The sequence below is a fragment of the Elgaria multicarinata genome, chromosome 9 (assembly GCF_023053635.1).
Source record: "Elgaria multicarinata webbii isolate HBS135686 ecotype San Diego chromosome 9, rElgMul1.1.pri, whole genome shotgun sequence".
Lineage (NCBI taxonomy): Eukaryota > Metazoa > Chordata > Lepidosauria > Squamata > Anguidae > Elgaria > Elgaria multicarinata.
In genome coordinates, this window is record NC_086179.1 from 54140228 (window position 1) to 54428585 (window position 288358).

Here is a 288358-nt window from a genome sequence, read left to right on the forward strand (position 1 = left end):
TCATGGTTACCAGATAATTCCGGGGTGGAGAGCACACCCCTATCATTCACCACAACTGGAGTTAATGTACCATAAAGATGAAAATATACAGGAATATAGTGTAGGTGCCAGTTCATCTGGCACCTGCACTATATTCTTTCAGATGCCAGGTGAAGACCTTTTTATTGGCTCAATATTTTAACAGACTATAAATTAATTTTAACTTTGCTGTTTTAAATTTGTATTTTAAATTTGTATTTCTGCACTGCTGCTGATTTTATCCTGCTTGTGCTTTTATATTGTATTTTATATCATGTTTTTATACAATTGTTTTATACTTTGAATGGTTTAAATTTTTGTGAACCGCCCAGAGAGCTTTGGCTATTAGGCGGTATAAAAATGCAATAAATAAATAGCAACCCTGGTTAAGTGTTGCAGCAGTGCAAGGGTGCCACCTAGCTGGCAGAAATGATCAGCTGACTCTACAGACCAATCCCTGTTTGCCTAGGTCTATAAAGGACTGGTCTTAGAACTGTGCTCCTAAGGGTCTGAACAATTCATTAAGAATAGCAGCAGTAAGCATGGGGGACAGCTTGGTTTGCTTCGGATTTTCATATGAACTTACCCAATTGTGCACTTCTGAACTAATATCTACCTGAAAGTCATTATCATTTGAAATACACACTTCTCTGAATTTTGCAATGGAGTTCTCCAATCAAAACATCCATACAAAAATGTGTATATTAAGGAGAAGTGCACACAAAAATGTGTGTCTTGATGAAACTAACATTGGAAATGCATTATATTAGTAGAATTGCTGGTAAAGAATTGGAGAAGGATGCAACAACAACAAAAACAACCCCCAACTTGTGGAATTTAAGATTGGAAAAATGAGAAACGGAAAGAAACCATCACGAAAAGATCCATTCATCCCACAGTAGCAGTAGCCTTTCCCCAACTTGAATCTCTGGCCTCTCAAATGTTCATTTACTTACTCTTGTGTCAGTCTTGCCCATTTAGGTCCATGGCCTTGTCTTGGCTCCCAAAGCCAGGAACAGACCCACACTAAGGTGTGACAGAAGCTTACAAGTCAGGTCTGAGGGAATCAGTTTCTCCTTCTCTTGTATCCATTCTGCCTTGTGTCTTGTGTTCATTCTGCCTCCAGAGGTCAAGTCTACTAGGAAGTGCTTGCTAGTTGCTCCACAACTGTTGTGGAGCAAGTAGCAGCAGGAGATTGCATCACTGCCATTTTACCCAACATGGTGTCAAACCAGCTTGCTTGGTCCTGAAATATCTACCTGCAGACTCAAAAGTAGCAGGGTTGCTGGTGTTGCTTTTTTAGTGGTGGTGTGGCATTATGGATGAACACTTCTCATATTGTATTATTTTTAGATTATGTTTTCATGGTGTTTTATTGTTATTTGTATTATTGTGCTGATTATGGTTTATATCCATTTAAGGACTTTTCTGTGATATTAATTATGGATTTCTGCATTTCTGAGTTCCTTCAAAACTGCTTTTTGCAGTGGGAAGCATCATCATCATCATCATCATCATCATCATCCAATTGCTCAGGACCATGTTTTGTAATTACTTAACAACTTATAGAAGGGGATCCATGTCATTAAAAACAAGTCCCGGGATGCCTCTGTTGTTTTCACAGCAAGTCACATGGAGAAAGCAAACAAATATAAGCACTTTTTAAAAGTCCCATTGATTTTAATGTAGAATCTACCATCAAAATCCAGGAGATATACGTGCCCTTAACTTTCACTGGATTGTAGCCATACTTTTTGCCCCCAGTTGGAAGAGTATCAATTAGAATGGGGGGATATCCCCACCAAATCTAACAGCCACAGTATAATCCAGTAGGACCAACTAAAATGTCACAAACTAGTTAGAAGCAAAGAAATTTTGCAAATCATGAACACTATTATTATTATTATTATTATTATTATTATTATTATTATTATTATTATTGCATTTTTATACCGTCCAATAGCCGAAGTTGTTGGGTAGAGTGCCTTGCAGAGTTCTTTCACATGTGAAACACCATGTGTTTTGTTTTGATGGGGCGGGGGTTAAAAAAAGATTGGAACACACCTCAAGCCCATATAGCTCCAGATTACTGCCTGTGATAGTAAGGTTGCCACCAACAGTCCCACAGGGTTGATGTAGGAAATGCAACTTGTGCATTGAAATTCTGGGCGCGTTTGCAACTGGGAGGTTATTCCAAATGGAAATCTCCTACAGCTTATCTCTGACCATTTCATCTCAGTATGTGAGGCTAGAATGTTGGGACGCTTGCTGGCATTTTGCCTGAACTAATGTTGGCGCCAGACAGGCTCATCATATTAGATCTGGCTCGCCTGTGTTACTTGAGCTTATAACAGTTTGTGTGGTGTACTTAGAACATGAACCTAACGGCTTTTGTGGCATTCCAAATTAATTCATTCCTTTTGATTTATTTGATTTCTCCAATATGGCAGCAGGATGAAGCTAAGGTTTATTTTGAGGAACCAAGGACACGGAGGCATTGTAAGAGTGAAAATCAATGGGGTTTAGTTTACTTCTAGTTGTAGAGGGCACCAGTAATGTACAAGCCTTTGGGTTCAAGGCATAAACATTTGAATTATAGCATTGACTAAGGCCATAGCTAGACCTAAGGTTTATCCCTGGATCATCCAGGGGTCAAACCTGTTCATCTAGGTGACACACAGGGGATCCAGTGCTCAGGCAGGGGCGAAGCCTGGATGATCCCAGGATAAACCTTAGGTCTAGCTGTGGCCTAAGACATGATTGTGCATCACGTGTCCTTAAGGAAAGTCATTTATATTCTTCTTTAAGTAATAGCTGACTTATTTATTTGACATTTTTCTACCACCCTTCAATCATATTCCCGGAACAGTTTGGAAAAAACAATAATGTAACAATTGAAATTCAAATACAAAAAACTAAAACAAAAAGCCACATACTATATACTACTTTCATAGCGTTCCTGCTTGGTGTAGATATTTCATGAGCCCCAACAGTTGTCAGTGCACTTCAAAATCATTATAAAGCTGTAGTGTAGATCCTGACAGAGTCTTGTGGCACAATAAAGACTAACAAATTTATTCTGGTATAAGCTTTTGTGGAGGCTGTCTATTTCATCAGATGCATGGTGTGTCAACCAATTTGAAGTTGACAGTGTCCATGATAACTATTCCAGAATAAATAAATAAGTCTTTAAGGTGCCACAAGACTCTGTGTTGTTTTTTTAAGAATTAATTTCCTATCAAATTGGATTAAATTTGCCATTAGGTTTGGGGGGTGAATGGAGAATCCAAAGCTGTTTAGGAGGACTATTAAGTAATCGTGTGTGTGTGTGTGTGTGTGTGTGTGTGTGTGTGTGTGTGTTTATTGTTCATTTAGCCTAGGTTATACAATGGGAATCAATCTCTCTGTTTTTAATCAATTTGTCTTTTGCAGAACTCCAGTTTATTTTTTATAGTTTATTTTAGGCTGTGCCATTTTCTTCCTTTCATTCAACAAAGTCAGAGGTGTCAGTTTAGGCAGTAATCTTTATATTAAAACCTTTACCAATATTGTGACATAATTAGAGAATATGCCCAATTAGAGAAGACAATCTTCCTTTTCCTCAAAAAGGGAGCCCTATAGCTGCTTCACGTTTTGCAAGAATATGAGGGCTTGCTGGGCTATCATACAAGACATAAAATACTGTCATATCCCACCACCTTCCTGGCAGGACAACCCTGGAATTTGAGGATGGTGATCCTGTCACTGGTCCTAGTGGTTGCTAGAATAAGGTGAAGTCAGAGGATGCCAATAGGTCTCCCAAGCCCATCACCAGGATGCCATGGCATTAGAAAAACTGGAGCACTAGAACTGGTCATGTCCCCCTGCTCCAGGCCTACCAGTACCACCCCCAGGAAAAAAGGGAGCAGCATGGCCACACAGTAATTCAGAACTGTAGGTGTAGTGCCCTTCCAGTAGTGAGTCAAGTACCCTTGAGCCTTACTCATGAGGAGGAAGCATGTTCTGGATCAGGGCCCTAATGACAAGCCAGGAAGGGGTGGGGCATCCAAACTCCCATAAAACTGCTCAGTTGACACTTAGGGCTTTGCTAGACCTACCTTAAAATCCGGTGGTGAGGAGGGGCCAGCCTGTTCTAGAAGTAGCATGGGCTGTTGCTCCTTTCCACACATCAGACATGAAGGGGTAAAGGAAAGCCCCACCGTGTCCTCCATTTTGTTTGAGCCTTAAAGGGCCGGGTGCGCAGGAGCACACCAGCGGCAAAGGTTGGGTTTTTTAAATTAAAAACAGGGTTCCCTGCCCCCGATTTCCCCACCCTGGCCACGATTCCCCCCTGCAATCTCTGGTTCCCCCCGTCCCCCATGGCTCCGATACCCCCCATCCCCCACGATCTCTGGTTCCCCCCCATCCCCCATGGCTCTGATTCCCCCCCATCAGCCATGGCTCCAATTCCCCCCTCCCCAATCTCCCCACCCTGCCCTGATGGCCGCAGCGCTCCTGCAAAGCGCTGCGCACCGTCCACCACTTTTCCCAGCTACTCGCAAGTAATTGTGGTAGCTGAGAAAAGCGGTGGACCACTCAGCCTGGGACTGCAGGAAATACCGGGCCACAAGTGGTGCCGGTTACCCCAGGGCCAGGGAGGTTTGATCCCTGCTTGAGCCTGGGATCCCCTGTGCATCATCTGGATGCACAGGGACGAGCCCGGGCCTTGCACCGGGCTAAACCCTGGTCTAGCAACGGCCTTAGCCTTTGCTGAAGCAACACCTTTCTTACAGTGCTCACTGCTGGATAGTTCATCTCTGCTGGATAATACTCTCTTTTGATTTTCCCCTGAAAAATTGGATTAGGAAATATTTTCTATTAGAATTTAAAGCAAAGTACTTATACATTGTTACCCAGATTTTACTACAACACCCCCCCCCCAATGATTTCTAAAAGCTATGTAATAAGAACACTTGCATAGAAAGTCTACAGATGGGGTAAAATGCTTTTTTCAATCCTCCATGTAAGATTCCCAGCATATCTATTTCTTTCATTCCTTATAAAAATTATTGATTTTTAAGGTGTATTTTACTGAAAGACATTTATGCTTAGTTTGCCAACATGTCAGTAGAGTCCCCATTGTGCATTCCTGACATTGTGCATTCTTGACAGTTCAGGTTTTGTTCTATAGTGTCCTGTGTTTCCGATGTTGTAGCAGTCATTTAATGTAGTTCTACTCTATTCAGACAATAATTACACATTTACTGAGTTTACTTTTAGAAGTTTTAAAATATGATGATAGTTTTATGAGCAAACTAACTTATACATAAAATAACTTTAGGAACAGAAAGGGTGTTCTATGTTCCTAAAGCAGCCCCCTCCAACCTGGCACCCGCCAAACGTTTTGGACTACAATGCCCAGGATTCCTGACCATTGGTTATGCTGCCTGAGGCTGACAAGAGCTATAATCCAAAATATCTGGAGGGCACCAGGTTGGGAAAGGTTGTCTTAAAGCAACAAAGTGACTTTAGATCTGAGAAAAAGAAGAGCTTATTTTTCAATTTCCCCAAAACCTCCATTTTTTCCCCCTGGAAAGCCCCCCCCCCCCATTTTTTTCTCATGGCCTCAAAATTTCCAGAAATGTTACATCTCTACTGACAGCACAAAAAAACCAAAACCTGGGGGTGGGGAGCGAAAGAAGCTGTGTTGCAACCATTGCTGCTGGTGAGCTCCACCTCCAAGAGAATTCACCTCCCCATGGAGAAATTTGGTGAAATTATGCCCCAGTTTCTTTGCCCACAAATAAGATGGAGAATTTTGAGAAGCAATCTGTGCACAGCTCTAGTACAGAGCATTGTTGTTTGCTATGTCAAAGAAGCACTATTGACTGAAGAACCTTCAGTACCATCCTGTCTTGATTAAAGAGGAACAATGTGTTTTTCTGACTCTTCCTCCTGCACTGGACCTTCTGGAACAGGCCATGCAAGCACAACCTGAAGAGCCAAATGACTGGGAGCCAAGCCTCCAGTTGATGGATGCATTTGCCAAGAACATATAATGTTGCATCAATGAGTACACCAGCATTGGCTGATGTGTTCAAGAGGATTCTTTTCTAGATAGCAGAGGAAGAGAAGCTGTTGATTTGATGCCAATGTAAAGCATTGCTAAGATTGGGATCCGTGACCTTAACTGGAAGTGATTTCCATTCTTCCTTGTCCTGCAAAAAAAAGAGAGCAATATCAACAGCTCCTAGTGGTTTTGACACATGGGAGATATTTGAGAAGGGATCCCCAGTTGGCTTGAGTTAAACCTGGGGTTCAAACTTCTCATTATTTATTATGAATCACTTCATTACTCTTTATGGCTTTCATTAAGAACAAGAAGGCTGAAGCAAAATTTGGACAGTATTTTTTGTGTGCAAATGGGAGATGAACAAGGCCATGATCTGACCTTTTTTTCTTTTTCCAAATGAAATGTTTCACAGGGGATCCAGCTGGGCTTTGGCATGTTACAAAGCTATCTGCCAACTGTCAGCTTTTTGCAAACTGGAAAACTTGGGAGCTGTCATTTGACATGTATTTGCTTCTTCAATTGCTACTGTCTTCACACTTGCCAGAAAATGTCATGTTTGTGCCAAGAATAAAAATGTGGGCATATGTCTCATTTTCTAAACATGAAGAGCAGCTCCTATATTTTTGTATCCTCTCCCTGATGGGAGGGAGTCATGATTCCCTTTCAAATTGGAGCTATACAGAAGGTAAGATAAGAACAGCCCTGCTCAAGGGCAAATCTAGACCAACATCCTGTTTCCAACAGTGGCCAACCGATGGTTCTGGAAAACCCACAAGGAGAGAGCTTGAAGACTGTAGTACATCCAGGTCTTGGGGGAAGGACCATAGCTCAGTGGTAAAGCACACATTTGTTTTAATTTTTGTGAACCGCCCAGAGAGCTCCGGCTATTGGGCGGTATAGAAATATAATAAATAAATAAATAAATAAATAAATAAATAAATAAATACAGAAGCTCCCAAGTTCAATCCCTGGCATCTCCAGCTAGAGCTGGAAAAACACCTGCCTGACTGGAGATGTACTGTCAGTGATTGATTGATTGATTGATTGATTGATTGATTGATATTTCATTTATTTATTACATTTATATTCTGCTCTTTTTCATCCAAGGAACCAAAGTGGTGTACATAATCCTCCTCCTCTCCATTTTATTTGCACAACAAGAACCCTGTGAGGTAGGTTGGGCTGAGAGTCTGTGACTGGCCCCAAGTCACCCAGTGAGCTTCCATGGCTGAGTGAGGACTAAAGCTAGGGTCTCCTGACTCCCAGTTCAACACTCTAGCCACTACACCACACTGGCTCTCATGATGGTAGTACTGGACTAGATGAACCAATGAGCTGACTCAGAATAAGGCAGCTTCCTATGTTCCTTCCTCTGTCCCTAAGACAACAGCTCTCTCCTACTGTTTGCCCCTTGGCAACTTATTCAGTTGCTGCCTGTGAATTTGATGGTTCCATATGGCCATACTGACTAAGAACCATTGATAGTCCTGTCTTCCATGAATTTGTCTTTAAAGCCATCATGTCTTGGGACAGTGAATTCCCCAAATGAACGATGCCTTTTGAGAAGAAGTACTGCCTTTTGTCTGACCTGAATTTACTGTCAGTCAGTGTCATTGGGTGACTCTAATCTATATTAAAGAGTTGTAATTGGGGGAGGAACAATCCTCTCTAGCCACTTTCTCCACCACAATCATAGTTTTGTAAATTTGCATACAGAATGTCCCAGGTTCAACCTCTGACATCTCCAGATAAAAGGGTTTCTACCTAGCAGGGCAGGGACAAACCACTGCTTGGGACCCTAGGCCTACTGACAGTCAGTTTGGGCTAGATGAACTATTTAATAATATGCAGGGGTTGATTCTGCTTCAAAAGGCCCTTAAGGCAGTGGGGGCTGTTGGCTTCACACCTTGGAGAGCTTCTTTAGAGTTCTGATTGGTTCTGGCGGAAACCTGGAGGGGATTCACAGCCCCATGACATCAGAGTCACCAGCCCCCACTGCTTTAAGGGGACTTTATATTTATGTAGAACTTCCAGTGGAAAATAATGAACTTGCTGAATATTTCCTACAAAGAACTTCAGCTGCTCAACAAAGAAAAGAACCGCCCGTTCTTAGAGCTGTGCACAAATGGCCTGTCAAAATCCTCCTTCCTATTTGTGGGCAGAGAAAGTGAGGGGAGCCTTTCACCAAATTTCCCCAGGGAGAGGAGGAATTCCTCAACATTTTATTGGGCATGGAGCTCATAATTAACAGTGACAGTGGCACAGTTTCTTTTTTCATAAGATTTTTTAAAATATATGTATCACCACTCTGTGTGTGTGTGTGTGTGTGTGTTTGTGTTTGCAGGGGGAGGTGACTGGCACCCCAAAACAGTGGAGAATATTTGGGGGAAATTCTGCCAAGTGTTCTTCTTTTTCTAGGAATGAAAATAAGAAACACCTCAGACTTTTCTCAGAAAAATGTCTTCAAAGAAATCTCAGCACAAATCTACCCCTCTGTTAGTTATCAGTACTATGAGATTCAATGGGAAACACATGTGTATAAGGTGGCATCTTCTGGACATTACTGAAGAGTTTAATAAAAGACTGGAATCTAGTATTACATTTTCACTAAGGCAAAGATACAATTTGAAAGAAGTATCTACTCAGGAAGGGAGACTGATTCACCTTCCATGCATATTTCGATGAGATGTTAAGGACTCCTGGGAAATATAGAAACTTGGCAAAATGTGTAGATAAGAACAATTAGATTAAATACCTGCATGATCTTGAAGCGATTTCAGAATGAAATTCTTAAGGGGTTGAAATTAGCATCACTGATGTTACTGTTCCCTACAATCCAATAATGCCTGCAGCATTCCTACGCCTGCAGAGCTCATACATTTTGAAATTTCAGGATTTAAGCATGCTACATAGTTCTACTATGCAACCATTTCATCAAAGAAGTGTAAAGAATAATATCTGAAATTCCAGAATAGCATTAAAGACAACACACCAGAAAGAAGTCACCCTCTGGCTGCTAAGCTGTCATTCCAAGACATTCTTGCTGCAACCCAGATCTGTACTTTTTAAGAATATATCTTTGAAATTCTGTACTCAACATGTTTAGAGTGAATGGAAGAAACTTCCAGTGATAGGAGCACTTTAGGCCGTTTTCCACTGGCAAATAAATGGGTTGGATCAATACTTAGTTGTGCTTTGAGTAGATCCATTGAAATCAATGGGAGTTAAGTGAGTAAACCCATTGAAAACAGTAATGATTAATTTCAGTCCCATTGATTTCAATTGGTTTACTCTAAGTATGACAGCATCTGAATCTAACCCACTGAGTTTAAGAGCTCCATCAGACAGAGGGAAATTGTGGCAAGGTAACATCTCTCTTTTGTATTTGGTGCTGCCTCCTAGTTCCTTTTCCATGTCTCTCTGAAACTTTTTGCAAACAAGCACAAAGAACTGGCAACACGTTCAGCTAGAATTGCCAACTTATATCAACGGTGACTGGACCTTACTCCTGAAGGTTGTGGTCCAGTCACCACAAGCTTTTAAAACATAAAGGACTGGATAGCCTTTACTTCTGCTACTCATGGTGGGATGTCCCTTGTTCCTAACACCATATTTCAAATAGTTTTATTGTGTCTTGTGGCAACTTTATTACTTTCTTCTCCTGCATCTCCGAGATATATTTTAAGTGATCTCCTTCTTTTTTAAGTGGCTGCCTTAAAAATGTTCTTGTAGACCATACAAGAGGGACAGATCCATTCTTGAAGGGTCACCCTTCTGCCTAATACTTTAAATATAGATTCCATCTGTGCAGCCAATATCAAATCTGAAGATGTTTGGCCATGTATTTCCTCATACTAGCTCCAAGAGGGTTGTTGATTCTAGAAGAATATCAACTAGTCACTGTGATACTTTTGATCATACAGATAGGAATAATACTTCTGCTTTCCCTTCAGCTTTCTTTGAATTCCATTATGGCACAGGCAAGGATGTTTTACTGCCACTTGCTGGACAGAGGCCTCACTGCAACTGCTAAATCTCCATGTAAACTGCTTTCAAGAAACAGGCTCCTATTTGTTTGTTTTCCAGGAGTACTAGGAATTCGGTGTAGAGAGCTGTACCAATATCAGGTAATATAAGACTTTAGATCAGTCATGTCGGACTATAAATCCCATCATTCCCAGCCAGCATGGCCATTGGTTTTAAGGTAATTGCAGATTATCTGTTTTGTATATAGCAATTGTAATAATAATTGTAATTGTGATGATGATGATGATGATGATGACGATGATGATGATATAAACGAGGCAGATCTTCCTATCCCTCCCTATACTGGAGAACAGTTATAACTTCCCAAGTTAGCAAGAGAAAGAAAAGCTTCTGAATTTGCACTGAAGTAACGGGGAAGGCAACATTATGTGCTTGGTCACTTGGTTGCCATGGAAACCAGGCACATCAGGAGTGGAGTTAGTCCCACTGTACAGAAGAGGCACCAGCCCAATGCAACCTAAACCGTTTGTTCTCCAGGCTTGGTATTGAGGGCAAGGTGATTTGAAATATAATGCCTGGCCATAGAGCTTGGCTTCATTTGAAGAAGCTCTCAGGGGCGACATCCTGGTGGTCAGTGGGGTAAAGGCAAAAGGGGTGAAGTCAAAAAACACCAAACGTGCCCGTATATTTTAGCTTAAAGCTCTTACTGCCAGTAACAAAACCTTAGCAGAGCTGTTTCCATCTTTTAGAATGGGAAATAACTGCGCAAAAGCCATGAAGCTGCTTAAGGGAAGGGGTGTGGTTAGAAGGAGGGGGTGTGGCCATCAGGGGAACCCCAGAGTGCAAGAGGGACCCATTTGACCCCAGGCCTCAGGTTTATTTATTTATTTATTTATTTATTTCATTTCTATACCGCCCAATAGCTGAAGCTCTCTGGGTGGTTCACAAAAATTAAAACCATGAAGAGCATAATAAAACAACCAACAATTTAAAAACACAAACACAAATACAATATAAAAAGCATGACCAGGATAAAACCACACAGCAGAAATTGATATAGGTTAAAATATGAAATTAAAACAGCAGAGTTTAAATTTAAGTTAAATTAGGTGTTAAAATACTGAGAAAATAAAAAGGTCTTCAGCTGGCGACGAAAGGAAAACAATGTAGGTGCCAAGCGAACCTCTCTGGGGAGCTCATTCCACAGCCGGGGTGCCACAGCAGAGAAAGCCCTCTTCCTAGTAGCCACCTGCCTCACTTCCTTCGGCTCTGCCTCCCCAGTTTAAACCAATAATAAAATAAAATCATAACAGAACAAAAGCAGAAGCAAAACGTCATTTAAAACAATCCAGAACAATATTAGAATCCCACAAAGGCCCAGCAAAATGGAGCAGTTTTTACAGCCTATCAAAAAATGTGGTAGGGTTGGGGCCAAACTGACCTCCTTTGGGATGGAAGAGCCATTGGTATTTGGCCCACCTCATAATTCTGCGGTTGACTGAAACAGTTGAACATAAGTACTAGTCACAATCGATGTATGTCAGACAACTTTTCATGGTACTTAACTGAGAGGAACAAGGAACTGAGTGGGTGCTGTTGAAGCAGTCAGCTTCCCACAGGCCATTGCTGAGTGTTTCTCAGACAACAGCTTGCAAATTCATCTTTGGATTTTTTTCCCCTTGCATGTCTCTGTATATGACACAATAACACTGCCCCCACCCCAAGGAATAGGTTTTCAATAATGGCATTGAAGAAGATGAACTGAGTTGAAAATAATGGATGACTATAAAACAAATAGGCTGCACTGGTCACTATTGGCTAGTACCTGAACACCCCCAATACACCAATATTAGCTATATTTAGGTATGATCAGATATTTAAAGTTAAAAAGGATGTCATTATCCTTCTCAAATACTAAGAACTTAAAGTGAGGAGGGGCCACCACTCACAGGTATAGCTACTGGAGGTTGGTGGCTCCGAGGTCAGTGGGACAGTGAATCCACTCCAAGTTTTTTGTCAGAACCAGTCAGAATTCTAAAGGAGCAAGCCAAGGTGCTTTGCATCTTGGATAGCCACCAGCATTTGCCAGCACCCCACATATGTTTGCTTGCTGGAGGGATGGGTGGGACAGGGATGCTGAATTTCTAAGCAACTCACCACCACTGGGTTGGTAATTACAATTCCCAGGAAGCAATATGATATGGCACATGCATGCAGCAACATTCACTGGAGATGGGTGAGCCCTTCCAGCTCAATCCCCAAATAAATTGGGCTTTTTTGTATGTTCAAACGGAATATTCAAAAGCCATATTGAAGGGTTCAGTATGAACGTTCAAAAAGCCCAGGTGGGTTCCACTGCTCCCCCTTCTGTGCCAGTACAGTCACCCCTACACCTTTTTTCCCAGTTTCCCCAATCCAAATCTTTCCCAAGACAAGCAAACAAACAAACCTTACTTTGGGGAAAGAAAAGAGGTAGGGTGGCCTCTTTTATAGAGGACTGTCCTCTGTTTTAAAGGCATCCTCTGTTTGAAGGGCTGACCAGTCCAAGTCTGGTATGAAGATTGAGAATCATCAGAAGGTAGCCTTGAAGCTGCCAATCAATAGCACCCAGACAGCAGACTGAGCTGGAACACAAGTCACCCTGTCAGTCTTCCACACTATGGTGAGATGTATTATATTTCTATTTGAATTACAACAATTCTTTGTAATTATTATTATTATTATTATTATTATTATTATTATTATTATTAATTTATATAGCACCATCAATGTACATGGTGCTGTACAGAGTAAAACAGTAAATAGCAAGACCCTGCCGCATAGGCTTACATTCTAATAAAATCATAATAAAACAATAAGGAGGGGAAGAGAATGCAAACAGGCACAGGGCAGGGTAAACAGGCACTGGGTAGGGTAAAACTAACAGTATAAAGTCAGAACAAAATCAAGTTTTAAAAGCTTTAGGAAAAAGAAAAGTTTTTAGCTGAGCTTTAAAAGCTGGGATTGAACTTGTAGATCTCAAATGTTCTGGAAGAGCGTTCCAGGCGTAAGGGGCAGCAGACGAAAATGGACGAAGCCGAGCAAGGGAAGTAGAGGCCCTTGGGCAGGCGAGAAACATGGCATCAGAGGAGCGAAGAGCACAAGCGGGACACGAGCGGGTAAATGTGCATCTATAAATATAAATTAGCATATGGAAATATTGTGCAGAGCAGTGCCCTCTATTGTACTCCTTTTTGGTGATGTATTGCCTTTTGGGGGTGTTGTTCAAAAGTGGCCACCCTAGGGAGAGGAGAACAACAGATTGCTCCCTCCAAGGCCCCTCCTATAGATGTAAGCAATGTGCAGACCATCATTTTCTTACAGGGCCTGCTGAAGCTAAGTGGGCATCCCTGAGGAGTGAGACCTTTTGGGTTGTGGCTCCAACCCTGTGAAGCCCACCTAGCCCCAACCTTTGATATATTTTGATGCCAAGTGAAGATATAGGTTTTTAGAGAGGACTTTGTTATGGACTGAAGGTGACTCGAGTTGTTTTTATGTTTTTCTAATTTTGCCCTGGAGTTGGCTGGTGCACTTTTCATGATAGGATGCTTTATATTGATTTGTAGCTATGATTTTATTGCTGCAATTGGGTTTCATTGATTTGGGTCATAAATTGCTCTGCTTTTGTTATTTGAAGTAGAGCAGCACAGTCTATTTTTCTTACAATAAACATTTTCCTGCTGGGGGTGATGGGACTTGTAGGAAATGATGCTTGATAATCATTTATAGCTAGGGAAAGGACTTGCGAGGACTCTCCTGTCTGGGGGCAAAGATACTGCAGCCTGTTATACCCTCTCTTTTCCTCAAGGTCAGGATTATTTATTGAGGGATTGGCAGAGAAGGAACTGGTGGGACAAGTGGGGTGATAAACTATTTTGAGTGAGGCCCAGCTTGAAGGAGGTTGAACACCACTTGACATGAGGCCAGATACTTCAAGTATTGCCAGTTCCTTCTGCTGAAGGCTTTCTGCCATTTCCACAATTTGTTCTTATTATATACAGAGAATATTAATTAGGGCTTCTTTAATTAATTGTTTATTAAGTACTGAGCTCCTGAATTATGAACAATCCAGAAAATTATGGATGGGGAACAACCTTACCATGAATTTGATGGTGATACCATTCATTGATTTGGAGCCACTGCAAGTGTGAACCAAAGGATGCCTCTATGTGAGCACTGCACTCTGGACAGCACAACAGTCTTGAATTTGGGGGAGGGGGGAATTGCTATAAAGGTGGACTGGGGCATTGGAGCTAAAGGGGTGTTGGAGCTAAAAAAACAGCCCACATGTTGGCCACCACATGACTGTAATGGAGGTGTAAGAGTTAGAGTCCTTCCAGATGAGACATTTATTGAGCCATCACCCTGCTTCATTCACAGAATGTTTTGGTGGGGGTGGGCAGGGAGGTCTAGATTCAGTATAGATTCAAATTTGGTCTTACTTACAATAGACCCACTGAAATCAATGGGACTTAAATTAGTCATGATTTCAATGGGTCTACTCTTAGTATGAATAAGTTTTGTTGTAGATCATCTTGGGTGACTTACAGAGGAGTCTTACAGAGAAATGGAGCTACTACTACTACTATTACTACTACTAATAATAATAATAATAATAATAGAAGAAGAAGAAGAAGAAGAAGAAGAAGAAGAAGAAGAAGAAGAAGAAGGAGGAGGAGGAGGAGGAGGAGGAGGAGGAGATTATTGTTGCTGGGTAACACAGTTGATGGAGAATATGGGTGGAAGGGTGCTGTTGCACTCGTGTCCTGTTTGTGGGTGTTCCCTGAAAAACTGGTGGGCCACTGCGGGAACAGAATGCAGGACTAGATGAACCCTTGGTCTGATCCAGCATGGCACATTTTATATTCCTATGTTAAGGAGGGGAAAGGAGAGGAGATGTTAGGATTCAACCCTTCCACTTGTAAGCCTTCCATGTTCCCCACTGCTTCTTCTGTCTCTCTCCTTGCCTTCTCCACCTGCTGAAAATCCAATAAGGAGAGATAGATGATATAGCTGCGCAACATCCTTTGACTGATAGCACCAGGAGCCATCCATCTGGAAGCGCACTATGTTGGGCTGCTGAAGCAGCTCTCTGGGGGTCGGGATGGAAATGGGAATAGGCCAGCTGAGGCTGCTGAAAGGGAGAGAGGGTCTCTAGGCTCCTCTTCTGCTGACTCCCCCTTCCTTTCAAGACCTGGTGTGTGGGCTGATCCCCCTCTCCTTCAACCCATTTCTAGACACTATCCCTCTCAGTGCCGCTGCCCCCTTCTTTTTATTCCTACGCCTGTTCATTTGTCTGCCTTCAAAACATCTCTCTTCTGTACAGGAAGCCTGAGAACAAGTTCTGTGGGCAGGAGAGGGCAGTCGCTTCACTCTCCCTGTTGCCCATGCGTGGTTTTCTCAAGCATGCTCATTAACCAGGAAGGAGGAAAAGCCCTGATGGGAAGCCAAACCTGAGAGAGAGAGGGAGAGAGAGGGAGAGATCAATGCTCTTTTCCTTTCAGCTGCATGAAGTGAATGCACCATGTGGACAACAGCAACCTGCCTCCCCGTTGTGTACCTATGGCTTTATCTCCAGGCTGCAGGTAAGCAAAAATCGGCCAGGCTCGGATGATGGAGAGTGGCGGAGCCTTTGGTGTGTGTGTGTGTGTGTGTGTGTGTGTGTGCGCGTGTGATGAGGGGGGTAGACTCTAAGCACTCACCCATGTTGAGAAAGAGAATAGCGCTGCCTGATTGCAGGCAGCACCAACTTGATATGATCGATTAAAGCACCTGTTGTGTGGTTATTGCAAGCACCCTTGGGTGCTGGCTGTGTGGGAACACCTTGAGTGTATCAGGTCTATATGTTATTATTGTTATTATTATTATTATGTTTGTTTGCTGGCAACAGGCAAATAAGCGTTGGATCAGCTAAGGACTTCCCACCCCCACCTCCTACACCCCCATCCTTTTCCTGCGTGGATAGATCTGGAGCAAATAACGGTTTGCTTAATCGATGCAGGAGGCATCTATTTCGCAGCTCTGCTTCTCAGCTTTGGAAAGCTCTGCACCTGAGGCTGCCTGGACTCCGTCTCGCTCCCTTAATCAAATCAGCCCGAGCTCTCCCTAGAAGCACTGAGCCGATTCCTCCTTCCGAAAGCTGGAGATTTAGTGTCTTCTGCCAAGACAGTAACATTTTGGAAAGAGGCGGTGGGGTGGGGTGGAGTGGGGGCGGGGGGCGTTTGCTCCATGTGTGCGCGCGTTTGTGTGTATGTGTGTGTGTGTGTGGTCTCCCTCGGTGTGTGTCTGTCCATCTGTGTACACGTTTCCTGGTTTCAGCACCACGGTCAGCGGCAGCCGAAAATACCAGCGCCGCACGCACAGGCAGGGTGCGCAGGACTGAGGGGGAGAAAAACATTTCGCAGCTGTAATACAGCCCCTGCTGTCCTGGTGGGCGCTGTTAAAAAGAATTACGGTAATTCGAAAGCACAGGGCAGGCAGCCGCTCAGTTGTTGACCTGCATCCCAGAGAGGGACGTTTCTTTCTGCGCGCCTTCCCGGGTGGATTTCGGTTGTTTTAAAAGAGGAAGTCGCACAGACGGTAGTAGCACGACGGAGCCGGCATGGTTTGAATGTGTGTTCAGTGAGGGAAATCGCATCTTTCGAAAGGTGAAATCCCGCTGCTGCACTGTCTCTTGTGTGATGTCCCTGTAGCTGGCATAATAAATCCCCTCCCCGCTTACCTAGCAAAACCTTTGCAGCCTTCAGAAAACGCTGGGAATAAAGAGGACTGCAACTCCCCACCCCACACCCAATCCCTGAGATACCTTTTCATTCATTCCTGCCCTTAGTTTCAGTCTAGCTATTCAGTCCTGCACTCAGAGGGAGCTGAGCTATGGCTTAAACGAGACCACGGGCTTCTTCCTCTGATGATCCGAAGTGCTGAGCCTTATCCCCCAAAATGGGCTCTGCACCTTGGACAGCTGCTTTAGAGTTCTGGCTAGTTCTGACTAAAACCCAGAATGGATTCACAGCCCCACCGAAATCAGAGCCATCAGCTTCCACTAGATCAATGAACCCTCATGCCATTCCCAATAAATAATGTGGGGTCTCCTTCTGTAGAACAGAAAGTCCTTGCATTCCTAGGGCTGAAGTCAAAGACACTTCCTTGCCTTGTTTATGCCAACAAAGCTGTTAAATTCTTCCTTCAAGGAAAATGGATGAGGTCTATGTTGTTTAGATGCTGAGCAGTCTTCTTAATTTGTCTGAGTGAACATATCTAGCTAAGTCTTGGGGTGGGGGGGGGAGATCATGTTAAAGCCAAGGGATTTGTCTGTAAAACTGAAGGAAGGAAAATCTTGGAGATATTCTGAGGCTCAGACAGATTGGAAATGGTGTTCCCACCACACCCCCAGCCTGTCACATCTGCTGATCATTTCATTACACTTGTCCTTGTTTCCTCAAACTCAGGTGCTTAACAGTGCCATGCTATGTATGTCTACTCAAAAGGAAGTTCCACTGTGGTTCAGTGGAGCTTACTTCCAGGTAAGTGCGCACAGGAGTGCAGCCTATGTAATCTTTCTGCCTGTGCCACTATACTGTTTCTTGGCATCTAGTTGTCTCTGTCTGGTGTACTGTCCTCACTCTTCAGGCTGCAGTCCTATTCCCACTTACAATAAGCCTTGTCGAACACAATGGGACTTACTTTTGAGGAGGCCTGTATATGATTGCACCATTAAAATCTTGATTGGATTGGGCTGAAGTGTTGGATTATTAAGAATATAGGATAGGCACAGGAAGTTCAGAGATATTTTCTTCAACATTTCCAAAAGCACTAAGCCAAAAGGAGTCTGTATTCCCACATTTGTACCAATGGTTTGCATGTTAATTCCTACACACATTATATTACTACATATTTTGTATACTTGTTTTTACCTCAATTTTAGAATTTCTGTAAATCGCCCAGAGAGCCCTGGCTATGGGAGCGGTATATAAGTGTAATAAATAAATAAATAAATAAATATACAAAAACTTTAGAGATAGTGTATAACTGCATTGCTAGATGAATAACTATGACAATTAACTAAACAAAATTTATACCTCTTCCTTCCACTAAGAAAATGGCACCAAATAACTAAAAATAGCCAATGGTGTAATCCTAGGCATGTTTAAAGAGAAAAAGGTCTTGCTGGGGAATACTTGGAATTATGGAACTTTTTTCTGCCTAAACATGCATAGGTTTGTACCCAAAAGAAGTGGGCTATAGTCCACAAAAGCTTATGCTAGCGTGGTTTAATTTGTTTTTAGCTGTGTATATTTATTGTTTTATATTTTATGATTTTATCTGTATGCCGCTCTGAGATCCTAGTGATATAGAGTGGGATACAAATGTTTTAAATAATAAATAAATAAATAAATAAATAAAATTGTTGGTCTTTAAGGTACCGCAAGACTCTTGGTTGTTTTTGCTGCAACAGACTACCACAACTACCCTCTGGAAATGAATAACTATGTTTACGTCATTTCTAATTAATATGTTAACAGTCCAGTAAAATATCCACCCCTTGGATATCATGGGGAAAAATATTTTTAATGGAGAGATCTAGAACAGAAGTAGGGAACCTGTGGTCCTCCAGATGTTGGACTCCAACTTTGATCTCTTCAACCATTGGCCATGCTGACTGGGATTGATGGGAGTTAGAGTAAAACAACAACTGCAGGGGTGCAGATTCCCCACCCATGCTCCAGTGAAGTTCCCCAGAGGGCACACCCCAAATTCATTGCCTTCCTACAGGTTTGCACATTCCTTCCAGCTTGTCTCCACCATACAAAGCACTCCTGTATATTTTTTCCATCCTTATAACTTTTCCATGTCCTGGCTCCACCAAAATGAAATCAGATTCTGGGCTGCTCTTCTATTGAGTATGCTCCTGTTAATCTGTTATTGGGATCTTGTCATGCTGGGAGACACATGCACTTTTTTATTATCAAAGGGCACTATCCAATGCACGTTTAGACAGAAAAATTTCCCTCAAGTCCCAGCATTCACCAGCCAGCTGCATTGTAGGACATTTCTTCTGTCTAAACATGAATAGGATTGTGCCCTAAACAAATGTTTGCCAGAACAACTTATTTGGCAAGAAGAATGTGATTGATTGATTTAAATTATTTATAGGCCATCCTATAGCAGAAGTTCTCTTGGCAGCATACAAGATTAAAATGAAAACAAGTTACAATAATCACAATTACAAGAAACATGCAATACGATGCATAATAAAATGCAGCAAGCAAAACACAACCATGGGGTCAAATTGGTCGTTTTAGAAATAGAGAAGGTAACAGGATCAGTCCAAGTTGTTCTAAAACAGCCTTCCTCAACCTGGGGCGCTCCAGATGTGTTGGACTGCATCTCCCAGAATGCCCCAGCTGGGGCATTCTGGGAGTTGTAGTCCAACACATCTGGAGCACCCCAGGTTGAGGAAGGCTGTTCTAAATGCTCTGTAGTCAGAAAATTTAGTTCTCAGTAAACATCCATAGCTTTGGACTGTGTATCAAACTGGTCCTCTAGGATTTGGATAGCATTAAAATCAAAATGTTTTGATTTTAATCCACAAATAAAAATGAAATACCGCATGGGAATTAACATTAACTCCTGTTGTTTAAACCACACTACTAAAAAACAAAACAAAAAAAACATATACATCTGCCTTCCTCCACCTTGGGGACCTTCAAATGTTTTGAGCTCCCAACATTCTTGACCATTGGCCAGGCTAGCTAGGCTGCTGGGAGTCAAACACTGCTGAGTTTCACTGTTGTGGGAAAACTGCTGAATGTCCCTGTTTTTGTTCCCTCCAAAGAAACATCCCCAACCAGTTGTGTTGGACTATAACTCTCATCATATTTACTTTAGACAGAGCTTGATGCTATTTTCAGTTATGCACCTACATGTGTTTATTATTTTAGTACATTTTGGGTCACTAAAAATGTAATTACTTTGGATATAAACATGTAGGTCAATCCTTCATGTGTTTACACTTAGTGTGTTTACACTAAAATAATGTGTGTATTTTAGTCCATTGTTAGCCTTCTCCTCTAGGAATCAATGGCTATTAGTACTGATGGCTATGTGCTACCTCCAGTATCAGAGGCAGTAAGCCTATATACACCACCTGCTTGTGGGTCTGTGGTCAACAGCTGGTTCACCACTGAGTGAACAGAGTACTGGACTAGATGGACCCTTGGTCTGATCCAGCATGGCTCTTCTTGTGTTCTTATGAAGTAAACACACTAAGGGCTGGCCTACATGTTTATATACAAAGAAATTACATTTTTAACTACCCAAAAATATACTAAAATAATAAACCCATGTAGGTGCACAACTTTGAGGAAGACCCACTAAGTTCAACCAGAAGAAGATAAGGTTGATATTGCATCTCTATGCATACTCACTGGTTCTGCCCCAACATTTGCATGCTCTTTGGATCCCCCTCCCCCTCCCATATCCATGCATTCAGTGGAACATGGGAAAGGAGAAACTATGCATGTACAGCTGTCCATGTGTAGGCTTTCCACCCAACTAGGAACACTGCGCATTTGGCATTTCCAACCAGGTAGAGAGCCAATATATGTACAACTCTACATCGGCTCTTCTTTCTGACTTTCTGCTGAATGCACAGACAATGGGGGGAGTTTGGGGTCACTGTTAGTGGCAGTCCCCTTCCCCCTCCATTCATACAGTGTGCAGTCCTTGTGTGTGCAGAGGTTTGTAGCTGTGCAATCCACTCCCATGTATATTTACTCAAAAACATCCCACTAATTTCAATGGGACTCATGCACAAATAAGTGTGCTTAGAATTTCAGCCTTCACTTAGTATGTGACCCTAAGCATAGTAAATTTCAACAAATCAGGATGATTTGCACCCAAGTAAATGGGTTTAGGATCACAATCTATTAGTTCTCAGCAAAGAGACTAGTCTGTGTCTGGGCTGTACCACTTCAGAGAAACTGCTGGCAAAGGCTCACACATGATTTAATGCTTCTCCATACAAAACAAATGTCTGCAAATAGAAAACTGGGTGTTAGGGAGAAAGGTTGTGCCCTAGTCCTAGACTTGCTGGTTTTTCATGTGAGGTTGTTGTTGTTGTTGTTGTTGTTAGGAGTAATATTCAATCGTAAGAGCCCCACATTCAGTCTAAAGTGGTACATTCCAGATGCATGTTTGACACTTACTGAGAACAAGGCCTCTGGCTTGTGTGCAAAACATGTGCTTACCTTTGTTGAGCTTCCTAACATTGCTATTGAACCTAACAGACCGATTCCTGGATGTCTCCCATACAATGAAAGAGGACTCCATCTTCTGGCTAACAGCATTGTGAAATTCATCTAATCATGGTCTATCGTGATGCATTATTGATGTGGTTTTGTGTCATGTACCCATCTATAGCCATAAATGTATTGCACTTAGTGGTGCTGTGGAACTTGAATTATATCATGTCTGTGAGCTATGGTTGAAACAACTCAGCTTTTCAATATGGCTTCCATCCAAAGTTCATAGTACAAATGAGACTTTTCAATGTGGTATAATAAGATATGCAGGACATGAATAAAATCTACAATGTTCACAATGTTGGGGGGCAGGAAAAGGTTGGTAGACTTGATTGGATGAACGCTGCAATCCCATTCTTGTTTTGTTGTACAGGAGAGATCCAAGCATCATATATTGTCTGCTTTATTACAATAGTAACTTAATGGAAGCTCATCAAAACAAAGTCCGTGTGTATTGGACAAAAGCCACCCACTGCAATCTTAACCGCATTTACCACATCTCCTAATTGTAGAGAATGCATAGCTCTGGCAATGTCTAAGGCAAAATAAAAATAACATTCCATAAAGGTATCAATTACCATGCCAAAACAGCTACATTAGAGGACTGGTTTACATTAGAAAATTTATTTAAAGAATATGAACACAATCCAGCATGGCTAGGTGCATTTAAGACCATTGAAATTAATGGGCATCTGTGCTGTATTGTAGCCAATCAGTCACTTCCATAACACATACCTAACCATGCCCTAAACTGAATCCTGTTTGAGTTTGTGGGGCACATTTTCAGTATTTACTCAGGATCCCAAGGAGCCAAACAACTCTCATCACCATTTGGATACTGTCATCACTAGGAGATGAGTGTTAATGGTGCAATGGAGGCAGGGCTCACAGGGTCAAAGTGCCATGACACTTTGATTAGCAGGACCTATCCTTATGGTCACCCTAATCCCTGTTGTAATGCAAAGTATTTAGGGGTGCTTTGGTCTTAAATGGGGAATTAAGAATAATTGGCTTTATAGAAGACCTGCTCCTAGTGACAATGAAAACTGGTACAACTGGTTTGTTGATAAGGATCAACACAGCTGCCTGAATTTTGGGACTCTCCTTTTTATTTATTTATTTTTATTTATTTATTACATTTTTATACTGCCCAATAGCCAAAGCTCTCTGGACGGTTCACAGAGCAGACTCTCCTTGGCAACAAGACTATTAGGACTGTCATACGAACATAAGAACATCAGAAAAGCCATGTTGGATCAGACCAAGGGTCTATCTGGTCTGGAATTCTGTTCACACAGTGGCCAACCAGCTGTCCACAGGATATCTACAAGCAGGACATTTGCTTTTTTTTTTTTTTTTCTTTTTTTTTACCAATTATATATAAAACCACACACAATAAAAGAAAAACATCCAACATCTGCTACATACATATTGAATAAATGTTGAATACAAATATCAAAACTATTACATATACCTTATCATATTACAACATCTTCATTCTTAACATAAAAGTGCACCCCCCACCTCGGGATCATTCTTGAGTCCAAAATCTAATCGTTTCTTCTGCTGGTGGTTTCCCACTTCCCTTAATAAACACAAACACTAGGAACTGTTTCCAGATTCCTTCAAACTCATTTATTTTAGTTATGCCTTTTCTCCACTTAATATTACATGTCAATTTATCATTAATGGCTATATCCCATACTTCTTTATACCATTCTTCAATAGAATATTCCCCTTGGATCTTCCAGTTCCTAGCTACCATCAATCGTGCTGCAACCAACAAACTCGATATCAACTCTATAGTTCCTTTTCCACACTTTATATCTTCAAATAGTGACAGCAATGCTATTTTTGGTGTTTGTTCTATTTTCATTCCCACTATTTCTTCAATTTCTGAAAACACCATCTTCCATAATCTTTGTACATATTTGCATTGCCACCACATATGTAAATACGTTCCTTTTTCCCCACAACCTCTCCAACAATTCGCTGAATGTTGATCATTTATCTTATTCAATCTAACCGGGGTTAGGTACCACCTCCATAAAATTTTGAAATAATTCTCCTTTATTCTTACTGATAAACTTCTCAACACTCTTTGTTTCCATAGTCCCTCCCAGCTCTGTCGCCCTATTTGTATCTTCAAATCTGATTCCCAAACCATTTTCTCTGTATTCTCTCTAAACTCCTTCTCTAACAATATTTTATATATTTCACTCATTAATCCTTTTGAGACTATACTACTTCCTTTTCCTTTCTCCTTACTTACTACTATTTCTTCAAACCTCGTCATCTTTCTACACTTTCTATTATCTTTAATCCACTTTTTATTCCATTGTTCTAATTGGCCGTATTCTAGCCATGATAACTTCTTCTCCTTTAACAAATTTTCCATATCCTCTCTTGTTTTAATATCTCTTAACCAATCCTTTAATTTAATTTTGTTTTTTTCTTTTAATATTTTACACAATCTACCCTTTAGATCCTCTGGGAAATTCTTTAACATTATTATCGGTGCTAAGGGAGAGTTGCTCGGAAGCAGCTTCCCTTTAAATTTACTCCAGATTTCCCACTGAGTCCTCAGGAGTGGATTGTCTATACTTCCAACCCACTTTCTTCCTCCATCTTTAAAAAAAACATTCTCCAAATTCATCTCTACCTTACTTATGTTTTTTTCTTCCATCCAATATAAATCTCCTACTCCCATAATTGCTTCTACAACATGTCTTAATCTATTTGCTACGTAGTATAATTTTATGTTTGGGAGACCCATTCCCCCCTTTTTTTGGCTTAGGTACCAATTATTTTTATTCACTCTTGCTCTCTTTTCTCCATTACAATATTTATTGATAATATTTTGCCAACTTTTTATCTCGGTTTCTGATATTTTTATAGGTAACATCCTAAATACAAAATTAATTTTAGCTAATATCTTCATTTTTATCAAAGCTATTCTACCAAACCAAGATAAATTTAATCTTTTATATTTCTCCAATTTCTCTAATACCTCCTTCTTTAACCTTATTAAATTTTCCCTTTCTAAATTCTCTAAATTTTTTGTAATTTTAATTCCCAAATATTTAATCTCGTCCTTAACTTTCACTTCCATTCCCTTAATTACCAAATCCTTTTCTTCCTTCTTAGTATAGTTAAACAGCATCATCTCTGATTTAGACCAATTTATTTTTAACCCTGTAATTTCCTCAAATTCCCTCAGCTGATATTTAATTCTTTCTAATTTTCTTAATGGGTTCTTAATGGTCAATAAAGTATCATCCGCAAACATGTTTAACTTTATTTCCCTTACCTCTCCAATTCCTTCTAGCTCTTCATCCTCCCTTAGTGCCTTCGCCAAAACTTCCATAACCATTACAAACAGGACCGGCGAGAGCGGACATCCTTGTCTTGTTCCTCTGGCTAGTCGTATCTTTTCAGTGAGACCGTCATTCACCACCACTACCGCCGTATTTTTGGAATATAGCTGCTCTATTACATTCTTAAATTTAATTCCAAATCCCAATTTGTCTATAATACTCTTTAGTGCTTGCCAGCTCACACAATCAAAAGCTTTAAAAATATCCAATGCCATAATACCTGCCTTAATATTTGCTTTTTTAATCACATTCATTACATTCAAAACTCTACCCACTAAATTGTGCATATGCCTTCCTACCACAAAACCACATTGATCTGCTCCTATATATTCTGCCAAAAATTTATTTAGCCGTTTGGCCATAATAGATGTAAAAATTTTGGCATCCTGATTTATTAAAGAAATAGGTCTATACGAGTCGGGATTAGTCAAATCTTTATCTGGTTTTGGGATCAGAATTATCACTGAATGTTCCCATGATTCAGGTATCTTCTCTCCTGATAATATCCTATTATAAAGTTCCATTAATTTTGGAACCAAATAATCTTTGAATACCTTATAATATTCTGGACCCAGACCATCTGCTCCCGGTGATTTACCAGTTTTTAATTTATCAATAACCTCTTCAACTTCTCTTTGAGTTATTGCTGACTCCATTAACTCCTTATATTCTAATTTTATTCCCTCCTTTATAAACCTTCCAATATACTCCTCCACCTTTCAAGAAAAGGTGGAAGCAGGACATTTGCAACAACACCCTCCAACCCCTGCTCCTCAGCAACTGGTGTGCATAGGCATACTGCCTCTGGTACTGGAGGTAGCATACAGCCATCTCCTCCAGGAATTTGTCTAACCCCTTTTTAAAGCCATCCAAATTCATGTCCGTCACCATGCCTTGTGGTAGTAGCAAATTCCATAGTTTAACTAGTTTAATCATGGTGTTAAGAAGTCACAATGAATGCCCGGGCTTCAAAATTTACCACTGCTTAAGAAGCCCTGAGTAAATGTCTGAAACATCTTCCCCAACCTGATGCCCTAAATATGTGTTGAGAAAGGACTCCCATAAGCCTCAGACAGCAGGGTACCAAGTGGGGGGAGGATATTCTAAAAGATATCTGGTCACCTTTAAGCTATCAAGAATGACTTTCCAGGTTCAATTAAAAAGTAGAAGAAGCCATGAAAAACTTGGATGCTACATGCTCTTGCTCAGCACCCAGTGTCCCAGAAGCCCAGCCTAAGATGAATGAGAGAATAGGCATTGTCTTGAAATAAGAACTTGTCACTATGGAGGTGGACAGCTCAGTGTGATCCATCTCCAAGTAAATTTAATGGTAATGTAATTTCCTATTGTAGAATTATTTTAGTGGGGGGGGGGAGGAAATATGTTACTATGTAAGACTACTATGCATATGAAAAGGATATTGCAAATGAACAGAGCAGACTGTTCACAGCATTCATTAATTGAAACACTTTCCAGCCATTATCCCTTGAATTTGTTCTGCTGCAGAAGGTTCCCTGCTGAAATTTTATTAGGGCATATATCTCTGCTAGGAGGATGTAGACCATAATCTTTTCTCTTTTTTTTTAATGAAATTTCAGCAGACATATTACAAAGTTATTTTGTTGGTTTCAGAACAATGTAGTCCGGGGGGGGGGGGATGATCTCTTCAGTTCTGCATCTAGCAATTCATTGTTGTTGTTGTTGTTGTTGTTGTTATTCTAAACAGAGAAAAATATCTTCCAACAATATTAGCAGGGAAGAAAGCTGACCTAGTGATAATATGTGAGTTGAGTCAGTTTATACTGACTTTAAAAATGTGGTGAAGTGATTGCATAATTTCCTCATTGCATAACTGTAGATAACATTTTCAAGGCATATTAATAATTTACTCTGTCACCACCACACCACTGTAGGAAATATTTGCAGTGGCACATTGAAATCTGGCTCTGAGCACATGGCAAAGTAAATCAGATGTGCACTTCACCCTGCAAGCTGCATATCAGCACCATTGTAGACCAGTGGACTCAGATTGGGACTGGAATACAAGAGACCTTGTGCCACTTGTGCCAATAGATCTTTAGATGACCTCAAGCAGGTCACTGTCCAGTGTGAACAGGGCCAGAGTCAAGGTTAGGCATGGTTGGGCACCTGCTGAAGGCCCACATGCTACCAGAGGTCCACTGGCAAGAGCTACCTGGACTTGTTCCTCCTCTTCATCATTGCAACCTGCTTGTTCACCTGCCTCTCATCTGGCCCAGGCACCAGTGGTGATAAGAAGGAGAAGCAATAGATGCCATTTCCTACTTGCTCACTTGCTCTCTGCCTGTCAAGCCAACAAGTAGTACCAATGATAACAGGATGAGGAACAATAGCAGCTGGTGACAATGGTGGGTAGAAGGTGGACCCCCTGAGGGAGGGCACCCATTAAGGTTGTCTTGTATAAAGGCCCTCACAAACCTGGAGCTCCCACCGGGTGTAAAGACCAAGAAACATGGTCTTTTGTCTTGCTTGGGAGTTTCCCCAATGTAGTATATTGGCAGGGGCGAGATGGCATCACTGTTAATGGGGGAAAGCAGGATAGAGCCCATTTTTTGTGATGTAGCTAATTGTATATGCATCCATAGTATCCCATATCTGCAAGGCAATGAAAGAATGTGTACATATTCTGTTGATTAAAAATACTCAGTGGGAACAGGAGAGATCTGTGGATTCCAACATGGCTTCTATGTAGATTTGGACTACATGTTTCCATAATTGGGGATGGGCTATAGACGATTGGTAAAGCACCTGCTTTGCATGCAGAAGATTTGTGATTCACTCCCTGGCTTCTCGAGGTAGGAAAAGAAAATATCCTTGACTGAAACCCTGGAGAGCCTGCCACTGCCAGTCAGTGTAAGTGATACTGAGGTAGATGATAAAGTATAGTGATCTGATAAAGTATAGGGCAACTTTCTATATACACTGTCCCATTTTCTTCCACATGAGCTTGATCTTCTCACATGGAGAAACATAATGTGAACAGCAAGCTACTGGTATAACCAGCAGCAATTCCTGTAATTGTGACAGTAAAATGTTCATTTTTTCACTACAGTCAAAGGAATTGTTGCAGGCTATGGCCTTAGCTAGACCTAAAGATTATCCCAGGCAAATGAAGGGGTTGTCCCTGCCTGCTCCCGGGATCCCCTGTGTGTCATTTGGATGCACAGGGATGATCCCAGGACAATCACGGGATGATATAGGCCTGGTCTAGCCACGGACTAAGTCTTCTATCCCCCAGTTCACACACTGTGGCTCCAGTCCCTCTAAGCATACTTTCCTGGATGTTAATCCTACTGAGATTAATAATAAGTAGTGCTTCAGGGTGCAATCCTATGCATATTTAGTGCTTTAGCAAGCAATCTTATGCATGAGAGAGAAAAACTTCTACAACTCCTAGAATTCCCCAGCCAATGTTGGGGGTTGTAGGACTTTTTACTGTCTAAACATGTGTAGGATTACTCTGCAATAGTTCAGATGTGGGGCTGAGGTTAAAAGAGGGTAGCTTTTCTGAAACCACCTCGTAAATTCATAGGAGAAATTCAGCCCAGGATGTCATTATATAGAGCTCAGTCTTGTGCAGCACAATTTTATGCATGTTTACCCAGATGTATGTCTGATTGATTTCAATGGCACTTACTCCCTAGTGCACCCACATAGGATTGCAGTATTAGCCAATTCCATACACCAGTTTCACTTACCTATATTTGCTTCCGATGCACTTGCTTTTGATTGGGCTGCATATTTTGCAAAGACATCCCCAGGGGAGGCTTGTGATTCACCTACAGAGAGAGAGAAAAGATTGGGTAAATGTGTCCCTCTCATCTATGTAATTTGGTAACATGAGAATATTAAGTAATTGAGTAATTTTTGAGAAAAAGACTAACGTATTAGGGGTGTGTGAGAGAGACCCTGCATGACTTGAGATGGGGCCTCCTCTGTGGAGGCACCCCAGCTGTGGAATTCCCTCCCCAGAGAAGTTCAGTTGGCCCCCACATTGCTGAGATTTAGAATACAACTAGAAACGAATTTGTTCACCTGTTTTTTTGAGATGTAACTTTGCCCAGGGTCTCTACTGCTTTAAGATTGTGTGTGAGTTATGTTTTTGGTTTAGTTTTATGTTTTTAATTATGTTTTAATTAACTATTTCAATTATAAAAAACTGATGTTTTTATTGGGTTGTGTAGCAACTGAGAGGATTATATTATTATTATTATTATTATTATTATTATTATTATTATTATTATTATTCATCCAAGGCTAATGCAAAAAGACAGCACAATTTAGTGTATTATTGACTTGGCACCTTCTGGGAAGTTTTACACAACATTAATAAATCAATATTCTGTGTAAGAGCAAGTCAGAATAGTGAATGCATTAGGGACCAATCCATCAACTCTTAATTCACATGAGTATACCCAGAGAAATCCAATTGTCAGCAATATTAGATTTCCACATCACTTAAAAGTTGAGCATGAATTGTATGTCTTTGGTGAGAAGTGGGGAGGTAAGCTAACCCCCTTTTTCTTATGAATGCTCTAAAATACTGCTTTGTTCTTGAGTTAGGCACATATTTATTTTCAATACTTTCTAGTCTGTAATGTGTTTTTATTAAAACTGTATGAATTACTGTCTCATTCTCGCATCATGTAGATGTTAAATGTATTTTTGATACGCAAAATCAAGTCTTCCCTTTTGTATACATCCAATTAAAATAACACACAACAGATCAGGCTGCTGTTACTGGCACATGACCTCCCATTCATTTAAGATGCATTTGTTAAGCAGATATTACAAATGCAAGGGATGATGGCTTCAGATGGTTCTATATTCTGTTGGACATTTAGAGTCATTTTTGTAGATGTGTTCATTACTGTGCTGTTTTTAACTGGGAATGGAGGTCTAATTGAAGCAATGATACACTGCTCTTTTTCTGAGCAGTTTTTAATACGGCTCTTCATAGAATCAGATACTTGTATTAGTTTAGAGGTAGGGCCAGCCCTACCATTAGGCAGAGTGAGGCAGCTGTCTCAAGCTGTTGTATGCTAGGGTGTGTGGGAAAGTTGTTGAAAGACAGAGCTGTTTGTGACCACACAGCCTGCCATGTACTCCCTGCTGCTCTCAGGTGTCGAAGTAGGATTCAATGCCAATCCAGTTGTCCTATACACATGGAATGGGGAGGGGGGAGAGGGATGACATTTTGTCCATTGCCTCAAGCAGCAAGATGTCTTGAATTGGCCGTGGTTACGGGTTTGGGGATTAGAAAACTGCCTATCTCTTATATTGTGCCTTCAACCGTACACCAACAAAATAAGTAGAGGCAATCCAAGTAGGCTTTGGAATCCTCTCTCCAGAGTGGCTCACTGGGCTGCTGACTTTGGCTACAATCCTGTACCCATTTGCCTGGTGGCACATCCTTACCATATCAGATGGTTGTATGAATAGGACCTTATCTTTTAAAAATGAGTTGCTCACTGGAGATAATAAATTTGCTCCTTTTTCATTTTAGACAATGGAACACATTGTCTTCTGTCCTCATTGTTAAATAACAACAGAATAGGTTCTGAAAAATAAAATAAAATAAGACATCCTCAAGGTCAAACTTCAGAAACCTAAGAGTATGAACTAGTTTTCTAGTTAGTGTTAATGTTAACATTCAAAGCCCTACATGGCCTGGGGCCAAGTTGCCTGAAGGATTGTCTCCACCCATGTATACTATAAGATTGTCCTCTGCAATCAGTCTCCTGGAGCCCCACCACCACCACAAAGGAAGTGAGTTGGGTGGTTACTAAGAAGAGGGCCTTTTCTGTGTGGCACCATTGTTACGGCATGAGCTATCCAGAAAGGATCGCCTGACATCTACATTGTGCTCTAGTTTTCAGCACCAAATAAGCCTTATTTACTAAGGAATTTATTCTTTTAGACTTTCAGTTCCTGTTGTTTTAAATCTGTTACTGTACTGTAGTTTTGTTTTGTTTTTTGTTCTATACTGAATTTTTCAAAGTAACAATGTACAGTAACAGTTGCTGAAACTAGTGAGTTGAATGAAAAACAAGATGCTCATTGTGTTGTGTGTGATGAATCAATCACATTACCCCTTCTCTACAAGCAAAATACATCTATCTATGTTCTTACCAATTTGAAGTAGTGGTGTACATGTGTATAGATGTGTTCCTATTCATTGCTTATTTCATTGTCTTCTGTTGGCAAAAGAACATGAGCAGAACTACCAAGAAGTTTCTATATGACGGGGTGGGAGTGGGGAATTAAACTTAAAACCCATTGGGCAGTATCCAACGATGCCATTCCGCTAATGCAAACTACTTTATGCTTGTGCATGGGATCTCTAGCACAACACCAATAGCATTCACTTTCACACTGTTTTTTCTGGGGAATCCCACTTAAGATCTCCCTTATGTTAGCTCAGTGTAACTTGTGTTAACGCAAGGAAGGCAAACTCTTTTGGTCTGGAGGCTGGATTGCCTCCTGGACCAAGCCTGGCATGCCAGATGACATCAAATCCCCACACCCTCCCATGACATCATTGGCACCATATTGTTCATTTCTCCTTTTTTTCTGGGAAGAGGGAGGAATCAAGCTCTGTGCCTCTCTCTGGATGGGATGTGACTCAGCCAGTGCTTGCAGGAGTGAGTGTCTCTTTTCTAATAGTTAGCCAAATGATGTTGGATGCCGCCCATTGGTACTAACATGAAATAATTGTGAGAGGTGAAACTACTAGCCCCTCCACAATATTGGAAAATATAACAAACCATTGAAAAAGATGTTGCTTAGCTCTATTTTGGGTCCCTTTTAGTCCTACCAACTCAGTTCTAAAAGTTCTAAAAATAGAATTTATCAACTTTGCAACCAATGTAGGGGTAATTGGGAGTCTGAAACAAGAATTCTGTTTTTGGAAGAATAATTTCTTTGGGAAGGAAATTAGAAATATTAACTGATGGCCTTTCGTATCTGTTCAGTTCTTGGACAGCTGAAATGGCCAGTGTATGTTTCCAGAGATTAGCATGGCAACAGAAGTAGTGCTGCAGCATCATTATGCTTACATATAATTATCTTGACATGTGTCAACTATAATTTCTCTGATGTGAACACCTGCCCATTTGGTGCCTAGACTGAAAGCATTACTGAAAGTTAATTTGGATTTTATTTTATTTTTAAGTTACAGAACTCTCTCTCTCTGGTCTGTGTCACATACAGCTGTAAGCTTTTTGTTTGTTTCTCTTTCTAAACAGCCACAGAGTTAACTGTTACCTGAACACAGATAGGAGCACGTTGCATAGTTGCCCTACAGATCAGAGTATTGAAGCAGTTTGCAAGATTTGAGTTCTGAGTTTTCAAATCTATTTGAGCCCACAAATATGTGACTGGATCCAGATTGAGGTGCATGATGCAATGGAACTGGTGGAAGCAAATGACCCCACCCCTCCTCCCCATGGTAACCTTCCAATCCTCTGAAAATGCTATGCAAAGCCAGGGACACCCCCCACACACACACTGCTGAATGGGAGAGGCTGTGGTACAGAGGGGAGGGGAGATCCCCCTGCCCTCCAAGATCTTACGGTTCTTGAACTGTGCCCTACCAGCCTTTCCCTTTCCAACATAAAATGTCAGACCACAAATAATTCAATATCTGGAGACTCTAAACTGAGGGTCCCCAACACAGTGTCTGTGGGCAGCATGGTGCCCAGAGGGCTCTCCAGTGGTGCCCATGAAGCTCTCCCCACCTGCCTCCGTCAAAAAAAACACAAATGTTTTAAGAACAACTTTGGGAAATGTTAGGGCAGTCTTTTTCTCTCCTTTTCTAGCCTCAGGCCTTGCTCTTTCTTTCCCCTCTACCACTTTGCCTTGCTATTTCCCCCTTCCTCCTAGCCTCGTTATTTCTCTCTCCCCAATCTCTTTTGACTAGCCAGGCCCCCCATCACAGCTGTTATGTGACTAACTGCACCCTCCATTGGGAGCCATTTTGTGGCGGTCTCTACAGCAGTATCTTGAATTCTCAAATAATGCCCACAGGTCCAAAAAAAAAAAAAAGGAGGGGACCCCTCATCTACAGTCCCCTCCATCTGTATACCAATAGATTAGCCACAGGTCTTCATTTCAGAGATGGCTTGTATACACTTCTGATAATGTTCAGCTCATTCTTTTTCCTAGCTGCATAATTTCGATGAAAAGCAAAAGCTTTCTAATTTACAAAACCCTTACTAGAATTGTCTAATAATTAATTGTGGCATTTTACCATAAAACATGATCTTAAATTGAGGAAATACCTAATTTGACCTATATGGAGCTCCCTTCTGGGTGGGAGCAGATGAGAAGGCACCGGAACTGTGGCAAGGGAGGAGAGGATCAAACCCCCTTCACTGTCCCCCCATAGTTCTAATGAAAATCAGTTTCCACCCATGCCTGGAATTATTATTTTTTAAAGACATAGCAAGTGACACATTTACCATCATACCTAGTTTGGCCCACATCTCAAGCTGAAGTGGTGTACACATCTGAACATCTTAAAAGAAAGGCAACCAAAATCCTCACTATTTATGGTTATTCAAGTGTTTTCCCCCTTATTAATTTATGTATTCTTGTAGCATAGAATAGAAGTGGGAACTCCCACCCCTCTGCATGGCAGGCTCAATGGGGTATCAAATTCATAAATTTATTGGGCCCCCAAAACCAGGAAATGGCCTTCTGCTCAAAATGGGCCATGGTTGTAACTTTTTGCAACCACCCAAAAAGGCTGGCATGAAAGAATTCTTTGTGTGAAGTACCTCTTGCAGGACCCACTGAGCATGGTTGGCCAAGGAAACCCCAAATCCTGGAGCAGGTACTGCCCTCTGACAAATCTAGAAGGTTGCATTGTAGTCTCGTTCTGTATAGAGTAGCCGGGATATTTCTTTTTCATGCCATTTTTCTTCAGGAAGTATTGTGCTTTCCTGAGGGAGCATCGCTCCTGATGCATATGTTCACCAATTGGGGATGCCAGAGAAATTTGAGATGGACTAAAGTGAGTTTATTTATTATTTATTTTATTTATTTATTACATTTTTATACCGCCCAATAGCCGAAGCTCTCTGGGCGGTTCACAACCTTTTGAATCCCAAGCTGTGCAGAATCCATAGACATTTTTATTTTTTATTTTTACTTTCCTGAAATTTATGCAAATAACTTCACTGGAAATTTGCTCCTGAGACATGTGCCATGCTGGAAAATATGCAAGGGGAGAAGTTGAATGGAATGGGGGACAATACACTAAATGTTACATACTAACATAAAGTATGTAAATTGTTGCAAACTTTCTTACAGAACTACTTTTGTATTTTTCTGCATAACCGGGGTGGGGGGTGGGGGGATCGAATCCCTCTGTGAACAGATGCTGGAATGAATGACACCACACAATCCCTGGAACATCCCCAGGGCAAATTTCACAAAATATGGACAACTGGGGCAACAATGCATTTCCGTAGTACCACCAGCAATAGGCTGATGCTTAAATCCAAAGCCCTGCTCCTTTGCCTTGTTTTTCATACACTTCCTAATGACAAATAGGAAACATATTAAGCAAATCTGACATGTTTCCATTCACTCCATACGCTCAACACAAGCCAGACAATTACAGGCATGTTTAGTTTAGTTTAAAATGTAGGTGTATTCAACGATTAGTCAATTTCTTTCATAAACTGTGAGGTTGCTGTTTGGGTTGCAATTCTGGGGCCAAATTCTGATCTCACAGGTATGACCTGATCCAAAACCCACTAATATCAAAGAGAGACTTTCCACTGACTTCATTTGACTTCGATTCAAGTCCTTAAAGCGCACTTTACATCAACAGGACTGCTCGATTTTACAAAGAGCAGACTCTGGCTCAAAAAGTGCTTATGAAACATAGATTGGTTGTTGACTTCTTCTTTAAAAAAAAAAAAACAGTTCAAAGACCATACAAATAAGTTTGCCAATGAGGTTTGTTTCTGAATATTATAAGAGTAATTGAACCCTTACCATTATCTGGAATGAAATAAATAAGGTAAGGTAAGTAAATGGATTTGGTTAGCTGCATTGCTTGATTGCCCCCTGAAATTATTCCTAAAACTGGAATTGACCACACAAGATTAACTTAAGGGCAAAAGTGCAGTCCTTTATCTGTTACAGAAAATAGCGGCATCTGTAATGCCCCAGACACAGAAGACCATTCCTAAAATAATCCTGTCACCATATTTTCAGCACTGTTATAATGTAAAAGGACAATCTTGCACTACTATCAACCCAAAGTTCTTCTGGCATCAGTATACTTGGTAAATATTATCAGTGTACCTGGCCAAGAGTTAAGATGACTCCCACATTCTTTCTCTAGGATTCTTCCTTTAACTCTCTTTGTCTCTCTCACACCGCATCTGTACTATAAGCCTCCAACACACCTACTTTTGACCTCCATTTCTTTAGCATGGCAAGTACTGGTTCCTTTCATGATCATAGCTTTACCAGAGGGACTCTGTTTTCACTTGTTTGCTCTCCGTTATTGCACCCACCCCTTCTCCTTCCCCCTCCACTTCATTTGTCCTTGTCGGGTGATGGACATGGCAGCCTCGCCCCCACCCTCACTCTGGCTTTGTTGCCTAGTATTTTACCAATTCAGTGTTTAATTGGCTGGGTGCCATTTCTGCAGGCAAGGAGAGTAGGGTTAGAGCAGTAAAAGCCTGTTCGAACAATTCAGCCTGTTCGTTCCACAAGGTGTGCTGGACAAGGAGAACCACCCCGCCCTCCTCTTTTGTCAGCAAGCACACGTTCAAAGCACACGCCCCCAACAAAAGAAAAAAAATGCAAGGATGGCAATACACAGGGGTGGAAGGAGGAAATGCATGGATGAAATAAACCAGACTTTCCCTGATCCAAAATAAGACAGAAAGGGGAGATGAAGGAGCAAGATGAGTCCAGGTCAATGATGATGTCATTTGAGTACCACGTTGCAAATCCACAAACCAGGCATGATGAGAGTGTGATAAAATACTGGTGTGATGAAGCTCATAGACTTCAACAGATGTAAGAGTCATTCCCTCTCCTCCAGGAACCCTGGGAACTGTAGTTCAGAGAGGGGCTCTAGAAATCCATAACAGACAATTCCCAACATCTACACGAAACTACAAACCCGAGGATTGTTTGCGGCATGCCAGTTGAATTGCTGTGAAAGTGATATATGTATATATGTAGTCATGTCTCTTTTCAAGGATTGTGGGCTGAAGCCAGAAGTGTGAGATTTTAGCCACATCTTGAAAACAGACCATAGGATCTTTCTATCTTCGTCTACTGGGTGGTGTAGAAGTGTAATAAAATTTTAAAAATACATAATAAGCATCTGTCTATATTGTTGGATCTCATGTTACTCTTTGGTACACCAAAATAATGGGGTGGTTTGACATCAATTTCAGATGGTGAAGATAGTTAAGACTATCTTCCCCAACTTCCAACATGCCGTAAGTTTTCAGGCTATTCCCCTAATACCATTTAGGGTATTAAGAACTCTATTCTTTTTAGAGGTATTTCAAGGACAGTATGTGCTTGTATGGAAAGTAAAATATAGCCACAACAACAACAACAACAACAATAACAACAACAACAACAACAACTGCAACCAGGATATATAGCTTTATTCCTTTTCACATCCCATACTAGCATGCTGTTAGCTATGGTCTTTCACCCTGGATTCTCCTTTTGTGCTAATCTGTGCAATGAACACAGTTCTATATAACCCTGTTATCTGCTTTTGTTGCTGATCTACTGTACCCTGCTGTGCTGACCTAGATGTTTGTCAAGGCCAATTAATCCTAGACCTACCACAGACCCTTGTATAATCTTGAACTTTGTGTGTATTTTAGGCCCATGTTACGTAGGAACACATTTAACTTGGGTAGACATGCCCAGACTGCTGCATGAATTCTGTAGCTACCATTTTCCAAGAGGACTGACCTGTGCATGGGAATTTCAGCTTCTCTGCAAATCTTTTTATTATTATTATTATTATTTTATGTGGGTCTATGGCAGCTCTTGGACTAAGTAAAAAATGCTTCATGGTGTACACGGTGGACTGGTAAATGGAATATATCAGATTCCTTCTAAACACCATTCACTGCCATGCAGCCCAAATGTTTGTTGGGTCAGACTGGACTAATGTAATAGCCTTGTTACTTTTTCCAGGTAGCAAGTATTTTCTAATAAATAGTAGTAACTCTTCACTGATTGTATATATTTATTTAAAAAAGAACATAATAGGCTACAAAGGACAAGGGTGGTCACTTATTAATCACTAAAAAAAAGAGGCAATGCACCACCAAGATGACAAAAGAGGACAATGACTGGCATAAAATTTGCATATGCTAATTTATATGAATAATTTAAATTAAAATACAGTACATCTGTGACCAGATGCCCTATGTGCCTATCTATTCAGCCTGTTGTCTGGATCCTCACTGTTGAGGGACAATAGTTGTTATGGTTCTTTCTCTTTGGATAGGACAGCCCTTTAAACAGAGAATGCCTTCAAATACGGAGTGATTCTCTGGCAGCAGATGATCCTCTATAAAAGAGTAAAAATGGCAAAACCAGGAAGGACATACAATTTATTTATTTATTTATTTATTTATTAGATTTTTATACCGCCCAATAGCCGAAGCTCTCTGGGCGGTTCACAAAGAACCAGTGCTGTTGTTTAATTTTACTTCTGCATCCATATGAACCTTCCTGGGCCTTGACAGATGTGTTCATAACCTGCCACCAAGATCAGTTAGATTTGTGGACACAAGAAACAGGGCCTTTTTTGGTGGTAGCCCCATACTTATGGAACACCCAACAAGGGGATATATGGTTGGCCCCATTTTTGTTTGAATTTTAGATGGGTTCTGAAAACCTTTTAGTTTTCTCCTGCTTTTAGTTAAAGATGCTGGGTTGGATTTTTAATTGTTTATATGGCAGCTGCCTCTGTTTGAAATTGTTTTAGTGTATTTGCTGAGTTGGATTTGAAGGTGTTTAAAGGTGTTTGCTTTTCCTAAATATTTTAGTTTCAATGAGTTTTAAGACTAAAACTTGTCTTTTATGTTTTAATTTTTTGTGTAAGCTCCTCTGTGTTGAGTGTGTGTGTGTGTGTGTGTGTGTGTGTGTGTGATATTTTGGTGTGGAAGGTGGCATAAAAGAAATATGGTTTGTCATTCTGTATGGGTCCTTACAAAGCTATCTCTAGTACCTTCTTTTCCATGCTACATGACCATCCCCTACTTTGGGAAGTTCTTCTTTTCTAATGGGAGAGTGCTTATGAGAAATGCAAATGTCCCATTTTCCCTCCAGATGAATAAGCAGATGCACTATTAAGCAGCCTCCCCCAATCCAGTACTCTCCAGGTGTAATGGACGATAACTCCACCATCCCCAATCAGCATGGAGAAAGCTGGGATCATGTCAGTGACAGACCTGCTTCACCCCAGCAAGGAGAGATCCTCTCCACGGTGTAGCTAAATGGTGGGCAACTTGATGCCTTCCCAGATATTTTGGACTAGCGCTCTCATCAGCCTCAGCCAGAATGGCCGATGCTCAGACTTAGAGGACTTGTGATCCAAACCATCTGGAGGGTGCCAGTTTGTCTACCCCTGGTTTAGATGATTGCAAGCAGTGATTCAGATTATAATCAAAATCAATATCTAGCTTGAATTACTGTGAGAATATTAGGTCACCAGACTGTAATTGCATGCAATAGATCTTCTTTGGATCATTTCAATGAACATTTCAATGCTTTTAGAGTACTGGGGATTTGCTGGCCTCAAATTGCCATGACCTCTGTGTGACATTTCTGCACAAAGGCCCTGCAATCAGGCAGAACTGTGTGATGAGCTGATGCACACACAAATCAAACTTAAATGCTTGGCAACTTGGACATTTGTCCACATCCAAGGAGATGTGCCATATATCTTTCATTGGGCTTCAAGTCTATCCTTTTACTTCTGTGTCTAATGCTGTCATGTGGAAGTCCAACATTGTTCTAAAATTCTCTGTCACCATCTGGTTTTGTTATCTGCCAGAAATCAGATATCTAGAGACAAGATCGTGGGGCTGTTTTTGATCAAGAACAAGCATGCTGTCCTTTTGGCCCTTAATTTGTAAACCGCCCAAAGAGCTTTGGCTGTGGGGCAGTATATAAATGTAAATAATAATAATAATAATAATAATAATAATAATAATAATAGACAGGCAACATACAAATTGTATTGATAATATCAGAGTTGGAAGCAATTTTTTGTCCTTAACTACAGCCATTGGGAACATATTTTGAAGAGAGCAGCACATATGTAGTGTGGTGTTTTGCCTATTTTTAAAAATAACAAATGCATTGCCATATAGTATTAGAGAAGGACTTAGCAGTCCAGCCAAAACCTCAGATGCTAGGTGCTGCCTATATTAAGGCAAACGTAGTCACGCGTTCACTGAAAATATGTTTTTTCTTGTGTATATATGGACCATATTGTGTGTTTTTAAAGCAGTGGGAAATATAATTGGATTTAAAAGAAAATGTTAAGAAATATGACCCTGGCACCTCATGAAACACATTTCAGGTCTATGGACATTTGTAGGACTGAGCAACCCTTAAGTACTGCATTTAAATGTGTTTCTCCACATTGCCCCAATGCAGCTCATATCCTTTGGGTGGGAAGGAATAAGAATTACGAAATGAGGCTTTTTCTTATTTTTTATGAAATAGAATAAAGAAGCAATATGAAAAAATAGACTCATTATCCTCAAGATAGTTCCCTTTAACTTCAAGATTTTCTTCTTCTTCCCATTCCTCTTCGCCCCCTCCTTTCTTTTCTTTCTTTCTTTCTTTCTTTTCTTTTTTTTTTTAAAAAAAACAGGATGCTTTTCAGGAGACAATGACCACTTCTTGGCAATTCATCAGAGAAAGAGCAGGAAGCCAATATTCATTTATCGTCATGTGCAAAGTCTTGAGAAAAGTTTGGATTCCAGTGATCGGAATGATTACGGGCACCATTCCCATGCAAAAATCAGCAAGCTGCACCCAGCCGTCATAGTTAAATCAGCGATCTCTAGACCTGCACACGACCCATCTCTCAATCTCTTAGCTATGACTGACGGGGACCAGGAAGTGGAAAATCTACCCATTCCAGCAGCTAACGTGATCACTGTGGTAAGTTTCCTTGTTCTTCCTCAGGCATTCAAAGTCCTGAAGTCATGGCTCAGGAAAACTGCCCAGGGTGTTGTTCATTTCCAGGGCATTGCTGGCAATTTGCTACAGGAAGAAAAGGGCAGGTTTGATTTAGGCTGCTGCAGTCCTATGCACACTTAGCTGGCAGTAAGTCCTACTGAAGTCAGAGGGAGAATTCAAAGAGTACGTCCCGCCGACTCCTTTACGTCCTGCCAATTCCTTCTGCAAGTGGTAGGTCTTGCCAATTCCATTGCACAAGTGGGACCCACCACTTAGGCAAGGGAGATCTAGCACTTCCCAGGGAATACTAATTTCTGGAAGGAGGCAGGTCAGCAGAATTCCCTTATGTGAGCTCCGCAAACCTGCCTCCTTCCAAAAGTGAGTGTTTCCACTCATTTCAAGGTGCCCCCCAGAAGTGCTAAATTGCCATTTCACATGTGGTGGAGGCCATTTGTACAACACAATCAGTGTGGTGAAAGAGAATCAGTGGTGAAGAGAAATGTATGCGCACACTAGTGCTTTTTATCAACACTGAAGTGTCCTGACAACTGTTGGGGTACATTACACGCTTTTCTAGCATTAATTTTCATTATTACGCTTTTCTAGCATTATTTCCCACTTTTTATTCTGTATTATACAAAATAAGGCAACAAACATCATGGTGTGTGCTACAAGGTATAAATACATAAGAGGGATATGGCGTCACTGTGATGAGGTTGAATCCATATGACACAAGGTGTAGATCTGGCCTTGGTGCCTTCCAAATGTGTCGGACTACAATTCCCATTAGGCCTACAATGGCTGGTGAGAATAGGAGCTGTAGTCCAACCCATCTAGAGGGGGTCAGGTTGGGAATGGCTGCCCAAGGAGATATAGTAATGGGAACAGTGGTCCCTGACATTTTCTGCCTGCCATGCAGCTGTTAAGACATGCAGCACCTCTGCTACAAAAAAAAAAAAAAAAAAAAAGGTGGAACCCCTTCCACTACATACAAAAAGAAGCCCAGGTGAATAGCCAAATATTTTATGAAGAGAGCTCTCTTCCCTCACATACAAACACACTGGCTAAAGCTGTGCCCTGCAGGTGAAGATGGGAAGAAGGAATGTGGAATCTCCCTCAGCACAGTCTGAATGCTTCTAGTGGTGTGTGGGTGTGGGTGTGTATTACAAAAACTATCTGAAGCCTGAATTAAGCACATTTGCAATTGGTCATTCTTACATAACCATCCTATTAAATCTCCATTAACTGCCTTGTGGGAGACCTGAGTTTCTCTTCTTAATGCATTTGTGCAGAGCAAAGGCTGCTGCTACGATGAAAGCCAGTCTGACTGAGAGCCACACAGGCGGTAATGGCTGGGCACAACAATTGTGAATTAAGAACCTGGTTAGCCTCTGTGTAGAGTACAAACACTTCTGTCAGGATAGCTGAGACCTGCCTTATTCAGTCTTCGCTTGTTGGAATGGAAGGGAAAGTACTTCAGTGCACAATTATGGAGAAAGGTTCAGCTGCCAAACTGAATAATCTTACGAAAAGATTTTTTCCTCAGGGAAGTCTTAGGGGATGTTTTGACAGGAGGGTTTCTCCTGTGTTCCGAGGAAGCTGTCAGTCCGCAAGCAGTTCTGAGAGGATTGGATTTTTAGAATCTGAATTTTCTTGCCCTGTAAAGAGTAATTCCTCTGCAAAAAGCTTTTGTAGAGTGATTCAGTTTTATTGCAGTGCATTTTCCCTGCTTGCTTGCTCATTCTTTTTGGTCTTGAGCTTTCAGGACACCAATAATGTCTGCCTTGTTTCTTGCTGACCCTTTCCAGAACAATCTGCTAAGGAGTTCACCTCTGCAAGCCCCTTGGGAGGAAATGGGGTTGTGTTATAAGTTAGTTTTCCATTAGCAAAGACTTGTGGCAGGGATGGGGAATGTGTGACCCTCTAGAGTCATATTTATAATAGATTTAGTCATATTTAGAAATAACTGGGGCTTAAGTTAGTATACTCTAAGGGCATGTTTACACCACAAGGGTGCGTGTGGGGGGGAATTGTGGACTTAGCAGCTTCCACGATCCTCCCTGGGTGTCCAGACGGCTGCACAATGTCCCGGAAGGATGGTTCAGCTGCCATTTTTAAAAAAACCCAGGAGAGAAGCACATGGGCACTCCTCCGTGAAAGGTAGGGAGAGAGAAAAATCACCCACTCCCCCCACCCCACCCCGATGGGCATGGAGCGCCTGAAGAGCTCCGTGCCCCATGCCTGGTTCCCTGCTTCTTGTGTTTACTCACGAGGAGCCGGGACGAAACTGGGATGACCCCCCACTGCTCCCGCAGTCTCAGGACGATCCTGAGACCATGGGAAAAATCAGGCTAAAAGCCATCCCGGTTATCCCAGGGAAATGGAGGAATCTTCCCTCCCTGACCCCAGGATCCCCTGTGCATCATGTAGACACAGAAGGATGATCCTGGGACAATCCCCAGGATAAGGCATGGTGAAGACATGCCCAATGTATGGGTAAATCTGGGTTCAACCCAAGATTTTGTTGGACAGCAACTGTCATCAGCCCTAGCTAGCATAGTCCATGGTGCAGGATGGTAGGGATTACAGTCCATCAATATATCACAGACCATATGTCCCCCATCCCTGCCTTAGGGTAAACTTCAAGAGTAGGGCTTCTCCTTTCTTCCCACACTAGACATTGACATGATGCATTTTATGTATTGATTTAGCCATTTCTATCCCCGCCCCACCAATCCTACCACACAGGGTCCTATCTCACAGGGTTGTTGTGAGGCTAAAGTGGGGGAAGGGAGAACCATGTATGCCAGGGATAGACAGAAAATAGATCTTGGAATGATTTGTAGTAGATCAGCATGAGATTTTGACACCTGTTGTCAAAGGGCAGCAACAACTACCAAATTAGGCTATTTGTAATCCCTGATCTGTAGTGATGCAATTGTAGATTGGAGACTTGTAAATGGAAGTCATCCCAGTGAGTTTATAGTGGTCTGGCTTTGCCCTTCAAGCCCCCATTACGCATCTGGCTCCAGCTGCTGTATCTTGTGTTTCCGGTTACATTGTTTGAGCACATTATCAAAGGGAAGTCTGGAAAGTAGGTTTGTTCCTCCTCCGCCCCTTTCTTGCTAATAAATCAGTGTTGCCAAAGTTTGCAGAAGAAAAGAAGGACTTGAATTCAATCTTATTTTATGTATTTGAAAGTACAGGCAGGGATGAAGGCAGGGCCAGCCCTGGGCTGGGAGAGTGAGGCAGCTGCCTCAGGCAGCAGATGCCTTCAGAGGAGGGTGAGGAGTGGCAGTGAGTTGCTGGAGGACAGAGCTGTGTGTGACGTATGGCCTGCCAGTGCCCTCTAAGCTAGCCTGTTGCCCTCAGGTATGGTGGAAGATACTGTCCCACTGCCAGCTTTGAAGTGTGATTTGACTTTCAGTCTGGTTAGCATCAGTCTGTGGAATGGGGGTGGGTGCCATCTTGGCTCTGCCTCAGGCAGCAAAATGCCTTGGACCAGGCCTTGATGGAGGCCAATTGTTGCCATTATGAGTGGGGGAAATGCATTAAAGCAGGAACCATGAGAAAAGCCATCTCTCTCCCATATAATGGTTTCCTCGAAGCAAATGCTAAGAATTTTGTGGGCAGAGTTTAGCAAAAATCATTGTTTTGTGAATCTATGTCCTATGTTAATAGATAATAACCTTAGAATTCAGCCAGGGGTAATGTTGGGCAGTTTATTGGTATGGAAGGATTATCTTTCCCCCAGAGGTAATTTTATATGACCTTTAGGGGCTCTCTGCTGCAAGAAAACAGTAAACCTATATACACCAGTTGCTGGGGAACATGGGTAGGAGAGTGCTTGTTGCACCATCTCCTGCTCGAGAGCTGGTTGGCCACTGTGTGAACAGAGTGCATGGCACTTCTTAACGTTCTTAGGTTATGTTCTTAAAATATTGGCTTTGTCTGACATTTCTAACATTTTGTATATCAGGAATGCAATTTCTAAGAAATTTAAGCAGATTTTGATTATACCATAAGTAGGCCTCACAAATTCAGACCCACTGTTACTCTTTTGGATTTTAAGGGTGTTTTTTTAAGCATTTGAAATGAAATAAAATTCAGCTTTGCTAGCTCCCCGTATGCTTCAATGTTTACAAGAGTGACTAATCTGAAAGTAAAGAGCCAAATCAAATCGCTGCTCTAGTTCGCCTGTAACTTATACAAAGAAAGACTTCTGCCAAAGGATGGACACGTCTGTCAGTTTTGCTTTCTCCCACACTCAGATATTTTTAGTCTCAAGTTTTTTCCATCCTCTTTATGATCAAATTAGGTAAGATCTTAAATAAAACAATCCAGATGAAATCTTCACCCATCTGCACCAGCCAAGTTCAATAGGTACAGCTATTCTCAGTGGAGAGGACCATGTTGTCCCTGCTTGCCATTGATTGTTAAAGATGAGGAGCCTGTCAGAAAGGGGGGGGGGAGAAAGGTGACAACCTTAATTGGGGAACACAAACAAGGTTGAATATGCAGGGATCCACACCATTCAAGAGCTGGGTGGATGCATCTCTCAATCTTCCCATCTTGCTCATTCAAGTTCTTTCTCATCTCCCCCCCCCCCATCCTGTTTATGAGAAATCAGCAAATTTGGGGTAGTTCTTGGCGAAAAAACCCAAATAAAAATTTCTCCCTTCCCTACATCTGTATTCTCAGTTGTTTCTTCCATCATTGACTCAAGACATGGTGTGTTCTGCACACCTTTTTCTATTCTTTGTGTTGATAGCATCCTCACCCGTGTAAACCAAATATGATCTGGAGGCCACATGTTGCTCAATCACTTTTTCAGGTTTCCACACTCCATTTTGATGGATGGTAACTGGGTCTTTCCCTTAAATTTGAATAGGTCAGTCCCTACCTTCTGCCAAAGTCTTTCCAGAAATTCATGAGGCATCATAACTTCTTTTTCTCTTTGATTTCTAGGCTTGACATCTGGTGCATAACTAAGCAGGGCTCTGTTTTAAACAGACGTGCCCTTCTTTCACATATTTCCAGATTACCATTATGTATGGTATTCATTATTTCTTTCCTTAAGTCTGGTGGTCCTGTGGTCCTGTCCTTTTTATTTAAGTGCTCACTGCTTATCTATCCTGTCCAACAGCTAAAGACATTTGAGTGGTTGACAACAACAAAAAAAGGTTAATAAACAGAGGTGTGCACCAACTCCTGCCTTCACCTCAGACCCTGATTAGGGTTTTTTGAAAACAGCCTGATTTGGCTTGGACCAATTTCACATTCCTCTGCTTCAACTTGGTACTGAACCCAAGTCAAGGTTCAGAAATCAGAGACTTCGTGCTTCTCAGTGGCTGGCTGATTCTCTGCAATTTCCTGTCCCACCCCTTGGAGCAGTAGAGATTGAGTCTGCTCCTTCTTCTACATGTCAGATGTTTTGAAGACCACTCTCATGCCTCTCCTTAATCTTCTCCTCTCCTACAAGAGAAGGAACAAACATTAGAAATGGGAAGGGCCTCATCCCTCCCCAGGCAAATCAAACATGAATTCAGTTTTCTGTATCAGAATATATGTATCACAGTTGCACTGAGGGATGCCCTCTAGCAGCATGCAATGTGGAAGTAGGTCATTAGATGCATGTCTCTTACCATTTAGCTTCACATTCCTGTAATTGTTCCTCCCCATTTGTCCACTTTCTTTTTATGACTTGGTGCGGTTTTGCTGCATTATCGGTCCTTCCAGCCATGCAGCAATTTCTGAAGCAAAGACACTGAGTGCCCTTTTTGTGTGCGAATAATTCTAATGGGCACAGCACGTGCTCGGCATGCCTCGGAAGAGGCCTTCGGTAGCCTCCAGCTTCTCTCCAGCTCTGTCATTCTGCATTTTGTTTGCTCAAAGAAGTATGGAGAGCCTGCATTGGTTGGCCTCATTTCATTTCTGCTTCCTCCAGTGTGGGGTGAACTATTATGCTGGCATTGTGTTTGCTATCAGTCTTTGTGGAGATGGCAGAAAAGATTGTGTTAGAGTCTAATGTACACTAAAACATCCCCAAGGCATGTTTGTTTGTTTGTTCATTTGTTTTTGCCATCTTCCTTCTAAAACACTAAGGGGGGAGGACAAAATTATTCTTAATTTATTGTTTTCAAACTAGATGTTGGAGGAAGGAGAGATGTTGGAGGAATTTATTTTCTACTTTGCTCTAGAGTAAATCTGAAAACAGTCTAATAGGTTCTGGCAAATGGCACAACACTGGCCCTTATATGGTGACATGCAGGGAAAATCCCACTGAAGGCAGGGAACATATCAATATGGCAACTGACAAGGACTAATCAGGGCTGGGGGGAAACATAGGCCTTAGCTAGACCTAAGGTTTATCCAAGGATCATCCCTGTTCATGTAAATGACACACAGGATATCCTGGGAGAAGGCAGCAATGATCCCGGGATGATCCCGGGATAAACCTTAGGTCTAGCTAAGGCCATGCAGACCACAAGTCTGTATTTGTGGACCCTTAGGACTCCTCAGCAAGATCTACATCAAGCACGATATAGCAGTATGAAAGTGGTATATAAGAGGCAGGAGCAACACCAAGCAGGACATAGCACTATGAAAGTGGGATATGGTATGTGTCAGTGTGCCCCAACAGTTGTCAGTGCTCTTCAATACCGCTATACAGCAGTAGTGTGGCTCCTGCCTCTTATATACCACTTTCATAGTGCTATATCCTGCTTGGTGTAGATCTGGCCCTCATGTTAAAAATGGATGGTCAGGGCCAGCCCTACTACTAGGCAGAATGAGGGATATGCCTCAGTCGGCAGATACTGAGCGGTTGGGAGCAGTGAGAATGTGTTGGAGTAGAGAGCTGTGTGTGCCACATGGCCTGTCCTACACCTGTCCTCGCTCCAGCATAGAAGTAAGTTTCAAACAGCAATCCAGGTAGCTTCGGTACATATAATGGGAGGAGAACGTGCTTTCTTGTGTTTTTTCTCAGGCAGAAAAATGCCCTGTGCATGGGACTTATAAGGGTATAACTAATGTTGCATCAGAGCTCTTCAGGGACTTTCATTGGGAAAGCACAAAAGCAAAGAGAGCTTAATAGATGTTGGCTTGGATCCTAAGGTAACTTAGCTTAAGGAATCATAGAATCATAGAGTTGGAAGGGGCCTATAAGGCCATCGGGTCCAACTCCTTGGTCAGTGCAAGAATCCAGATTAAAGCAGGAGTCTCTTGGAAAGAAGGTTTACCATACTAAATGGTGTTCTCCACCCCCACCCCCAAGTATCCAACGCTGGCCGAGTTTATTTTTGCACACAACGTGAAAAGTCCAACAAGTGCCTCTACCTGGGAGTATAAAAACAACAATAAAAATTAAGTAACTAACAATTTGCTGTCCTGTCTTGGCATCCCAAATCAGCCACCTGAGGTTGGTCTTGCCTGCTTCTCCCCCAAGCCGCTGGAGTGGCTTTTTAACATAGGTGGCTGGTGGGGGGGTGGGGGCGGGAATTTTCCATCGATGTACATTGATAAGTTAACATATCTTAGGATCTAAGCCAATACACTTTTATTTCCTAGCTCAATCACAAAATATCTTCTTGGAATTGCCAATTAATGTCCTGGAATATTCCTTTTTTTCAGATTAGACAGTGTTATTGAAGAGAATTTCTCTACCATCTTTACAGATGGTGTGCATATGAGGGGGGGTATACAGACAGCGGAATGTGTATATGTACCTTACATTAAATTTAAAAGATGGAAAAAGAAAGTAAAGCACTTAGTAAAATGTGTTGTAGCCTGAACATCTGTTGCACATTATGGTGACATCTTTGTTTTCTACAATTTCAAGAAATAAAATGCCCTGATCTGGCAAGGGCAATGTGCACATGGATGCTCATCGAGGCCCAATTGAACTTGATTGATTCCAACTTATGCAACATATGTGTCAAGAGATGGAGTGGGGTTACAGATTAATTTGTAAAGATGAAGGGTCTGTTACATGCCATAAGAATGTAAATCTTACTTCATTCAAGCAATTCTTCCAAATTAGACTAACAGACTCAGGAAAGCAAATCTCATGTGGTAATGTGGGGCCTTTAGGCAGTAACATTAGAACCCAGTAGAACTATTCACCTAGGTTGGTGGACCCTATGTAGTTCCTATGGGGTGGCCATGTTGCCATGGTGTGTGTCAGACTTAGGCAGCTAAGGGCCTATCAACAGTTAGCACATGGATAGCAAACTAAGCAGGCACACCTAGTCACAGGCATTCCCACCATGATGTGATAGTAAATATTTCTAAATATGTATATACCTTTACATAAAATTAGCATATAAATTTTATGCAAATCATATCCTCTTTTGCCTTTTCTTTTTGGTGATGCGCAAGGAGGGATGTACAGATTTTGTAAAATCCATTCCATCTGTGTTTCACAGATTGTCAGGTGCCTTTTGCTACATCCACTCTTTGAAAGAATCAGATTTTTTTCCTTTTTCCCAAATGTGCGCAAATTCACCTTTGTGCAAATTTGCACTTGCAAATCCCCCCAGTGCGCATTTTCATACTTTAGCCAATGCACATTTTCAGCCAGTGCTTTTTTATTAGATGTATTTTTCTATGACTAAATTTGTGTAAAATTCTGGGAAGTTAAAAACCTGTTCTGCAAGTCTGCAGAATCCATGCAACTTGGGAAAAGCATGTCAGCTGTGGAATCCCTTGATCAATTCATAGAAATCAAAGCTCAATTGATTGTTGCAGATTTCCCCAACATACCTATGCACAAGTGCCCCCCTTTGTAGTCCCACAAACTCCCTATACCTGAATCCAGTTCTACCAAAGGAACTTGGAGCATATACATCACCCTAATCGAATTGGCCAAAGTAACAGTAAAGCAGGAAGTGTAGCAAGAAAATATACTGTGAAGGCTTAGAACTATCATTGTTATGACAATAACCTACCCCCCACCATGCTCCTCCTCCTCCTCCATCTAGACTAGCAGTAATCAGAATGGAGACCATCTTCCTGATGATGTGGTTTGTGCATGATAAATGCCAGGTAGGCTGCAAATGCGTTAGGTAGCCATATATTTTGATGGCACAATACTTAAAATATTTTTAAAATCTCTACAGACTATTAAAGAGTTTTGCAAAGAGGGCCAAGCAATGGCCTTTCTTGTGATTATTATATTGTAGTGACTATAATAAATGTTATATTATCCTTCTGTTGTCCTTTGCTTCAAGGTCATTCCTGACTGACAATTGGTAATGGAGCTTAATTTTTATTTGGCTGTGCTCCCAAAAGAGAAGGGTGAAAAGTTTTCCAATCGAAGCTGAGTTAATGCCTGTCCAGTTTGCTGCATGGTTGAAGCATTATGAGAAATGTAATGTAATAAAATATTATCATGCATAACTAGACGTTCCTATTGAGCATGTTCGTTATACTCAATAAATGTATGTGATATGGATTTTATACCCAGGATTATTATACTGCAGCATCTACACTATAGTATAAGACAGCCTTCCCCACATTTATGCCTTCCAGATATTTTGGATGGACTACAGTTCCCATCACCTGCATCCAGTATAGCCAATGTCTTGGTGAAGGTTGTTATAAGGCGTATCCATATTTGTTTCACTGTGGACATGAAACAATTTTTTGTATCCATTGCCAATTCCTAGAGAATAAAACGAGAATGTATATTTTACATGGTGTTGGATGATCTACTTGGGAGCTGATGGCTTTTAAACATTTATGATGTGCTAAAGTAGTATTCTGAATAACAATTTGTGTTATTCCCACCACCACTGCCACCTACGATCCTGCTCCCATTATAGGGGCATTCCAGTTTTGAAACTGATCATACTAATAATGCTGTTTTCTTGTCCAAGAATTGTATAAATGGTTTCTTGTTTTTATTGCAACCTTTCTGTGATCTAGTGGTATTTGTGTAATTATGAATCATTTGGACAATTGGCGGCTAGTAGGATTTACTTTTTGCTGTGTATCTAACATGATTTTGGCAAACGAACAGAGCAATCCTTGGGGCTAATGAATGCTAGCCCTGCTTTGCTGGCAATTCCTAAAATTCCTCCATACAGGACAAAACCTGCTTGCAATGGACTCATCTGCAAAGCCCTTATGTGACCAATAAGTCTTGTCTCATTAAAACCACTCCTATTGATTGCACAGTCAGTTTTATTGTCAACACTTATATCAGGGGAGCCATAGATAATGCATGATGATCCAGTGCAGAAGAAGTTCATACATTTTAAGAGTCTTAGTTGAAACCAAAGATCACTGTAGAGGAGGAAAAACAAATTCATTAGCATCATACCAGGCAACTTCCATTCAAGCATTAATTAATTTTAGCGGTCTAAAGTCTAATTATATCCAGCATACTTACAAACCAGTCCTAGGCTTTTTATGTGTCCTTTAGTTTAATCACTTTCTTTATTCAATTAGTGTGAATTAGTCACATAGACTCGTCCTTGATCCAACAGTCTCACATAGGATCACATGAGTACAAATAGACTTCTAAATATTTTCAAACAAGATAATGATGGGTTTTCAAATAAAGCAGCATTCATAGTGGCATACACCAGTAAGTTTTCTCTTACTGGTTCAGCAAATGAGGTTAATACTTCAGTTCAGTTTTTAAACAAATTGACATCATTAACATACTGATCTTATTAAAACTCACTTGTTCTGAATTCTAGTCCATTAATTAGAATGCTCTAGTCAACAATGTTACTCTTGACACCGTGAACAATAAAGTTCTAGAGATCGTCATTTCTCATCATACTGGTTTTGTTTGTTTGTTAGATGTATAAAAGGTTTAGTTTAGTCCACTGATTGTTCTGCCTTGAACTTATCTGCTTTCTTTGTACTGAAGTTACTTTACTCAGAACTCAGTCTGGTCCTTTTTTTCAACTGGATCCAACAATTGGAGCATATGTGCAGAATTTGGGATGGGCACGTTCAGGGGCAGATTGAAGTGATACAATTTTAATTCATACTTGGAAAACATCCCTATAAGCAACCTAGATTTGTAGCACGAGCCACAGGGATTGACCTCAATGTAGCTCAGCTGTTCCTGATCTTGGAACATGGGTTAAGACAGTATCTAAGGAAGTAAATAAGAATACAAGGTGATAGGAATGTCACAGTAATCCAGCAGATTCAATTTTTTGACATAGATATTGTTATTCCCCTAGTGCAGACAATGATCTCAAGCTCACCTTCTATTTGATTTTGCCTGATTGATTTTCCATCATCTGATGAGCAAACTTGAGTTCAAACTAGCCAGGGCTTTAAGAATGGGGATGTGTATCCAATTTAAGCCCACTATTCCTAAAAGCAAGGATATTCAAGACATCCTGTGGTATTCCCAGGGATATCCAATGTCATAGGGAAGAAAAGTGGGGGAACTCAATGAAAGTAGGGACAGGTGTCATGCACATTTCTACAGGCTGTTCGGTGGCAACTAGGAAAGCAGATGGGGGTCTCCCTTCCTCAAGTGTAGCACTGTGGGAGGGGGAGAACATAAACCTGGAATTGAGGTCTGGTTCAGATATGATGGTGCACCAGCAATTGAGGCTTTGTATACTGGGTTTTTCCATTTCAGCTTTTGACCTTGCCCCTGTCCCTGGAAGACATCTTAAATTGCTTTAAGAGAGGAGAGTTCCAAGTTTGCAGTTTCCTACCTTTGGACCACTGGTTAATCTCTTGGTGAATTTTCTGCCATTGTATGCAGGGCTAGGGAGGTTTTGGGGCCGGCTCAAATGCTCTCCTAGTGTTTTAGTGACTAAGCCCTGCCTCAGGGTCTGGTGGTGTTTCTCTAGTTGTTAGAATGTCCTCTAGTCATTATTCTTCAGACTTGGTGGTTGTTGGTAGGGGATTAGCTTCCAGAGGTCACAAACAAATAGTCCCCCCTCCCTAGTCAGTATCTAAGATCTGGCCCTAAGGGTCAGAAGTATGCTCCCACCATTTCCTGTGCTAGTCGAGAAATAGGGAGGAACCATAGAAGGGCGATGCCTCTGTATGTAATATGGTATGGTTGAGGCATAACACTAAGCCATAGTTTAGCATTATGTGTAAGAGCCTGGTTCCCCCTTCCATCTTCTACTTTGGTGCAGCTGCAAGTAGGAGATCAGAAGCATCCACTTCCATTTTCAACTAACTACAGTGTTGGTCTGAACCATGATTAGTTTTAACTATGGTTTATCCTATCCAAACAATCCAGGATCAGCAACCAGTGTTTGGACAAACCATAGTTTAAACTAACCAATGTTTTTCCTGGTTCAGATGAAATGACAAGCTGTAGTTACTGCCATACCGGAAGAGGAGAGGAGAATGCATGAGCCTGAGACTCATCCTTTTAGCGCTTAATTATGGTTCAGTGATACATTCAAACATAGCCTTTTTTGTCTCTCCCACGCACAAATTCACACATCTCTTGAAAAAATGCTTCAGGGATGGCCAGCTGAGCACATGTGTGCTTTAGCAGTGACAACACAGATAATCCATTGGAATAACCACTTGACCAAGGATTACTCAAGTATTTCAAGGAAGAAAGGGTGTGTGTGTGAATGTGCAAGAGGTTGCTGGGTAGTTTGTTATTTAGTGAGAAATTTGCCATTTGCCCCAGTGTCAGTAATACCCAGTGTTATCAAAGGAGGGGGGGGGAGAGAAACTTTGCAGAAGATACTGAGGTGAAATTTCAATTCACTTAATTTTTTTCTTTATGTTTCAATCTATTTTTTATCTTTCAACAGAAGCCTTCCATGCAGATTATAGTTTTTACTGCTAGCAAAATGTCTATATGGGTTGACAGGCATCAAGTTAAAAGGAGGTTTGCTCCATTCTCTATACAGATCATTCCTTTATTTTAAAATAATCTTTTAAAATTCCAACTTGTAGCCATTTTAAATCAAATCCATTAGCATCAACTCAAAGGTCGACTAGCAATCAATTGCCTGTGTGTTGTACTTCTTGATTTTTACAAGAGCTACAGGGACACCTGCGATTATAAGACCCAAGTAAAGGCACGTGACATTTTATGAGAAGTATAAAAAAAATCCTGACTGTTTGATATAAATTCCTTGTGCTGCCAAGTATGAAAAATAAAAATGCACTGTGTGAATGCTGAGAAATGTAGCCATGCTTGCAGCTACAAACGCAGAAGCATTTAGCATTTGCAGTTGCTTATTGAAAACACCTAGGCTTCTTTCGGGCAAAAATATTTAAATTGATTAGATTGCGTTGATTGCTGTTGTATGCCCTATATTTATGAGATTATGTTTATCATCATAAAATGATTATGAGATGAGCCGTGATAAATTTTCTGATGTTTTTGAACTATTAGAAACAGCATGGCCTTTGTTTGCTAGTGCTGGAGATGCCCTGGGGGAAAGAACTGTGGCAAACAAGCAGTCATTGTCCTAGTTGCAGTGGTGGATGGGCAGTCTGAGGCTTCCTTCTCATTGAGCAACTTGGAAGGCATAAGCCATATTCGTCTGTGTCTGGATTGGAAGTCTCTTCCATTAAAGAGCAGCATGTAGGTCACGAAGACAAAATGAAGAGACGAGCAAGCTACCAAAGGCTCCCCTTCAATTGACTCAGAATTCAGTTCAGTTTAGTTTTTGCATTGACAACCAGTCATTCACAAAACAGTTTCCCTATTCATAAAACTAAAATGTGTATAATACACCCACTGGTTACATCCTGGAAAACAAGAACCCCTGGAGATTTAAAATTCAAAGCTTAAAACCATAGCGTTTCAACTTGATTTATTTTTAAAAAGATAGTTAATCAAGGGTTTAAATTCAAGACCCCTTGTGTCACTTTCAGAGCAGATTGAATATATTTCGCCGTTCTAAAGGCAGCATGATAATCCAACCTGTTTAATAACATAAGAACCTTTTCCCTTGATGTTTCTAACCTTTCTTTCTTCAGAAGCTGGAAAATGTATTTGAATCTTCATATTTTGTGCACTCTAGCAGAACGTGAATTCAGCCTTCCACTGTCTTACAGACAAACGGACATAGCCGACCTGACCAGGGAACTTTATAGAATCTTCCCTTTACTTCCTTCAAGGGAATACAATTCAATTGGCATTTAGACATGTAAACCCGTAACAGATAAGGACTTGGATGTGACAGATATTGTGCTGCCTGGTTAATATAGCTGGCAACTCTGCACATAAATCATTAAGGCCCTTTCTACACCTAAGTGTTATCCTGGGAAAATGGAGGGACCATCCCTGCCTGCTCCCAGGATCTCCTGTGTGTCATTTGTATGTACAGGGACGATCCCTGGATGATCCCAGGAAAAAAGGCAGGTGTAGAAAGGGCCTAGATCTACAGTTAGCCACCTTGGCTGTATCTGCTTGTCACAATATGTCCTCTGTCCTATGTTTTAGGAGCAATTTGGCGACATCATAACCCTTTGATAAAAGAAAGTCATAGGTGAAGCCAATCTGGACCCCAATCATAAATCAGCCATATTGTTCACGTCTTCAAAAACAGACTGGAACTTTAGTAATTGTTCCAAGCCAAATTAAGGGCTCATTTCAGAAGCCTTCCTCTCACTGGAACTAATATAGGGTGACCATATTTGGGAAACCAAAAAAGAGGACACCTAGTGCGTGTGTGGGGAAGCAGCTTTCTGAGTCCTGCAGAAAGTACGTTATTTCCCCGCCACCTTAAAGAACCCGATTGGAGTGGAGGAGGGGAAAGGATTTCATTCTGCACCACCACCATCCACTCCAATTGGGGCCTTTTCTATAATGTCCACGAATGACCCACTTTCCCCTTTAAGACCTCAATTGGAGCTCGGGGTGGGGGAATGATGTGCCTCAAGAAAGCATGTCATTCCCTCCTGCCATGCTAATGGCAGCCTTAAAGGGGAAGGTGTGTCATTCCAGGACATTATTGAAAATTATAGAAAATCCCCCCTGACACCATGGAAAGAACAAAAACCAGGACAAATCCGGGGAAATCCTGACAGTTGGTCACCCTAACTAATAGGAACATTACTTCCTATAGAAATAGGGAGGCAAAACTGAGGGGTGAAATTTAAACTGGGGCCAAAAGCAAGACCTCCATGGATAACCTGATGGGGGGTAGCTTTAAGCTACCCCCCATCCCTTAAATTTCACCTCCAAGGGCTTTTAACCCACCACTTTACTGGGGCTTCTGCTTCCAGATTCTTTGTGGGATTAAGATCACTCCTTTATACATTTCCCCCCAGGGTTTTTCTTTCTCAGCCTTTCTATGTGTTCCAATACACAACCACAAGGTGGCACTGCTGGTATAGCGGAATTGTGCAAATACACAGGGTTTCATGGTGCCATATACAGAAGTACCAGATTTTCCTGGAAGAGGCCCTGAACAATGACAATGTTGTATAAAGCACCCACAAACTACTGTGAGTGAGGAATCACAAGTACACAATAGATGTGCTCCAAGTGTTTATTTTCTGCCCCATATGAACTCATGGGGTTATTAACACACACACATACACACACACACACCACATAAAAAGCCAGGCAAGCTATGAAGACACCATAGGGTAAATATCCTTCTCACTCCCCACCACACCTTTAGCCCCCTAGGATGTCCCATCACCCTCAGCATACATTTTTCTTTTTTTCTTGGCAGTTGGGTATGCTCCAAAACAAAGCACTGGGCTGCAGCCACCTACCATTTTTTATTTTCTAAGAAGGCCTCTGGGGCTCATATTGGGCCCAGAAGCATTCTTTGAAATAAAAATGGTGTGGCACTTGAGGGAGGCCAGCTTGCCACTTCCTCTCTTTTAAAAATAAATCTTTTTTTAAAAAAAAATCAGAAGGGGCACATAGCTTGGCATGCACCAAGAGAAAAGTGTCTGTGGGTACATTGGTGCCCATGGTCACTACATTGGGTACACTGCCTATGGGGGATTAGTTCCTCAGAGTATGAAATTGGGGGTGTTGTGGAGGAGGGTTAGACGTCCCCCCCACCAGGTCCAATTAATCACCATACAGTCTGTTTCTAAGATCTAGGTCCCATGACCATCTGAATGCATAATGACTGCGGGGAAATTGCAGGCGCTGATGCTCACTTCTTAGTGCATGCTAAGCTACCACATCCAGCTTCTAGAATACACCACATATTGATTGATTGATTGATTGATTGATTTAAAATATTTATATCCCGCCCTATATCACTAAGATCTCAGGGCGGCGTACAGATAAAAACATACAGTATGAAACAATAAATATACACAGTTAAAAACAAATTAAACCATGATCCAAGTTAAAACCATATATAATTTAAAAGCAATAGATACAGTTAAAACAGTTAAAAATGTGCCAGTGAGTTTAACCATCAAAGGCTTTGTTAAAAAGCCATGTTTTTGCTTGGCGTCGAAATGAAATCAAAGTTGGCACCAATTGGGCCTCCAAGGGGAGGGCATTCCACAGTCAGGGTGCCACCACAGAGAAAGCCCTCTCCCTTGTCCCATCATAACGTATATGTTGCATTGGTGGGATGCGGAGGAGGGCTCCTCCAACAGATCTAAGGTCTCGGGCAGGCATATATAAGGAGAGGCGCTCCCTCAAGTATCGAGGTCTCAAGCCGTTTAGGGCTTTAAACGTCATTACCTGCACCTTGAATTCCAACCGGAAGCATATAGGTAGCCAGTGCAGTTCCTTTAAGACTGGTGTTATGTGGGCTTTATAAGATGTACCCGCCAGCAGTCTAGCTGCTGCATTTTGCACTAGCTGCAACTTCCGCGTCGTCTTCAAGGGCAGCCCCACGTAGAGTGCATTGCAGTAGTCTAATTGGGAAGTTACCAGTGCATGCACTACTGTGGCTCGGTTGTCCCTGTCCAGGAAAGGCCGTAGCTGGCGGATCAGCCAAAGCTGACCCCAAGTACTCCGTGCCACAGAGTCCACCTGGGCCTCCAGTGACAATGATGGACCAAGCTACGTACCTGCTCCTTCAGAGGGAGCGCCACCTCATCCAGAACAGGCCGCTTACCCACTTCCCAGACTCGGGAGCCACCAATCCACAGAGCTTCCGTCTTATCAGGATTCAGCTTCAGTTTATTGGCCCTTATCCAGCCCATTACAGCCTCCAGGCACTGGTCCAGCACCTTCACAGCCCCAGCTGACTCCGACGACATGGAGAAGTAGAGCTGAGTATCATCAGCATACTGATGGCACCCAACCCCAAAACCCCTAATGACCTCACCCAACGGCTTCATATAGATGTTGAACAGCATGGGGGACAGAATAGGACCCTGTGGCACCCCACAGCTTAATTGCCATGGGGTGGAACAGGAATCCCCCATACCACTCTCTGGGATCGGTCCCACAAGTAGGAGCAGAAACACTGTAACACAGGGCCTCCTACTCCCATCTCGCAGAGTCGACCCAGTAAGATACCATGATCAATGGTATCAAAAGCCACCGAGAGATCCAGGAAGATCAACAGGGTAGCACTCTTTCTGTCTTTCACCCGGCGTAGATCATCAGTCAGAGCCCCAAATCCATATGGCCCCAAATCCATCTTAGTGATCATATACCAAAACTTGAATTGAATTTCTGGCATATGGGAGATGAGATTGGCTGGTGGTCAACCTAGCCTGGCTTTTCCCCAGAGCTACTATGCATTGGAGTAATCATGGAAAGAGCCTCTAATAGTTTGAAAACAATACAGAATTTTAAAAATCCTTGGTTATTGTGAACACGCAGTCATGCTGATTGGTTGCTCCCACTGTACACAGGAACAGCTAAACAACCTAGGGATGCTCCATGACATGCAGAACAGGAACTCTGGCTTGTCTCTCCACAAACAAGCCAGAGTTCCAACCCAGGGTTTGAACTCTGACTTGTCAAAGGAAAGGAAAGCCAGAGTTCCTCATTCACAAGCCTTGGCAAAGAACCCAGGATGGAGCAGGCCCTGGGTTGTTTAGCTGTGAACTAGCACACTTGCTTGTTCATGAAAAGAAAATACTGGGTTGTAAACCAAGTCTATGACCTTAGCTAGACCTAAGGTTTATCCCAGGATCATAGAATAGCAGAGTTGGAAGGGGCCTACAAGGCCATTGAGTCCAACCCCCTGCTCAATGCAGGAATCCACCCTAAAGCATCCCTGACAGATGGTTGTCCAGCTGCCTCTTGAATGCCTCTAGTGTGGGAGAGCCCACAACCTCCCTAGGTAACTGATTCCATTGTCGTACTGCTCTAACAGTCAGGAAGTTTTTCCTGATGTCCAGCTGGAATCTGGCTTCCTTTAACTTGAGCCCATTATTCCGTGTCCTGCGCTCTGGGAGGATCGAGAAGAGATCCTGGCCCTCCTCTGTGTGACAACCTTTTAAGTATTTGAAGAGTGCTATCATAGGGTGACCATATGAAAAGGAGGACAGGGCTCCTGTATCTTTAACAGTTGCATAGAAAAGGGAATTTCACCAGGTGTCATTTGTATATATGGGAACCTGGTGAAATTCCCTCTTCATCACAACAGTTAAAGGTGCAGGAGCTATACTAGAGTGACCAGATTTAACAGATGGCAGGGCACCTGCACCTTTAACTGTTGGGATGAAGAGGAAATTTCACCAGGTTCCCCATATATACAAATGACACCTGCTGAAATTTCCTTTTCAGTACAACTGTTAAAGATACAGGAGCCCTGTCCTCCTTCTCATATGGTCACCCTATGCTATCATGTCTCCCCTCAATCTTCTCTTCTCCAGGCTAAACATGCCCAGTTGTTTCGGTCTCTCTTCATAGGGCTTTGTTTCCAGACCCCTGGTAGCTCTCCTCTGAACATGCTCCAGCTTGTCTGCGTCCTTCTTGAATTGTGGAGCCCAGAACTAGACGCAATACTCTAGATGAGGCCTAACCAGGGCCGAATAGAGAGAAACCAGTACCTCATGTGATTTGGAAGCTATACTTCTATTAATGCAGCCCAAAATAGCATTTGCCTTTCTTGCAGCCATATCACAGTCGTATCGATTGTCCCGGGGTTGTCCCTGCCTGCTCCTGGGATCCCCTGTGTGTCATTTACATGAACACGGATGACCCCAGGATGATCCCATGATAAACCTTAGGTCTAGCTAAGGCCTCTGTATAACTATTCCCTATTAACAGAGAAGAGTTCTCTGATTTGGACTTGTTGACTTATCAGGATAGATTCCCAGAGCACAAACACCCAGGAAGCACGTAACTGTCACCATCAATCAGAGACCTAAGTGTGACTGAGACCATCTGTCTTGCAAAAACAACACCAAGTGTTAGGGCTGAATGAGATTATGGGATTGTGCCGTGCATGTTGTATAGGGCTGATCCAGTTGAATCCAGTTGAGGAGAAATGAGTGGAAGTTGTGGGTGTTTATGTTCAAGCAGTACTCTCAAGCACTCAGTACATTGTGATGATGTGGCCTGTGACAATGGAAGGACATCTCAGAGGACGTCTTGTTCTCTTGGAACAGGCGTGGGACTCTGCAGAATGTAACATTTTTCTGGGACTCCAGATATCATTGCCTTTCCTGCCATGACTTCCCCTGAAACATATGAAGGTGAGGAATGAAAGATCTCATTCAGTTCAGCTCCTGACATCCATGTTCTGTTCATTAATGGGATATTTATATGGCACTCTTTTGCACGAAATCATTGACAGTTCACATTTTCCCTGCAAAGAGACAGCTGGACAAAAGAGAGTACTATAACTTGAAGAGATAAAATGAAATGTTAACTTCAGAAGCAGAATAAAGGAAACTTTGAATGCTTTCCCACACGCACACTTTCTGATTTATACAATAACAAAAAAACACTGTTTTATTCTAAATATCTATCTTAACAGAAGCTGTAAAATATATAAATGTAATTCATATACTATTGAAGTCAATTAGTGGCAATAAGAATAATAAAAAATCCTTCCCTGTATATTCCTAAAAATGTTGTACTACAGTAACAAGTGCCAGTGTGGTGCAGTGGTTAGAGTATTTGACTGGGATTCAGAAGATCCAAGTTCTAGTCCCTACTCAGCCACAAAGCTCACTGGGTGACTACCTCACAGGGTTGTTGCGAGGATGATATGGAGAGGAGGAGAACTATGTGAGCAGCCTTATGTTACCTGCAAGAGGAAAGAAGGTGGAATATAAATGTAATAATAAGAAACATTTCCAGAGTACTTCATTTCATCCCCTTCTCCCTCTCTGGGTCTTCCTAGCCAATATTCCATGGCCCCTGCATAAATTCAGACAGTGGAGGCTGATGGATCCAATGGCAGTAGGACAGTGAATCTACTCCAGGTTTCACTCAGAACCAGTCAGAACTCTAAAGGACCAGTTTTGCTTGAAAACTCGGAGTGGATTCACTGCCCCACTGACTTTGGAGCCACCAGCCACCACTACATCCAGTCTGCATTGAGCTTTTGGTTCCCCTTTACATATTTTCCTAGCCTTTTTTTTTAAAAAAAACTTCTGCACTCATTGGGATTCACCCCAATCCTGCTGATACATTTTTCCTGTGCATGGATGGTGTTTTGACTACATACTCAGTGAATGACATCACTATTAATATATAGGAGGCCAATGATGGCAATTTCAAACCGGTGAGCTAACTATACATTTTAATCCTGTTATCCCATCTGAGTCTTCCGGGATTATCTGTGGTAGTGTAATCTCGTAGCGTATCATGTTTCTCATGCCACATACATGCGTGGAGGCAACATGAAAGAAAGCTGGGAAAGACTCCCAAAGGAATGTAGTGCTTTTTTCACATTGAACATGCCACTGAGCATCAACTACAGGTACATCTAAAAATGAAATGTGATTATGTAAGTACTGATCATTAAATAAACCTGCTGTACCAAAATAAAGAAAGAGCCTGGGATTTTATATGCCATTAACATTAATGGCAAATTATTAATTAGAAGTGTATGTATAGCTAGATCACAATATAGTTTATATGATTTGAATATCAGTGTATTTTGCTTCTATTTACTTTGCATTTGATCATTATTATTGATTGAACTGAGATAGTGCCTTTTCCCTGATAGTGCCTGATCAACCTCATTAGATTCTTCTGAACAGTTTGTCTCTTTCATTTTCCACATGTCGGAAATATGTGTAACAGGAATGGTTATTGTTTCTCTTATAAAGTTTTGTGCCCTAGAGTTGGCAGTATAGAAATCTTAACTGGTAATAAATCATGGTATCTAATTCAGGACAAAGAATTAGCATTTAAGATGTAATGTAATGGTGTGTTCATGGGGAAAATGAGAAACAATAACTAGCAGAGTTGGCTTTGTAATAAAGATGGGAAATTAATACTACGGCCACCTGCTCTCAGAATATTATTTCGCCATCCATGAAATTTCAAATAATATAGCTGGAATTTCATTCAAAGGAAACACCAAATAGTCTTGTATAAAGCATTTCCTATGAATAATTGGACAATCTCTAAACATTAGCCTTATGCGTGAAGGCCTAGTAAACAAATATGGATTTGAATTAGAGTAGAAACTATAAACCTTTATATTTCTGCTGGAAGCCCTTAGAATATCTGTCCACCTCCCTTTATAAGTAGCTTTCTTGCCTTTAAGAGTTCGGAAGAGAAAAAATTTCAGGTTTTCTATCACAGTTTTAGAACCTAGGGCTATATTGAAAAGTTTGCCTTGGAAGTTTGCATATGATTCAGTGCCATCCCAAACCATGTCACGGAAGGAATTAGAATGATGGGCCTTTTGTCTAGAGCTCCCCTTTCTGCATAGATTTTTACATACATGACCAAAGAACTTGCTGCTTTATTACTAGAATAAATCAAGGACAGAAAATAAAAGGAAGAAGACAGACAAGTCCAGTGATAAAATTTGGTCCAGCCCATAATCATAGGAATTGCTAAATTTAACTTTCTAATAGGCACTTTTTTACAGGTCCCAGTCAGCAAATTGCCCAGATGACACCACTGTTCTTACCTTTTTGGCTTATGGGAAACATTGTACAGAAGAGAAAAATAGTTTTGAAGGGCTGGATCCAGAATTCCTGTCAGCAGAACTCCACCAACTGTAGAAAGTGGGGTGCAAGGATTTTTACCAATTCCTCCTTGCTCTGCAGCACCCTGTGCTCCTTTGAACAACTGCTCCAAAGATGGAGATACTCTGGAACACTGTGAGATGGGGAACATAGGACTGCAGGGGGAAGGGAGAGTCGGTGAAAGTCACCTCTTCTCTCCTTCTTCCAGTGGAAGCCTTGGGATGGAAGGAGCTCTTCTGTCAATCCAATCCATTATCTATCTAGGATAATATAATGTAACGCATAAATTATTAAAACATATTCACTGCACATTATGACTGGACTTACAAGGCTCAGTTCAGAGGCTGAACTCTTACATCCTCGTTAAATTTCATGCTCTTCAATCTCTACATGGAATGCATAAAACAGATGATAAAATAAACATTGAAGCTATCTAAATAATATTAAGCCTAGATAGCCATGTTGACACACACAGAAAAAAAAAACCTAAAATCCACAGTAAATATGTTTATTAGGAGGACTTAGCAGAATGTCACAACACAGCGAACAAACGTTGAGTTCTCAGGAATTCTTAATCAGGCAGGATGTTAAGCTAAACTGAAGGGGGGAATATGTGTGAAAGAAAAGCCCCAACATCAGCAGATTGAAACAGTCTTAAGATGGATTCCAAGAGTTTATAGTGCAGGCTTAATTAAGCTGACTTCCGCTAGGTGCTAAACGGTTTTGTGCCCTTACGTGCTGTGGGGATGAAGAAACAAACATGACTGATCCCCCATTTGTTGAAAACAATAACATCTAGTACTTCGTCTACTGCCCTAATGAGCATTGCATACACAAAGGGTCCCTTGAGAGACAGAGACCAAGAGCAATCGTAGTAAATATACAAAATTAGAGATGAGCAAAATTTAGGTAGTCACTAGGTTAAAAAGTCAATAGAAGCCAAATTTGGCAGCATGACTTAGTGACTAGAGAGCATGTAAACCCTTCCTCCCCACCAAAGTCTCATTTTCAGGTGGTAGAAAATAATCTTCCTCCAGTTCCAGGATTCCTCATCTCTTTTAACCCGGTGACCTTCTAAAATAACTCTCTGACATTGCCAAGTTTATCAAGGGCCGCCATAGCTAAAGTCTTGAGTATTCGGTTGTGTGAATCTGATAAGCATACTTGTGAGAAGACTCAGCGGCTGGCTTTTGCTGCATGCTTTGGATCTGATTTTTCAGGGCTGCCCTGCTCCTTTTGTTCCTGAGTGTCACAGCACTGAGGGAGGTAAGCAAAGCAGGGAGAGCCCTGGTATGGCCTAGGTTTTGCCTCAGCTAGCTTCTACCAAAACGTAATCCGCAGAATGCTCACAAAGATGTTTTAAATCTCTAACTGTCTTAGTTTGCCTCTCCCTCCCCCATGCTAATATTTAATCAGTGGTGAATTATGTCTTTGACATTGTAAAAGTATTAGAATGAGTTCAAAGAGAAACCTGCAATAATACCGAGTGTGCAGAATGGGAAATGTTCCTAAGTCGTGGAGAGCTCTTATGGGCACATTTCAGAATTAGCATCGATCAAATTCTGAATGAGTGCTCAGATGTCCCCGCAGCATTTCTTGCACTCAGGAGTCAGGGGGACAGTGGATATCAGTTCCTTCAGTCAATCAGTGCAGAAATCCATGGCTACAGCAACTGAGCTGTGAATAACATGAAAAGTGAACAACAAGTGACTTTAGATGTGTTGTGTGATTGCAGAGAGAGCAGCAAGAGAAAGTGCGGTATAGTGGTTAGAGTGCTGGACTGGGAGGCAGGAGATCTGGGTTCTAGTCCCAACTCAACCATGGAAGCTCACTGGGTGAGAGGAGGAGGAGGAGGAGGAGGAGGAGGAGGAGGAGGAGGAGGAGGAGGAGGAGGAGGAGGAGGATTATATATGCCACCTCTGGTTCGTTGGAGGAAAAAAGTGGGATATAAATGCAATAAAAGAATAAATAAAATAAATAAGTGTCTCATGCTTCCTGTTCTTCCAAATCTCTGTCATATTCTCTCAGGTGGAAAATGTCTAGGTACAAGGACAGGTAGCACTTCTCGCTCCATCCACATACCTGTGAGTTTTGAAAGAGAACTCTTGTTTTTAAATTGTTGGTTGTTTTATTATGCTCTTCATGGTTTTAATTTTTGTGAACTGCCCAGAGAGCTTCGGGTATTGGGCAGTATAGAAATGAAATAAATAAATAAATAAAAACTCCATTATATGGAGTTTAGAGTGGCAGAAGAATCAGTGCTTGTCTGCCATGCCTTGACTAGAGATGGATGAGAATTATGTTTGGTTTATTTCTTGGTAATTACTTACCAAAATTCACAAATGTTTTCATAAATAGAACAGAAAAAAATTGATAGTAAAAATTTTTTTTAAAAAAAAATTACATGTGAGAGAGATCAAAACAGTCAGATTCGTCCAATTGGGCTCAGGGCTTTGAGAGCTGAGTTCTTAAAAGTCTGGGTTTGAATCCTTGTGTATTCAACTGTGCTGCCACCTCTTTTTTTCTGACAGGCTACTCATCAGCAAGGCAGGCAGGTGCAATATTGTCCTCTCTATGTTGGGAATACCTGTACATATTGTTTTTGGCCAATGCAGATGGGTGAGAATTTCATTTTTGAGAATCTACCGAAATTTGTAAATGTCTTCATATACAGAATGGAAAGAACTTGGGATTTTTTTAAAAAAAAAAATCAAATGCAGGAAAAAGTGAAACTAACAAATTCATCCATCTCTAGCATTGACTAGTACATTGGAATATACCCATTGATCCTAGTGTTGCTGGTGAGATTCATGTTTCCTAGCATGGAAATTCAAATCTTGGTGGCTTGTAATGCTCACCTCAATATTGGGGGAAACTTGCAGCTGGCCAGTTTTTTTAGACTTTTTAAATAATAATAATAATAATAATAATAATAATAATAATAATAAGAAGAAGAAGAAGAAGAAGTAGTAGTAGTAGTAGTAGTAGTAGTAATAAGTTGTTTAACTTACAATATTTGCCTAATACATCTGACATTTGCAGAAGATGCATTTTTCCTCCACTTGAGTGAGTTCTGCCCCACTGTAAATCGCAGTACATCTGCATCATTGCTATCTATCTATCTATCTATCTATCTATATATATGTATCAAAGGATATCCAGGCTCGTATGTTGCAGGTCTATGCAGGTCTACTCAGCAGTAAGTCCTATTGAATTCAGTGGGGCTTGCTCCCATATAAATGGGTATAGGATTGCAGCCTTAGTGGCTTTCCTAGCTGACAAGCTCCTTCACTGCTGAGCTCTCTCCATGATCCAAGCCTATTAAAATGATAAATAATAAATGACTAATGAGTTGAGTCTCTAGAGTTCATAATGTTTGACTTTTGTGGATACAGGAAAGTAGAAAAAGAGATAATGAAATTGAGAAATTAATTCCCTGGTAAGCTCTTTTTCACTTTTCACATGCATTTTGGCTGCCTTATAACTGAAATCATTTTTTGTCTCTCAAGAATTGTTTGCAAGGCACAGAAGCATTGCAGTTATTTTAAGCAACAAGCTTCATGGTTTTCCTATGGTGGAAATTTCAGTGTCCATTGTATATGAAATGTGTTCATAGCTCATCGTGATGTGCAGCCTTATTACACACAAGCACACACACATTTTCTTTTCATTTTTCATATTGATTGCTTATGTTAAAAGAATAGTGGGTTGTTTCTTGGATGCAACATACAATTCCCATTAGCTTTAACAAGCATCAAGGAAATAGAATAGTCCCCTAAGGCTGTTAGGTTCTCTCCTATGCTTCCAAAAATATGGTGGGGGAAATTAAAGGGCAAGGGCTTATCAAGGAGAGATATTAAATTATACTTGCTCCCTCCCCAACCGCTACACAGGATAACTGGGAATGGAGGAAGACATGTGGGCGCAGGGCCAGAATAAAACCAAGAGGTAACTTGACCCTTTGAACAAAATAGTTTCTTTTGCTGTTGTGGACTAGATATGTAAAGCTAACAGATGTGATTACTTTGTCCAGGGCCAAGGAATACCTACTGGATGTCTCTGCTGATGTAGGAGCAGACCCTTCTCTCACTTCACTCCAGCTTCTTTCCTAGTACCAATGGCTCGTTGCTGCTTTTAAAGTCCCTGGAACTCACAGTTTAAAAGACACTCTATGATTAACATGTATATTTGCTGGAATCAATAATTCTAATAACATCATAAGAACATTAGAAGAGCCATGCTGAATCAGGCTAAAGGCCCATCTCATTCAGCATATTGTTTAAAAAGTGTCCAACCCATGTGGGAAGCCCACATGAGTGCAATAACATCCTGTCACTTGTATTCCCCAGCAACTAGTATACAGAGGCAAAATACCTCTGATACAGCGATAACATATAGCCATCATATCTAGTAGCTCTTGATAGCCTTATCCTTCATGAAATCAATATTGCTATACCTCTAATACAGATATTAATTGAACAGATCCACCAGGGAATTGTTGGTGAGAAGCAAATAGTTTTAAATTAGCATTGCCCCCTTGGACTTGCCCCCTTGGATGTTTCTCTAGGCACCATTGCTCAAAAGTGTAGCTGGTTATAGCGCTTAAATTTTTGTTTTACTGTAGGCAACATCTCAACCAGTTGCCCAGTTTTGAGATTTGCCCTTAAAACTTGGCATGATTTCTCTCTCTCTCTCTCTCTCTCTCTCTCTCTCTCTCTCTCTCACACACACACACACACACACACACACACACTTGAACCAGGGGCGGCCATTTCAAGGACGGCTTGTTCAGTTCAGATGATGGGGTGGGTGGGTTGTACAGCAGTGGCATAAACATTTTAAAAACTGCTGCCTTTGAGGCTACTGGGTTCCTTTCCTCTCCCCAACCACATCCCCTCCCATTTTTAAAATTAAAGCCAAGGCCTGTGGAACAAGAACTCCAGATACACTCATGCTTCTCCATTCCCAGAATGCCACAGGTAGCATCCCTAACCTCAACTCTGAATAATTATTTCAATATTGAACAATTCATGTGTAATCTTTTGCCACCACTTGTTTAAAGGTCACTTGTTTTTTTCCAGTTAGTCATTGTTTGGCCTTATGCAATAATTGTTATCTGTAAATATATATGCCCCTTTAGCTGGTTGATAGTTTCGTTAATCATTTGTTTCCTAACTTTTTAAAAACAAACAAACAGATAACCAGCTAGAAGCAACACCTGCTTGTTCATTCAATTGAGCAGCAATAAATCTAAATGATAACTGGCATAATGCATAATATTACAAAGAACAGGGCTGCCCATCGAAACCTTTCTAGAAACTGCTGGGTACATTAGGGTGATATTGCTTAGAAGAGTCAATTAAATCTAAATTAGTAGCAATTGAATGATCAGTGTAATGCAAAGTGACAGACAAGGTCCTACTAAAAAACCATTTCTATAAATCTCGCATTGATGGCTCTCCCTACCTATTTTACATGTCAGACTTTACTCGGTAAGCTTGATGTTAGCAAGCTTCATTTCTTGTAAAGCACATCCAATTCACAGCACAGTTAAATGAATAATCATATTGGAGCTGGGAGGTCACATAAGTGGAGCTGGAAAGCAGAATCTGACGTTCTTCCTACCCATCCATAGCAAGGAGTCACGAGGCAGGCCAATGGTTGCAGCACCATGGAAAGCTCCAAGTCAGCAACTTTCCCCAGGGAAGGCTACAGGTCTACTAAGGCTTTAAGAGTCTATGGATTCAGTCTACCTGTCCAAAGCAACCCCCTTGCCTATCAATCATGAATCCTTAAAGGGCCAGACCCTGGCCTGAAGATGAATCATTCTCCTTCTCATGGCCTTCCACCTGGCACATAGCCTGAGCCACAGGGCAGGTGCAGTGGAATGGGAGGTACTCAATGAATCGAGCCCAGGAGAAAACATCCACAAAGTTCTTCAAGCTAGGAACCTGGTCTAGTTCCCCAGATGTTCATATAGCAGCCCCGGACTCAGCTGTCTCATCCTTTTCAGACTTTGGATCTTACTCTTCTACATAAGGAGCAAATGCATGGTCCCACTGGTCCCACAGAGTCCTTATTTATTTAACAGATTTCAGACCATTTTTCAAATAGCTTGCAAGATGCCATATAAACATAGATGTCAATCAATGAAAGTACAATTAAAACCCCACAAAATATTAACTTATATATTACAAAATCCATCCATGATAAAACTCACAGCAACAAAAGGCACAATGTATGTTGCTATCAGGTGGGAGATGTATAAATTGACAGAGAAAGATCTGCAATAAATCAATAAATTAGGTGAAAGTTTTTGGGACAGACTGGCTGTATAATTGAACCAATTATTCCCCAGTAAGCTGGGAGCTTGGGACATAATATCCAAAGAGCTTCATTAAAGCTGACATCTGGACCAAATTGTCATACACTCTGAGCTGTCTCCAATGTTAGTCCTACATAGAATAGACCCATTGAAAAGAATGCAACTTGAGTAGGATACAACCTACTATTTAGTTTTCTGTAACTGAATCATAGGATCCAGTTTTCTCTAACTGGATCACATGGTCTGTAGGAACATCAGGGAAACATTGAAACCTCCCCAACTGGATTCAGAATCCTCCTCCAAATCAGGAAATAGCTCCATGTATTCTGAGACAAATCAAATTGCAGTGTAACTCCAAGACATGAGGAGGGTGAGAGGCCTGATCCTTCTTTCAAGTCTCTCTATAAGCCTCCTTGATCTCTAACAGCTTTTGATACCATCACATATATTATCCTGGACTGTCTGTTGGAGCTGAGAGTTGGTGACATCATAATTGCTATGGTTCAACCCCTATATTTTGGGTGGGTTCTGCTCTAGCCCATGGGTATTGCAATTTGGGGTACTATTCTGTAATTTCAAGATTTCTAATGAAAAATGCTTTTTTTAATTGCTAAGCAGGTTTGTTACTCACTCAGCCACAAATTTTATTCTGTTCCTTATGCTGTTGATCATCTACAGTGTAGACTCTACACAAAACCACTAGGTGAGGTCATCAGGGGACTTGAGGTTGGATGATCAGAGAACAAACCAGGATCTGAAAATACAGCCTAATCCTGGTTTGTTCTCACTATGGTTTAAACCAGCCTTCCCCAAACTGGTGCCCTCCAAATGTTTTGGATGGCAATTCCCACCAACCCCAGCCAGCATGGCCAATGTTTAGGAATGCTAGGAGTTGTCCAAAACATCAAGACGGCACCAAGTTGGAAAACTCTGGTTTAAATACAAACCATAGTTCTCTGTGTTAGGACTTAATAGAGAAGTGTGATTAGTGTAAAACTGGAAGCAGAAGCTTCAGATCTCTTTTGGTGTGTGAAAGTGAAGGAAAAGTGTGCAAGTCAGAGCCATAGTTTCCTGTTACATCTGAACCAGGGCAGAGAATCAGAGAGGCAAGCTATCTACCTCTCCCTCCAATATCCTCCTTCTCTCACAGACTATCATTGATATCTCAGTATGCTCTTAAGAAGACAATACAATTAATTGCCCTCCTTTCTACTTCTACATCCATGGTTATTCTGTGGCTCAGGTGTAGAAACACTGGACTCAGCTGTACTAAGGCTGTACTCTTCATCAATGATGGACTTCTTATTTGGCTGTCAGTCTGAGAAATTCACCGTCAGAAATTTAGTTGCTTAGTTGCTTAATTGTTGGATTGGATTCCCATATACTGTATTTGCAAATGAATAATTTCAAAAATTGTAATTAAAATTATTTCCCCCCCCAAAAAAAAAAAATTGACAGGCAGATTTGTGAACCTCTTAGCCACTATACTACATGAGATAAAAACTGTTTTCATGTTGCAGTTTTTATTTTGAGGTGTACTGTTTTGCTCACTAATTGTGTAATGGTGGTATACACATTTTTAAAAAGAATAGGGAATAAAAACATTTAAAATGTGTAAGAGGCTGGGCACCTAGGCTTTTTCCATTCCTTGAAATGAGCAGGTACATCTATTTTGTCTATAAATTAGCACCTCACTAATTGCTGCTTCTTCCCTTTCCCAGCAGGTGGCAACAGCACATAAGTCAGCTATATGGGGGAAAACACCTTTGCTAACCTGCTCAGGAAATTATTATTATTTATTATTATTATTTATTTATATAGCACCATCAATGTACATGGTGCTGTACAGATAACACAGTAAATAGCAAGACCCTGCCGCATAGGCTTACAATCTAATATGAGGCAATACAATCATATAGATAGGTACAGTCACTCTATCCCTTGACATCTCTATGGTGATCCCCTGTATGCTTTGTATTAGAAGTTAGGGTGGGAAACTACTTCAGTTTGAGACTGGAGATGCCTATAAGTTCTGCAATGGACTATGATACTACCCATTCCCCTATCTCTATGATATTTCTGCTCTAAATTCCAGTGCAAAGTACATAGGTAGTTTTCACCTTAGAGGTGTCAGTGATGCCTTGCCTTGGGATCCATAGAGAGAATCATGTTCCTGAACAGTCAGCCATATTTCTCATGGGAAATGAGGGCCTTAGGCTGCCAAGAGCTATTTTTAACAGTGGCAAAGAAACCTTTGCCTATAGAGCAGTTAAAGTATTTTCTGCCCACCATCCCCCTGCAGAACTGATGGAGTTGGCACAACTACAGTGGCTACCATAGGTCCACCACGCAGAGTTGTGAAGAAAATAGAGTGTTGTGAATCTTTTCATTCATATGGGTCATCTTGGAGATCTAGGGGCACTTAATAGCACCCAATATTTTGATGAACAAAGACATTTTGTATAGTGTAATCTGGTTGAATTGATGATGTGGCCCGATGATTCTTTTTCTCCTATGTTCATCTCACCTCTGCTTTTTCATGCTGTATCCCTTTTGTCCATGACAATTCCCTTTCTATTTCTCTTAGAGTCGAAGTGGCAATTTCCCCCTGTCTGCTATTTTTTTAATATTCTCTTCCACTGCCAACCCTTTCATACTCTCTCCCTCAATTTAGAACTTGGCTCCAGATGCAGACACATGAACACGGGGTTCCTCATTTCTACTTCCTCCATATTAATCATCCCATTAAGCAAATCCTTTGATTACTCTACAGACACATCCAGAGATAGCTACTATGCCTGTTTTGAGCTAGGATTTAAGAACACTATTGCCTGCCAGAACAGCTATATCCATCCATTCATGGAGTCTTAATTGCCTGCTTAATTTTGCTTACTACTCCATTTTCTTTCATCAGAGCCTTTACTTAGCAGAAGTTTTATCCTACCTCTCTGCCTGCAACTTTGAGCGAAGTCATCACAATAAGCACTACTGCGCAATCTTAATCCAAATCTATTGACAATGTCTGTTTAGTTTCATCCATGTTGTCCTTCTACCTTGCCCAGCACTCTCGGCATATAAAGTGCTAGTCATTTCTTGACTCAGTTATGCAGCCTTCCTCTCACTGACTTTCTCATTTCCTATCAGTTGCACAGTTGCTTTCATTCAATTTTGGCTATGACAAGCTTCTCCCATACATCTTGCCTTCCTCATCTTCCATATTATGTGTGTTGTGTTAGGCTGAGAACCTGGTAAAGGTAGGGTGACAATATGAAAAGGAGGACAGGGCTCCTGTGTCTTTAACAGTTGCATAGAAAAGGTTATTTCAGCAGGTGTCATTTGTATGCATGCAACACCTGGTGAAATTCCCTCTTTATCACAACAGTTAAAACTGCAGGAGCCCTGCCCTCTTTTGTATCTGGTCACACTAGTATAGCTCCTGCAGCTTTTACAGTTGTGATGAAGAGGGAATTTCACTTGGTGCTCCCCCATACTTGGAGTATTTCCATTGAAAAAAAGCCCTTTATTTGAATGAATCTACTCTATGTATGACTAAGTCTTGGTCCAACTAATTATTGGGCTATTGGGTGGTATAAAAATGTAATAAATAAATAAATAAATATAGAGAAGAAATTCAGGAAACTAAAGCAGAAAATAAGTAGGGGTGTGCACGGACCCCCCGATCCGCTTCTCTTCCAGATCCGCGATTTGCGGATCGGCCCACTTCGCTCTGCCCCCACTCCGCCTGTGTCCGCTCCGCTCCGCTGCGGAGCTCCAAATCCGAATCGGAGCTCCGTTCCCCCCCCCCCATAGGGTTGCATTGAAAGCTAAAAAAGTATACAACTTTTTTTCTGTGAAAGTTAGAAACCTCAAGTTTGGCACCATGACACCACATGGACGTATACACAGGCACGCCATTTCAAGGCAATCCCATCATCCCCTGATTTTTGGGGAATTTATGAAAATCGGGCACCCCATTCACACCCCTTTCGATAGCTCCGTCAATTTGCACGTTAGAAACCTCAAACTCGGCACCATGAAAGCTTATCCATGTGTCCACATGGACGCCCAGACTCAAGGCAATCCCATCATCCCCTGATTTTTGGCGGGGCTTAAACCTTTTAACTCACCCCAAATCAAGTCCCATTCTACAACTACATCAATTTGCACGTCAGAAACCTATCCTTTGGTCCCATGACAGCTTAACCATGTGTCCACATGGACGCCAAGTTTCAAGGCAATCCCATCATCCCCTGATGTTAGGGGAAGTTTTGAAAATCTGACACGCCAGTATGTCAGGGATTTAAAGTTGCAATGCAGACAGCTCAATGGGGCCAGTTCAAAGGAAATCCCAACATGCCATGAGATAACCCTAAATCTTCTTCCACACTTGAAAAATGGATTTTTGAACTTGATAAAGTCTAAGTGAGTGCAGGAAGGACTTCTCCCCTGAGTCAAAGCAAGACACCATCCCTGCGAGGCGGGAAGGGGAGAAGGGAGGGAAGGCAAGCAGGCAGGCAGGCAGGCAGGCAGCATGCATTGTAGTGCCGCAAGGATGGCTTGAGCACTAACGCATAGCAAACCAACCCGTAAGCGGGCGCAAGGAGGAAGTGAGGCAAAGATGGCTGGTTGTTTCTTTCTAAGCCAGCAGTTACGCATTGAGGGGCACAGAGGAGGACGACTGGGAGCAAGCGTGCCGGAGGGTGCTGGGCACGAACCGCAAAGCCCATCTCCCAGGCACCAGGCGGGCAGAGAGGCAGGCAGAGCAGGCGAGGAGTCAGTCCTGGCAGATGCCCCACCACAGCAGCACCCCAGGGGAGGCGGGGAGGCAGGGAGGCGGGCAGGCAGGCAGGCAGGCAGGCTGCGGGCATTTCTGGGGGCACAAGGAAGTGATGGCTGGTTTCTAAGCCAGCACTGCAGTTAGTCACGCATTGCAAACACAAACCATCCCAGCGAGTCGGTCACCGAGGAGGAGGACAGGTCTAGCAGCAGGCTCGTGGGCTCAAACGATAATGAAGGACTTGGGGATACTCCTCCTCCTCCTCTAATGCCACCTGCCTCTTGTAAAGGGGCACTTTTCCCATTCCCACCCTCAAAAAGAGAACGCCGGGCACAAGTTGCAGAAGAGACTGCCTCTGCCTGCTCCTTCTCCTGCTTCTGTTGTGGAGCAGCCAGCCAAGGAGTTGCCCGTTTGATTTTCACAGCAGGAGAGACAGCCTGCTTACTGGTGCCAGACTGAGCCTTCCCTTGACCACTGCTTTCAGCACGCCCTGCCACAGACATGCGCCTGCTCCCTCTTCTCATGATAATATTATACTAATATTAATAATAAGATGTATAAGAATCTACTAATACTACTAATAATATGTATAGGAATATAATATTAATATTAATAATAATATGTGTAAGAAGAATATACTATATGTAGGGAAATGGGACAAGAAGTGTGTGTATCCTTTGTCCAAACAGGATTTGAAATGCTCAATCTGTGGCTGTTGCACTTCACAAACAGTGCACAGCACACTCACACAATAACACAGTCACACACACAGTCCAAGTAATAAAGAGAAGAAATAGAGAATAAATTTCTTTTGGTATTTTTTTGTATTTTTTTGTATATAGAAGGAAGAAGGAAGATGAAACACAGTCAGCCTTTAAGAGAGGGAAGGGGGGGGACAACCAACCAACCAACCAAACACACACTCCAAAATTTAAAAATAAAGTTTATACTAAATCAAAGTAAGGGAAAAACACAGAGCAAACTAAGCAAAAAGTCCAAAAGAAGCAAAAACACACACACACACACACACACACACACGCCAAGCTAAATCCTAAATCTATCTCGCCAAACACAGCAGCAGCAGCACTGAACTAAACTAGCTCCTCTCCCCTCGAACTCCAAACCCACAAGACGCAGCTCAAAGCTCTGCCTCTGAGGGTGCCTCTGCCTTAGTCCCCCCCTCGAACGCTGGGATTGGAGGATGCTTGATGAGTGATCAGGATTGGGAGTTGAATGTGCCTGTCATCACTTCAAAAAAAAAAAGCCGTTTGACCCGCACTGTCCCTGTTTGTAATGTTTGTTTACCCGATTTAAAAAAAAAATAGCACGCGAACCACACGACGCAGAGAGGTGAGAGTAGGCTCAAAATGACCCCCATCCACAACTGTCTAAGCACAATAATTTTCAGAAAGATAGCTTAAAAAACAACCCAGTTATCCTCGATTCTTTTCCGCAATGCAATCCTATGGGCGAAATGTTTCAAGAGTAAATTTAAGTATTGAAGCTAAGTTTATCACTCTTGATCCTCTCCCTGGGCTTGCAAACGCCCTGATTGTAAAAGCTAAGTGGGCAAGTTTATTTATTATAAATGTGTATCTTCCCCCTCAGCGTCAAAAGAAATTGGTAAAGGAAACCTGGTGCAGATTAGAAGAATATATGTCAACTAATATTGCTCTGTATCCTGAAGCCTCCATTTTAATGGCAGGCGATTTAAATGCTAGAACGGGACAAAGTGAGGAGGCTATATATTCGTATTTTCATATACCCCCGCCTATAAGCGAAGAGATTTTAAAATTCCCAGTTAGACACTCCAAAGACAAGGGATGCAACTTCGCGGGGTTATGCCTCATGCAAATGCTAAATAGGCTAGATTTGTATATTGTTAATGGGAGGGCGCATGGTGACAAAAATGGAGAATTTACTTTTCTATCAGGCTTAGGAGCTTCTACAATTGACTATTTCATTGTTTCCTCTGATCTATTTTGGGCAGTGACCAAGTGTGTAGTGGAAAGATGCATAGAAAGTGATCACCTACCCCTGGTCCTATTTTTAAACTATGGCAACCAAAGAATCCATGCAGAACAAAACCTCATGCAAATCGGGGACTTTGAAATAAGAGCTTCCCGTGTTAGATGGACATCTAGGCTTGAGAAAGAGATGAAGGAATTACTATACTCTGAAATCTCTCTAAATTATCGTAACACACTGTTAACAGCAAACTCTGTGGACTCCATGCATGAAGCCTATAAGGGTTTGATCTTGACCCTTCAAAACCTTTTAACGCAAAAGCCCCCACCAAAACCATCTTTCTCCCAGTGTACTTCTAAGCGTTGGTTTGATAAGGATTGTGTAATTATGAAAAAATCCTTGGTCAAAAAGTACAAAGAATATAGGGAAATGAATTTGACAGCAATTCCCCATGAATGGTTTGAGCTAAAAAGGGGATATAAAAAACTAATAAAGGCAAAAAAGGCCAAAGCACAAAAGGAGGCATGGAGTGACTTAATAACAGCATCCAGGGAAAAGGATACAACCACTTTCTGGAGGCTGGTTGCAAGGGGATATCCAAATGCTCCTCTAAACATCGAGTCCCATATCCCCCCCGACATCTGGGAGCGCCACTTTTACAATCTAGTGGGAGCTCGCCAGTCCTGCCATCAGATTAAGCAGATACATATTAATAACTTCCCAGAATGGCCACCCGTATCTGTCCTGGAAATAAAGTGCCTTATAAACAGACTCAAAGTGGGTAAAGCCCAGTGATAACCTCCCACCGGAAATATTTAAATCTAACATAAACTGGTGGGCACCTGCGTTGGCAGCCCTTTTTACAAATATTGACCAATCAGCACGAATTCCAGATGACTGGGGCTTGGCTACCATTATCCCAATTTACAAAAAAGGGAGAAGAGAAGACCCTGGGAATTATAGACCCATTAGCCTCCTAAGTGTTATAAGCAAGTTGTATGCTAGCCATTTACTGGAAAAGTTGAGTGATTGGCTGGAACAGGAAAATATAATAAAGAGTGAACAGGCTGGGTTTAGGGGTGGGCGCTCCACGGCAGATCAGGGACTTATTCTTCAGCATTTAGTAGGCAAATACTCAACTCCCCCGGGGGGTGCACTTTATACTGCCTTTATTGATTTTAGATCTGCATTCGATCTGATATCTAGGGACAGACTGTGGGAAAAGTTAGAGGGTACTAACATTGACCGTCGACTGCTGATTCTTATTCGCAGTCTATATGAAAACACTAGGCTCCAGGTGAGATGTAACAGTGCTGGTCTTATGTCCCGGTCTATCACTACCACGATGGGTGTGAAACAGGGCTGTGTATTAGCTCCCACTCTGTTTAATTTTTACATTAATTCCCTGGTAGAATGTCTAGCGGAGCAAAGAGCACAACCACCTAGTATATCAAATAGACCCTTATCGATTTTGCTCTATGCAGACGATGCGGTATTGTTGTCATTGACCAAGTCAGGTTTGAGGAGATTGCTGAGGGCCTTGAAGAGTTACTGTGAAAGTGAACTACTGCAGATCAATTATGATAAAACAAAGGTTGTAGTTTTTTCCAGAAGAAGATTAAAATATAAATGGCAACTAAATGAACACCAAATCGAACAGGTGGCTTCGTACAAATATCTGGGAATAATATTTCATTCATCAGGAACGTGGAGGGTTCAATCTAAAAATGCAATCGCTAATGTGCAGGGGAGCATTAAGGCACTCCTCTCCTTTTTCTACAACAAAGGTGGGCAGCATATTCCCTCTGTTCTCCAAGTTTTTGTTGCTAAGGTTTTAGCTCAAATGCTGTATGGTTCAGAGATTTGTGTCTATGAAAACCTGGCCCCTCTGGAGGCTGTACAAACTAAGTTTCTGAGGGCAATACTTGCGGTCCTGTCCTGCCTTCAAAATGCAATTGTAAGGCTGGAGGCAGGCCAGATCTCATTAGAGGCTCGTATATGGATACGTAAGTTCCATCTCTGGTTAAAATTACTGTTTGTCCCTGTGGGTTTAGCTCCGCTTACTCTAACAGACACTTTCAATTCAAGGTGGAAGGATACTTTGAATAGGAAGTTGCAATCCCTGGGCTACTCCATGGATGCAGTCCTGAACCTAGGATATGAGAAAGCGAAAATGGATATTGCCCAAAGAATTCAAGATATAGACTTTCAAGACCAATTGAGTTGAGCTAGCCTGAACCCGGGGTTCAGGGAAAATAGTAGTTCTCCAACAATTGCCATGTACCTGATAAACTTGACCGTTCCGAGGCTCAGAAGAGCTTTTACGTTAGCCAGATTTAATGTTCTACCTTCAGCATTGCTGGAGGGCAGATTTAAAAAAATCCCTTACAGTGAACGGCAATGTTCATGTGGGTCGGGGGATGTTGAGACAATAGCCCATGTTTTACTTTACTGCCACCTGTATAAAGACCTCAGAGTCTCTTTAATAACTCCACTTATAAAAAAATTCCCAGGTAGAACAGACAAAGTGTGTTTAGATTATCTTTTCTCAGGCATGAACTCTCAAGTTACTGTAAAAGTCGCAAGATTTTGTGCTGCAGCCATCTCACGCCGTAAGGTGGCGAGACAATAATAATATTCACGTACCACATCTGTAATGTAATGTAATGTGTTAAATGTGTTAAATTGTATGGTGTTTGATTGGAGTGCTGGTTGTCATACCGTAATAAACTTATTCGTTTCAAGAGGGCGATCGGAGCGGTCCGCCTGAAAAAGGAGCTCTGAAAAATGGACACTTCTCTTCGCCTTGCTTCTAGGGGTCCGCGGTCCGCTTCTACTCCGCCTCTGGGCAAGGCGGAGCAGGCCAATTCGCTCCTGCTTCTACGCTTCTAATCGGAGCGGAGCACATGCCTAAAAATAAGTATGAGCCTAATAAGAATAAAACCTACGGTGATTTCTTTCCTGTTCGAAAACATTGAAGTTAGCCATCAACCTGCAACAATTGAAAGCAAATCAATACAGATGCTTCATAGGAGAAAGATCACACCTGTTCTTAGAAGACTAACACAGGCGGTGTGAGTGATTCTCCTTCTGCCTTGCACAGCATTCTATAGCAACACATGTTAATGCTTTTTGTGTTAGTGAATCAATTCAAGTTTTGCTCATTAAAAGCCTGAATGGCTGGCAGGAAGTCAAATTCTTTGAGAAATGTAGGTCGTCGTATTCTAGTGCCATTACAGAACCTTCCTGTGAAAGATAAGGCGGCTTTTATAATTGAAAAAGCAGAGGTGGGTAGGTGGCATGGAAAACAAAAAATACATGAGGTTGCATCCAGACTTAGTCATGACTAACAAATCCCATTGATTTCAGTGGGTCTCCTCTAAGTATGAGTAAGTTTAGATCTAACCCAAGTAGAATAAATCAGATCTTTACACAGTTGTATTTAATTTGCATTGTTCTTTAGGCTGGAGCCATTCAGATGCTGAGGAGTGATCTCTTAGAATAGAATATTTGGTTTTCATATTTTGTTGCTGTCAAGAACAAAGGGGGATTTCAGGACAATAAGTGTGTTTTAATAAGGGAAGCAGAAATTGGCATACCACGTCCTCCAGCTATTATGCTCAGCAAGTATTGCTGCAGTTAGGTAATTTTGGACTTATGGGGAAACCCTGCTTCATTTGGAGGCTCTCCTACAAGGGCCAGCCCTACCATTAGGTAGAGTGAGGTGGCTGCCTCAGACAGCTGATTTTGAGGTATCATGAAAGGCCAGCAAATTTTTACTCTTTAAATAATAATAATAATAATAATAATAATAATAATAATAATAATAATAATAATAATTTCATTTTTTTCTCCTATGGAGAGGTGTAGGTGAAATTCTCTGCCTCAGGCACCCAGCTTTGGGTACTATGCACCTTGCCTAATCACCAGCAATAGAACTTCCTTAATGTTGGCCACAACTTCATGTGCCACACATTGCAGAATGTTTAAAAATTGCACACCATCCTGCACACAAACTTCCACAAAGTCTGTAGACACAGATTTTTCTTTGCTCTCCTCTTCGACATGAATTTAGGTGCTGTTTTATTTGAATGTAAGCCTGCCATGCCAGTGCTGATGAAGAATAATCCCTTTTCAAGTTTTCGAAGAACGAGCTGTGATGTTTGCATTAGGGATCCACTTACCACATCAGCGCCACCACTCGACATCAAAGATGTCTGTCTGCATGCTCATAATGTGGTTTGCCCTTTGGAAAACTAAGCAGTTAAATCTGATCCTCTTTAATGTTGACATGACTTGCAGCAACAGAACTGTCACAGTGCATTTAAATTAGGTTTGATTTCCTTACCTAAAAGGTCTTAAAAGCTAATTGCCACAGAGTGCCTTTGTCTTCCGATCACAGAGAAAGGCATGGCTATTTGGTAGGCTGGGGAGAGGGAGTGCACGGGGCTTGCGCAATTCCTACTGTTGCTAGGAGTGGAGATCATATTATCTTGTACACTGAGATGATGGGAAGGATTGAGAATACCATTCCTCCAGCATTTGCTTGGGGGTAGGGTTGTATCCTCCCCACCTTTGAGATGGTGGGAGTGGAGGCACATGGGGCTGTGCGACATGCAACCTATTGGCAAGTAGAGCGTTAGCGAAAATAAAGCTGCCCCACTTTCCCAGTGGCTTGTTCAGAAGTAAACCAACATTAAGAAAATAATTAGAGCCCTGTTGGATCAGAACAAGGATCCTTCCAGTCCAGCATTCTGTTCACAGGCCAACCTCATGGAAAAATTAACAAGCAGGATGTGAGTACAACAGAACACTCCTGCCCAAGTTCTCCAACAACTGGTGTACATAGGGATACTGCCTCTGATGCTGGACTTAGCATAAAGCCATCAGGACTAGTATTATTATTATTATTATTATTATTTATTTATTTATATCTCCTCCAGGAATTTGTCCAGCCCTCCTTTTGTCCTTCCAAATTGGCCTTCACTACAACTTGTAGAAATGAATTCAATAATTTAACTATGTGCTATGTGAAGAAGTACTTCCTTTTATCTGTCCTGATGACCCCCCAGTTCCAGTATGATGAAAGAGGGAGTAAAATGTCTTCCTATTCACTTTCTCCATTGTTTAGGTTAATGTTTAATGAGTAAATAGAGAAGTTTCTATAAATAATCACTATCATTGCCCCCAACAGATCTATAGGCAATTTATTAAACCATTACACTAATGCTGTTTCACTTGGTTTACAAGAGGACACCATTGTCATGTCCCCCAGTGGAAGAATCCTCCTGAGAGGAAGACCTAGAGCTCCCAGAAACTGAGGACAGCCCAGATCAGTCACTGATGCCAGACTAGGAGGAGCATCAGCCCTCGAGGAAGATGGCTGCATCCCTTTCAGAAGGATGAGATTCTGCCTCTAAGGCAGAGGCTGGCAACCCCCTTGCCCCCAGGCACACCATCACAAACAACAGGCCAGTAGAGCTTCTGTGACAATGAGTGCTCATTTGCAAGGAAGGACTCCTCAGGATAAAGTGCCCCCCCCCCATGAGGATGGCTCTGACCAGAGAGCAGTAATGTACTGCAACTGAGCCCTGGGTGGGGCAGCAGGTTTTGCTGTTAAAAGCCATCAGTGTCTGTCTAGCCAGTGTTGGAAATAACACTGTTTCCCCACCACCACCTCCTTTGCCTTCTACCTTGCCGTCTGGCCCTTGCCCTGTGATTGATGCTCCATGCTATTAATCCCTGGACTCTGCCTGAGCTCTGACCTTTTCCTGCTATCTTCACCACTCCTGCCCAGCCTGAACCCTATTGGGTTGAAACCTGTGTGCTTCAACATTTGCTGGCTTCATTGCCTTGCTTAGCCCTGCACTCAGAGTCTGCTGCAGTCAAGGCAGGACAACCATGAACCAAAATAGAACATCAAAAGGACCCCATTCATTCAGAAAATTCAAAAACTAATTGACTTTGACAGCTCCATGCAACATTAACTATATCCTAACAGTGAAACTGTCAGTAATCCAGAGTATTCCTTAAGGAGTGAACTATGTAAGGCAGCAGTAGACTCCCATGCAGGTCAACCTTGTGGACAAGCAGGAATATGTCCAGCCGTTCATTGCCAATAATGAATAGAGGATATAATCAGTCATTAACTAAGAAGCAAGAATTCACAAGAACTGGCACCCCAAACCTTTGCATCGCTAAAGCAGCTCTGCCTGTGCTGTTGACCTAATTTTGTTTTGTGCAGCTAGCCATACGACTGAATCACAAGCATGTTCACGTGAGCTTAGTGTTTGGAGAGGCTTCTGAATACACAAAGTGGTGAGATTTGCAATGATATATTCATATATATATATATATATATATATATATATATATTCCTAGTTCTCATGACCATGTAGAGGAAATGTACGTGGCTGCTTGATGCTTGATTTATTTATTATATTATTATTACAATTGTATTCTGCCTTATATTCTATCCTTCCATGGTCCTCCTCCTCTCCATTTTGTCCTCACAACAACCCTGTGAGGTAGACTAGACTGAGAGTTGGTGATCCAGCAAGCTTCATGGCTAAGTGGGAACTAGAACCCAGATTTCCTGAGTCCCCACCCAACACTCTAGCCACTATGCCACACTGGCTCTCATTGATTAGTAAAACAAAATAAAAGAATACACAGTAAAGAGTCTCCTGGTACCTTAACAACTAATTTATTTACTGTGACATGTGTTTGTCTGGATTACAGTCCACTTTGTCAGGTGCTTGAAATGTTGTCCTCAGAGAGAGAGACAGACAGACAGACAAGTCATGAGCGGAAAATTATAAAGAGTGAGGACAAAAGGCCATGAAATGTGAGAGGTACAGTAGATCTGAAATATTTTTAAACAAAGCCCAAGCATATGCCACAAGACTGGCCCATCCACAGAAGCAGTCATAGACGATAACACTTTCTTTCTAGTCCTGCCATGCTTATTTGACATCTATAGTGGGAAAGAATCCCATGTTTCCAATCAAGTCCAAATGGAATTCTATTTCAGCAATTTCTTGAAAATACTATACAATAAACTTAAGTATAAGAGAGGGTCGTATTGTTTACAGTCTGGAAAAGAATAAAAATATGCTTTTCCTTTAAAAAAAATCTTGTAACATCCTACTTCCTGGCAATTGTCCCTAGCTTCTTCATTGTCAGAGCAGTTTTCCAGGTTTTAGTCTTTGTAAACTGCCTAGACACCTATTGGGCGGTATAGTAATGTAATAAATGGAATGAAATATATGGGAAATATGAAAATATTTGTATTGGGATGATGAAAGGCAAAGCTGAAGTGAAATGGCAAAAGTGGGCTTGTCTGGACACACCTTGAGTGAACTGAGCTTGTTAAATGCTAGTTTTAGGTTTGAGCTACTGATTGTTGGGCTGAGGGTCATATCAGTGTGACTCAAGGAAGCCTTCAACAATTCCCAGTGTGGTATCAGTAAATGAGAAAACAAATTAGCTCTGGGAGGTGTCCTGGTTATCATTGTTCCCCCTTGCTTGTATAGCAGGATGATAGGAGTTAGGTGCTAACATTTATCTAATGAAGGTTTCTCTTAGCTAGTACCCTCTAAGGCAGGGGTGGTTAACATGTGGTCCATGGGCCACGGGCGTTTTTTGAGGTCCCCGTTGCCCCCGCTGCACATGCTCCTCACATGCCTTGTTTAACAGCAAAATCACACCTTTTCTGCCATTACCACCACTGCCATGCTATCAAATTTCAGCAGGGCTGCAATGACAATTCCACTGGTCCAGCTGAGTTCCAGGAGGGGAAGGTGTCTGGCCCCCAGGCCAGTGGAATTTGCACACCCCTGCTCTAAGAGAGAAAAACACCTTTACAGTAAGCAAGTACACTTAGTAATTCAGGGATGAGCAGAAGATAGATCTCCAGATGTTTTAGACTTCAACTGCCATCAAACCCTGCCAGTGTGGCCAATGGTCAGGAATGCTAGGCGTTGGAGTCCAAAATATCTGGCGATCTACCTCCTACCCACCCCTGGAGTAATTCATCCTGTTTCTCTTTTTATTTTTCTGGGAGAAACCCCCAAATACTGCAGTTTGGTTTTGATGAGTTTTTGTAAGTATTCTCACACTGACATGAACGTGATTTCAATTTTATAGTCATTGTACTTAATTTGGCTTAGAAAACCTAATTTTGAATGTATTTCAATCATATTCAAAAACAGTATGTTTCCTCCAGGGGCCAGAAGTATCACTATGAACTTACTTACATTCTTCTGGTAACAAAATATGACATTGTAGAGTAGGACAATAAGTGTTGTTTTTATTTGTGGGTACTAGTCAATTGAAAACATATTTAGGCTTTCTTTATGTATGTCTTTACTCATTTTTGTTTCAAAACCTATTTTCACTGGATTGAATATATTATTCATTCAAGATAGATTCCTCTCCTTCTTAAAATTTAAGTGCATCTCATCTTTTCCCGAACAGGAGCTTCAAAACATGAAGATTAGAAAAGTTTAGGGCACAATCCTATACATGTTTAGACAGGAAAAAAGTCCTACAATTTTTTTCTGTCTGAACATGCCTTGCATTGCATTTCTAAATTGAAGGTATATTTAGAATTGTATGGAAACATATGTCAATGGCCATATTCACATGGAACCTTGAATGACCAATGTGCTAGTGTATACAAGCTATGAATTACAGCAGATGGGGAGACATCCATTGCACCCTGAGCCAAGTAGGAGTCATCCCTTTGGGGGTATTAGTAACCTTTTGGTATATGATGTGGAGGAAGAGGGGCCAGATTCCACCAAACAATGAGGTCTGAGAGATTTGGGCCAGGAACACCAGCAAGAACAGGCTGATTTTTTTGGAGTGATAAAAATGCCTCTATTGAGGTAGGGATCAAAAAGAACACACAGAGTCATGGGGCTTTTCTACATGAGATATTTATCATGCCCTCACCATTCCCTATGCATAATCATCCACAGGTTTGACCCTCCAATTTTGTTTAACCTGCAGTTTCTGGGAGTTTTTTTTTTTTTTAAGAGCAGGGGAAATGTGGCATTTAATTGTGAAAGCAAATGAAACTGCTTTTTTCCCCTTGTGTATTTGTGTATTGTGTATTTGTGCTATTCTGCTATACCACAGTGCCACCTACAGGTTATGTAGTAGAAAAGCAGAAAAGAAAATGCTCCTCTTGTAGTGCTCAAATCTCAATTCTGTGATGAAACGGAAAGTATACAGAAGATTAACAGCTTCATGTAGAAAAGATCATGAAGTGGAGTCAACACTATAGGATGGATGGATGGATGGATGGATGGATGGATGGATGGATGGATAGATAGATCAAGGGCAGTGAAATCCTACAGCCTGCCCTATATTTGACTGTACTCCTTGAGTAAGTTATTCAATAGATGTATTACAAGAATGTTGCTGGGTTTAATTCTTAGTTGAATGAAATTACTGCTATAGCTTGGCCACTACAAAGAAGGAAGTTTGTGAGTTTGCAAATTCTAAAATGGTGGCAGAACTAATCCTAATGATATCTGGATTAACCCTGATTATTTAAATGACCAATATTCCTCCCACAGTAGCTTTTCTGCATATTCCTCTTCAGCGCATGTTTATATTGTTCTATTTTTAACATTAGTTTTGTGCTTGTGAAATGGATTGGAAGAATTTCATGAGCAGAAGGATGATGACAGATGGTGAGGGGGTGAGTAAGAGTAATCCATAGCTACCAAGAGGGTATGTAATATCTATCATATGACAGTAGAGGCAGGCTGACATCCAAAACTACCATAAAATCACAAATGAGCACTTTTCATAAAGTACAAGACAACATTAGGCTGGCTTCCTGGTGGGGTGGGGGAAACAGGAGCAAAATGGGAGTAAATGATGGCATGTTTCAGTTCCACTCATGGCTACGGACATCCTTGATCTGGACGTTTATGCCATACCTGTCTTCTCAAACTTGATACCCTCCAGATATTTTGGACCACAACTCCCAGACTTCTTGACAATTGGCCATGCTAGCTGGTAATTGAGTTCTAAAATGTCTAGATTTAGGTTTGGGGAAATTGCTCTGTACCCTCATTACCTTTCCAGAGAAGCCAATTCACAGCATACATTCCTCTGGATTTGCCCATAACTATTGCCTGATCTGCACCTGCATATAGATCAATTGATGTCTCACAGCTGACCTTTATGATCAGTTTGACATATTATTGCGTGTCATGCACGTGATCTGTCATCTGTGTATTTGCAAAGGCTGTTCTCACTGGGGATGTATGAGAATTTCACTTTTGCTCACAAAACATGCGAGCATACTCTGTTCAAAGCCCCAACTGTGACTGCAAGCATGTTCCATGACTCTTCTTATGTTCTTAACTTCTTTTGGTACTCTAACAATGTGATCCTGTGCAGGTTTACTCAGAAGTAAGTCTCCCTGTGTTCAATGGAGTCACTCCCATCTAAATGTGTATAGGACTGCAGCCCTAAGCATAGGCTTCAATCCTATGTAAACTTTCCTAGGAGTTAAGCTGCATTTAACTTTGTTTAAGGCTAAACATGCATGAGGCTGCATTGAACCTATGAGCTTGAGAAAGAAGGGGTCAAATGTTGGCAATTGCCTGTGCTTTCTTTCCTGAGCATATTTAAGATGACCATATGAAAAGGAGGAAAGGGCTCCTGTATCTTTAACAGTTGCATAGAAAAGGAAATTTCAGTGGATGTCATTTGTATATATGGAGAATATTCTCTCCTCATCCCAACAGTTAAAGGTGCAGGAGCTATACTAGAGTGGCCAGATTTAAAAGAGGGCAGGGCACCTGCAGCTTTAACTGTTGTGAAATTTCCCCAGGTTTCCCATATATACAAATGACACCTGCTGAAATTTCCTTCTCAATACAACTGTAAAGCCCTGTCCTCCTTTTCACATGGTCACCCTAGCATATTTCATGCTTCAAATTGATGTTGTGCTAATTATATAACATCTACACAAACCATAAGTAAGCTGCATTCTGCAAGGGCCACCCATCATGTGCTGCATGTCAATTGGTAACATTCAGCTCATTAGCCACAATAAAATCAATATGTGTTTACAGTGCGAGAAGCAGATGGAATACTTCTTCCAACGCTCCAGTTGCTTCTTGAAGTTGGACTAGTCTTTATATGTGTACATGTGTGCATGATCTTAAGAAAACAGAATAATACACAGATGTTAGATTTTGCGAGAAGACCTTTTGCATTTACTGGATTGACTAAAAGGAGTGACTGTTAAGAGTATAATCCTGGTGGGAGCCACACTACTACTTTATAGCGGTATTGAAGTGCACTGACAACTGTTGGGGCCCATGACACATCTACACCAACCAGGATATAACACTATGAAAGCAGTATATGGCATGTGTCATGGGCCCCAACAGTTGTCAGTACAGTTCAATACCGCTATAAAGCAGTAGTGTAGATCCTGCATCCATGTACCGCTTTCATGCCACTTTCATAGTGCTATATCCTGCTTGGTATTGATCTGACCCCTATGCATGTTTAAACAGAAAAAAGACCTGTTCCCATCTTCGGGATGGAATTACTTCTGCCATACCCTGTGCCCGCCCCCCCATAAATCTGCACCTGGGTGTTTAGGGGACCCTTTGAAATAGCATGGCATGAAATGCAGGGGTGCTGCAGTAAGAAGGGTGAATCACCAAACTTGGAGGACGCCTGCTCCCTTAGGCAGACAGAAATGCCTTCCAATCCTGAGACTACACTTTGGATCCAATCCATACTCTTTTCAGGCTGCTACAATACTTCTTACAGATATTATAACGATAATTTTGCATTTTACCACAATGAGTAAGAGTGCCAAAACAAATGTTAACAGCTACGTTCAAGGTGTGGAATTTCCCCATTCATTAGAACTGGTTGATAGAATTTGGATGTAGCAAAAAACTTGAGTGTGTAGAATTCTCAACAGAGGAAATAGGATCATACCCTAATATTTGACCCAATTCCCAATGTTCTTCTTCTTCTGCCTTCTCAGTGAACCAGTCCCATGGCAATCCCTCGCTCCAATGCTAACTTTTGCTGATCATTCAAGCAGGCTGTTTTCAGCTGTTCTTTCTAAAAAATATATGATTGAATATTTTACTTTATTGGGCCCAATGTACACATTCAGATAATGGAATTTGCAGATGCATGCAGCTAAAATAGGTTTATGATGTTTTATTAAAGAATATTAATGAGGAACATATCCAGTGAAAAAGGCAAGTGTGTCAGAGTGTGAGAACTGGACATAGGAAGCCCAAGAGAGGGGTATGAACTATGAAGACAATACTACCTTTGACGCCTAGCAGTTCATATTCTGTGACATGCTGCCTTTGAAGCTGCAGCTTTGATTTAGAACTGAGCTGAAATTTCTCAGAAGACATTTTTCTGAAAGAAAATGAAAGGGTTCCAGCCTTAAAAGTGCCCTATGAGTAACTATGAATGAATGAATGAACACGCATGCATTTCTCAGATTTTTCTTTTTCCATCCCTCTAGAAAAGGCCACTTTGTAGAAGTTTCTCCAAATATTCTCCACCTTTTGGTGGGAGGGGAGCTGCCATTTGCCCACCGACCCCCCCCCCCCCAAAACCAGAATGTCCTGGCACAACTCTGGGTTTGGGAAATTTTGGGAGATGAGAGAAGGCGGCCAGGCCATTGCTGCTGCCACTTGTAGTAGCAGGCAAAAAAAACAAACCCAAAACCTTAGGAAACAAAGGAAGAAGCTGTGTTACTGCCACTGCTAATGGTGACACACGCACCCATGAACTGTTGGAGAATTTCTCCCCCTGCCCCTAGAGAAATTCAGTGATATCCTTTGACCTAGAATAGGGAGGAGAATTTTGAGAGGCGATTTTTGCCAAGCTCTAGTTAGATTTAGTCATCATGACTAATAGTCTTTGAGGGTGCAACCCTAGAGGTTGTGCTCCAAATAATTAGATAGATTAGATAGATAGATAGATAGATAGATAGATAGATAGATAGATAGATAGATAGGTAGGTAGGTAGGTAGGTAGGTAGGTAGGTAGGTAGATAGATAGATAGATAGATAGATAGGTAGGTAGGTAGGTAGGTAGGTAGATAGATAGATAGATAGATAGATAGATAGATAGATAGATAGATAGATAGATAGATAGATCGATCTGCTGGCCACAGGTGATTTTGCCTGCGTTAATCCATTTAAAATACAAAAAGCATCCAAATGGGCCTCTGAACCTTAAGTTAAAGACTTAAGTTTTGGTGGGCAGGGAGGAGGCTAGAGAGGCAACCCAGCCTCCCCCACTATCACTCTCCCATTAGCTCCATCTCCAGCTTCTCTTATGAGTCCTCGGGTGTGGAGGAAGTCCTGCAATTCCCAGCTGGGGAATGCTGGGAGCTGTAGAACTTTTTTCTTTCTAAACATGCATAGGATTGCACCCTTTTAGAGCCAAGTAAACTAGTATTATTTGGACTTTAGTGCCTTATACTATGGCAGCAAAGTCCAATTAATAACATCTTGTGTGAAGAAGTACATCCTTTTGTCTGCCCAGTATTTATATGTTCTCCTTGCCTATATCTGATAGGGTGGCTACTTGTGAATTGCCAAGAGAGATGACAGAAGAAGACAGAGATTTGCATAAATGTTGCATGTGCTTATTTGTATGGATGGATGCAGATTTAGAAATAATGATGATATTTTAAATAGAAATACAGTTCATCTCGCCCATAGCATGGAAGACTGTGACCAGATGACCTTTCTGCCATCCTGCTCAGCCTGCTAGCCAAGTACTAACTCTTGATGGGGAAGCGTTCTTATGATTTTTTATCTTTAAACTGGAATTGGACAGGACAGCCCTTCAAACAAAGTCTTCTTTGAGTAGAAGACTGGCAGCCTTTGAAATAGAGGACTGGTCCTCTGTAAAAGAGGACATGTGGATGCCCTAATGCCATCGAGGATTGCGTGCTTTCTCCAGACCTTCCCCTCTCCATTCCCTGCGCATTGTAGTTCCGATAAACTGCAGAAGCGGCAGGCACCTGAGGTGCCTCCCAAAGGAGCCCGTCTCAGCAGTTCTGGGACCAGTTATGCAGGCAGTGACTTTACAGGGACTGAATGGGAATAGCTCTCTATATCTCTGTTGGCTTAGAAACCAGTGGGTGATTAGAGTGACTCACATGCTGGTGAGAAAAATGAAACAATCAGCGTCTCACACACGGACACGGAAACATCAGCCACATCTGAAAAAAGTAGCGAATCCAGGAAATTATTCAAGGTACAATGCCGTATTTCTTTTCTTTTCTTTTTCAATAACAGAGAACAAATGTCTGTTAAGCAGGGCTGAGATTTGTGGCATGTGCAAACTGGGGCTTTTTAGTGGTTTGAAGTGGAGCCTTAACAAAGATATTATGCATTCTTTGGGTTTATATTTACATGCTGATCCACTTTTTTAACGATTAGATTACCAAATAGCTTGATTGTGCTAGCTTATTAAGCTAAACAATAACAATGCACAAATACACAATCTGAATGAAGAATAGCTATTATAATTACATCTTGTACAAGCAGGAAACAGTCAGTAAAAAAAAAGTTACCTTCCAGTTTCTGAACATTTCACCCAAATGAAACTTCACATCAACCAAAACTATCATATTTGTAGTACTTGATCCAACATGTCTTATTGGTTTCAGGGGAATTTATTTCCAAGATTACCTTTAGGTGTTTTTTATTATTATTAAATGTCATTTAACACTACATTTTAGCAACAGTGAAGACTGCAAATTATACAAAGGTGCCTCATTTCATTTGCCAGACACCTTATTTAATAAAGACAGAATTGTGTGGGTTATGGTCAGGGGATTCAATTTAATATTTTCTTTGAATCACTTATGTGAATTCCAATGTAGGGTTTTCTGTGAGGTTCATAATAGGAAAGAATATTAATTTGTTGACAGAAAATGTTAAAATTTAACTTTTAGTCTGCTGGTCAAACTGATCAGGCTCTCAATGCTTTTTTTCATCTGGACCCTGTAGGCTCTACCAAATACTAATCACAGACAAAGATTCTTCAGCTATAAGATATAGAGAGATTCCACACTTTAATATTGCATCTTGCTTTTTGGATTTTGTATGTAATTTTCAGGCTACGTCTGATCACATATGCTCCACAACTATAGTAGACTCTACTTGATTAGAGTGGTGTAGTGGTTAGATCCTCCTCCTCCCACCCGGTGTCCTCCAGATCTGATGGGCTACAACTCTCATCATTCATAGCCAGGATGACCAATTGCAGGCTTCTCCAGGTTGGAGAAGGCTGACTTAGAATGTTGGACCAGGGAGACCTAGGTTCAAATCCTCTCCCAGCCATGGAGCTCATTGTGTGACTTTAGGCCAGTTACCCTCCTAGGCTCACCTATCTCAAAGTTTGCTGAGAAGATAAAAAGGGGAGAACCAGTGGAGGGCTGGTGGCTCTGATTTTGGTGAGGCTGTAAATCCATTCTGGGTTTCAGTTAGAACCAGCCAGAACTCAAGAGGAGCTATCCAAGGTGCTGAAACTGTTTGGGGGTTGTTTGGGACTTCAACAGCTCCTTTAGAATTCTGGTTGGTTCTGACTGAAACTCAGAATGGGTTCACTGTCTACTGAATTTGAAGTTGCCAGTCTCCACTGGGAAGAACTGTGGACAATGCCCTGAGACCCTTGAAGGAAAGACTAGTTAAAATGTAATAATTTAGAAGAAAATACATCTGGCCCCTGGCTGTGGCCTGAGCTAGCCCTAGAGGATACAGAATTCGACCACTCTTGATCTAGTTTGTAACTTAGTTATTGTTTCACTCAAATAAGTCTTATCATTTTAATTAGGGCTGAGCTTGGTCTTTTTTATGACAGTGGTAGTGGGGGAAATTTTGGGACATTCAGGGAAAAATCAACTGGCTTTCAGGTGAGGCGGCTTAGTAAATGTACAATTATACAGTGATTTCAGGGCTTTTTTTCTTTAAAAAAACAAAAACAAAAAAACCTTATTTAAAGGTAAGAGGAACTAGGAATCCCAAGGATGACTGCCACTGCCCATTTTCAAAATGGGAGCAAAATGCCTTTGAGGATGAATGTACAAGAAGACATACCATTACGCCCAGGAGCACTGTGCAGGGGGAAAGGTGGGCATCCCTGAGGTCTGCCTAGTCTTCAGAAGTGGTTCCATTCTTCTGAAAGATCCAAACTATCAGCTGGGCTGGATGTTCTGTCCAGGTCTAATGTTGAATGGTTGGTTTTATGTATTTCAGCTAGAGGAGTTCCTGCATAGCATGGGGTCCCATTCTTTTTATGCATGCATGCATGGATTTATGGGCTGCTTTTTCAGATTACCCCTTCCAAGGCAGCTCACAACATATAAGAAAACAGAACATTAGAACCATAAAATCATGATGTAAAATGCAACACATCTAAAAACGTATATAATAACAGCAGCAGCTAAAATAGTATCAGCCGAATAAAATGGCTCTGGAATCATTTGAAAGCTGGCCTTTTAAACAAAAAGATCTTTATGGTTATCAAAATAATCAATAGAGAGGCCATGATTTCAAGAGCACTATTCAGCAAATTGCAAGGAGACAGAAGCATAATGACTTCCATACACTGACTCTTTCTGAGAGATGCTTATATTTTCATAGCTAGAAAGAATTAGATGTTGCTGGTGAGAAAGGCTAATTGGCTAATTTGGCAGATAAAAGGAAAGATCAATACATTTGATTAAATACTATGATGTCTTTCTTTAAAAAAAAATCCCATGGTATCAGATAAAATTCTATCCCATCTCTGTAAACTCTTATCCCATCGCAAATGTAAAAAGGCCATCTTCAGTAACTGCACGTAATGTTTTAAGAGTCAATCTAACATCCTGGGAATCTTTAGTCTATTCTGCCTGGGGTAGGGTGACGGGGATTACAATACATTGTAAATAACTGTAGTGGAAAGCTTCATTTTTATTTCCACAAAGTTCAAGAGTGCTTAGTATCCTGAAAAATGTTGCATACAGACTACAACTTATCCAGTAACAAACATTTAAACACTGCTACTACTCATTATAATTTTCAAGTTAGTAATAACATGCATGGTATTTGAAAGTTGCAAGAGATCAGTGTGTGTAGCCTGGCAGGTTAATAAATTAACAGGAAAAGGAGCATCAAGGCCAATATACATGAGTTGATTGGGTCCAAATGCAGCTAGATGACATTACTTGCAGTTTATGTGAACTAAAGCATGATGGGGAACAGAAATAGAGAAGGGCCTTGATGGACATCAAAGAGGTTTTTGTAAAATGCAGGATACAGCTCATCATTAGGGTCTAGTTTGCACCAGAACTAAGGCATGGAATCATAATCTGCTTTTAGTACTTGAATGGTATCGCAGAATATGAGAACTAATAATAAAGAAAAGAATCCTGCGTGAAACCCTGAAGAGCTACTGCCAGTCAGTGTCGACAATATTAAGCTAGATGCATCTGTGGCCTGACTCAGTATAATAATAATACAAACACTCTAGGTGTGAGATACCTACAATACTGCACTAGGCCAGTTAGTTACAACATTTATAATAAAAAGAGGTACAACTGTGCCAATTGGTTTACAATTGTAATCAGTCAGTCAGGATTTCAAAGCAACTATATTGTCTAGGGAACCACTGTGTATTTCCGTTTCGAGACTATAAAATCCTGTACACCTGTACACCTAACATGTTCAGTAACAATTTACAATAACTGATGATGTTTCAAAATAATCATTACACATCCTGAATGGACAATTTCTTACAATGGTACACTGGTCTAGATAAAGGCAAATAGCCTCCTTTATTTGTGGGTTAAGGGGCGAGGTAATTGCTCTGATTTTTTTAGCTCACCCTTCCCAGAATGTGTACATACTCTCAAGACCAGTCATCAAACAAACAGTACATGCTGCCACAAGGTGAGGTAAAGAAATCAGAGGGATTACTTTAGCCTTAATCCAATTAAAGTTTGAATATATGCAAAATAAGCCCGCTGATGTATTTAATTTATTTGATTTGTACCCCCCCTTCTACCAATAAAAAAAATGTTTAGAAGTAAATTACATTTAGGCTGCAGCCCTATTGATTGTACCCCCACAAGTCAGAAGCCCCTGAACTCAGGCATTTCTGAGATTCCTATGCCCTGCCCGGCAGGAGTGGGTTGCTAGATGGGTTCAAAAGCCTGTCTAGTGAGGGTGCTTTGGAGGGGATGGAAGGATGCAGGGGAGACTCAGAATAAATTGTATCCTGGCCCCTCCAGTCTCCTCCTCTCCCTGCCCATGAGAAAAACCCCTTTCCTCCCTCTTTGAGGCTGGGCTTTTGAACTTGGAGAAGCAGTTGGCATGGTTTTCTCCATGCCAGCTACAATGGGGAGGGGGCAGATTTCTGACACATACCCCTTCAGAGGTGGAAGGACTGTTTTCAATCTGGGAGAGGAGGAATCCGAACTCTCCTACACTCCCTGGGAGGCTCGCCCAGAGACCTTAGGATGGCTCTCTTATCTCCTTATTCAAGATTGTGGTTATGACTATTTACTTTCATGATCCTACTTTCTTTCAACATAATGAATTACAGACCTGGATAAACTTTATATAGGGCTTAGAGGCTGAAAGCCATGTGCAAACATTAACTAATTAAGTACACTCCAGTGGTAGTTGTTTACTTAGTACTTGCCCGTCTGTTTGCATTGTTGTATGAACTATGCAGATAAGAAAGTGAATGAAAAATCAGGCATTTTTTTTAAAGCAGGGATTTTGGACCTCTGTAATGGATATATTTTTCTTTTCTTGATACTTCTGAAATATGATTCATTCTCATTCTCTCTCTCTCTCTCTCTTGTTCTCCTCTTTGGTTATTCTTTAAAAAGTCACCCGCAACACCTGTTTTGCTTCAGCAAGAGTTTCTATTTCCTTGATCAATTTTTGCAGTGTCAGAAGGAAAATGAGGGGTTGTTAGATCCACTTGGCAGGCAACCTGGTATAACTTGATTGGAGCATCAAATTTCTACTACTTTTAATAGCAAGCACTCCCACGATTCATCCCTAAAATACCAGGGGTTCACATCTCTTTCCCCGATTAAAAAAGTCTTCTTCAACATCTTATGAGGTTCAGTTCTGGGTGTGAAATGGACTATATCTGAGGGTGCAAAATGTTCAGGGGGTGCAAAGTGCCAGATAAAATGCTTGACTTTCATTTTTCAAGTTGTGACTCTGAATTGGAACTACATTTCCACTTCAGAATAAGTACATTTTCAGGGTTTTGAATCATATTTTGTCTAGTGTTTCAGCATATTGTTTGGGTCCTCATGATACATACATGAGAACATAATGCACTGAACATATATGCATCAGGTGGTGAATCATGAAGCATGTGGGTATATGCCATCACTCTATTACTGGGGTGTTTGTTTTTTAAAGTATCTATAAGAGTCAATTAACTTTTTTCTCCTTTTTAACCCCCCCCCCATCCTGCATGGGGGCAAAAAAAAAATGGATGGGGGAAAGTTTTGTTTTTTGTTTTTTTTAAAAAAAACTCCTTGAACACCATAAACCCAGTAGACGTTGTTGACTTTCAAAAGGCTTTTGACAAAGGGCCGATCTACACCAAGCAGGATATAACACTTTTAAAACAGTATGAAAACGGTATATGTAATGTGTCCTGGGCCTGAACAGTTCTCATAACCCTTATAAACCGTTATAAGCAGTAGTGTAGATCCTGCCAATCACTCTCCAAGACTGCCAAGCAAATGTAGCCATCATGGGACAAAAAGAGAGATCCTCTTATGGACTGGCAATTGGTTAGAGAACAGGGATCAGAGAGAAGAATAAACGGAGAAATGGAAAATGTGGTTCAGTATGAACAGGTGATGTACATTAGGACAAAAATTTACATAATGTATGTTAGTACGTAACATTTCACGTATTGTCCCCCTTTCCATTCAACTTTTCCCCACATGTATTTTCTAGGATGGCATATGTCTCAGGAGAAACTTGCCTATTTTCCTGCAAATAAATTTGCATAAATTTTGGAAAAGTTTTTTTTTAAAAAATGGAAGTCTGCAGATTCTGTGCAGCCTGTGGAGGTTGGTAGGCAACAGATTCCACAGGTCAGATTCTTAGAAATCCGAACTCATTTTAGTCCACCTCAAACTTCCCCAGCATCCCTAGTGGTGATTAATCAGGAAAGGGATCATGGAATTGTGATGGATAGCTTGATGAAAGGATATGCCCAGCTGCTGTGAAAAGAGGCGAAATTCCATTGGAGTCATTAGAAAAGGAATCAAAAACAAAACTGGCAATATCATAATGCCTTTATACAAATGTGGTCACACTTGGAATACTCTGTACAGCTCTCACCACACCTGAGGAAGGATAATTGTAAAATGATCAAGGGACTAGAGCAACTGTGCCATGAGGAAAGGTTACAATGCTTGAGGCTTTTTAGCTTAGAAAAAAGAGGGGTTGTTAAGGGGAGATATGATACAGGTGTATAAAAGCATGCATGGTGTGGGGAAAGTGGCTAGGGTTAGAATCTGAGGTCATCCCATGAAGCTGAATCATGGGAGATTAAGGACAGAGAAAAGGAAGTACTTCTTCACACAGTGCATAGTCAAAACTGTGCAATTCGCTACCACAAGAAGTAGAGATGTTCACCAACTTGGCTGGCTTTGAAAGGGGATTAGACATTTTCACAGAGCATAAAGCTATCCAGTGGCTACTTGTCATGATGGCTAACTATTCCTAGCATGTTGTCTTTGAACATCAGTTGCTGGAAAACACAAGTGGGAGGATGCCATTGCACTCAAATGCAATCCACTGCTTGTTGGCTTCCCATAGGAATCTGATCGGCCAATGTGAGAACAGAATGCAGGACTATTCTCTGACCCAGCAGGACTCTTCAAATGTGGATTTAAATTTCCAAATGAGTGGCTCTGAGCTTCAAAACCCAATATTTGTATTATAATCCACACGGATCTGCCCACCAACTGCTGGATAACCTCCTTTCATTTCAGTAGTGTTTTGGTAAAGTTCTTGTGTGTGTTCCAAAGACTGCAGAAGGCTTTCGCAGCAAAAGCTAGATTTCACTGGTACAAACTTGCTGTTCTTCAATTCCTCCTAATACCCACGCAACACACAAAGAATGACAAGCTGGAAGGTAAAATTGGGCTCAGCACCCTTCGGATTTCTCTTCATTATATGTGCTTTTTCTGCTTCCATGGTAGATCATTCTTGGCAATTATTTCATGTAGTTTAAAAGGAGAAACAGCATCACACAATAAGAGAGCCTTTTAAACTGACACTGAAATATATCCCAGCTGTTTCCTACCATTTTATGCTCAAATAGATTGCAACTCCCTGGGGAAAATGTGGAATCAAATCAAGGAGGGACCTGAACAAACTTTTCACGGCAAAGTCTAGGATAAATGATTATTAAAATCTAGGTGTATTCAACTGACACATGCACAACTTTCTGCTGTCCCCTGAGTGGTAAAGCCAGCTGCTGCTTCCCTGCCACATAAACTGGTTCAGGGCCTTTGAAAAAATATTATGAGTTTCAGATCTGCAATGAGCTTCTTTCTCACTATTTCTTTAGATGTGTAACTGATGAGCACCAACATCACCGTGGGCACTAGTAGTCCTGTTCTTTTCCTGCCTTTTTGCCTCTCAATCCCCTCGCCATAGAAGGGCTCATGAATAATGCAATTGTGGCTCATGCATAGCAAATCTCCCCTCTAAAATGTGCATGCGGGATGGCTCTGCCCCTCCCTCATGCACCCCAATTGGCCTCATCCCCTTTCCCCTCCCCTCTGCCAGTGACAGCCTAACTGTGCAGCTGAGCCAGGGCCTGCCTTCACACCACACTGATTGGCTAAGCAGGGCTGTCCATCATCCCACTGATGGAGGGGCTGCCCTGGCTGTTTGGTATGGAGAAAATTAATTGCTGTTAACACTCAAGCTTTGAACTTTCTTGAAATTTCAATATTTTCTGCACATCTACAACGCTCGAGCTTCAGTTTAAAACAAAAATGAGCAAAATCGGCCTGGTAGATCTCAAATAATAAGCCTTACATTACTGTATTCTTATTTAAGACACTTATTGACAATGCAAACCAATCACATTAATAGCCTGAAGCAAAGAAACCTGGAAACTGTCGCTAACAGTTGCAGTAGCTAGATTAATAAATTGCACTGGGAAATTGTGTCCCCTAGAGTGACTACCTTTCTCCCCTTTAGGCTTTCTAAATCATGGCTGCCAGCACATATAGCACATGCAGAACTATATTCCCCTTAGGGAGCCAGAACCATAAATGATAAACAGTGCAGATCAGCAAGGAGTAATATGATTAATTAGTGTTGCTTGACTTTGGGTGGTTCAACACTTCCTTTGACAAATTAAAGGTGCCAACAATATTCAAAGAATGATTAAGGTGTTTGTGATCTGCTACTGTTTCATGAAGCTTAATTCCTGAGATGTAAATGGAATTTGGTATCACAATAACAATCAATACCAGGGAATAGACATTGCAAGGTTTGTGGGACAGATGCTGCTCACAGAGGTTTTCCCCTTCCCAAGCATCTCCACCCACCTGCCATGTGATACAGGGTAATTGTTTCACAAGAAACTATGAGATCTGGCCTGACATTGGCCACTGTTAATGCTGAGATGAGCTGGATTAGTGAGGTGTAATCTGTTGTTCATTTTTACAAAGTAGGATGGGTTCTTACAATGGCACAAATGGTACATATATCATCTAAGAAAACACATCATTGTAGCTAGACCTTCTTGTCATGCCGCATGTAGAACTTTGTAGAGCTCTTCTTGCAAAGCATTTGGTCTAGGAGTTGATGGGAGGAGGGTCAAAGCTGATGATGAGTAGCCAGTAAGGCTTTGCTAGTGTCAGGGCCAGTAGATGCTGGTGGCTCCAGTTTTGGAGGGGCAGTGTTTCCATTCTGGGTTTTAGTTAGAGCCAGCTAGACCTGTAAAGGTGCTATCCAGGGGTCGATTCCATTCTGGGGATAGGGTGCAGCACCTTGGATACCACCTTTAGCATTCACTACCCTTCCAAAACTGGACCCACCAGCCTCCACTGGTCAGGGCTGATCCACAGAACCTAGTTAGAATCTCAGTGTTCAGTTCAGGAAGTCACCATGTGAAGTGGTAATGAAGCTATGCAACTGAGCCTGTTTGGAGTAAGTTCTACAATTATGGAAATGAGCCCATGAAACCGTAACTTCACTGTGTTGCTTTATCCCAAAAGAAGTGAAATGGTAACCAGAAGTACACCTTAGTTTATTGTCCTGCAACTTTCACTCCAAATGATGACTGGAGGACTTATTCCTAGGTAGAAATTTTAGGACTGCAGCCAGAGAATTTAGGCTAAAGTTTATTGACCTCACTGTGAACTTAAGGCTATGAGAAGAGGTGATGTTAAACTCACAACCTGGTAGCTCCCCCACCCCAGGTCTGTCCGAAGCTTGTTCTTTATTTAAAATGCAAATTGACTTCACACATTGCCATCCTGGGAAAAACCATTTACACAATTCACGGAGGTCATTCATTAGCAGGGAACTGCATGTGCCTAGCAAGATTAGCATTTGCCTGTCTGGGGTTTGTTTTGCAGGCTCTGCAAATGGATGTAAACAAGCTGAATATCACGTTGCTTCGGATTTTCCGCCAGGGAGTGGCGGCTGCTTTAGGATTGCTACCGCAGCAAGTGCACATCAACAGACTCATTGTAAGCGACAAACTTTCTGTGTAACCATTTCTATTGCTCTGTTTTCACCCTCTGGCAATAAAACCCAGTAGTGCTTAATAAAAAGACTCCCCATAATGGCTGAATGTAGTGGTGACAATCCCAGTTTTCATACAGTATATAAATGGATGCATGACTATGAAACTAAAAGAGCAAAATGTTCTAGTGCTGTCCTTCATACCAAAATAATCTCAGAACCTAGTGATGATACAGTCAGTTTGGAGTCAAGAATCATGTCACAAGAACTAATGGCACATGGCCATCCACCTTTCTTTCATTTTTGTCTTGAGTTGGCATTATATATGGTGAACAGGTTTCATGTAAGCCATTCCATTGACCATTCTAGATGTGCGTTCAACTACATTGTGCCCAGACAGGTCCATGGTGGAGTTAGGAAGCACCATGTACAACACTTTCACCATGAGCAACCTACTATCTGGTTGAAAAAGCTCCCAACTAATGGTCTGGTTGATACTGAATCAGATTATTGGTCTATCTAGCTCAGTATTGTCTACACCAAGGGGAGGCAACTTGGTACCCTGTGGATGTTTTAGATTGCAATTCCCATAAGACACATCCAGCATGACCAGTGTTCAGAGATTATGGAAACTGTACTCCAACGCATCTGGAGGGTACTAGGATGCCTACCCCCTGGTCTAGACTGACTGGCAAGAGCTCTCCAGGTTTTCAGAGAGGTGTCACTGATGTAGGGATATATGGATTTTGTTAAATCCGTTCCATCTGTGTTTAGCAGATTGTCGGCCAACATTTGTTCCATCATCCACTAATTGATGGAATCAGTTGTTGTTGGTTGGTTTTAGGGATATGCAAGAATTCTGCTTCTGTTTCGAAATGTGCATTGGTGCAGGCCCGTGGTTGCAGATTCACCCCCAAAGCTGAAAAACAGTCCACGGAATCCACACGACTCAGAAAAAGTTGGTCCACTGTAGAAATCCAAACTCGTTTGAATCCCTTGTGGATTTCTCTGATATACCCACTTTGCCCTACCTGGAAATGCCAAGGACTGAGCCTGAGACCTTTTGTATATAATGCAGATGCTCTAACACTGAGCTGCAGCCCCTCATTTGACTCAGTTCTATGTTCCTTGTGTAGACAGGACAACGGGCGTGAGGAAAAACAATTATCAGATGGTGAATAAGCAGTGAAGTTTGCTCCTGTCCCAACACCCCTCCTGATGTGTTGGGCAACAACTCCCATATTCCTGGTCAGGAATCATGCTGACCAGGGATGGTGGGAGTTGTAGTCAAACATGTCAGAAGGGCTCTAGCACTGCAGGAAGGCTGCTCTTCACACCTCTTTAAGGGTGGCCTTGCATGCTCACTAGCTATCACACAGAGAAGTACATATAGAAAGTTATGGAGGGAGGAATTATATCTGTTCTTATTAATATATGCCTGCAGAGACTTGTTTCCCATGGAAATCAGTGGGACTTAAGTCAGGACCAACTTGTCCCATAGATTTCAACATGACCTAACTTCAACTTGCTTGGTCTGGATCCAGTCCATAGTAATTAAAATATGCACCTATTAATGGTAAGATAGCCATGCTCACTAAACACACACGTGACTCGAGGAGCAGTCACATTCTACTAAGCCCGATCACTTTGCTTAAAGATTGGGGTCAAAATACCAGATATCCAGCCAACTGGAAACATTCCAACTGAATTGTATTAAACAAAGTTGCCAAAATTGGAGCCCAATATGATAGATCTATCTGGAAAATGTCAGTGAGCAGCATGTCCCTTCCTGGGGCTTTGCCCAAGGTGAAGTTCCCAATATGACACGTTACTTCTATTTCATTAACAGGACACCATGTTGATAGCCTATCTACAGCTCTGCATCACAACAGATACTGCTCAGCCCTCTTCAAGAGAGTTGTTATACCTGCTTCGTTTCATTTTTTAAAAAAGTGACCCTCATCTTGACATTGGAATTTGGCCCACTTGTGTTTGTCCAGGTCCTCCTGCTACAAAATCTCAGACATATTTTGGCTTTTGTTAGTGACAGCTTGCCCAAGAGTCAAACTACATGTTATGTTACCCTGTTTCCCCGAAAGTAGGACATCCCCCGAAAATAAGACCTACTTCCAATTTTGCCTCTCGCTGTAATATAAGGCATCCCCCCGAAAATAAGACCTTTTTTTTTGTTCAACAATTAATGTGTACCGTATTCTTCTTCATGGAAAAATAAGACATCCCCTGAAAATAATACCTAGCGCATCTTTGGGAGCAAAAATTAATATAAGACACTGACTTATTTTCGGGGAAACAGGGTAGTAGTGTAGCATATAGCTGAGCCAGGTTGTATTACTTACTCTAGAGTAACTGTGGGCTGGGATCAGTGTGCTCTGGGATGAGAGAATTAAACCTTTCCATTTTCCTCCCACAAAATTCCCCTTGGGGGGGAAGTTAAAAAGAGGGGGGGGACCCTCCATTGACTCCAATAAAGAGGTTTTGATTTTTTTTAACCTCCCCCCCTCCCGCCCTCCATGAGGGGAGGATTTCAGGAAAAAAATTGATGGGAGGGAGCAATCTTCATCGGTACCATCAGCAGTTATACCAGAGTAAGTAAAATGTTCAGCTACATGCTATCATATGTATACAGCAGAATGTGTGGTTTTGCTGTTAAAAGATAATTATATGGATAAACCTCTTAACATAATGATCAGATTGGTTTAACCTTAATGATCTGGCTGCTCTGAGATTCATTTGCCACTTTGAAATTTGGCCTTGGAGATCTCAGAGTCCTGTAGCTTGTGGCTATAGGTTGACTGTATGTCACATGTGCCACCATTGTGGGGGGGAAATGTTTGCTTTTACTGTGGTCGGAGTTTGCTGAAGCAAACTAAATGAAGTTGAAGTTGTCCAAATGTATGATCTGACATCCCCATGATGGTGCGAATTCAAGTTGGGATTATTTGCTTAAAGGTAATGTGTCAGAAAACTGTGTATATATGGCTATTAGCAGTAAATGAAGTGAAGAATCAATTATGATCCATGGATCTGGAAATCACTGAGTTTAGCCTCTGGCCTTGTTGTTGTTTTGTCACAACAGTGGCTTGCTCCTCACTCCTAAACTTTTGCATCAACATAGCTGACTGCAACCCCACTGAAATGCCACTACAACCCAGATTAATATCATGTCTTGGATACTGCAGGGGCGTACACTCTAACAGAGTAGCCGCCAAATTCATATGAATCTACTGAAAGATCTTTTGGGTGGTGATGGAGGCAATGATATTCATGGATCCTTGAGGGAGTACGTTCCGGAATCTGTGTGGTTCAAAATAGATCCAATCTGGTCTGGGTAATTCTACGCTTTCCCAGAGGCTTCTCTTCCTTGGTGTGCAGCAGGAATACCATCACCATGCACCCAGCTCTGAAGACACAGTACAAGGGGGAGGGAATTTCAAACATCTGGATTGCCATTTTGGACTTTCGAAATACCAGCTTGGACTCTGTTTGGATATCTAGGGAAATACTCCACTAAATCATAATCCAAATTATTTCTGATTTAGACAGGGGAGAACCCACCGGCCTCTATTCTCTTTTACACACTTATTTGTAAGAATAACAAGTCTGAGGAACAGACCATATATTTTTGTTATTAGAAGGGGTTCTTTGGAGTCAGAGGTACGTGTCTAATATTTTGTTCTCTAATTTTGCTAGGGCAAGAAGAATTGTGTTGAGCTCTTTGTATCCCCAGTAAATAGGAAAGGAATTTCTGATACCATCCCATCCGATGAAGTCCTGAGGTCTCTTAATATCAATGTTCTACACCAGAGTTTAGCACAGTTTGGAATTACAGAAGTCTCCCCAGAGGTGAGTAATCATTAGCATAACATGTTGCATCTCACCATAGAATATGTATCTCTTGAGGGCTACTATGAAGGCCTGTGATTTTAAAACTGAGAGAGCAATATGATGAGAGCACCCAACAAAGACGTATGCTCCCAGTAATGCCAAAATACAAATTCATGAAAGTTTCGGTTGAATATGGTGGTGGTGGGGAGAACCCTGGACTAAGCCCAGATGATCACTAAGGCAGAATTTTGTACCCGCTTAAAGACATGTTGCTGCCTGATGCAGAGGAGAACATGGAGCCCTCTCCTTCCATTCCATGCATGTAGAGAAACTAAACAGACTTGCTTTTGAGACTTTCTTCACCACTGTCAATGGGACAGCATCCTCGATTGTACCTCAGGGCAGGAGGCTAGCTTAGGGCCCACAGGGCAGGATGTATGGCAGATATATGGCATAGTCATACAACATCTTGCTGCTGTTCCAGTTCCTTGCATTGTAGACACTCATGTAGCACATTCCTTAGAGGAAGGGAGAGATGGTGGGTAAAGAGGCAACACTTTAGATATCCGATGGCCATGAAGCCCCTAGCAGAATGGAGATCTGCCAAGTTAAACTTGTTCAAACCAGTTTTGATCTCCCAATAATCTTGAATCCTTTACCATCGGAGTTACTAGGCTGTAATGGATCCCTGAAAGGTCATTTAGACCAACTCCAAACCCATTACATTGAATCACACTAATAAGAAAAGAAAACAGACTGTCAGATATGCAAAATGCTATTTTCAAAGCCATGAAATTTAGATGATAGCTTTCGGGAAACAATAGTGAAATATATATGATCTTGATTACACAAACACACAGTGCATTTGAACAACCTTATTCTACTTGAACCAAAATTTAGTTCCACTCAGTTTGAGTATATCAATAGATCCTCTCAGTTCATATGCAGTTTAGTGATTTCTGTTCATTGAAGCAGGCAGGGTTGACATAGGGAAGCAGTTTCTGAAAAGATTAGGGGCACTTTTATTTTTCTTCTCTGCACATGCAATGAACATGCAGATGGAACATGCCCTCAAGAGATTGGTGCATTCTCTTCCCCTCCTTATTGTTTTATTATGATTTTATTAGAATGTAAGCCTATGCGGCAGGGTCTTGCTATTTATTGTTTTACTCTGTACAGCACCGTGTACATTGATGGTGCTATATAAATAAATAAATAAATAAATAATAATAATAATAATAATAATAATAATAATAATAATAGTGGACAGTGGAAGGCTCTGCCCTCCACACCACTGAAACACACATCTGCAACACATGTCTGCCCATACAAGCAGAGGCCTGTAGACAGGGCTCCACATGACTGGGAACACTGAAACGGCAAGGTCCCCAGTGTGAGAAGCCCTGTCACCACCCATGTTGCCCTGACTTTCAATATCTGGATGGTAGGGGAAGATGCCTGCCACAGCCTGTGGACCACTCATTCACAGAAATGCAAAGAAGAGCCATATGGAGGCCATCCTATGTATGCTTCATCAGATAAAAGCCCTACAGCTCCCAGCATGCCCCAGCCAGCATGGGTAGTGGGGCATGCTGGGAGTTGTAGGACTTTTTGTCTACACATGCAGAGGATTGCACCCTTAATGACTCAAAGGGGATTAGGATACCTTAAGAACAAACGAAGATCTGTGCTGGATCAGACCAAAGGGTTATCTAGTCCAGCATTCTGTTCCTTCAGTGGTGAACCGGAAGCCCACAAGGAGGATATAAGCACCTTTCTGCTTGGGTTGCCCAAGCGTACTGCCTCCGGATTGTATCCAATGTTAGTCCTACTTAGAGAAGACTAACATTAGCTACAACCATGGGGGCTTGCTGAGTGAGGAGAATGAAGGCATCTGGAGTAGGCCCTTCCAATCCTCTGGGCTGCCAGCTCATGCCCGCCCATGTTGCTCTCTGATGTCAGGCCAGATATAAATATATTTCATGTATTTATTTTTTAGCTTTATGTGCTTATCAGCTGTTTCTTAAGGCTCTGTTTACACCCACTTTTGGTTGGTTGTAAGGGTCACGATTAACACCATCTTCTATAGCCTGTTGAAGGAGTTGTGGGAGAAGACACATAACAGACCAAATGAAAATGTAAGCAACTCTCACTGTTTTCTCACCTGCCGAACCAGGTGGTTTCCCAGAAGGACTTGCACTTGGTTATGTAACTCATCACAGTTCAATCCAGGGGTAGAAAGATTTTTCCATTGCTCACAAAGGAGGTATAAAGTCATCTTTTAAACCATGTTAGGATAATATAACTATGTTATGTTTGATTAGTTAGAAGCATGATAGGTACTGACTCATCCCACATTTTAGATTATGGACAAATATAACAATGGTAAAACTTCATATCTACCTGACAAAAATTCTCAAGTGTGTACCCAGAACCATGTAATTACATGCTTTTGTTACTTTTGTGTTTGTTTTGTTTTGCTGCAAATCAAAAGAAAAATGTGTTGCAAGGCAAGCACGAATCGGGCAAACTCTGGAGCAAAGAAGGATTTTATGCTGTCATTATATTTCTCAGTATCTTTGTTATTATCGTGACATGCCTGATGGTAAGTTACTTTCTTTGACATTTTCTTTGCCTGTGCCTGTCTGAAAAGCAAAACTTGCAGACTGGTGCCAAAAGAACTTACATAATACCATTCAGTCTTGAAGCACTTTCATATCAAAAGTAATGCAAAATTCTGTCTACAAGGATGCAGGCATCTAGAACAACTAAAGTATTTGTACAGCCAACTTGAAAAGAGCACTCTTCACACCCCTTTTCTAAGGGCTAGTATGTACATTGGCCCCAATTCAACTGTATGTGCTTACAGCTGTCCTTGCTGAGCATGGGGACCCCCTACACCTTGTGTCAAATCATTATGGTAACACTACCCCTCTTGTGCATTTATACCTTGTTGGACACACAACAACATTGGTTGCAGTATTTTGGGTAATGTAAGATAAAAAGCAGGATATAACAATATGAAAGTGGTCTATGGAATGTGGATTGTGTCCCAACAGTTATCACTGCAGTTCAATACCACTATGAAGCAGTAGCGCAGATCTAGACCCTCTTCAAAAATCAATAATTGCACTGCTCAGCAGGACTGGAGAGTAGGAGAGACAGAACGTTGTTCTCCTACTAAACAGGTCATAGCTGTGCTATTTATTTATTTATTTATACATTTATTTCCCACCCTATATCACAGGCACCTCAGGGCGACGTACAGATAAAATCATTCATATAAAATAGAACAATAAATATACAATTCTAAAACAAATCAAACCATTAATGTGTTGAAATTTTAAAACAGTAAAAGCCAATTAAAACAAGACCGTGTGCAGGCTGGTGGATTTAGCCATCAAAGGCGTTGCTAAAAAGCCATGTCTTAACCTGGCGCTGAAATGAAGCCAATGCTTACCGCTTTGGGGAGAAGTCTCCACCTGTGAAGCCCTAGCAGCAGGATTGGTGGAGAGAAATGGCACGTGCAGTGTCCATTTGCACAACTGTGCCTCATTCAGCTAGGGTTGAAACGAAAAGGTTGAAATGCCTCTCCTGAAGCGTAGTTACAATAAGCTAGAGCAGCGGTTCTCAACCTGTGGGTCGGGACCCCTTTGGGGGTCAAATGACCCTTTCACAGAGGTCACCTAAGACCATCGGAAAACACATATTTCCGAAGGTTTAGAAACTGTATTGACTGAACTATGTCATGTATTATTTTCATTAGCAAACCATCCCATGACAATGGATCGTGTAGAGAAGAACGAAAATAATTTTATGGTTGGGGGTCACCACAACATGAGGAACTGTATTAAAGGGTCGCGGCATTAGGAAGGTTGAGAACCACTGAGCTAGAGGGTTTTTTGTATTTTGGCTCCACCCCTTTTGCCCTGCCCCCATTGCCTTAGGTCCTGCCCACCACTGGAATGGGGCCCCTGAGGACTTCTCTGAATTGAATTTGGCCCTCGGGCTGACAGAGGTTCAACACCTCTGAGGTGTGGAGGGTGCATGCAGAAGCCTATGTGTATATATGGCCTTTAGCTGGATTGAAGCAGCATATAAAAAAAGTACATACTTGGGTGTTATATCTTTAAGGAAAAATGTTTTGAAAATCAGGGGATTGATCCTGATTTACACAGGATCAACTGAACTGATGGAAATGGATTTCCTCACCCCTTCCTTCCCACGGCAGCCTCTCCAACCCCCTGAAAATGCTACACGGAGAGTCAGGAGACCCTTCTCAATGGGTTGAGCTGTGGTGTGGGTGGGGAAGAGGGAACTGAGTGGAGGGACCTTCTGCAAGTGCAGCCCTTTGTCTCATGGAAGGTCTCTTCCTTTTGCGGAAGGCGGATCCAGGATCCAATCTTTGCTAACATGTCTCTTCTAATGGTACTTCAGGGTATGTTGATGGAGTTGGGCTGCAACTGCCTGTTGATGATGCACTGAATAACAAACACTGTCTGTCTGCAAACAAGCCTCAGAATTATGAACCCTAGAAACTCCAGTCAGTGCTGTCTTCCTTACTAGTGGATCAGGTCATGATTCCTTCACTCAGTTACTATAGAGAATCCACGTGATGTTCTTGCCAGCCCATTGCATTCCAGTATTTTCCATGCTGTCCTCCCCGCATTCCCCCACCCCACAGACCTCATTTCTTAAATCCTAAAACACAATTGTCAACACTTCCACTGTGGTCTTACCAAAAGCCATTCAGACTTTTCAACATTAAAGTAGGGGTGTGCACAGACCCCCCCACTCCGCTTCTCTTCCAGATCTGCGATTTGTGGATTGGACCGCTCCGCTCCGCCCCCGCTCCGCCCATGTCTGCTCCGCTCCGCTGCGGAGTTCTGGATCCGGATCGGAGCTCCGTTTCCCCCCCCCCCATAGGCTTACATTAAGCTAAAAAAGTATACAACTTTTTTTCTGTTAAAGTTAGAAACCTCAAGTTTGGCACCATGACACCTCATGGAGGTATACACACGCACGCCAAGACTCAAGGCAATCCCATCATCCCCTGATTTTGGGGGAATTTATGAAAATCAGGCACCCCATTCACACCCCTTTCGATAGCTCCGTCAATTTGCACGTTAGAAACCTCAAACTCGCCACCATGACAGCTTATCCAGGGATACACATGCACGCCCAGACTCAAGGCAGTCCCATCATCCCCTGATTTTGGGGGAATTTATGAAAATCAGGCACCCCATTCATACCCCTTTCGATAGCTCCGTCAATTTGCACGTTAGAAACCTCAAACTCACCACCATGACAGCTTATCCAGGGATACACATGCACGCCCAGACTCAAGGCAGTCCCATCATCCCCTGATTTTGGGGGAATTTATAAAAATCCAACACCCCATTCACACCCCTTTCCATAGCTCCGTCAATTTGCACGTTAGAAACCTCAAACTCGCCACCATGACAGCTTATCCAGGGATACACATGCATGCCCAGACTCAAGGCAGTCCCATCATCCCCTGATTTTTGGGGAATTTATGAAAATCGGGCACCCCATTTGCAGACGTGGACTGTTCTCTGACATTTGGACAGATAAAAAAAAGGGAAGTGAGCACACTCACAGATGCCATCTAGACCCACAATCATGCCAAGGTACAAGGCAATCCCATCATCCCCTGTTTTTTGGCGGGGCTTAAACCTGCAGACATCTCAATGGGGCCATTTCAAAGGAAATCCCAACATGCCATGAATTGGGGAGTAGAGATAAACCTATATGAATCTTCTTCCACACTTGAAAAATGGATTTGGAACTTCCAAAACTCCAAGTGAGCGCAGGAAGGACTTCTCCCCTGAGTCAAAGCCAGACACACACAACATCTCTGAGAGGCGGGCAGGGGAGGAGAGAGGGAAGGCAGGCAGGCAGCAGACATTTCTGGGGGCATAAGGAAGTGAGCCAAGGATAAGCCAGTAATGCAAATAAAATGGAATAAATAAATAAATAAACAAAGGAGGGGTGGAATTAAAAGCAGCAGTGTTGCTGAATGAACAACAAGAACTTTTTTAAAAAGGCTATATCTGTCTTTTACCAGTAATAGGAGGACGTGCCCAGGGGAGGGGGAAGCAGCTGCCAATTTGACTGGTCCTAGTGACCAGTCTTTTAAGAAGCAACGCTCTCACTTCAACTCATGAAAGCCATTGCTCCACCACGAGAGCTCTACTAAGAAGTAAAGCTCTCACTTCAACTCATGATAGGCATTGCTTTACTCTCTTTGGAGGGCTCTGATAGCCCTCCAAGTACAGGAGAGAGTGGGGGCACGTCCACATGGCATGCCCTAGGGGAGCTCATCCCCTTGCACCACATCTTTTCAGTTGTTCCCCAAAGTTAGGGTGGGTAGCAGTGCTCTCTTATTATTGGCTTAGTATATGATTTCAGGTTGTGTTTGTGCATTTGGTGGGGCTACTGTTTTAAAAAACACTGGGAAAAGTCCATTCAGACTAAGAAAGAGAAGTTCCCAGAATGCCAAGTTACCCATTTTGCCTATCCCCTCCTCCAACTTTGGGATCATGTGATCATGACCGGGAGTTGACTCTGCCCCTCAGCAATCGAAACAGGTAACCTTTTCCCCGCCTTTACCCTACTTTTTAAAAAATTCTAGCACGCGAACTGCACCACGCAGAGAGCTGAGAGTAAGCTCAAAATGACCCCCATCCACGACTCTCTAAGCACAAGAATTTTCAGAAAGATAGCTTCAAAAACAACACAGTTATCCCCCTTTCTTTTCCGCAATGCAATCCTATGGGTGAAATGTTTCAAGATGGCGATCGGACCGGACCGCGGAAAGAGGAGCGATCCGAAAATGGCCGCTTCTCTTCGCCTTGCTTCTAGGGGTCCACGGTCTGCTTCTACTCCGCCTCTGGGCAAGGCAGAGCAGGCCAATTCGCTCCTGCTTCTACGCTTCTAATCGGAGCGGAGCACATGCCTACTAAATAGTATTTTGCTTTTTGTCCTTGTCAAGGTTCTTCCTTCATCTGGACCCCTTGATCTGCTCCTTAAAGATGTTTTGCCTCTTTAAGAGCCCTTCTCATCTGATATCAAGTTTTTACCTTCCCCTCTTAGTAACGTGGGGTTAGGCTTTTGGCGTAGTGAAAATGACGCTCCTGAACACCAGGTTTTAACAACAAATATTTACTAGATTATATGACATAAGGCAAAGACAGATAAACTTAAGGCATTTACTCAAACAGAGCTGTAAGGCTTTAAAAGGCATAAAAGAAATAAAAACAGTTCCCTCTAGCCTAACTACTCTTTCACCTGTAGGCTTTGGCCTAGAGTCCCTTCCAGCCTTCTCCTGGCTGTTCTTCTTCAGAGGCTCTCTCTGCAGCTCCCTCCCTAGTTCTTCCTCAATCTCTCCTGTACAGTTGACTCCACCCCTTTTTATATCCTCCCCCAGAACTGAAACCAAACAATCAGGTAACCTAAAACTAGGAAATGAAACTTAACTCCTTTAGGGGGGAAATAAAAATCAAGAATGCCCCTCATCAAGAGATTTTTGGGTCTTCAGGCTTAAACAATACCCAAGCCTGTGTAGACCTCAAACCTTCACAGTCCTTTTTTCTCCTAGTGACTAATTACTTGCTTCCTGTTCACTCATTGTGACATTTTCGCAATTGAGATAATAAAAATAAAATTAAAATAATGACTAATTGTTCTGGCTGTAAAGCGGAAACCAGTAATTAAAAGGCCATGCCCCATAGGGAACAGAAACTGACGAATAAAGGGCAATTCTGGAATGTGTGAGTGAATGGGATGCAATTAATTAGCTGCTTTAGAGCAGGAGTGTTGAACCTCTTTCTGCCCGAGGGCTGAATATAATTTCAGAGTAGCCCTCAGGGCCAAAGGCAAAGGAGGCAGGGCCAAAGGTAAAAAGATGGGGGAAACACAAAAAAAGATCATCTTATTATGGTTTCAGGACACAATTCTATGCAAGTTTAGACAGAAAAGGAGAGAAACATCACAGGATGCTGTAGACAATTTTGTTGGCTTTCTGTTAGGCCTTCTTCACGGGGTTGCAACAGTGTCTGCAGAAATTATTTACAGGACATTCTTGTTGTTCTGGCTCATCTTGGTTGCTTACCTGCCTTGCACCCACTCACATTACTTCCTAGACAGAAAAGAGGCCCACAACTCCAAGCATGCCCCAGCCAGCCATGTTGGCTGGAGCATGCTGGGAGCTGTAGATGCATAGGGTTGTGCCTTCAACTCTTACTGCCAGTAACTACGCCTTAGGAGAAGCATTTCAACATTTTAGAATGGGGGGAACTGCACAAAACTGGGAAGCCATCAAAAGGGGGTGGGGCCAAGAGAAGGAGGCGTGGTCTCCCTGGGAAATCTGGGGGGTCAGAATCAGAACCAAGGAGGGCTGGATTTGGCCCTGGGGCGTGAGGTTTCCCACCCCTGCTTTAATGGAAACTATTGCAGTTGCAGGACACCTTTGCTCTGAGACATGCTTCTGAGTAAACTGTAGAAGCCGTTCCATTTATCTGCATTTATATTCCACCATTTTTCCTCCATGGTGGCATATATAATGCTCTTCCATTTTATGTCCACAACAACCCTGTGAGGTAGGTTGAACTGAGAGTCTGTGAGTGGCCCAAAGTCACCCAGGCAGGGTTTACACTACTGTTTTATAATGGTTTATAATAATATTGACAACTATTGTGGCTCAAGTGTTATATCCTGTTTGGTATAGATCCGGCCCTAGTGTTCTTCCGTGGCCCCAGTGTACTTCCCAATTCCCAGTCCAGCACTCTAACAACTACACTGCACTGGCTCTTGATGGGGAAAATAGCATTATATTAAGGATTTCATGGATTGTAGCACTATATTTGGTGTTGCTTTAATTGTATCACTGCCTGATTGTGGATAGCAGTACATAAGTTGTGCTAAAATGCTTTATTATGGAAGCCACCATCATGGCTGGGAAGCAAGGTAGGGGAACAAAGTTTTATCTGAACCTAAAACATGGCAAGCAATTTGAGAATAAACCCAAGGCGGTTCCTTATGAATTTTCCCAAGAACACTGTCTCAACTGTTTATGTTTGGCACAGGCCTACCAATCTGACAATCTGACATTCTACCTTAATGTTTATCCATGGCTAAGAGGAAGGAAAATAGCAGAAAATTTTACAGGAGATATATATGGTGTATATATATTTCACCAGACTTTCCAAAACTAGAAAAGTCCCATTCATCTTTGAGTTATCTGACTCTGCAATAGCACACGTCCTTAAAAAGATTATATCAAAGATACATTCTTTAGAGTTAATGGGCTGGATCCAGAGTTGACAGTCCATGAATGGGAAGGCTCCTTCCATCTGCTAAGAAAACAGGGCTTCACCAGAGCCTCCCCACTGAAAAAAGGGGGCAGGGTTGCAATTTTCAGTCTTCCTGCAGCTCCCAGTGCCACCTCACATACTAGGCTTCTGGGGGCCCCAACCTTCCAGAGCCAATTTGGGTGGGGGACAAAAAAGGCTGCAGGAGGAGGGGTGATTGATGAAAATCGCCTCTCCTCACTTCCATGAGTGGCATCATCCAATTCATGGAGTTTTGCTCTGTGTCACTCTGGATCCAACCCACTGAGTGAGAACAAAGTTTGTAATAATAAGCACTGAAATGGGTAGAGGTATGGAAGATTATACAGAATTACTCTTTGTGGGAGAGAGTAATGTATTATTTTCTAATGTTTTTCCTCTTTATAATAGTTCTGGATCAATGATGTTTCCTTAATCAAACAACTAAATAATAAATGTGGCTAGAAATCAAAATTGTAGGTAATATATATCATAGTTTATCGAATGGAAATAATGTATATTCTGTTTAAAAGACTCTGTGGAACAAAATGTGAGGTGTTTTTTTATTAGTATTAATGCTTTTTATTTCTATTGATGTTTCTTTGTATAAACATCGAGTTTATTGATATCCAGGTTGTGTCTTTTCTTTTCTGTGTTTAAGAGAAAAGCAGTTGTTTTTCTCTGTTTTGAACAGGTTCTGTACCGACTGAAAGAGAAAATACAATTTTCCGTGAGACAAGATAAGAACAAAAAACAGGAAATACACCTTTCATCCATCCCTCTGCAGAGAACTCAATCTGAATACAAGACAGCAAACAGAATGGTCCAACCTGAACAGGCTCCTAAAGTTGTAAATGTTGTAGTAGATCCTCAAGGACAATGTGCTCCTGAGATCAAGCCCACTCTTTCTGCCAGCCCATCTCCTTTCAAAATGAAACCAGTCGGCCTGCAAGAAAGGTAGGATTGATGGATTATAATGTTTTAAATTCTCTCCCTTTACAGTGTTATACTTGTGTGATTTAATGGAAGTTATCATTTTCTCTTAAACTGCCAAGTACTAAAATAATGTTTGGAAACAGTATTGTAATCCTCACATCTATTAATTTCTGTCTTAGTTCAAACAATTTTTCAAGTTAAATGCTGCATTATTTTTTTATTTGTGTCTTTAACACACCTGGGGATGGTTTCTATAACTTTCAAACTTTCTGAAACATAACTTCATTCCATCCCATTTCTGCATCCATTTGCAATTTTTTTTTACTAAAAAGTCACTATTAAAATTCATATGCACTTGTATACGCATTATGAGAAATGCATACAAATGTGCATTTCTTTACTTTTTCACAATTTTCTTGAATGTACACATTTTTGTAAGGATTTTGTAATTGGAGAACCACATTCCCAAATTTGGAGAAATGCAAAAACTGAAGGATAACTGAGTTCTGTTTTGAATACGGAAAGTATGAATTAGATCAGTTTGTATTATAATGTGAGTCAAAGAAATTTATCCCCCATCCCCAGTTAAAATTCACTATAATTTTGAAATCTAGATTTTTATGATGGCTCATCATCCTTATGAAAATGGAGGATTTTGAAATTCTACAAGCCTGGTGTTGCTGCAGTAAATAAAGATCTGAAATAATAAGGGAAGGGCCGTAGCTCAGGGACAGAGCACCTGCTTCAGGTTCAATCCCTGGCATCTCCAGGTAGGGCTGGAAAAAACTCCTGCAGGAAACCCTGGAGAGCTCCTGCAAGTCAGTGGCAGGATCTACACTACTGCTTTAAAACCATTTATAACAGTAGTAACAACTGTTGGGGGCCAGGACAAACTCCATATAATTTTTTCAAACCATTTACAAAGCGCCATATCCTGCTTGGTGTAGATCTGGCCAGTGTTTGTTGACAATACTGGGTGAGATGTCCAAGTGGTCTGAGTTGGCATGCTACAGCTTCTTATGTTCCTATGATATTTATTATTCAAACCTGACGGATTCCTTGTGTAAGCAAACAAATCATAAATATAGAACACTTTCAAATTTCATAAATTAATATCAATGGACTTCTGCTTTGATCCAAAGCATTATATGTAGAGCGGGCTAGGATATGCAGACCCTTTCAGAAACGTTATAGTCCAGTCAATCAGCTTTTAGGTGGGGAAGAGGCAGTGGTGGGATCCACTCCTGAACAGCTGAGTCATGTCAAGTGTTACATCAGCTGTGTGACAGCAGAAAGTCAAACACTGGGAAATAAATCTTTCAAGTAAAGATCAATGATCTAAGAAGTTGAACTTGAACACAGAACTGATGGGAAATCCAGATATCCACTTAAGAACATCAGAATTTCCCTTCTGGGTCAGATCTGTGATCACACCTAATGCATATATTGGGAGAATTGCATATAACAATGTGGATATGGAAGAACTAAGATATAAAAAAAGTTCAATATGGACCTTCTAATAAATTTTTTCAAACTGATATGGAAATGGGATGCAAAGGCCAACCAGATGCTTTGGAAACTCATAATCAGGGCTTAAAGACAACCATGCCTATTATTTCCCCCCAGTACCCCAACAATCAGAAGTACACTGACTCTCATCATGTAGTCACAATTTGGTTTCTCATGGCTAATGTCCAATGATAGAGCAATTATCCTTGATTCCATCTAATCCTTCTTAAAAACTAGCTAGTCTAGTGGTCATCCCAATGCATAGTTCTAATAAATTCTATAACTTCATTATGCATAAAGTGAAAATGTACTTCCTTTTGTCTGTTCTACATCTACCTGCAACCAGATTCAATGAGTGAATGATAAATACGTTTCTAATTAACTCCTTCAATCCTTTTAAATAAAAAATGTTAGAAGCTTTGAATATTTTCAAAGAGGAGAATAAATGTGCTTTGAATCCAAATTGTTGAATATTGTAAACTTTACAGCTTCAATTGTTGATTTTATCATTTTACTTTACTCTGTTGATATACTCATCCTGTCCTTTGTTGCAACATACCTACTGGAAAGCCATAAATGAGAAATATACTTTCTCTTGCAAGTACTTTCCATAAGTCATCAATATTCTGTACAGTGAATCTGTTCTAGCCTACCACAAAGCTTGCAAAATACAAACAACCAAATGGGAAAAATACCAATAATATTTTGTTTTTAAACAATGAAATTTCACGAATGAATGTTATTTCATGAAAGACATGTCAGAAATCTTGACAGCATACAGAATGTGTTCTGAATAATGAAAAAGGTTTCTCTCCACTGATAGTGCTGCACAATAAAATAGTCAAAAAGAAAGAAAGACCATTGCTTTTCAAAAGAAAAAAATGCCTTTCTTTGCCCGAATTTATGAAATTAACTAATTATACCCATATGCCAAATCCAGCTAGGGTTCATTACAGGCTTCTGAGTGCATATCCATAGGTGGACAGGGAATCATAAATGGCTGGTTTCCCAGCTTGATCCAAGATATGAGGCTGTTTGCCATAGATCTCAAAACCCCACCAACTAGCTGTCCAGGAGAGAGAACCAATTAAATCAGGAGAGAGCAAGGGGCGGCTGGATTTCATATCCCCTCCTTCTCCCTTCCCAGCAAAAAAGCTGATCAGTGGATTTGCTCCATTGGCTCAGAGCCATTATATGTTTGATCCCAAAGATTCTTCCAAGGCCTTGAAAATGGCTTTTGCATGGAGTCTATACCTATCTGTATGGATTACTCTAACTACAGAAAGACAAAAGCATCATTTAGACCATAGCTAGACCTAAGGTTTATCCCTGGATCGTCCAGGGGTCAAACCTGTTCATCTAGGTGACACACACAGGGGATCCAGTGCTCAGGCAGGGGTGAACCCTGGATGATCCCAGGATAAACCTTAGGTCTAGCTGTAGCCTTAGAGAGAGCAGACTTAGACAGGATCTACACTACTGCTTCATAACGGTTTATAACAGCATTGACAATGGTTGGAGCCCAGGAATCGTTCCAAATACCATTTTCAAACCGCTTTCAAAGTGCTATATCCTGCTTGGTGTAGATCTGGCCTCAAACTAACTGCATGTAGTTATTCCAGAGCCAGCCTCCCTGAATTCCAAAGTACCCTTCCTGCTAGCCCATTGCTGCTGCCGCTGCCAAATACCCTTCATCTTTAAACCAAATGTAGCTGGACAGAAGTGATAGAAGTGGCATGAATGGGGAAAGAGAAGCAGGGAGGTTATTCTTTCCCTTCCCACACCCGTTGGTTGAGTGCACTGGCATTCTAGAGCTACATGTGGCCTAGAGCTACTAAACAAGTTTGTGGTTAAGCCAAAGGAACATCTTGGCCCATAACTTACATTCTTAGCCACCACACTAAATGATCAAACAATCAAATATCATTGTCTGACAATCAAGCCTAGGAGATAAGGTGACTGATTGAAGAATACATTTGATTGATCGAAATCAAATGCATTTGCTGAACTATTTTAGAGGAGCATGAAGCACTGTGCAGTGTGGAGAAAACAGCTGTAGTTAGGTTATAGCAAAACTTTATTGCGTTATTACTAGGCCCTAATTCTTTTAGAAGCTTCCTGGTTATCAATGTTTTCCCAGCCTCTAAATTCACTCCGGAGTACTATTTAAGTGTGTATGGAGCATGTCATGCAAGTTAAATGCAAGTGATGCTGTTAGTTGATGGACAGTGACATCTAGAGGAGGGAGAAAATATGGATCTTTTGATCCATTTCTGACAATTGACTTGTTACAGTTCATTTGGGAAGATAGGATGTGCCCCCTCCTGGTACCAATTTTATTTTGTGTGCATGTTAACGTATTCTTCATACAGTTGAACTAAGTATACAGCTTTAACCAGCTCAGTAATCTAATTATCTTTAAATATAATGGCATAGAAGTGGCCTAGCATTGCTGTCATGAACCAAGTTACTGGGAAATGCTAGGAGGGCCTCTTTCCCTTGTGTTTTTCTAATTCTTTTGTCTAGTGTTAGCAGAGAACATCTGGGTATACTTAGCAACTATCAATGGTAACCATTGATTCCTGTGGATTTTATTCTGGTTAGCTAGCAGCTGTTGGCCACAAATCAGGACAAATTACATTATGTGTTGGCCTGAAGCAAGATATGATGTTGGCCATGCTGATTGGGGATGTTGGGAGTTGTCCCCCTACTTATGTGGAGGGCACAAGGCTAGACATGACTGAGATAGAGCATGTTGTTCTGAGTGATGCTCTTTACAGTTCAGTTCATGAGGCAGGAACTCCTCTTTCTTAGCCTTGCTGATCTGTAGGGAAGGGAGGAAAACATGAACTCCTTCTACAAATCAGTAGCTAATCATTCTACAGAGGCTGGGCCCTAGAATTATCTTCCCTTTCCCATGATGAGGGAATAAAAAACTAGTTAAACTGAAACATTCTGAAAATATTCTTCATCTCGGTACCCCCTCCTCCACCTGGAAAAGAAGACTGCTTTGCAGAATTTTCTCCAAATTTTCCCTATTATTTTTATTTTATTGTTTGTGGCAGCTGCCATTTTTTGCCCACATTGCCCCAGAATGATGCTTCATCTGGGGCGCTGTGGAGGATGCAAAAGAATGGCCAGGCTGGCAACACAGTGGCCTGGTTTGGATGTAGTGAGAACCCATGGTTTGTTTAACCCACATGGTTAGGACCATACAAGAACAAGCAAGAGCATTGCCCCCAGCCTAGTTGCCACTTCCATTTTGTTTCTGGATTACAAAACAACCTAGGAGCGTCCTGTTCCTGGGTTGTGCTCCATGATGCGCAAACATGCTCCTGGTGGTTCAACATGGATCTATAGTCTGATTGGAGTACACCAGGAGAATTATTATTATTATTATTATTATTGTTGTTATTATATTTATATACCACCATTTCCCAGTACTGGGACTCAAGGTGCTTTACAAGTGTAAAACATGTACAATTAAAACATATAAATATAAATTTACAAAAGTTAAAATAGAATTAAACCAGTAGTAAAATTATAAACATTTTTAAAAATTTAAAAACTGTAACAGATTTTTTTAAAAAATCTAATACATTAACACAGGTCCAGAGTAGTTCCAAAAGCCTGTCGGAACAAAAAAGTTTTTGCCTGCCTCCAAAAGTGTAGCACAGAGGGAGTCAGCCTAGCCTCCTTGGGAAGGGAGTTCTAGAGCCTTGGAGCAGCCACCGAGAAGGCCCTCTTCCTCATACCCATCAGGCATGCCTGCGATATTGGTGGGACTGAGAGAAAGGCCTCCCCAGGAGATCTCAGAGCATGAGCAGGCTGATATGAGAGAATACTGTCTTTTAAATAACTGGACCCGAATTGTGCCTGGAAACAGACTGAAAGCCAGTGGAGCTGTTGTAACAGGGGAGTTGTGTGCTCCCTGTAACCAGCCCCAGTCAACAATATGGCTGCAGCTCTTTGAACCAGCTGAAGTTTCCAAACACTCTTCAAAGGCAGCCCCACATAGAGCATGTTACAGTAATCCAAGTGGGATGTAACTATGGCATGTGTCACCATGGCCAGGTCTGACATCTCAAGGAATGGGCGCAGCTGGCACACTAGCTTTAACTGTGCAAATGCACTCCTGGCCACTGCAGAAACCTGGGCTTCCAGGCTCAGAGCTGAATCCAGAGTACTTCCAAGCTATGAACCTGTGTCTTCAGGGGGAGTGTAACCCCATCCAGCACAAGATGAATCCCTATTCCCTGATATGCCTTTCAACTGACCAGGAGCACCTCTGTCTTGTCTGGATTAAGCTTTAATTTGTTCACCCTCATCCAGTCCATTACTGCCAACAGACACCAGTTTAGCAAAGAAACCACTTCCTTAGAATTGGGTGGAAATGAGTAGTAGAGAAGAGCCTTCAATGTGGTGGCCCCCTTCCTATGGAATTCCCTGCCCGGCAGGCGCCAGTGTTGTCTTCCTTCTGGCGCCTCCTGAAAACATAATTGTTCCTGGAGACTTTCCTTGAATGACCAGCTGTGGTTTTATTTACACTTTGTTTCTTTTAAAAATGTAATATTAATGTGTTTTTATTCTGCTTTATTCTTTTATTCTATTTGTTCAGTGCTCCAAATCCATGGATGGGGAGCGGTATATAAATATGGTAAATAATAAACAAACATACATGAAACTCTGGGTTTTTAAGGGAAAATGACCCATAGTTTTAACCCATGCTTTGATTTTGGGTTATAACATTGGATTGTTTCTGCCTCAACAATCCAGAGTGCCAGGTTCAGATGTCATGGAGTATAAGGTGTTCCTGGGTTGTTTTGTAATCCAGAAACAAAGTGGAAGTGATGAACAAGCAGAAAGGAACCTGCTCCAATGTAGGTCCAATTAACCAGGAGTTAACCCATGGTTGGTCATTATATATGAACCAGGTAATTTGCTGTTGGTGCTATCACTTGCTATCTTTCTTAGGAAAGAAGAAAATAGCTATGCTAATGATGAGCTCTCCTGAATTTTGCAGGATACCTAGGGGCCCTTTGCCTGCTGTGTCCGGCATGGCATAAATTGGGCCTTCTACCCTGGAATGACGCTGTCAGGTCAAGAGCAGGGATGGAGACCTCTAGGCTCTGACATGAATCAAGGAAGTCATTGGCACAAAACAGGATCTAAAGAAATCTGGGCAGACATTGAGACTCCAATAAGAATCTCATTTTGCCAGAATCTATAGAATTCTCTTGGATCACTTTGTGTATCTCTACTAGGGTGTCAATCTTTAGAGTTCAAAGAACACCCTAGCAGTGTGTCAAGTGTAAAGAATAAGTATTCAGGGAAGGTCTTAACCTAATTAATCCAACATTATATTTTTCTGAAGATCTTCAAAAGCTTTCCCCATGTTGGCCAATAGTCAGGAACGCTGGGAGTTGTCATTCAAAACATCTTGAGGACACTAGATTGGGGAAAGCTGATCTTGACTATAGCCACAACTCTGGGATGTTAGTAACAGACCTTTGAAATTTCCTTCTATTTTGAAAAAAACTCCATTGTTATCCATGAAGTATACATAGTGTTTGATGCCTCTTCCCTGATATGAGTTAACAATTTGAACTTGAAGTTCAGCTTTGAGATACCCTAAGGAAAAATGTCTCCACATCTAACCAGATGTGTTGGGACACATTGGAGGCACAGACTTCTAGGGAAACGTCTTACATTTCAGTTAAGAGCTCAAAAATGTACTACATGGACAAAGCCTACAATAGATGTACCCATTCAGTATGAAGGATAGGCAACACATAGTAGGTTTAATCACTGCTCTGGATAATTCTTATGATGTATGGGACATAACACCTAGGCTCCTTTAAATGGTTCCTTTTGTGTGTTTTTCTCCACATGTCAAGCTCATGAGGAATGGGGGGTTGTCTCCATGAAATTGCAAATCTCACCCAGTTCCCATGGAGAATTCTTGCACAACAACACCCACCATGGGGAAACAGAAAGCAGCTTCCATAACCTATTAATTATGATTACCATTTATGATATTTTTGTCATGTGGACAACTATAGCACTTTTACCAGTAATGCTAATGTGATCATTTAGTTTTCACATGATACATAACTTTTATTATTTTGTAACACAAGTAGTTGAATTGAGAAAATGTATTCATTACAACATGTGAGTTGATATAAATGTATTGGATCGCTTTTTATGAGTTTCTTTATCATGAATACACCAGGATTGAAAAGGCCACCATTCACATATGACAGGCTACCTGTGAGGGGAAAGTAGAGTGTTATATGCCTCTGCATAGCTTTCAGACACTGAGCAATTCTTTCCAGAATTCCTTTTTCTCTAATATTTAATTAATTGAGCAGGATTGCTGGCAGAAGTACCTCCACTTGTGCCATATATATAATTTCCTGCCTTTTTAGTTGAATATTCAGTTAGGCGCAATCACTTCATGTGAAGCATTGTGTAGCTCTCTGAAAACTAAATAATGAAACAGAGCCAGTTTTTGTGCATGGGAGCACAAGCATGAGAACCTAATATATTTACAGGAAGGGATCTGGAATTTCCTGGCTGAAATATACAGCTTTGCATAGATTTGGAGGTTAAATTTACTCCATTGTGTTGAGATGAATATGCTTTTTTATGTGTGCTTAATATAACTCTTAGCCATTGCTTTCAGGGGAATGTCAATAACAATTGTTTAAATCAGAAGCTTGTGATGAATGCAAAAAAAAGAGTTTGGGATGAGTATTTCAAAGTCTTGACATAATACAAGAGTTTACACCTAATATATTGAAAACAGGCCTGATGGAGTCATGGGATTGCACCAGCTAGCCCTGTTCCCGATAATAACATGTGTGCTGGCTCTATCCTCTGCCAGTCATGTGTTCAGCAGCCATGTGGAGTGGCTATGCACACGCAGGACTCCTCCACACAATGGTGGGGGATCCTGATTAGCCCAAGATTCCACCTGATGTGGAGGAGCACTACACACATGTAGGGCCCTTCTACACCTATCTGCATGTATCATCATTGAGAGTGGGGGTAGAGCTAGCCACTAACACCAAGTAAGTATTTTGAGAGCCAAAAAACTACTACATATGAAACACTTATGGTACTCCCAAACAAAACAAATGACCAGCAGTAGCACATCCAGTACATCTCTACCTGTAAAGGAGAAAGTGTGTGTGTGCGATGTATGTCCAGAAATGTTTACCCACTTCCAGATGAGTTAGAAACTTTAAATTTGGCATGCTGATAGGGCTGGCTGTACAATGTACCAGGAAAATCTAAATACACAGAATTTGGGGTTTTAAGTATTTTAAAAGAATTTAATAAAAACCATGGCTTACGCCTACAACTCCCAGTATGCCTTGGGTAGAACTCCCAGGATTCCTTGGGTGGGAGGCCAGACTTACTGGCCTTTAGCAGCCATTGTGAGTGCATGGGCAGGTTGCTGCTGTGTGTCTTTCATAACCCCAACTCCTAAGGCTGGTCTCGAGCAGTCAACCCAATTCCACATAAAAGGAAACAACCCACATAAATGGGCTGCATCTATTTGTGGTGCCTCCTCCTGCCCTATGTGTGGTTTTAAAATCATAACTCGATACAACAGCATGACTTAAGGGGCCAAAAATGTTCAAAGGCACTCCGTCCTGATATCACTGTTTCCTCGGAATCTGGGGGAAGCAAGTGCGAAGCCTTCACCCTTAAGAGGGAGGGAGGAAGGGGAGGCACTCTACATATGCCCAGAAACAGACCTGACAAAGGGAGGAAGTGCCCAGCCTGGCGCTGTCCCTTCAGTAGTCTTGATGGAGTACTTGGTGGGTGACGCAGTCCCAGCAGGATTGGCTGGAGCTGGGCACGTCCACTGACAGCCACTTACCTCCCCTCCTCAGCGATGCTACTACTCGATGCTCTATCAAGGAGTAGCATCAGCAACAAGAGGATGTCTGAGAGAACGTGGGCACTTGCAGGCTGCCAAAGGCATGCTGGGAGGTGCAGTATTTTATTTTATCTTGTACACCACTCTGAAATTTTGAAGGGGGAGCGGTATATAAATATTGTAAATAAATAAATAAAAATAGTACTGGCATGTAGAGTGGCTGATTTAAAATAAAGTATGGGTGAGCAAACCAGGTCAGTATCTCTCAATCCTAACTCAGCTCCCACTTTCCTGACCTCTCACTAACTGCCTCAGTTCTCCTTCTACCTAATTTTCTCCAACAGCCACTCACCCTGCCCACCATTCCATTCTAACCTCAGCTATCAGTCATTCCTCCATTCTGTTTCAATGGTATAAACAGGCCTTTACATAAAAATCGTAACCTTTATTCAGTAATTCCTGCATCTATTTTAGAATGTTGTGGTTTAGTTATGACCGGGGTGGGGGTGGGGGAATGCAGCATTAAAAAATCTCATCAAGTTAAATAATATTTTTTAAAAAATAAAACCCTCACTTGGCACTTAAAAGCCATTAATTCAGTCACTAGGCAAGCCTGCCTGGGAAAAAGAAATTCATAAGCAGGGTGCCGCAACCAAGAAGGCCCTCTCTCAAGTTGTCTCCCACCACACCTCAGATGGTGTTCAAAGATTAAGACATTAGTTAGAGACCTAGACTTACACCTACAACTTCCTTCCAGCATGCCTTGGGCAGGAGGAAAGACTTATCAGGCTTCAGCAGCCATCATCTGGAAGTGGCTCTCCATCCTTGGTCACATGTCACTAGGCACCATCAGGAGCAGTAGGGGAGGAGGGTGCAGCTCCGGAGTTGTCGCTAATGGTAGGGTGACCATATGACCGGATTTGCAAATCCGGGAGGGGGAGGGGAAATCCGGATTTTTTTTCAAAGAGCAGCTCTAATGGGAATTAACAAAAATGCTTATAGCTCAATCATTTTTTTAAGATAAAGACATGAAACTTGGTACAATGGTAGCTCTTAGGAAGGGCTTTAGTCACACCAAATTTGAAACAGATCCGTTCATCCATTGATTTTTTAGGAATTTTTTAAAAATTGAGGTTTTAAAATTATTATTTTTAAAATCATCATTTTTAAAGATAAAGAGATGAAACTTTGCACCATGAAAGGATTTAGGTAGAGCTTTAGCCACACCAAATTTGAAACAAATCCATTCATCCATTGATTTTTTAGATTTTTTAAAAAAATTGAGGTTTTAAAATTATTATTTTTAAAATCATCATTTTTAAAGTTAAAGAGATGAAGCTTTGTACCATGATAGGATTTAGGTAGAGCTTTAGCCACACCAAATTTGAAACAGATCTGTTCATCCATTGATTTTTTAGGATTTTTTAAAAAATTGAGGTTTTAAAATTATTATTTTTAAAATCATAATTTTTAAAGATAAAGAGATGAAACTTTGTACCATGATAGGATTTAGGTAGAGCTTTAGCCACACCAAATTTGAAACAAATTTGTTCATCCATTGATTTTTTAGGATTTTTTTTAAAATGAGGTTTTAAAATTATTTTTTTTAAAGTGTCATTTTTAAAGATAAAGAGCTGAAAGTTGGCACCATGAAAGCTTTTAGGTAGAGCTTTAGCCGCACCAAATTTGAAACAGATCTGGGGGCAGTAGCAAACGCTGTTAACAACAACAGCAGCTTGCAATGAATGAAGACACTGTTAGAAAAGATATTTGAGGGAAGGGGAGAATGTAATACACAGAGTATAGCAAAAGCTTCATAGTACAGCAAAACCTACAAAAGCAGGAGTGAGTGAAATTAATTTCAGATACATTGAATCTCTCACTTGTTCTTTATTTCAGTGATTTTAACATTAAGATGTTATGTAGAACAGATTTGTCTTAAATGTGTGCAGTAAAATCAGACGTGACCAAGGCTATGTTCGGGTGGGCATATTACCACTTCATTACCACTTATGGATATTCACAACAGCAAGCTCATTCCACTACGCCATGAGTCTTTTCTGCAGCACTATGTGGCACATCCTACACTTTTCCTAAGACATAACCATCAAAGAGTACATACAGCACCAGCAACTTGAAAGTCAATTAATTGTGCAATTGCTGCCATGCTGAAAAGCAATTGTATTTGCCTTTTATATAAATCAGCCAAGAGTTTGGTAGAAGCATCAACATATTGCATTCTCAGATTTCTTATTGCAGGTTGATTCTTGTGACCAGCGTTGCTGCTGGCTTTAGCTTGTACACAGGAAATGGCGCTGCCAATCAACTTTGTTCCCAAGGTGACAGGAAACCTTCTTCGGTCGGCTGTTGATTGCGCTCGTCTTTGCTGCTCCACCCATTGCATTTTCTTCCCTTTGGCTGAACTTAAGAGAAATTAATCAGTAGCCAACGTCTGGCAGACAGTTTCGATAGCTTGTCAGTGGTTTGTCTCAGTGACCTGTTAAAAGGTCCGTTTCGTTAGAACAAGCTGAAAGGAGAAGAATAAGGACCAGAGTACCAACATCCTTTTAAAAGAGTTTAGAACATGTTTGTTCTGGAGGATGACTAGAGTTAGATAAATAGCTCTAGAAGTTGAAAAAATCAGGGCAGAAACTAAACCATCTGTCTACAGGGGAATGCACAACAAGGAATGGGGAAGCAGACCATGTTCATCCCCACATCTTAATTCCTTGTGTCCATCTTAACATGTAACTAATGCATGCAAACATTCACCAGCCACTCTGCTGTGTGTCAGAGGGTGAAAGAGCAAAGCCATATAGAAGCTGAGGGAGGATCGTGGAAGCAGGTAAGTCCGCGATCCTCCCCCCTCCCTCCTGCTACACCCTTAGGGCAAAGTACCAGCTAAGAACATAACATATAAATGTGATTTGTTGTATCAGACCAAAGGCCTACCTAATCCAGCATTTTGTTCATACAATGGCCAACCAGGTGCCTATAGTAAGCTCATAATCGAGACTTGGGGGCATAGCCCTCTCCTGCTGTCCTAATGTAGTGGAGCCAGAGTTCACAGGGTCAATGTACTAGGACTTTTGATTAGCAGGGTTGATGATGTCATCTAGCACCCCCTCAGACATCCCTGTTCCTCTGAGCTTAGCTGCAGTCTTCACAGCAGGTGGGGGCGGGAGAGAGAGAGAGAGACTCATTTTAACTAAAGGGGCAGTTTCATGCCCTTTTAATTCTGAGCTTCTGTTCATATAGGTGAAGAAATTTCTGGCAATGTCTAAGTTGGTCCTTGATGCACTGGGGAGCACCATTCAAATGCCTCCCCTTTTTCCATAGGAATGAATGGCAGCATTTCACTTTCTGCCCCTGGTGACCTCAGCCACTGAGAATCAAGGCAGCTTCTATCCACATCTTAATGCCTGTTTTGAGGTCATGCTAGAGCAGCCTTTCTCATCCTGGTGCCCTCCAGATGTGTATGGGCCTGCAAATTCTATAATTCCCAGCCAGCATGGGAACATCGGCCCATCCTGAAGTCTGTTTGATAGTTATGCTAGAGCAGCCTTCCCTGGGAATTATGGGAGTTGCAGTCCCATACACATCTGGAGGGCACAAGGTTAGGCAAGGCTGTGATGGGACATCAGGAGAGAATGTCAAGGGCCTATGCGTAAGATTCTTTGGGAATCTTACAACCCTGTTTCATCTGAATGCATGTCTTGCATGATAAAATCCCATCTGATGGATCCAATCCAATTTGACAGGAAAAGACGAGAGGCTATCTAAGTGTTCAGTTCTCGAATGGTCAGTTCCCGTTGCTCAGCAGTGCAGCCTTATCAAGGGAAGTACAGAAGTGAGTTGGCAGTACTTTAGAAAGCCTGATTAAAAGAGGGAAAGCTGAAACCAGTCTCCTGTCAGATGTTTTGCTGCACAGGATGCTGAACGATTCCTGTCCCAAACCGATACTGATTGCTTAAAATTTGCCCTAGACGTACTTTTCAAAACAATTTCCTTCATTCACTTTTGACACGGTGAGGTCTGAATGCCTCATAGAAGTAGGGATGTATGAGGACTTCGTTTCCGTTCATTAAAGTTGAGAACGTGTCCTGATCACATCCCCAACTGTAATCGCATTCGGTGGGCAATGCACACTTTGTGGGCACATTCCGAAGGTCCTTTGCAAGATGCATCCTTGAGAAAAAATGCCACCTTTTTGAAATGCACATTTTGGAAGAACATGCATATTCACACTTTTGTCAGTGTGGGGAAGTGTGCATTTGGGTGGACGTTTTAAAAATGTGCAGGCGAACGGGTACTTTTCCTGTTTGAAAGAGGGGTGGGAAGCTCCCAATTGGGAACAAGGCAGACTGAGCTTTGAGGTGGAACTCAGAGAGTGGCGGGGAGGACTGGAGTCAGCAGGTGATCAGCCAGGCCTACCCTTGACGCCAGCCCTAAGAAACCACATCCTTGCCAAAAATGCCGTGCCTCTGTGACATCGTAGCTGAAGGTTTTGTGCTCATCCAAATTATGTGTCTGGTGTGTTCTTCCTCTGCAGTCCTCCCCCACCCTGCTGCCCCATGGCTCCTCCTGGCTGCAGATACAGTGCTGATACACCTGCATTGCTTGGAACTGGTGCATGATTGCACTACTCTTGGAGAAGCACAAGTCTTGTAACAAAAAGGAACACAGGAAACTTCAATAGACCAGGTCAGGCTATTTGCCCATCGAGGCCGGTATTGTCTGCTGTGACTGGCAGTGGCTCTTAGGCAGAGAGCCGCTTCTTGCCCTTCTTCTTCCCCGAGGTCCTCCTTGACTGGAGATGCCAAGAATTGAACCTGGGCCCTTCTGCGTGCCCAACAGGAATTCTGCCATTGAGTTATGGATAGCTTCAATTCCGCAAATGAAGCTTGATTTTTACAGGGACTGTGAGAATACTCAGGAGAACATTCCCTGCTTTTTCCATTGACTCCCATTGAATACTTGGAATGATGGGTCCCTCTGTGGGGGCACTTCTAAAGAGAGCTTCAAAAATGCTCCCACTGGCTTATATTGAAAGAATAGGAATGATACAGCATTGGAGCACCTTGATAATATGATAGTAAGGAAGTGGCTCTAATATGGGCAGGGATCTTGAAAATGCAATAGAGAATAGATCTAAATTTTGGCTTAATCCCCATACATATAGGTCTTCGAAGGCAGAACTCACAGGACACGGAGCTACCCTTAAATACAGTATATCCGAGTGCAGCTATAGAGCTCATATCATATGCTAGGTCTGTTTTCTCCCAACCTGGTACTTTCCAAATGTTTTGGACTACAATTCCCAGCATTCCTGACCTTTGACCCTGATGCCTGAGGCTGCTAGGAGTTAAAGTCCAAAAGATCTGGAGGGCAAAAAGGAAATGTGTCACAAAAGAGGAAACCTATTTGAATAACATTTGCATATGCAAATTTATATGTAAAGGTGAACATTTAAACATAATAACTATAGTAACAATACAATACATCACCATAGTGGAGAAGACTGACTAGGTGACCTGTGACTGCTCAGACTGCTGTCCTGGTGCTGACTGTTGATCAACAACTTCAACTCTCCCTATGGTTCCTTGACTTTAAACCAAGCTTGGAATGCGCACCTCTTCAAATAGAGGACTGTCCTCTGACAGCTCTCCAAAACAGAGGATTGTCCTCTGTAAAGTGGGACACCTGGCCACCCTAAGAGGGCACCAGGCTGGGGAGGGCTGTACTTTGGTTTATTGGGTCCACTGCCAAGGTTCTATTCTTGTTATCCTTTCAGTCCGGCTTGCATCTAGAATTAGTTAACACAAACAGTTATTAATTTTTACATGTGTATACAGAACTATTTTAGTATCTTGCCTATTTGCATTACCTTCTATTTGCCTTTGCCGTCCTTAGAAGGCATGATGAGCATGGAATTTGTATCGTTGCAATGCAACCGTAAAATGCAAACCAAGCACGTCCCCCCATGCGCTGTAATCAGAATGCAGTGTGCCCGCCAGCTAATTAATGGCTTCCTTCCACCTGCACAGTTGACACAGCCCAGCAAAGAGCCCCCAGCAAGAGTGACGAGAATCCCAGCAAAGGAGCGGAGATCTGAGAGCGCAGAAGGAAGCAACTCCCTTTGTCTGACATTCCAAAGTGAAAAGGCAGCAACACTTTGGGGGGCAGGGGAGCGGCCAGGCTCACCAGTCAGCCTCACTTGAGCCCCTGGCCATTCGGAGAGAAAGCACAAAATGGGGGGACTGGCACTGCATTCTTCATGACCTCTGAGCAAACACTCGGGTCCCAGCTTAAACAAACCATCAGGAACAAATACTGGAAAATGCAGTTGACATGTACTAAAGAAGGAACTGATTTTAAGGCAGAGTACAGGCAGGAAGTGACCCCTTGAATGATCGATGGTTTTCACCAGATTGGTCGTTACCCAGATGGATAGGTGGAGCTTCCTGTAACGATTCTCCAGTTCAATGCCGCTTCCCTCTTCCCCCACCCCCACCCTGTCACTCCCCAGGAGTTGCTATGAGAACTGTTTAGGCGGGTTGCTAAAAATACTGAAGTCTGTGGTATGGAGCGGGTGGTTCTTCTGACCTCTGCCAAAGAGACAAGTGTGAAAGCTGCTGACAAAATGTGTATTATTACATAAATATGAGTAACTTGATGGTGATGAGCATTCATTAAGAAATACTCAATGGATAAAATTCAGTATAAGCCCTATTTAGAAATGAATGGGACTTAAGTTTGTCATTGCTAACTAAATCACACTCATTTCAATTGGTCTACTTGCTTGATTACTAAGGGTGGATGATGATGATGATGATGATGATGATGATGATGATCAAGCAAGTAGACCCATTAGTTATGAAGGGGAATGATATTGAATCTCCGATCTTCTTTTGCCCTCCTGTAGGTCGGTTGACTTGCTTAATAAGGGTGCAACCTTACGCATATTTAGACAGAAAGAAGTCCTACAACTCCCAGCATTCCTCAGGCAACTGTGAACGGAAATGTCTTCCTAGCTATAGGCATCTCCCTAAGCCTGCAATCCTATGCCCACTTGCCTGGAAGTAAAACCCACTGAACTCAGTGGGACTTACTTTGGAACAGTCATGTATAGGATTATGCTGTAACCATGCAGTCTTATATCATGCATATTTACTTAGAAGTTAGCCCCAATTTGTTCAATAGGGCTTATTCTTTACTGACTGTATTTAGGATCATAGCCTGAATAGCACTGGGAAAGTCACTTTTCCTCAGTTTAATGCTGGTGGTGCCAATGGGTTTTGCGGGTATGTTGAAAGTAGGGCTGTGCACTGCCTCAGGCCGAGGCACTAAATCTGAGCCGAGGCGGGCTAATTCAGCTCGGCTTGGTTCCAAGGCGATTCCGCCTCAGCCCAAGGCACGCTGAAGCCAATTGGCTCCAAAGATTCGGGTTGCCTCAGGCCAATTCGGAGCGGCACCAGGCGGGCCTTACCTGCCACCTCCGCTGCCGCCTCCACCGCCTCAGTTCTGCTGGCTTCCATCAACGGTGACGCAAGTAAAAATAACCAGGCCTCGCATGATTTTAAGATATCGTGGGGCCTCTGAGTTATTAGTATCTCTATGGCCACCATAGTTTCCAGGAACGTCAAGTCCCTGGGTACCAGCTGCACAGCCAGCAACTAGAAAAGTCTGAGTCACCTCTGAGGGCCCGAATCTCGCCTCGGCTTCGGGACCAAGGCGAGTCGGGCAACCTCCGAAGCAGCCCCAAGGCAGATCAGGGCTTCTTCGGGGGCTCCGAACCAGGCTCCAAGGTGGATCAGGGGTCCCTGCCAAGCCCTAGTTGAAAGCCTTCATGAATCAAAATAATAATAACTGCCCAAGCTTCTGTTCAGGGGAAAGATAGGGAAGGAAAAGGGAAGGATTGGAGCTATTTAGGCCAAGTGCATAGTATAATGCATAGATGGGCAGACTTCTGGATTATAGAATCTACTTTTTATTATTATTATTAAAACCGCAAGATCCCAACCTAGGCCATATCTACACCAAGCAGGATATGATACTTTGAAAACATTTTGAAAACTGTATCTGGAGTGTGTCCGGGGGCCCAACAGTTGTCACTACCATTATAAAACGTTTTAAAACAGTAGTGTAGATCCTGCCAGAACCTAGTGCAAACGACAACCATTTAGAATTAAAGAATTCTGAGCCCAGGAATTTCTTTGGAGTCCCAGAAATGAACAGAGCTCGTAGTCCTTCTGCACAAAAGCACAATCCAAGTTACCTTAAGCTTCTTTATTTCAGAAGTTTAATTAAGGTGTGGGTTTGGGAGTCACTTTGTTGCTATTGGTAAAGAATTGGGAGTAAAAAAAAAAAAACCCTTGCTGATCTATTGCTGATGACCCAGCTGCTCACCCTGTTATAATGGGATGATCCTTGCAGTAGCAAAATGCTTTGTGAGGAAACGAATTGTTTGTCTTCCAGCACCCTCCATCTAGTTCCCACCAACATCATTTTACAAGGTAAGTGGCTCACAGCAATAGGCTTCTTATATTCTATAGATTTATCAGGCCTTCTGCATAAAAGGTTTGCAGGATGCCCCACAGGTGAAAATAAGAAATAATATTTTCAGAGTGCAATCTTATGCAAGTTTAGACAGAAAAAAGTTCTACAGTTCCCGGCACGCCCCAGCCAGCATGGATGGATGGATGGATGCTGGGAATCAGAGGACATTTTTGTGTCTAAACATGCATAGGATTGCATCTTCAATCAATACAAATCACCCAAACAATAAAGGCGGGAATTAAAAATCATAATCAGTCAATAGATGGGAGCTAATAAAAACTTGACAGTGGCCTGGTTCAGACGACACGCTAAACCATGCTGCTTAACCACAAAATGGTTAAGGGAATGCATGCATTCCCTTAACCATTTTGTGGTTAAGCAGCATGGTTTACCATGTTGTCTGAACCAGGCCAGTGGCTTCAACGGCCGAATCCTGTGTGTGTTTAGAGAGGAAAAAGCCCCACAACTTCCAGCATTCCCCAACCAGCCATGATTTGTTGTCATATAATGGCAAAAATGCCTTTTGTGTTAGTTTCCATACATCTCCTTAAACCATTTTTAGTGAATTGCTCTCTGCTGGATATATCTCTGCATCTGTTTAGGGAAATTCATTTCCTTCTCAACACTAAATTTCTTAACTAATCTCTTGAACTGGGGGGGCGGGGAAGCGCTATCAGTTCACAGTTATAATTAGATCTGGCTGCATTTCTTTTTTGTTGTTGTTAGACAGGAAGTAGCCCTTTTGCCATGACTAAGGGATAAAACAGTGCAAACGCCAAAGAAAATATTAACATTTCAATTGTGCTTTGTTAGAAAACAATATGAATGCATTTTCTCAGTTTGCTAGGAAAACCCACAGATCCTCTTAGAGAGCTAACATTGAACATAGTGTGAGGCAGCACTGACCCGGTTGCCTCAGCATGTTCCATTTTGCCCCTGATATTTGCCCCACTGTGAACAATTTCACGCCCTTTGGGGATGTGATAAAAAGAAAAAGAAACGGGGCTTATTTGGTGCGAAAATATTCCAAAAATATATCCCATTTTAACTCAGCACTCATATATACACCCCACCAGTTTTAGATTAAAAAGTATGATGTCATGTACTATTTATTAATGCACTTCTTTACCTATCTAGAAAATGATTTCGCACTCTTCTTTATAAAATAAACTAGCACCATTAGAGTTTGAACCCAAGCTATTTGGAAGAAGTCTATTAGAAAGATGACACCTTCCATTCCACATACAGAAACCAATCAAACTGGCAGTTGTGTTTTATTATTTGTGAAAGAAAAAAACCCCACTTTTTCCATTTGTGTATTTCGCTATTCCACTATACCCCAGTGCCACCTAGAGGTAATGTACTGGAAAAGAAGGAAAGGAAACAATCTTTGTGTCATGCCCAGATCTCAATTTTGTGATGAAAATGAAAGTGGCTACAGCAGATTAACAGCCTCATGTAAAAAAGCCCTCTATGTCTAGCAGCTACATCTCCCTCCCCCTTTTTTATTCTAGAAGGGGGGGCAATCCTAACTGTGGCTCTGGCATGGGAGGTTGGGGGATTTTAAGATCTGGATTGGGGCACCTCTGGGGCACTTCTCTCAATCTGTTCCCACTTGTCTGTGTCCTTTATAAAGTAAAAACGTGGGGAAGCTGTAACTACTAGATACCAATTTAAGGTAATTCCTGTCTTGGCTCTGAGGCGAAAACACCTCACCTGGTGTATATCATCCAAAATATACCGCAATGTATTGTATTTCTATTTAAATTATAAGTAAACTTGCATAAGTAAACACATAAACAACTAGCATATCCAAATCTGTATCTTTTTTCCTGTTTGGTGAAGCATTTCCCTTTTTTTATGATGCGTAAGTGGTCCCCCTGCCACAAACACATCCTCCCAGCTTGGGCTGTATTTCCCCAACGTGCTCAGATGACACCCCACCACGTTTTGAATGTTTTTTGCTATTCCATCCTACAATTGCCATGTGATTAATGTAATATGGGAATTCATCCAGAAAAGCAACGTATCAGGTGGTAGTGCCAGAATGGGACAGAGTAGACAGCCAAGCAGCTGGTTTTTTGCTGGATCAGTGAGATTGCCTTGTGTGGAAACTGGGACATAAAGGTGCAACCATCTGTCAACATTTCCAAATGGATTTTAAAGGTGCATAAAGAAATATAATTTAATATAAGTATTGATAGAATTTCTTTGCGGTTCCATAGAGGGGGGCTATGAAAATCAGTAATCTGCTGGGAAAATCAGACACCTCTCTCTCTCCCTGCACTTACTATCTTAAATTGAATTCTTATTTTAAATTGAAATAAACCTGCAAGCAGTGCTGTAACACTGGGCTTCATTGATTTTAGCAGGTGTTCTTTTCCTGTAATAAATGATTCCCAAGGGACAGTGAAAGAATCAAAGCTATTTCTATTCAAGCCAAATGGCAAGAAAGAATTTGGTTCAATAAAACAAACCAGAATATATTGGAAGGATCCTCTGACGTAAATAAGAGACACAGAGAGAGAATGAACGTATTCCATGATATAAAATAGACTAGTTATTTTCTAATTCAGTGTTTGCAAAGGACTCTGCTAAGTAGCTCAAAAGCAGGATAATAATTTGCAGCAACAGTATACCTTTCAAGGCAGTAAGTCCATAAAAAGAAAAGTAATCAAACTGGATATTAGAAAGAGTGAATCTGTAATGTGTTCCATGGATTTTAGAGATCTATGATCCCCACCATGGCAGAAATGCAGCATGGGGAAACTGACTGAAAGGAACACACATTTAGATTTTAAGGATTTTTCTTCTTCTAGATATTGTCACCACATTCAGTCAATTAAAAATAACAACAACAACAATTATAGGCTAGTTTCAGTGGAGGCTGGTGGCTCCGATAGCTGCGTGCATACAAATGACGCCTGCTGAAATTCCCATTTCAATACAACTGTTAAAGATACAGGAGCCCTGCCCTCCTTTCCATATGGTCACCCTATCTTGGGGGCTGCATTCCTGTGGTGGGTGGGGCTGAAGGCAAAATGGGACTGGGTCAAAGTCAAAGAGGGTGGAGCCAAAATACCAAAAATACCAGCATTTTTTTTTAGTTTAAAGCTTTTATTGGCAGTAACTAAGCCTTAGAGTTCCATTTGAACCTTTTAGAATGGGGAACCAATGCATGAAAGCTGGGGAAACATCACATGATCAGCGGTCAGGGCAAAGGGGGAGGGGAAAGGGGAGGGACATCTGGGGGGCCTAAAAGGGCCAGATTTGGCCCACAGGCCTGAAGTTCTACACACCTGCCATACAAGTTTACTCAGAAGCAACTCTCATTTTGTTCAATGGGGCTTACTCCTCAATAAGTGTGTTTAGTATTCCAGCCTTAACTTCACACACAGCCACAACCTACCAAGTTCAAAAATAGGAGATAAAGTCTCATGAGATAAAGAGCTAACTGCACAGTGCTTGTCTTATTACGCAGGCGAGGATCCAACGTCTCGCTCACCTTGGACATGAACAGCTTAGGAAGTGTTGAACCTTTTGTTGCTGTGCCCACACCAAGAGAAAAAGTAGCAATGGAGTATCTGCAGTCAGCTAGCCGGATCCTGACAAAGCAGCAGTTAAAAGCTACCGTTGCAAGTTCTCATTTGCTTCAGACAGAATTCATGGTAAGGCCACTGATCATATCATCATCATCATCATCATCATCATCATCATCATCATCAAATCAGAATGAATGTTTGAGCTGTTGCACCTGTTGTCTTCAGTCTTTGAATTGCCTGGTTGATCGGAACAGGTCCACGGAAATTTACAAGTTTCTCCCTTATGTACTAGCTTTCCACATACAGGGAACTTTAAATGTGCAAGAGTATTCAAACAGAGGAACAGAGAAAGATGCCTTATACTGAGTCAGACCATTGGTCCGTCTAGCTCAGTATTGTCGACACTGACTGGCAGCGGCTACCCAGGGTTTCAAGCAGGAAACTTTCCTCATCTTACCTGGAGAATTCAGGGGTCGAACCTGGGACTTTCTGCCTGCAACACAGGAGCTCTATCTCACTGAGTTATGGCCCATCCCAACATGTGATCCCCAACCATGCCCTGAATGATTTAAGGATGTTTACAGAGGGGTCGAGATGAGTCTCCTACTCATAACCACCCCAAGTTTTCTTTTCCCCTTAATACAGGATATATCGGTTAAGTAAGAAAAGATAGAACAGTTGCACAAGGCTTTCTGGTTGCTAGCGCTAGGAGTCCTCCTTCTGGATGCACCTTAAGAGAGCAATGCTATGGTCCCTGGGTGAGCATCTGAGGGACAACAGGATTGTTTGAATTCCATCTTCTGCAGTCAGGGAAAGTGTTCTGACTTCAGAGATTTGACCCTCCTCCCCCACCCCCATGCAGCCAGTGCAGAAAGGCCTGCGTGGGTTGCCCTCCGAGGATGGGAAAGCAACCTCTGAGGAGGAAGAAAGGGAGCATTCCGGTGGGCAGGGAAAGGAGGAGACCAGAGAGGCCAGGGTATGTGTTATCCTGAGCCTCTTCTATCCTCCTTCCCTCCCCCTCTGGGTGGCCTGAGATACAGCGTGACAAAAGAGGTCCCCCAACCCCACTAGGGGCAGGCCTGGGGGAAGGCGAAAGACGCAGCGCCTACCCTTGGGCCACGAATGGCTCGCCCAACTTCAGGGACCTGGCAACAGGCCATACTGGATGCCTGGTAGGATTCACCCCCTCTTGCAGATCATTTAATAAAATGTGGCCCTGTTTAAATCCAGCTGTTGTTGTCTCATCTCCTTATTTATCGACCTTCACACCACAATGCATTAACTAATGCATTCCCTTAACCATTTTGTGGTTAAGCAGCATGGTTTAGTGTGTTGTCTGAATCAGGCCATAGTATCATAACAGCAGAAGAGACCAAAACACCTGCTTGAAGCAGGACTTTCCATCTACCAGATGCTCAGAGATCTGCCTATAATACCTAGGACCACATCATGCACCGAGCAGAAAGTGACTGAATTACGGACAGGTGCTTACAGAGCAAAGAGTTAGAGATAAGTCATGCTAATGAACCAAGCCACGTCCCACCAAAAGGTTACCAGCCAATCTAACTTGGGAGAAATAGCCAAATACAGATGCATTGATCAGTCAGACTCCTAACCATGAGCCAAGTCATCCCAAGGGAAGTTGAATTACATTTATTTTTATTTATTAAAACATTTGTATCCTTCCCTATATCACAAGGATTTCAGGGCAGCGTACAGATAAAGTCATACAAAATATAAAACATTGTATATACACAGCTAAAAACAAATTAAACCATTAATAAGCTAACCATAACATAACATTTCCATACTACAATTTTGAGCAGAAAAAAGTCCTGCCAGAAAAAAAAGTAGTTTCATTTCCTCACTGCTCCACTTCTCAAAATCACAACTTTATAAGGTTACTTTTCATTTTTTAAAAAATGGGCCTTTGTCACATTTGTGAATAGTAATTGTCCCTTATAAATACTAAAACTACTTGTTTGTTTTTGCTTTCTCTACAGGAGATTCCTATGAATTTTGTGGATCCTAAAGAAATTGACATCCCAAGCCATGGAACTAAAAATCGCTATAAGACCATTCTTCCAAGTAAGTCCATTTCAACCCAACTTCCTAGTGCCCTCCCCATGTGTTGGGTTGAAACTCCCATAATTCCCAGCCAGCATGGCCAATTGCCAATGACCATGATGGCTGGGAATTATGGGAGTTGCAGTTCAACACATCTGGAGCACGTGTGGCTGGGGAGAGTGGATTTAAAGTGATGCTTATATCAGTCTAGTTTTTAATCTGGTAATACAGCCCTCTGTTTTCCTATTATTGGTCCACTGCTGAAGTCAGCTTTTCCATTCCCAACCCTGGATGTGCCTCTTGAACTACGACACCTGGAGTGACTGACAAGTGATGTGTGAAATGATGTATTTTCTTTGAAAAGGGACAGAGGTTCACAGTTCCACCCTGCGCACTGCTGAGAGTTTTGCCAGCACCTTGCGTTAACGTAATTGACAGATTTCAGTAATTCTGAATTGTCTGGTGGGTCTTCTCAGCTGTCTCACGTAACAAGAGATAGCTCTTATGTTTTTGGTGACAGAAATGATGCATTTTGAATGTCTAGTGTCGTTTTAATTTGGGAACACTAACACACACACACACCACAATTTAGAACTTTTTCAGCATTGTGTGTGCAGCGCTTAATTGGGTCCAGCTGGCGAAGAGCCGAGAACAAACAGACAGACAGGCATAGCTGGGATAATAAATTGGCCACAACATTTATTGACTCACTCGAATAGGCTTGGCAGCAGCATAGGACGTGGGACCTGCAATCGGCCAGCCTGCCTGCTGACCAGTTCCTCTGGCCCACATGCCAGAAGCACTGGCGGTGGTTGGAAGGGCCAGGGGCACACCACAGCGCAGTCCACTAATGTGAACCCCTTGCCGCCACCACTGACATGGCCAGCTCATAGCCCCCATGCTGGTCTGGGCTTGGCGCCACATCCCCAAGATCCCTTGCGGGAATCCTCACCATGGGGGAGCAAGGAGGCCAATCCCACTCCACCTCACCAATGAATCCAGCCCAATGCCCATCACACCTACATAAGTGGTGACGAAGTGTTATCAAATGAAGCATCCGCAAAGAATTGGCTGATAGTCCAGATCAACCTATTGACAATTAATCTTGCAATGGGGAAGGCAAAAAGCCTGCACAGTCTTTGCCAATTGGTGTGCAGGTAAAATTCCTTCCCAGCCCCATTAACTGGTGACTGCTTCTGCAACTGCAAGACATCTTACTGCCAGGAGCGGGTGGGTGGGGAAGCCAGCAACTGAAATCCTGGAGCCACATCAGATGTTTGCCTTTGGGAGCCTCAACTTGAACTGGAGGCAGAACAAAGGAGAGGTCTCACTCTGCTGGGTCCACCTCTTTGGCCCCACCCCTTCATTGTGCTGATTGGCTCAGCACGGCCCTCCTGGGAAGGAGATGCTCCTCCTGGGCCATGCTGCTGCAGAGGCTGTGCCACCGCTCTCCACCAGCCTCTCTCGGTTCACTGCCGGCCCGCTCACCACCGCCACCCCGCCATTAAGGCTTGCGAATAAAGCTATTTTCTTCAAATTTATTGATGCTTAATTTTTGTCCGGATTTAATTTTATTAACAACGATGCTGAAGATTTTCAGCCTACTGTAGAAAACAATTAATCTCAAACTCTGGAATTTAGATTATCAGATGGGAGTCAATGGAACCAAATGGTATTCATTCTTAATAATTCAGGGATTGATCTTCTTAGCTTTCTCTGACCTGGTTCACCCGATCACCACTGCGCACTGTGGATTCATTCATGTGTGTTGAGATACTATAATAATTAAGGCTTGCAACTTTCTGAGCCAGAGTCAGGGCCTATTTCTTTAAGGTCTGCCTCTGCAACTACTACAGAAGTCTATGCTGCAACTCACCACCACCACCATTAAGTGCTAATAAAGGCAGGGAGATAGTCAGTTAAATGGCACAGCCAGGTTTACTCCATGAAAGTCCCATACCTGTCCAGACAGGTGCCTCTAGCAGCCTTCACAGGCATGAATTTCAACAGCACTCCAGCACATGTCATTGGTTTGTGCCTATGCCATCTCTTAGAAATGTCAATGTAGATGCAGCACTTGGAAGTGGTGAACATGACTCTCCCTTCTCCTTGGTCAATCTGTTTCCTTGATCAGTAAATGTGGGGGTGAAGCACATACCTCTATACACTCTGAGAATCAAGATCTCAGAAATTGTCACTGACTCTGAGTCAGTAAGAGACAACCCTATAATATTGGGTTATCTCTTTCTATTTGTAACCCAGAAAGAGGGTCCATATCTTCCAACATGAACCCACGATCAACATCTGAGGCTTTCCTCTGAGAGAGGCTCAAAAGGTGGCAACAAGGGAGAGGGCCGTCTCAGTGGTGGCCCCCTGTTTATGGAATACCCTCCTCACTCAGGTTCATCTGGAGTCAAAATTTTCATCTTTTTGGCAGTAGGTTAAGACTGTCCTCTACTTTCAGGCATTTGATAGCATATGCTAGGGCATTTATGTTCATTGTTTTTATCAGGCCCAGTATCCTACTGTAACTGTTTTAGCTGTTTAAATTGTTTTTAAACTTCATATGTTAACAATTATATTGTGTTTCTGGTTTGTAATTTGTGAACTGCCCAGAGAGCTTCAACTATTGGGCGGTATAGGAATGATAAAATGCTGAAGCCGGCAGGGTGGGGAAAAACTATGTGTTTTGTCATTCCTGATTTTCACTAGAGAGGTTTATAGCCCATCTAGCAAGGGCACTTCAGAGGGGTAGGGAAGGAGGGTGGAGGCAGCTCAGGATAACTCATATCTGGGCCTCTCTAGTCTCCTCCCCTCTCCGCCCACTGGAACACCCCCTTTCATCCTCCTCTAAGATCACTTTTCTGAGCTCAGAAAGACAGCCAGTGCTGTTCTCACCATGCTGGTTGTGAGGAAGAGGGGTCTGGAGTCGGATGAATGTCTCCAACCTTGGAGGCTTTCCCGAGCTGTCCTATAGTCCCCGGGATGCTTGCCCAGGGATCGTAGGATTGCTCTCTTAATCAAAGAATGGGCTAATGGTAAGACCATTGATAAACCATCCAAGCTTAATAATGAGGATAGCCTTTAGGTTCGGTTCTACTCATTCTATATCAGCTACTGGTCCAACCATCAACTCAACAGCAGCAATCTGTGATGCTGCAAAAGGACCTTATCCCTTGAAATGCAAACACTGGTGTTTCCTGAAGGTACTTCAGGTGGTACCAAATGGGGAAGGCAAAATTGTCAATTCCCCTATACACCACATCATGAGGTCTTTTAGACCCATCTAAGAGATGAGTGCAATCCTCTCAGATGGTGGGGGCTTGGGGAAGATTCTTTCTTGATGGCAAATGGCAGATGTAGATTTTAATTCCTGCAGAGCTGGAATCAGAGCTGGTTCAGATGTTCTAGAGAAGAGGGGAAATTGCGCCTCCTCCCTACAGACTTCCAGGTCTTGTCCAAAGTTGGCAGGGGTGTTGGTGTGCAAATATTCTATTCCTGCAGGAATAGAATGTGCATCTTACTGTGGGATAGAGGTGCACCTCCCCACTTCTTTTGGACAAAACCCAAATACAGCAGGAAGAGGAAATGTGAGACTCTTGTACTTCCTCTTTCACTGTTCCTCTGGAATGTTTGGAGTGATTCTTAGCCTGCTCTCATATATGTAGCTGTACAAGCCACTACATGGGACACCATAGCTATTGCAGCTGTACAAGATCCTGCTGCCCAATGTAACCGCAACATCAAAGCATCCATATAATTGTAGGATGTTGTCCCCTCCCTTCAATGTGTTTCTGTAGGCAAATGGGTTTTTGTTTTGATTTCCAACTTCATTGTCTTTCCAGATCCTGTAAGCAGGGTCTGTTTGAAACCAAAGAACCCTGGAGATGCACTGAGCACCTACATAAATGCGAACTACATCAAGGTAAGTACACTGATGTGCAAAGTGAGAATTGGCCATCCTGTATTTCATTTTCCCACTGACCCAGTTAGGAATATTGGATTCTACTGAGCTACACTCTTTCTTTTCTCAGCACAACTCTTTGTGTGGTGCTCTGCCAACACAGCCCCTTATATAAGAAGGGACAGGTTCCTTGCTGTTACCACCTTCTATAAATAAAGTGTTATAAACAGTGATAAACCAATGAGTTATATACTCTGTAACAGATGATCAATCAGTTTACAAAATGTTAACCCATCGTTTGCTAGCATTTTAATTGAAGGGCTGAGCAAGCTTTCTGTGTTAATTAGGTGCCTGTTTCTTTTATGGCCACAAAAAACCTAACTCCTAACATGACCGTTCTTGTGTCTGTGTCTAATTCAGGGTTATGGTGGCCAAGAGAAGGCTTTCATTGCAACCCAGGGCCCAATGATTAATACAGTGAATGATTTCTGGTTGATGGTATGGCAAGAAGACAGTCCTGTTATTGTTATGATCACAAAACTGAAGGAGAAAAATGAGGTAAGATTTCTCACTTTACTAAATCATGAACAGTATCCCTCTGAATGTGGAAACAGCCAATGTTGCTATCAAATGACTGACACACAAACAACAATATGACAAATGCTATTAAAACTTCATTGCCCCCCCCAAAAAAAAGTCCCTCAGGGTCACTCAGCTCATAAGAACACAAGAAGAACCATGCTGGATCAGACCAAGGCTTCATCTAATTCAGCACTCTGTTCACATAGTGGCTGACCAGCTGTCAGCTATAAACCCACAGGCAGAACAAGAGTGCAGTTGCACCCTACAGCCCATGTTCCACAGCAACTGGTGTATATAAGCTTACTGCCTTTGATACTGGAGGTAGCATGTAGTCATCAGAACTCGTAGCCACTGATAGCCTTCTCCAGGAATTTATCCAACCACCCATTAAAGCCATCCAAATTGTTGGCCATCACTACATGTTGTGGTAGCGAATTCTATGTGTCTCATTTCCATGCACTAATTTGCAGGGGTGTGTGGATTTTGTTATAGTTTTCTCTGGACGTGCTGGGTATTGAGGGACCATGGCTTTTTGTGAATGAAGGGTTTACGCTTACCCCCCCCCCCATATATATTTTTTTAAAAATCTCTTGTATTTGATTTTTAAAGAATTTTTATTCCTTGAGTCCCTATCTAACTTCATAATGCAAAGGAGCCACTTATGGAGCCCTAGAGCTGATCAGAAGGGAGCTGAAGGGGCACAAGAGAAGAGCCCCATTGCACTGGGAAAGCAGGTGGGTTAGGAGGAATGTTTCAAGGAACGTTTTCCCCTCCTTTGCCCACCCCTCTCTGGCAATCCAGTCTGACTGGGCATCACAATATGGGTATATATTGCTCAGGCTCTTATTAGCTACGATGGGTTTTAATGCTGATAACAGAGGAGGAAGATGTAGTGTAGGGAGAGGTTTGCGGCTGGGGAGTCTTATCATGAAAGAAAAGCATTAACAATTTTTTTTTTAAAAAAAAGTCTTTAAAATTTGGGAAAGCACTTGAGCCCCAAACAGTGCTCTTCTATTTATGCTAGGACATGTAGTTTTGTCAAGATATAGGAGGCAGCCACTTGTTTTCTGACTGCCTGGGGTTGGTTGTAGTTAAGGGAGACCCGACCCACCCACCCACCCGCGCCAAGTGTTGAAAACAAAGGGAAAGCTAATCTATACTCTCATCATTTCCAACCCATAGAAAGAAAGCTTCCACCCACACTCCTTCTTTTGTAAAAGTCTGTAATCCAATGCTTGGGTGCAGGATCCTCCCCATTAAGAGTGGGACACTTCTGTTAGTTTAGAATGCAATGCTAAGGTTTTAGTGTTGGTCTAATAATGCATGCTTACACAGAAGCAAGTCCTACCAATTTAAAATGACTCAGTCTGAAAACTGACCCTGCTATAATATGGCCAGTAGAAGAAATATTTTCCCAAAGGAAATGCCACATTTTGAAACACTTCTAACGCTGCTTGAAAAGAATGACTTGAAAGAAACACCCAGTGGTTTCCAACATATCAGGAAGCCCTGTGTTTACCTGAATTGCTCAAGCTCACTACAATATTGTTTATCTGCATTGTCATGGACTGACAGTGTCAATTTCCTCCTCATAAAAGGAGGGAGTCAGCTTAAGTAGTTCCCAAGTTATAGGGAGAAAGTCTGTGTTTACATGAGTTCCTGACATTCCACCAAGAACCCTGGCAAAAGTATGAAGAACTGTTTGGATGGTAGAGGACAACTGGGGATTACACCTTTCTAAAGTTATAAGAACATAAGAAGAGCCGTGCTGGATCAGACCAAGAGTTCATCTCATCCAGCACTCTCGCCACACAGGGCATGTCTAGATGATCGCCCCGGGATCATCCCTGTGGGTCCACATGACACACAGGAGATCCCGGGGCAGGGAGGGATGATCCCTCCCTTTCCCTGGGATAAGCGGGACGGCTTTAATCTCGACTTTTCCCGCAGTCTCAGGATCAACATGTGGGCAGTCATTCCGGTTTCTTCCCAGCTCCTCGCGAGTAAAAGTGAGGAGCCGGGAACCGGGCATGGGGTACTAAACTCCTCAGGAGCTCCGTGCCCATCGGGGGTGAGAGGGGCGAGTGGATTTTTTTTTAAAAAAAAAAGCCTACCTTTTCGATGGAGCACTTGAGCATTCATTTTCAATTAAAAAAAATGGCGGGCACAACGTACTCTCCTCTTGAGACGTCGCCGTGGCGTGTGGACTGAGGGGGAGGATCTCGCAATCACCAAATCACGAGATCCTCCCCGCTCCGCTAGTAAGTCTAGCCATGCCCACAGTGGCCAGCCAGCTATCTGTGGGAAAACCCCAACGACTGTAATAGCACCCTCCTGTTTGTGTTCCTCAGCTAATGGTGTATATAGGCACACTGTCTCTGACACTGCAGGTAGCATATAACCATCAGGACTAGTAGCCACTGATATCCTGAAATACTCTAAAAAGAATGTCATTTTTATTTTGTCTGTTACCACTTTCAAGCAAAAATAAATCTGAAACAGCTTGTGGTTTAATCAAAAAATTAAAAAAATATTTTTTTCCAGAAATGTGTGCTGTACTGGCCAGAGAAGAGAGGGATATATGGAAAAGTGGAAGTACTGGTTAACAAAGTGCAAGAATGTGAGAATTACACTGTCCGCAACCTTACATTAAAGGTAATTGTTTTAAAACAAATTTGTACATAATGATTAGTTTGTGGAACTCATTGACACTAGAAGATGAATTACACATTCAATGGGGTTTCAGGAAAATAATATCAATAATGAATACAGCATGTAAGAGAGCAGACAGGATTACTGGCACCCTAACCCTGTTCATCAGCACATCTACTTAAAATGATAATATGGGGCAGTATCCAATGTGACATTACCGTGAATGTAAATGAAGTTGTGCTAGCGCAAACTATCTCTACCAGAGTGCCAGTAGCACTTGCTAACACAACAAGTTTCCCCATTGTAGTCACACATTGGATATTATCCCTTGGGAGATACTGTCCCTATATCAGGAATGAGTAATTTGTGGCATTCCAGGTGTTTTGGGCCTACAACTCCCAGCATTCCTTGCTGTTGGCTATGCTGGCTAAAGCTCATGGAATCTGTAGGCTAAAATATCTGGAGGGAGCTATATATAATATATTAAATGATCAGTAGACCATTCAGGTACTGACTATACCAATATGTGTACATCTGTTCCTGGAGTTCTATTAATATTTTTGAGACAAATTTGAGCATTTCTAGCTTTGCTTTTAAAGCACTATGAAAATCAACCAAGCTGCTTTGACCACAGACCCTGGTGGGTCTCTAAACTTTAATGGACAGTAACTACAGCTTTATCTGTGTCCCCCTGCCACTGAACAATGTCTAGTGCCAGAAGAACTAGCCAGGCTAAAGCAAGAAAGCCTTACAACAGGTGCAGGCAACCTGGTGTCCTCCAGATGTTTTGGACTACAACTCCTATCAGTCCAGCCAGAGAGCTTTGGCTATTGGGCGGTATAAAAATGTAATAAAATAAATAAATAAAATAAATGGACAGTGGTCAGGGATTATGGGCACTGTGGTCCAAAATATCTGGAGGGTACCAGGTTGCCTATCCCTGCAGTAAGCAGAGATTCCCATTGTCAACCATGGAAGGTGAGATTAACCACTCATTTATTAGAGTTGATGATGAGAACACAACATGCACCTACAGAGCTCTAGGTACCAATCCATTTTAGCAGCACAGAAGTGCCTGTTCTACTCAGAGTCATTTCTCTGGGAAAATGAACCATGTAATACAATGAACAAACTACTGTATATTGTTCATCATAAAAAAAAATACACCATTATTTTCAGCAAGGAATCCAGTCAAGACAAGTCAAACATTATTGGTACACATCCTGGCCAGACCACAAAACTCCAGATAGTGCTCAACCACTTCTACAGCTCATGCTGGATGTAGAAGAAGATAGGATGGCATCAGCTGGTAAAGGACCAGTCATTGTACATTGCAGGTAATTTGATTTTGGTTTTTTAAAATGTTTATTTCCTCTGAAAATTGAATGGAGAAGAACTTCTGTAAGGGCCACCATAGAAAAATATAAATAACTAAACCTCTCTCTCTCTCTCTCTCTCTCTCTTCAGAGAGAGAGAGAGAGAGAGAGAGAGAGAGAGAGAGAGAGAGAGAGAGACTTTTTACTGATATTTAGTTGTTCCTGCTACTTTATGCTAAGAACATAGGAAGCTGCCTATCAGTTGATTGGTCCATCTAGATGCATTTTTAAGCAACTTGAGTTTTTGTTCTTCTGCAGTCATCCCAAGGACTTAAGCCCCTCCCCTCATAACATCACTTCCTTAATGCTGCATGACTCCTACTTCATTGTTTGAAATAGGTTAAGCAAACAGACAGGACCCTGTAGCAGAATCCACATGCTTTGGTAAGTTTCCATTCTAGCTTTGCTTTTCAGCAAATAGTACTTGACAAGGATGCTGAAAATTTAAACAACAATCCACAATTCCATTTCTGTGGTGGATTCCCATTCCTATCCCAATGTGGTTAATAGAATTTCTGCTGGACTAGAAAATGACTATAAGACTCCAGAATTCTGGCTCTTGGCACATACAGTGCTTTTACTTTTACATCAGCTGCATATACCTCACCAGCTCCTGAATTGGGGATATGTTTTTCCATTCTATCTGTACCCCTATGAAAATATAGTTTGCCATTCTGGCAACTCATTTACTTTGTTTGCCTCTCAATTTCTGTCCTATACTGTCCTGTAAAAACAACAACTTAAAACTCAGAGAAATATGTAATGGCACATTCCCACCATACTGTGGCAGGAAACCTTCACATATTTGTGCTGTGAATCTGCTCAATTCTGTTCAGGCTAACACGGCTAGAAAACTGGGTGAAAATAGACTGATTTAGGCACTTACAGTGCCTTTCATGCTGTGAGGAATAAGAGAGGCACAGATGTACCTATCTGTAACTTTATTTATTTATTCGATTTGCTCTGTGTACAATAGTTTTCAAGGTGACATATGACACAAATAAAATCCATATGCCTCAAATCGAAACATAAAACACTCAATTAAAAACTGCAGTCACTTAAAAGCAGCAGATGCTAAAACATGAATATTTGATTGATTGATTGATTGATTGACTGATCGATTGATCAATATTATATGTAGAGATAAAACCACACAATATAGCAGCAGAAATATAAGATGATGACAAGCTTGTGGATCAAGCCCTCATCTTCCTTAATGGTTTATGGTGATTTCAGAGATTCTGGAGGTTCATATGAGCAATTTTTGAAGAAAGTTTTAAGCCCAAAAAACTGACCATTCAGGCTAGTTTTATTCTTATTTTTGCTTCTTCTTTTTAAAAAAATCTGCATCAACATAATCAGGACCATATATGTTACATAGAATAGAAACCTAAAGATTCTATCAGCTAATACACATTTGTCAGCCTTCTGACACACCAATCATTATAACTTAACTATAGACTGATAAAATTATCCCATGGCTAAATCAACAGCTTATCCCTCACTCTTCTCCATGGCTAATATTTCAAAGCTCTTCCAGCCTACATATCAGATGATGGAAGTTGTTGGCTGTCATTTTAGCTCCACTCAGTTTTGGTTTGTCTGTCTGTCTGTCTGTCTATCTATCTATCTATCTATCTATTAACTTTCAGTGCTGGAATAGGAAGAACTGGATGTTTTATTGCGACTGCTATTGGTTGTTACCAATTGAAGGAAGAAGGAGTTGTCGATGCATTAAGCATTGTCTGCCAACTGCGTTTGGACAGGTAAAATGATGTATAAGGCACAAGCCCTCTGCAATTGCCAGCTGAAGCTCTTTCAGCCCAAGGGCTGGATTCTATTCCAGAAATGCTTTCAGGAGCCGCACTCTAGCAGTGGGTAGAAGGCAGAAGGGGAGAGGCCAAAGCACTCAAAATGCCCACATATTTTAGCTTAAAGCTCTTACTGTCAGTAACTAAGCCTTAGGAGAGACATTTCAGCATTTTAGAATGGGGAAAACACAGCACAAAAGACAAGAAAGCACCAAATGATCAGTAGTGGAGGAAATAGGATGGGAACAGGGATACATTGCCTCCTGGGGTCTGCCAGATAGTCAGATTTCAGCCCTATATCTAAGGTTCTGCACCCTTGCCATAGCTTAACTCACTGATCCTGAGTTTATGTTGGGCAACAACAACAACAACAACAACAAACCTGGTAGCAGAACCAAGCAAAGCGAGCAAATTGAAGAACTATGGGCCAAAGTAGACATGACGATGGAAATGTGTTACTGCATCATGGTCCCTTTAAATTTTTGCAGATAACTTGTATGTTTTTCCTACTGAAGCATATAGCAGCTTCAGTTGGGCGCTCAGAAATATAACACGAGAAGAAGAGTTGACCTTCCTCCCGGACACAGACTGCAGTCCCAGTCCATATCAGCCATCCTCCACTATTTGATGATGATGATGATGACAATGATGATAATAATAATAATAATAATAATAATAATAATAATAATAATAATAATAATAGCAAGTTACTGGTGCATCCGCATATCTCCATTGCCAGTGCCAGCCTCAGGATTTTGAGGGCCCTCGGGCAAGGCATTCTCATGACCCCCATCCATCAATGAATCTACCTTCTCACCACCATTGTAACCAGCTGCTATTGCTTCTCAGCCTCTTTCTCATCATTGCTACCACTTGCTCGCTTGACAGGCAGACAGCCAGGGGGCAATCAGGAAGTGGCATCTCTGGCTTGACCAGAGAGAGAAAGAGAGGAAGGTGAACAAGCAGGTTGCAATGGTGAAGAAGAAGAGGAGCAATTCCAGGGGGCTCTTGTCAGTGGGCCCCTGCTGGGCCATGGGCCCTCGGCAGGTAGCCATCCATGCCTATAATTGGCCCCAGCCCTATGCATCACCACGTATAGTTTGGGCCTTAGATCTTGGGGGCAAACTCATGCTTGTGTATTACAAAGACCTAACACACTTGTTTTGTAGGGAGGTATTAAAAAAAAAAGCAACCTCGAGTGACTGCAGTTGTGGTGGGCGTAATGGGAGAAGTGCTACTTTGCTGTTTCCTTGCTGGCCATTTTTAGCCCTGGTCTCCATTCCATAGCTGTGCAGGAACTCCACAATGTAATTTTGCTATGACTTTTAGCACGTTTGTTATAGGTATCCCACACATTTTACTTTTATGGTCAAATGAAACAGAGTTGTGTTGCCCGTACTGGCATGAATCACGGCTGCAGAATTTCTTCAGAGTCAGCCGGTGAGACAGGAAGCCTGGTAGGCGTTAGAAAAAGGACAGGAAAAGCTGCACTTTGTACATGTGCTCTAAGGTCACAGTAGGCCAAGTATTTAGTGTAAGAATGAAAATGTATCAACACTGGGAGCCAGATTCTGATTTGCTTCTATGTTTTAAGATGCACGTTGCTCAGTCCAAACTGAAACAGTAAATAGTTCAAGGGTTGAGGCAGCAAACAAAGAAGAGCAAATGAAGTCTGACCATGTGACTTCAGATTTTCATAGCAAGAAATGTGTGGTTATGCATCTCATGCAGCAGGTGCTCTGTAATAAGTCTTAAGAGGCGAGGTTTCTACTCTCCCCTATTCTGAGCACTCTGGGTGCATTATAATGCTTCCAATGAAAGCTACATATAAATTAAGAAGATTAGCCATAGTGCTGTTCACTAAATATTAGTAGAAGTATAAATGCTTTGCAATACTAGAGAAGGATGCTCAGATTTCAGCTTGGGCACATTTCCAAGGGAAAAGAGTTCCATAGTTGTGGAGAATGTCTATGTATATGGCAGTCCAGCACAGACCTGGGGTATATTCCAAAGTGTATTCTTTATTGAGGGAGTATAAGTTACATTGGGCTCAAACTTTTAAGTGTTTATAGGTCATGACTATACATTTTTGTGTGAAAGGTACTAGGCAGTATCCAAAGCTGGCAATCCACCAGCACCAATCACATTGTGTTAGCAGGAATGGCCACTAGCGCAATAGGAAGCTAGCACTTCATAGCACATCCTTGAAAGACTTCAAACTAGAACAGGACTTGTCAGTGGAGCCCAACATTCTGGACAATCTCTCCCAGCAGTTTCATGTATACGTTAAATAGCATGGGGAATAGGATAAACCCCCTAGGCCCATGGCTGAACAGAAATCATCTGGCACCATCTTCTGAAATTGCCCCTCCAGGAAGGACCAGAGGCACAGTATATCAGTGTCCCCAGTACCATCTCAGGCAGATGACACAGAAGGTTTCCAAGGTTGATGGTATCAAAAGCCACAGAGAGGTCCAGCAGAACCAACAGGGACACACTCTTCCTAGTGTAGGTTGTCCACCAAGGTGACCAAAGCAGCCTCTGTCCCATAATCAGACTGAAGCCAGATTGAAATGGATTTAGATCAGGGGTGGGCAACTTCAGGAGGTCCAGGGGCCATTTTCACACAGAGAGAGACTGAAGGCCACTTTGGAGAGCTGTGGGGACCACATCCCTGGAGCTGAGAAGCCACCTTGCCCCAAACTGAAATACTGGATACTGGCCAGAAATGATCCAAAACAATGGAGTTCAGGGAGGGTCCTTGTTACAAAGGTCTTGGATCCAAAGGATGCCTTCCTCCAACAGGAGGAGTCTTCCTCTAATAGGATTCCTTTTACCAAAGGAAGATTCCTTCCGTTAGAGGAGGACTACTGCTTTATAGCAGTATTGAAATGCACTGATAACTGTTGGGTTACAATCCACATTCCATATACCACTTTCATAATATTATATCCTGCTTTTGATTCTACATTTGTAATGATTTGACACAAAGGGTAGATCTGTCCAATGTGAACTTTTGGATCCAACTTCATATCTTACCTGCACCAATTCTTATGGCCAGTTCAAGTGCTATAATGTGCAATTTTTCAGTAGAAAATATGCAGCTCTCATGATCACAGATCTGAACTTGGGTCATTCATTCCGAACACATAACTTGCTAAGAAACCCACGATAAGATAAGGCACCGCACAACAGCAAACGTATAATAATTGTGTCTTCATAAAAGTCAAATTGTCAGGAAGAAAATTGTAAATCCTGTCTATGAACTTACCTGCTGTGAAGCCTACCACATGTTTGTGACCACGTAAAATTACTGTACACTAAAAAATATGGTTGCATGACAGACAAATATATGTTTCTATGCTGGGTGACCAGTGCTAAGTGACCAATGCTGTGTCCCACAGTCAAACAATCAAAATGATAACTTTTTATTTGCATTTACTTTTCAGAGGTGGAATGGTCCAAACAAGTGAACAGTATGAATTTGTGCATCATGCGCTGAGCCTGTACGAAAGCAGGCTATCTGCTGAAGCAGTCCAGTGAAAGCAAGAAGGAAGAAGCAAATATGTCAATCTCTCTTGAGGTAATTTGTTTCATTACCTACCAGCAACTTCTTCAAGGAGTCTACAGCCGTGGAAGGAGAGTCATTGCAGCCAACTTGTAAAAGGAATGTGGATGGGTTAGCGTTGTTGTTTTTTTTAATTAAAAAAACACACATAAAAGATTGATGGACCCTTGTCTTGAATGTAATGTGAGTTCCCTGAAACCATTTTAATGAAGGTTAATGTACCGATGTTACATTTGGATTTCACATATATATCTTATGGAGGATTTCTTTCTGTATTAATGGAATCTGCCACACAGAATGTATGTAACGTATGTATGTATATTCTATAACAGCTGGACATGGGGAAATTCCACTGAAGAAATGTGTATAAATGCTTTAATGTTTGCAAAGTCTGTCTTGTGAATAGGCTGTCAGGTGTTCAACTGTACCTGTTAAGTGCTAATACCTATTATGTGGTAAACTTAATTCAGAGCCACTTAGGATTCTTACCGCTAAAACCGGGAAGCAATCAATTATGGGTTCGGACAGAAGAAGAAAAAACATACAGAAAAGAAACACACATTAAAAAAACTATTGTTTTTTCAAACTATTCAAAATAAGTTAGTATTTTCTATGACAACTCCCAGTAAATACTCGTGAATATTTAACATGTGTAGTCAATTGTGTAAAACACTGCTGAACACCGTGGCTGCTACATAAAAGGGAACATTTCCGGTGGAAGCCCTACTGAAACAAATGAAAGTTATAAAAGAAGTGTGTATTTTAATGGAGCTTGCTGTACTCTTATGAAGGTCCAGTCCATTTCAATAGGACATGTACAAGAGAACTTCCCAATGGGTTGAGTCCAGTGTCTTTTTCAATGTTCATGTATTTACTCAATACCGTTTATTGTCTTAGAAGCTGCTTTTTGCTCCAGGACAGAATCCAGTGCATTTGTAAATCTTGTGAGTCATTTTACTTTTAAAAAGAAACTTTGTAACATATATTAAATGGTAAGAATTTTAAATATTTGCCTGTCTTTTACTAAAAGGGGTTTGTGGTTTTTTAAATATGCTGTCAACCTTCCATTTCTTGCAATGAGAGGGTGGATGTTTTGAGAAACACAAACTAGAAGGCTATATGAAAATGAGGGTTTGAATTTTTCTTTTCTTTTTTTATCTTGGCGATAATCTGTTAAGGGAGAAAAGGTACTTCCAGCACACCTCCTTTTGGCGAGGACTAAGGGATTTCAGCACAGGAACTAATGTGTTTCTAAAGCAGTAATGTTACCCTTGCTTCGTACAGCTAATAAACTTGATACAAAATATTTAAATATTTTTTTAAAAAAACTTGTACTTTTATCATTTTATTTCAATGATTGTCATCAGGTTTTGCTACTCGTCTATCCTGATGGGCTCACGGAACACAGATCTACTTCTTAGTTTCCTGTTGAAGTACTTGAAGATGTTACCCATGATGAGAATGCTTTGCTCTTGGCATTCCGCTCCCCACAGTACACTATAATAGGCCCTCGCCACTGCTCCACTCAGCTGACAGGAAATTAAGTGAGACCAGTGCAGGCTGCGAGAGCTTTTGCACGGTCAGTTCAGCTTGCTTTGGGCCTTTCCCTGGAACACATGTGCTTTAGTATCCAACCCAGATTGCATGGAGGGTGGCCACGTACACATTGCCAAAAAAGGGGATAAAAGAAGATCTGGATTTTCATAAAACTTGCATATGCTAATGTTAGGCTGTGACCAGGGGTGACCTGTATGCCTGCTCAGTCTGCTGTCCAGGTGCTAACCTTTGATGGGCAACTTCAAGGCGCCTGCCCTCACTCCTTAGGACTGGACTTGGTGGAGAATTCTTCACACAGAAGAGAGCTTCAAATAGAGGACTGTCCTCTGTAAAGCATAACACATAGCCAGTGAGAAATGCATCTATCCTCCAGAGAAGGCCTGGGTGGTGAAGCTCTAAGATTCACAGTTTTCTCTCTCTCTGAGATGGCAGGACTACATTAAATAAAAAGTCATGCAACTGGACAAGGTCTCTTGTCTGAACAGGGTACACAGGAGAGAATCATCCTTCAGTGTCATGAGCTCTACTTCATACTGGTTTCCACATACCAACAGGGTGCCTCCAGATGGGCTGTTCCTAGCGCTACTAATCAAAAGGACAATGAAATCCTAGTCTGGAAGCATCACAGATCCAAGCAACCAGCATCGACTGAATTCATAATGGAAGAAGGGTTAAAGATAAGGGCCTGCACTCTCCTGGTATATGGATGTGTGAATGTACAAGGATGAGTCACGTGTGGTATCTAACAATGTGATGTTCCTGGATGGATTCAGAACATATCATTACAAAAAGCTAGTGGTGTTTACAGGACAACATGGTATATATTTACGTAGGCCGATCAAGAACACCTGCAGACACATAATGATTCACAGACAGGCAATTAAACAAAATTACAGTTCCTTAAACTCAGCTGAGCACTGGATTTGTTTTAAAATGTAGTCCTTTTTTGCTTGAGATTTCCTAACTAGAACAGATAGCTAGCACACACAGAAGAATCCTATGAAAGGACAAAGTGGTGTAAAACTCCCCAAAAACAATTGAATAGGAGGAAGTGTTCGTCACTGACTTTTTCCTCCTGTGAAGGCACATTTCCTTCCTAGCCTTCGCTTCACTTATCTGGGGTTTGCTTTAAAAAACAAAACAAAAAAGGAGAGAGAGAGAGAGAAGCAATGGGAGTTGTTAGAGAGAAAATGGAGATTTTATTTTATGCTCTAATTTCTACCTGCCTGGCCTTTGGGATCTCTGGTAAGTACAACTCTTCAGCTTTTTCATGTTTCTTCCTCCGTCTGGCTGTGATTCCCAAGTGTTGCTGGGAGTTCCCACAATGTTGCCAAAGGAGAATGATTTCTGAGCTTCAGTTTATACAAGAGGAATATAAAGGGATGGGCCAAGCAAACCCAAGATTGTTTAGATTTCATCTAAAAAGAAAATAAACGTTGGTTTAATGGTTACTTCATCCTTGGAAAAGTCCTCCCACCGGACACTCCATTTTGTCCAAATTCATTTGGGAGGGCATCTTTGCCTTCGTGTTTTGTGAAGTTTATAAAAGCAGAGGTATACATGTTTGAGGGAGAGTCTGCTGTAATAACTCATTCTAGAGCCAATTAGAAATTAAAAGTAACAACCAGGAATGTTATTTTAGATGTTTTAGCTATTTTGCTGTCTTTTCACTGAATAGCTGACAAAAAATTAATACTGAAATTGTAACATATTTGGGATGGGATAGATTTTATTTGGACAGGCAGGTATGCCTGAGTCTAACCATTGTGAACATGGTGCCAGTCTGGTCATTACAGCAAAATAATGATTGTAAACTTGAGTGCAATTAGCAGCACATGATACCAATCCCCCCCATGTTTATATTAAGTACATGGAACAAACACACATACATGTGGAGAGAAGCTAACACACATTTGCAAAGCTTTTTTTTCCAGTAAATCTTTGCTTTTTGCAAAATATTTTCAAAAGATGTATGAAGAGTCTGGCTTACTGGTACATTGTGAAATGAAAGTAAAAACGGGTAATGATTTCTGCAAATTTATATAAAACATGGCTTGAATCCAGAGGATAACATACTTAGAGAGTAGACCTATTGAAATCACTGTGACTCGTTAGTTAACTTAAAAGATTTAAGTTTCACTGATTTCAGTAAATCTACTTTCATTCTAATTGAGGTCCCAAATGAATATTACTTTAAATCTGTATCTAAAAGCTACATCTTTTTTTAAATTCTAAAGTAGGCATAGGAGGCCCAATCTGGATAGGGGCTCACGTGTCAGGGTTGGGGGGCTTTAAAAATAGGACTGGGGGCCCTGCGTCTACACGAGAATAAAAAATGGGGGCGGAGATGTACTTGGTAGATACAGATTTAAAGTAATGTTTGTTTTGGCCCTGAGTCTGAATCCAATGCTATACCCACACACATAGTTATATGTTTTAATTTTTTTACTTATCATTCATTGCTCTGAGAATATTTTTGTTATAGAGCAGCTCATAAATTGTGCTAAATAAATAAATAAGGGTGGATCTTTAATTTTTGGAGAAGAATGGAATTCAGGGAATCCTCAGAAGTATGCAGAAAGTCAGTACTTCGTCGTTGTCCCAAACCATTCTTCTTTAACCACTTTCGTGCAAGTGCCATGAAAGGAAGATAAAAGTGAGGAGATAGAAGTGGTTATTTGAATGGGTTTTTTTATTATTTGATTTGTTTTATTACTATTGTTGTTGTTCCATAAATGTTAACACATACACTGTTCCATTTGTATGGCTTCTACATTTGTCTAGGTGGTTTTCTGATTATCCATGAGCAAAAACAGCAATGTATTTATGAGAGGAATAAAACAGCATATGTGGGGCCATGCAACTTTACCAATATAAACCAGCAGTGGAGATGGATGAAGGATGAAAAGTTGCTCCATGTTAGATCTGGCCAATGCCTCGCCATCACCAACAGGTCCTATCCTGCGCATTCCCGCAAAGTGATCATCATCAACTGCATTGATGCACCTAACTGGACCTGTCACAGCAAGGAAGGACTCCTTGAGGTGAAAAACAGCTCTCTGTTCCTCAACAAACAAGGCTCAAAGGTAGTAGTGAGGATGGGTAGGAGATATCCCCATAGTTGGAAAAGGATTGATGTCAACGAGAAAAAGGAACCTGTCCTTAAAAACCTGTGTTCAAGGAATGGTAAGCTGCTCCTTTGCGTGTGTTTCCTGTGAGCTGTAAGGTGTGTCTTACACTGACTCATTGTGAAACAGCAATGATATGTGATTCACTGGAGAATAATCTGGGGCTGCTCACACAACACTGTAGTAAGCTGTGGGTTTTTTGTTAACCATGGGTTATCATGTTGTCTGAACCCCGTACATTTTCTGCAGGATGGCTTGTTAACCATGCAGTGTGGTTTGTTAGCAAGCCATCCTGTGGAAAATATCCTGGGTTCAGACAACACTCTAACCCACAGTTCAACAAACAACCCACAGTTCGACAACCCACACTCAACCACTGAATGTGGGTTAGTGTGTTGTGCAAACCCAGTCTATCACTTGCAGCAATGAAAAAATCTTCAGGGTGGTTTAAAATCATCATTTTTCAGGATTTTAATGAAAAATGTCTTTCTAATAATGTTTATTTGTTAGCCTGCTGTATGCTTTCAGTGTTGACAGTTCTCCCCTTTGCCCAAGATTTCTGTGTCTAGCTTTTCATGGCCTTCCTTAATTTATTGAGGATGATGTTGTGCATAGATTTGATGCAGCCTACAGAAATGAGGGTAGAAATTACACAGCATTCCCAGTTCATATGTTTTTTCACAGAAATGAACAATCAAAAAAGTAAAATCCCTAAAAATTAAAATTGAAAACATAAAGCAACAGCAGTAGTTGCCAATAGGCAAGTATATCTACATCCTAACAAACATAGCTTCCTCAATTCTATGGAGTCACATACAGAAGAAAAATGCTTTTTGTTTGTTGGATTGATTGAAGGACTGATCGATTGTGCACATAATAATATTAGCATTTTTAGAGAGCCTTATTGAGCATTAAAAGCACTCAGTAATCCTGACAACAACCATGTAATGTAGGTCAGTATTATTATTCCAACTTGCTAGATGGGAAGCTACATCTGAGTGACAGAGGCTTGCTTAAAGTTGATTAGTGAATGTATGGCTGGAATAAGAATTTATGGCTAGAATTCTTGGTTCGCACCTCATTCTGTTAGTCACTGTGCTATATCAGCACATAACAACAAGCCTACGAGTTGTTAACTGATGGTGGACAATGTTTGGTTCTGGCACAGTTTATTGATCACTGGGATCAGGTTTGAGCTAATTTCCATGACCACTGGTCACAAAGTCATGCACCGTTGTTATTCTATCTGGGCTGATGTATTCTATATCAGCACTCTGTCATGGGCATAAACTCCAACTCCACACACCACATTTCAGAATTGTTCACAGTAGGCCCGGAGAAAATAAGAAGTAACCAGCCATGCGTCTTAAAGGTCACATGGATTGCCTCTGGAGCAGCTTTACCCAATCTGGTGTCCTCCGAGGGATCTACACTATTGCTTTAAAGCGCTTTATAACAGTTTTGACAACTGTTGGGGCCCAGGACACACTGCATATAGTTTTCAAAACGTTTTCAAAGTGCTTTAAAGCGCTTTAAAGGCAGTGGTGTAGATCCCCAGATGTGTTGGACTACAGCTCTCCATCATCTCCTGCAAGCATCATCATTATTCAGACCATACTGACTAGGGATGATAGGAGTTGTAGGACAACACATCTGAGGGACACGTGGGTGGAGAAGGCTGCTTTAGAGCATAGAAGAGGCCCTATTATGATATGCCTTTAGAAAATCTCTGAAGCCCCATGTGTTTTCTCTGGCTTTTTCTTGAGTTGTGTTTTATCGGACAGATGAGAGTTTTTAGCTGCAATTATCTTAGTGTTAGATTTTAGTATTCTCTGTGTTGGACGTCACCTTATTATAATACCTGGCATTTATTGATTTTCTTTAAAAACTTTTATTCTCACATGAGATTTGATTATGTTATCTATCTTGAAGGAGGGCAGGCTATCCTTCAAGGTGGCCTGAAAATACTTTGGAATAAATAGCAGCAGACTTTTCCCCCATTTTCACTTCTTTGCTTTTTATTTATTTGACTTGCACATACTTTTAATCACTCAGACAGTTACATGTTGGTATGCTAATGCATAATATGAGAGAAAGCATGCAAATGTATACGTTTAAAAGATTTTACTGTGGATGTATCTGTGTAGATTTTTGTGAATGTGTGTGAAGAGAGGAATAGAGGTACATAGCAACACCAGGTGGTGAGATGCTGATTTAATATCTTCTTTCATCTTAGTTATATTCATCTGATTATCCAATTTGCATGGTAGAGGAGGAGGTGTGTGCAAATAATATATTTATTATTTAAATGTATAGCCTGCCGTTCACATTTCATTCCCAGGACAAAGTATGTTCAATGTTCACAGAATACCAAGGGTCTCTTGGAGGGGACAGGCAATAGAAAAACAGGGGGCAGGAGAAATGGAATGGAATAGCCTGGGAGAGGGCCTAGCTGGCTGGAACACTGGACAGGAGCATTCCATATGTCATGCAAGCCGCAGTGTAGTGGTAAATTTGGAAGTTCAGATGTTCATCATGACAGATCCCATAGTCGCATCCCCAAGTTCATTGGTAGAGTACCTGCTTTGCATGCAGAAGGTACCAGGTTCAGTCCCCAGCATCTCCAGGTAGGGTGAGGGAAGTCTCTGGCCTGGAACTCTGGAGAGGTGCTGGCAGACAATGTTGATCTTACTGGACTAGATGGACACAGTCTGACACAGTATAAGGAAGTTTCCTAGAGCTCCATCACACCTACTTTTTCCTGCAATGAGCAGGGGGTTGGACTCGATGGCTTCATAGGCCCCTTCCAACTCTACTATTCTATGATCCTATGATTCTATAATGCAGGCAGTTGCATTGATCCAGATTGATACAACAGTTATAGCATCTCCACCAGGAAGAAGTCTTTTGTAAAGCGGATTCAAGAGGCCACCACAACTTTTTCACTCTACAACTGGAATATATTGTTGCTGGAAGGGCTGATGTCAAGGGTAACCATGGTCAGGTTTCTGTTGAGGGGGCCCACTACAATAGACCTTTGCAGTTGTTCCGACACTATAAAGCAGTAGTGTAGATCCAGCCTAAGTGACTTCCACAGGGTACAAGGGATACTTAGAAATACACAGGTTCTTTAGAGTTTTCCCTTTCTTGTTAAAAACACACACATGGATAACTAAAACTGTGATTCTATACACACTTACCTGTGAACAGGCTCATTCAAAGTATTGCACTATAAATATTTATGTGAGCCTCTCAGAGACTTAGGGATACACCATTCAATAAACCTAATAAATAAGTGTAGCACTTATGATTGATGCAATCAATGATATGTGCAAACTGCAGTCCAGAAAACAGTCTTGGTAAACATCCTGGTAGGAAACAAAAAGGGCATTGACTTTATCACTAACAGTACACACACACACACACACACACACACACGTATATACTGTTGAATTAAGTGGGGGCTTGCTCTAATGTTGCAGACCTATTTACCAGAGGTGAGCAACATGTGGCCCTTGGGCCAAATGTAGCCCCCACAGTTTCAGGAGGACTCAAAGAAAATCCTTTTAAAAAAATTAAAACAAAATGACATCTGGAGCTGCTACAGAGTGCCGAAGGGTCAAATTAACTTAGTTGCAGCAAATCTTGAGCCTTTTAGTGCTCCATAGCAGCTCCTGATTACATTTTATTATTTTGTTTTTGTATTTTATTTCCCCCGTTTTCAGCACCCGTGGGGGTAGTGCAGCCTATAGTGGGATCCAGGAGGTAAAAAATGGCTGCCAGATCTCCCAAGGGTGCCCACTCTTGCTATACACAACTACCTTGGAGCAGGTTTCAATGAAGTTATCAGGGCTTACTTCTGAGTAGACATTATAGCATTGGGTTATAAACCTTATCAATGTCATGCAAATTTTGAGATTCACCCAATGTTTTAGATTCTAGGGAAATTCTACTTTTTACAGTTATTTGCACATTTGTCCCAAATAACAACTTCTTCTGTTGGAATCTGATGTGGATATTTCACAACCTAAAAAGAAGCAACCCTTGGTAAATGGTTACCAATGAAATCTTTATCTTATTTTAAAAGTTACTGGGTTTTATTTTAAAGTTATCATTACGGTCTTGTCTTAAATAAAATCTTTGTATTCTTATGTGACCAAAATTATACTGAAGTTAATATTACTTTTCAAAGCACCTCCAAGAAATCTTCAGTTCATTTGAGAAAAAAATTATTAGATACCAAGTTTGACATGAGTCATTTTACTCATACGTTATATCCTCCTTTTGTTTTGACTACAATCTTAAGTAGACAAAACAGAGGATAAGCAAAAAGGATATGGCATATGAGCTAAATGACTGATGTGAGTTAGGAAGGCATGGTGATAAGAAAGCATACAAAGTGTCTCCTAAATATTCAACCCGTGATCCAACAAGCTGCATTATGAGACAGAAGCCGATGAATCCCATTACATACAAAGTTCTGTGTGTGCGTGTGCATAATAAAGGTTTTGACTTTTTTTTTAATATTTACTAGTATAAGTATTAATATTATTATTTTCTGCCTTTCTACCACAGATTGGCCATCAAAGCAGTTTACGGAGTCAGTAATATATAAAAATAAAACAAAAAATAAAATAACAAACTAATGATTAAAATTGCATAACATCCATAATAAAATCATAATAGGATCTCCTTGTCCTGCATCACAAACTACTTTTGAAATGCCTAAGTTTTAAAAGCAGTTTGACATGTAATGTAAGACACTGATGTGTGGTTCAGGAGATGTTCAGACACCCCTCCAAGTATGAAGAGAGTTCCAAATGGTGGCCTCAGTAATTAAAAGGGATTGTGGCAATTTTCAAAAAATTGAAAAACCCATCTCCAGCGCATACAGCCCTTGCTTTAAGCTCCTATATGCCTGCTGCCCATTCTCCTTATTTCTAGACCTTAAGGCTTGAAACTGTATGAACAATGTCTATGAAAATCTCAAGAGAGAGAGAGATAATGAGCCAGATTTCCAGTGAACTGCAGTGCCTTGCAATGCTGTTTTCCATTTCCCATGACTTGCAGAAGCACAATAAGCAAATATATGTAGAAAGAAAAAGGAAAGGAACCTCTCGTGCAAGCACTTGAGTCATTGCTGACTCCTAGAGGGATGCCTACTTTCGCTGATGTTTTCTTGGCAGACTTTGTAGCGGGGTGGTTTGCTATTGCCTTCCCCAGTCGCAGTTACCTTTCCCCCAGCTAGCTGGGTACTCATTTTACTGACCTTGGAAGGATGGAAGGCTGAGTCGACCTGAGCCGGCTGCCTGAGAACCAGCTTCCGCTGGGATCGAACTCAGGCCGTGGGGAGAGTTTCGGCTGCAGTAACTGCCGCTTACCACCACATGAGGCTTATGTAGACGGGTTACAATTTACATAATTTACAATGGACACTTAAAAATTCCTGATACAGAATTGGTGTTAACTTGGCACAGAATGTTTTCAGCACATTGTTTACATAGTTTTGACAATACTTTCCCAAAATGCCTGACAGCAGTTTCTGAAACAATCATTATATCACACAGCTCCACACGGCTCTATAATAACCCAAGAGTAGTGATTCTTATATGAAGGAATAGAGCCCACAAATGTATAATTGGACTCTTCTGATTGGGTTGTCACAGTGCCAGTGCTGGATATTGGTCTTGCCACACACTTATGATTTGTGTGTGCAATTGAATGGACTCCTCCAATTTCCTGTCCAAAGAAGAGCAAAGATTATAGCCCAAAATAGGAAAATTAAGTGAGTTATGTGTTCATTTGAGGGTGGGGAAGGCCCTTTTGAGGGGTTCAAAATATAAATTAGGGTGACATAACAAGCAAAAGGTTTGGAACAAGGAAAGTTTTTCATTGAAAAATGGCTTTAAAGGAACACACATCTTGTGCAAGTAAATAGAAGATCGGCAGTTTTATTTTTATTGGTAGCATTTAACATGCATGTCAATGTTTTTAAAAGATGTTCATTTCAGGATGAAAGTTCATAAACTGCTCCTTTTGGAAGAGGAGAAATCATAGGTTGACATTCTAAGCCTTCATAATTACATGCTCAGTGATCATATTTGGAAACATCTGCCACTGCTAACCCCTAATTACAACTTTTTTTAGAGGGTCTGTGAGTTAAAATGCTTATACGTGGCAGCCAGCCTAGTGTTGTGGCACCAAAGCAAGCCTCTGCCATGCATGAAATTCTACTTCTAGGAGTAAAGTGCCTGAAGAAAACACATTCTGAAAGTGCTACAGAAGAGTAGTGATGTTTTCTGTGAGTGGAAAATGCTTAAATTTCAAAGGAACATATTCCCAGTGGCAATAGAATGCCACACAGTTTGAACTTTACCTTTCGAGACACATGGAAAGGAAATTCGGTTGTCTTACCATGGAAGAAGAACCATGGAATCTGGAAGGAAAATGTGAAAAAGTTTCTTCCTGCACTCTAAATTGCTACTCTGGCATCCCTTAAAAGATAGGTGACTAAAAAAGCTCATATAATCTCAGCCCATTATCAGAAGCTTGTGGGATGTGTCCAGCAGAAGGTTATTTCCTGAACAGACCTAGCATGAGCGTTTACACTGAGATGTTCTAAGCAATCTATTATTATAAAGCAGCCTCAAACAACTCAAATAACCAGGACAAACGGAGCCTATCAGCCATGTATGGCAGTCCACAAAGGGCAACTAAAATTATCAAGGGACCTCAGCATTTCCCCTATGAGGGAAGGTTACAACGACAGGGATTGTTCAGGTTGGAAAAAAGGAAGCTTAGGGGAGACATGATAGAGGTGTACAAAATTATGCATGGTGTGGAGAATGTGGATAGGAAGACATTTTTCTCCCTCTCCCATAAGACTAGAACCCAAGGACTTCCTATGAAGCTGATTGGTGGGAGATTCAGGACAGAGAAAAGAAAGTATTTCTTCACACAACACATAAACTATGGCATTCACTACAACAAGATGTGGTGATGGCCACCAGTTTGGATGGCTTTAAAAGGGGGTGGACAAATTCATGGAAGAGAACCTGGTCAACAGTTGGTTGGCCACTGTGTGAACAAAGTGCTGGACTAGATGGACCCTTGGTCTGATGCAGCATGGTTCTTCTTGTGTTCTTAAGAGTTAGCAAGCTTCTTGCTTGCCAAGAACTGCAAAAAACAGAGTTGTGTGTGTGTGTCAAGCACCTGGCACTTGACCGATCACAATTTGTTTAGATCCGTAGCATTCAAAAATTTAGAAGTGGGAGACTGAGGCCACAGCTAGACCTAAGGTTTATCCTGGGATCATCCAGGGTTCGCCCCTGCCTGAGCACTGGATGCCCTGTGTGTCACCTAGATGAACAGGTTTGACCCCTGGATGATTCAGGGATAAACCTTAAGTCTAGCTATGGCCTATGGCAGATCAATCAGAGCTCATGCTTACTTTTCATCATTTATGTTTTTGTTTTAGATAAAGGCTAACTCATGGGCATAATTTATCTTGTACAAAAGGGTACAGGACTTGGAAGGGTGAATGAAACAAAGAAGATCAATGTCGGCTAGTTGTTGGGGATGGTTGGGGGAGGAATAGGAACTAATCCTGAACTCCTAGATTATGCTTATGGTACTTTGAGGAGACCTATCAACTGCCCTTGACTTGGAGTTCGCAGGTCAGGGACCCAGTTGCACCTGTCCTCCACATCCACACTTTGTTTATATTGGTGGGCATCATTGTGTGTCTATCAAAAGTGGCATGTAACAGTGGTCCTTGACCTTGTGCAGAGGTAACTTCTAACAACCAATCCACATGGCATGTTATTCCAACCTGTCTTTGACTGGGTATGTATGTTATAGTATGACAAACATTTCAGACAAGCATGCTATGCCATGATAGTTGCCATTATGAAAAACATGTTTCTTTTGAATCCATCAGTAATGAATCTGAGACAGAAGTACTATTATCTGTCTACTTATCTGCATTAGATCAGTACTAGTATTACACATGTTTGGCTGCAGAAGGTCCCAGGTTCAAACCCCAGCATATTGGAGCAGAGCTGGGAAAGATCTGTTTGAAATCCTGGAAAGCTGCTTCCAGTCTGTATGGACCACATATGGCAATGTTCTTTGCTGCAAGGCCCAAGAGCCACTGGTGGCTTCCAACCACCTCAAGTGCCACTCTCTGTTCACAGGCGGCCCTCAAAGGCTTGCTATAAAACATGGGTGCCCATGTTGCCACCACCACCCAAGTTCCTCCCCGTACTATGACTGCTACTGCAGTTGTGCTGAGAGGAGGGTGCAAAGGGATGACTCTTCTCAGGTACTGCTTTCCCCAGCACAATTGGGTCCCCAACATCCCACCAAACAGCTTTTGGAAACATGTATGTGTGTGTGTGTGTGTGTGTGTGTGTGTGTGTGTTCCTGTACATCGCCACATGCAGCTTTCGGGAGCCAAGAGGTTTCCCACCACTATTATAGACAATATACTGAGTAAGAAAGATCAATGAAAAGGTAGCTTTCTATGTTCAGCATTCATTTATTTCAGAGGTGGGGAACTTGTGGTCCTCCAGATGTTTTCACCTACAAGTCCCATAAGTCCTAGACAGCATAGGCAATTGTGAGGGATCATGGGGGTTGAAGGCACACACAAAAACTATCCAGAGGGCACAAGCTGCCTATCCCTCATTCATTCATCGATCGATATCCTGCCTGCCAGTTGCTTCAAAAGGAGCCTCAGGGAAGTGAACAGCAACAAAAAGTAACTCAACAAGTTCCAATCAATCCAATATATTAAAACAGATTAAAAAGTAGAGGGACACAAAATAAATAAATAAATAAATAAATAAATAAATAATAGCATATTTTAAGAATGCCTCTTTTAAGTCTGAGAAGCACCCAAATTCATTGTCCAAATGCAACAATAAAATCTTAACGGATCTTCTAAAAATAAAAACCAAGTGGACCTGCTGAACCCTCTCTAGGACTGGAGTTCCACAATGATTGTGCTACCATTGAGAAGCCTTGCCCCTTGTTCCAGCCGACCTAACATCAGACATTGCAGGCCCAACTGAAGCACTCTGGGAAGGCTCTTATGAGGGCAGGCATTCCTTGAGATAACCTGGATCAAAGCTATTTAGAGTTTTTGAGGGCAAAACTATCACTTTATATTGAACATAGAAACAAACTAGAAGCTGATCCAGGTCCTTTAGTATGGGTGTTATAACCTCCAGACAACTCAGGTGAGCCACTTGCATTCCAAACACGAAGCTTCACATGGGCAACTATACTGAAATAAATGCTAATGGCTCTGCTCATTCTTGCATAAGACAGAAGAAAAAAATCAGCTACTTTGTAATAAAAATGATTAAAACCCAATGGGAGGTCTAGTTATTATTGTAAGCCATCTTGTCAGGGCTTCTGCCCTAAAAGGCAGCCAAGAAATGTTTTAAATAAACAAATTGGACAAGTTTGTGCTGATTTTGAAGTGCTGTCAGGGTGTCAAAGACCATTTCACAGAGAATTCCATTTTAGGACCACTTCAGATATGACAAAATTCCTACAGAGAAAACACTTCCATGTAGGAAATCTGTCCTCATGTAGATAATAACATATGATGATCACACAGACATTTCATAGTACATTCATGAGTGAGAAGCTTAACCAACAGCAAACTATGCATGTGAGCAGTCTTTACACATGGTGATCTAATGTGTGAGTTGCATACAGTTGCACCTATGAAAGTATTTTCCATATAGAAGTGTGTGTGTGTGTGTGTGTTTTAGTAGACCAAGTAGTCATTAGTCTGAAAGTGCAAAAGCATCCATTACCAGTTTTATGCAAGTACATTTCTTAGAAATGTTTGTTTGACCTACATCATGGAACGACTAGGTTGGGCTATAGATGCAATGTATGTGCATACTAAATAGAAAGTTTGGATTTTCAAAGTGTGTCTAACAATTTAAACACAGACACATATTTAGCCAGCAGCTAGATCAAGTAATGATCACAAAAGACAACTAGTGGTAAATGCCCAACACAGGCAGTCCTTGAAGAAAGTAATGTGGATTATCACCTTAGCAATTCCAACTGAAAATATAATTGGAAGTTTAAGGCAACCTTTTTTCTGTCTAAAGACTACATAATCAATTATTATCCTAAAATTGTTAACAGTATAACAATGTTCATGTTCATTTCAAAGATGTGATTAGTATGTCAAAGATTGTTTCTAAGTATATTTAGCACTGATTTTATTTACTGTCCTTTATTCATCTTAGATTTCCAAGATGCTGAAACATTTGTTCGGAGCAGTAGAAATACAGCCCCTCCCTTTAATCCTATAACACATAGTCCACAGAATTTTCTTGGCAGTAGCAGTGCAGTGGTTTTCATCAAAAACGTTACAGAAAGCAACAATAAAAACATGGACAAACTCAATCTTAACCAGAATTTATTTGAAGTGACAAAAAAACCCTGGATTCCCACTACTACCCATCATTTCACTAGCACCACAGAAAAGGTAAGATAACTTATTAACTGGATTAGATTACACTTCATTTGATCATGGGAACAGGTAGACCACAAGAAAAAAGAGCACTTGGGAACAGTCAATCTTATTGTATGGATTTAAATTCCCAAAGAAACAACCTCCAGGAAAGCAAAATGCCTCAAACACTAGGGTACTGCACCCTGGCTCTTTCCATGAACTGCTAATTCAGCAAGTAGAAAAGAAATGTACAAAATAATAGGGAGCAGAGGCCAGGGAAGAGCTCATTGTTGTCCTATCAATAATCAAAGAAGGTCTGGCTTAGGCCAGCTCTACACCTTGTGTCAAATCATGGAATATAAACACTTTGAAAGCAGAATATGGATTGTGCTCCAACAGTTATCAGGGCACTTCAATACCACTATAAAGCAGTAGTATAGATCTAGCCTTAGTGGACTGAGCAATGTAAGACTAGAAAGTTTAGCTCTTTGGTTTGGTAACAGAATAATAATGTGGTAACAGCACAGGTGTAGAAAATTCCCATCTTTCAACTGTTACTGAGACATACATGTCTTCTTTATATGCATGGACCACAATGTGTGGTTGGAATGTATAACAGAACAGGTACATGATTCAGAGACATAGTTTAGGCTTGGTTTGTTGATGTGTTGCATACTGAAATATCCCACAGCCTCTCAGAATATTTTCAAATAGAAATTCCACGTTTATATAGATTTATGGTGGATCATAGTGTATTAAATACATGTTATCTTTCTTGCTTTTAACCATCCATCAATATATGTAATTTGTCCAACTCAAAGGAAGCACAAAAATCCAGTTATGTATTTAATATTTATCTGAGGTATATACAGGATAGTATTAAGTGTTAAGTATTGTTGTGAAGGTCAATAACATTTCTTCGTGTACATGATGAAAACCTGGATGCTGCTGTTGTATTTGACTGAGGCAAACCCATTTTCAAGGCACAATGGCAATTGCTTGGTGTTTCGTTTTTTATATTTATATTAGAGCAACCTTGGGTTGCAAGTAAATCTACAGCTTGCACATTCAGAACTATGAGAAAGGCTATGCAAAACCCATTTCCTCCCGATAAAAGGAGAGAGATTGGTGGGGTTTTTTTTAAATAGCCAGGAAACCTTGGGAAAGGATCTAAAACAGACTGCTATTAGTGATATGTCCTGTCACTCCCCAAACTTACTTCCAGATCTTTCCTTCACACTCTCGTCTTAAAACCTGGCTCAGCAGAAATAATCAGTATTTGTTGAAAGCTTGCATATTTACCATGTCTATTCAGTATCGGCTTTGCTGTTTATTTAGTGGTATGATTATTATTCCATTAAAATATCGTTGTTGGTGTATTATGTTGCTATTTCTCTGACGTTCTAATGCCAACTTTGAATCTTTTTGTACTGTTTAGTTGAAATAGTTGAAATATAATTAAAGGTGAGTTCTTCAGTATAATTTCAGATTTCAAACTAGTATGTCTATATGTTGTTGGTTGGTTGCTTTGTTTTGTTTCTACCAAAGGCTCATTCCCATGACCACATAATCCACTGAATTTACTTCAAGTCATGTGTGCCATATGCTAAGATGGCTGTTTGAACACCAAAACCATGTGCAAATTTGTACGAATTAGTCTTTAATTTAATATTACATAGACTAAAATCTAACTGAATTAATTCAGATGGAGGTGAAAAAAAGATAAATTTCTAGAACAGTTTGACAAATTAAAATATTTCTTTAAAAAGAAAATTAAGGCTGCAATCCTATATACACTTAACTGAAATCAATTGGGCTGAATAGATAGATGGCATACACCCAAATGTTCTGGGCAGAGCAATCCAAAGAAGTACTTTTTCGCACTACACAGATTTAAACTATGGTATTCGCTATCACAAGATATAGAGATGACCACTTTTTGGACAAGTTTAAAAAGGGATTAGGCAAATTCGTGGAGGATAAAGCTATCAATTAGTCATGATGGCTATATGTTACCTCCAGATTCAGAGGCAGTGCCAGTTGGTGGAGAACAGAAACTTGAAGGTGCTGTTATGTCCTGCTTGTGAGCTTCCCATTGGAGCATCTTGATAGACACTGTGAAAATGGAATACTGGATTAGATAGGCCCTTGTCCTGATCCAGCACAGTTCTTATGTTCCAGGGCAGATGAGGGAGAATATGGGGCAGAGGGGGCAGCTGGAGGGGAAATAACTGTAAGTTTGTTTTTCATTATGTTTTTTAATGAATAATATTGCTAATATTTTGTATTTATTGTATTTTAATCTCCTTGTAAACAACTTAGAGTTATTCCCCTCCCCTGCCACCACTCCTTTTATTCCGACATCTCTTCTGAGGTTACAATTGCTTGGAATCTCTTCCAAGGGGTGGGAGGGGAAATCCACAATTGAATCTCCTCCTGGATAGCTCCATAAAGAACTCAAATATGGAAATGTTTCTCTTCTGACAAAAGCATGTAACTGACCACTAAAATCAACCTTCTTACCAGTGGACTGGAAGGTGGTTTGCTTTTTAGAAAGGGTTCTAAGAGGGGTCCAGAAAATTGCAGACCTATCAGCCTATTGTCCACCCTGTATAGATTGTGAAAATCATGATTAAAGCTAGAATTATTAAACATATTGAATAGCAAGCCTGAAGCTGCAAGCCTGTGCACCCTTATCTGGGAATAAATTCCATTGAATTAACTGGGGCAATATTCTGAATAAAATTTCTTAGGACTGTGCATCTTTTGAGATAGAATCAGAATAAAGTCCTTTATTTTTTTAGTGTATTGACAAGCATGAAGACAAGGATAATCCAGTAGACATTACATACTTTGAATTCCTAAAAGCTTTGGCAAAGTGTCTCACTAAAGACTCCTGAGTAAACTTAACAATCAACACATAAGAGGACGGGTTCTCTTATGGACCAATAACTGGTTAAAGAACAGGAAGCAAGTGGCAGAAATAAATGGTCAGTCCTCGCAATTTAGAGAAGTGAGCATTAGGATTGCCCAGGGATGTATTTTGGCACTAGAGCTATTTAATACATTCATAAATGATATGGAGCAAGGACTGAACCAAGCTTGCAGATAACTCCATATTATTCAGGGTGATGAAGGTCCAAGCAGATGGCAAAGGGTCCCAAGGGAATCTCTCTAAATTGAGTGAATGGACAACAAAATGGCAAATTAGGTTCAATGTAAGTAAGTGAAAAGTGGTGCACATTGAAGCAAACATCTCATATATTGATGGGATCTGAACTGGTGGTTACTAACTAGGAAAGAGATCTTAGAGTCATGGTGGATAGCTCAGTGGAAACATCAACTCGGTCCATGATGGCAGTGAAAAAGGCAAATTCTGTATTAAGAATAATTATGAAAGCGATTGAAAATAAAATGGCCAGTATTGTAACAGCGAGTTTATACAAACCTGTGGGGTGACCACATTTGGAACATTGTGTACAGTTCTGGTTGCCTTATCTCAAAAATAATATTGGAGCTCCTTCCTTACAAGGAAAGGTTAAAGTGATAGAAAAGTTTTCCTCTTCTCATAATACTAGGATTCAAGTTTAGGGATGGATGAATCTATCAATTTTGCTTTCTTCTGCATCTGGTTCCAAGTTCCTTCTTTCCCGCATATGAAGAAATGTGCGAATTCTGGTAATGTTTTTATAAAAAATGAACCAAAATGAAATTCTCACTCATTTGCACCAGCCAAATTCAATAGCTAAATGGACAGGACTATGATGCACCTGTCTGCCATATAGCTGTTAAAGGAGACTCTTTGAGTTGGTGGTGTGTGTTTTTCTGACTAATTCAGCACTAACATGGTTGAATACACAGAGATTCAGACTGACTTTTGAGAGCTAAGCATTCAAAGCCAGGCAACATACTACTGAATACCAGCCATTAGGAGTAAATCCAGAGAAAACTGTTCGCCTTCATCTCCTGCTTGAGTGGCTTCCCAGAGACATGGGGGAAATCACATTTCTTTACCGTCGCTTCTCCGCCTACATGTTTGTCCCTCATTACTTCGTCTTTCAAAAGAGGAAGTAAACAACGTGCACAAGGCCCATTCAGTGGGCCATTTTGATTGCACTGCTTCTCCTGCACACAGCAGGAGATAGTGGCAACTTCCATCTCAAAAAATGTTGGACTTACTGGAGTGTTTTTTTGTCACACAAAGAAGGCTAGAAGGTGTGGGAGGTGCGTGGGACGCAGACGACGTCATGAGGGGGACCTGTGAAAATCTGTGAGTGTCCAGCGACGAGCATGCAATAAAACACTCATCTTTGGCCCTAAGGTGGCCCTTAGTTGGCCACCTTGGGAAACAAGATGTTGAACTAGGTGGACCTTTAAAGACAGTTCTTGTTTTCATAATAGCTTTTCGAGCAATCACAGAGAGTTGTATCCAATGGGTTGCATCCAAAGTTTGTGTAATGTATGTCCCATTCATTTCAATGGATCTACTCTAAGTAGAGCTAATATTGGATACAACCCAATGTTATGTGCATGCCATTAGAGGCACATAGTCACCACTGCATGTAGTAGCTGCAACCATGAGGAAGAATCTAATAGTGACCACCCACGAGTGGCCAGCCCGATGTAAGGCAGTTCCATTTACCTGCCCATTTTAGAAATGAATGTTTCTATTCACTTGGGGCTTGCCCCAAAAGCAACAAATCTCCATTGTGCAAGCAGTGGGTGCCGTGTGCGCAACAGAATCAGGCACTCATGGAACTGAAGTGGTGATTGGACCCTGCTCGTGGATGGGCAGCATTGCATACTGCCCATTTACAGGCATGTTGTAGTCCAGATGAATTTCACATCATTATTATGAAGTTTTTGTATTGTTTGTATAATTTTATCTGTACACCGCCCTGAGATCCTAGAGATATAGGACAGAATACAAGTGTTTAAATAAATAAATAAATAAATAAATAAATAAATAAATTTTTAACGATCTACGTAACTGCTGTAAAGTTCAGAGTGGCTGAAAATCTGTTGCATTATTTACAGTACAGGCTTTTCAAACCCAAAGTGGTGCAGCATTTGGAAATATAAAAAAGCAGCATGAGCATGACATATCTTTGTATAGACCCCAAACCCTTCCATCCTTCTTCAATACTTGCCTTCATTCTGCTGCAAACTTTCCCATGTTTCCAACTTGTTCCTAAACTGATAAATAGCTCTAGCTTGAAGTATTTGCAGTAGTTGTTCTTAGTGAAGCCTAAATTAAAAATAAGGCGCAAATGACAGAATTAATTTGTCTGTTGTTGTTTTTTCATTTATATTGTTCCCTGAGAATATGGATTTTTATTTTTTTTACTTATGCATTGTTAAGGATAATTTGGGAAGAAAATGGTAGCTGCCTCAAAGGCAGATGCTGATACAAGAAAAAACCCAGGCTGAGGCGATCCAATGTTACTCCTCCATCCATGAAATGGAAATATCACTGAACATAAAATTCTCTTTAGTGCGTAATCTTGTGTTTTCAAGGCAGACAGGCTAAATTGGCTGGGATATACAAGAGAAACATAATGGTTCTGTATCTGTTGGTTACTGATTTATTCTTGCTAAGAAAGCAAAGAGGAAATTTGTAGTTCCTGTAAAAGAGATTGGAGAGTTTGCCTAGAAATAATGAACTATATCTCAGCTCTCAGGGGCACTTCAGGTCTTTGTTTGCACAGTTAGGGCAGGAGTTCAGGACAGTCACTGCTGAGGTTGTTATTTTGGGGTTATCCACCTTTGCCTTCTTTTGCAACCTCAACCTAAGGAAGCAACCCCGAGAAACAGCATGTGGATCCACTGTTGGTTGTTTTTTTAATGCATGTGGCTGGACCTCACTTCAGGTATCCGTCATGTGGTCATTTCCCTCTGGCTAAGGCCAATAGAGATGAGGACAGAAAGCCGGATTCTTATATTAGACAGCGTGGGCAAATCCATGACTGAAGTCTGTATTCAGGCAATCGCTGTCCTTTTTTTGTAGTTGTTGTCAAAACAAGAAGCAGCCGCTCTGACTCCCAGGGGAAAGTCCGAGAGAGAGAGAGAGAGAGAGAGAGAGAGAGGGAGAGAGAGGGAGGGAGGGGCAAGGGACTCGGATGAGCCCAGCCAGGGCCGAGGCAAGTGTGACACGGGGAGGTTTACAAAGGACATTCCAGGGGGAGGAGAAACGCCTGAAGGAAATCATCTCCCATTCCATCGACTGTCAGAAATAGCCCTGGGGGGAAAAGTCCCAGGCCAGGGAGGGAAGGAGGAAGGAAGAGAGGTGGGGTGGGTGCGGTGGAGGAAAAAGAACAGCGGAGAAAAGGGGTGATAGTGAGAGAGTGGAAAAGCGAGAGAGAAAGAGCAGCGAGCGACGTGAGGAGAGGAGCTCTAGAAAGCGCGGGGCACAGCGAGAGTCCTGGGAAAGGGAGGAGGCAGCGCGCGGCAGGCTGAGAGGCGCCGCTTTCCTCGTTTGCCTCTTCAGGCATTAGCGCCGCTGCAGGCGGAGGGGAAGAAAGCAGTCTTTTAGGGGCCTTGGAAATTGAGCGCCGAAGCGCCTGGCCAGGGCCGGGTCAGAATGGCAGCGCGGGAAGAGCGGCCACCAGCCGTCTCTTGCCGCGCCTGGTCGCCGCCGCGCCCGCAAGCAGCCCCGGGCAGCAGCCCTTGCGCACGCCCCGCCCGGAGGAAAGTCCGAGGAGCCTCCTGAGCGCCTGCGGCTGCCGAGCTGGCCAGCAGAGGGCCGCCGCGGGCTGCAACCCTCCGCCCTGAAAGCGGGGGGAGCTGAGGAAGCCCGGCGCCGGCGCCGGCGGGGCAAAAGCCGCTTCCTCGCCCCTGCTCCCTCGCAGCTTGCCTTGCAGAGCCAAACGCATGGCAAGGCTGAGATGTGGAGCGGGAGTCTCCTTGTGGATTCTCGCGCTGGCCCTTCTCAAGGTGGGTGACAGACGCTCGCAAGACGAGGGAGGGGGCCGGGGGGGGTCCGCGGGGCAGAAGGGGGACTTGCGAGGCAGGACCCCAACCTCTCCTCCTGCTAAACATACCACCCTTTGCTTTCCCTTCGCTGCTGCTGCTGCTGCTCCTTACATCAGTCTCTTACTTGGCTTTCATTTGCTCTCAGCATCACCTTATCCAAAGATGGAAGAAGTTCTTCTCTCCCTCCCCCGCCCCTTCCAAGATAATGATATATCGTTCCAAGGTGGTTAGTTAACCACTTCAGGTGCGTTCCTTTCTCAATATTCAGTCAACATCACTCCATACATGCTAACTACCACTTCAGCCCTGGGTCCTTTCAAAATGTTAAAGGAGTAGATCCCCCCCCACTTTCAGTATACTTATGGGTAAATTGGGTGTTCCATTCTGTGTTTGCGATTGTGTCTACAGGTGGTAGATATTCCAGATTAGTTAATACAGTGTACAAGGCATGTCTGTGCCATTTGTATAGACATATATAAGGAAGCAATTTCTGTCAAAACAGAGTGAGGTACATTGTGTGTTTAAAGTTAAAGTGTGAGGAACTAAAACTTAGCAGGATGGACTTAAGCAATTGTATAGAAGAGGTCAATTCTTTTACATCTGCTGTTTTTGATACTTCTCTAGAGTGGTCTAGGAGCTCCAGTAAAATGTACCATCAACCAGACAGAGTGGAAGGTCTCCAGCCGGTCTGTCTATCTCAGGTGGAACAGTCTGGGGAATCCCTGTAACTTCAGTGTAACCTGCAGCTCCCGCAATGCCTTATACAGGGTTTGCCAGCCCATCCAGAAAACCAACGGTTCCTATGAGTGCGACTTCAATGGCTTGGAAGCAGGGACTCTGTATTTTCTCAAGATTGTCTCTCTGTCTGATGAAGAAGCCAGCAATATTACTTTGCAAACAGGTATGGATGGCAGGTGCAGGTTGGATGAGGAAGGAGGTTTAGGCATGGAGGAATGATCTTCTTTATTGATACATTGTAAGCCACTCCGAGAGCCTCTTGGCTGAGGTGCGGGATAAAAATACTCTAAATAAATAAATATAAATCTGTTGTTGTCCAGTTGTCTCTGTGATACTGTTCACAACAGGATGATATAAAATGAAAAGAAGTGAAGATGGAGAAGGGCTGGCAATGATAATTCTAAACACATTCAGCATATTCCATATGTAGGTTAGTGGGTGCAGAACTAAGCCTCATTTTGCTGTTAATATCACCTCATAAGAGTAATTTCCCTATGCATAGTTTAATAACTGATTTCCATAGCAAGTTGAGCAATGAACTGGATCTCATTAAAGGATGTGTTTTGTAATCTTGAAATGCAGATCTAGGGTTTGATTATTATTTTTTTAAAAAAACTGCATTGTGTTTATTTTGTGAGTGAGCTCACATTTAGAGTTCCTAATTACTTTAGTCATAAACTCTTTAGTATCTGGATACTGATTTGCACAAAAAACTTTAATTGTTCTTGCTCATACCTATCTCTGATTTTCTTTTTTCAAATAATGCAGTTAAAATAACACAAAATGCACGGACTGTATTTCCCACAGTGAGAGATCATGCATGGAAAGTCATTTAGGCTGCAATCCTATCCATTCTTACCTTGGAATAAGCCCCATTTAATGCAATGGGACCTACAGCCAAGTAAACATGTTTAGTATTGCAATCTTATTGTGTAAAGAGCAGGTGATTGTTGTAGTGTTGCAAGGAAATAATTGTCCCTCAGTATATTTAAATAACCTGCCTATTCATGTTTTAATATTAATTTACACAAAGTGTGTAAGATTCTGTTATTTATTTATTTATTTATTTATTTATTACATTTATTTCCTGCCTTTTTTCCTCCAAGAAACCCAAGGCAGCATACATAATCCTCTTCCTTCTCTCCATTTTATCCTCATAACAACCCTGTGAGGTAGGTTGGGCTGAGAGTCTGTGACTGGTCTAAAGTTACCCAGTGGGTTTCCATGGCTGAGTGGTGACTAGAATCTAGATCTCCTGACTCCCAGTCCAACACTCTAGCCACTACACCACACTGGCTCTCATTTTATCAATTTTAATCTGTCCTAAGAGGACATACACTTTTAGAGAACAATTCTATGCATGTTTAGACAGAAAATGGTCCTACAACTCCCAACATCCCTCAGTCAGGTAAGTATGGTTAGGATTGCAGCCGAAATTACATGTTGCTGGAGGGATGCTGTGAGTGATATAACTTTTTTCCGTCTAAACACATATAGGATGTTTAGTGTAAACCTTAGTGTAATAAACTTTAAAGTGTATACCTTAAAGTGTAATAAATCTAGTTTAGATCTGAAATAGATGCAAGCTCCAAAGTGACCCTTCTGGTCTATGTTTCACAAGACATTTTCTTACCGATACATATGTTAAACTCAGAATAGAGGCATTATAAATATAATATTACACAGCCAAGCAAAGTTACCATTACACTGGTCGTACTAGGGAATAATTGTTTAGAAACAAAGGTAGCACATTGTGAGTTTCTTTTGGCCTGCATCTTGCATCATGCTGTTACTAGCTGAATGACAACTGTTCAAGGTAGAAATTAATAATACCAAGCATTGTTTTCCACAACAACTGGAATGCCAGGTCATTGCAACTATATTTAATTTGGTTTCATTGCAACATGGAAATGCTTCTTGGAAATTGTGTTCCGAAAAAAGACAAGGTAACTGAATGTATGGAACAATTATCATTAATACATGTATTATTATTATTATTATTATTTGTTAGAAGCAAAGAATGTGCAAAAGTAGATAAAGTTTCAGTTTGTCAATGTTTCATAGATTTTCAAGTAGCATATGATACCAGAGTCCAAAAATGGCTATTCTTTGGTTGCCAGGTATTTGCATCAGATGCATACATTTGTAACACTTAAGCCTCTTTAACTAAAGCTTAATTCACACATTCTGGGGATTGACTCAAAAGCAACTATGGGGCTGTTTGCATGTAATGCTAAACCACCATGGGTTAATTTCCCTGCGGGGCTTAGCAGAACGTGCCAGCCACCATTTTGAATATGCAAGCAGCAGTGGCGCTCATAGCTTTGTCTACCCCCTCGAACAACCCCACAGTTCATATGACACAGCAAACCATGGCAAGCAGAGGAGTCGGCAGACACCATGCAAAAGGGCGCCCATAGGCATCATGCAGAAAGGGCACCTGTGGGTGTCCAGCACACTATAGCAACCCCTCAGATAAATTGAGCAACCATGCAAACCGGCTCATTGTCTTTAACATAAGCAGGTTTGTATTGGGACATTCCTTCCAGTCCTCCCTAACCTGGTACACTCCAGATGTGTTGGACCACAACATAATCCCCAGACCACACAGCCAAACACCTCACTGACTGGAGATCATGAGAGCTGTAGTCTTACACATCTGTAGGTCACCACATCTGGAAAGCTGTTTCTAAACCCAGTATCAGGAAATCTTTCTTCTCTTTTTGCTGAAATATATCAGTAGAAAGAGAATAAGCTGTAGTTAAAGCCATGCATGTTCACTAATTATAATACACACACACACACACACACACAGAGTTTCATTAGTCAATAGTGAATATGCATATTCTGAAACTTGGCTTTTTTAAAAGAGTGAATCAAATATTTAGCAATCTAAGAAATTATTGTTTATTCTCTTACGAGAGCCAGTGGAGTAAAGTGGCTAGAGTGTTGGACTAGGAGTTGGGAGATCTGGGTTCTAGTGCCCACTCAGCCGTGGAAGCTCACTGAGTGACTTTGGGCCGGTCACAGACTCTCAGCGCAACCTACCTCACAGGGTTGTTGTTGTGAGGATAAAATGGAGATGAGGAGGATTATGTATGCTGCCTTGGGATCCTTGGAGGAAAAAAGGCGGGATATAAATGTAATAAATAAATAATGTTGTAGGATGATATGTAATAAAAAGTGAGGCGGCAGTCCTCTGTGAATAGGTCACATTGAACTCAGTGGGGCTTACTTCTGGGTAGACCTGTATAAGATGGCACTGTAAAACATTTTTATATGACAACAAAGAGTTTGTCCAAACTTTGTAGAGACAGACTAACCAATATACTGACATTATGCAAAAGGAATAGCTTTTGTGATTTGGCTGCAGTCAATTAACTAAATGATTTGGCTACAGTCAATTAATTATGTGGAAAACCAAAGATAAAAAGCTAATTCCTTGTACTGAGTCCACTTCAAATACGTTGCCAGGAAGCAGGATAGAAACTGAAGTAATAAGAATAACTTATAAAAGCAAAGTAGGATTCTTATTTATAAAATGTGCAATTAAAAAAAATAAACATTTTACCAAGATTGGCCTCTTTATTTAAACCTCAGGTTCTATAGCCAGTCTACGATAAGAGTCTTGTAAAATATCTTCATAGAAATATTTTATTTCTATGATATATCGGTATTGGACAGTCGCCAGTCAAGAACTTTGTAACAATGTAAATGGTTTTTTAAGTGTTTGTTTCCAGCTTGGTCTTTTCAGGCCAGGCACTTCCCAAGCTCATTGTTCCTTTGTTCTAACGGATGTACAGAGGACTGAGTGTTTTGTGTTCTGGGCTAGATAGATTAGATAAAGTCTGAATTTCTGAACTTCGCCTTTTAGGCACGCAACCTTTTAATTTGCTGTAGGAGTTGTATCCCACCTCCAGGTCTTCATTAGTTTATATATTTATTTAGGGGGCAATCCAGTTGGTCTTAAGTGTTCTGAAGTCCCATTATTTCGGTGGAAAAGGAGAGAGCTACATGTGCTTCATTCTTCCATTGAAGTCAATATAGGACTTAAAGGGGGCATTGTAGCCTTCTCCATCCCATTGATTCAGGGCAGGTCATAAACTGTTAAAAACACAGAGCCCTTTTCCCAACTTGTACAACTCAGCCCTCATCTCACATTATCCCTCTAGTTGCCAACTTCCTGAACCATGTTTAGGGCTTTATCAGTCATAGACAGAACATTGAGCTATAGAAACTGAAACACCAGTTTCATCTGCTCCCATTGACCAAGCTCTGCCAGAAACCACCAGCTGCTGTGTCCTGTAATGGGCTTCCAAACGGCCATCAAGGGCACTCCCTGCACAAAGTTATGAAAACATGAATGACATTGGTAGGCACACATCTGAGAAAAAAGGGCATCTTGACCTTCAAGACAGATGGAGTGCAGAAGACTACAGGTATGGTCAACTGGCAGCCAGTGGGAAAGGCATCTCGCCTATCAAGTGATTGTTTGCAGCTCGAATGAGCCTACTTATGGGGATGAATAAAGGGGCAATCGGTTTTCTCATGTGCTGATTTTGGCCTGGGACATGCTATTTCCTCATAAGTAGGCTCATTCCACAGAGGAGAAAGCACAGCCCAGGCAAAAAGCAGAGATTGACACATTGCTTATGCCCTGTGTATTGCTTCTGCCCGTGCAAAGTAAGAGTCCGTGATCACCCTTATGCCATTGCAGAATCACCCTCTTACTTCACATAGTCAGGTTGGGAGCAGTGCACAAGTCTTTCCCCTACTCTTTTCTGATTTGGGTGGAAACTTCCAGTATATAGTGAGGCCATTAGATCAGACTATCACATTTTGTGACATGCTTCTGGCCAGCTCAGAATCAGCATGCCTGTGAAGCATCATTACTTAAGCAAGTTTGCTGAAGGATTTATGCTACCATGCTGAAAGCTACCATTCTAAAAGCAATCCAAGAGAGTTGTGACCCACTTCCATCCTAGTTACCCCCTCACTGCACAAAGTGGCACTCAGCAAAGGTTTCTGCAAGAGTATCGAACGCCTGTTTGGCCCACTGTGCCCCTCCCATCTACACCCTCAGTCCAATGTTCTTTTTTCCTCCCTAATATGGTGCTTGCCTTACTGTGCAATCATATATAGATACTCAGAAATTTATTTGAATTCAGTGGGACTTACTCTCAGGTGAGCAGGATTACAGCCTTAAGCCATTTTTTATGCCTCACTCCCCATGGGCATTATCCATTCCTCCCCTATTCCCCAAACACCTCTTGCATGCTGACCCCACTCCCTTCTGGTCTTTTCTTTATACGTCTCCCTTGTGCTTGCTATGGAGAAAGATTCAAGCTTTCATTACGAATACTTTTTTTTTTTTTTAAGCGAGTTATGGGGTTTTGTGCTTTCTTTTGTTTTTGGTACACAGATCCCCTGCCACCTGCAAGATTTGAAATCAAGAAGGAAAAAATTACAACTACAACCTTGCAGGTCTGGTGGAGCCCATCCTCTGGGAAAGTAGACTGGTATGAGCTACGGTTGCTTGATAACACAAAACAAGTTGCAGAGATCCAAGTTCCTGGAGGCATTTCACGAAATGAACAGACTTTTCACAATCTCATCCCCGGCAGCAAATACACTATCTCAATCAATGCAGCCACTGGTAATAAAAAGAGCCCATCAATTGATATCAGCGGTTCAACAGGTAGGATTTCTTTGTTTACATAATTCCATAAGGGATATTATTTAACTTATGTTCTCACTTTCCCATAAAAGCATTACCAAACTCTATTTATTACATTATCAAACTCTATTTATTTAAACATAGAGCTGTTCTAGGGTTCTAACTGAAAGCTTGGCATGCAATATCTACCCTCCCATCTAGAAGTTTAAACAAGGGCTTGTCTACACGAAGGATTTGTCCTGGGGTGGCTTCGCAGTAGTGGCACATCATCTACTTGACACAGCTGCCATTGTGAAGCCATCTAAGGCCAAACCCTGGAAACTCCGCTCCAAAATTTGGGTGCTTACCCCGATTTTTTTTGGCAGCGGAGCCTATGGCGCCCTGTAATTGGTCGCCATGGGTGGCCCTGTACCTGTAAACGTAAAAAAATAAAATAAAAATGGGGTGGGGAGGACAGGAACGGGGCCGTTTCTCCCCACTTTTTTAAATTATCTGTATCTCCGCAGCAGCGCAGATACAGATAATAAAAATTAAAAAGGGGGGAAAGGAACGGGCAGCCAGAGGGAGGAAAGGAGAGGTGGTTTGTCTCTTGAAGAAGGGGCAGGGAATCAGTTAGAGGAAGCCTGCAAATTGGTCTACACATCTCCCTTGATCTGGCAAGGTTAATCTATAGTAATTTTGATTTCTTTTCTAAATGTAAATGCATGTTTTGAGTGAAAACTGGTGGAGGTGTTTTTAGCAAATCCGAAATATTTTTTAAGAGCTATAGAATTTATAAATGCTCCCTGTCCTTCTCTCTGTGTCTGTCTCTTTCTCCTTAATAGCTCCTTCTCCAGTGGAAAATGTCAAGGTCTTAGTCAAGATACAATCTATCCACGTGTCTTGGTTACCAGGTTCTGGAAATGTGGATCAATACAGGCTGGTTTTGCTGGATAAAGATGGCCTGGTTCAACAGACAGACGTAGAGAAACACTACTTGTCATGCAATTTTTCAGGACTGACTCCAGGGTCTCTGTATAATCTTACTATCATTGCCAAGGCTGAAGGGCTGGAGAACTACAAGTTTAGACTAATTAGGACTGGTAAGATTTTACATCTTTCCCTGAATAAGAGAAACAGCATAAGGGTAAAATAAAATCACCAAAACTTTTTAAAATAAATGAAACGTATTGGCCTTAGTTAAACTAAGCAGTAACTGCTGCAGCCTGTGAGAGATTTGCAACAGGCATTTGAGATTCATTCGCACAAACTCCCCTACACGTTATTGAACTGCAGGTCTACATGATATGGTAAGAAGAATCTGCGACTGTCTCAGGGAAATGTAAAGGGCTGCATTCTTGAGCTGCTTGAGGTTAGTAGGGATTTTCAAAGTCTCATATAGCAATTCTATGTGCACATGGATGCCCAGCATTTACGGGCTGCTTTTTCCATGTCAGTAAGGGGACATGGAGTAGACTGCAATAGAATAAGCACACATCAGAGATCTACCCCCAGCAACCAGTCATTAGATCAGAGCAACTGAATAAAGTCTATTATTTATTTATTTATTTATTTATTTAATTACATTTATATACCGCCCCACAGCCGAAGCTCTCTGGGCGGTTTACAACATTTAAAAATAGTAAACATTAAAAGTATACAATTTAAAAACACACACACACACACACACACACACATAAAAACAGTATAAAAACAACAGTATCCATTTAAAAACAACAATTGTGGGGTCCATTAAAAACAAACTTAACATTGTTAAATTCTGTTAAAATGCTGTTAAAAATGCCTGGGAGAAGAGAAAAGTCTTGTCAGCACTTGGCATGTTTTAGATATTTCTGTAAGTATTGCTTCACTTGTAGGGACTCTGAAGGTATTCCTATTTATCCCTCATATTGTAGACCCTGTGAGCATGGGCTGCACCACTGAGATGTTTTGTACAGATCGTGCCACAGTCTTTCCATTACTGAAGTGTTAAATAGTAATAAGCTTTAGTGATAATAGGAATCTTTAGTAATGGTAATCGTTAGTATTATTTCTAAACTAATAGCAACTGTTTTTAACTATTCCTATATAACCTGTCCCTGGAGCTACAAGAGCCTATTTATTAATATTGCAAAGCAAAAATAAGCAAGATACTGATTGGGTGGTATTAATTTTTGTCAGGAATTTTTAAAAAAGAAAACATATTCAAATGCACCTAAATGTCTTCTTTTTCAATGCTATTATTATATTATTGTTGTTGTTGTTGTTGTTGTTGCTTCTGGACACTCAAAAATGTCAGCTAACTTAAGGAGGAGTTCAATATTTTGCTCAAAATTCAATTCTATATGCAATATAAAATCCCAGAGCTTGTGAGATATAAAAGCAATAAGGGCAAGCTAGAAGTGTTATGGGGTGTTTGAGAAATTATTGATGGAAGAAAGATTCCACTCCTCAGAAGGTTATGTCCATTTACATGATATACTTAATTTGGGTAGATCTTCCTCAATACCATTATACGTATAGAGCAATGCATAATATTGCGACATTATTTCAGAAACAGAACATCATTTCATGAGGAAAGTGTATCCCACAGAATGAGTATCCCAGAAAATGTGGTGCAGAAGCTGAGACTCTCTGCAAGTCATTTTAAGTACAAGCTACAGAGAGTAGAAACATACGGTTGTCAAGCCACTGCAGCCTGGAGACTATATGTGTATTGCTCTACACTGAGCCATTCCGCAAGTAAAGCTAAGCCATGGTTTAGTATTATAAAAACAAGCTGCAGTAAGCCTCAGGCTTGTGAATTCCTCACCTATCCTCCTCTGACACAGCTGCAAGGTGCAGATCAGAAGCCTCCATTTTTGTTTTAGATTATTTGCAGGTCAGTGTATTGTCCAAACCCAACAAACATAGCTTCATATACCACAATTCAAAGATGACATGTTTCAACTAACAGTAGTTAAGATTATCCAATTTGTTGGGTCCAAACAACCTCATAAGCCATGGGTAATAATAAATGGGAGTGAATGCTTCTGAATTCCTCCTCGTAATCTCACTGGGGATTGCATTGGCCTGCCCTGAATCTTAACGAGGCTTGTTCTTGCAACTATGGTTTATCAGAACCAGCCTCATTGTTAAAGAATATTTTTACACATGAATGTCATAGCTATTTAGTTCTCATGTGATGGAGTATGAATTAGATTCAGATCCTTCACATAAATTCATGCAAATTAGAGACAATTCCATAGAAGGCAGAGTGTTACATCAGGATATGTTCTTCTACTATCCAAATATATCAATATAGGAGTGTAATGTTTATAATAGAAATTGGGGTGATTCCACACACAATACATTTATAACATTTGGATTATTCTCTGAATTCCCCCTGTAGTTTTGGAAATTGGACCTTGAAAGCACAATAAATAACCCTACTATGCTTTAAAATATAATTGACGAAGTAAAGAGATTCAAAATTTTCTTTGATGTTACTAATTCTAATAACACATGTTCAGCAACAGTTTAGGTTTTCAACAATGATAATTTCTATGAAAATTGGAATTCCTATCAAACTTTGGAATGTATCTTTATCTTATACTGTGTGGGTCTAATTATTTTCTATTAGGACTGAGATGAATGTACTCAAGGTTTATTTTATTGTTTGAAGATAGTGATTTCAGGGAGGAGGAACACCCTAATCACGTACTTAGTCTTACCTTTTTCATGGCTAGAGATGTACAGATTATTGTTAAATCCATTTCATCTGTGTTCCCCGAATTGGCAGGTGTTTTTTGTTCGATCATTCATTGTTTGATGGAATCAGATTTTTTTACAAATGTTTGTCCAACTTGCACTAATTTGCATTAGCGACAAAGTGCATTAATGTTAATACCCATTAGCACTAATATGCATTTGCACAAATGTGTAAGTCCAAACTTGATAATGTGCAATTGCACTAATGTGAATTAGCATAAATCTTCCCCAAAAGTGAAAAACTAATCTGCCAGTCTGCAGAATCTATATGACTCAGGAAAAGTTGAGTCACAGTGGAATCTGCAGGTCGTATTTATAGAAATCCAAACTCATTTAATCTGTTGTGGATATCCCTGTTCATGGTTGCTTGTTAGCTGGCAGCCACTGATTTTCCTCTTTACTGTTGCTTCAATGACTATTTCCCCATCTTCTATTTTTCCTCAAATGGTTCTAGCCAATCAGAGATCATGAACTAAACACAATGATGTCAAAATAGTATTTCACCATCAGATTTGTCTATTTGCTTATGTCACTAAGGGGAAATTAAGCCCATTTATATTGAAGGCAGTGTTTCCTATGCAGGTGACATGAACAATCCTAGCCAATCAGGGATCATAAAAAGAACACTTTTACAGGCCTTTTAGAATATCTCTGAATAATAACTAAAAGGATGAACTCTTTCAACATTCTGATGAACATTGTTGTGCTAAACCCTACTTTTTGTTACTGTTTAAGCACTAATAACAGAATTGTTTGCAAAATTTTGTTGACTCAGCAGACATATTTCTTACTTTTTTAAAATTATCATTAGCCCCAGCCAAAGTCTTAGCATTGATGGTAGCTAATGATGGCAGCTTGAATACGTTAAAAGTATCATGGAAGAGGCCTCCAGGAAGCCTTGATTTCTACAACGTCACCTTGATTCATCTTGGTTCTATTAAAGAAATGAAAACTTTACAACCACAAGTCACAGAAACATATTTTGACAAGCTAATTTCAGGATGTCTTTATCAAGTTAACGTCAACACAGTCAGTGGAGAATTATTCACTGAAATGACAGCATATGGAAGGACAGGTATGTTTCTATCTTTGATAAGTACTTCAGCCTTGTGTCCATTGCCTCCTTTGCAGTAAATACTATGGGTTGGATCCAGACTTAAGTCATTGGTACTTAAGTTGGTCATGACTAACTTTTATTTCAGTGGACCTACTCTAAGTATGACTTAGTCTAAATCCAGTTCTATGAGAAAAGACAACCTTTTGGTATCAGTACAATATGCAAAAGCAATAGTTGTTTGCAATTAACACTGAAGGCCAATCTACAGATAGGAGTTGTCTTGACACAAGTTCCTGTCATAGCCTTCGGCAGACAATGAGGACAGGTCATGATGTTACCTCAGCAAACATATGGTCATGTCCTGCATTTGCTGAGATAACTATAATCTGGAGTTGAGGCTCTTGCAGGGGAGGATTGTTGGTGGGAGGGGTATTAAAGCCGTTCATACCCATCAATTCTCACCGCAAATGCCCCTCTGTCCAGTCCTTCCCCAAGCCAGATTCACTTCTAGTTTCAGTACCAACTGAAGAAAAAAATATTAAAAACTGCCGGGGGGCATTTAAAAGGGGCAAATAGGTGGATATAGGAAGTGTGAAGCACTCCCTTTCATCTGCAGTTTCTTCTGGGCAAATACCCTCCAACCTTTGCATTATCAAGAAAACAGGATTTTAGACCACACCCTAGTTCTTTATCAGGCATTAAAATGCATTTGAATTAATCTAACCTAGCAGTATTATGTCAGAACAAAAATAGGAAGTTATTGAATTGCTGGATGTTAATTGAATTGGACACTTGTGAACCAATTATTTCTTCCATGATATGAAGCAGTCTTCTTTTTCACCGTGCATTGTTGAAATTCTATGTTTCAGTTCCCCAGAAAGTTTCAGAACTGAATGCAGACAGCATGGGTTCATTAAGGTCTCTGAAAGTGAGTTGGCTGCCCCCTACTGGAGACTGGGACAAATACTATATTACGCTGTTCGACCACTCTACAGTGCTGCTGAATACTACAGTGCAGAAAGACAAAAAGGAATACATTATCAAGGATTTAGCGCTCATTCCAGGAAGGCAGTATGAGGTGGCAGTTACTGTTGAAAGTGGACGCTTTCAGAACACAGCACGCTGCAAAGGCAGAACAGGTGAGCACACTATCTGTTATAGACAGAAGGAAACTTAGAAAACCTACAAAGGGATTGCTTGGGGTGATGAAATTAAGTTATTATATGATGCAACTAATAAAATACTTTTAGTGTGAATTATAGTGATAACTTTGGCTGTATTCACATGAACAAAAACAAACAGCATTTGATATATCTGTAAAAATCGTTCAGGAGTAGGTGGCTTAATTCTCTACTCGCCTCAGTATATGATAATAAGAACACACACACACCTGCTTTACAAAAACCTCTCCCCTAAGCCCCAGATATTTTCCAGCCTTTTAGCTCTCATGGGGGAAACCATCCATCCTGGGCCATTAACAAGCAACTCCCTAACAATAAAAACAAAAACAACAAAGAGTGTCGCTATATTAAGGAGAAATTGCATTGCTTACTTTTTTGTGCTTTCTGCTTCTTTTGCATGATTGTAATGGGCTGCAGTACATGGGCAGAGAGGGACAACCACATGGTTTGAATTGCTGACCACGTGGTCTGTAATTGAAAACTTCCTGTCCTTTCGGTGCTCATATACTTGAATGGGACAGTGCCCACAAGTGGGTGTTTTATAGCACACATTAGGAAATATTGTGATATTTCAGAAGAATTGGGATACTGAGGGTTTTATTTTGAATGCATGGTGGACATGCAGGAGGTTGACAATGTCATTGAAAGGACCTGCAAACTTCCATGAGTGGCCAGTCATAAACATGCCATATAGAGATGTTCCAAGTGTGTTGTGGCACCATAGAGACTATTACATTTATTAGGGCATATGTTTTCATGGACTACAGTTCACTTCATCAGAAACTTTATCCCGATCTGTTTGGAGGCATTCTTGGTTGAAGGGATCCTACTGAAGCCCCTGGAACTTTATTCATGAACATGGTAGCGGTTCTTTCATCCTATGACCTGAGATTCAATGGCTTGTTTACATTTAACTGCCCAGAGAGCTTCGGCTATTGGGCGGTATAAAAATGCAATAAATAAATAAATAAAATTTAAACTTGCTGCACTTTCTCTGCATGAAAATCTGAAATCAGAATGGTTTTCTCTGAAGTGGCAAAGGTTTCATCATATTAAGATGGACAAAAGACTAAGGACAGCAGCTGTTTACTATTACCCCTGAAGGAACGGTATACAACCAAGAGTTCAAATTGAACATAAAACTAAATATCAGGAAATGTTTCTTCACTATAGGAACAGTTAGGAAATGGAATAGATTACCCAGGAAGGTTGTGCAATTTCCTCTAAAGGTTCTTAAGAAATTGGGTAGGCATCTGTGAAGTTATTGCATGGAGTTGTTCCAGGTGACCCCCTGAGGATCCTTCTACATTTTTGATTCTCTGAGTTCTCAGAAGTTAATTCTCCCTAAAGCCTCTATGTTCTAAAGTCTTGCTTTGAATTTTACTTTTTAAGAACAGCATTAAATAGAGGACCATAGTGAAATGTAGCAGTATTAGTAGCATATTAATTTATCCTTGCCTCTTATGCCATAATTAAACTTAAGGAGGGCAACATTTGTCATAGAAGATCACATCACAAATATCTCCCAACATCTATTCATGCTTATTTCAGCAAAAGTTCTAGAAATAATAATAATAATAATAATAATAATAATTATCATCATCATCATCATCATCATCATCATCATCATCATCTGAAAACTGGATTTCTCATCATTTTGAAAAAAAAAACCCTGTGTACTGCATAAAAGAGCCTTGGAGACCAACCATATATAGACTATTAAATGGAATATGCTATTGCTGTGTGTAGCAAGCCAAGTATTCCAAATTTACAAAAAGGAAGGGAGTAGCCTGAAAAACAATAGATAGGAGGGTGTATAAGAAGATCAGGGCGGGAAACCATGCCTTATCTTACACCTCGTGTTGATTATTTTTCCTGCTACACCCTCCCTTTTGATTCTTTAGACATTACAGACATTTTGACTCTTTGACACTATATTCTTCATACATACAGAATGCCAAATTATTGTGGGTTATAGAAATGTGCTATTCATAGTGATTTTCTAACCTACCAAAAGGGAAACAGCTATCAGGTAAGAATAGTACTTCAGTTTAGAGGCAGAATTTATCTGTTTTATCTTTTTCACATAAGAGGGGAATAAAATTATTAAACTAAAAGTTTCATGCCACTGTTGAAAAACTGCTCTATGTCATTTCAAGAAAATTAAGGTGGTTAGATGTTCATGCAGAATCCTGCACCTCACATATGGTTCAGTGGAAACTCAGACATTTCTGTAGATCACTGGATCACACCTTTCATTATTATTCTAACTTTGGGGTAGAATCGCATAGCGTTTGTGCTTAGAATCTTGACTGCAGGCAGGTAGCATATTTGTAAGAGTAAATGGTCTTGATGTAATAGCCTCATCTGAACAAATGCTTTTCCCACATACATTTTACTCTGTTTGAAGTCTCTCATTAATTATTAGTCAAATCCTAGGTCACATAGCTGAATGCCATATGGAGCATGATTGTAATCCTTAACACACCTCATCTAATAGCAACTAAATAACTTGCAGATAGAAATTTATTAATCTGAAAAAAGTGAAAACACACTGAGCCCAAGCTTAAGAAAGGGCCATTATTCGTGGTGGGTAGCATAGCTCATTGGTAGACCACATGCTCTGTATGCAGAAGATCCCAGGTTCAATCCTTGGAATCCCCAGTTAAATGGATCCAGTTGAAGATGACGTAAAAGACCTGTGCCTGAGATCCTGGAGAGTTGCTGCAAGTCAGAGCAGACAGTACTGGACTAGATGGACAAATAGTTTAACCTGGAATAAGGTTGTTTCATAATTCCATTATATGGCTGGGCTGTTGGGGAGTTGATTGAAATTGCTTCTGCATTTGAGCTATTCAACACAGCTCTCCTTTTCTCATGAAGTGACCTGCTATGTGGATCAGGCCCATCTGCGCAACTTTTCTCCAAACCGTTGCTAAACTTTCTTAATGGAGGTTTGCTCCGGCATGGACATACACTTGCAGCTGAGCCACATGGTAAGACTGAACACACAAAACAGCTCACTTTACGTATAATACGGAAGTAGTGTCAAGTGGTATCCATGTGGCTGTGATACTATGGCTAGCAATCGTAAGTAACCTGTAGAAAGAACACAGCAAGATGAGTAAGATACAGAAAGTATCACATCTGCTTTAATACCTACTCAGTAATGAGTGTCAGGCAACTAGCATCACTTTGTTTGAACACATGTAGTAATTTTCACATTCATCTGTCTGGCCTGTTATATCTACTTTTCAGTATATGAAATTACCGTATTTCTTCGATTGTAAGACGCACACTAATTTCAGTACCACCAACAGAAAAAAAAAACCTAAGGCACACCTGCGATTCTAAGACGCACCCCATTTTTAGAGATGTTTATATGAGGGGAAAAGTGCGTCTTAGAATTGAAGAAATAGGGTACTGTGATTCAGCCCATGGTTACGGACACGTTCAACATTTAATATTACAGTGACAGCTTAAATGTTTATGGAAATTACTATTTCATCAGATGCAACCCTCCAACTTAGCATAGGAGCATCACTATTTTGTGTAGTAAATACTCTTTTTAATGCAACTCTTTATAAGCCTTCTATGACGTAAAGTTTTTTTCCCCTCTTCTCTTTTCCACAGCTCTACAGCCAGTTCTTATGCTCCGTGTTAAGCATGCAAATGAATCTTCTCTGACTATCATGTGGGTGACTCCTCTGGCTGAGTGGGATGGTTATGTCGTTTCATTGGGAGACAGAACACGCATAGTCATAAACAAGGCTCTTGCTAAGGAGGCCAAAGAATTCACTTACACTGATCTGTTACCTGGCCGAAAGTACACTGCTACTGTCACCAGCATAAGTGGGGATTTGACCAACTCGACTTCAGTTGTGGGACGCACAGGTACCACACTGTTGACATATTATTAATCTCATCTTTTCTTAAACAGCATCATGAAGACTTCATCAGATAATGCTAGATAATGAATGCCAGTTACTGAAGAATGTGAGCAGGAAGCTGCTGTCACATGTCCTGCTTGTGGGCTTCTCACTGCCATCTGGTTAGCCACTGTGGGAACAGAATACTGCATTGCATGGGCCTTTGTTCTGATGAAGCATGCTCTGCTTATGTTTTTTATTCTTAACAGTGCATGTATTGCTTTCTTGGAATTAAACATTGCTTTTGCACCTCTATGTCTTTAAAAAATAGAAATTCCGCACACCCAAAATCAGTAACATCAGAAGAAACCAGGCAAAAGTCCTAGCTAGTCCAGCATTCTATTCCAAGAGTAGCTAGCTGGATGCTATGGGAGGAAATGCACAAGCAGGAGATGAATGCAGTAACATCTCCTGCTCATGTTTCCCAGCAACTGGTATTGAGAGGCCTACTGCCTCTGATGCTAGAGGTAATACACAGCTATCATGACTAGTCGCTATTGATAGCCTTATTCTCCATGAATTTCCAATCCCATTTTAAAGCCATCCGGGTTGGTGGCCATTACTACATCTTGTGGCGGGAAATTCCATAGTTCACGTATGTGCTGTATGAAGACATTTGTCTGTCCTGAACCGCTCACCATTCAGCATTATTGGATGACCCTGAGTTCTAGTATTATGAGAGAGGAAGAAAAACATCTCCCTATAAATATTATCCACAGCATGCATAATTTTATACATCTCTATCATATCCCTCCTTACAAATCATTTTTTCTTAAGCTAAAGAGCCCCCAACTTCATAATATTTTCTCATGGGAGAATTGCAACCTTCTGAACATTTTGGCTGCCCTTTTCTGCACTTTTTCCAGCTCTACAATATCCATTTTGAGAAGCAGTGACCAGAACTAAATCCAAGTGTGATCCCACCATAGATTTGTATAAAAGCATTATGATATTGGCAGTTTTCTTTTCAATTCCTTTCCTAATGATCTCCAGCATGGAATTTGCCTTTTTCAGAGCAGCTACAGAGTGCCCCATTTTCCAGTGCTAAGATTCTTACTTTAAATTCTTTACCAAAGCAGTTCATGGATCAGGTCGATAAATATATAATGATATCATTTTCAGAAGATCGTCCTTATTTCTTTGTTTTCTTTCTTTCCTTCTTTAAAAATTCCTCTTAAACTATTCATTCCAAAACCTTTTTGCTTTGCCAAAGTTAGTTTCCCACAATTGTCACATGACAATTCATTTTTTAGCCCTTTGATACTGTCTGTATTTCTAACTGCCCTCTCATCAATTTAATTGCGGTGGTTTATTCAGGGTGCCTCCACCCCACTCCCATTATGGAATGCTCTCCCTAGTGAGGCCTGCCTGGTGCCGACATTGTCATCAGCATCAGATTAAGATTTTCCTCTATCCCCGGGCATGTGATAGCATATGAAGAAGTTTTTAATGGGTCCTGAGATTTACTGTGGATTGTGTAAAACTGTTATATTTTTGTGCATTGATTTATATTGTTATATTGTCTTTGCAAACAGCCCAGAAAGCTTTGGCTGTTAGCAGTATGGAACTGGAATGAATGAATGAATTTGTTCATTAACCATAATGATCTTGAATTGTAGTTCCAGCACAGGTGACAAATTTAAATGTGGCAAACCAAGGATCAACTGACAGCCTTTTCACCAGCTGGATAAAGGCAAAGGGAGATGTAGATTCATACCAAGTGTTGCTCATTTATGAAAATGTTGTAAAAAAAAATGAGACTGTTTCCAGTGTCACCAATAAATACCACTTCCAGTCTCTAAAACCTGGAGGACTCTATTCAGTGGTTGTCACCACAGTTAGTGGAGGAATATTTTCCAGACAAGTAATTGCTGAAGGAAGAACAGGTAACTATCTATCTATCCATCTGTCTATCTACCTATCTATCTATCTAAAAACCATAGATTCGATTTATTTCCCTGGGGGTGGGGGACTCACAGTGGCAAACAAACAAAATGAGCAATGCTTAAAACAGTGACTTCTAACCGTTACTCATACAGCATCATAAAAACCTAAATTAAAAATTACAAAAGCATAGTTAACCATGAGGGCTAAAAACAAACAAACCAAGGCCATTTCTACACCTGCCTTTTTTCATGGGATCATTACCAAATTTCTTCTTAAAAAGCCATGCTTTTACATACTTCCTAAAAGAGTACAGTGTTGGAACCTGATGAATCTCTGTTCGCAAAACGTTTCTTAAAGTGGCTACAACCACAAGGAAGGTTCTAGGAAAGGGGTGCAGTTCCTTTTCCAGACCATTTTACAAAAGCTTTCAGTAGCCAGTGGTGGGCAGGGCTGAAGGGTTGGGGCCAAAGACCAAGGGAGTAAGACCCAAAATACCAGCATATTTGAGATTACTGTCAGTAACTAAACCTTTGGAGAGGCATTTCTGCCTGTTAGAATAGGGGGGAAACACTGCACAAAACCCAGAAAACTATCAGGTGATGATCAGTGGTTAGGGGGAAGGAGGGGCCCAGGGGAAGGTGGTAGAGCCATCTGGAGACCCTGTGTGGACCAGATTGGGACCCCAGGCCTGAGATTCTGCATCTTTGCTCTACATCTTGTGGCTGGCTGCTTAGTTTCACAAGGCCAGGGGTTCTGAAGTACTGCCTCAGATGATAACTGGAGCATATACAGAGGTAAAGGGAATAAGGAAAGCTTTCCCTTGTTGAAAAGTAAAAAACAAAGTATGTGTAAAATCACAGGGGAAATTCTGTTTTCCATTCCACAGAAAATCCACCCACGTGCCCAATTGCAGCCAGTTTTCTTTGTGCTGCCATTTTTCACTATTATCAGTTGCTCGCTTCACCTAAGATTCAGCCAGTTTTGTATATTGTGCTTCATTGAGACTTGCACTGCCTCATGAATTCTGTAGTTCAAATACATGCACCTTCTCTCTGTAAGAGTAAATATGATTTGGTACCACAAGTTTTAATCTCCCTGACGAGGCTCGCCTGGCGCCAACGCTGCTATCTTTCCGGCGCCAGGTTAAGACTTTCCTCTTTGCCCAGGCATATGGCAGCACATCTTAATCACCCACATGTTTATTTTTTTAACGGTTTTTAATTCTTTGTGTGTGTATGTTCTGTGTTTTAAAATTTTAAATTTTGCATAATTGTTTTTATCTCAATTTTAAAATTTTTGTAAACCGCCCAGAGAGCTCTGGCTATGGGGGCGGCATATAAGTGTAATAAATAAATTAAATAAATAAAGCTATTGCAGAAATTTATTTATCACAAGAGTGCATAATGATGATTCATGTAAGCTTTGATTTTAAACAAATTTGATGGAAGCTGGGTAAATTAAAGTATTTTTGAATCAAGAGTTGTCAATAGCAGAACATATGTATTTGAAAAATCTAAATGAGTGAAGGTGATTCGTTGAGGGGTGTGTGTTTTTTACATATTGAGCGTGTGTCTCATTGGGATATGGTCTATTATATTAAAAGAGTAGTACCCTGAGAAGGCTTCTGGCAACGTTTAGAAAAACCATAACCACCAGTTGCAGAAGAACAATGCATAAACTGTGTTTCATCTGAGAGAAAATTATTCATAATTCTTTCCACTAGAGGGCAGGAAACTCTCAGTAACATAATTCATAGAATTCATCTGTTGTGATTATGTATATTCCAGTTTTTAATGCACCACAGAATTTTGTAAAGGTAGTTGCTTCATTTGGTTGGTCAGTTTGCCTCTTTACTCACAGAGGAACAAGCATCTAATTCGGTGCGCTGTTTTTACATGAGTGCAAACTAATTTTTGGTCTTGTATGAGAGACAGTTAAAGCATTTATCATAGCCAATTGCATTAAATAGTTATTAGGGTTTGGACCACTATGTGAGAGAACTTTTATATACCGTATACGAGGAGTTTCTCTGAACACACACACTTTTTATTGCTTTCTTGTTTAGTTCCTTCCAGCGTCAGTGGAGTAACAGTTAACAATTCAGGACGAAGTGTTTACCTGAGTGTTTCCTGGCTGCCAGCTGACGGAGATGTGGATAGCTATTTGGTAACACTCTCCCATGGAGGGCGCAATATTCATACTCTCACTGTTCCAAAAACTGCCAGTGAATGTTCCTTCAACACACTCACTCCTGGGCGACTCTATGATGTGACAATAACCACAAGGAGTGGAAAATATGAAAACCAATCCTTCAGTCAGGAAAGAACAGGTAAAAACGGTGGAAGGAAGAGCACACCATATATATTCTGTCCGTCACAGATATGTAGGCCAGCCTGGTCCCCTTCAGATGGATTGAACTACAGCTCTCAGCATCCTCAGCCAACTCTCTGGAGATGCCAAGAGTTATTAGTCCTTTAGCCTAAGTGGACCATATTCAGATATTGTTCCTCTATTAACATGACATAATTTTTCTCTTTCCTGACTTATCCCGTGCTTCTTTGAGGTTGTACAAAATATATGCCTAGATCAGCCTTCCCCAACTTGGAGCCCTCCAGCTGAGTTGGTATTTTTAAATTTATTTATTTATTTATTTCATTTTTATACCACCCAATAGCTGAAGCTCTCTGGGTGGTTTACTTTATAAATTGTTGTAAACCTCTCAGAGATCTTTGGCTATTGGGGGGGAGGGGGAGATATAGAGATGATGGAGGAGAAGTAGTACTAGTAGTAGTCAGGAAAGAAAAAAATATGTTATGGTAATGATGAAACAATGCTTAAACATGGTTCACATGTATTAAAGGCAAGTATCAACTGATGATTATTATTAAAAGGCTTCGTTATCAAAAGGCAGAGTTAAATTCTAGAGGAAACAATGAAGAGCGTTGTGGCACCTTAAAGACTAACACATTTATCATCACATAACTTTTTGACTACACTCCTCTTCATAGGCATATAGGTATATATAAGTATATATATACATGCTTGGAGAGGGTGTTGTAAGCAGTGAAATCAGATGGGAATGAAATGCAGAAAGTACAGACACTGGCATGTTATTAATTCTGGCCTTTCACAAAATAGTTACTGCTGATAACACAGACATCCTGGCAATGTGTAAATGAATTAATACGTGTAATGGGCTAAAAACCTGTCCTCTACAGTCAGGCCTCAGATGATAGCAGTGCCGCTGTTTTACAGTGCCCCTGTTCAGATGACGCACTAAGCCACGATGGTTAAGCATTTTGAGCTAAACATTATGGCTTAGCGTGTCTTGTGAACCATACCTAAACATGGTGCTACGCTTTAAACACACTCATTAACCATTTGCTGCAAAAGGGTTAGCGGCCTAACCATGGCTTGGCATGTTATCTGAACAGGCCCAATCCTTATTATCATTAATTCGCTCCATGGCTGTATGAAATAGCCATTCATATCTCCTTTTTAACCGGAGGTTGGGACTTTTGCTCAGATTTTACATGTCCAAGTCAGTCATGCTCATCCTGGTCCAGATAAGGAGATCCACTCACATATCACTTGCTGGATCAGAAACTGCTGGTATAAAATTAGTTGTTACATCCAAATGTAAATGTTGACTACACTGCACTATTTTCAGTTGGATAGGGGTTTGGATGGTATCTGAACATGGATCCACATTCTGGCCTATCTAATGATTTTAACTATACACAACTACAGGGTGACTATTCACTGGGCTTCAGTTGTTCCCCTGGCACACTCCAATTTCTCAAATTAGCTTCAGCCTGTTTTTATGTCTATTATTTCTGAAATCAGGACACACTGAACTATGTTCTATCTTTTCAGTTCCTTCAAGCGTCCAGGGACTTACGGTGAGCAATTCTGCAAGAAGTGACTATTTAAAGGTGTCCTGGCTACATGCCACAGGAGACTATGATAATTATGAAGTGATCATCAAACACAACAATGACTTCATCCAAACAAAAACTGTCCCCAAGGATGAAAATGAATGTGTGTTCACTAACCTGGTTCCAGGGAGGCTTTATAGCGTCACTGTTACAACAAGGAGTGGAAAATATGAAACAAGTGACAGGGACAGTGGGAGGACAGGTAAGTAAGTGAATAAAAATTAATGATTTTTTTTTAAAAAAAAAAGTTAGACATCAAATTTAAATTTAAAAATCTGAAATTAATGTAAACCTATAAATTCTTAAAACTGAAATAATCACCCTATTATACAAGTGTGCTGTTCTGTGTAAAGAAAGAGCTGTGCCGAAAACCTCTTATTGGCCATTATGCAATGGTGTACAATCATTATACAATTATTCATGTGCTTCCATTATGGCTTGTTGCCGGGTGTGTGTGTTTGTGTGTGGCAGGGACTAGCAAGTTGTCACTGGCACTAGAATCCTCATGATGCAATCCTGGATCTCATCAGGAATATCTGGTATTTCTGATTGATGCTCAACTCTCTAACCTTTGCAATGTGTACAATTATGGAACTAATAATGTAGACTACAGTAGCGTAAGGCTTATTACTAGAGATCTACCCAACCAACTTTGTTCATTTTTATTTTAAACTAAAGCTTGAGCAGTATAGACATGCAGAAAGTTTTGAAACTTCAGAAAAGTTCAGAGTTCAAGCTCTAATAGCTAAACACCAGCCATCCTCTTCCTCCTCCATCCTTGCCTCTCCCAGTCTGAATCCCCTCACCATGAGGAAGCTGGCAAGCACATCAAGCTTTACAGTGCCTCCCATTGGCTTCCTCTAACAAACCAGATGGACAGAGGAGGGAAAGAACGTCGAACTTGCTGTCTCATTATCCCATTGTAGAACAGAAGGAGAGAGGAGGGGGAAGTTGTGCATGCATGTGGTCAATGGGGGTTTATAAGTGGGAGAGGCTGGGCGGGACAGCCACCATTTTCTGCTGTGCATGAGGTGGTTTGGGTATCTGTGACAGGCGAGGCTGGCTTTGAGATGGGGAAGTGGGGGCTGTCTTGGCTGTGTTATAAAAGGCTGGAGCTGCAAATTGTGGAGACTTTTCTTTAAAGCCAAATGAATGTGGCTCTTTCTCATCTTAGACTGCTAGCGCCCATGGTGACAGGGGCGCTATACTAGAATTTATGACTCTGCCAACAGAGAGCATGGCTTTTCCTTTTCCAACCCATGGAGAAACACTATTTTATCCTGAAAGTAACACTCTTTGCTTCTGGAAAGTTCTGGGCACTTGCTACAACTTACGCATGCATACTTGGAAGTAGGTTTTGCTTTGTTCAGTGGAACTTAGGGCCAAACTAGACATACTTTTGATTTGTAACATGCAACTATGTATCAAGTTTTTCCTTGCCTAATTATGAATGGGGGTGGGGCAAGAGTATTGCTAGGGTCTCCAGCTCTTAATCTGTTTCTCTGCACACTGTATCTGTTCTCCAGAGCCCAGAGTGTCCAGGGATGCCAATGGAAGACATTTTCTTTAAGCTTAATTACATGGGGTGGGGGCAGTTTTTCTACAGGAGGGAAAGAGAGAGAAGTAGGAATGGGGGAGAAGTGGAGATGTGACAGCTAGAGATTGCAAGTAATTGAAACTGAAGAGGAACTACTGATTTGGGATTATCTGGAGTGAGGTGCAAATTAATGAAAGAATTTGCTTCACTTGAGGTGATTTGGATGAGAAATTAATTGGTTAGCTTTGATTTCTGTGAAATTTAAACTCTACTAATTATTATTTCTAAATTTGCATACATAGATATAGTATATGCAAATTTTATGCAGACTTGGATCCTATGGGAGCTTGAGGCCTGAATCTTTTATGTGTGCCCCTAGGGGTGGGGGTGATGATCCTTACAGGAAATGTAGCATGCAGAGAGAGGGGAGGCTTATTTCTTCCCTCCTCAAGTTGACCAGAGCCAATCGTTCCCATGGTGCAGATGTAAAGGAAAGGGTCCCCATGGGCAGCAATGGGGATTTCCCCCCCTAAGCATTCTTGCTGTGCGAGATGTGGAGGGGATGAAATTGGCTATGATCATACTGGGGAGGGAAGAGGTAATCCACTCCTTCCCACATGCTGTATTTCCTGTAAGGATTCCCCCACCCTTCCCCATTCTTCTCCATAAAGAAAAAAACGTTATGTTACATATCAAGAGAAGAGTTGCTGTCAGCTGTTTGATGACTGGCCTGCAGAGTATTTTCACTTTCTGGGAAAGATGAGCTACATAAATCAGGAATTATTTTACCTTCAACCAATTTATTTTTAAAAAAGGCTATTTTGCATTTATCAGGACCTGGTATACCAATGTTAGAAGCTCCCTATTCAGAAAGTACAATTATTTCTTGAAATGTTATTAATTATTGTAAATTGTTATTGAACTTGTTAGATTTATAGGAATACCTGATGAAAACCTTATAGAGCCTTGTTACTATTTGGGGACCTTGTCTTTCTTGTTTCGTTTTGTTATTGTTTTCTTACACTGTTCTGTCCCTCATTCCTCAGTCCCAGGATCTGTAAAGAAATTGACTCTTAGTAATAGAAGCACTGAAGCGTTATATATTACTTGGTCCAAAGCTGATGGGGATGTTGATCAGTATGAGATCCAGCTTCTCTTCAATGACATGAAGGTTTTCCCACCCACTCATCTTGAAAACACACTTGAAAATTTCGAGTTTACATCTCTCACTCCAGGACGCCTTTACAAAATTCTTGTCATGACCATAAGTGGAGATGCGCAACGTACTACTTTCATAGAAGGATTAACAGGTTCGGAAAAGATGGATATAAAACAGACTTTATGCTGATGACAGATTTTATGTATGCTTACACTATAATCTTTCACAATTTTCAGAGACTGCAGTGTGTTCCAACAGATAGGTCTGGATCAAGGAATGTGGCTTCCACTTCTAGCATTGTGTCCATGGGCCAAACTGCTTCAATCACATGTAATGTGGGGGATGGGGTGTGATTTAAAGAACTAAAGAGCATGTTGGTGAGAAGTACTGGCCCATTCACTTTGTGTTCTTTATTTTTTCTCTTCCTCTGAAACTCATCAGTTTAGCCCATGATTTCTTAGCAGTCTCTTTTCTTCAGTGGATATTTATAGCACCCACAATGTTGATTCCCAGGGTCTATCTGTATGTCTTCTAAGCCCTGCAGTGGCTGGGAATGATGCAGTCATGTGATGCAGACGTAGATTAGCAGCCACCGTGGGGCTTTTCCTTGAAGCTGCGCAGTTAAAACATTGGGGACTTACCCTGACTTTTTCATTGGGACTTGGGGGGGATTCTACACGTCATACTGAGGGCGCTTGCATGCGCCCCCAGTGCGCCCCCAAAGCGATCGTGTAGCTTGCCTGTTCGAAGAGACGAGGAAGAGGCGGAGCAGGAGGCGGCTGAGGAATCCGGCCGCGTCCTTGCCGCTGCCGCCGCTCACCTCCCCGCCGGCCTCCTGCTGCCGGCGAAAGAGCCAGACGGGTCAGAGAGCTTCTTCCGCTCTCCGCCCCGCCTTCTTCCGCCGAGCTCTCCGACCCAGCCACCGAGGAGGTAGGTGGGCGGCGGCGGTGGCAAGGACGCAGCCGGATTCCCCAGCCGCCTCCTGCTCCGCCTCTTCCTCGTCTCTTCGAACAGGCAAGCTACACGATCGCTTTGGGGGCGCACTGGGGGCGCATGCAAGCGCCCTCAGTACGACATGTAGAATCCCTCTAAGGACATCCCGGCTCTCCTGCCATCTGTCCTCACTGTGTGGTCGATCCATGGGGCATTCTGGGCAGATGGCAATCAGCGATTGGTTGCCAGAAGCCAGGAAGAGGGTGGGGGGGCAGCTCCAGTATCCGGATGACCTCTGGAAACCCCTCACTCCCTCCTTGGCATGGGGATTATCCAGCGCAAGCCCACAGGAGTGAAACCGTGGGGTTTAGGGGAAATGCATTGCCAATTTGGTGCTGTCAAGGAAGGCCCCCACTCTCATCACACAATTCTGGCTCTACCTGAATCCTGGCACAGGATTTTGGACTTTCACAGGTTTGCCCATCCTGCTACTACAACATCTGCAGTTTGCCTGCCTAATATTATGAACTGCTGAGATATTTTATTATAATCAGCAGTATATAAATGTCACAAATAAATAAATAAATACAATTCAGGATGAATCCAGGTTCCTTGCATTCGGTCTTTATGCTGCTCTGTCCCGTCTACTTTCTGTGGGTTCATTCATGGTTAGGTATCTGCAGTTCCCACCCCCAACCTGTCTGTGTCATCCATGCATCCAGTTATTATGGCACTTGCTTAAGGTTTACTTACAGAACCACAAGATAGACTCCTTCTATATATTGAAGTCCAGACTTCTCCAATCTGGTGACCTTCAAATGTTTTGGATGACAACTCCCAGCATCACTGACCATTGGTTATGCTGGCTGAGGGTGATGGGAATTGTAGTTCAAAAACATCAGGAGAGAACCGAGTTGGGAAAGGCTGTTGAAATGCAATATTTATCTGGCTTTCACAATTTTGTTTGCTGCAACTTTTGAAAATGAATGTAATATGATATTTATTGACTTCCTTGACCATTCTTGTCGGTATTTTCCCCTCCTTAGTTCCAAGTGCTGTTAAAAACATTCACATTTCACCCAATGGAATGACCAACAGCTTGAAAGTGAATTGGACCCCTGGAGGAGGAGATGTTGATTCTTATACTGTCACAGTATTCCATCAGAACCATCCCCTCAATACCCAGACTGTTTCCAAACATGTATATGAGCACACATTTAACAAACTAGAAGCTGGGGAGCAGTACAAGATTGTTGTGCAGACAAAGAGTGGCACCTTGCATAACAATTCAACAGCTGTTGGACGAACAAGTAAGTTTCTCTCTGAAGTCCATTGTACTCTGCTGCTGATGGAGCATTATGGAATGGAAACAATGGAAGGGGTTAAGTGTATTGTAATTTGTTAGGCAATAGACTACATTCTTTATTTCTCAGTGTGCATGATCTCACGGCCAAAGCACATGCTATTATTTTAATGAAGAGTAAGTACAGGGGGGATGATTGCCATTTATATTACCAAACAATGATCCATTAAAGCAAATGGATCACTATTTTGCAATACAAACTGTTGGAATGGAGAATGACATGATCGGTATCTCAAACAATGAGTGATAAGAAACATTATTATTGTTATTATTGTTATTGACATTGCAAGTTATCTCAAGTTAAAGAAAAAAGGTTCCATTCCTTCCAGTTCTTCAGAAAGGAACCTCCATTGAATTTATTCAGTGTATTTACACTGAATTGCTTAATTACCCTATTGGTTAGTATATTAAAAACTTTAGTAGGTTGGCAGCCATGACATTTAGAATATACTGGAACCACATTTATCTACATCAGACTTTGTGCACTACATCTGGTTGAACTGAGATACAAATTAAGATAAATGACCTGGACAGGACAAACCAGAATGGTGTTGTACCCTACCCTTGCCATCCCTGTCCTGCTAAAGGTCATCATAACAGTAAAGGTGAGGATGGAATAAAGAACAAAAGGAAAGGCAAAATAGCATGATTTTTCATCCCATCTTTTTGGGGGAAATGACACAGATTGTCATGAACAAGAGATCAGTTGACTGGATTTGATTTAACAAAGGTTTCAGTGTGTGTGTGTGTTCACAAATAATTAGTTAGTAATTCTCAAGATGCATGAAGAAATACCGGACATAAGTCTCACCTTTTAAACATTGTTCCCAGTTCCAGCTCCTGTTCAGGAATTGCATGCAGACAATGCCTACAGCAGTCACTCACTGATCGTGTCCTGGCATAGTGCTGCTGGTGTGGCTGAACGATATGATATCCTACTCCTGACTGAGCAAGGCATCCTTCTGAGAAACAAATCAGAGCCAGCTACTGCTAAACAACTCAGGTTTGAAGATTTAACACCAGGCAAGAAGTATAAAATACAAATGTTGACAGTCAGTGGTGGCCTCTTCAGCAGTCGGGCAGAAACTGAAGGCCGCACAGGTAATTCCAGCATTTTTATTAGGCTATAGTGAATACCTGCTGCAGTAAGCATGGAATATACCAGAAGACCTGCTCAATTTTTAATTAATTAGGAAGTGTACCATATATATTTGTATTGTATTTTTATGGATGAATACGGTTGTTTTAAACTAATTTTCTAGCTAAGCCAGCATAATATATTTAGAATATGTCAGCACATCTGCTAGTATTTTAACTCCCTAAATCATTCCTCCCATGAGCCTTTGTAAGGCTTAGAAGACCGACCTAGAGTGGTGCAGATATTTGCAAAATATGTTGTCCTCGTTCAGTCAGAACATTCAATTGAAATTAATGAGAACTTTGAGTAGAAGATGAAGTCAAGTAATTGGGAGAGTACTTCTAGAATAAAAGATTTGGGCCATTACCACAGGTGAAGCTTAAATCAGCATTTAGTTTTACCACATATGCAACTTAAATATATAAAACCTGCATTGGCTACAACAAACACTCAATTTGAAAAATGACTTTCTTCTATTTTGTTTTAACAACATTTTTTTTAATGATTTATCCCAGGTTAAAGAGCATTCTTAGAGTTGGTTTGCACATAACGCTAAGCCACTATGGGTTGTTCTAGCATTATGCGAGGTTTGTTTAATCCTTCCATAACCCATGCCACCTGGGTTCATATGACATGACAAGTCATGGGGCATACATGCCATGACTTGCATATTCAAAATGGCGGGTGGTGCTCTCCACAAAGCCCCATGGGTTAACTAACTCCCAGAAGCTTAGCATTGCATGTGAATGTGCCCATTGTCATATATGGACTAACATTGGCTTGAGCAAATATGTGCTGAAACTGGGAAAACAAAACATTTTTAATTGTTTCAATACAGACATGGTTAAAGAGCATACGGTATTAACTAAATGTTCTTTTAGTGTTTGTAAGCTACTTTGATTTTAGTTCAGAGAAAGGCGGGATGAATTACTTGATTCCAGGAATGTGCCCTGAACTATGTGTCTTTGTGTTTAGCAAATGCCAAATGAGAGAATAGTGGTGTTTATTCCAGCTTAATCAATATAGAAGGAAAGAGAATGGGCACCAAACATATGTAACCATAGCTTCTGAGGCTGTGAAATTCTGTTGTCCATTTCTTACTGCTTGCCATACTACAAAAGATGCAATCTCTTCTCTGATTTCAGCTCCAGCAGCTGTCACAGATCTGAAGGTCACAGACAGAACTACTGGGCGCCTGTCATTTAGCTGGACAGCTTCTCAGGGAGAGCTGGACAAATACGATATCTTTCTTTATAATCCAGACAAGTCTCTCCAGGACAGAATTTCCGGGGACCGGAATTTCAAGCAGTATTCTTTCCAGAACTTGGTGCAAGGCAGGTTGTACAAAATGGTGATTGTTACCCACAGTGGCAAGCTTACTAATGAATCATCCATCTTTGGGAGAACAGGTAAGAAAATCTAATAGGCTAATCTATCAGCAGTGAGCTGTGCTTTAAAAGCATCAATGGGCCAGTTTAATTGTGAAAAGCTATTACTTGTAGAGTTGCTAGTAAATATAAACCAGACTTGTTCTGCCTGACTGATAATAAGGGTTCTCAGACAGTGGCTCTGCTCACCATCATGCTAAGCTATAATTTAATGAGATGGGTATGAGCCTAACCTCCCCATGGGGCTGTAGAGTCCTCTTCCCTTCTCCTTCTTCTGTGCACTTGAGAGGAGGAATTTGGAGGATTTTGTTTCTGGTTTTGATTAACTAAAGCTTGCTTGGTGGTACAAATGAGGGACTATGATTAACCTTAACTATGGTTAGTTTAAACTAGCCAGCTTCATAAATCATGGGGTGAAATTGACTTGTTTGAAGCTAACCATAGTTAAGATTAACCACAATTTGCCAAGTTCAGACAATACAGCAATCTATAGTTAATCAAAAGCAGAAGTGAACATTTCTGACCTCTTGCTCACAGCCACATCAGAGGAGGAAGGGGAGGAGGTGCATATGAGCCCAAAGAAAGGCTAGGTTTGTTCACATCTTGCTAAACCATAGTTTAGCGTGACATCTGAATGTACCCATAGTCATAATAAGCTCAAAGTTGTTGTTGAGGAGCTTTAACCCTATGTCTCCCACTGTGGTCTTGCTCTGGATTGGGCCACCTACATCTGCTGTTTGCATTGTGGGTGAAAGCACCCATTCCCATTCAGTTCAATGGAGGCTTTCCCCTCTCCCCGTGTAAATAGGAAACATGGCTGCACAGGACCCCAGATCCAAATTGGAACTGAAGTTGGGGCAAAGGACTAAAAACCCCACCACCACCAATCATGTACTGCTTGATCTGGATTGGGACCCTAGTATGCTCCTGCAATTTGCTTTTTAAAAGCTATTCACACAATTACTAATTGCATGAATGGCCTGTTGAATTTATTCCTTAGTAATGCAGGATATTTCATCTGTTTCAAAGTTGCTCTAGATTAGCCCAATATTATATGAAGGTTCTCAAAACTGAAATGATAAATATTGTAAAGACAAAGGAAAAATGAAAGTAGGGGTAGGTGGCCACATTCACTGCTGAATTTTTCTGAAGAAAACTCCAATAAACATGCAATAAAATTGTGTTTGTTTATTATCTAGAGGCAGATATTGTCAGTTAAATAATGAGTGTAGTATGAAATTAAGTTCATAATTTTCAGTGTCAGAATTGCATCTTTAATTAAAATGTTTGCCATCACATTCAGTTATTTGAAAATTTAGAGGATAGTGTTTCTTATTTGACCATTTCCATTTTGCCATCATATGATTATCATAACTGATCACCTTCACCAACCCTAGCAAATTAACTAGAATGATTAATGCTCCTCCGCTGTCTCTTCTCTAGTCCCAGCTCCAGTTAGCAGTCTTAAAGGAGCTCATAAAAACATGACCGAGAGTCTGTGGTTCACCTGGAACCCCGCATCAGGAGATGTTGACTATTATGAACTGAATCTTTATAACCCAAACGGCACACAGAAGGAAGCACAGAAAGGGAAGGATTTGACAGAATGGCATTTCCAGGGCTTAATCCCTGGCAGAAAATATACGCTTGTTGTAGTTACCTATAGTGGTGACCTAACAAACACCGCAAGTACTGAGGGAAGAACAGGTAAAGAACTCTAGTTTCTTTTCTTTATATTATTGATGTCGTACATTGCCATATACTGATTGCTTCTGGTGTGGTATGTGTGAGAGCTTTGATGATAAGTGATTTGGAGCATGTTCCTAACCATGTTTACTCAGAAGTAGTTCCCATTGTGTTCAGTGGAGCTTACTCCTAAGTAATCATGCATAGAAATGCAGAGTCAAAGGCACAGGAATCTTTGAACAGTTTTTTTTTTAATGAGTTTAACAAGTATATAAATCAAGGCCTCACTAGTTTTTCACAGTATCCTGTTTCTTTGCATTCTTAAAGAAATAAGAAGGCTGCTCCAATCATTTTGCTTTAACGGCACAATGCTATAAGAACATAAGAAGTGCCGTGCTGGATCAGACCAAGGGTCCATCTAGTCCAGCACTCTGTTCACACAGTGGCCAACCAGCCACTGCCAGGGATGAACAAGGCAGGACATGGTGCAACAGCACCCTCCCAGCAACCGGTGCACACAGTTACTGCCTTGAATACTGGAGATAGCACACAACTAGGGGTGTGCACGGACCCCCCGCTCCGCTTCACTTGCAGATCCGCGATTTTCGGAGCGGTCCGCTTCGCCCCGCCCACGCTCCGCCCACTTCCGCTCCGCTCCGCTCGGACCTCCGGATCTGGATCGGAGCTCCGTTTTTTCCCCCCCATAGGCTTGCATTGAAAGCTAAAAAATTATACAACTTTTTTTCTGTTCAAGTTAGAAACCTCACGTTTGGCACCATGATACCTCATGGGGGTATACATACGCACGCCGAGACTCAAGGCAGTCCCATCATCCCCTGATTTTTGGGGAATTTATGAAAATCGGGCACCCCTTTCCATAGCTCCGTCAATTTTGCACGTTAAAAAAAAACCTCAAACTCACCACCATGACAGCTTATCCAGGGATACATACGCCGCACGCCGAGACTCAAGGCAGTCCCATCATCCCCTGTTTTTTGGCGGGGCTTAAACCTGCAAAATTTGGAACTTCCAAAACTCCAAGTGAGCGCAGGAAGGACTTCTCCCCTGAGTCAAAGCCACACACACACAACATCCCTGCGAGGTGGGCAGGGGAGGAGGGAGGGAAGGCAGGCAGGCATGCAGCTGGCATTTCTGGGGGCATAAGGAAGTGAGCCAAGGAAAAGCCAGTAATGCATATAAAATGGAATAAATAAACAAAGGAGGGGTGGAATTAAAAGCAGCAGTGTTGCTCAATAAACAACAAGAAGAACTTTTAAAAAAAGGCTATATCTGTCTTTTACCAGTAATAGGGGGACGTGTCCGGGGGAGAGGGAAGCAGCTGCCAGTTCAACTCAAGACAGCCATTGCTTCACCACGAGAGCTCTAAGAAGTAAACGCTCACTTCAACTCATAATAGGCATCGCTCCACCAATAAGAAGTAAACGCTCACTTCGACTCATGATAGGCATTGCTCCACCGTTTTACTCTCTTTGGAAGGCTCTGATGGCCTTCCAGTGCAGGAGAGAGTGGGGGCACGTCCACGATGAGATGCCCTAGGGGAGCTCATCCCCTTGCACCACATCTTTTCAGTTGTTCCCCAAAGTTAGGGTGGGTAGCAGTGCTGTGTTTCTATCTCTTATTCTTGGCTTAGCATATGATTTCAGGTTGTGTTTGTGCATTTGCTGGGGCTATTGTGTTAAAAAAACACTGGGAAAAGTCCGTTCAGATGAAGAAAGAGAAGTTTCCCAGAATCCCAAATTACCCGTTTTGCCTATGCCCTCCTCTAACTTTGGGATCATGTGATCATGACAGGGAGCTGACTCTGCCCCTCAGCCCTTAGAAAAAGTTATTTTTCCCACTGATTTTTTAAAAAATTCTAGAGCGCAACCCGCACCACGCAGAGAGGTGAGAGTAGTCTCAAAATGACCCCCATCCACAACTCTCTGTGCACAAGAATTTTCAGAACGATAGCTTAAACCCCCCCCCCCAGTTATCCCCGATTCTTTCCCGCAATGCAATCCTATGGGCAAAAAGCCGAAAACCGCCGTTTGAGCCGCACTGTCCCTGTTTGTTGACCCGATTTTTAAAAAAATATAGCACGCGACCCGCACAACGCAGAGAGGTGAGAGTAGTCTCAAAATGACCCCCATCCACGACTCTCTGTGCACAAGAATTTCCAGAACAATAGCTTCAAAAACAACCTAGTTATGCGCGATTATTTCCCACAATGCAATCCTATGGCAAAATGTTTTCAAGATGGCGATCGGAGCGCTCCGCCTGAACTAGGAGCTCTGAAAAATGGCCACTTCTCTTCGCCTTGCTTCTAGGGGTCCGCGGTCCGCTTCTACTCCGCCTCTGGGTAAGGCGGAGCAGGCCAATCCGCTACTGCTTCTCCGCTCCTAATCGGAGCGGAGCACATGCCTACACACAACCATCAGAGCTAGTAGCCGGCCATTGATAGCCTTTGCCTCCAGGAATTTATCCATCCCCCTTTTAAAGCCATCCAAATTGGTGGCCATCACCACATCTTGTGGTAGTGAGTTATATGTATCTACTCAGAAGTATGTTCCATTGAATTCACTGGGGCTTATATCTTCTGCAATTTCCACACAGTTGCAGCAAAAGCACAGGGATTCTGTACATTGAGACTCTGAGCTTTGAAAAAGCAGTCCAGTAGTCTATGGATAGGGCTGAAAGTTCTTGGGCAGTACCTGGTGAAATCTTTGAACTTTGGGTCAAACCAGATTCATAAGTGGATCTTTCTGAGTCCTTTTCTTTGCTTAAACCTGTGTGTGTGTGTGTGTGTGTGTGTGTGTGTGTGTGTGTGTGTGTAAGTAAGTAAAGTAGATTGGGGTCATAGAATTGGGGGAAGGGAAGCATTAACATTTTCCTTTACATCATTTCACTGATTCACCCTGCCCCAGTTTAGAGACAAGCTTTGCTCTTGGTGCCATGCAGCTAGAGGTCATGAGAGATGGGCTTTTTCAGTGGTGGTGGCAGCACAACTTTGGAACCACTGAGCTGTATCAGGCTCCTCCTCTAAGCTTCTTTTGACAGAAATGGGGGTGGGAAATCCTTTTGTCAATCTTTTAATATTTGACTGATGAATTCTGCCATTGCCTTGCTTTAGTTTTAGCCTTAGCTGTATATCGTATCTTATATTGCTGCTTTTATACTAAAAGATACTTTAATTGTATTTTATGATTGTATTTTATGTGTGTTTTGTTGTAAGCCACAATGAGCGTAGAAGACTGGAAAATAAATAATAAATGTTAAATTGCTTTCCAAGCAAATGGAACAGCTTTCTACTAGGCACCCTTGGTCCATCTAGCTCAGCGTTGTCTATGCAGACTGGCAATGACTTTCCAGGGTTTGATACCCAGATCTTTCCCAACCTTACCTAGAGATGCCTGGGGATTTAACCCAAGGATATAAATTAAATTGGAGAAATGGCATGGGGCCATCAGGGACTTAGTCACAGCCCCCCCTCCCCCCTGGCTGGTTTTAATCAAATCAACAGACTTCAGGAATCCAATCATGGATGTCTCTGATCATGTCTAATTTGTCTCTCCAAGAAACAGCGAAAAAACATTTCCAGTTGTGTGGAACCGGGGCGGGGGGGGGGGATTGGCATCAGTGCCCTGCAGCTGGACCCTACCTATTTACAAGAGAAGCAGAGTAAATGACAATTGGACCCCAGGACTGTTGTTGTTTAAATGGATACTGTTGTTTTATACTGTTGTTATATACTATATTTTTGATGGTTTTAAATTTTGTGTACTTTTTAATGTTCACTGTTTAAACTTTTGTAAACCACCCAGAGAGCTTCGGCTATGGGGCAGTATATAAATTTAATAAATAAATAAATAAATAAAAATAAGCCTTAATTTGCATAACCTATGCAAATTACAATTTTTGTATTTTTAATGTAAAGTTTGGTTTTCCTTGATGCATATTTGATGATGGAGGTAGCACAGTGTACAGTACACACAATCTCTTGATGTTCCATGTCCCACTAGTAGAAAATAGGAATCTTTTGGGAAGGTCTTCAGTAGGACTATAAGTAGATGATTTTAAAAATGTGAAGGGAGTCTTCAGTCAGAAGATCGGGTAAACAAAAACTCAGGCCCTGAAGAAAATCAAATTCTTTCAATGGGCTTCCTTCATACAAAATGCTAGGATTATTGCATTAAATGTAATTCGTAATCAAGTGTAATAAGATTGGTTATTTCCCCATTTTTCACTTTTCCTCCAGTGCCAATCCCTCCAAATACTGTGTCATTTGCTGATGTTACAAACACCTCCTTGTCCATCACATGGTTGGGCCCTCCAGACTGGACAGATTATGATGACTTTGAGCTGCAGTGGACTCCAAGAGATACCCTCACTGTCTTCAATCCTTACAGCAGTAGCAAATCAAAAGGACGCATTGTGTATGGCCTCCACCCAGGGAGACTATATCACTTCAGTGTCAGGAGTGTTAGTGGCATCATTCGGAAAACTTACAGTATATTACTTTCTGGAACTGTGAGGACAAGTAAGACACAGTAGACTTTTAAGGGACCTTGATCAGGTCGTTGTTTGAAAAGTTGGAAGACACATTAACCCAGAGTACTTCAGCTAAGCATTTATATCTTAGCTGATTTATGCATGCTTGCACGGGGGATCTATGTCTTCCCTATATTACATGTCTGTAGTACCTTCATTTGATGAGTTCCAATGGCTGAATTGCAACAGTACTCATGCACAATAGTAGAATTACGTGACCTTTTCCTTTATTTGTTCATTCAAATTGTTACTAGGGCTGCAGCATTTGTGCAGGTTTAATCAATTAAGGCTCCAGTCATATGCACACTTACCTGGGTGCCTAATCCAGAGTAAAGGTACATAGGATTGTGCTGCAGTCTTTATTAAAATTTCATTAATCAGGTGGCAATCCTATTTATTACATTTATAATCCACCTTTCTTCCATGGAACTCGAGGCAGCATAGTTGTGGTTCTCAAGCTGTCTCCTAATCCAGGCATTAAGAAGATCCAGAACTGCTTGATTCAGTTCTGGATCTTCAGAACTGAATCAAGATTCAGACAATGCCCAGATGATAGGGCTATTGTGAGGATATAGTGGGATAAACTCATATATGCCCTCCCAACTCCTTTGTAAGAATGGTGTGATACAAATGCTGCGTATAAATGGATTGTGTGGCCTTAGGCAATTACCTGTCTTTCCACCTAATAATCAGCAAAATAGTGACTTGCTTTCTTAAAGGACCATTCCAAGGCTGAACAAAACAAATATTGTAAAGCTGTTTGCAGATTTTACAAGTGCTGTGTAAATTATACAGAGCAGCAGATGCAGAACATGGATATCATTTTGCACAATAATAAGCTGAATTCAAGGAAACTTAAATAATATAGTTACCATCTACTGTAATTAACTGTAGAAATTCAAGGATGAGTACATTACTATCCTAAATTCCCCTTCCCTGTTTTAATTTTAGCTCTAGGACTCTGACTATGAAGGAAGAAAAAATGTATGAAGCACATACTTTATTCTGCTTTTGCTTTTCTTTAAAGGACCAGACAAGATACAAAGTTTACACTGCCGGCCACAGAATTCTACTTCCATTGCATGTTCCTGGATCCCACCTCACTCTGACTTTGATGGATATAGCATTGAGTGCAAGAAAATGGATACCGAAGAGATTGGATTCTCCAGAAGAATAGAGAGAGAGAGGTCTGTGTTTAACATCATGATGCTTGTGCCCCACACAAGATATTTGGTGTCCATCAAAGTGCAATCAGCTGACATGACAAGTGAGGTGGTAGAAGACCACACCATCACTATGATAGATCGTAAGTCTTTTTTTGTATGTACAGATAATGCACAAAATGGAGAGCAAAATGTGGGTGGGGCAGGAAAGCTTGCAATGTGTAATACAAGACTTTGAAATGGATGACATGTGGCCCAAACATGGAACATCTGCCTCGTGACATTCAGTGAACATTGTAATAGTTTATATTAGTTTTCAAAGCACTGAGTGTATCTTTAATTGCTAGACGTGCTTGCTTGACTCATGCTTGGAGAGTCACAGGCAAGTTTTATATTCTAACATGCCAACAAAATGAAATCATTTGTTGCCCTTCCATTTGCAAACTGTTCATTTCACCTTCTTTGAATGGTTTCTTTGTGTGCGTGTGTGTGTATGTGTGTGTGTGTTCTCATGCATCCTTTGTGGGGTGAAATCCCAGGGGGGTCCCTGGGATTGTCCCTGTGCGTCCAAATAACATACAAGGGATCCTGGGATCAGGGAAGGATGATCCCTCCTTTGCCCCGGGATCTCGCCCTCCCCTTTAGGCCCATTTTTTTCACAGTCTCAAGCTGAGCACGAGACCACAGAATGTGTGGCCGGGCATCGTGGTTTGTCCCAGCTCCTCGCAGTTACTCACGAGGGGCTGGGACCCACACACAGGGTGCAGAGTTCCTCAGGAGCACTGCAGCCATCGGGGGTGGGGGGAGCGGGAAAAATAAGAGTTTTTTTTTTAAAAAAAACTTAGCTTTTGCGCACGAGCGTCGTGCGCATCTGCCCCTTTAAGGAAAAAAACCCAAAATGGTGGGCGCGACGCCGCTCCCTCTGAGGTCGGTGCACACTGTGTGTAAACAGAGGTTTTTGAATGGTTTTAATTTTTGTGAACCGCCCAGAGAGCTCCGACTATTGGGCGGTATAGAAATGTAATAAATAAATAAATAAATAAATAAATAAATAAATAAATAAATAAATAAACAGAGGGGGATCTTGTGATAAGCACATCGCAAGATCTTCACCCCTCCATCAAGCAATAACAGGTAGGTCTAGCTAAGGCCATAGTTTCTCTGATCTTGCCTTGGTGCAGTCATTTCTTCTTCAGGACGACAAGTGGAGAAAATGTCTGAACTGCAAGTGACTCCCATTAGTTTACATTGCGGGGGGAGGGGGAGACTCTTGTAGCACCATAAAGAATAATGCACTTGCTATATGGCATTGTGGACTACAGTCCACTTCATCAGATATATGAAGTGAGGTTTTCCCCCCTCTACTTGACAACTGAGGATAACACTTCATGCATCTGATAAAATGAATTCTACTCCATGAAGGCTTATACCATAATAAATGTGTTTGTCTTTAAGTTGCTACAAAGACTCTTAGTTGCTTTTGTCTTTAGTTTATCTACTTACTGTGCCTTCGGACAGTCACTACCTCTTACAACAACTTCACAGAGTTGTGAGGATAAAAATGGGTGAGGACCATGTACTAGAAATGGGGGAGAAATTCGTTTGGTTTGCGTACAAAAACGAGCAATCAAAATGCTCATGAATTTTCATGGGAACTTAAAAAAAAAATCCTCAAAGTTCAAGACAATTTGATTCAGCATGGGTAAATCAACCTGATCCACATCTTCTGGATTAATGCACAGACTGGATCCCTGTTATCCTTTGGTTTTTGTTCATCTCTGAAAATTGCAATGCAATTCTCAGCTTGAAAAATGTACCAAAATGGGGAAAACAGGTTTAGAAATTTGAATCTTGAGGGAGATTCACTTATTTCTGTGATGAAAATACATTCAAAAATACCTATTTAAATATAAATTTCAATAAAAAAATTCATGTGGTTTTAAAATAAAATCCCAGACTAATGAGAAAATGGGACAGTATGGACTTAGAAATGAACACACGCAAAAGTATCATATAACAAAAATAGACTGATCTGTCCATCCCTAGTTTGAGTGCCTGTCATGTATTGACAAAATATAGGCAATGGCTTTTTTTACACGAGTGTTGCTCTCATTTAGGCCCTCCGTCACCACCTGCACATATTCGAGTGAACAAAGAGGATGTTGTCATTACCAAATCTTCCATCCACTTCACTTTCAATTGCAGCTGGTTCAGTGATACCAATGGAGCTGTGAAATACTTCACTGTGGTTGTGAGAGAGGCTGATGGTAAGTTTTGATGGCTATACATGATATGTTTATTAATACTTTAGTTATTGTCCTTTCACAACTGATTTATCATTGTACAATTCCATTATGACTTTTTGGGTGATTATACTATAACCATGGATGAAGTACATTTATTATTATTATTATTATTATTATTATTATTATTAATATAGCGCCATCAATGTTCATGGTGCTGTACAGAACAAAATAAAACAGAATACAAAACACCCTGCCTTATGGCTTACATTCTAACATTAATTCAAACAACAAAGATTCAAACAACAACAAAAAGTCAATCCACAAGCCTGGAATTTGGTCCTTATTAGCATTATTTGATAAATGCACCATATATATATATTTTAAAAACCAAAAACTTTCCAAATAACGTTTTCTAGGCAGTGAAGGACTGAAGCCTGAACAGCATCACCCTTTACCTTCTTACTTGGAATACAAACACAACCACTCCATCCAAATCTATCAGACAGATTATTTTGCAAGTAAATGCACTGAAAGCACAGACAGCTTTTCAAAGGATTTTGATATTCAACTTGGAGAAGAAATGGAAAATCTGGGAGGAAAGTGTGAACCAAATCAGCAGAAATATTGTGATGGACCACTAAGACCCAGCACTGCCTATAGGTCAGATTTATTGTGGTAATCGTGCCACAAAAATGTGGCATGTTATTTGAAACTATTCTTGAAAGCACTTGAACTACTCTAGATTAATAGCCTCTGTTGCATGATGTTATCTGTGCTTTGCTATGCCATTTATAATAACTTTGCCTTGCTCTGTCTCATAGATAATGTCAAAACAACTCCTTTACCCAGGTCTGTGAATGTTGCCATTCATTATATAAAGAAATCAGTGAAATGAGAAGGTCTCTATAATTTTCACCTAGAAGACTAAATTTGCTAATTCCTTGGTAGAAAAACTTGACGTTCCTAATCCTGACCATCAGTACAAGAGGTTTCTGAAGAGCTAAAATATTAAAATACACAGGATGGATACTTCTGGAATTGGGGACAAATCATAACATATCAGGGAAGGGCAGGAGGTAGATGAGGATCTACTGATATAGATTGGATTTATTTCCTGACTCCCAAATTTTTAACAAAAGCAACAACAAAATGCTCATCCGCCCTCTAAATTGGGTTGCTGAAAAAAGAAAGTAAACCAGGAGTGGATTTATGTGTTAAAGAATTGAGATCAGTTGTGTACCTAAAAATAAATTCTCGGGCTAAGCACATGCTCAAATACATTTTGTTTCTTAATTCTAAGTATACAGAAGGCCCCCTGTGATACTATTTTGCATCTGGCTGTGGTTGGTGGCTCTTGAGGATCTAGTAAAAAAACAAAAAAAGTACATCTGTGAATCTTGACACCTGCCCTTTGCTGTTTTGTCGGTCTAAATATTCTGAGCTAGTTATTTTTCTATTCCCCTGCCTGGCTTCCTTACTTTCTGAGAAGAAATCTCAGCCTGGTATGAGTTTTAGTCATGCACCCTTCTCCACCACTACAGGGAGATGGTAATGAGTAAAGTAGACTGTATTACTTTATAGTTATGTGATCATGTTGCCTCCCTGTCCACTGGCTCAGCCCTCCGCCCTCCCCAAAACCACCCATCTTTTTCCTACATAAAAGTATGTATCCTTGTAGGAAAATCATCTTGTGTGAAGTGACCCTTAGGAGCTAACAATAAATTACTAGAAAATGAGCTTGCAATGCTTCTTTAGAATTTGGACCTTTACTGTCCTATTTTAAACTACTGTTCCATATTAGGTATTTTTCTCTCTTAAATCCTCAGGCTAGAAAACCAGGGTGCTTCCAGATGAAGCTTTTATTGCGCAGTCACATTGCTTCATTCAAAGAGTTTTATGGGAAGTCCAGAAGATGACATCTTCAATTTATAATCCTCCTGTGCTTTCTCACCACTACTTCCATCTTTTTTCTTACAAAAAAAAAATACTGTTAAAAGATGAAAATATGGAATTGCAGCACAATGCCTTTTGATTGTTAGCTCTAGGAGCCCTCTGTCTAGAAGCACCTCCAATCTCATAAAAACAATACAAGTTGTTTAGTTCTGGTCACATTTTAATTTAAATTATATGTGTAAAAGCACACTATTTTCTTTATTCACCTTCTAACTGAATGTGGGTACCAAACATTGGGCTTCTAACCAGGACTACTCATCAATATGAGGCTGTTGAACTGGAGCCAACAAATAAGTACTTAGGATGAATGTAACAATCTCTCTGCCAATACATATTAATTGTGATGCAGAATTTTAGAATCAGAGTGCCAGTTCTTTGGAAAGTTGGCTGTTTTTCTAAATATAGTTGGGCTAAGAAGGGACAACGACAAAGCAAAATAGGCAACAGACCCTGCTGGGTAATAGATTGACTAACCATACTGTGTTTCTATCATTTCTAAACTGTGCTGAATTCTCAGCTCTCTAAGCTGGCCAGCATGATTTCACCTCTCCTACAGATCATTGTAAAACTTTGAAATAATGTATTTGCTCTGGCTATGTTCAAAACCTTTTTCTTTAGTTTGCTTGCATGAATATCCCACAAAATGAGCAAGGACCATACTTGGAAATTATAAATGGGATGTGGATTGGGAAATTCTAATTGTGAACATTTTTTAAAAAAAATATATGAATTCACTCCGATAAAGAGCAGCTGTGTATAGTTTGATCTGCACATGCAAACACAGAGGACCAGCTTTTGCATCATGATTTACTAACTGTTTGAAGCAATATATGCAGCACAGAGGTGGTTTGGGGTGGAGCATGATTTTAGGGCAAGGCTTCCTAAGGGGGAAACAACACTTTTTCTTGAAGTGTAAAAAACCATAAGCATCCTAGGCCGGATCTACACTAGTCTTATACTGTTGCTAGTGTCCCTTTCTAACGTGGTTCTCTGTATCGGTTCTCTGAATCACGGGGCATACTAGCGTGACTTACGTTTCACTGTAATGTTACTGCAGGGCACATTGTTAAATCCTTTCCGTTGTTCTGGGTTGCTCTGAGCTGCTGGGTTTGCTCCACCCACTGCCTGCCTCATTCCTAGCCAGCAGTGCAGGGCAGTAGTCATAAGCACACACACAAACCCCCTCCCAAAACATCTTAATGCAGGTCCCAGGGAATAGCCTGAGTGCATAGGAGCCAGCCACTTTGCTGAAGCTAAGCAGGGTTGGGTCTGGTCAGGGTTTAGATAGGAGACCAAATTGAAAAGTTTTAGCAGCAGCCCTATTTAAGCCCCGCTGGTCATGAGTTTTGGACTGGGAGCAAGAGACCCTTGTTAATTTTCCTGCACGGAGCTACAGCAATCCTTTGAGCGCTCCTCAGCTCCTTTGCAAAGAGGGGGGAAATGTTAAAAAAAAATCATAAAAAATCAACCGATGACCCAATTTGATTCAAATTTTAAGGCAGGATGCATGGGAGTACTTCACAATAAAAGCAGATTCTAAGGTGGAAAACTTCTGAGTCCTTTGCATGCAGTGATTGCACAGTATAAGGCTGGTGTGATTTATCTGCTGTAGCAGATAAGATAGCAAACGGGGCGTAGGAAGGAGAACAGGAAGTGGGCGGAGCAAACCCAGCAGCTCTGAGAAAGGGAGAGGGAAATTGCCGGTAGAACGAGGCACATGAATCTGTAGCCACGCTGGAACTAAGAAATAGAACCGGTAAGTAGAACTCATTTACAACGTTGGAGACCCAGGGTCACGTGACGCTGTGCGTCACAGTAACCCATTCAAAACGTTAGAATAACACCAGTGTAGATTCCCACCTAGGCTCTTCAGTTCCTTTCTTTCATATCTTATTAAGGGCCAAACTGTACTTGCCTCAGGAGATACATGATTAGATCTTCCGATCTCTTTTTCTTGACTTAAAAGCTACAATTGGGGCTATGGTTCTGGGGAAGGCTGCTTACACCTTACGTCCACACCCCTGATTTAAATCACATACCCAAAGCTGGTATTAGCTTCAGAAGGGGGGAGGGAGGCAGGATGGAGTAATTTAAATTGGAGGGAATGCACAGGGGGGAGACTTTTAAAAAAAATCTCACCCAGTGCCCTGACTTTGATCCAATTCGAACTTTCTACAGCTGGTTTTAAGTAAAGTAAAAGATATTGGGAGATCCAGTTACGGATCTTCTGCATCATGTATAGCCTGGCCAAAACCAACACTTGGAAATATTCAAAAAGTACTTTCGCTTTTGTGACACTGTAAAGCTGAAAGTGAGGGATGGAAATTACAAACCTAAAGGTAAAGTGAAAGCATAATACTGACAGGCTAGAAGCCTGTATTTACATCGTTTGATACTTTTAATAACCTTTAGTAGTTCACATAGTAATAACTTCCATAATAACTTTGGCACTTCCATCCATTTGGGGCTATGTTTTTAAATTATACCTGAATAATTTAAATAATTTTTTCAAAAAACAAACAGTTTTTTTCCCCTTCCAGGATCAGTGTCCGGGCTTTCACACAACTCTGTAGAGAAGACCTGAAGGAACACCCGGAGCCCTTATTTTCTGATACCTATTTCTCTTTGCCAATCACTACTGAGTCTGGTTAGTTTCTTCTCTTTAGCTGTGAGACATTTGGGGGCGGTATTTGAAATATGAGCTTTGGCTGAAGACAAAAGAGAGCAGTAGAGCTCTAGCAGTAACTTGGCCAGGAGTGTTTTTCACTGAATCCATCTAGGTTGAATCTGAACACCCTTTTTATTTAATGAGAACCTAGGAAATGTGGTTCATGACTTCCTCATTTGGAAACTAGATCAGGGGTCCCCAATCTTCTTGGACTCGTGGGCACATTTGGGAATTTGAGACCATGCTGGGGGCATCATCACCACAAAATGCCTAACCAGTGGATTGTCACTTTGGCATCTACCTGTTGCATCTATGGATTTTAGGCTGCATCTTGTTCAGCCACTTTTGTTTCATATGTATGGGACTCTGCAACATCTCTTTAATAAGGGATTGTCTAATTCAGCTAATTGCTGGTGATGCAATTCACTAGTGCTTCTTTTAAGCATATGTTTTGGCAGTGTCCAGTAGTTGCTTCTTTTGGGGGGAGAAAATATTATACAGATAAATGTTGTGCTGGAACAGTCTTTAATATTCACTGATGTACACACTCTTTTAACTTATTTCCCTGCTTCATGGAAATTAACAAATGGTCAGCAAAAATTGATTTTCTGCACCCGTTTGACAGCTAAAAGACTGATGTTACAACACTGGAAGGATAAACACTCTTACAATGCTTTCAATATTTGAACATGACTCAAGTACTGAAATGTTTTGAGTTTTTAAAAAAATCCAATTTCATGGAAAAACACTCCCAATTTGATATCTATGAGTATGGTTGCAGCAAAACATAAATGAAATATATAATCATCGTAAGCTATAAAATGAAGTTCAGAAATAATTAGGGAGAGTGGCTTCAGTGGTAATTAATTTAATGCCTTAAAATATTATTTTTATTATCTTTAGCAGTAGAAACATCAATTCTTAGCACTTGGCCAAAAAAAGCTGATTCATTTTATCTGGTTAAAAAGATTTCCAAGAGTGGCAGTGAAAATACTTTTTCCAAAAAGAAAAAGAAAAGAGGGCTTAGAATTCCAATTATAATAAGTTGTTATTATACAGCAAGTCCTGCTTCATTTTATGATTGGTATACCACCGGCAAAACAGTTCCAAACAGCACAGCAAGAATATATGAAAAGTAATCTGCTGGACTTATTTTTGTTTCAAAAAAGGAGAACAAGACTCCAATATGTTATCAACAATTAAGACATTCCTAGTGATTCGGTACAAAATTTAAAGCACTTCTGAGTCCAGGTTTATCACTGATAACATCAGAATCTGTCCACCACATTTTGCACCAGCTGAAGTTTCTGAATGCTTTTCAGAGGCAACCCCACATTGTCTGAGAAGGTCTGACAATGTGTAAAAATGGCCACATTGAACAGAGCATTTCATTGTGTAAATCCTTCCTATAAATTACATCAAAAAAACAGAAAGGGAGGAGGAGTCTTCTCATATAATCACCTTTCTTCTCAACTGAAAAATCTGAGTCCATCTTACTTATCTGATTTATGTATAAAATTGTTTCAGAGCCCTCATTTGGAGTTATAGAAGGAGTGAGCGCTGGTTTATTCCTAATAATTATGCTGGTGGCTGTGACCGCATTGCTTGTCTGCAGACAAAAAGTAACGTGAGTAGAAATTAATGTTTCTCCTGCCAGTGCCAAATGGAAGATGGAAATTTACATAGAATGTGATGTAAATTTCAGTTTATGACTGAGAGATGATTTATTTATTTATTTATTACATTTATATACCACCCCATAGCCGAAGCTCTATGGCGGTTTACAATATCTAAATGTAGAAACTTTCTTTAGCATTGCACTTTCATAAACTATTGCACAATATGTTCCACGTTCTCTTGCTCTCTATTTAAAGATAGATAGATAGATGGATATGCTATAATATATATTTGGTAATGTAACTAAGAAGCAGGATTGCAGCCTTAACACCAATACTATGCTTTGAAGATGAGATGGGATGCATCATGTGCGAAGTATGCAGCAAAATAGAGGACTGTGACATTGCAGAGAACCATCCTAAACTTGTTCTTACAAAAGACATGATTTGTTTTTGACGATTTGGCTCCCTGGTAAGCCAAAACATTTCCTTTTACTAATGCGCAAGATGTAATGCTGGTTAACTTCTTATATTGCAGTAGTAGTCATGAAAGACCAACAGCAAGAGTGAGCATTCGCAAAGACAGGCCACTGTCAGTTCACTTGAACTTGGGACAAAAAGGGTAAGGTCTACGTGTTTGCCTTGGCATCATAAAACCACGCTTTCTGCCTAATTACTAGCTGACATTTTCTTTCGTTTTCTTTCCAAATGACCTAAAGGAGCCGGAAAACTTCCAGGTAAGAGCTAATGCCATGTCATTTCAGACAACTTCCTTTTTACCAACTCCTTGTGTTTTTTTACTGTATTTACAGATGTTTCTTTTTCCCACTTTTAAATATTTTAGCCCAATAAAAGTAAATCAGTTTGAAGCACACTTCACCAAACTTCAAGCAGATTCCAACTACCTTCTGTCCAAGGAATATGAGGTAAGGACTGAATAGGATGGAATATGTATTCTCTTCCCATCCACCTCCACCCCTGTCCCACCCTCTGAATGGGCTGGTTTCTCACACTATGATTTCTCAAGAACAATAAAATTAAAGGGGACTGCATCAGTGAGATGGTTGGTCTGTATGGGGAGAGGAAGCTGTATTTTTGGGAGCTAATATAGGAAGGAGCATCATCACATGCCTTAGTGCAGGGGGGCGATGGGAGATAGCAGTGGAGTGGGGCTAGGTCAGCAAGTGCAGGTGCCATTTTGGTGCACTTTCACAAGAGTTTTCAGCAACTTGCTGATCCTATCCCTGTTTTAACGTGCCTTGATTGCTGCATACTACTGTGCAGGAACATCAAGATAGCCTCTGCACTTCCTAGCTGGTTCCCTCCCTGCTGCCTCCACTCAGCAGCATGAATGTGGTGCTCTACCCTCTTGCTTGGCCTTCAGTGGGTCTCTGAGCAGTGTGGCCCATCCATCCATGCACATTCCCCACTGGCATCCCCACTCAAGCAGATCAATCCTGTATGGATAAGCCTATTATTGTCAACCTCCTCAGCCTTTTAAACATCTCACAAAGTTTTATTTTATTTATTTATTTATTTATTTATTTATTTATTACATTTTTATACCATCAGTTGGTGACGAAAGGAGTACAGTGTAGGCGCCAGGCGGACCTCTCTGGGGAGCTCATTCCACAGCCGGGGTGCCACAGCAGAGAAGGTCCTCCTCCTAGTAGCCACCTGCCTCACTTCCTTTGGCAGGGGCTCACGGAGAAGGGCCCCTGTAGATGATCTTAAGGTCTGGGCAGGTACATATGGGAGGAGGCGTTCCTTCAGATAACCTGGCCCCAAACCGTTTAGGGCTCTAAATGTCAATACCAGCACTTTGAATCGGGCCCGGACTTGGACTGGCAGCCAATGAAGTTGTAAAAAGACTGGCGTAATGTGGTCTCACCAGCCAGTCCCTGTTAGTAAACGGGCTGCCCTGTTTTGTACCAGCCGAAGTTTCCGGACCGTTTTCAAAGGCAGCCCCACATATAACGCATTGCAGTAATCCAAACGAGAGGTTATCAGAGCATGGATAACTGTAGCTAGGCTATCTCTGTCCAGATAAGGGCATAGTTGGTATATCAACCTAAGCTGATAAAAGGTGCTCTTTGCCACTGACTTCACCTGTGCTTCAAGTGACAGTTCTGGATCCAAGAGCACCCCCAAACTATGGACCCGATCCTTTAGGGAGAGTGCAACTCCGTCCAGGACAGGGCAAACATCACCTCGCCTGACAGATGAACCACCCACTAACAGTACCTCCGTCTTGTCTGGATTGAGTCTCAGTTTATTAGCCCTCATCCAGTCCATTACCGTGCCCAGTTTCCAAACAACAGCTTCATTTCATTAGCATAATGAGTGGTGACTATGGACTAAGTTGATAAAAAAAAAACTAGCCCTGAGTGGAGAGGGATAGGTCAGAGGTTGAACCATTTGGCACAATCCAAAATTGTTTAATTTCAATCTCATCTATTCCTATGCCTTAGTCTTGGCTAGCTGATGTGCTGAGACCATATATTAATATAATTTATCTATTTTACCTCCTGTTTTCTTTCATTTGGCCTTTCACAGGATCTAAAGGATGTGGGTCGAAACCAATCATGTGACATAGCACTTCTGCCAGAGAACCGAGGGAAAAATCGATACAATAATATATTGCCCTGTGAGTTTTAAAATTGGACATGAGCCTTTTTATTTCTTTTCCTCTTCTTATATCTCTTTGGCAAGAACAAGAGATGTGGTATATTCTTTATTCCAGTACCTCTCCCTGGCAACAAAGCACTACTCGCATCAAAGGGTCTTAGTCATTAGTATTCATAATGTCGGCCCCCTAATAAGAGAACTCACTTACTTCACACCAGAAGTGCAGTGACTAATAATGTTCATCCTGAACACGAAAGACTTCAGCTGTTAAAGCAATTTTGCAGAATTGTCACTGTTGATGGTAGACAGATGTAGCAATAAATAACAACCTTTGCATGCATGGTTGGTTTTATGTGATCAGCCCCAGAAGATGAACAGCAAAGTTTCTTCTTTAGTAGTCTGACAAAAATCGGAAACAGAGTCTATTCTAATAGGTTTATAAATCACTCCTCCAACATTACTGATTTGGTAGGCAGTAGATTCTTCATCCATCAGAATAAATCTAAAATCCAATGAAAGTCTAACACTCATTTCATTGCTTTCAAATTCAGAACACGGGAACAATGTTGTAGAATTTGGCCTGTTCATTTCAATGGATTTACTCTAACATTGGATACAACCCTCTATTGCAAAATAGTGATCTATTTGCAGGTACACGCCCCACAATCCAGACTAGGCATTTCATGGGGGGGGGGGGGTTAAAACTCTCCTACCTCCCACATATAGTCCTGTGCCCACTCTAGAGTAAAAATGAAATAAAAAAAGAAAAGAAAAAAGCAATGTCTGCTTTGGCCTTGTTATTCTCCTCTCTACACACTGGAGTAGTTTTCTCAAGAGTTTGCAGATGAAAAAAAATGCACTGTTTGAAAATACCTGCATTGAACAGGGGTTGGACTTGATGGCCTTATAGGCCCCTTCTAACTCTACTATTCTATGATTCTGTGTGGTGTTGGAAGTAATCAAAAGAGGGGGTGCTGCTCCATCCAAACAATGTTCTCTTGAGTTGTATAGGTTTTGCTATTTACCAGAACATCATTTACCAGAGAGAATTATATTATTGTTTTTAAAATGACAATATACATGGTTGTTTGGTTTTTAATAATTGGACATGTCAATATGATTTGTTTTCCAGTTAATAAATTTTAGCCCCTTTTAGTCAGATCCCAATTTAGGCATTCACAGCTGGGCTGGTGGAACTGGACTTCCCCATCCCCTTCTCCTCAACTCCCCCCCCCCCGGTGAAAATGCTACCCAGAGGGTCGGGGACCCTGCTGAATGGGGTGAGCTATGGTGTGTTGGTGGGGAAGGGGGGATCCCTGAAAATTGGGCAGAGGCACCTTCCATGAGCAAAGCTCTTCCATTAATGGAAGGCAGATCTGGATCCAACCCATAGTGCCTAGATGAAAGGCGCTGTATGAATATGAACCATTTATAACCACATATAATCTAATATGCTGATTTATACCTTGAATGCATTTCTATACATAATAAAAATAAAGGAAACTAATCATTGGGAACCAGTGATAATATTTTTGTAATGAATCTCTTCCTTCAGATGACACAACAAGAGTGAAACTGTCAAATGTAGATGATGACCCATGTTCTGACTATATCAATGCGAGCTACATCCCAGTAAGTGATTCCATGTTTCTTTTTTACGGCCCTTTGAAAGTAATCTGAAGTCAAGTTTTTATATCTCTAATCTACCATCACTGCTCCCAATCCATCTGTAATTGCAAGCCAAATTCTGACAATTGTGTCTGACTGGTTTCCCTAGAATTGAAATTCTGCCCAGAACTGCCCAGAGAGCTTCGGCTATTGGGCGGTATAGAAATGCAATAAATAAATAAATTACCCCTTAAGAAGCCACTTAACTGGATTTGTTGTAGGTTTATTCAATCTACATTAGAAGCTGGCAAGGACATGTTTTCAAATGTTGCATTATTTGCAGAACCTGTACAAAAAGGTGCAGTTATTTGCTACAATTGGCACCCAATTTCTGAAATCATATTTCATCCTGAAAACATGTAGACCTTCGGTTAAAGTAAAATTGGCAAGATTTGACTATGCCGTTTCATTTCCCATAAAGAACAGCAGAATCCCTTCCAAATCCACAGATCTCTGAATGAATGTCATATCCACGATGCTCTCCCTACCACCACATTCCAGCTTAGGATATTATTATTATTATTATTATTATTATTATTATTATTATTATTATTATTATTGCCATTGACAACATCAGTTCCTGTCCTTCCTCCAAGGATCTCGGGGCTTAGATGGTTGTCCTTCTCCCATTTTATTCTCATAATAATCTTGTGGTGCCCGAGTGAGTCTCATGGCTGAGGAAGCATTTGAACCTGTCATGTAGATCTGCCTTACCCAACTTGGTACCCTCCAGATGTTTTAGGTTTCAACTGTTATCAGCCCAAGCTATCATGGCCCATGGCTAAGAATGCTGGGAGTTGTCATCCAAAACATTTGGAGGGCACAGACTGGGGAAGGGCAATCTAGGGTATGTGCACACAGGAGGAGTTCCAGCTGCCACTTTGTCCAGGGACCAGATGATGGCTGGAGCATGACCACAAAGGGCCGGGTGGGGGAGTCATTCAGGGCCCCCATCCAGAAGTTTACCAACTGTCTGTTGCTATTTGATTCTCAGGCATCCTTTTAAGATAGATCAACCTTCTGTCTTCTTACAGCATTCTATATTGTAGACTATGTTGTTGTCTGTGTGTGTGTGTGTACCTGCAATATATACTGCCAATTAGTAGTGCCTACAACATTGCCAATTTACTTCAGTGGGTCACTATTTGGCAATATAAATTGCAGGCATGAGCTGGGGGAATACAGATCAGGACCACAGCAGCGAGTAAGGGTACAAACACCCCCCAAGATAGGATCCTATCTGGATTTGAGGGCCTGCACTTGCCATAGAGGAAAACATAGCTAGCTATGTTTAAAGTAATGGATACTTTGGCTTTTGTGGGTTGATCTTGAGGGGCAAGAGGATTGGCTGGTAGAAGGATGGCCTGATTAGAATAGATGGCCTTTTGGGCCCTTCCAGCCCTATGATTCGATATACTGACATGTTCTCTCTTTTCCAGCCACCCTTTGGCTCCTAAACATTCAGGCAATCTTTAACACTGTGTTCTTAGGCCAGATATCCAGGAAAGATGTCTCTGGTTACTATGGTGCTATCTAAACTAATGATAGTTTCTGAATTGGCAGGGCAATAATTTTCGTAGGGAATACATTGCAACTCAAGGACCTCTGCCTGGCACAAAGGATGATTTCTGGAAAATGGCATGGGAACAGAATGTTCACAATGTTGTCATGGTAACCCAGTGTGTTGAGAAGGGCCGGGTGAGTATATAGTTTTCCTGCTTGTTAATTACTTCTCTCTTCTTTAAAATTACACTAGCACTGAGATAACCTCATGAATTCCACATTGTAGGAGGAGCTTTGTGATTTTTCTTTCTTTATATTGAGAAGTCCTTCACAAGGAATCCAACTACCCTTCGGGCTTGTAGCCATTAGTTGTAGTGCTCCAATAGCAGGTCAGACAATGACAAGAAATTGTACTAATAGAATCATGTTCCAAATGAAAGGGAGGTTTAGGTTCACTGCATAGTCGTCAGTTCTGCTATTTTCAATCTCATTACTCAGTGACATCAGATTCCACTGAACAACTATTGCCACATATCTCTGACCAGGTTCTCATGACATTGGGGGTGTTTAATAAGTCATGGTGGCTTGCTAACCCCCACCCCCTTTGTGCTGGTTATATTTTTGCTGATTTCCCAAATTACCTTCACCAGGTGCAGGTTCAAACCCGGCAAGGGTGGATGGTATGGTTAACAAACCACTGAGAACTCAACATGTGTACATGGGTTGGATCCGGAGGCTGCATGAGTGGAGTTTCACTCCCAGAAACTTCCACTCATGGAACTGGTAGAGGGATCGGCTTTCATTTATTCCCCCTGCACCCCCTAAAATCCTGTTCTGGAAGACCCCGAGGGCATCTAACAAGGTTATGAAGCTGCAGGGGGAAGATGGAGTCAGTGAAAATTGCCTCAGCAACCCCTTCCATAGGCAGCAGCTTCCACTGTATCGCCAGCCTGTCTCCAAAAAGAAGATACTGTAGATCAAAGCCATTCTTTTTGCGGAGTTGTGGCCTTCTGGCCAATTTTGCACAAGACTGATTTTTTATGACTTTTTATTTATTTACATATTTATTAAAATATTTTTAAAAGACTCTTTATCCTTGTGAATATCAAGGTGGTCTACAAGAATATGATTTCTTTAAAGTGCAACTACCATTAAAACAATAAAACTGCATTATCATAATATAACGAAAGAACTCAGCAAACATAATCCAACCGTTAGATCAAATCAATCGATTAAAATGCCAGACCAAGCAAAACAGTTTTATGCTAGGGCAGGAAAAGTTTACAATGTTGGCGCCAGTTACACCTTTGCATGGGAGAGGGTATTGCATAATTAGGGTGCCACAACAGAGGGCTCTTTCCTTGGTTGTCACAAGTTCTTGATGATTGTAAAGCACAGGCAGGATGATATAGAGAGAAGGTCTCCTGCAGATATTTGGGTCCCCAACTATTTCAGAGCTTTAATAGCTAGCACCAGCTCCTTGAATTGAGTTTGGAAGTGAATAGGCAGCCCTTCAACTCCCAAAACAAGGGACCACCCAAACTGCCCTCTTACCACAGCCTGGAGAAACTATACTAGGAACTCACACCTTCTCAGCCACAATAGCCCCCTCTCATCAGAGTATTCCCAGGATAAGGAGCTAGTGAGCCTCCACCTCATGGCATCCCAAGGATGTGACTCCAAGGGAAGATTCCTCTTTGGTGTTGCTCCTTTGGCAGCAGCCCAGCACTGCAGCTCAGCCTCAATAAATATAGGAAGCCCTAAAATGAGTGGAAATACTTTGGGGGGGGGCGGGTTTGGACAGGTCGGCAGCACTCCCTTAAGTAAGCTCCTTGGACCTGCCCTGTTCCAAAAATGAGCATTTCCTCTCATTTCTGGCTGGTCCCCAAAGCATTAAATGGTTGGTCTCGTGGGGACATGGCAGAATTGGTAGGGGCACAGTAATTTGTGGAGTTGCATTGTGTATGGAAGTGTTCAGCCCATGTCCTCAGGACACCAGTTTAGTCATGTGAGCTTACCCTGATATTACCCAAATCACAGAGCTGCTCAGCCATGGCATTTAGCTGATTGCTCTGCTACTGTTCAATATATTGTATCGGGCTATTCAGGTGTGTAACACTTAAGATACGGACAAAATGACCTGGATCTTTGCTTACATTTACAAAAAGCAACATAGTTTCAAAATTACATACGTTCTTGTGAGATTAAAATCAGACTTTACTTTGTTTCTGTAGGTTAAATGTGACCATTACTGGCCCTTTGACCAAGATTCCTTATATTATGGGGACTTAATAGTCCAGATGCTATCTGAGTCCGTGCTCCCAGAATGGACAATAAGAGAGTTTAAGGTTTGCAGTGTAAGTATATATAGCTATTTTAGCAAACTTTCTGAAAAATAAAGTCACACCGTTAGAATTTATTATTAAATGCTGATCTGGTTCCTTGTGGCAGAAGTAATAGACTTAAACTGTAATCTTGTATCCATTTACATAGGTATAAACCCCAGTGAATTCAATAGAACTTACTTCCAAATAGAGATGTGTAGGATTGCTCTGTGGAACCGGTTTCTCACATGTAATTCAATGACATGAGAGGATAACCTGGTTTCCACATCACAGTGGCCATTCGAGTGTTATTTACCCCAGGAATTGCCAGGGACAAATGGAGTGTGGGAATAACATACAAGCAATTCCAGTTTAAACAACCCAGGAATGGCTGCTGTGGTGTGTAAACCAGGTCTGTGCTTGTGTATTGAAAAAGCATGCATGTCCTGCTGGTGTGGCAGCACAGAGACCTTTAACAGCTAAATCTCTGAACTGCCAGATCTGACTAGTGTGCAGTGCAATGTGGCCTCAGTGCTGCTGCGTCATAAACTTCATTATAACTACCTGCCTCTCTGCCAGATCCTTCTCAGCATATTCATATTTTCTGGTGTGATTCAGAGGTATTTGCACATTGTAACAAACTGTCCTCTATGCGTTGTACAGCATCTGCTTCCTGTGTTTAATTTCCCACTATGCACTCCATTGACCTTGCAGGAAGAGCAGCTTGACTCCTCTAGACTTATCCGTCAGTTCCATTACACTGTGTGGCCAGACCATGGTGTACCAGAAACGACCCAATCCCTCATCCAGTTTGTGAGAACTGTACGAGATTATATTAATCGAACACCTCAAGCTGGTCCCACCATTGTACACTGCAGGTATGAGCAGAACAACAGCCCTTTGAAGAATTGGTGGGTGGGCTTCCACAATTAATTGGTTTTCAAGCTTCATTGAGGAGATCACAGAATCATAGAATAGCAGAGTTGGAAGGGGCCTACAAGGCCATCAAGTCCAGCTTAAGTCTTCTCCAACAATAGAAAGTAGCCACCATGAAATCATTCTTCCAGTAATGGCCAGTGAAGGGTATTGAGAAGTTAACCTGCTCCTTTCCCAGTTAAAACACAAAGGCTTAAATAGTATGGAACTGAAAAATAGAAAAGAATACAAACTGTGGCTCAACTTGAGCTACTAGCATATAATAATAGCAAGAGAGAGAAAATTAATCTGAAGAGGCTCTGTTTCCATTTTCCTTTTCAGTGCTGGAGTTGGTAGAACAGGAACATTCATGGCACTGGATCGAATTCTTCAACAATTGGACTTGAAGGATTCCGTGGATATTTATGGGGCAGTGCATGATCTGAGGCTTCATAGGGTTCACATGGTTCAGACAGAGGTAAGTCTTAGCTAGGTAATATCATTATTATAATCGCAAAATAACAATATCAAGCTAATTATTAAATTGTTTAATCCTGCATAACAGTAACCTCACAAGAAATGCAGCATGTCACAATAAGGAACGCTAAAGCAATTTTCACCAGCTCTGGCAAAATGTCAATTTCACTATCCATTTATACAGAGAGTAATTTGAAGGCACTTGAGAAATACTTCAGACAAATAACTAGGGATTCTTTTTTACCATGGATGAAACAGGGTTCAATATTTCAGAGCATTAGGCTTGGTTGTTCAAAAGATGAGACGTACTTAGGAGCTCTGAATGTGCGTGCTTAGAAAACCATCAGACAAACAGGCAGAGATAAAGAAGGATGCACACCTGAGCATACATAGGCTGGCAGAGGGGGCGGGGAGAGAAAAAGAGTTTGCCTTCTGTGAAATAGGCCTCTGTTGGTGCTGAAGACAGCATGTTCAAAGGTTTAGGATGCTTCCACATGAGGCTCTTATGGTGCCATCACAGATGTTTATGAGGGGACCAGATGCTGTTGTCTTCTATTAGTGACCCTCCTGATTTTATATACCATTCCTTCCATCTTTTCCCCTAACACAGAAATTTTGTTAAGGAGAAAAAGACGGAACAGGCACACTTCTGGTTGTTAAAGCTGAGACCCCTCCTCTGCCATGTACGCAGTCTTTTGGGCAGGTAGCTTGTCCTCTGTGATGAGTCATGCCTTCCATGGCAACCATTTTGTGGTGGTGTATGGGACAATTTCTCAAATTACTAAATGTGCCCACAGCCCCAAAAGGTTGCCAACTCCTGAGATGTAGAGACTTATCTGTGAATTTATTACTTAGCAGCAATTTATACCAGTTTTGAATATTCTCCTCATTAACCAAGTATGTCCTGCCATAGTTCATTATTATGATATTTGAAGGAGCAGATTAATCTTTTCTCAACATTTTGTGCAGAAGTGGATAATAGAATTAGGTGAGTAGGGGCCCTTCCACACGTCGTCCCCAGAGCGCATCTATTCGACCCCAGTGCACTCTGAGGACGATCGTGAAACTTGCCTGTAAAAGAAACGACGAAAAGACGTCCTCTGCGCTGGCGCCGCCGCCGCTGCTACCCAGCTTCCTGCTTCCCACCCGGGACGGATAGCTCAGCGGAAGAAGGCGGAGGAGAGAGCGGAAGAAGCTCTCTCCCCCACCTTCTTCAAAAAAAGCTCTCCGAGTTGTCCGGGGAGCAGGAAGCTGGGTAGCGCCGCCGCCGCCGGCGAGGACGTCTTTCCCAGCTTCCTGCTCCCCGGCCGGCTCGGAGAGCTTTTTTTGAAGAAGGTGGGAGAGAGAGCTTCTTCCGCTCTCTCCTCCGCCTTCTTCCACTGAGCTATCCGTCCCGGGTGGGAAGCAGGAAGCTGGGTAGCAGCGGCGGTGGCGCCAGCGCAGAGGACGTCTTTTCGTCGTTTCTTTTACAGGCAAGTTTCACGATCGTCCTCAGAGTGCACTGGGGTCAAATAGATGCGCTCTGGGGACAACGTATGGAAGGGCCCTCCATTCTTATATTTAAAAATGGGAGGGGGGGGACTCTGTGAAGTCAGTCTCATAATGTTATTCAACCTGTTTGACCCTAGAAAAAACAGAAGCAATTTGTACTTTTCTGTGCTACCTTAGGAGGTATTGCATTTTCAGCCTAACCCAAAATAAACTATGATGCTATTGACTTTAATGCACCATTAGTACCATGAATTTGGTGCTAGTGTTGATAAGGACGCCTGTACTTGCTTTACATGCTTTTATTGCAGTCAGCCTTGCCTTGCCATTGTGCATTATGAATGCTGGTGTTAAATCCTGGAAAGCATGCACCTTCTACCAGTATATCGTCCCTCACCAATACAGAACTGGTAGAAAACATGGGGAAAGACAAGTAGAAAGACTGAAAGGATGAGAAAGACTTTTAAACACTCCTTCATATCCTGGGGATGGGGTGGGAGGAAGGACACATAACAATTAGCAAAACTGTGAGGGGCAGGGGTAGGGGGTTTATCACAGTAACCTCTTCCCTAGGGTCCTGCAATCCTTGGTTAGCATAAATTCTTCCTGCTTGACTGTTGGGAATTTCTCTCACACGCTGCCTCTGCCACCACCAAGCCAGATGCAATGACAGTGGGACTATTCTGGAAATAACAGAGAAACTGGATGTCTATTTAATTTACCAACCTGTGGCCATGTACAAATCCATGTGAATCTCCGCTATGTAGTATTAAGCTTGGTAATGTCTGGAAGTGCTGCAGTGTCGTTGCTTGGAACATGATGTAAAATCAGGATGCTTCATAATAAGCTAGATGCTCTCGTAAGCACAAAGCTAAAGTTCCAACAGGCAGAACTGAGAAGTCTCAGTTCTGATTGGGGGTGGGGATAAACACTTCCATGCAAGCGCTAAAATGATTGTGTTGCAAAAGTGACACCTTAGTCACCAGGCTATCATCACTCTATTGATAATAAATCATATTAATAGTAAGATTTAAAAAACTCTCATTATTATTAATTGAATTAGCTAACAGGGTTGTTCTTCCTTCCAAGGCAGAAAAGTGAACTAATTTGTTTTTAGATAGAATAATAATAATAATAATAATAATAATAATAATAATAATAATATATTATCTGGTATAATGGAAGGAGATGACCTAGTAACAATTTGCCTTTGACAACATTGAAAATTCAACAGATGCATTTAAACTAAGAAGTGGGAAAGGAAGAAGAGAACGAGACCTCTGAAATCTTACTGCTTGTGTTGAGATTTGGTGACTAATTTCTTCTGTCATAGAGGTTCAAGTGACATTTCAGCTCTACCTAGTATGGCCATAGGCTAAGATATGGTGTTCAGCCATGTAACACAATTCAGTTAAGTCAATTCATTGCACAGTTAGGACTGTCCCAGTTCTACATTTCTGGAGCAAGAGGCCAGGCTTTCATAACAAGTAAGTGGTCTACAAAGAATCACAGATGCGGGGTTGGGGTTAATAAACAACAAGGAAATACACACACACACACACACACATGATCTGTAGTCCAACAGGTTCAAGGCTGGAACAACCATCATGAAACATCCAACACAGCACAAGTGTGCAACTGGGAGTAGTTGACCTCACATTGCCATGTTGTAGAGGAGAGTTTTGTGGTTCATCCTCCAACCCTATTTTTTCCCTTAAGGATCCTTCTTAGGGATTCTGTCTCCTTCACAGCTTAAATCATTTGGGGGGGGGGGAAGAGAAAACTTCCTCCACTGAAGATCCCAATTAACCACTCCCAACAAGATTCTTTAAACTGTGAAGGAGGCAGACCCCTAACAAGTACTGGGGTGGGGTGGGGTATTTCTGATGAAACAAACTTTTATTAACCCTTGGCTATGCTCTCCCTTATTTTGACACGTGCTCTTCCCTCTTTGTAGTGCCAGTATGTATATTTACATCAATGTGTGAGAGATGTCTTAAGAGCAAGAAAGCTGCGCAGTGAACAGGAAAACCCCTTGTTCCCAATATATGAAAATGTGAATCCAGAGTATCACAGAGGTAAGGCTGAATTTAGTGAGCATTTTAAAAATCAATAATTATTTTCCCTTAATATACACATAGTGTAAATTCATCAACATTTTGCTCTGGTTAGTGATTCCCACCCCCGTGTAAGCAGGTCTCCCCATATAGGAAAACAGTCACCTGATTCATTCAGTATATATATGCACAATTTTGCACGTTAAGGATTGTACTGAGAAATCTGGCAACATATTCTGTTTAATGGAGGGCAGGTCAGGTCCACTCGACATGTGCAGGGAGTTGCCATGGGCTGGGAAAGAAAGTCACCACCGCAAGCAAGGCAGTTGTGTGCGTTGATCCTCAATGCCTCACCTTGTTTTTTCTTCTTCTGTCACTCCGACAATTCCTGTGAACCTACTGCTCTCAATTAATATTCCTTATGTTCATGCCATTATAGCCCACTCCACCAATGTAGTCCCATTGGAATAGGTGAGAATTTAATTAAAGTTCCAGTATTTGGAATCAACTCTTACGGATGTTTCTTGCTGTCCTCCAACTCAACATAACTACCTTACTATATGAAAAATCTCCAAGTTCAACAGTGCCTTAGCCATCTTGCCGTTCTTCCAAGGTTGCCTATGTTGCACTTTAGCTCACTTAGAGCCATCCTACTTTCCCATTCTTATGCCATAATCTCTCACGCTCTGAGGTTGTAAGCTTTCTGGAGGAGGAATAATATATTGTGGTAATAAAATACTGGGTATATTTACTATAACGAACTAGAGGTCTTGTTAGGAATAAACTGACTTGCCCTTCCATTTTTCTTTATTTAGTATCTTGCACCTGAACAGGAAAACACAATAAGAGGATTTGCAAAATGCTTCTTCCCAATTTGCACTTTACAGTGGAGATTTATGCAATAATCTGTCTTGACCCTGTTCAGACGACATGCTAAGCCATGATGGTTAGGCATTTTGAGCTAAACATTACGGTTTAGCATGTCATGTGAACCATGGCTTAGCGAGTCATGGGAACCATTCCTAAACATGGTGGCCACCCAATCATGGTTTAAACATGCTCACTAAGCAAAGCGGTTAGCGGCCTAAAATTGGCTTAGCATATTGTTTGAACAGGCCCAATATATTTTACTGTCCTACTGCAAAACACCCAGTAAGACTGTTTTGTTTTGCTTTTAGCCTTGCTGAGTAAGTGATGGTGCAGCATGGTTTTAAAACATTCACAGCATCAGTTCCCATTTAGAGCCTTACTTGAAGAGATGAATGAACATCACTTTGCAATGAGAGGGGGAAATCTGTGTATGTCCAGTTGTTGTACTTAGGGTATAAACCCTTTATCTAATTTATACCAGTTGCACTTTCATGGCTTTCCATCCTATGAATGATAACTTGTTAAAGCTTCTGAGAATTCACTGTTACAGGTTATTTATTATTTTAGAATTTACTTTGCCACTTCCCACAAGGCTTGAGATGGGTTACAATACTAATGAAAACCGTAAAAATAAAAAGAATTGAACTCTAGTAATTCTCACAAAATTACATTTCTCAGGGTTCCCTAAGGATGATTTAAACTAGTTTAAGGCTTCCATCTTATACAGTGTAGACATATTGAACTCAATGGGGCTTGCTTCTGAGTAGACATCTTTAGGATTGCACAGGGGTTCTATACCTTTAGCAGCTGTGTGATAAGCAGAAAACCAGCATATGCCAGAAGTACCTTCCTTTGCTGGGTTTCTGGGTTTCAACTAGGTATAAAGACACAGCAGTCTTGTCAGGGCAGGGGTTGGGGGGAATTGAATATTTTGCCCATTGTTCTAAAACATAATTGCCTCGTTCTTCTTTTGCATACACGCATACTTCAGGTCTCCAGCTATCACTATAATAAGTCCATAGGATCATATGCACTGGCTTGCATTGGAAAGTTAAAAACAAAATCACTTTGTATTTTCTAATTGCACTTTTCTTTTGATTTCAGATGCTGTTTATTCAAGGCACTAATGTTCTAACAGATTCCTGCTTTTCGCAGTCATGTCTGTTAGCTATTTTTTAATTTTTAAAAAATATTTTATGCACTACAAAAGTGCCAGACATGTTTGAAGCTGTGTATAATTTATTGGTCTGGTGACATTTTAAAGTATATAATTTAAATATAATGGATATTGTTGTATATAAATGTATTTAGATATGTAAATATGTATGTTATCTATTTTATAGTAAGCTTCAGATAATACTATTTTTCCATGCTAAAGTTATTTTCATGAATTATTCCCTATAAACTATCTTATGCTGGAAAACTAACAAGACTTCTAAATGTGAAGAAATTATTTACACTATACTTCAAAAATTGCTTACCTCTAAGGCAAGTTGTGCATCCTTCACATCATGATATAGTCACTCCTTGCGTGTGCATGAGATATGAACTGCACATATTAGGGTCCATGATTCCTTGCACATGTCAGGATCTTTAGACTTGGCAAAGGGAAGAGAACAAATTAGACACACAGGCATAGCTGGGATAATAAATTGGCCACAATTTTACTCCCTTGAATAGACTTGACTGTGGCGTAGGGCATGGATTCTGTCCTTGGCCAGCCCACCTGTTGACTGTTTCCCCTTCCTGGCCCATATGCCAGGAGCACTGGTGGTAGACTGCACAACATGGCACAGACCTCAAAAGAGAACCCCTTTCCACCATCCAGGACATGGCCATTTTGCAGCCTCCGTGCTGGTCTGGTCTTGGTGTCACATCCAAGGTCTTTTACAGGGATTCTCACTGTGGGGAGCAGGGTGGCCAATCACACTCCCCCTCACCAATGGATCCAGCTCAATGCCTATCACGCCACACACCACACGGGAGGTCTGCCTTTAAGAGCCTTTTCTGGGTCTGCTTCTTTGGCTCCACCCCTTCAAATCACTGATTGGCTCAGCAGTCCCCTCCAGGGAAGGAGATGATGATGATGATGAAGTTGTGCAACTGCTCCTCACTGGCCTTTCTCCCTTCGCTGTTGGGCTGCACACCTCCACAGTCACAGCTTCCCATTAAGAGGAGAATTTGGCTTCATGTAACATGCCAGTCAATCAACTTCTTCCCCTGTGTCAGGGAAACTTTAAGAATTTTGTTGTTGCTTCTGAATTGTAACCATAAAGCATTATCTCAAACATCCTATAGCATCCAGTACTATGCTGAAAAAAGCACTTCTGGCATCAATATGCAATTCGTTTCCAATGTGACCCTGTGGGCTGATCAAAGTTGCTCAACTTTAAGAATAGACTTTAATTTGCCATTTTTATAAAGATGCTTTAATTAGCCATTTTTTATAAAGATGCTGCAATATGTTAGAACAATAAGGAACGGATGCAGGACATTAAAGAGTTATATTAACTAAAAGATATTTGCTTAATGGGCCAATAAGGTGAGATTAAGTTGTTTCCAGTGGTAACACTAATCTCACATCCTGACTATATAACAAGCACACAGCCTGATCTAAAAAGTGCATTCAGTGAATAATCACATGCAGAACTCAATTATATATAGATGCTGGCATTCTACATGCAAAGCCTGGGACATTCTTACAGCATATTGAACAGATTTTTAAGACAGACCAAAAGTTTGATAATGATAGAAGAGGCTAGGATTTCCTCAAACTAGTAAAGGCACAAAGTCCATCCTCTCTACATGTGGAGCGCCACGGTTCTATACGCAGAGTGAATGAATTGTAGCCATTTTTTATCATTTTAATTCATTGCAAATTGCTTTCCCTTTCCAAAAGAAGCTGGGGGAGGCAGGGAGGAAATGGCTAAATTTCATTTTTATCGAATGTGATGTTTCTGGAAACAGTCTACATGAGGAAAGCTTGTAGCATTTCATATACCTGTTTACTTCATTTGTATGCCACCTTTCCAACAAGATGCCCAAAGTGTGTACAAAACAAAGAATAACATTTACAGGAGAAAGTAATACCAATAAAATCAAATTTAAACAGCAACAACAACACATAAAAAGAAGTAGTAGCAAACCAGGAAAGAGATCAGTTTCAAAACCTTCCAGTACAGTCCTATATATGTTGACTCAAAAATAAGCCCCGTCGAGTTCAGTGGGGCTTACTCTCAAATAAGTGGCTATAGGATTGCAGCCGTACAAGGCAATCAGATACTGTATACTCAAAAGTAAGTCACCTTAACGAAGAAAGGCTTCAATCCGATGGTTCCTGTGACATCGAGCAACACTCCTCCCTATTGCTGCAAAAACTTCTGTGGCCCTTGCCTTCCCAACATCAGAGCTTTGGCATTGGTAAAGGCAAAAGGGAGGCATTCCATACACATGTCAGGGTCAGATCAAGGGAAAGCTTGTACTTATAAGATTTGTATTATTATTATTATTATTTATTTATATAGCACCATCAATGTACATGGTGCTGTACAGAGTAAAACAGTAAATAGCAAGACTCTGCCGCATAGGCTTACAATCTAATAAAATCATAGTAAAACAATAAGGAGGGGAAGAGAATGCAAACAGACACAGGGTAGGGTAAGCAGGCACAGGGTAGGGTAAAACTAACAGTATAAAGTCTGCACAACATCAAGTTTTAAAAGCTTTAGGAAAAAGAAAAGTTTTTAGTTGAGCTTTAAAAGCTGCGATTGAAGTTGTAGTTCTCAAGTGTTCTGGAAGAGCGTTCCAGGCGTAAGGGGCAGCAGAAGAAAATGGACGGAGCCGAGCAAGGGAAGTAGAGGCCCTTGGGCAGGCGAGAAGCATGGCATCAGAGAAGCGAAGAGCACGAGCGGGGCAATAGTGTGAGGTGAGAGAGGAGAGATAGGAAGGAGCTAGACCGTGAAAAGCTTTGACTCACAGAATTGGGATAAATATATGCCAGCCCTGTAGCTGGTGTTTATAACTTCTCTCCCATTGCAGCCAGTAAAAGAGAAACCAGTAAAAAAGAAAAGAAAAAGCCTCTGTTCTCTCCCTTCTGCTTTGCTGTCATGAGCCTGGTAGGACTTTGGATAAGGTGATTTTTCTGCATCTGGATCTCCCCTACTGCCCCCCCTCCCAACACACTTACTGATTGGATTGCTCTGAAAATGACTTTATTTACATGATACAAGGCAAGGAGAGAGGTATCCTGCCAGGCTTCTGTAGGGAGTGTGTTTCACTCCAAGTAGGCCACTACAAGGAAGGACCTACATCCCCTAACAGATGTGACTGCTCAGAAGGAAGGGGGATCTGCCCAGAGAACATTGGTTATTGTGCAGATTAAAAATATAATAAAAAGACATTGAGCAGCGCCTCCCCAGATAAACTATAGTGATGGACATTGTGTATAGGGAGTAAATTCCAACCCCACTGCACAGAGACATATTTAATTTGAGAGTAAAAGCTGATCAACATGATCCAAAACTGCCCTGAAGATTGTGGGCAATTTGAAGCATGTTACAACTGGCTATGTAGTGAAATGGTCATCCAATTACTTTCATATACTAGCATCTGTTTTCAGTGTGTGGTAAAAACCCTAATTTCTTTCTATTCTTCAAATCACACATATAAAAATTGATCAGGCAGAGTTTTGTATGACCCCTTCTACAATTTTCCAACAGCAATGCATTTTGTTGGTATTCCGTGTAGTATTCCATAACAGTAGCTGTTTTGTATAACCTTTCCCAAAATTCTCCCAGAACATGTGGTTGTTGAATGGAAGCACAGAATGTCCCTTCAAGGCCCTAGTCTCCTATATATTCACTGCCTTTGTGGTCACTGGAGGACATTGAAAGATCAGCAGGGTTCTGTCATACATGCTTTTGGCTGTGTTACTAAAAACCAGGTAACCATTGAATCTATTTAAACTGGTTGGATGCAGGCTCACATGAGCAGAAAATCAAATTTAGAATCATTTGTTGATCCTAAGAGAAAGAAAATGGGAGCCAGTACAAACCCTTTGTCACCAAGGAGACAGATGGAGCAGATGTTTCTTCATTTTTAGCACTTTATGGGCCAGGTATTTTGCAACAACAAAATGCATGCCAGTGAATAACTAAGCAGAAAAATCCAACAATGCTCCTGTAAAATTTAACCCAACTGAAGTGGATTTTACTCCACAGTATTCTCAAACCGTGTATTTCCTATATAGAATTAGGGCCCACACAGATGTCTCATGGTTCTTTTTTGAGAAGCTTCAATCCCAATATGAATCTAGTTTCACTTTCTGACTGCTTGACATTTCTCTCCTAGCAAGAGGATTTCACCACTGCACCTATGACTATGTCCCAGCCTTCCTCAATCTGGAGCCCTCCAGGTGGTTTAGACTTCAATTCTCATAATCTCCAGCCAGCACGGCCAATGGTCAGGGATGTTGGGAGTTGTGATCCAAAACATCAGGAGGGCACCAGGTTGAGGAAGGCTGGCTAACCTTTCTTCATGTATATATGTAATATAATTTTGAATTCTGGGCGATAGAATTATTTGCTATTTCAGGATGGAAATAGCATCTCTTGAAAACATTGGTGCAAAACCCTGCTGCAGTGCCCTTAGTGAGGAAAGCCATGTCAAAACTGGAAAATATTCCCTGTATGAATTTCCTAACTCAAATTCTGTCATACAAGATTGCATTCATGTACACCACATATATTGAAAACTGATGAAAATGTGAGGGGTGTATGCATAGGGAGAATAAAAAGGAACACTTGTTATTTCTCTGTTCTACAGAGGTAGCATCATTTTCGCATTCAGTGGCTGAGGAGTGGCAGAAATCTGCAGCCATGGTAGCTATTCCACTTACTAGGATTTGTTTGGTGTGTCTGTTTTTTAATCAAAAGCTATTATGCATGAATAGGGGAGTAGAAAGGGCAACATTTGTAGGGATTACAAATTTAAATTGCTACTTGCCTGTTAACGTAGCAAGACAATAAAGGGCTAATTTTAATAAAGCGTTAAGTCTCTTTGGAGGGCAGTGAATTTGGTGTTCATCAGCAATAGCGTTTCCCTGGCACCATAGGAAATGGGATTAGTTACCAATAATATAATTACAATGTGGTGAGCACCTCTGAAGAAATATCAAGTGTGCTATATAAATTATCCCCAGTATCTATTATAGTGTCATCTTTCTGCTGAGAAAATGAATCCAGTTCAGTAATATATGATGTGAGAGCAAGCATTTTGGATCGTACATCCTATCTATAAGATACTTCATCATTCTCCAAAGCATACAAATGGCATTCATTTTCTCATTTGTACTGCTCGTTTTTTCCTTCATTTTTCTTCTTTGTATGCATTATGTGTACAATTAAGACTGCATCATTCTGTGTCTGCCAAAAGCTATTTTAACCATTTCAACATGCCACACTCATAATTGGCTTCTGAACCTATTCCTTCCCATTCTGTTCAAATAATAAATAGCCCTATGCATAACAGAGGGCCATTGAACATCTGGATAGTTAATACATACATCCTTGTTTCTGGTGAACACATTTCTATATACAGATGAGTAAAAGTAATGCAGTTGGTAGCATTATAATGAAATAGACCAACTCTGTTCTAGAGCAGACTGTCAAAACTAATTGATACAGCAAAGGGGGGGGGAGGAGTCACGAAAAAATGACATCACCGTTGAGTCGCTCCAGTGTCCTAAAATTAGCACCAATAAGTACATGGAGAAACTGTGAACTGAGAAATACTTTGCAAGCACTAAATGAGGATTCCATACCTCTCTCATAGAGCATTTCATGACACAGGAAAGAATAGGGTTGCCTCTGCGGATGTACAGAATTCTGTGTGCAAAGCATAGCTCTACAGAACCTAAGCTCAAGTTAATAAATTTTCATTCAAAATGTAGATGCTGTCTCTTAAATACTTAAATACGGAAAATACTAACCATGGAACTAAGCACTCCCCTCAACACATAAAACTAATCTGGGGGGTCCCTACTTAGCAATCCAACGCTTCCAATGAGCTATGCTTCATCTGTAAATTCCCACTGTTCTGTGTAGCAGGAACAGGTAAGTGATTAAAAACAGCAAAATAGGCCTGCATGAGTCAAGCTGCTTGATCCAAGATGTGCTAGCTTTTAATTCATAGGGAAAAGGCTTTTTATGAGATACAATACTATGACACATGACACTAGCCTGAAGTTGATCCCATTTTATAAGCAAGGCACAAGAAACAGCATGGATGGTTTTTATGATTAATCCAAGCAAATTACTTTACATGTCCTGCAAAAATTGTACTTGTTAAGTCAATAAGTGCAATTTGCATCATAAAGTCAAAACTCCTGGTTTTCAAGTGAATGAGGACTTCACATCCCCCATTAAACTGTGGGCATGATCCAACCTAAATTAAGCATTTTCAATCTCCCTTCAAGCATCAATCAAATACTGCCAAAGAATAATATGGTATTTTATGTAATAATATATGGACTGTCAGTTAAGAGTAGAATTCAGGGTTTTAGGGGGTGTGAGACATTATGTGTGTGTGTGCACACACACACACACACACACACACACAGAGAGAGAGAGAGAGAGAGAGAGAGAGAGAGAGAGAGAGAGATGGAGAAACAAAGAAAGTTGTAGGTTACTGTGCATTCGCATAAAATAACAATGTACTTCAGACCAATCCCATTAAGATCAATGAGACTTGTTAAGTGTCACCCCATCACCAGCAATAGACTTGCCAGAAGTTCATAGACCACCCACTGAAGCAGATAGCTGTAACTTTGTGACTTCCCCATGTTGAGTACACTAACAAAAGAAAGTACTGGATGACTTTTAAAGCCCTTGGGGAAAATAGATCCTTCAATGAATTCATTACATTTAACTGATATGGTAAAAAGAAAATGAAGTCCAATTACATGTAACAGTGATTAATTTTCCATGGGTTATTTGAGAGGAAAAAATTGTGTTGATTAAAGCTAGTAGACACATGCATAATATGTAATAGTGGGAAATGATTTACAACATTCTAGAAATGAATCTGAAATATGCATGCTATAAATTCTGTTCTGTTGAAGACTTGAAAAGTATCTGGGGAATTATATTATCTTATTATATGTTACATTTTGTGCCTTATTTATGGTCCTAACAAACCATTTACCAACTAAGGGCAAATATATAATTTAAATTATATATTTTAAGTATATTTTTATATTGAAATCAGCAAGTCCAATATATATGAGCACCTGTCCCACATTATTATGAATGGCTCATAAATAAAACAATTGCTTATTTAAAACAAGGTCTTTGTATTCTACTCGATTGCTTTTGTGTTATGGATTTTGTTGTCAAGCTGTTCAGAGAAAAAGGTCATCAGTAAGTTTGACTGGAGAGACAACCGTTTTCAGAGAACTTAAAATTAATCAAATGCCCTTGCTTTATCTTTTCTTTTTTAAAAAATCTACACACCACAGATAAATAAGTGCCACAACTGAATCACAAGTTATTAACTTCTTCTAAGCTTGTCCTCAACATGTTTAACTTGTGGAGCAAATTTCAGTGATATTAATAGGACTTGTTTCTAAGTAGGATTGGGATTCAACCTGTTCTGGAAGAGGCTGTGCTCCCCATGAAGAATCAGGTGCATAGCTTGGAAGAGTTCTCTGTTCCTGGATTTCTGGTAATGGTAATGGCAAGGAGTACATTTGCACAATGATGTTTGGTGCACCAGCTGCAACCCTTGCTAAGTCAGTCTGACTTGGCAACGGTTACTATTGGACTATTGTAATGCAGTCTGCGTGGCACCACCCTTAAGAGCATGCAGTAACGATAATTGGTGCAAAATGTGGCAGTTAAGAGGCCAACTGGTACATAGTATTGGGACCATATTCCCAATTGAAAGACCTGCAATTGAAAGACCTGCACTGATTGCCAGTTGCTTCCCAGGCTCAATTCAAGGCCTTGTCCTTAACCTTTCAAGTCCTAAACAGTTTAGGACCCGGCTATCTAAGGGACCACCTGTCTCTTTATGAACCTATTTGGCTATAGGGAGCACAATTTCCCACAGAAGGCCAGTTTGTTAGGCCCACATGAAAGGGCTTTCTCCTATGTCACTCCCAAACTCTGGAATGCACTCCCCCAAGAACTGAAGACATCCTTTTTAATTCAGCATTTTAAATTCTGTAATTTTAATTTTCAATGCTTTTAAGCAAATAAGGTGATAGATAAATAAATTAGTGCATTTGTTCAGGGCTCACAAGGATATCCTATGTATGTATACTTAAAAGTATGCCTACTTTAGTTCAATGGGGTTTATAGGATTGCAATCTTAGATTGGGAGTAAGCTCCCTTAAACAGAGTGGGACTTTTTCCAAGTAAACATGCATGCGTAGGATTGCACTGTTAGCTTGTATACCGCTGTTTAAGGGTATGTTGAATAATAGGGTATATTGAATAATAGGAAACTGAGTTCTCAGCCATTCAAAAAGGACACAATAGTCTGTGTGCCTATCCAGAACTCCATGTATGTTCAGTTCACTGGTGAAGACAACTCTGTTTGCCAATGGTAGTGGTGTTACCGCCTTATCTGGACCTCTTTGACTTCTTGGGACAGGGTGGGCAGGGGGAGAACTGGCATGGGTCTCCTGTTTTCCATATTATTTCCTTCTTTAAATCTTACCAGAGAAATGTGGGATTCAAGATCAGACTTGATGCAGAAAATCTGCAATGCAGGAAATCCATGAGAAGAATCCCATTTTAACCAAAGCAGTTTCATGAAGTGGGTGCCATCTGGTTAGGGAAGTGGTATTCCCCATCCCCAGTGATGGTGCTGGTATGTTTTCCACCCAGGAAAAATAGCAGTTTCAGGGAATTTAGGGAATTTAAACTGAGGAAAACAGTGCAGCAGGGGAAGGGTCATTGCTGCTTCCTTGACCCTACCTCCCTGATTACAGTCATTAAAAGCAACGATAACAGCAGCAGCAGCAACAACAACCTCCAAGAGACCATTGATCTCCTACATCAGCTCTAGTTTGGCTCACTACAACATGGAAAAGGTAACAGCATCATTCATATAATTTAAGAACTGCTTCTAATCCTTACACATTTGGAGGGTCAGTTCCGGGTAGTCCGGGGGCTGCTAACATCCTCCCCAGCAAATGGGGCCCTGGCCCCGTCGAGGACCCGCTGTGACCTTTTTGCATCACGCTTTGAGGACAAGATCGCTTCTCTCCGCAGCGAGCTTGACGTCGTTGTTACTGCAGCTCCAGTTGAGGTGTCCGATGCCACCATCTGCCCAATTTTGTGGGATCAGTTCCAGTTATTGCGGCCTGATGATGTAGACAAGGTGCTTGCAGCAGTGCGACCGACCACTTGCCCTCTCGATCCCTGTCCCTCCTGGCTTATAAAAGCAAGCCAAGGGGGTCTGACTGGGTGGGTCCAGGGGGTGATAAATGCTTCCCTCTGGGAAGGGGTGGTCCCTGCTGTCCTTAAGGAGGCAGTAGTGCGACCACTCTTGAAGAAGCCCACCCTGGACCCGATGGTATTAGGCAACTACCGCCCAGTTGCTAACACTCCTTTTTTAGGGAAGGTACTTGAGAGGGTTGTGGCAGAGCAACTGCAGACACTCTTGGAGGATACTGATTATCTAGATCCATTCCAGTCTGGGTTCCGATCTGGTTACGGGACTGAATCAGCCTTGGTCGCCCTGATGGATGACCTTTATCAAGAAAGGGACAGGGGGAATGCAACCCTGTTAATCCTGCTCGATCTCTCGGCGGCTTTTGATACCATTGACCATGGTATCCTCCTGGATCGACTCTGTGGGATGGGCATCGGAGGCACTGTTTTACAGTGGTTCCGGTCCTACCTACGGGGTCGTTTTCAGAGAGTAGCATTGGGTGACCAGTCCTCGGCCTCCTGGCAATTGAGCTATGGAGTGCTGCAGGGCACCATCTTGTCCCCAATGTTATTTAACATCTATATGAAGCCGTTGGGAGCGGTCATTAGGGGATTTGGAGCTAAATGCCATCAATACGCTGATGACACACAGCTCTATCTCCCTGTGACAACTGAATCAGGTGAGGCTGTGCAGGTCCTGGACCAGTGCCTAGACTCAGTAATGGGCTGGATGAGGGCCAATAAACTGAGACTAAATCCTGGCAAGACGGAAGCCCTGTGGGTGAGTGGTTCCCGAGTCCGGGAGACAGGCTCATTGCCTGTTCTGGATGGGGTTGCTCTGCCTCTGAAAGAACAGGTTTGTAGTTTGGGGGTACTCTTAGACCCATTTCTGTCATTGGAGGCTCAAGTAGCCGCCACGGCTCGGAGTGCCTTTTACCATCTTTGGTTGGTTCGCCAACTACGGCCTCTCCTGGACAGGGATAGTTTGACCACGGTGGTACAGGCATTGGTAACTTCAAGATTGGATTACTGCAATGCGCTCTATGTGGGGCTGCCCTTGAAGCTGCTCCGGAAGCTGGAGCTAGTGCAGAATGCTGCAGCTCGGCTGTTGTCTGGAGCTGCCCCTTTCCAGCATGTAACTCCTCTGCTGAGGGAAGTGCACTGGCTGCCTATTCGCTACCGGGCCAGGTTTAAGGTTCTTGTACTTGTGTACAAAGCCCTAAACAACTTGGGACCAGGATACCCGAGAGAGCGCCTTCTCCCTTACCAACCGGCCCGGTCACTGAGGGCATCCGAGGGCCTGCTCCTGGTGGTTCCACCTAGATCCATCCTCCGATTGGAATCCACCAGGGGAAGAGCCTTCAGCGTGGTGGCGCCCCTCCTGTGGAATTCCCTGCCTCTGGAGGTCAGACAGGCTCCAACCTTGTACTCTTTTCGGCGCCTCCTGAAAACATCTTCATTCCAAGAAGCCTTTCTTTAACATGCAGCCTTGGATTTCTATGTTGTTGTTTTTTGCTTCTTTTTAAATTTTGTTTTAACTGTTTTATTCTGTTTTTATTTTCATTTTACCTTGTACACCGCTCCGAAATTTTTTCAATGAGGAGCGGTATATAAATATTCTAAATAAATAAATAAAATTTGAGGCAAAATTTAATATAAGCAAACATTTATGTATCTAAGTCCACATACTTCTATTTATCAAGATTTCCCCAGCCACCATGGATCCCCAGTCAAGATATATGTAAAAGTCTGGTGGTGTGAACAAATGCGCATCAGCTTCTGCATCAGCAATGCAGGGATGGGCATTCCCATTTACCAGAGCAGCCATGTTCAACAAGAGTATCAAAATGAGGATGGGGAAATGCATCTTCCGATGCACAGCTACAGAGGCAACACAAGCAGATGGCCACTTACACAGGAAACTCTCCAATGTTTTCTGTTGTTCCATCCCAGCCCATTTTTAACTCTGAAAAGGAAACTCCAGACCGCATCTTTCTCTTACCAGACCAAGGTGTATTGTACTTTGGAGATTAAAAACAACAACGATGAATGGTCTAGCTCTTCCAATTACATAAAAATTCAAAGCAGAAAATAAAAATGTCATATTAATATTAAGATCATACGTAATCAAAGGGAAATACTAGCGGGATTGGTAAATTAATTGCATTCATGAACTATAAATGCAGTTTGGGGTGGGGGAGTCCCCCTCAGTATGCTGCAGTTCACCTGCAAACTACTGGAGTCACTGCTGGAAAGGATCATTTGAAATGCTGGCCCCTCTTATGCAGAAGGTCAGACCAAGATAATTGGCTCCATCTGGCCTTTAAATGTAAGTGTTCAGCAATTACAGTCACAACGACCATGCCTATGTGTGTGTGTGTGGGTGAAGATGGTCATGGAAATTCTGAAATGTTTCCAACTGTGGTGAACTGATGCAAGCCTTTTCAGAAATGGAATTATTTAGGAGATGGTTTTTCCCATTTCTGTTTATTAATCCCATTCTAGAAAAGGCTTTGTGAACCAGTCATTATAAATTCGGGGAGGAAATGTGGAAGTGATTGTGAGCAATGTCTTTTTCAGGTGCCTGATCTGCTTTTAATTGAAATCAAAGATGACTAAATGAAATTGAATTAGAAATTTTGAAACAGTAATGTGTAACTAAATTGCCCAGCTTGAAGCCATTTCTGGGCTGGCACTAGAGTGACTGAGTGGGGGATATGATAGCACTTTTCAAGTTCCTAAAGGGTTGTCACACAGAAGAAAGCTGTAACCTGTTCTTTATCATCCAAGACTATAGGACACAAAATAATGGGGTTAAGTTACAGGAAGGCAGATTTTGGTTGAAACTCAGGAAAAACTTCGTAATGGTCAGAGCAGTCAGAGAATGGAACCAACCTCCTTGGGCAGTGGCAGGCTCTCTGATTCAAGCAAAGTGAGGACATCCCTCTATCAGGGATGCTTTAAACTGGATTCTGTATGGCTGTAACTAAAACCCAGAATAGAACCCTGCCCCACCAAAATTGGAGCCACTCTCCTGGTGTTCTTGTGTATACTGAGAAGAGAGGGATTCCCACATCTACAGAAACCTGCAAAACCCCAATCTTTCAATAGAGGACATTCTATCTTTCAATAGAGGAAAGCGACCAAACTTCAACAGCAATTTCTTGAATATCCCTTCAATAGTAATTTGAGCCTTGTCAAGTTACAAGACTTAAGAAATTGAATTAATTCAAAGCTTCTCCCCTTATGAATCATTCCCTGTGCAAACCCAGAGATCTGGCACAGAGTAAAATTGGAATGATATAGCACCAGTGGAAGTCTTCCTGAAATGAGACAGTTTAATTTCAGTTATGACTGTTGGGCAAGCCCATTGATGGTGCCACTTGCCACCAGTTTTACTATATTCTGTCATCTGTACTTATGGCTGGTCTACGTGAAGTCTTTAACTTTGAGTGATGCAGTGGCATAATCAGAAGCAAAACTTGTTTGTATGCTTTTTGAATTGAGACTAGATATAACATAGTAACATCATGAAGTATCAGAAATTGTTATGCTGACAACTCTAGCTTTACTTAATAGTGTCCAAAGGATCAATTTTGTTTAGTTTGCACCAGTTTTATTTAATGTTTCAAACACTTTGACAAAAATTGAATATGACACTCTCTTTTCCACTTCTGTGACAAAGCCAACCAACTGCAAGTAGAATAAGCAAGCTGGATAATGCTGTAACATCTTATGAATCCGGAACACTGGACAGAGAATTACCAATAACCAAGTTACAAGCCAGACATAACAGCTTCAAATAAGAGAAGACTAAGCATGCTTAATTCCCATTAGCATCAATGTGACAAGAGCCTAGCTTGGTATTTAAGTACCATTGATTTTGTGCTAAACATTTTTTTTCACCGTTACACAGAGTGCTTTAAAAAATAACGTGCTAGTCAGCTTAAGACTTGCACATTCCAATTTCAAAAACGGTCACTAAATCTGAACTTTGGCTTGAATAGTAATTTGCTTTCTGCCCCACCCTCCCTCAGCCCACGCATATTCTAGTTTAACATCATTACTGTCATCTAATCCCTTCAAGATTTCCCCCCAGAAATATTGCCTGCGTTCTTATTCATGTCCCTCCCTATATTTGAGGTATGGCAACAACAACAACAACAACAACAACAACAACAATTCTGTAACATACTATTCCAGACACCTCTAAGAAACAAAATGTTGAAATAGCCATGAAAGTAAATTACAGACAATTAAATCAAATGAAATTATGCTAAATGTAGATGTCCCTGGGATCCTAAGATGCTCGTGTACATCTGGACTATGGTACATGGCAGGGCATGGAACTCTTTCAGCCCCAGGGATGAATTCAGTTTTGGAGAAGTTCTTGAGGGCTACATCCAAGTTGTGGGCTTGGTCAGTGGCAAAATGGGGTGGGGCCAAAACCCGAGCATATTTTTAGCTTGAAGCTCTTACTGCCAGTCACTAAGCCTTAGAAGAGACATTTTAGCCTTTTGGAATGGGGAAAACATACACAAAAACTGGGGAACCACCAAAAGACTAACTATACTGTTAGTTTTACCCTACCCTGTGCCTGCTTACCCTACCCTGTGCCTGTTTGCATTCTCTTCCACTCCTTATTGTTTTACTATGATTTTATTAGATTGTAAGCCTATGCGGCAGAGTCTTGCTATTTACTGTTTTACTCTGTACAGCACCATGTACATTGATGGTGCTATATAAATAAATAAATAAATAAATAAATAATAATAATAATAATAATAATAATAATAATAATAATAATAATAATAATAGGTCCAAAGAATGGGATGTAGCCATCTGGCAAACTCCAGAGGACCAGCTTTGGCCCCCGGGCCTGATATTCTGCACTCCTAACATGTGACATTGACCACCCAGTTCTTTGAACCTGCATGAGAGACCCATGCAGATGTTCAATAAGGAGCAGAACTTACAGACTCAGTGCTGTCTTCCGTCCCTTCCTCCCCCACCCAAATCCTCTTAGAGCTATAGTTGACCAAAGGATATAGCACAATCATTTCAGTTGCCCATCTGTCTGTGCCTTTACGCTGTCCCCTTCAGCCCCTCTACGAGCCTAAAAACCTATGGTAGTTCTTCTGAGGCTCATGTGTCACAAAAGCACATACTCACATCCACACAGTGTTGGTGCAGCTTTCTTCTGTATTGATATGCCACAACCAGATTCATGTGCAGAAAACAGTTCCCCATCATAATCAATTACAGCTCATACTAGTGTTTGTAGAGCACAGAACTTCCACGCCCAGTGCCTGCAACAGGTATCCAGTGAAAGAATATCATGTTTCCTGCCTGAACTGCTAACCCATCTCTTGTGATTACTGTACAGTTTGTCTATCAAGTTGGCATCGCCTGGCACCCTCCAATCTAATATAGTTTGGAACATCAATTACATTGGCATTTTAGCTTACCTTTAATTTCCAAAATAAAGCAGTTACAATACCCATCATAAACCTGCATGCAGATTGCTGCGTTGTCAAACATTTCTTTTTTATTGATGGCTCTTCAGTGCTCCATCCTCTAATGTTTACATTCATCTCATTTTTAATTAACTTCCAAACAGTGCTTAATAATATGGTGAATCTGTTTAATTTGGCTGCATTTGTTTACCTAAGATCCCATTGCTTTCAGAATATGCTTAATAAATCCATTCAATTTACAGACCTTGGGTGTATTATTGATGTACAGTTATGTGCATTTCATATTCAAATACCTGGGGGGAGGGAGGGACCCACAAACTTATTTTCTACTTCCCTGTTCATTTGGTTCCCTGTACTGACACTATTAACTTTCATAAAGCACAGGAAAAGAGTTGATTTTCTTTCTTAATCTCATAAAACATTAACCGAATAATAATCCCATTTCCTTATATTGTTTGACCATGTCATTCAGTGCCATCTCTACAAATAGTTGGAGGTCTGCGTGTGCCATTCGATCTGTCCTGCATTGTCCCATCACCAGTGTTGGAGTAAGATTCAGCTGCCAGTTTCTGTACATGATATGAGGCAAGCACCATCTTCTCCTCCACCTGAGGCAGCAAACTGACTTTGGCTGGCCCTGTAAATAATGGTCATGATTTCATCTAGTTAACATTTCTTTGCTGCTGATCTGAAATGGGTATGAGCACTAAGACGACCAAATGTGCACATCGTAGCAATTTCTTAAATAACATAAAACTCAAAACTCACAAATGAAGGGAAATTCTCACTAAAGAATGGTAACTGGGCAACAGATATGATCAGTACAAAGAAATAGATAAAGGAAAATATTGTAAGTATACAGGAAAATAATATTTGCATATTAAATTAAATTGATAGTCAAGTGTGAAAAATATGTAAATGTTCTTTTAAAATACTACTAAGAAAATCCATGCTGCACACCTTCTTTTAAATCAATTTAATTCTAGTCATACTTTAAAGCAGCAATTTTCAATTTTTCAGATTTAGAATGGAGTTACAAATTTGTCACGGTATTCTTGGTGCAACCAATGTAAAAAGAAAAAGAAAAGAAAAATACATTGTCATAAAAGTGGCATGCCTTTGTTATGAAAAGTATTTAGAATAACAGACCAACACACAAGCAAGTTAGTTTGAAGGATATGGATACCGATTCATTTCCACTTCAATCAATACTGTACTCAGCTCGATTCAATTGAATTTGGATTCAGCCATTCGTAGACACAGGCATTCAGCTGATCCACTAAGACAATGGTCTTCAACTGGTGGGTTGCGACCCAAAAGTGGGTCAGAAGATCATTCCAGATGGGCGGTGGCAAAGCTGTTGCCACCATGTTAGGCAATTGTGAAATTGTGAAATGGATCCCACGTTGCAGGTTAGGGATCTGAAGCAGTCTTGGATCTGGACCAGTTGAAGACTACTGCACTAAGCTACCTTCTGCCTTTGTTTGAAAGCTGCCTGTTGATCTCAGAATCAGAAATAGTAAGCTTATAATAGGGATAGGTACTATAACGTGTACCACTATATAGAGGACATTCTTCTATTTGAAGAGCTGTCCAGCCCAAGTCTGGTTTAGATATGATGAACCATGAGAAGAGAGAACAGAGGTCTTGAAGTTGCCCATCAACAGTTAGCACCTGGAGAGTAGAAGGGGGCAGGGAGAACTGCATAAGAGCCAGGAAAAGTCTGGGGAAAGGGGAGGAACAAAGGAAGAAGGGCAGGTGCAGGATCATTTGGGGAATCCCAGAGGGTTGAATAAGGAACCCAGGAGGGCTATATTTGGGCAGATCTCCCAGGACCTGACTAGTGTCAAGCTGGAGCCTTTGTTTTATTGGAAACCATATAATCCTTTGTGCTCAGAGGTCAGTCCCAAGCATTCTCTTGATAACCAGGAATTTCCTTCCTCAACCTGTTTTCCCTACCTCCGCTCGCTCACCTTTTCTCTTGCCTGTTGCCTCCTCAGAAAGTGGTACTACAGATGGAATACTTCTTTGCAGTCTACTTTCTTTACATTTCCCAGCTGAAAACTGCCCCTGCTTCATCTGGGCTACTATAAGTGCAAAACCATTTTTCTTACTATTAAAAAAAAAGTGACAGCTTCTAATACAAAGGACACCATGGGATCTGCTTTCATCATAAAGATGTATCTTTTGCTATCCCAGTATCTTATATTATACCTTTAGTCTTAGTATTTCAACTTTCAAAATGTACCCATTATACATTGTGATATTTGAAGAATAACACATCCCATGCTGAGGCAGATGGACTTCTTGAGGTTCAATTATTCCCTATAAATATAGCTCAAGGGGGGTATTTCAAGAACCTTCAACCATTTTATTTTATTTTTGGTACTTGCTGTTATAACAGCATGATCATTTTTTATTTTTTTGTGGTTGTATTCTGTTATCTAGTCTGTAAGGAATACACAAATAACACAGCTACTTTGTTCTACCTCCCCAAAAAAGTTTTATCTTTGATATTCCTAACATTTTGCTTTCAAATATGCACTCCTGGGAAGATTACTGGACTAAAGACAACCATATACAATAGAATCAAAGATATGTAGAGAGTGAAAAAGCTGCATTCTTCTCTATAGAAATAGAAACAAAGGCTTACCAGTAGCTTCAGGCCAAGCACCACCTTTCCTCCTGATGTACAATACATTAATCTCTTTCAGAATAGATACACACCAATGAATGCTTGTTCTTGTACCACGAAACTTCTGTCCTCTTCCTTTTACAGGATTCAGATCCTCACAATCCATTAAAATATCCGTATGGGTTTGAGGTGTGTGTGTGTGTGTGGGAGGTCCAGGAGTTTGCTTTCCATATCTAACAGGAGGGTAAATTGCTTTTACTGCATTAAAACAATTACACTAAATTTGTAAATATGGTTAATGTAGCATAGATGGTGGGAAACATTCTTTAAGAAAAATGTGAGGCTCTTTGGTGTTAAAGCCTTCCTCAGCCTGGTGCTCTCCAGGTGCTGGGTTACAACTCCCATCTTCCCCAACCAGCTTGGGAAAGGCTGGTCATTATTTATTAATTCTCTCCAGGTACCCTACATCAGCCACCTAAGTTCCATGGTCCCATCCCAACATCTATCCATGCAGGGATGGCACATCTGCAAACTATACCATTGCCAGTATAGAATTATACCGGCAACGGTATAGTACCGGCATAACAGAATTTCAGGAAAGGTGTGCGTAGTTGTTGAAATAATTTTCTACACCAAATTTACAGAATTGAGCAATAAAGAGCAAACAGGATTTAGCTATCTTAATTACGAAAATCTAACTGCAACACATGAAAGAGAATTCACATCCTTTAATAAAGCTGAGCATCGAAGCGTATGCCAAAGCAGAAGTCTTCAAAGTAATGGCAATATAAATATTGAATAAAACAGGAAAATCAGGACAGTTGGTTGTGCCTGAAAGGAGACACACTCACAGCAGGATATGTTTGGGGGAAAACTGCACCAAAAGAACCCTTCAAGCTACACTAACTTAAATAAATGAGACCACCTTAGAGTTGGAAAACCAAAGATGAGGTTTTAGAAGGAGATGCCTAAGTGATCAAGCCACCAGCAGTGACACTATTTAGGCATGTTGTGACCGCCTTCACATCTTACGGCAAGCGTCATGATTTTTCTCTTCAAAGGGTTCCAAATCGTTTGGCAAAGAACAAGACAAAAGTAGTAACAGTGCTGCACTTCATATTATTCCCTCTTCTTCTGAACTCGGTGCAGCCATGAAGACAGGACAATGGGGGACAGTCTTCTTCCAAAGATGTAACCTATATTTACACAATGTATTTAAAAGTGGGCTGTCATGGATCCCAACTAGAGTTGGGCAAATCTGATTCTGGCTCATTCACTTGTGGTGCAGGCACAGGGTGGCTCCCCCAAAAACAGGCAGAGACACTTTCTGTGAATTTAGCTCCACTCATGGAAGGTGCCTCTGCCTCACTTTTAGGGATCTGCCCTTCCCCCTGCAGCATAGCTGTCCCATTTCACAGGAATCCCCCTGCAACCATCTGTATAACATTTTGGAGGGGCTGGAGAGGCTGCCATAGGAAAGAGGGGGTAGGAAGCTCACACAGCACATAAACTACAGAATTCATTACAAGACATAGTGATGGCCACCAATTTTGATGGCTTTAAAAGGGGGTTAGACAAATTCATGGAGGATAAGGCTATCAATGGCGACTAGTCCTGATGGCTACCTTTGGTATCATAGGCAGTATGCCTAGATATATCAGTTGTTGGGGAACATGGGCAAGAAAGTGCTGTTGCACTCATGTCCTGCTTATGACTTTCCCGTGAGCAGCTGATTGGCCACTATGTGAACAGAATGCTGTGAACAGATGGACCCTTGATCTTATCCAGCATGGATCTTCGTATGTTCTTATGGAAAGTTCTGCTTCCATCAGATCAGTTGCATGTGCCTATTTGGATTCAACCCATAAATTCGTTCCATTTCCTTTGCCATTTAAACACACACACACACACACACGCCACATTTTAATACATTTAAAATGTGTATCTTCTCTCAAAGTGTGTATTTAAATGAATGTTTGGATACTTTTTAAATACTTAGAAATTGTGTCACAACAAGTGAAGTGCGAAATCTGACGGATGGCTAAGTTCCTATCTGTAAATTACTCCAAGGCGCTGATCAGGTCATGTTGTAAACAAAGATGCAATTCCTCAAGCATCCATGATCCCAACCATTCAAACAGCGCTCCATAATCAGCCAATTCTCCCAATGACCCGGTTTGCACATCATGGAAGCAATTCATGTTTAACCCATGAATCGTCAGGGATGAGCAGAGCGGGCAAGCCACTTCTAATTTCAATTAACAACAGAATTGCCCTATTGCTAGAATTGCCGCCATGGCATGCAAACCAGGTCAATGAGTGCTTAGTAAGCAAAGGTGCTGATTCCCTACTTTCTCCTCCAGTGCAGCAAATCTAGGAAAGTGTTGACAGTGAATGTTAACTAGGTATTGTGAAATATCTGGGGCTGCTGAATATATTTAGATGAAGACAACTACAAAAATGAAGTGTCTCTCTCTCTCTCATTCTCTCTCTCTCTCTCTCACACACACACACACTGGTAAAATATAATATATTCAAAGGCTATGTGCTGCCCTTTGATACTCCAAAACCTGCCACCTGAGGTGGCCCATTTAACCTTGCCTATCAAACACGTATCATGTTTAAGCAAGTTGTGTAGGGGCTGTAGCGGTGCCAGTGTTTTATGAATGATTCTCCTCACTTCCTCCAGCTTGGCTCAGTGCTAGATTTAAAATTTGTGGGGGGAAATTGGGAAACCAGGGAAGAATATGATTTGTGGCATCTGTCTAGAGAAATTTACCAGTGCTTGGCATGTAAATGGTTTGATTCTTCTCAGCAAGGCCTCTTCAGTCTCCTACATTTCCTTTCCAATCATTCACACTGTTCAAAGGCAAATGTGTTATTTACCTTGTTAGGCTGGATTTACTTTCACAGAGTCTCTACAAGCCACAGGTCTATGAGTTTAGAGATGAAATCACTTAGTGAATTTGCCACAGCATTATCCCAACACCACTTTCACAAAGAAAAACAAGAAAGACCTTTTTTTGTTTTTGTGGAGCATCTCAGATATTTTCATCCACAATAGGAGAAAGGAGTTTGCCATTATTTCAGTCAAATGACAAAATGGTTGGAAGGTGGCAATTTTCTCTGATCTGCCGTCTCTGAACAATGCAAAGTCCTGGAATGTTTTGCTTGGTTACCAAGGTAACAGAACTGCAGCATATGGAACAGAGGCCTTGATGGCAGCATAGTGTAGCTGTCTAAAAAAGATGTACTCGGCTGATCAATACAGCTTCACATAGTGATTTCAAAGGGATGCTGGTTTCTCTTAGGTACCTTAAAAGAAAAGCACACCTTATATTTATGACATATTTCTATATGCATTCCCCCATCCCTGGTAAAAACAACAACACTCCCCTTGCCCATCATGTGGCATATTATTATGGTATTGGGAGGGGGAGCACTTTGCTTCAATTTCATACCACATGGATATATGCAGACACATGGACCACCTACTCCAGAAATAAACTGCAGTAGGAAAGGAAAGGAACCTCTCGTGCAAGCACTGAGTCATTACTGACTTGGAGGGATGCCAGCTTTCGCTGACGTTTTCTTGGCAGGCCTTATAGCGGGGTGGTTTGCCGTTGCCTTCCCCGGCCGTTATTACCTTTCCCCCAGCTAAGTGGGTACTCATTTTACCGACCTTGGGTGGATGGAAGGCTGAGTCGACCCGAGCCGGCTGCCTGAAACCAGCTTCCGCTGGGATCGAACTCAGGCCGTGGGAAGAGTTTCGGCTGCAGAAACTGCTGCTTTACCGCTCTGCGCCACACGAGGCTCTAAACTGCAGTAACCGGATAAATTTTACAGACCTCTCAACCCCTGGAAAATTAATTTGAACTTGACTTGGCCCAGATAATGCCCTTAGAGCATACCACATAGCAATGACACAATTTCCACATGCCACAGCATGGAGTCCTCTAAAGGCCAGACCTATATCCATTTCAGACTGGATTTGGACTGTCTACGATCAGTTCTGAAATGAATGTAAAGGGTTAGAAAACTCCCCAAATCCAGGTTTAAGGATTTCACTGCAATCTCTAGTGCTTACCAAACAGTAATTGATCTCCACTGCAAGCCGTTGCAGGCATATGCATGAACAAACATTAGAGCTGGCAATCAATGCCATTCCTGCAGTTAATATTATGATACACAATCTGGTGCTTCTATCAAAACAGTAAGAACTTCAATGCTTGTTCCTTTAAAAATTGTAAGTTTCTATCCCTCATGGTTATGGGGGGGGGGGAAGCTAAAGAAGTTGAAACTACATCTGTTGAGGCAGCTCATAATGCAGGATATTGTCAGCTATTTCACACTAATGTGTTACCAGCATCATATAAATCCACACAAGTATTGTCACACTACTATCATGAGGACACTGAGGAGCATCCTTGAAATTATATTTTCAATCACTAAGGATGCAATCTTATGCAAGACTACACAGAAAAAATGTTCTACAACTACCTGCATTCCACAGCCAGCCATACTGGCCAAAGAAAGCACTGCAAAAAGCCCGACTCACGCTGACTTGGGATTGCTGGGAATTGTAGCACTTTTTTCTGTCTAAATAATTTTGGTATGTGCCTAGATTTAAAATTTCAATCGCAACATGGCACTGTTGAGAACAATCACACCCTACTTTGTCCTTGGTTTGGAAAGTCAACGACACTCGCAAAAGAATACGCGCACCAATAAAAAACCAACCACTTTTTAATAGTTCAGAAATACAGTCTATGAGAAAGGAAATAATAAATAAATACTAAATAATAATGTTAAGAAAGATAGTTTTGCTAAGATGAAATCAACCACACTTTTTTCTTTTCTTTTTTTTAGAAACTGTCCTTCAGTCCATCGGAGACCTGGAGAAAAGAGCCATCGTTCAGGTATTATTAATGCAGTACAGCCAGTTTGGTGCAGCTTAGGATCATTTGGTGGAATAGACACGTTTGCTTTCATAGTGGCAGAAGCAGCTACTTAACATTTCACAGCGTGGTCACCTAAGATTAATCGTCAGGCAAGAGCAAGACCAGCAGCTGGCAATACACTGGGAATGGGCATTGCTGGGAGGCACCCAAGAAGCGCCTGTCAATTGCGTTTGGCACTTCTGCCTCCCCTCCCAAATCCCTCCACTCCCCTGCCAGGGACTCTTCCGCTTAGGAGTGCTTCCGCTTCTTTATTGCTTCTGCTTTGACGGCCAAGCTCTTTGCGCATATGGTCAGAACCACAATGAGGACTCCAACCAGGAACGTAACCACCGGCCAAAGGAAGCAGTGCAAAAGGACCGACTCGTCGTGCGTGCGCCGTAACAGGACGTCGTCCGGTCTGGAGCAAGGAAGGCAGGAGAATTACAAGGGAAAGAAAGGGGAAAGGAGGGGGAGGGAGAAAACACACAGGTGTTCTGTTAATAGGAGGCAATCGATGCAAAAACCACACGTGGCATATTGGTCCGTGACATTGTAAGAACGAATCAAGCGGCGTCTTTCATTTCATCCACCAGTCGGATTTGCTCACAGAAGCATAACAGTGCAGAATATGCTCATAAGGCATTTAAATCAGTATTTTGGTTAAGGATCTCGTAAAGGAAACCCTCATGATAATGGCAATGCTCAGTTGTTTTGTACATCTTGCCCAGTATCCTTAAACCACCCACGGATAAAAGTGTCAGGAAGTGCCACGGTTGGGCCACAGCTTTAATCAATTAGCACCGGCTGAGTGCTGTGCAGGCGTGACCTGCCATCCCATAAACTTCCACAGAGGTGGATGTTTAAGACAGTGTGGCCTCCTCTACTGAAAGGAATGGGGAAGCCCTTGGAAGCAGAGGAGCTCCGTATGAGAAATGGAGCGCTTGCATTCACAGCAAATGATCGAACCGGATTATACAAATACTGTTCTTCAGCAGCTGCTAGTTCTCCATCACTGGCACAGCCTATTGTTGCGGCAATCCTGCCAAAGAAAGAGATGTAGATCCTACTAGAAGAAAAGTCCTGTGTAACCTGAGGACTAATGTTTATCAGAATAGGCCCAGTGATTGTTAATAGGTTTTATTAGGATAGGGCACACTTTATTGATTATTTTTGTATGCAGAGTTTGTTGCAAGTGCTTTGTGAAAGCAGAATATATGTGAGTAATTGATGCTGAAATGTGCAATGTGATCCTATATATGTCAACTCAAAAGTAATCCCCACTGAGTCCAATGGGATTTAGGGTGCTTTCAGACAAATCTTTTATTGTGCAATCACCTTGCCTCATTCATGGAATTTTTACTGGGAGTCTGGGTGTCATCTTCCATTTGTAACCCTCCTTTTTTCCCACTACGTCTTCCAACTTTCTTTTCTTACTGCAGAAACTCTGTTAAGAATGGAAAGGTGGAATACAAAGCTGCAGAACACCCTTGTATTGGTAACAGTAAGAGCCATACATATGGACATGCTTTTTGCTCTGGTAAGTGTGTATAGGGTTGCAGGCTCAAACACTAGCTCAAGTAAAAGCCAAGGCATCACAGTCCCAATTTGGGATTAACTCCATCAGGACTTTCAGCTTTCAATGGGTTATGAGTGAACCACAGATAATTTAGGACTAGGAGCACTGTCAATGTGGAATCAATCTGACAGAATGCCCAGGCCTATTTCAAAATTGATTTTTTTTTTAAAGGAATGGTTGACCAAGACCATTCCCTCATCTTAATTTTCCTTTTAACTTTAGAATTTCTGGTTCTCAGTGTTTTAGTTTGTTGACTTACAGATTTGCAAATATGAAGTTTGTTCATGAATTTCTTTTTTTAATGAAGATGTTTAGAATGCAGTTCAAGTTTTTTAAAAAAACGTGGGCAGGGGGTGAAAGTTGGTTCCACTGAAAGCTATTAAGCGAGTTCTTCAAATTACCACCATGATGGATGAGTGCATTAACTGGAAATAAACATTCTATGAAAATGAAAGTTTCCCACTTTCGAAAATGTGTCATAGAGATGACACATGACTACTTACAATGCCATAGCATTTTCAATCAGAGCTCAGATTTTGGAATACTCTGAAAAGGAAGTCATTTCAATAAAGAAATAACTCAATGATAAAATATGCAAAGTGGGAAAAGAGCAAATCAATTCTGAATGCTTAATTCAAGATTTTGGATAACAACTGCTATCTGTGGATTTAACGTCTCATAGCTTGGGGCCTGAAGAAAAAAACTAGTCACAACCTTGCTGAGGGAACCAAGAGAGATGTTGACACAGATCTGTGCCAAAGCAAGGCCAGCTGCTCTTGCCCCATTGACAGTGAACAGACGACATGGTAGTTAAGCATTTTGAGCTAAACATTATGGCTTAGTGTGTCATGTGAACCATGACGCAGAGTGTTGTGTGAATCATTCCTAACCATGGTGGCCACATAACCATAGTTTAAACACGCTCACTATTTGCTGCAAAAGGGTTAGCACCCTAACCATGGCCTAGCGTGTCATCTGAACAGGCCCAGTGATTGTTAATAGGTTTTATTAGGATAGGGCACACTTTATTGATTATTTTTGTATGCAGAGTTTGTTGCAAGTGCTTTGGAAAAGCAGAATATATGGAAGTAATTGAAAGCATACATGGAATCTCAGCTGTATTACTGTGGACACTTAGGGTGGTTCCAGGAAGAGGGTTTTGTGCCACCCCTCCATCTGAGCCTGCTAGCCCTTTATGGACTGCACTGACTCCCATGCTGCTCTTAAAGACCACTGTGTGTGCATTGCCATATGGCCACATACACAACAAAGCTGGTGAATTGGAACTCCTGAGGACCAATAAATGAACCCCAACTCCAATCAGATCATATGACATAATACATTTACAGCTATGTATAATCACATTACCACGGGCTAGCTTTCTTGTATATGATTGCCCCAAAGAAATATTTTCCAGATGTTCACATGGAGCTCCCCCAACCATCAAGGTTTACCCATTCAGCACACAAAACATTCACAGTTCCCTCCTGGAAGTGAATGGGGGAAACCCACTTAAAGAGGAGCCTCATGGGCACTTTGGAGCTTGCATGCAGGCCTGGCTGCCAATCTTGGGGGGTCACTAACCACACTGCCCTCAGTGGCTCTCCAGCACCCACTGTGGACCTCAAGTCAACAGAGCTGCTGCAGCAGCCACCGTCTCCCTCCCTTGCTGCCCCTGGGTAAGCTCTTGAGTGAGGAGCGTGTGGCACCCACCAGCCTACCCTTTGTACTGCTGTTGCAGCTGTTACCAGGTAACCTCCCTGCCTGGCAAAAGACAGGGAAGTCAGCAGCTGCAGCAGGCAAAGCGCATCAGCCCAGGTAGGCCCAGCCAGGGCAAATGCCTCTGTATGCCCAGTGCTGACACCTGGCCTGCTCACATTGATCTCTGGACTGACAGGCCTTTCCCCCATATCATCTACACCTTTATTCAGTTTTGCAGGTCTCTGCTGAGTGCTGATCGCAGCTCTTTTTCTTCAGCATGTCCGCCACAAGACAAAACTAGCTCCTGTTCACTTACTCAACTTGGCAATGCAAAAGAGATGTATTTAAATTAGAGAGGGATTGTCTTGCTAGGATCGTCTTTTCACCATGGGCTCCCTTGTCTCAATTTGGATTTAGCAGTTGGTTGTTACTCCAAAGATCAGAGATCCAACTAGGCTGACAGATGTTCTATTCTATAAAACAGTGGAGTCTTATTACAGGAGGTCCCTTTTGCTCCAGCAAGTAATTATTCCAAGATGGATGACCCTGGGGTGCAACCCAATGCATCACAGATGGTTGTTATCTATGACATGCTTTCATTTACTAAACCCTAAACAAATATTTGTGTATAGCAGTTGATCCTGGCACAGGATAAAGGAGGGCAAAACTCACACATGATACAGCTGTCAAGTCACAATGGAAAACAAACACTGGACTTATTTTAGCACAATGGGTGAAAAGATATACACAATCCAAAAACTACACTACTAATCAGCTGTAGGAAATTTTTTAAAAAAGGGGGTGGTTAAAGTCAACACCAGTCTAATGACTTTCCTTGAGCAAACAGAATCTCATTCTTCACCAAGAGAACACAATGGGATGGCACTCATTAACAATCAATTATATTAACACAGCAACGAGGTGTTATTCCAGCAGGCCAGCCCATGCCACAGACCTCTGATCCAGGGGCTATCACCTATCAAGCATTCCCGGGCACCTGCTGTTCCAGACAGTGGTTCAAGGACTAGAAGCATATTCTTCTGTGCAACCTGCCCTCTTCACTAATGGCAAGGCTCTATAATACAGGTGGTATCGCTTAGCATGGGCTTCCCATGGGCTTAAGCGCATGCATGACATTACAGAGAAAACTGAAACAGTCATGTAGCATGAGTGTGGAACAGCTGCCTTGCATAACGTTGAAAAGTTTTCATTCTGATTGAAACTGTGGGAAATTTCTCCCTCCCTCTCTCTCTCTCTCTCTCTCTCACACACACACACACACACACACGCATCACCACCACCAAACAATTACAATACAGCAAGGCCACCAAGGGTCAATGCTATACAGTCTAAACAGAAAGCACAAGAAATAAATGATGCTTCCTTCAGTCTTTGTGTTGCTGTTTTCCCCACCCCCATTAACCAATATGTCCAGCTAATAGCAATAACAACAACAACAACAACAATCATCATCATAATTTATTTCTTACCCGCCTCTCTCTCTGGATTTAGGCGGGGAACAACATTTAATACAAAAATACCATATAAATCAAATGTATAAAACTGATTAAAAACATATAAAACCAATACAATATAATAACTGGACGTCTTAAAATGTATCTGGGTAGGCCTGCCAGAAGAGACTAGTCTTTATAGCTGCCTTAAACTCAGAGCGAGTATTAAGTTGGCGAATCTCCTCCGGCAGGCCTTTCCACAGTCTGGGAGCAGCAGAAGAGAAGGTCCTCTGGGTAACAGTTGTCAGCCTAGTTTTGGCTGATTGAAGTAAATTCTTCCCAGAGGACCTGATTCTGAGGAGTGGATTGTATGGGAGAAGGCGATCTTGCAGGTAACCTGGACCCAAACCATGTAGGGCTTTAAAGTAATAACCAACACTGTATACTTCGCCTGGAAACTAACTGGCAGCCAGTAGAATGAATCTAATGTTGGTGTAATGTGGTCACCCCTAAGTGTGCCGGTAATCAACCTGGCTACCATATTTTGAACTAATTGAAGTTTCTGAACTAGGTACAAAGGTAGCCCTATGTAGAGCGCATTGCAGAAGTCAAGCCTCAAAGTTACCAGCGGTGCACTACCATCTTTAGGTCTTCTAACTCTAGGAAAGGGTGCAGCTGAAGATGATACGCCAGCCTGGCCTACACATTGAACCTTGCTAATCCCATTCCTAGCAAGAAAGGCAGCTGGTTCTACTGTGGCAGATTTGTATGGGTCTCTGCTCAACTGCTGTTAATGCATTTTTGGAGATGAACTTCCTTCTCCTTTACTTTTTTTACAAGCTGCTGCATGCTCAGTAAAGGGAAACATGGCTAAAGGCAAAATGGTAAAACGCCAAGCTTGTGTTGGCCAATAAAATTCAGTTCATTAATAGAAAACACAAGCATTTCAAAAGGAAACAAACCTGAAGAGCTGTGTGATCAATTACACAGAGCACTGCTGATCGCAAAGGTAATTAAGGCTGGTGCAGTGAGTCAGCACAACAGGCAAGTGTGGGATGCTTGTTTTCTTGGTCTTATCTTTCAGCATTATATTCCTGTCTATTGTTGGTCGTGGGAGATGGGCATCAACTGAAGGGGCTCTAGACACTCCCAGGCTCATTTTTCCTCTTGGGAAATGGACAGAGAAACCCTGCATTATGTTGTACACGGAGACAGAATTCCCCTCAAGTACACCATACAAGTGCCAAGTAAGAGCTACAAGAACAAACAGGGAAAATGCACATGGCCCAGCTTTCGGTGTCAAGATATCAAGTAATTTGGGGAGGGAGTTTTCATATTTATCTGTTTATTTTGCATATTATCTGTCCCAAGCTTTTGGGATGGAATGGGATGGGATGCTTTACAAATCTAATTGAGAGACAAGCCAATAAAATAGAACTCCCCTTCGAACTAATTGGTGAACCCTGTTCTTCAAAATAACTATGCATGAATGTGAAGGCTAGAAAGCCAGAATTTCCTTAATTCTGGCTTTGTAGCCTTCACATACATGCGCAGTTTAAAAGCAGCTAAGTCAGATGCGGATCATTTATGTCTTCCCTGTATTTCACAATAATGGCTGCATAGCCAATCCACATAGCCCAGCCTCAGCTGCAGATCTGACCTACAAGAAGCACATAGACTAGGCCCTTCAGAAGAGGCTCCTCCCCTAGTGCCATGCTCCAAACAGACAAGCTTGCTCAAAATGGACTCTACACTCACTCCAACCTGCACACCATGGTCAGCATTGACTCAGGTTGCTGAAAGCAGTAATAGGAGCTGGAGATAATCTCAGCAGCATAGTATCCTTAAGCCCAAGACTGAACATGCCGACCAAGACTGGTCAGCAGTTCCTCCTGGGCAGGAAGGATTATAAGAAGGCTTCCTGTTCCTTTAATTTTATTTTTTATGGTTATTTTAGTATTAGTAGAAGCCGACAAAAGGGGCGACATTTTTAATTGAAAGGCCATGCGCCAATCTGAGCTATAGAAGAGAGATTTTTTAAAAATATATTAATTAGTTAATTAGTCAGGGAGACCCCAAGTCTGTGCAAAATCCTGTCAGAACGGCTTCCTAAGAAAAGTCATTCTATTTAGAACGGAGTTCTGCTTTCACTCCACTTCTCCAGAGAATTTGTTTCCAACGAGGAAGAGACGTATGTGAAGTTGTAGATGTTCAAAGATACTTACCTAAGGTGTTGATTGAAGTAACATGTGAAAGGTTGAGAGCCAACTTCATCCTCCCAGTAGACCTGCCAGTGTGTTACAATGTCAGAGTTCTTCTCATTCTCTCTTTCACAGGGAGGGATATATGAACACTGTTGAAATAAATGTTCATTAGAATAGCATCATTTTTAGCATGCAATAAAACTGAGAATTCTTTCGATTTGGACTGCCCTCAACAGTTTTCATAATTAAAATTAAAGCATATGTTTCATAGCTGGGCAAAGAGACAAGAGGGAGGTTTAACTGAATACTGTTACTGTTGTAGTTACTGTTGAACAATCGTCACTGAATACTAAAATGCTCTTATCTAAGAGAAGGGGTTTTCCCCACACACAGGTCTAACGCCTAATTTTAGACAGTTACATAACATGGGTTTAGCATAAGAGAATAAAGGCTCAATCCTATGCACGCTTAGACAGAAAAAAAGGCCCACAACTCCCAGCATGCCCCAGGCATGCTGGGAGTTGTAGATATTTTTTTCTGTCTAAGTGTGCATAGGATTGTGCCCTAAATCTGTTAAGAACATAAGAAGAGGCCTCCTGGATCAGACCAAAGGTCTATCTTGTTTAGCATTCTGTTTCCTAGAATGGCCAACCACATGGCCCAATGGGGAAGCCCACAAGCAGGACACAAGGGCAAGAATCCTCCCTAAATCCTGCTCCCCAATAATTGGCATTCCGGAACATGCTGCCTCTTGATTCTAAAGGTAGTAAATAGCCATCACGATTAGCCACTGACAGCCTTATCCTCCATGCTGTTGGGCATATTAAAATACAGCAGATTAGTTGACATTCTATTTCTTATCAAAATCAAACACTTTAAGTGATACAGATACAGAGAAAAATTATGTGTGAAATCCAATGGTCTGTTTATGCAATGCTGCAGCTTAATGAGCAATATGACGAAGTTAGCCACTGGCACAGAACGGCCATTATGGCCATTACCCAATTCAGAGACAATGAAGAATCAATAATGACAAGATTATAAAGTATCCCGTTCTCCTAATGCTCATCTTAAGTACACCTTCCAATTCACTGTTAACCATAAATATTAAGCATTGTTTGGTTGAGCTACCCAACTCTCCCAGAACACCAGTGGGGAAAACAGCTGAAAGAATATGGATAGTACAAGCTCCACAAGCCCTACTCAAGAGTTATCAAAACTGTAAGATTCATCATGCGAGCAGGACTCCGCCAAGCAGCCCCAACCCCAATATGTCGCATGTTACATAGTCCCACCTCTAACATCTGTACAGGAAGTCAGGATTCACCTGACAACCCTGCAAGGTAGGCTCCTGGACCAATGTTCTGAACTCCCCAGTTACCCACCTCCCTGCCCTGTCCACAACCGGGATGAACCAGATGTTCACGGGAATAAATCAGACACACATTTAGGGACCAAAGCAACTTTATAGCAATCACTAAAACTAACACGTAAGGCCTTGGTCGTAAAACAGCCCCTTAAAAAGTAGGGAGGGGGAGAATAAGGAAAGGGGGGAAGGGAGAGGGAATGTGGACAAGGAAGAGTGAGGAAAAGCTCTAATACTTAGCCGTTACCCCAAGCAGCATTCATACGATCCCACACCCAGCCGAAATCTGGCTGGCCTTCTCCAGAATACCCACACACGTTAAAACATAACAAACCTTTCTAACTCCGGGCAACCTCCATGGTTGCCACGGACCTGACCTTCCCACTTAACGTACACACGCACCACTAAGGAATCTTTGTCCAAACCTACGAAGCTGCTTTACGCCAGGTCTATCTGGCTCAGCATTCTCTACTTTGACTGGCAACCTTTCCCGGCCCCCAAACCTGAGATCCTTCTAACTGAAGATGACGGCGACAGAGCCTGTGATCTTCTGCATGTGAAACCCATGCTCTGTCACTGAGCCGCCCAGCATTTCCCCTCCTCAGGCCAGGCACAAGCAAACAACCTGAAGCTTGCCAGAGAGAACCAGGGGAGCCTAGCCACCAAGGGTGCTGAATTGGGCCCTTGCAGTGGCGAGAAAAGCACATGGCTCCATTTTTGAACTTGGACTTTACGATGACACTTCGTAAGTGCTACTCAAGCAATGACAGAAAGGTCACAATGGCGTATTTTAATTAATTTCTCTTCAAAACAAGACCCACAAAGCAGATGGGCTGTGGCCACTTTAATCCTATTGAAAAAAATTCCCATTCATCTTTTTTGGGATTTATTCTGCCCTACCTGGCCTAATCCTTTAAGAACCCAAAGAAATCGAGGCTTTCACCAATGTATCTCAATTTTATGTACTCAGCAGTCACAACTTGGGGAAGAGATGTGTGTTTCAAGTCTGCACTACTTGCTCCAGTACAAGAATAAACTGACTGGGAGTTACAAATCTAAAAGAGACTGTGATACTATAGAAACTGGGAAACATTTTTACAGCTCTAAGTAGTGTTTTGGGAAGATTTCAAATGGCATCTAATTTGGTTTTGTTGTGTAGGAAGCTTTAATGAGTCCAAAGTACACATTTTCCCCCACATTATTGTCTTAGCAGATGGTAGATAATCCCACTGAATAGTAGAACTGGGGGTGGGGGAGGAGGAGGGATTTCAGTAAACCTTAACCTGTCCAAAAAATACCTCAACAATAATTAATCCATTGCTTTTTAGAATGTATCTAGTTGAACAACATACTAGATGATTAATGGCACACCTAGAGAGTGAGGTGCTGATTCACAAGTGCATGTTCATTGCACGTGCGAACACAGATCTAATACTACAGATGGAGCTTTCTTATCACTCAGTGCCAATATCAGCTGAAACATAACAGTTGTCATTGGAGTCCACTCACACATTCAGATGCAAGTCTTCAGGTGTCAAGTAATGAAGTGGTGAAAAATAAAATTATGTATGTGCAATTGCCAATGGTTTTTTAGCCAGATGAGCTCAATCCAGTTAAGTACCTCCGTTCCATACCATGGGAGAGATCCACTCAAGACCCCCCTGAAACTGCATCATAGCATTAGAATTCCATGAATTTACTCAGAAGATTTTGATGAGGGACTTTCTCAAAAACTTTTTGGATATCCAAGAATATCATGTTTACCCTATCCATCTACAAAAGACATGTGGGCTAAACTACCCAAAGGCTTTAGTCAGTGCTCCTAGGCAGTAGCGAGGTTTATTTAGTTGCAAATAAATACGATCGTTATAGCAACCAATTGGTATACACTCTTGTTCAGGAAATGCATGACAATTCAGGGATCCACAAATTATGTCTGGGCTTAATAGCCAAAAACTATTTCTAAATTCTAATAGCCAACAAGAATATAGTAGGAGTACCTCTGAACACACACAGAATACCTTTCCCTTTCCGCCCAGCAAATAGCAGCCTGCCACAAAATTAAGGAAACGGGTTATTGACACAGGTGGCATTGTTCCCCATATGCCTACAGGTCTCTTTCTGAAAATTAAACATTGTCCCCACTTTCCCAGCAAACCACAGTACAGCATATGTTTTCAAAATGAGGATTAAATAAGCCCGCAGGCAGTCTTTCCCTCTTTCTCTGAAAGAAATCCAGTCCAATCTTTTCTTCCTTCTCTGCAGCAGCTTCCCTTCACAACCCTGTCTTTTTTGTTTTGTTTGTTTTGTCTCTTAATCAGCCTCTGGAGGACAAAACAAGGGAAGTAAAGGAGGACTTTGAAATTGTCCACTTAGCCAGTCAATTTAAAAAGCAAATCTTCCTTCTTCTTGAATTAAAAAACAACCTGCAGTTGGAATGAAATAGTACAATAGCTTGTTGACTGGGAGTTATCTCGAAGGAATATATTCTCAAGGTGAGAAATGGAGGCTGGGGTTTCAAAGGTTCTTTAGTTGTTTGAGTTCCAGTAGGAATGGTATTAAAGGCAAAACTGAAGTACTTTGGCCACATAATGAGAAGACAGGATACCCTGGAGAAGAGGCTGATGCTAGGGAAAGTGGAAGGCTAAAGGAAGAGGGGCCAACCAAGGGCAAGATGGATGGATGATATTCTGGAGGTGACAGACTTGACCTTGGGGGAGCTGGGGGTGGCAACGGCTGACAGAAAGCTCTGGCGTGGGCTGGTCCATGAAGTCACGAAGAGTCGGAAGCGACTGAACGAATAAACAACAGGAAGATCATGTTGGGCAGGGAGAGACTATTTGGGAAAGCACAACTTTGCATATGGAAAGGGAAAGAAACTGAGCAGCTTCAGGGAGCAACGGAAGATGGTGTGGCTATGTTTCACCCCCTCAGCCCAAGATCTGCTGTATTCCCAGAAAAAGAAGGGAATAAGGAAGAAATGTTTGCAAGAGCCATTCAGAAATAGACAACACTGAAGTCCTATGCAGGCATTCAGTCTGTGCATGTGAGGGCTAAATGTGCAGTCAGGGCAGGAGCACACATGCAAGTCCCACACCTAATGTCCCCCATACATCCAACCTTTGCATGTTTAGCATTAAGGTCTGCATGTACACGGCTTGGGACCACAATACCTGACGGAACGTCTCTCCCGACGTGAATATACCCGGTCACTACGTTCAACATCTAAGGTCCTCCTCCGGGTGCCTACTCCGAGAGAGGCTCGGAGTGTGGCAACAAGGGATAGGGCCTTTTCGGTGGTGGCCCTCAGACTGTGGAAAGATCTCTCTGATGAGGCTCGCCTGGTGCTAACGCTGCTATCCTTCCGGCACCAGGTTAAGACTTTCCTCTTTGCCCAGGCATATGGCAGCACATCCTAATTACCCACATGTTTAGTTTTTAATCGGTTTTTAATGCTTTATGTGTGTATGTTCTGTGTTTTAGAGTTTTAAATTTTGTATACTTCTTTTTACCTCAATTTTAGAATTTCTGTAAACCGCCCAGAGAGCCCTGGCTATGGGAGCGGTATATAAGTTTAATAAATAAATAAATAAATAAAATCTCCCCATGTTATTATGTAAAGAGGACAAGAATGTGTGGCCCCCACTGCACTTTAGGTCCTCGCATGAGCAGGCTGAACATCTGCTCAGGACTGGACTCTCTCCCAAAAATCTACTCCAGGTTTTTCTGGCTGCCTAATTTAGTTGCTGTAATACAACCACCCTCCCTGCATGTTCTTGCTGACCATGACAAAAGATTTACTCGCCCCAGACCCATTGGTGAGCGGATTTGTTGACGACTGCATGATATACAAAATGAGAAATGTACTTTAAATCAATCCACCCTGATACGTTTTATGTTCTAAGCCGCTTTTAAGGTCATCTAAGGTTTTGATAAATACATGCACATATACAAAACATTTTTATAACAAGATACAGTTCTTTTAAGTCTATGAAAACTATCAATGCATACATTTTGCTGCTTTCAGAAGGGACTTAGTATGCAGAACTAAAGCACCTTTGGAGATTTGGGGTGCACATTTCTTTTTAGATTAAGTAAAATAATCAAAGTTTTTCTCCTCCAATCATTTTTCCAGCTTTTGTCTAATTAAATTACCCCCAGAGAAATGGACTTACCACAACCAATATATCCTCTATTCTGTACTTAGTCTCATCCAATTAATTAGAACACCACAAGCCAATAGCATAAATGTTTCTGCTAGTAAATTAGAAATGTTTAGTGTCTTATACTGAACAGCTATTTTCAAGTTCACCTATAAGAAGTGCTCAGACTTGGTTATGTACAACTGCCACACATGTAGCATCAATAAAAATAATAATTGCACAACTTCCTTTCTGCTAACATCCTGTACATCTCAGAGTAAATTCATACAACTATGATCGCTAAGGACATCAGAGGAGGTCTTGCTGGTTTTAACCCAGATTGCCATCTGCTGGCAATTTGGAAGTGGGCCTTCCCTGTGATGACAGTCACTTTATGGAATGCCCTCCCCACTGGTATTCAGGAGGTGCCAACTGTGGCGTGTTTTAGGTGCCTGATAAAGACCCCTATCTTCACCCAAGCCTTCCCTGGATGATTGTACTGCAAAAGGAATCAAGCATTCTACAATCCCTCCTGTAATGCAAGAAAAACCAAAGGAAATCAGGAGATCCTGCTGCTGAAAGGCAACGCTGCCCACGGGGAACTAGTTAAACACTTCATCCAGAGCACCAAAGAGACATTTCCTCTCCAGAAATGGGCCAAAAGTTAGTTAGAACTAAAATACTGAAATCTTGGACCTTCCAAATGCCTCAGAGTCAGCTAACTACAGAGATGGGACCAATCAATTCCGCTGTCATTGGTACGGAAAATACAATGGCTGGGAACTAAGAAAGATGAAATAGCCCTGGTGCAGTAACATACCGCAGTACCGAGGGACAAACAAATTCTAAATGGGTCCAAAAACCAACAGGACAAGAAGATTCCTAGATTGAGCTTTCCTTCTGAGCAGCCACCCCTTTACGTTCGACAATTGCACTAGATTTCACTGTGCTCCTTCTACGGAGCTATGCCTGCTGCGCTCACCCCCAGCCTCCATTCACCCACTGTAGCAAATACAACAGAGACACAGATAAATAGCTTCAGTCAAGTTTAGTCTTTGGTGCATTGTTCTAACATGTCATCAAAATATGCTCTTCTCAATTGCTTCCTTTGGGCTGGCATTTTGTTGTTTGATGACTGAAATAATAAAATGCAACACTTCCGTAACGCTTCAGAAGTTTCAGAGATCCAGAAGAAAACACTAACCAACCCTCACAACACCCTTGTGAGTTAATTAAGAGCTACTGTGTCCATTGAACAGACATAAAGGGACCGGAACACGGCATCTTAAGACAGCGCACTAATGAAACAGCTATTAGGTGGAGATGCTCAAAGCCACATAATCCCAACATTTGGATATATACTCAAAAGAGTCCTTATAGGTTACCTTACCTTATACATATTATTATAGAACAGAAAGTCCTAATAAGTTTTATTTCCTGTACTGCATTGAATAGTTTTGAAAGGGTTTAAGGCAGCATTCTCAAGTGTAGCACTCACCAGGAGAGAATCTCCCAAAAGTGCCAATATTGTTGGTGTTCAGTATCCATGCCTGAAGGCGGTAACTAACTGGATGAGGACCAATAAACTGAAACTTAACCATGACAAGATGGAGGTAGCGCCTGGCTAAGTGGTGTTCAACCTGTTTTGGAGAGGGTTCTCCCTAAAGTATCAGGTTCAGGGGGTGTTCTTAGATCCAGCATTATCACTGAAGGCACAAGTGGACTCAGTGGCAACTTAGGCTGATATACCAACTATGACCCTATCAGGACAAAAATAACCAAGCTACAGTTGTCCATACCCTGGTAAACTCTTTATACATGGGGCTGCCTTTGAAAATGATCCAGAAACTTCACCTAGTCCAAACTACGACAGCGAGATTGTTAACAGGGACTGGCCAATCTGATCATATTATGCTAGTGCTTTGTGACCTCCACTGGTTTCTAGGCCCAATTCAAACTACTGGTATTAACTTTTAAAGCCTGAAATGGCTTGGGGCCAGGTTCCTTGAAAGACTCCCATATATACCTGCCTGGACCCTAAGATCATCCTCAAAGGGCCTTCTGCAAGTGCCTCTGCCAAATGAAGTGAGGCAGGAGGCCACTTTTAGTTCCGGCATCCTGGTTGTGGAATGCCCCCCGCCCCACCCCGACCCTGAGAGGCTGACCCGGGCCGGATCTACACTATTGCTTTAAAGCACTTTATAACAGTTTTATAGCGCTTTAAAGCAGTTAAAACACTTTATAACTGTTATAAAGCGCTTTAAAGCAGTAGTGCAGATCCAGCCCCCGGTGCCAGATGAAGACCTTTTTATTCTCCCAGGCTTTTTAGCCCTTCATTAAAGAAGGAGGGTTAGTGTATTAAAATCTTTGCACTGCGGCTGGGTTTTACTTTGGTTTTTATTCTACTTTTTTCTCTTTTAAAACTTCTTAATGTTTTCATATTGTATTTTGTTATGTTATTGCATTTTATGATTTTATGTCTTGTTTTGTGAACCACAGAGAGCGTCAGCTAATGGACAGTATAGAAACATAATGAATAAATAGACGTCTTTTCAGTGCCAAATCAAAGACCTTCTGCTTTTTCATTCTGCTCTTTATGGATTGTTGTTTTGTTATGTATTTACTGGTTTAGAGACCTTTTTTTATCCAAACCACACTAGAAATAACTACTGAAGGGTGGTATACAAATTCATTATATATATTTTTTTAAAGAAAAGAATAAAATTGCTTAAATAAATATCATATTTCTCAGATGCTGTTAAGAGTGGGTCACCTAATTTGCAGGCCTGCCTGTGCAAAGAAAGCCTGAAATATACTGATATGCAAGGAATGCCACTTGCGGTCCTTTGGATTCCACCCATACAGATAAAAGGCAGAGCAATCCTATGGTTCCTGGGAGAGCTTCCCAGGGACCACAGTATTTATCATATTTCTCCTGCTGGGGCCGTATGCCCTCGGAAAGGAAAATCCGAATGATGATCCCACCCCCACTCCGATGCCTTTAGCCGGTGTGGCAAGCTCTGCCGTGGCTTCTCTTCGAAGATCACTGTTGCAATTTCAAAAGAGGTTTAGGTGGGGGAGAGCATGCTGGTGATTGGGGAGGGGACCGCAGGATCCACAAGGCTCCCTGTTCCCAGACATTTCAGCAAGCTGTATGGGCTCAGAGGCCTGTCCAACTAAGAACAGCTGACATGAAGAACGGGTGGCATTTTTGCCTGGATCATTTCTGCTGCCCTGTCTGGGAGGGCAGAGGATAGAAAGATGGCTCTGGTCTCGGTGTCTGCCATCTATAGAGCAGTGCAGTCTTATTTGCTTAAAGTTTCCTTAAATTCTTAGCCTGCAAAGAAGATTCCTATGCAGAAGCAGGTTTTCATGCGCACATGGTAAATGTGGATGCTGATGTGTATCCAGATGTAGACCACCTCTGCACTGTGATGCATCACAGCCTCCTTAAAAAGGCTGGCTGTGTCTTATGTCTGCAACTAGAGTGGGATTAGGGTCATTGTGCCTCCTTGATTTCAATGTAAGCAGTCCAAATAAGAGTCTTGAAGATTACAGCCTTTCTTTAGGAACATACACAATCTATTCAAACCCCCTTTCACCCGTAGTAGAAGCAAGTAAATTGAAAAATTCTATTTTAATTACTCTCTTTTCTGATCCTGAATCAGCATGACCTATCATAGCAGCCGTGCTGAAAAACTAATACTACACAAAGCAATCTAAGTTAGTGCTTTATCCATTTTAAACAGCGTGCGAGCGAACATACACGCACTCGGATTAATAGCAATGTTCAGAAGATAGTTTTCCCCGCCTGAGTAATAGGGTCTATCTCCAAAGTAAATATTATGGTGTCTCCAATTCTGCCTAGAGTTATTGGCTCTTACTACTGCACAAATACAAATTCTATTAATGTTCATTTAATTAAAATCATAACTTTGCTGAAGCTTACCTACATTTGTATTCCAAACAGATAGAAGAATGCACAATATCTATGCCTCTCTTTTGTCCTGAACCTGATCTGCAAGCATTCCCAGATATTTTATTGTAGCTAGAAACTCAATCCATTTATCCTGGTACTAAGAACAATTCAAGTATGCAAAAAATAAGCTCAATGTAATATTTTCACCTAAGCCTGCCAAAGCCATTTTTACTATGTGCTGTATTCAACCTGCTGAAATAAATGGGACGTAAGTTAGACTATTACTGGATACCACCCAGTGGGTTCAACCCGTGATGTGTTAGTCATTTAGGGTGCAATCCTATACATATCTAGACAGAAAAAAGTCCTAAAACTCCCAGTATAGCTAGCTGGGGAATACTGGGAGTTTTAGAACTTTTTTCTGTCTAAACATGCATAGGATTACACCCTTAGGGTGCAATCCTGAAGCACATCTACCGGGGAGTAAATCCCATTGAATTCAATGGGTTTACCTTTGAGTAGAAATATACAAGATCACACTGTTAGTAGAGTAGAAACAGCATCTGAGCTAGTGTGGCCTTGTGCCTTCTTTTACAGAGGGCTGTACTCTATTTGAAGGGCTGCAGAGGACTGTCCTCAATTTTGAAAGCTTCCTCTATCTGAAGAGCTGTCCAATCCAAGTCCAGGGCCAGATCTACACCAAGCAGGATATGACATTTTCAAAACAGTTTGAAAACTGTATATGTAGTGTTTCCTGGGCCCCAACAGTTGTCAATACCATTATAAACTGCTTTAAAGCAGTAGTGTAGATCCTGCCCAGTATAAAGATAAAGAACCATCAGAAGGAAGGGGCTGGGCCTTGAAGGTGCCCATCATCAGCACCTGGACAGCTGACTGACCAAGGCACACAAGTCACCTGGTCACCCCACTGTGGTAAAATGCAGTATATTTCTATTAAAATTATAATTCCCCCCTAAATTCTAAATACATATAAATTAGCATATGCAAATCTTACACATATGCTAATTTACATGCATTTATATGCCCTCTTTTTTGATGGTACATTTCATCTTTTTTGGTAATTCATTAGTGGCCTCCCTAATTGAGACTTTCAGCTAAAAAGATGACTTGGTCTTGCTAACCATAAATGTGCCAAGTCATAAGGCAACATGGTTTGAGCCAGTGGAGCCTGGTGGCTCCGATGTCAGTCAGGCCATGAATCCACTCGGGAAATCAGTCAGAACTCTAAAGGAGCAATCCAAGGTGCTGAAACCTATTTTGTGGGTGGGGTTCAGCACCTTGGATAGCTCCTTTAGAGTTCTGATTGACACTTTGGATGGATTCATAGCCCTGCTAAAATCAGAGGCACCAATTTCCACTAGTTTGAACTTGGAAATTATCAGTACCTTCCTTCTGGTTTCTGAGCTTGTCCAGCACTCTGCCATGACATTTTCATTTGAATTGCTTTGCCCAGGAGGAGATAAGCTTCAGTTTGTATTTAGCAGCACTTTGAAATATACCATGCAGTGACCACCTTCTTGCATGATAGAAAAGGGAGGGGAAATTGTCCAATGAACAGTTGCTACTGTTAATGAGGAGGGCCTCCTCTGCTGTGGCACCCTGGCTGTGGAATGAGCTCTTTAAAGAGGTTTGCCTGGCACCTACACTATACTCTTTTAGATGCCTTTTTATTTTCTCAGCATTTTAACAGTCTATCAAATTAATTTTAACTTTGCTTTTTTAAATTTGTATTTTAAATCAGTATTCATTTCTGCTTGAATTTATTCTGGCTGTGTTTCTATATTGTATTTTCTATTACACTTTTATACTGTTTGTTTTATATTTTGAATGGTTTTTATGGTTTTAATTTTTGTAAACAACCCAGAGAGCTTTGGCTATTGGGTGATATAAAAATGCAATAAATAAATAAATAGCAATTTTAGGGTGCATCTAGGCAGACATCTCCCAATCAAAAGGCACTGTGCAGAGCCTTTCGCTCCTTAACAGATTTCTCCTGGTAAGAAGAAAAAAACATGGCAGAAATGTGGGGAAACATGAGAGGGTTACAAATGAAGATAAGAGCATTTGAACCCCCTTTAAAACAAGGAAGGGGGATTGCACAATAAAAGCTTCACCTGGAAGCACTCTTGCACGGTTGTAAGAGGTTTACGACCTCTTCACCCTAGTTAATTCTGCACCATGCTGCTGTCCCAGGCTCTTCAGCTGTCTCAGCCTTGCTTGCTAGTCCTCACCACTTGCCTCTTCCATCCTATGCAACCAATAGGGAAAGAAGCGGATTTTGGTTGCTAGACAACCATAGGCCACAAACTTCAGTTACATCCGAGGTTGTGCCTTGCTTGTTTTTTTCCCCTCATCCAAAAGATGCTTCTTTTTCTCTTCGCACCTCAGCCAGCAAAATGACAAACAAATAAAATATTTGCAACAATTATGGGTGGAGAGTGCTTGAAGAAAGAGAACAATACACAGATGAGAGAAAATGGTGAACCACAATCCAAACAACAATAATAAAAACAGGTGGGGGGACAACTATAATTAAAGAAACACCAGAATGACAATTTTACACAGGCTGACGAAAGTACCTAAATAGCTGGGCTCTTCTAACATGGTTTAAAATGCTTGTTGCTGCCAATATAAAAACGAATGAGCTTTAGCAATCAATATAGACACAGATTAATCACTGACAGGGGAGATAAATGCACGGAAGTGAGCGATCAGGCTGGCTCTCATCTATTTGCCCGCTTCTGCTCTACTAAACAACCCAGCTCCTGGGTTGTTCTCCGTGTCATCTGAACCTGGATCTCTGGGCTGTTGAGTGTGAAATGACGCAGCATTTTAACCCACATTTTGTTCCTGTGTTTGCCACCCTCTATCTGCAACTAGAGCTCACTTTTAAAGTGACATGCAAAGATAGACATGGAAAAACCTAATAGTCCAAAGGCCTGTCTAGTCCAGCATCCTGCTTGCCACAGTGGCCAACAAGATGCCTATGGGAAGCCCACAACCAGGACATGAGTGCAACAGGCCTCTCCCACTGTTGTTCCACAGCAACTGGTATTCAGTGGCTGGAGGCAGGAAGCTGACATCTCAGCTGGAAATTCTGCCAGAGCAATTTCTTCAAGGTAAGGCCAGCCCTGCACCTGCTAAGTCAGGGGCGAGGAACCACCAGTCCACAGGCCAGATGTGGCCCACAGCATCTTTAGACCCAGGGCATGGCTGAGTGGCAGAGCACCTGCTTTGCATGCTGAAGGTCCCAGGTCCAACCCCCGGCATCTCCAGATAGGGCTGGAAAAATTCCTACCTGAAACCCTGGAGAACTGCTGCTGGTTGACCACACTAGGCTAGATGGAGCAATAGTCAGACTCAGTATAAGGCAGCTTCCTATGTTCTTATGACCCCTCCATGGCCCCAACCAGCAATTAGGTCTTACAAAAACAACTCCAATTCACAGGAATGGGACCTTTCTTTCTAAGTCTAACCGGTGATTTTCAGTGGGGAGGGAAAAGAAGAAAGGGGAAAAGAGACAGAGAGAGAAGGAGTGCTGAAGAGAGAAACGGGCGGCACAAAGAAAATGGGTGGGCTGCCCCTAGCTCTGGATCCACCCACTTTGGGGTTTAACCCCACCCGCCTCCAATTCTGGCCCCGCCCAGTCCTCATATGCAGCCCCCCCCCCCCGAGCGATGTCCCCAAGGGAATTGGGTCCTCGGACCAGCTGTGTCACATGGTGATCTGTTTTCGCTTTCCTTCACCAAATTGTCCATGCCCTGTTCCTTAAGATTTTCAACTTTGGGTACTCAACTGTTTTCTAGCCATTTATATATGATTACAATTATATTTAGCATTTCCTCTTTGTTCAGAACAGCACACTTAGGAACAACAGGCTGTTGCTGTAGACTTGGGAGCTGTAAGACACTGCAATAAATCACAATGCAACCTTCACAGCATTTAAATAAGGAACTTTTAGCTACGAGCCAAATGCAAAAGACGGAGCGGGGGACACCATCAAGGAAACTTTTTAAATGATGTTGGCACCTTTTTTGCAGCACTTTGCCTACACATGGGAACCACAGTTATCACAGTATGACAGTCACTCAGAGCTATTCCAAAACTTCCCAAGGCCATTCAACAACACTAAGAAAAAGTCATGGTGGCCAGCACTGACTAGCAATCAGCAACCGGATTTTCCAACCACTGTTTTCCCTGTTTGCCCTGCAACAACAGGGTGGGCATTTCTGAGATCTGAATATCTGTCAGTGTCAGCAGAAAACAAAGCAGAGGGGCAAAAATGAGGTGCCAAGAGAGAAGAGAGGAATGGGAGTAGAAGACAGAACGTACAGGCAGGGGGTGAATTCAACAATAAAAGAGAAAAGTAAGGAAAATCTGGGAACTTTCAGATTTTATTTATTTGGCCCAGATTTTATTTATTAATTTATTTGGGCTTACAGTACATCCATCACAAGGATTTTTAGCAAGTAATTATATGTTACTTATTCAACACTATCGTTATTTTCCTAGTAGTCCTCCTAGGCTGCTTGTGCTTTATTGATCTTAAAACTCGCTGCAGTTGTCCGATAACCCAGCCATGAAGCTTCCAAGACCTACTGGGGGATCCTATCCTGCCAACTGAGAATCCCAAACTAAGATGCAAGTGGGAAAAGCCAAGGTTGGTTTATAGTACCAAAAATACAGAGCCAGCTGTCACACCTTCATCACCAATCTAACCTGTTTATTGTGGGATGAACCTTCACAACCAGCAGCCCTTTAAATGCTTGAAATAAACACAGGAGAAGATAGATACTTATTGAGACAATCCCACGATTTTGCCATCCAACCTTCCAATCGCTTATAGCCACTGTAGGTTTAAAAAGCCCGAGTAATTCATTTGCCGTCTATACTTCTTACAGTGAATAACGATCAGATATTTTTCCACCACGGGTGAAAAAGGATGAAGCTTTAGATTGCCACTGATAAAGAAAAAGATTGTGCAGGTAAGAAATTTGAGGCTTTGCCTGGATTTCATTAACTGCTTGGTCTCTCCTACAGAACAAAGCCACACTGCTGATTAAACAACAACAACAACAACAACAACAACAACAACCTCCTGTTATTTCCCCCCACCCCCATGGGGCTTGCATGATGGATGCAAAGACCTAATCAGAAAAATCTTTAGGTGCACCCCCAAAACTGTAAAATATAAGTGGAAAATATACAACGTGCGTCTGGAAACACAAACAGCATACAGGAAACATTTGTCACAGCAGTGGCACTGTTGCGGTGCCCTGTCATGCATCCACTTGGCCAATCTGGAGTTTGCAATGATGTATGAAATGACCTAAACGATCCAAACTTGTTTACTTAATAGTAAGCGGTAGAAACAGCAGCAGTAATAAGAATAATAATTTGCATAGCACTTTCAAGTATCCAAAGTGGTTCACATACATGATCTAGTAATAATCCTAGCAAGGTAAGTCTGGGGGAGGGGGGCTGAGGCTCAGAGAGAGTGGCTTGCCTAAGGACACCTAGTGAGCTCATGGCAGAGGCAAAATCTGAACCAGGGACTTGCTGATTCGCAGTGCAATCTCTTAGCCACACTAATCCTCAGTAGATTCATTTCCCAAGAGGGCACTGCTCTTTCTTGGTTCTTTCTCCCCATCTCGGCTTCTGTCACAAACTGCTTCTCCCCACACCTTTTGGGAAACTGGTGGACCAAATGCATCCAAGGGGGAGCTTGTAATTCATTTAAGCAGTGTTTCTATATCTCGGTGGGCATGGACCAAGCCTGTCCCTGTTGCCTTCCCTGCCTCTAATGGACCCCACCGCTTCAGGCTACAGTCAATCCATTTGCAGCTCATTTCCTGGAGTTCATTAGATATCTCCTTCCTTTTTTAATCAGACCCTACCCAGCTGCTTCCTCAGAGTCAAGGCCACTTGCATGCCAAACTCTTCACAAGCACGTCCACTGCTAGGACTAGGTAGGAAAACTAGAACAGAACGGATTCATGGGAAACTTTAACAGTAGAAACGTTAAGCTATGATAACCAGTGGAGGTTGATGGTTCTGATGTCAGTGGGGAAATGAATCCACTCCGGGTTTCAGTCAGAGCTCTAAAGGAGCTAGATAGCTCCTTTAGAGGTCTGACTGAAACCCAGAATGGCTTCACTGCCCCACTGACATCAGAGACACCAGCTGCACCCTCCCTCCTGCACCAAATAGCAGCTTTGGGTGGATCAGAGGAGATTTTCTTCAAGACTGTAGTGCAGGAGGAAAGGACCAACCCCCCCCCCCATGCGCTATGGTCCCAATCCTGAAAACACACACACACACACACACACACACACAGCAACTGTTTACTATTTTGAAAAGATATACACAATGCCAAACAAATGTGCAATTTGGCTCTAAGGAGCTCAAGGCAACATACAAAGACTCCCCCTACAATGCCCCCAAATTATTGTTGCAACAACCCTGTGAGGTAGGTTATGTTGTGAGAAAGAGTTACCGGGCCAAAGGTAACACAGGAGCTCGAAGTCTGACTGGGAATTTGAACCTGGATCTCCCTTGCCTATGTCCAGCCCTCTAGCTCCTAGCTAGGAAAAGAATCACACCCTGCACACTCTCAGAGGCACCCTTCTTCTTTCACATGCTCGTTAGGGAGACAGATTCTGGGAGTAATCAGATTTCTTGCCCCAGGGATAGAAGATCATGTGCTATAACAGACAGGGCCCCCTGTACTTTTCATAGTAGTGCAGAATGTCAGCAGCATCAACTTTTCTCACTCCTGGAACTCATCAAAAGACAAGCTGTGTTTTGCCACAATTCGCACTTTTGCACAACTCTTAAAAGGACCAGAGCTACGGTTTACTTTGGATCCAGCTGCTCCACAGCCTAGGTGGCTAATTAAATAGAGAACCAGGCATCATGCAGGCTGTACATTACGTCCCGGGTAAGGGACATCTGGCAAGCTTTGCTGGCACTGAAGAAGTTGCTGGATTTGCCAGCTGCCTCCAGTCCAGGCAAACACTGCCCCTGGGCGATGCAGTTGTAGCTCAGCACATCTGGACAGCTCCAGGAGGTAGAAAGCCGGAAGCTGGACGGCGACTGTGATCTACCCACCCCCACCTGGGAACTAAGGGAGGCAACAGGCTGGCTGTCCCATGAAGGATACCGAGGACCACTCGCCACACATAGGACCGGGGCTGACGCGCATGGAACCGAAAGCAACGAGCCCTCCTTCCCTCCAGTGGTTCCTTGAACCCGCCACTTCGGTGGCTCACGCTGGAGCACCCTAGCTGATCACAGATGGAGGCGAGTCACGTCGGGGCTGAATTTCTAAAAGCAAAGCGTCCAAGTTAAAACCCGCTCAGCAATCATGCCCTTTTTATCTTCCAACCCTCTTCTCCTCCAGCCGGAGGGTCAGCTGCGAATAAAGGGGAATCCCTTTGCACATGCCCAGAGGCTACCCTGCCTTGCGATCCCATCCCCGGATCGCTCCCTGGCGTCGAAAACCGGCGCGCTTGCCTGCTCGTACCTTGGGGTTGGTGAGGAGCTGGTGCTCGTCCTGGTGCAGCAGCGCCCGGGCGTTGGACTCGGAGTTGTTGACGTAGATCTGGAGGCAGGGGTACAGGGAGGTGCCCTTGCAGTCGGCGCCGCACGTGAAGGTGCACTCGAAGAACTCGCTGATCTGCTGCACCGACAGCACGGTGCAGTTGGCCGCTTTGCCTTGCAAGTCCTGCAGGGCCGGGTTGAGCCAGCAGAAGCCCAGGATGAAAAGCGACACGATGCCGGAGACGATCAGGAACAAGCCCAGCCGGATGCTTTTGTCCTCGGCTTCGGTGTACTCGTAAGCCACCCTGATCTTCGCCATCGCCCCGCCTAAGAGCATGGGAGGCGTCCCCCGCCCCTCAAAAGAAAGGTCTGCGAGAGGAAAGGCAAGAGAGGGGAGGGGAAGGGAAGAGAGAAAAAGAAGCGGCGGCGGGATCTCGCTTCCCGCCCACCGCCGGGAGCCTGGGCAGAAGCAGAAGGCAAAGCCCGGAAGACCAACCAGCCAACCAACTCCCGCCGCCCCGCTCGATCCAAGCTGCAGGGCTAGTCCTGGCTGCTGGGATCCAGGCCGGGCGGCGGGCCGGGGGGGGGGGGGCGCCGACCTGAAGCCCGGGATTGGCGCGCCGCTCTCGCCCCGGCGAGGCGGGGAAAAGTCCAGGCGGCTCGCAGCCCCGACGTGGTGCAGCTGCTGCCTGGCGCGGCGAGGGGGCTTTCCCCGCGCTCCCAGGCGTGCGGCCGGCTCTCCTCCCGCCGAATGATCGGAGCTGGCTGCCTGGGAGCCTGTCAACATCTGCCACGAGGTAAGCGGCTTAGCCGAGGGGGAGGGCGGGCGAGCGAGCGCCGGCCCCCGCCGCCCGCCTTCCTCGCCGGCTCCCCATTGACTGCGCGCTGGCGGGGCTCTCCATTGACCAGCGGAGGGAGTGACCTAGGAGAGCCGCGGGCAGGCGGCGGCGGCGTCTCCTCGCCACTCGCCCCTCGTGTCGCTCTCATGTGGGGACAGCTTGGCCCAGGATTATCCGTCCCCGGCGATTTAAGTACAGGAAGAGCTTGATTACTAGTTCAGATTAAGAGCACCGAGAGGGAAATCTTGAATGGGGGCAGTGCCACGTGCGAGCCCATTCAAGCGCTGTTCCCCGGGCGGGGACCGGTGCGGCACGTGTTGGCCAGGCCCCTCGTCGGCGGAAGGGCGAGCGCGCCTGAAGCCTCAGCTGGAAGAGACACGCGCGGGCGGCGCTTTCATTCAGGCGCTTTTGCCGCCACGCCCGCTGCTCACGGGGTTTGGAGAGCGCAGCGGAAAGGAAGTGATCGAAAATGGAGTCGCCGTTGAGCATAGTTTGCCGGCCGAGGCAGCCGCGAAACGAAGCTACGCGCTTGCCTCCAGGAGGAAGACCCACTGAACACACGCTGGGCGTGCAGCCGCGCCCGTATGTGTTAAGGGTGCGATCCTAGGCGGGTTTAGATAGAAGAAGAAAAAAGTCCTACAACTCCCAGCATCCCCCGGCCAGGGTGGGGGATGCTGGGAGTTGTAGGATGTTTTTTCCTGTCTAAACCTGCATAGGATCACACCCTAAAAAAGTCTCAACACTGAAGCTATGTCCTGGAAGACTGGAATGAGTTGAAAGAAAGGGAAATACCATGAGATGGACTTGGGAGCAGTACCGTTCATTTTGAATGAATAAATAAATACAATGTTTAGCGTCTCTTGTATGACATCTCTTTTACACAATTTTGATACTGCTTTCCACAAAGCGATGAAGATACAATGCCATTGCCGCTAAAATGGAACAATAAAACTAAATACCGTCGCATGCTGCAGACTGTATCTGGCTGGGTTACACCTCGGAAAACATGGGTGAAGAGATGTGTCTTAAGGCCTTTCTCAAGGTCAGAACAGTGGGTGCCTTTCTAATGGCCATTGGCCATGCGTTCCAGAGGGTGAGTGCTGTGACTTCAAGGGCACGTTTAGACAGAAAGAACTCTGAGAACTCCCAGCACGGGGCATGCTAGGAACTGTAGGACTTTCTCCCCCCCCCCCCCATCTAAACATGCGTACAATTGCACCCTTAATGCATGAAATAAAAATAAACCTCCCGTGAAGCTTACATTGAAGCTGTATGAGTGCTTCTGCAGGAATGCACCATGCTGCAGATACATCCGCACCTCCGCATATCCAGATCAGTTTCTGGTAGCAGGATCAGTTCAAGTGGTAGAGTCCACGAAAGCGACTGCTGGGCCGGAGCCCCTCTGCATTCCTCCTGTGCACTACCTGGTCCCCTTTTCTTGAGCTGTTCTTCCCAACACTTGGCACTAAATCAGCCTTGGGGAAAACGGCCAGCCAATCGCAGTGAGAACTGGAATCCAAAGGTCCAACATGGGCTGTGTGAAGCTGTACTTCTGGACTTTGCATTTTGCCTTTGGAGCAGGAATAGGAAATGTGTGACCTCTAGATGTTGGGCTAGAATTCCCATCATCCCTCACCATTGCCTTTGCTGGAATCTGGAAGGCCACCAGTTCTGCATCCCTGCTTTAGGGCTTTTAACAATCCTCTCTACTTCCAGCACAGTAAAAAATACAACACTACATTCTACAACAATATGCTGTCCTTTCATGACACTTAAAATCAGCTGCCTTTGTTTAGCCCAACTTACATCTCTAATAGGATCTGAATAAGAAATAGAGGGGAGGGGCACATCTCCATCAGGAGGAGTGCTATGCAGCTTTCACCCACACCTCTTAGCTTTGCTGCTGCTCCACAGAATGTGGTTTCCTCAATAGGCTATCAGCATTAACAACTGGAGCGGTGACACCTAATTTTTCACCCTTGGAGTCCAGCAGTACATTACAGGGAGTCAATAACCAATATATCACTTCCGTTGGCCACTTTATATATCTGCCTTCCTATGAACTCCTGGAGTGTGCAGAATTTTTCCCTTCCTGAATTGCAGTTATTGTGTGTTTTTAAAAAAGGAGAAGACCTAAAGCTAGATACCAGGGATTGATGTGAGCTAGGTCTTAACAGAGCTCAGATTGAAGAGCTCCAAATCAGATTAAGAATATGGGAAATAATAAAAGAACCAACATGGACAGTACATATAACTAGATGCCCAACTGCACCTAAGTGCTTAAATAGAGGTGCCATTAAGGGCACAAACCTATGCACGTTTAGACAAAAAAATGGCTGGGCATGCTAGGAGCTGTTGGCCTTTTTTCTGTCCAGACATGCATAGGATTGGGCCTTAAATCAGGGAGCAGGAACCCTCAGGCCCAATATGGTCCAGCAGAGTTTCCCACATGGCCACACACCCTTCCCTGGCTCCACCCCTTTCCTCCAACCACCCATCACTGGTTTTGAGAAGTCTTTTCCCCATTCTAAAAGGTTGAATTCCTCTCCCAAGGCTTTGTTACTGGCAGTAAGAGCTGTAAGCTAAAATAGGGGTGTTTTGGAGGATCATCAAATGGGGGGTGGGACTGAGTTTCCCTACCATCATTTTACCTCCTGCGTCTGTCCCACAATGAGGGCAAGCAGTTTCCTCTTCCTTCACACGGGGCAGAAAGAGGAAGCAAGCAACAACCACATGGCCCCTTCAGTGGGCGTTTTGTTCACGCAGCTTTTCCTGCACACAGCAGGAAAGGGCAAGTTTCGTTACAGCCCAAAAAATCAAATTTGAGGAGTCTCCTTTTGTGACGGGAAAGAGCGGGAGGTGCGTAGGAGGGACACTGCTTCGTCAAAATGCTGCACGAAGAGCCATGAGTGGCCGAGTGTGCGATAAGACGCTCGTCTGAAGAAGCTCTTGGGTCATGTCTACTCCAGCCATTAAATCCAGGCTGGTCTCATGTGGGTCCCTGTGCATCCCGGGAGCATCCCACGGACCATGGGTAGTGTGGCCGCCACTCCTGCCTCTTCCTTTCCTCCCCACGAGTAGTGGAGCTCTGAAAATAGGCACGGAGCTGTACAGGGAGGCTCTGTGCCCATGGGGGTGGGGAGAGTGGGCTTGGTGTGTTTTTTAAACTTGCTGTTGCGTTAGAGCACAATTGCACTCCATCTCCGTTGAAGGGTGGTGGGGAAATGGCAGCCACAACATCCCTCTTTCCTTCCGGGACGTCGCATGGCCATCAAGTTGCTGGGGGAGGATCACAGAAGCAGGTAAGTCTGCGATCCTCCACCCTCCCTTCCTCTACACCCTTAGATGTAGAGAAGCCCTTGGTTTCACCCCTTTTGCCTTAGGTGTATTTTTAAAAGGGAGACAGATGACTGAAAACATTTTAGGTAGTGTAATCTAAAGCAGGAGGGATTCCCACAGTACTTCAGTGCCCCATTTTATTTTTATTCATTTCATCATTCTCCCACCCTTACTCAGAGAAGCTCAGGGAGGCATGCACAGTTTCCCCCTTTCATTGTGTTATCCTCACAACAATCCTGTGAGGTAGGTTCAGCTGAGACAGCAACTAGCTCAAGATCATGCCATGAGCTTCAGATCTCCCTGCTCCTAGTCTGACCCTAAGATGGGTGGGGCCATATTTGCCCAAGGGCAATCTGGGAGCCAAATATTGCCAGTGGGACAGAGCCAAAAGTCGGTGTGACCACCCTCTTTTCACTCCCTGCGCCACCCCCTTTTTTTCTCTGCCTCTCCCTCCCCGTTGTTGCCAGAGGCCTGAGTAGATCACATGTCGAGGATTTTTGAAATTAGGCCAAGTGCAGCATGATATTAGGTTAAGGGCCGCCAGTTGCCAACCCTTACTCTAAGCATTCTAATCACACACACACACATGGTTCCAATCAGAACAAGTTCTAGTTTGAGTGGGGGGTGGGATTCAAATCCAGCTGTCCAGGGTCCAAATCCGGCCCTCTGGGTTTCCCCAGACAGCCACACACACTTTCCTTATCTCCACCCTCTTTCCCCCAATGGCCAATTGTTTAGTTTCTCAGTTTTCATGCATTTTTCCTGTTGGGAAAGGCTGAAATATTTCTCCTAAGCTTTAATTACTGCACAATAGCCGGGAAGCCACCAAACAATCTGTGTTTGGGGAAAAGGCTGTGTGGCTATCTGTAGAACTCTGGAGGGCTGAGTTGGGACACCAAGCCTCTGAAGCTCTGCCCCCTCACCCTACACACTACTTCCAAACATTGAGTGGTTGAATTTTCCTTCGTCTTCCCCACTGAAGTGGTACTTCAGTTAACGACTGACAATTAAAGATACATAATATGTAAAGTCCTGTGCAATGAATTTATTGCATAATTTTAACAAGACACTGAAAACTAATCCATGCAAGATTCTGCTTAGACCTATTCTGGAAGTAGAATAAGTAATCTATATAGTCTTATTGGTGTTATTAAGAATGCAAATACAAGCACAAGTGCACATTTAATTAACTACTATTTGGCTTAATTCGTTATAGACTGCCACCTAGACACATTGCCTTGTGTGTGTGTGTGTGTGTGTGTGTGTGTGTGTGTGTGTGTGTGTGTGTGTGTGTGTGTGTGTGAGAGAGAGAGAGAGAGAGAGAGAGAGAGAGAGAGAGAGAGATTAGGGCAGCAAACCTACACACACTTACCAGAGAGTAAGTGTAATTCAAAACAATAGGACTTGCTTACTTCTGAGTAGACATGCAGAGGAATGTGCTGTAAAGACTCTTGTGGCACCTTAAAGGCAAATAGATTGATTAGGGCATAGGCTGCCATGGGCTAGAGTCCACACCCCTTGCATCTGATGAAGTGGGATCTAGCCTATGAGAACTGAGACCCTAATAGATCGCTTTGTCTTTAAGAAGCCACATAGCTGATGTTTTTGCTGTAACAGACTAATGCGGCTGCAAACTGTTACAATGGAACAATATTTTTATACATTATAAACCCAGTGTGATTTAGGCACTGAGTGGGGATCACTCTTGCATGAGCTTTGCAAGGCTGCCTTTGAAGAGACAAGAGACATGGGTGACAGCAATAATGATTGTATTTATTTTAATGCTTTTTTATCCCAGCCTTCCTAGGCAGCACGACTAAACAAAAATCGCAAGAGTTGCACCCACCGTGAAATAGCTTTTAAAGTTCCAATGCTCCAGCCACTATGTGGCACTAGTCACAGCTGCAACGGTATCTGGGCTAAGTTTGGATCCAACCAGATGCAAATTCTTTGTCCTGCTGTGGCCAAAGAATGCCAGAAATATTCGATCAATAGTACCATTAAGTTGGCATAATGCTTTGTGCTAAACAGCAAAGGTGGTTATGCTTCTCAGCGCATAATGTCACATTTCTGAGTTTGTCAGCAACACAGATGCCCCGCTATGCAACCTGCTTAAATTCTATCCTAAAATGGGAGACTGCTACAACCTGGTGGATTAGGGAGAGATGTTAAGCCAATGCAATTTCCCCATATTGAGTGACAATACATACCGAGTGTTCTGCATCTTGAAGACATTCAGGAGTTCTGCTTTGAGATATGGTCTTCGCTTCCTTTCTGTTTCTCTCTTCCTGGCTCACCTGTGTGGAGTGTTTTGTCTTTGTGGCTCCATTTGAAGCAGTCAAGATTCTTGGTGGGTAAAGACTCAAGTCAGGGACCTGTAAAGTGGGGGAATGGGTGGCCCTCCAGTTGTTGTTGGGCTGCTACTCCCATGAGCCCCAGCCAGCACAGGCAATGGCAAGGGATGGTGGGATATGTAGTCCAACAAAATGTGAAGCAGGACTGGCGTTAAGGGTATGTATGGTTAGGCACCTCCTGAGAACCCACCCACCCCCAGCACGGAACCACTAACGTGTGGCTCCTCCTCTTCATCATTGCCTGTTTGTTCACCCGCCTCTCATAGCTCATTGGCTCTCTGCCTATCAAGCAAGCAAGTGGTAGCAATGATGAAAAAGAGAATAAACAGCTATACTATTTGATCACGTAGCTCAGTATTACCTAACTGGCATAGCTTTAGGCAGTGATATCCCAACATTTGCTACCTACCGGTGGGAATTTGCAGAAAGTGACTTCCCCAGCACCTTTTCCCCCTGACAGGCCTTGGACCCCCAAGTGAAGCCTGTCCTAAGGGTTGGGGGAACCTCCTGAACCGGGTGGGCTGAGGGAAAAGGGGGATCCCTGAAAATTGGGCAGGGGCACTTTTCTAGGAGTGGGAGCTCCATCACAATGAGACATGATACAACTTTAAATATTTAGAGGAAAGTGAAGCTCCTATTTTGTTTGATATTAAGGAAGCCTCCTGGTAAGGCTTTTGGGAACACACTCCAATTTCTCTTCCAAAATCTGCTTCATGACTTGGGAATCCGTGTACAGTCGTTTAGATTTGCTAAAACCTTAATAAACCAAGAATTGCTGAAAGTAGAATGCCTTGTCTTTGATGGCTCTCAAAATTAAACTAACCATAAACATGAGAAATTACATGTCCCTTAGCTTGTATTGCCCAAATATATAAGAAAATGTTTTTGTAATTTGAGGTGGAGCCTCAAAGAATGAATCATATGCCTGCTAGATTGTGTTCATATTAAAGACATCAAATTTCTTAATCATGAAACATAATTACACCAATCATATTATACTTTTCAATTGTTTATTGATCTTAGGGTTAGCACCATGTTAAATCTTGACAAATAAACCATACTTGATTTTTTAAAAAGGAAAAAACTAACAAGCCTTAAGCTACAATTTTCCTTTGAATGTTATAACTTGGAAAGCATTTAAAATCCAAGTTTTAGGATGTCATTGTCCATGAAAAAGCACTGGACGTATATCTGCCTTTTGAAAAAGGTATTAACATGAGTAGAATCCAGAGAAGTGAAGCATTTATTTATTTATTTTTATTTGTACCCCTTTCCACTGAAAAATGGCAGTCAAAAGCAGCATAAATCCTACTGAAATTGATTAAGTGTAGGCTCAATCCATATTGATTTCAAACCATCTAGATCAGTCTTCTTCAATCTGAGTCCCTCCAGATGTTTTATACTACGGGTTGTGTCCTGTGTTAGTCCTATTCAGAGTAAACCTATTCAAATGAATAGCGCTTACATTTCACTAAAATTGGGTAGAACCTCATTAACTCCCATCAGTTCCAATCTGCATGGCCAATGGTTAGGGAGAATGGGAATTAGAGTACAAAACATCTAACAAAAAATGAAAGTTTAGGCTAGAACAATGCAATTTTATGCAGTGAAGTTCTTTATCATGAAGGAAGAACAAAAGCACAAACTACAAGATAGGAAACAATTGGTGAGGCAATAGCAGAGCCGAAAAGAAATCAGTCAATATGAATGATAAATTGTCCTTAACCTTTTAATATGCTATGATTAAAACAGACTTAGCAGTACTGAGCTGAACAGATGTACTAATGATCAAGAGGTACTGGTGGCTTTATGGCTAGCACTTACAAGACCGCACTTGGGAGTACTGTGTTCACTTTAGGATATCATAATTTAAGGATGATACTATAGAGAGAACTGTAGGAATTATTAAGTAGTCATTTATGATAGTGATAAAAGTGTAGGGAGGCCTACGAATTTGGATGGCTTCAAAAGATTATTAGATAAATTCAAGGAGGATAAGGCTATCAAGGCTAAAAACTGCCTTAAGTGCCATTTTTGGTAGAAAGGCAGAGTAGATATAAAATAAATAATTGGCTATTAGTGATGTATTACCTCCAGTATTTCTGTGTATGACATTTGAAGCAGAACATGAGTAGAAGGATACTATTGCTCTCATGTCATATTTGTGGGCTTCCCACAGGCAGCTGATGCACTACTGTGTGAACAATATGTTGGACGAGATATTTTATTAATATTTATTTATAAAGCGCCATCAATGTTCATGGCGCTGTACAGCTAGGCCTTTGGTCTGATTCAGTATGGCTTTTATGTTCTTATAAAGC

General features: G+C 41.7%; 3 protein-coding genes across 5 annotated transcripts; 2 read left to right on the forward strand and 1 right to left on the reverse strand.

Moving 5' to 3' along the window:
• Window positions 1-15490: 15490 nt before the first annotated feature.
• On the forward strand, window positions 15491-150610 carry PTPRR (protein tyrosine phosphatase receptor type R). The gene is made up of 14 exons (XM_063133893.1): window positions 15491-15681; window positions 39712-40004; window positions 98781-98894; window positions 102601-102753; window positions 105230-105340; window positions 112780-113042; window positions 134462-134648; window positions 136526-136610; window positions 140435-140514; window positions 140914-141051; window positions 143620-143730; window positions 144907-145064; window positions 146756-146869; window positions 150364-150610. Exons 1-14 carry the CDS (start codon window positions 15621-15623, stop codon window positions 150455-150457), a joined length of 1962 nt encoding a protein of 653 aa, XP_062989963.1. The 5' UTR covers window positions 15491-15620; the 3' UTR covers window positions 150458-150610.
• Window positions 150611-153208: 2598 nt separating this feature from the next.
• On the forward strand, window positions 153209-233750 carry PTPRB (protein tyrosine phosphatase receptor type B). Of its 3 annotated transcripts, XM_063133891.1 has the most exons (34): window positions 153209-153284; window positions 154824-155225; window positions 165445-165686; window positions 173250-173526; window positions 178786-179061; window positions 179865-180122; window positions 183581-183844; window positions 184696-184965; window positions 188641-188901; window positions 190556-190822; window positions 192889-193152; window positions 194700-194963; window positions 197345-197608; window positions 199437-199700; window positions 200585-200854; window positions 202037-202300; window positions 203723-203986; window positions 208221-208502; window positions 209541-209819; window positions 211794-211943; window positions 212339-212582; window positions 216416-216522; window positions 218071-218170; window positions 218698-218781; window positions 218879-218896; window positions 219004-219085; window positions 220716-220806; window positions 222343-222419; window positions 224019-224153; window positions 226193-226315; window positions 226997-227160; window positions 227540-227675; window positions 231120-231240; window positions 233194-233750. In XM_063133891.1, exons 1-34 carry the CDS (start codon window positions 153209-153211, stop codon window positions 233214-233216), a joined length of 6663 nt encoding a protein of 2220 aa, XP_062989961.1. In that variant the 3' UTR covers window positions 233217-233750. The 3 variants fall into 3 exon arrangements, with proteins under 3 accessions (XP_062989961.1, XP_062989960.1, XP_062989958.1); XM_063133890.1 differs by lacking the exons at window positions 153209-153284; window positions 154824-155225; window positions 165445-165686 and adding an exon at window positions 172455-172586; XM_063133888.1 differs by lacking the exons at window positions 153209-153284; window positions 154824-155225; window positions 165445-165686; window positions 231120-231240; window positions 233194-233750 and adding exons at window positions 172459-172586; window positions 228285-228321.
• Window positions 233751-255384: 21634 nt separating this feature from the next.
• KCNMB4 (potassium calcium-activated channel subfamily M regulatory beta subunit 4) lies at window positions 255385-279842 on the reverse strand. The gene is made up of 3 exons (XM_063134764.1): window positions 279489-279842; window positions 262537-262664; window positions 255385-255998 (listed from the first exon to the last, which is right to left on the reverse strand). Exons 1-3 carry the CDS (start codon window positions 279840-279842, stop codon window positions 255830-255832), a joined length of 651 nt encoding a protein of 216 aa, XP_062990834.1. The 3' UTR covers window positions 255385-255829.
• Window positions 279843-288358: the final 8516 nt, after the last annotated feature.

What these genes read in the sequence shown, in the direction of transcription:
- PTPRR (XM_063133893.1), top strand. Translation starts at nt 15,621, where the DNA reads ATGTGGACAACAGCAACCTGCCTCCCCGTTGTGTACCTATGGCTTTAT. An exon ending in TTACAGAAGTCTCCCCAGAG is followed by an intron (nt 102,754 to 105,229) that starts GTGAGTAATCAT and finishes GCAAATCAAAAG; the next exon opens with AAAAATGTGTTGCAAGGCAA. An exon ending in CCAGTCATTGTACATTGCAG is followed by an intron (nt 145,065 to 146,755) that starts GTAATTTGATTT and finishes ATTAACTTTCAG; the next exon opens with TGCTGGAATAGGAAGAACTG.
- PTPRB (XM_063133891.1), top strand. Translation starts at nt 153,209, where the DNA reads ATGGGAGTTGTTAGAGAGAAAATGGAGATTTTATTTTATGCTCTAATT. An exon ending in GACAGCATATGGAAGGACAG is followed by an intron (nt 183,845 to 184,695) that starts GTATGTTTCTAT and finishes TCTATGTTTCAG; the next exon opens with TTCCCCAGAAAGTTTCAGAA. An exon ending in ATCCATCTTTGGGAGAACAG is followed by an intron (nt 202,301 to 203,722) that starts GTAAGAAAATCT and finishes TCTCTTCTCTAG; the next exon opens with TCCCAGCTCCAGTTAGCAGT.
- KCNMB4 (XM_063134764.1), bottom strand. Translation starts at nt 279,842, where the DNA reads ATGCTCTTAGGCGGGGCGATGGCGAAGATCAGGGTGGCTTACGAGTAC. An exon ending in AGCTCCTCACCAACCCCAAG is followed by an intron (nt 262,665 to 279,488) that starts GTACGAGCAGGC and finishes TTATTTCAACAG; the next exon opens with TGTTCATATATCCCTCCCTG. An exon ending in TACTTCAATCAACACCTTAG is followed by an intron (nt 255,999 to 262,536) that starts GTAAGTATCTTT and finishes TCCTTGCTCCAG; the next exon opens with ACCGGACGACGTCCTGTTAC.